The following is a 203,706-nucleotide window of genomic DNA, read 5'->3' as shown; positions in this document are numbered from 1 at the left end:
AATGTGTGAGATTTATTCCTCAGGCTCGTCCTTTGTGTGCCGCTGTCACCCAGCAGTGATTGATGGCACATATCAACCCTGCCCTGCCTGAAGACCATGACCAGAAGCTAGTAAGTCACTCTGTAGGTATGAAGTCAGTCTTGCGACGCGCCCCCACGGTCCTCACATTGTGATGATGCATAGTGTGTGTGGCCTGTTCCTTTTGCGGAGTATGGGAACACCAAGCTTTCACACGCTTTGCGCATGAGACGATCCTATTGGATGAGCAGGGCAGAGGATTTAAGTGATGAGAGAGAGGGAGAGAGAGATCTACCATCTATCCAACCAACAGCAGAGACAACGTTACCAGACTTCAGATGCCTTCACAGAAAACGCGCGTCTGTCGGCTGTGAGGATTATTATCATTATTTTTTTAAATATTCTTTCTTAAATTACATCGAATATTTTCGTGACACCGAAAGCAAGATTAAAGATTGAAAGGTTTCATGCCATTTCATAGCACGTGGACAGCTTATTTACGAGCCTGGGGGCTGTGCGTCTTCCTCCCTGTGATGGAGGAGTGCGGTGCTGGTGCATCGGTGGAAATGAGCGAGAGGCGCAGAGGAGATAATCAATGAACAACACGGGAGCTATTGTGCGTTTGGGCAAGGTCAGAGCCTAACCTGGGACAGGATTATGTCCATGTGGAGACGGCAAGGGCGGACTTTTATGTTTCCTCTCTGGGGACGAGGTTGGCAGGGGATGTCCCCTGAAAACCAAGAGTTTCTCTCTGTGCGTTGGCTCGCAGAAGCAGCGAAAATCCCTCCATTTGCGTGATCATGGTTGAGATTATTATCTGACGACCTGCAAGCTGCGCGGCTTCTCTGCTCTCACCCTCACCTGAGAGATAAAGTTTCCTCGCTGTGCTCGACGGCTGGATAATTTATCCGCTAATTGATTCGTTTATTGAAGCCAGTTAAGGTGGTTTAGAGGCTGCAGGTTAGAGGAGCAGCGGTGGGGGGTGTATTGGATTCCGTCAGAGCTGCGGCCAGCTGTGTTTCTGGACGGTCACATCTGTCGTTGTCGTCGGCGCTGTCCATGGTGCTGAACTCGTGTTCCAGGGATGGTGGAGACCCTGAGTATTGCAGTGATCGGTGCTCCCGGAGTGGGTAAAACTTCTATAATCCGCCAGTTCATTTATAATGATTTCTCGGAGGTTTACACGCCGACCAGGACCAGATATGTGTACAGACCCTCCGTCATACTGAACGGGATCATGTATGAGCTGAAAATTTTGGACGTCCCACCAATCTCCTCTTTTCCAGCAAGCGCCAGTCAGGTACTTAAACATTTACCCCCAAAAGATTCAGCTAAATTAAAGAAAGGGGTTTTCAAGCCTTAATGATTATTTCTCTGATTTATAACTTCTCTTATTCGTTTGCTTGATCTCTGCTTTATTTTACTAGTCTGTTGACAGCAGCTGCTAAAGACAAAACAATTGTATTTATTCTTTTTCATTTTTAAATGTCTACTAGTTGCTATGGAGACTGACTTAAAGCCTTAGATCTTCACTTTGACAGAGTAAACTCTCTTAACCCCCTCATGAGGAAAGAATGAGTTTTGTATTAATCAGGAAATATCTTCTGCAGACTTAACTAAAGACATAGTTCAGGCAGGTGTATTTAGATGAGCTGATTACATTATGCTGCTGGTTGTGCTTGTGTGTTTCTCACAGAAAAGGATAATATACTATAGACACCTGGTTAAACTATTTATACAAATATAGCTTTTTTATTATTGGTTATAGATTGCATGCCTCATTAATTGGAGCCACAATTGACTGCAAAATCATGGTATGCACTGATTGTAGCTCCAGTTGCTCAGATTTGTAACCACATTGCGAAGAGGATGTGCAGTTTTGGCTTTTTCTATGCCAAGAAAAAAGGATCTGATTGAATTTGGTGTATTGTTTAAAGTTCCTTTTTTTTTCTTGAAAAATACTGACATGCTCATATCAAAAGCATGGGATGCTTCACATTTTCTCCTTCATGTTAGCCCACAATCACCATTCTGCATGAAAACATTTTAAAGTTCAGGAAAGCCATATGAGGCTAATGAAAATTAGTTTAACTAGGCTTTAAAAAACAAAAAATCCCAAATCCCGTCTGTGTTGCTTTTCCTCCACTGTGGAAACACAAAGAATTAATTGAAAAATCTTGCAACTTTGGAAGAACCTGACTTGATTGGTCACATTCAGACATCTGAAGCATTCTCTTGTCTTCAAAATAAATTTTCAAAAAGAATTTAAAAAAGGTGAATTTAGTCAAAGATTGTTTAAAACTATTAGAGGAGAATCTCATTATTCCCCATTGTGAAAATCATCTAGACCTACTGTGTGGTGGAAAGTGAGACTTTGCCATGGAAAATATCCATTTACCAGCTCAAAAATGCAAGATTTATTGCATTGCTGTATATAAAAGAGTGTGGTCCTTGAAAACAGACTGTTCCATTTCACCTTCTGCATTAACTTGAGTTGTATGTCACTTGTAAAGCTGTGATACTACATGATAAAAGCCCACCATGTCACTACGCTGACATGCCTATTGCTGTTGTTGAAATAATTCCTGTTCTTTCAGCTTGGTTTCTTCAGATATATCCACAAGAAACACTGTGGTGGGAGACCACAAAAGAACAACTTGAATGAGGGGGTTCACAAAATGTTGGTTTGCAGTGCACTCAGAAAACCAGGTGCTAACACAAAAAATGCCTGACAAGTTGCTAAAGTGCCTGAGGGATCATCCTTGTAGAATTACACACAACCCCTGTACCACATATAACAATTTGTTGGAAGGTGTAAAAAAGGTCTGCAGAGTGCTTTGTTGCCTGTCTCCCACAGAGACCCTTTTAAAATACTCTGAATGTCTTAGTTTGTATGCAAAATGCTGCCTAATCCCCCTCAGGGAGCAAGCTGGTAGGTGTGACCGGATAGCCGGAATAAGACAAAATGTGTCTCATGGGTTTAAGTGTAGGAGTGTGCCTGTGCCAAAGGTTGAGTCACATCAGCAAGCTTTTCAGCACTCACAGCTTTCACCATCATGCTGTATCATATTCTGCAGAACATTTCATACTAACTGGTGGATCAGTGAAAGGACCCCTGTTTGACAGGGCCTTGGTGGAAGGTACACAGAAGGGGAAAACCATTAGCTGTGTGCTACTACAACATTTCCATTAGACAGATTTATTGTTACTCATTTGCTGAGGAATGACCCTGCAAGGCTGCTGTGCTTTTTCTTCTCCGCTCTGGCTGTGTCCCACTTTTTCTCAAGCCCACTCTTACAGTTTTTCTGGGGATGTCCTCTATTTACAGTGAAAGCACTGATAAGGCATTTTTGAATCACTGCTTATCTATGTATTTAGCCCATTGCAAGAAACACATAACCTGAAACAGGGGCTGTGGGTACACAGAGCAGCACACAAGACCATAACTGAAATTTATTTGCTGTCTGCAAGAAGCTGAATTAAAGAACTATTCCCTGTTAGAATACACCTGGGAATACCACCAGCAGAGGACAGAGTGACTGCAGTCAATTGCAAAATTTGCACAGACTTTAATAGACACAAAGTAAGTGAGGTTTAATTCATCCTCTGAAATTTGAGATGACTAAGCTGAGAGAGTGAGTATGCCTCCATGTGGATGCAGCTTGGCTGTTTCTCATTAGCTTAAATTATATTAAAAGAAGAGCAGTAAGATCCCAGCAGGCTAACATCATTTCAGTCATCCCACTTTTATCTTTCCAAACATGTGTTACAGGCAAAATTTCGGTTATTTTACTGTGAGGCCATGATGGTTTAATGATTTGTTTGCTTTGTATACGCTTGCCCGTTGCTGATAATATAGCTTTTAGAGAGCATCTGCCACAGTGTGTCAATTAGATACGATGACAGATGGATTTAAGCCTGACAGAACATTCAGTATTAGTGTTCTTGTTCTTTTTTGTTCAAGCCATAATGCATCTCTATGACTTCCTCCCACTCAAGATGCTCCTTCTCCCTCTTTCCTGCTCTCTCTGGACATTTTCTCAGTTATCTACTCTCTTTGATAACAGCATGGAAATGACTGCTTTTTATGTAACGCATTTAGTCATTTTGACTCTTGCAAAAGCAGCAGAAATATGGATTCATCTGTTAACAGCAAAAGAGATTTGCAAGCAGTTTAAGTGTTCAGAGCTGAGAAGATTTTATTGTTTTGGTGGCAATATTTGCCTTTTTCTTGTCCATCTTTTTCTGTTTGCTCCAGCGGCTGAGAGAGCTCAAGGCGCTGGATCTTAAAGGTTAATTATACAATATTTTCAACCTTAATACAGCATGAAACCACTGTTTGCTCTACATTACTGTGTTTGTACCAGAGAGTATAGGATCTGCGCTGTGGAAGGGGTCTGAAAGCACCCTGCATTTCCATGCATGTGGGTACCTAACTTCAGGAATGAAGTGGGTAATTATTCAGATTTTCCTTTGTTGTTCAGGGGAAAAAAATCCCACAAAGAGAAGGAGGAGATCACAGTCTACAACAGCCTGATTTTTGTTTGATATGATTTACAAGTTGCTTGAAGAGTTCTAGATTAAACAAAGCCTTCAGATTTGGCTTTGTTTATTTTGGACTTGATTATGTAGCTCCTGTTTGATATTGGATGCCACTGGATGGTTGCAAATGACAACAGTCATGTTTTATGGGGGACAAAAAAACAAACAAACAAAAAAAAGGCCTTTTTTTTAACATTGAAGAGAAGTTGACTTTAGTAACTTTAATTGTCACGTCAAAGTATTTAATGTTACAGTATTAAAACCAAACAGTTAGGTGTGTAATTTGTGCTGTGCATTTGTTTTCAATTTAGTCAAACTGCAAAATATCTAAATTAGCTTGTGTTGCAGCTCAGTTGCAATGACTTAAACTCTTTCGATCACTAAAGTTTCTCAAGAGGATTCTGCAAACACTACTTCGTCATTTCCTAATAAAACTTGGTGAACAGATGGAGTATTGACAAAGAAATAACTCATTCAAATTTTGGTCCCAATCCATGCAACTTTTTCTAAACCTGCAACCTCTATTTATAATCAGTAATTCTGTTAATAACATTGGGGTTATTAGCTGTTTAAGTGGGCAATGTCCTTATTTCTACAGAAACATATAGTCAAATAAATTACTGCATAACTTCATTAAAATGCATATTTGATGCTCTCTTAGAGAATTAAATGAGAAGACTGACCCATTACATCTCTCCTGTCTCTTTAAACATTTATCTATACAAAGGTAATGAATTTGCTCATTATGGCAAAAACCAAACATGTATCAACATGTTCAACCAGCTAATAGCCCTACATCTGACCTTCTGTGCGATCACAAATTGTGCTTTTTTAACTGTTTTATTTTACATCGGTTAAACAGAGAGAGAGAGAGAGAGAGAGAGAGAGAGAGAGAGAGAGAGAGAGAGCTAAAACATGTAAATTAATAAGTCTAGGGGTGATAAGTGGATTACATAAGCTCTGGACAAAGCTACGCTGATTTCCGTTTTTGTGCTCTTGGCTGTAGCTTTATATTTAATGAGCATCTAACTCCCCTCTAGAGACGGAACAAGCATATGCCCCTGATTCATAACAGTTCTTCTAAATTTGTTTGAACTTGTGCAATATCCTTCTTTTAGGTCAACAATACTTGACTATAATGCCCAAGAGGAGCCACACTTGATCTCTTTAAAATTCTGATTCAAGTGTACAAATTCTCGCTTTCTATCTAAAACAAGGCAAATACACTAAAGACTTACTAAGCTTGCACGTTTTTAATGGTTTTCTGTCTATAGATCATCATTGAGTAATGGGAATTTTACCTGCAGGGAATGTAATAGATTTTAACTGCAAGTCATCCGGTGTGGCCTTTGCATGCCAAATCTTTAATTACTCAGCACCTTTTCCCCTTGACAATACACCCAGTTTCCCTCCTTGAGCATGATCCATCACAACCATGCATACCATTAAGCTGCCCCTCCTTTTTCCTGGTAATATTAGGAGACACGACAGCTTTGTCTTAGCCTGACCACGGCCCACGGTTGTCAGGGAAACATGTTCTGTTTGGCTCTTGAAGATGAGATGCTCTTTTTTCTACACCATGGTAAAAAGGCCGATTGGAGGATGCAGATAGCAGCACCACACTTCGCATTGATGCTCCCACAAGAGCACACTCATATCCTGCAAGGAAACACAAATAAACATGCCCACACACGCATTTTGCATTTATTTGATTCCAGTTCATCAGCGATAAATTGATGCGCTGTCTTGTTTTTACTTCTTTGTTTTGCTTGTGTTTCATGTTTTGGAGGGGGTGAGGGGGGGCGCGGCTCTGCATTTAAAACCAGAACTTGGATGACAAAGAGATATGAGATGTGAACCCAAGCTGCTATTTTTAGCACAAAAGATGTGAGGGTACAACTGAAGCCACTGTGTGCATCTCACGTCCTCAGCTGCCTCAATTATCAGAAAAGGCTGAGCTTTGATTACATGCATGGTTATGGCTGGGACTGCACCTTTTTTTTTGTGAAATGATGGCACAACTTGGATTTAAATTGTATTTGATACCAAAAGTTATAGTATAGATCAAAAAGCTAAAACCTGAGTTAAACTTTCTGTAAGCTGCTGCTAAGAAGTTGCTGAAAAACTGGGGTGGGGATGGTGATCACAGTTTACACCAGTTTTCACCACACAGTCTCCCCCTTCCTCTGTCACTTCCGACTGCAGTGATCTTACACATGTCTTACACATGTCTGCCCCCATGCCTGATCAGCCTCATTATCTTACTGTTCTTGTGTGAGGCTGTTTCTTCCTGTCAACACAAACCCATAAATAACTCTTCCAAGCTGAATGAAGGCAAATTAATTCTCATCAATGTGCAGGAATTATCATTAGCATTATCACACTGATCATCGCCTTTTCCCTTAGCCTCCCTGTCACAGTTGATCAGCTGATCTTCAGTGTGCAGATGGGCTGTACAGCATGTACATAAACCAGAGGCTTGATAGCAAAGTGATTACATTTTCTTTCTTTCTTTTTTTTTTTTTTTTAATCCTATTTCAAGTTATTGCAGGAGTAGGAAAGAACATCAGCACACAGATCAGTCAGCGTTGTACTGCTAAACCTGTGGGTCATATCTGCTACTAAACAGAAGCATAACATTTACTTTGATATTTAAGATTTCAAAGTAAATATGACACAACAAACAGAGCTGCAGAGAGGCCAAATAATCTGTGCCGGAGGTTCAGGTGCATCAGTCAAAAAGCATTATGCATATCAAGGAGAACAGCTTTGAAAATCATGGCAGCATATGACAAACTGAATTACTCCAGCAGAGACAGCGGTCAAACCTGGATTTAGGTTTATTTATTCAATTTTCTGAGGCAAAATTATTGAACGCGCTTTCAAGGCATTAATAAAACATTTGAAAATATTCAAAGAATGATAATGTGGGATTATCTTAGATTTAATATGCACAGATCTATAAATACCCAACTTAGCCCCACCTTTTTCAAACCACATTGTACCTCCAATGTGTGTGGTTTTTTTTGTGCACATAAAATATCTGCAGAGTTGTCCCAAGCCCACGCTATGGGAGTTAGAAAATAATCTTAGTTTCCTTTAACTACACTGGCTGCCTGTCAGAAGATAGACTTTAAGGTCCTGCTGCTGGTCTATAAATCTCTGAATGGTTTAGGACGAAAATGATTGATCCTATGAACCTACCAGAACCCTCAGGTCATCTGGATCCAGTTTCTTATCAGTTCCCAGAGTCAAAACCAGACATGGAGAAGCTGCATTCAGCTTCTATGCTCCACATGTCTGGAACAAACTCCCAGAAAGCCTCAGATCAGCTGAAACACTCAGTTTATTTAAATCCAGGTTAAAAACCCACCTGTTCTCTGCTGCATTTCACTTGTTTTTATTTAAAAATTCAAACCTGTATCTGTTTCTTTTGAGCTTGAATTTTTTTTATTTTTATTTTAATTTTGTTTTTAATTTTAAATTTTGCTTCCTATTTTCGGATGTTTCAGAGTTTCTGTAAACCACTTTGAATCACCCTGTCATTGAATTGTGATATACAAATAAACTTGCTTTGCCTAACTAAAAAAAACAAACATACATTCTGCCTTTCCTGCACTCAAGAGTCTGCAGGTATAGATTATCCCAACATGGTCTTTGTGGTATGTTAAAGTACTTTTTTGTACTCAGACACTAATGATGTGAGAATGGAGCCTTCCAAAGACTCTGGTTCTCGTTTAGTGTATCTTTCCCTCTCTGATCAACTCGAATCCATTTCAACAGGTTGGATTGAGTGAAAGAAACTTTGAGCGGAGGGTGCACGACTTTAAATAAAGAAGATGTTGACTGAAGTTTCCACCATTCCCAAAAGCCAATTTTTGGCATAGTATGTATATGCTTTTATAAGAATCAGGAGCCAAAATAGTCTGTCAAATAGTGATGGTATGACAGAAATATGGATTTTTTTTTTACATTAACACCACAAAGCATAGATCTGTAAATCAGCATGTTATGCATGATACAAGAAGAGAATTAATTCACTTTTAAGGTGCTTGAACGCATAGTTTCCCCTCTTAATAAGAAACCAGGCTGACTGTTCTCCCTTCTTTTGAGATTTGTACTAAGCTGCACTGCAACTGAATGATGGTTTCAACCTCATGTTGTGTAAATTACATTTAATGCGTAGACATAAAAGTGTTAAAGCTTCCCATGAAGCTATGCTGCTTCTTCTCTAATCAAATCATTACTCTATTGTCCAAAAAGATTTCCAAGCTTTAGTACAATTCCAAGCATGTCACTATTGTTTCTGTACACTGAAGTATCAGTCTCTAACCCCAGAGCCATTAGTATCAGTGTACGGGAACACCAGAGGTTATGTTGACACGCTGTCTGCGCGTTCCTTAATCTGCTTCTGCCTTTTTTCATTTTTTTGGGATTTGGACATTTTGAAGCTGTAAGGGAGGTGGAGGTGGTGTGCCCGTGTGAGCTTAGGGAAACATGCCATGAATAGAAGAATGGGTCACCTTTTTTTTACTGGAACAACTGTCCCCAGTCAGGTGTAAATCACCCACTTGTGATAGATATGTTCTTTAATTACACTTGGAAACTCATTAGCATCAAACAAAACATTGCTATTCACCACAAGACATGTGCCCTGATTACAAAGCTCAGCCAAGCAACAGCAAAAGTAAAACTGTCCATTTTTCTTCTCCTGACAGAAGGCGAGTATTTGCATTTGTCTGGTTATCGTCCTTGACTATGTGTAGCTAGGAGACAGAGCAGTGCTTTCTGCTGGGTAGTCACCAAATGACTTTGTTCCAGGCTATGAGACTCCAAGAGCAACGCCAGCTCTAGGAATTCATTGACTCTGCACTTTCTCTGTAACAGAGGAAAGCAAACTGTGACACAGAGCCAGAGTGCTTTTAAAATATTAAAGGAACACAGAACACATGCTGTTCAGTTAGCTGCTCTTTATTGCTGTTTTCTATGGTTGTACTGTGTGCTATCAGCTCTGTGAGACACTATGAGCTAAACACCAATCAGAAGGTGAACATGCTGACAATGACAATGCATTTAAAGTGCATATTAAAGTATACTATAGAAACCTCAACAATACTCTGCATTGACAGTAGGTACCCATTCCACCTAATTTTAAAATTCTTAATCTTACCTTTTAGATTAACCTGAAACAGAAAATGTGAAAAAACTTCAATTATACACAAAATGTTCTGCAAACACTGTATGTTTTCATAGTGGTGTATTAAACAGTTTAATATTCTATTAACATGCTTTAGCCTGAGCACCCTAATCCCTGTCATTGTAGTGAAATGCAAACTTGGTACCCATATGGGTTCTTATGATGTGCTCTACAGAGCTATGAAACAGGACTCTAGGAGAACAGGATCTTTTGTCATGTTCCATTGGCCATATCAGTCTGGGGAAAAGGATCTCATGGACATACTACAAATTGACTGATAATGAGTTAATATTTGGAGTTTTTAACATCAGCTCATCAGTGGAAAATAAAAGGTAGAAATAAAGATGATAAAAATATAAGTATTACTGAAGGTGGCATTAGGACACTTTAATAAGTAAATAAACACATTTCCCAAAAGATTGGCTAAAAGGTTTCTCGTTCATGGTTCTTTTTCTCATTTTCGTATGCTTCTTTGTGTGTGTTGTTTAGGAATGGCTGGATTTACGCTGCAGAGGGGTTCGCAATGCCAACGCTTACATACTGGTGTACGACATCTGTTGTGTGGAGAGCTTTGAATACGTCAAAATGATCAGACAGCAGATTGTAGAGAACAGGTATGGTCAAACTAATACTCACAGCTGTTACTGAGTGTACAAACACTGATGGAAAACCTCGTAACCCTCACTGGTGATATCTTATGTTACTCCCTGTCACCCATTTGGAGATAGAGTACAATTTTAGAGCTTGCCTTAAAGCTCTTCAATTTAATGACTCTGACAGTTTTATTCACCCTTGTGGTGAATAAAGCTCACTCCTTGAAATCCTGACAGCTTTGTTATGATCTTTGATCTAGCATTGTTGCATTGTTGCAACCTTAGATGGCACTAGTGATTTAAAGATTATTTTGTGGATACTTTTGCTTTAACTATACATAGAACTGCATTAAAAATGTCAAAAAGGTTGAGTGCTATGACTGAACATGTGAATCAAAAGGGTTGAACTCTAGAGATAAAAACACGACCATTAAAAATGTGCTTCTAATTCTCACTACTGACATATATTTACATATAAAGGGCACATTGAGGGTCCTCATTTTTTCCTGTGTTGTACAAGACCAATATGGCACTGTTCATGCTCACTTTCTTGCAACTTTATATTTATGGCCCAAGACAGAAACCCATTATTAGCAGAAAGGGTAAATGGTGTATCATTACTGGGCAAAGATCTATTGTCAGAATAAAGGAGACAAGAAAAAGCTGAGAAGGGGCAGATACTGTGTTAAAATCATGAATAATGGAGGGTTCTTAAAGGAGGAATGGGTTTTTTTTGTTGTTTTTTTTTTTTTTTAAAGTTATCAGCTACAATGGAACAAAAATATAGGCTTGGGATGCTCTGGTTCTACAGAAATCAGTTCCAAACAAGAGTAACCTCATTTTTCTGCCCTATTTTTTTAAGCCCTCTAGCATAAAGCCTACCGTGAGCTCAGTGAGGCTTATGACAGCGTTGTATTCCAGCATCACTTCTGCACCATTCCCATACACAAATGTATGCACACAAGTCTCCTTCTGCAAAAAAAAAAAAAAAAAAAAAAAAAAAACCTCCAAGAAAACATTTCTTTTTAAGTCTCCTATGTGAGCATAATATGTGAAGTGGAGACATTGCTAAGATGTTGCTTCAACTTTACCTCAGAATTATGCTGTTTACCAGCCTTTCTCTTTGTGTAGCTTCCTCACCTTCAAGCTCAATGTTCTTCTGTGAAAGCAGGTGTGCAAATATGCAGAAGCATGCAAATCCATGTTGGAAGATAAAAAACTATGTAAAAAAATATTTACTTTATAAAAAGGAAACTAGTTAACGTAGCAGATTTAACATTTTACATCTCTGCTATGTCTTTGCTGTCACTTTGCTCAGAAAGTCAGCAGATATCTTGTGCTTAGACACTGCTGCTCTCACAGGTTTCTCATTTAATAGTCCTCACTGAATTCACTTACAATAACTTTGAATAATTCCTGTCACTTTGTTATGTTTCATCAATACAACTGCTTCAGGCAGCACAATGACCTGCAACTATAATAATCTTGTTAAACGAAATCCCTTTCTCCTTAATTTGAGCCTCACTAAGTGACCAGCACTCAGGTTCTACTGGAAGGTATTGAACTTAACGACATCAACCTATAGTAGATGTGGATCCATGGAGTGGCAGAACTAAACTTTACAAACACAAGTCTTGTATCCCTACCTCCTACCTCTTGTTTGCTATACATTTTCATGCTCAATAATGCTGTTAACCAGCTACTGCACCATTCCAGGGAGGCCCCCTGAGCCTGCAAGTGCTAATCCTCCAGTCCGCCCCCTCACACCTCAGAAAAAAAAGAAAAAGACTATAGCTGTGCTCTTTGAAATGAAGCTTTCCCCTTTACATTTTCTTGCAGGGAAGGCAGCAGCAGCGAGGTGCCAATCCTGGTGGTGGGTAACAAGAGAGATTTGCAACGACAGCGTTTCATGCCTCGCAGGGCGGTGTCGGTTCTGGTGAAGAAAACCTGGAAGTGTGGTTATGTGGAGTGCTCTGCAAAGTTTAACTGGCACGTAGTCCTGCTCTTCAAGGAGCTTCTGGGCATTGCTGTGGCAAGGGGAATGCGCCAGAACCACACCTCCATCCGTCTGCAAGGGGCACTACAGAGGAATCGCTGCACCATCATGTGACCCTGAGAGTTCCCTCCACCCGTCTCAACTCTGGAGTGGAGCGGCCCTGGAGAAAAGGACCTTATATCGAAATGGCTGGAAAAATACCCCGTGGCCTCCTGCTTAACTGAGCTGACTTTTCATAATGAGGTTTATTAGACTTTTGCGCTGTAAAAGACACTAAAATTTCACTCATGGTCATCCAGCTACTTCCTGGTCAAATAATGCCCACTGTGTAGAAACAAAGAAAGTTCAAACCAATAACTAAACCATAGAACAGTTATTTTTTCTCACATCAGCTTGAAGTCTAAGCATTTCGAGCTGTGCTTCCCAATGTGACATAGCAGTAGGCCTGTAGCCAGGCCTGACAGAATGGAAGCTGTTTGCAAGACCCAGAGTTTGGAAGCAGCAATATCATCCAGTCTTCCCTCAGAAATGTTCACATTCAGTAAGGTCAACAACACATTTAGATTTATTTTAAGGCCAATGATCTGCAAGATGGAATAGCAAAGAGCAAAAGTATTCACTTATGTATAAAGAAAGATATAAGATAGCATTAATCAAAGTAGACTGTATTTTCTTTCTCTCTTTTCTTGTCCCTAATACATACTCAGCCTCCAGTAAAAATAAATAAGTAAATTAAAAAAATAAAAAAGCTGTTTATTTTGACCCAAGGGTGTTTTAAGGTTGTCTTGCAGCAGAAAATACTGCAGTCCCTTATCATCATGTACTGTAGGGCTTTAATCTGCTCCCTCCCCTCACTCAGAGTCTGTTTCTGATGAATACATTATATCCAGGGAACTGGGGACCTGCAGGAGGCTGCCGAGCTTGAACCTCTTATGGCAATGTAGTTGTTTATGTAGGTATATGTATGTCTGTGTGTTTGGGCTTGGTTTACTATATTTGTAAGGCCAGACCAAAATGCTGAAACCATAGTTTTAGGATTAGTATTAGCATTAAGTAAAGGTTAGAGGCGAGGGAATGCTTGTTAGTGATAGATCCCCTCAAAGGTAGATGTTCAAATATGTGTCTGTGTGTGAGTGTGTGAAAGAGAGAGCAAGTAAAGCAGACAGTGTGGGGCAGGTTTGATAGGTGACATTCAGACAAGGAAAAGGACAAATGCAGCTAGAGGAGACAGATGTTAAAGCTTTGGATTGGAAAGGAGCAATAAAATCCTGCAGCGATGTCCTGACTGACTAACATGCCACTACATTTTATTAAAAATGCCTCATACTGTCACCTGGGCTCAGATATCCAGCAAAAATAAGTAAACAGAGCTCAATGACTTCCACAAACTGCCCCATCACAGACACACATGGATCATTAATAAAGCTTTAATATCACTATTGATACCATCTAATGGGCAATGTGAGCTGCTTTTCTTTTGATTAGGCCAAGGTAGGTAATTTCATGAATATGGCTGCACTGAAATAGGCAGACCTACTGTATATAAGAATGATACATAATCAATTTGCATGCTTTTGTTGGTAGAACCAACAGGTCAGGGTTTACTTGCACTGATGTGAAAAGGTGATATTGTGTTTAATTTTTGTATTTCATGGTTTTCTGACAGTGTTATGTGCAGCTGAACGGATGAATGTGATTGTTTTTTTTCATTGGCATGAAAGAGCAAAAGCTCTCTCCATGATGTACCGTAGTGTCGACCCTTCAGAGAAGCCAGTTGGTTGTGTTCCTTTTTTTTTTTTTTTTTTAGTTTTGTTTTTCTAGTAAAATAAAAAAAAGAAAAATATGTAGCAGAGACACTAGGAACCAAGTGTGTGTAGCATGAGTTATCATCACTTTGTTTGTGTGTGCTTTTCCAAATAATAAGGGCTACTGTTTTATATCAGAAATGTTACATGTATTAATTTTCTATGGTGTTAGTAAGGTGAGTAACTTTCTTTTCTTTTTGACCCAATGAATTAATAAATACATTTGGGAACAGAAAATTGCTCTTATTGCTTCTCAGTTCGGTGCAACAGTTCCATTACATTAATATAATTTTGATGATATTGCCATCTTGTGGTAAAGTGATGTTATCAGGAGCCTGATCAACAGGAGTCAACTGAATGGGCATCACACATTTAAAGCCTTTAACTCATCAGATTTTTTATTTAAATATGTGTCTGGTTATATTACAGAAAACCAGATAACCATCTAACTAACTCAACAGTGTTTTAACAGATGTATTAGAATTAATGATGACTGTTTTAAACAGTTAATTAAGTAATTATACCTTAATGCATTGTGCATGTATTCCCAATTTAGCATAAATGTGCTAAGTTTGATTAAGTACATTTTTTCAGACTTTGCATCATTCAAAACAAGCACAAGAGGATTGATATGAATAATAATCACAATATTAAAACAGCATATTTACATAAGATGAGCTTGACAAGATAGCTTAAGATGAAATGATCAATAGTTCAGAAAATGTGTCCAAAGTTTTGGGATGGGGCCACTTGCTTTCTTTGTGAATAATCCTGCCACAGGACCTTGATGGGCATCCAGTTCATTAGAGCTAACATTTAGTTTTAAGGGACTGGTTTACTGTAAAGTTTTACTGAGGTACTAAGGAGCTATGCGATTCATTACACTCGTGTTTTCCATGATTTGAAAGTTAAAATATTTATTTATTGACAAATACTTTTTAGATCACAAGGTTAAATTTCTTCAAAAGGAAAAAAAAGTTGAACAATGTCAATACTGTATATTGTCTGTTGGCAGCAGGAAACGCACAGGTGAAATTAATGTAATAAATAATTAACTGAGTAAACTCATGACAGCGAACCACCATAGCAGCCAGTGAAGATATCTGTTCTTTTAAGTCCGCTGTGTCAAAGTGTGCCCCATATGTCTCTTCTCACCCGAATAACTTCTGATCTGGTCCAAAATCGAGAGCCAAACCGCGTGTCAAATGTTTAGGAATGTTTCGATAACAACGTCACGTGGTGCGTGTTTGAATATAGACGTGAACTTATAGAGCGGTCATCCCCAATCTGGTCTCACCCAAGGGATGGCTTGATTAGCAACCTCACCCTCATAGAAATGCTATCAAAAGTGGTTTGTAAGGCAGGGATTACTGTTGCTTTTGGTGATATTATTTTATAATGACATGGCGACCATGTAAGGAATTTCCCTTCTATTCTGTCAAGCTCTGTGCCCTGAATCCTCTGCAGTCTGCATCAGCAAAGTGTCTTGGCATCACTTCTCGTCCTCCAGCTTCATGTGAAAGGGGTTCACGGTGGTCTGTCTCACCGTAGACCGGACCCTGCTCTGTCAAGCCAGATCGCCAGTGCTGTCGTCCTCGGTCAGACAGTCGCAGGGGGGTACTGTCCCTGTCTCCGCTGTCCCCGGTTTATTCTGCGCCCCTTAAGAGTGCGGCGTAGCCGAGGATGAGCGAGCAAGGGAAGGGCTCGGCATCCGCCTCTACCACGGCCCCGGCTCCAGGGTCGGATACTTACAAAGGCTGGCTCTTTAAATGGACCAACTATTTGAAAGGGTATCAACGGCGATGGTTTGTCCTCAGCAACGGCCTGCTTTCATATTACAGGTACAATTTTGTTGACATAGTGTGTAAGATTAAAAAGAAAGAAAGAAAAAGCAACAGCAACAAAAAAAGCCCGAATAGAATATTTCTATGGGCGCATCACAACAGCTGGCAACCTCAGCTGGCTAGCAGTAGGCTAAAGCTAGCTGTCAAATGGACAGTCAGCTGTTTACTTCCAGCTGACGAAGGTAAAACATTTTACTTACAGCTGACTATGGCTGTGAACAAAGTGGTAAAACAGAAAGAGACTGACACTGAAGCATACCTTATATCTTAACTTAATAAAGTGCAGATGGGGTTATACGTTATACAGACGTTAGCTAGCAAACTAAGCTAGCTTGTTAGCCTCCTGTCATGATCTGTCCAGGAGATCATCCAGCTGTCCTCTCCTCACTCAAATGAACAAATGTTGCTTTTAATGCGTAGTTAACAAGAGCTTACTCATTTCCTATTGCGTTACTATTACTGTTTCAAATGTGTACTTTCTATGATTGTCATTACTTTGCCAAGTGTTTTAATTCACTGCGTCAACTCACTTAACTGAGCCAAGCTACTTAATTTAATTATTGTAATTAGATACATTGCAAGAAGTGGTCGCTATCATTACCATTCTGTCTTCACCCAGATCCCACGGTTACTAACAGTGAGCTAACATTAGCTATACTACAGCCAGACACCTGTAGCTCAGGTGCTTCTTGGGAGGGAGTCATGTTTCCGCAGGTGTGGGTGTTCAGGAGTAACACTGAAACAAAGTAGGGTTTATAATGAAAATCAGACCCCACCAAGTGACAAGTAGTTATTCAGCATAAAAGAGTTATGTTTCTTAAATGCCTTGTTAAACATTAATGGTCCTAAAAGCAGCTTGAATTCATCATTTGAACTCAATTTTAAGCGGAATATAAGAAGAGTATCAATATCAGTTGTCAGTGTCAACAGTTAAAAGTCAGTACGGCTTTGCTTGTAGATTAATCGCTGGATGTACTCTGAGAAAGCTCATTTTGGACCTCTTTTTAAATCATGTTCACACCTCTTACCTGTTTCAGCTTTACATGTTGACATAATATATGAGCTGTAATTGAAAGCTGTGAAAATTCTGAAATTATATTGCCACACAGTGTAACACACACACACACACACACACACACACACACACACACACACACACACACACACACACACAAAAGGCACTTTGTAACACTGCCATTGCTTGCTTTTTTGATTGTTTAATTAGTTGCTTGCTATCACATGGCTGGTTTTTATTAAAACACTCTTCTTTATCACCTTCTAGGTCACCCTGCCCTTGGTGCTCCTAGAATGTTTTTGTAGTTTAATCTCAGTAGATTGAGGCAAATTACTTTAACGTTCAAAGTGTTTGGGATTTCTAGAATGTCAATTGTATAAACAGAACTAAAAAAATATAAACAAAGAAACAAATCTTAAATCCACATTAGTGGGGAGATGCAGTATTTGTGTGCAACAGTTGTTCACCCTGTATGACCCAGTGAAGTTAACTTTTCTCTACAAACAGTGCTCTCAGTTAAAGCTGAGACTATGAAGTCTAAATGCCTAAATTACCAATAGTAATTTAAGAACAAAACAAACTAACAGACTTCTTGCTTGCATTGATAAGCTAAAGTGGCAAAATTTATCTGTCAAGGATATCTATCTTTTTAATTGTCATCTGGCTTGCTAGTGCTGGAGTTTTAATCTGGGCCCTTTGAGCACAAGAAGCTACTCTGCAGAACAAAGAGTCTGAGAGGAAAAATATGATTTTCAAGGAGTATTATCTACAAATTGTGCTTGCAGAAATTAAACTATAACCCATTTAGCCCATTTTGTGCCATGCAAGTCTTGTGGCAAAGCCTGCCTAATTGTCTTTTGTTGTCATCTAAGGGTTATTTGCCTGATAGGTAGGGTAAGCTAGGCCCTGCTCCTTCTTGCATGGTAAAAGGAAAGATGCCTGTTGCCATTCCCACCATTATTAGTCCATTATGTTATAAGGTGACGGCTTTCCCTGAAGTGAAGCTAGCCTGTTGACATCAGAGTACAGTGGTAGTGAAGCTCACAAGTTGTCCCCTCAAATGATGTGTTCCTGGCAGACTGCATGGTGTGTGTGTCTGTCTTCAGGCTTTATGTGCCTCTGTGTGCGCCTTGTCTGCTTGACTATGTGTACTTCTATAGTAAGTGAAGTGAAAAAGAAACAGACAAATGTGACAGCATATTTATTAATGTGTTATCTTTGCATGTCAAGTGATAATTTTATTGCACCCTTTCTGCAGCTCATTTTAGTGTGTCTTTACTGTCTTTAATACAACAGCAGCTTGCAGTTAGACAGGAATAGTACTGAAGTTTACAATAGCTGCTTTTGTTTTGTGTGTCACGTGTTTTTGAAGGATATGATGGTAACTTTGAATCAACATGAAATGATTTAGAGATGTCATAGCACATAAAATTTTATCAAGAGACTATACACAGTTTATATTAGATCAGATTCAGCCCAATATGTAATGATCAGTTGTTTGATTGACACCATTCAGTATTTGTTTGACTGTTATGTTATTATAAATCAGTAGTGACAACAATGCTTTTCAGAAGTGTCATCAATAACCCAAGAAATAAGCCTGCCCTTCTTAAAGAAAGGGCGTGATTCTTTACTTAGAGCTGCAATCAATAGCTTTGACTCTGTGGAAGGACTGACACACTCAGCACATGTGCCTGTTAAATTGTAATGAGTTTAATAAAGATTCCAAATTGCATTTGGTATCGATTTCTCTATTATTTTGGCTCTGAAAGTGCAAGTCCGGCTGTCTTTTACTCCACATCAGCTTTTTGTTGTGCTTTTTATTTTAGTTCAGATCACACAAAGAGCCTCATTGTGCTGTAGAGGACATGTGATTTTTATTCCTTTTACTTTCTCGGAACTTCATTAATTTATCATTTCCTAACTGACTTTTCCTCCCAGTTTTAATTCTCTCAGCAATACTTAAAGTAAATCCAGCTTGGTGTGTTTGGGAAGATTACATGGCATTAAAGCTTTAACTGTTAATAGAGCTGCGATATCAGTGCAACCAGCCTTGTATTTAACAGTATACTAGGCTATACATGTTTCCTTCACTGCTGCTGGAGAGTAACCAGATAGTATCAGTTTAAAGTGCTCACCAGGGGTTTGGCACTACCTGTGCTCTTTGGAGAGTCAGGTTATGGTGTAACTGCTTGCACACTCAGCTCCTTGGTGCAGCGATTTGGGGAGGGAGAGTGGTAAGAAAACCAACCTTGGGCCCAGCTGTAGGGTTGAGGATGGCCTGAATCCTGTTTGGTGTGTCAGCAAAGTGACTAGAGCAAGCAGTGTGGCTGCTGTGATCTAATCTTGTTAATGGGTTCTTCTTTGCTCTTATCACCAAGCTACAGAGTGTGCATGCCAAAGTGTCTCAATTTGCGTGCCTGTCTGGGTGGTCTTAGTGTTTTATGTGAAGGTTAAAGTAGCAGAGTGATGCTAAAGAGAGCAGATAATCTGGCAGCATTCTTAAAGTATTTCAGCAGGTCATGTCAAGCTGTCTATGTTGCAGTATCATTGCTTTGGTCTTCTTGTGTCATGTTTCTTTTCCATCTTCAGCACATTCCCAGGCATTTCTCTGGCTTGTCTTGTGATATCACAGCCTCCAGCCAAAACAAAGCCTATCTACACTCTCATGCTTTGGGTACTTAGTTCTATTTCCTCTGCCTGTCTTTGCTTGCATCTTCGCGCTTAAGGCTGTGTTTTCTGTGTTGTTCACTGGTTGTTGTTCTGTCATTACATGCTCCAGATCGGTGGATTTGTGTTTTATGAGGATGTGTGCACAGGGGACTGACAGGTAAAGCACTGCAAATTTGTCCTGATGCAGCGCAACATGCAGTACCCCTCTCATGCCCTCAGCTTCACTCACCTTTGCTCCACCACTAGAGAATTTAGTCTTTATCTCTCCTTCCTAGCTTTTCCTTGTGTAGTTTCATGGCCTTTGCATGGCCTCACCTCCCCACAGGGCTAAAGTGATCAGCATGGATCTCATCTTACTCATCAGCAGCATATTCAGTTTGCTGACCTACTTACATCCAAGACTCTGCAGCTAAACTTCACGTGGTGAAGCTGAAAACTGGGCTTTTTAGGGTCCCCACCCACTCCCCGTACTGCATCGCATGGCTCTAGTGCAGTGTTGTCTGCACAACTGATGTGCACCAAGTGCCAGCAGAAGAGTGGTACACTGGAGCGTTTGTTATCGTTTGGCATTATAACAAGACTGGACTATAGTCAGTAGAAGCCATGTGAGGGAGGTCACTTCCTGGTAGAATAAGAAAAAATACACCCAAAACTTTAACACAAATAAGACACCAATCACAGTTTTACAGTTTTTACTGTGATCTGAGACTGGAGGTGGTAGAGAGCTTAATGCTACTAAGAGGCAGCTGTCTGTGGCAGTGTGGGTTCACTGGGGATGGATGAATGAATGCCAGCTCCCACAGATACACCCACATGATAGCATGCCTGCATGCATCAAAAAGGCTTTTCTCATGGGTATGAATGGGCAAACATGTGACAAGGAGTGCTTTCCATATGTTTATTTTAAACACTGCAAAGTTGCTGGAGTATACCGCCCTGTTTTCAAAGAAGTTGGATTACAGGCATACATTTTAGCATCCACAGCCTTGCAAAGCTGTGTAATGGAATTTGACATTTTCTTTCTGAAATAAGCAAGGTTTCACTAAAAAGATCTTATATGGAAAGTATCATATGTAGCTCCAAAACCTGTGTATATAATTCAGCATTAATGTGCAAGTTACCCTTGCCATGTCCACTTATTTACCATATAACTATCACAGATGCTGGCTTTTGAACTGTGCTAGGAATAATAAGTCAGATTTTTTTTATTAGCCTAGAAGATGCAATATCCATGATTTACAAATAACATTAAAGCTTTTAGGGCAACTTTCCAGCTCAGTTCAGAACATCTTTAATGAGTTAGGGTTCTACATAAGCCTCTGAATTAAAGCATCTTCTTTAGATGATTTTTTTCACATAGTGGTGTTAACAGCTGCAGGGTTCACTTACAATGGTTTTCAGTGTACCTGAGTCCATGTAGTGAATCGCACTACAAAATCATATCCATTTTTAATGTAGTGTGGCCCTTGGGGTCCTAAGGTCACAGTTGTTTAATATTGATTTCAACTGTGTTAAAGAGATCTTTGGAAATGTTCTGCAACTCGTAATGATATTATGTACCAGAGATGAAGAAATCTCCTAATTCCTTCCAATTTTATGTTGAAAATTGGTTTCTTTAAATTACTGAACTATGTGCCCACACAATCTTTCACAACATAGTGAACTCTTCCCTATCTTTACTTCCAGAAGACACAGTCTCTGTTATGGCTGTTGCATATCAACCTGATTAATTGTGAGATGTTGCTGTAGTTTTTTTTTTTTTTTTTTTTTTTTTTTTGCCCTGATACAATTTTTTTAAACAAGTTGCTGAGATAAAAATTAAATAGCAAAAAGCAAGAAAATTAGTTACCATCAACATTTGAAATGCTGTCTTTGACTATTTCAATCTGCATTTAGAGCTTAAATGATTTTCAGATAATTGAATTTGTTCATTGCCTTTTTTAATTCCTGATAAGTTGTTGTTAATCAACTAAATCTGCGTTCAGTTGCTTGACTGAAAATCTGCTCTCCATGGTACATGGTGGGCCATCCTTGCTCTGCAGCTTTGCTTGCTTTGCCAAGACAAAATGTCAGATAGCCAGTGTTTTACTACAGAATTCTCAAAATTCTGGGTTTCTTGAATTTAGTCTTTCTCAGTTATTAAAACTAGTTGCAAGGGCACACACATGAATTAAAATATACTATGGGTGTACTTAGGCATAGTGACCACAGCAATAAATTCCTCTGAATCAGTGTGGCATACTTATTCATTGGAAATGGTATTTGAAACAGATTACATATTACATGCAGTTATTGTACACCTTTTGTCAAAGGCTAATGCAGTGTGCATGAACAAACAACTCTTTTCCGCTTGTTCTTTGTACTGATCTCTTGCTGTTCTGCTTTGGCTGTCTCCCAGCTATCACTCTCTGGTTTTTACCACCTCTCACACACTGTTCTCTATTGTCCACACTGTTGTTTATTGTTACGTTGTGCTCACTACAGAGGCTTAGAGTCAGACAATGGCCTTGTTATCTAGACTACTACGGCCCACTGAATGTGCCACAGTTGGTCTTGGTTGAGGCCTTCTTAGATACACACAATACATCCACAGCAGGTTTAGGCATCATTCATGGGTGTGCTTCAGTTATGATGTGTATTTAATGAAAGGACCATTGCTTTCCCTTTGGAGTGACTTACATGATTACTGGGGCAGTCCTCAGTCTCTCCTTGCCTCCCTGCTTGTGCTCAGTGGCAGTAGGAATGTGAGTTGCACTATCTAACATGCAACCTTGCTGTAATTTTTACTTTTGCATCTACTGAAGGACAAACACTGTCTTTGAAAACTGTTAAATTGCACTCATGTACTCAACTCTGTCCACCTGGTATTGTTTATTTGTTTTTAATCTTTTACTTTTGCAGGACGCAGGCAGAGATGGCCCATACGTGTCGTGGAACAATAAATTTGGCCACAGCACACATCGACACAGAGGATGCCTGCAATATTGTCCTAAGCAGTGGAGGCCGCACTTACCATCTGAAGGCTAGCACAGAAGTAGAGCGGCAGAGATGGGTCACTGCGCTGGAGTTGGCCAAAGCTAAAGCCATTCGCATGATGAACGATCAGTCTGGTAAGACTGGCTGTGGCATGCAGCTACAGACTACATTCCAGTACCGCCATGAGTTAGTTGTGCTGCAAGAAGTTAGTAGTCTAAATCTGTCATTGCTTAAATAGCTGGGTTAATAAAGGATAGTTAAAAATGCTGGAGTGTGTCCTTTATGTTTACATCAGGTACAAAATGAGTTCACTCCTGAATTGACATGATCAGCAATATGCTTCTCAGGCTGGTTTTAATTTTCCTCCAGCCACAGGTCTCCTGTGTACTTTGCCATTTGATACTCTGCACAGCTGTTGTTTCAGCTCATGCCGTCTTCCTTTAATGCAATTCGCATTCCTTTGTGAGCCAGGAGAGGGCAGGCATGTCTGCCCATTCACACTGGAAAACAAACTGGAGTATTCTAATGCCACTGTGAGAACTGAGCTCCCATTCAGCATCCCCCTGACAACAAAACACTCCTTTTCAAGGGGACTTATTCTTGTACGGTGTATTAGATGTTGCTGGTCAAAGGCTGTGGGAAATGTCTTGGAGGAATGTTTTTCATATTTCTTTTTGGCATCATCCCAGAGTCTCTTCCCAAGACTTTTTTAGACGGGCTCTACAGAGATGGAGACAGGCTATATATTCCTCTGGCCTCCATTTGAAAGTCAGTTCACTAAATATAGACTGGGGTAGAATGTGAGTGCTTTTTAAGTTCACTGCTTCCATTATGCTGGAGAGGAATGCCAGTATATATTTGTGTTTTAGACCATTGAACAGCCTAATTTGGGGTGTCCAATTGTGTGTGTGTGGGCACATTTTTGGGATGGCCAGTCTAACTATGCTAACGTCAAGCTAAAGCTTTTGTGCCACTGCAGTTTGATGCCTTTTATCTTTGATTTTCTTTTCACTGAACACGGCCTGCTTTGTTAATTTAAAGTCAAAATGTTTTTCCTGATGTGCAACAAGGGAAGGAATTCATCAACCTTAAAGAATATGCTGAAACAGACAGTATGTTTATAAAAGTGAGTGACCCACTTCATGTGAGATTACCCTCATTTAGAACAAATACCGATCCATGATAAGATCCATATATTCTTTCACTAGCGTTTAACTGTAATATAGTTATTGACATTTTTTAAAATTCAAATAGAAGAGATGAAGATGAGACAAAGACACAGTTAGTTACTGTTGTGTGTTGGGTCCTTGCCTGTGTAACTTCTTTTTTTCAGAATGTGGAAAGTTTCTTTGAGGGTTTCTTAACCATTTTTTTTAAACTATGATTAATTAACATCATTACACATGTGTGATTCAGCAGTTTTTATTTGTCTAGCTATTCTACTGTGAGAAGCACTGATATTTAAAAATGTATTCTGCAAATTTACAAAGAATAAACACACGCACACAAATCAAAACAGCAGATGCTGCGGTTTTTAGTCCCTGGTTGTGGGTTAAACTCCAAAACTGCTGAATCTTACAGTTTTTTTCAAAACTCAACTCAGCAGTATTTTTCCCTGCGTCCTAAATGCCCACTTCTTCAGACCTCCCACTTCCGGTTTAAAAGGCAGGCTTTTGTACCAAGTCTAAGCTGGGATAGCCTCGGAGACTTTACATGAGTGACTTTTCTGCAGACTTTTGCAAAATACTGCAAATGAGGACAGGAGACATTATGTTCTCACAGACTCTGTGATGATCTTCAGTAACCTGAACAAGATGTATAGTTCATGATAAGTTTCTGCAGATTGTGTCTGTTGCCTTTTGTCAGTCTGGCTTAAACCTTTCAGATTAAACAATCTCAAACAGTTTTTCAGTTCATTTAACTTTTAATCTGCATTTTTTTTTTCTTTGTTCATATCCATTCAACTTTTATTAATGAAACAGTTCATTGTGTTTTATTTGTTGAATCTTTAAGTGAGTAACTTTATTTAACTTAAAAGCTTTGAGAAATAATGTACTGTATTTGTGTCTATTTTTTAATATCCTTTCATAATTAACCTATCTATGGGATGAGGGTTCAAGAGGACGTGAGAAAAAGTAACAGTAGAAAATGAGGCATCGCTTATACCACTGTTGCTAGAAGTCAGATTACATGTTGATTACCATAGAGAGTAAAATTACCAGTCTTGAATTAAGTCTGGAAGTGTTAAATTAACATGGAAAAGTAATTCTTTATGTCCACCTAACACTCAGAGTTCATTTAATGCTGGTGATTTTGCAGTGTATGTTCTCAGACTCTGTCAGAGCATCTTTTTTCTTCGTCCCTGGTGTTAGACACACACAGATCAGTGACAGGATGTCTACATTCATTAACCTGCCTCCTCTTCTCTTTTAGTGGAACAAAGAGCTCCTATTGATTTCCTCAAGTGTGAGCCCATGAGGACACCCATGTGTCAAGAGAGAGCAAAACTTAGACATAGATTTCTTTCAAGTGACTTGTTTTATTTCCGTCCTGTACTGCTCTTTGTAGAAGAGAATAAAATAGAATAGAGAGCATTTATTGTCATTATGTAAGTATAATTAGTTTTTTTTTCAAAAAGCAGCCTAAAAAATGTGCATAAAAATATAAAAACTATGTAAAAACAGTGTAAAACACAATATAAATAACACAACAAACACTGAAGACACATATATTAATGAATGAAAGTATATTGCAAAGATATCCTTTCAATAAAAACATATCAAAAGATATATATTTTTTAAATATGTGTGTATGTATGTATGTGTGTATGTATATAGTGTTTTTAGTCTTCTAATCTTTTTATTGTGTGACTATTGTTTCTCTTATGTAAATGGGTCCTACACTGCTTCTGGGAATCAAATTTTCCTCAGGGCAGCTGCTCAAGGGATCATTAAAGTTCTATTCTATAGATAAGGGAAGTGGTCAGTGTAGGTTGTGAGTGCAGGTCATAGAAGTGCAGGTTTGAGTTCAACATGGTGACAGCTTTGGGTAATAAGCTGTCTCTGAGTCTGTTCTGGCCCCTATGGACCTTTAGAGCATGCCAGAGGGCATCAGGTTGAAGTGAAAACCAGGGAGAGTGGTGTCCTTCGTGATGTTCCCTGCCCTGCCGAGACAACTGGAGCTGGAGATGCCAGGCAAAGTGGGTGGAGGGCAGCAGCTGATGGTCGTCTGTGCTGTGTTTACCACATTCTCCAACCTCTTCCTGTAGGCTACAGTGAAGCAGGAGTGCCACACTGTGATGGCATCGGTCAACAGGCTCTTAATTGTGGAAAGGTAGAAGGTCACCAGCAGCTGTGTGTGCAGATACTCCTTCCTGGGCACCCTCAGGAAGTTAAGCACACTGCTGGGCCTTCTTGACCAGTGCTGTGGTGTTCACAGACCAGCAAAGGTCTGCAGAGATGTGGATGTGAGGAACTTGAAGGACTGGACTCTCCACACATTCAGTGTTGATGTATAGTGCGGCGGGCTCGGCTTTATTCAATCTAAAATCCAGGATGAGTTCCTTGGTTCTTGTGATGTTCAATGCAAGGCTTTTCATTGAACACCATTTACCAACTTTTAGGACCTTATTTCTGTAAGCTGCTTCATTTCCCCCTGTGACCAGCCCCACCACTGTCGAGTCACCTGCAAATTTGACAATGATGTTCTCTGGGTGATTGGTGCCACAGTACAGTAGTCATTAAGACTAGCTGCAGGCGACTTTTTTGAAACTGGGATGATTGTAGCAAATTACGGTTTTGTTTTTGTCCCAATTGTAGTGAGATTTTTTTGTTTGTTTTTCACATGCAATATTCTTGAATCTAATCTCTTTTTGACTTTGAGCCATGAAATTGATCCTGTACGAAAGGTACCAGAATTTTAATTTACTTTATTTTAATGAGCGATGCATGCATCACATGATCATATTTTGGCTTAGATTGACTTTCCAGTGTCTTCCTGAGGCAATACACTGATCCATACACATTTAGTTCAGCAGGTGGCAGTGTCTCCCTCCCTTTAACATGACCTCTGTGAAGCTTGTCTTGTTTATGATACTGAATGTGAAAGCGGGTTCACAGCTTCTAGGTTCACTTGTTCCAGTTGTGGCTCAAGTTTGCTAGTCAGAAATTTAAGTTTATTTCAGCTTAGCATATGTGAATATTACTTTTGAAGACATCTGTTTGTGGAATCTGGAAAGCTTACTGGAAAGAGTAAGTTGCTGGAAAAAACAAAGAGAAATTCAGGGATATTGTAGAAAGTCACTGATTTAAGGGTCCTCAGGGTGGAGCTTAGTTCATACAGCTGTGATTTGCTGAAGAGCCTGAGCACCTGAGCTTTATATATCCAGGATGCCAGCTGATGCATATCTTGTATCGATCTGCTGCTGAATTTAATCTGTAAGCTAGTCTGACTGTCCACATGTGATGTGTTTGATTACTCTGCTTATTTGTGGGAGTACAGTGCGATTTGTTTTTCCTTGTTGTATTTTTATTCTTTTGCATGTCCATTTTCTTTCATTTTTTTAATTTAATAAATCCATAAGTCGCCCTCTGTTAAGGATTAAACACGGTACTCTGTCCATGGTGCTGAAACTGTAGGAATATCAAAGAGGACAAAATGAGTAGGACTTCATCTTTAAAGATGCTACCTCTAGCATTTTTTCCCTGCTCCTTTCCTCTCTCTTTTCTCCACCCTGGATGTTTGTTTTTTGTTTTCATGTTTTTTTTTTTTTCATTTATTTATTTATTTTTTTATCTTACGTACGTTATCACTGGCATTCGCTCTTCCTCTCTCTTTCTGTGATCTTCTCCCTGTCTGGTATACCTGCCCCTCCCTCTTTCTCTCCCCTTTTCTCTTTCTCTCTCAGTCAGGCGTCTACTCCGCTTTTCCTCCAGCTGGGTTCATTCCTGAATGGAATTTATTTATTCTTTGTCAATCTCTCCCATTATCATCTTTTATTCCCTTCTTAAGACATTGATATTGTTCTGCAAAGTCCAGGGAAAGAATACAGACTGAATAAGGCACAGCCTCCCTCATGTAAGTACACAGCTTTTTCCATTTGTGTTGCGCTCAGGAATGTGTGTGTCTTGCACTCAGCATACATATATATTTAGCTCTGATGATTGGATGTTGCTGCTTTTTTGTGTTGTTACATATACAGAATGATTTGTAACAAATAAAATCCCCACAGCTATTTATAGTTTCAAGGATATTTTTAATTCATTTAAATAGATCTGACTCTAAAAATGTAAAATTGGAAACATTAAAACATTGGAGTGTTCTTAATAAAATAATAATTATATAAAACGAATGTTTTTGATAGCATTAAATATTATACCCATCATGAACTGATTTAGTATGCTTTATTATTTCAGGTGTTAGGTTGATGTATTGTCTCTTTGCAGGGCTGGAGACTTAGATTAGAGGACAGGTTAAATATTAGTTTTATTAAACCAGCCGATATGGCAGTAAATTTAGATGTTAAATGTCTGCTGTACCAATAGTTTTTACATTTATGATTAAGTAATTAAAAAAGAAAATATTTTTGTGTTAAATGGAAAATCTCTTTAGAAACTCATACAAAATGTTTACAACTTCCGCATTAATCAAAATTTTCAGTTATCAACATATAAGTCTGTTTTTAAACAACTTCATTAATAATTTTGATGTATTTCCCTAGATTTTTAATTAGTCTGCAGCTGCTTTGTGTGCAGTGGGATCTAGCCATGTTTTGGTACTTTCAGGGGATCTGGAGAAGATGCAATGACATGACAGATGGTTTGCTTATCATCTTCATCAATTAGTTCTACTGGGGCTGTTTACTTAATCGCTTGTCCTTGTTTGTTTTGGAACTAAGATGACATGCTGGCAGTGGTTCGATTTGCAAGATCAGATCAGTCTCCAGTGGCAAGGGAAATGGAGACAAAGAGTCAGAGTCAGATTCAATTGCAACGTAACAAACATGTTTTCCCAGAAATCATAAACTCTGTGACTGTCTAAACAGAAAATGTCAAAAAAATTTCACTATAAAATCAATTGTTTGCTGTCTAATATTGGATTTAGGATAGTGGATAATAACACACTTCTTTTATGAACTTCACTTCCCATGCTGACACACATACTGTATTTTACTTCAGACTTTTCTGTGTTGTTATTTTTCTAATGGTGTATTTTAATGTGCAGAAACTTAAAAAAAGGTTGGTGTTCCTGTGATATTTGGTGATAAATCTGTATGGAATAAACAGTTCTTTTTATCATATCCAATTTGAATGGGCTGTAAATCATTATACCTTCGGGTGACTGAAGTCTGGAAATAATTGAGCTGGTATTTTCCTCCTAATTTCCTGACACATTAAAGATGGTTTTCCTGGCCACTGTTGTTCTGGGTCCTTTGTTGTTCTCTTTCTAGTGAATTCAGCTCTTCCTCCCAGGATGATAACATTTTTGTGGTTTTGAGAACAGAAGAACGTCTGGCCTCAGAGTGGAGAAAATGATTTAAACTAATTTAAGCTGTTTCTCCAGGTTCACTACCAACTGCCAATCCAGAGTTGGTGACACAATCCCTGCTGCTGCCCTTTTGTGTCCAGCCCTCGGCTGCCCTCCAGCCTTAACTAGACGTTTTGTGTTGTGCATCCAGCTACAGCTGCTGATCCCATTGCTGATAGCTTCTGCAGTGGGTTTCAGCACCTGGTTGTGGTGGCAGGTGTAATGGCCTTGGCCGAGCGCTGTTGGGCAGGATATGCTCAAACATTCCTTTTGCTGAGCATAGTGAGCAGTAGGGGTCTCTCCACCTAGTCCCAGGTGTAGAGGTTTTCCGGACAATGCAGGACTTGGTCAAACACTGACCAAATCAGAAATGCAATTCAGCATATTAAGACTGGGCTTCTTAATGCATTAGCATATTAATTGACTGACACCGTTAATTTTTGTAACACTCGTTAACGCAGGTTTTATTTATTTATTTATTTTTAAATTGTTTTTCAAACTACTTGTTTACTCGCCACATGCAGAGGATTGCAGTCCAACACCTCTTCCTCCATGTCTTGTCCTGTTGCAGCAGTACTTATGAAGTAATCAGGAGAGAGCGGGTTTATTAAAATGAAGAGATTAGAAAAAGAAAAAGAACCAACATTACTCTTTGTCTGTCAAAACCCATGGGCAGCAAATTGTGACATTAGGATGGGACACTGCTCTCAACAGTGTACTATATATATATATATATATATATATATATATATATATATATATATATATATATTATAGAATTGTTAGAGGGGCCTGAAAACTTGCAAAATATAGCGCCCAAGCGCTTATGTGCACGTCGCTGTAATTGTACCGGAAATTGTGTGCTGACAAACATTCCGGGTCGTTTGAAACACAAACTGCAATTAAATATTGAATATGTTAATTAATTATAATTAACCCATTAAAGTTGTCATGCCCACCCCCAAACACACACCCACACCTACACCCATACACACACACACACGCACATACACACACACACACACACACACACACACACACACACACACACACAGTATATAAATATAATAAGGAATGCATACGTTCAGCAGACAAAGAGTTTTCTTAAAGGACTGTATTGTTACATAATCCATACAGATATTGGTTTTTTGTTCTTGACTGTTGCAGTATTTATCTGTTCCCCATGGCATGTGTGTGTACACTGGCTTGCTATATACTGCATTAAAACCTGGAGTTATTATTGAACTTGCATTGTGCCCCTGTCAGCACACACATTTTCTCTGTTGTGCACTCTGTAGCTTTTCTGCTTCATCAACTGCAAGAAGTTAAAAAATTGAGAATGTTTATATAGGCATATCATTAAAAGAAATATAATAAATTAGTTGAATAATGTTTGAGGCAAACAGCTTGGACAGCAGTGACTTAGTATTCAGTTTTCCATTTTCCTTTTTTCTTTATCCTAGGAAGATCAGCCAACTTCTGCTCTTTTAACATTAGCTAATGTCACTACAGACTAAAGCATGGTTGTCTGCTAGCTATATGTTGGTGTGGTTTCATACAAAAAAAAATTGAATAAATGGAATATTCTTTTCAGTCATGCACTGCAGTAAGCATGACAGTATAGGTGAGCTGTATATTTATATTACATTGTATTTTACATAAATAGAAATACTGCTCTTTCACTAATCAAGTGTTTGGTGACAATAGAATCAGATTCAGGGAGCCTTGCCATCTGCTTCAAATAACTGGGGTGAAAGGACACCAAGAGAAAGAGTGAGAGAGAACAACAAACAATAGACAGACAGTTTAGTTGGGCCAGTAACAACATATCTGAAGCATCCAGCACCGGAACCAGAAATACCTGCAGAGAGAAGTCACAAGCTACAGAATAGTGAGAGATACAAAGATGATGACATGCAGTAATGGGATACAGCACAACCACATTTGATCTTGGTTGTATAGTAAGTAATGCCTTTACAGGTACCATTCAAGAAGAAGGACTATTTATAGGCTTCATTGAAGGCTAGAAGTGTAAATCAAATGTAAGTGAGGGTGCAATAAAGCAGTTTCTGGATCCTCATAAGTGTATCTAGCAAAAGCATCATTTATCCGCTTTTCTCTCCATTTTCTATAGTTCTCTGATTGACTGAGAGACTTGATGCCTGGTTAATGAAGTCATCTCATTTAGGGCTGCAACGATTAGTCGGCGTTGTCGACAATAGTCGACAATAAAAACAGTTAACAGCGAATTTAGCTGTCGACTAAAAAAAAAACAAAAACTACAGAGTGAGACATCGTCTTCTAATCCTATCTCTGCTAAGAGTTGCACAATGCACATGCGCAAAGAGGGGAAAAAATATAGAGTTTGACATTGTCTTCTTTTTTTATCTCTGCTGAGAGTTGCACATGCGCAATAAAGTCCGCCAGGGGAAAAATATGGTGGCGGACCAGGGAGGAAAACTGCGGCGGAGAATGTTAAAAGTCTGGGATAACTTAACGTTAAACTTACAAAATAAATTAAATACATGTGAGATTTGTAAAGCGGACCTTGTGTACCACGAAAGTACGTCTGCAATGCTCGAACATTTAAAGAGGAGGCACGTCGGACTTACTTAACAACCTCATGCATGATTTCAAAGCTGTAATAATCATGAGATACATAATCCGATTGGTCGACTAGTCGTTTTAATAGTCGGTGACTAATCGACCATCAGAATAGTCATTAGTTGCAGCCCTAATCTCATTGCATCCCTTGGCCCTACTGTGGACATGATAAAAATACACTGCAATTTTTGTTTAAAAATGCCTGAAAGACAAAAATGCATAGATATGTTCAATTATGCTCCCATAGTTATTCCAAATAAATTTAAGTACATTTTAATGGTGATGATAAATTTTAAAATTATTAATTGGCCTGTAGTGCAGTAAGTAATAGTAGTAAGTAGTAATAAAACCCCTTTAAATGACCAGAGATGGACAATTAATCTTTAATTGCAGTTATTGATATGAGGATTGATCATCAGGTAAAACTGCAAAAACCTTCCATGGGCCACCTTATCGTGGCGGAGGGGTTTCCCTGAGGGCTCTCCGAAGGGATTAATAAAGTATTTCTATTCTATGTCCCAATGATCCGAGGAGCTATGTTGTAAGGGGCTTCATGCCCCTAGTAGGGTCACCCCTGACAAACAGGTCTCTAGGCGAGGGACCAGACTGGAGGTGGGGCACAAAGGCAAGCGCATGGTGGCTGGGCCTTGGTTCATGAGACCCGGTTGGGCTCAGCCCGAAAGGATGACATGGCCCTTCCTCCTATGGGCTGACCACCCATGGGAGGGGACATGGGGGTCAGGTGCAATGTGACTCGGTCAGTGGCCAAAGGCTGAGACCCAGTCGATCCGATCCTCAGCTGCAGAAGCTAGCTTTAGGGATATGGAACGTCACCTCTCTGATGGGGAAGGAGACTGAGCTCGTGCGCGAGGTTGAGTGGTTCCGGCTATATATAGTTGGACTCACTTCGATGCACAGCTTGGGCTCTGGGCCATCTCTAGAATGGCTGGACACTCTTCCACTCCAGAGGTGCTCCCTGTGAGAGGTGCCGAGCAGCTTGGTTTTTGCATGTTGGGGTCTGTCGTGGTAAAGAAGGAGCTGGGCCAAAAGGCAAAGCTCTCAATTTACCATTCGATCTATGTTCCAACCCTAGCCTATGGCCATGAGCTGTGGGTAGTGACCTAAAGAACAAGATCGCGAATACAAGCAGCTGAAATGAGGTTCCTCCCCAGGGTGGCTGGGCTCTCCTTAAAGATAGGGTGAGAAGTTTGGTCATTTGGGAGGGGCTTAGAGTAGAGTCACTGCTCCTCTGCATTGAGAGGAGCCAGATGAGGTGGTGACCTCTGCATAGGAAGCCTCCTGGACACCTCACTGGAGAGGTGTTCTGGGCACCTCTCTGAATGAGGTAGAAGAAGTGGCTGGGGAGAGGGAAGTCTGATCTTCCCTGCTTCGGCAGCTGCCCTCTCAACCCAACCCTGGATAAGATCATGCAGTGATAATGAATCACACTAGCAAAGGGAAAAAAAATCTGCTAAAATAGGGAAAGTCAGAGAAATGACCTTAACGCTGTTCAAGTGTACATGCAAGGCTTTTCACAATAATCACTGAACTGCAACTAATGAGCAGTGTTTTAAAATCCTGCCCATTCTGCAACTCCTGTCAGTAACCATGGTAACATTTATTTGAGTTTTTCTGCTTCTAATTGTGGTTTCATTTTTACTTCCTAATTGTGAAATTCACATACCCGACTAGATTTAAGAATGTCTGCACTTATGCTAGATGTTCAGCAGTGAAATTGGTGTTATCTATGCTTATATTTTCAAGAATTGGATAATTATAGCAAGGTTAATTTCTACAGAAAATATTAAACGTGTTGATATGACCTTGTCTGTCTGTGTGCATTAGAGAAGTATGATATGAGACAATAATAAAGCATCTTATCATTAAAAATATCTGAAAGTTCTAAAGCACAACACAGAGAAGTACAAACAGTTCCAGTTAGAGCATCTGCTTAGCAAAGATGCTACGTGGAGTTTGTCAGTGATGACTTCATGTTTGTAGTGCAGGATGATTCATTGCTTCTGCATTTTGAGCAGCAGCTGTAATTTCACTATGCTGCATTCATATGAAGTGTCTGTTAAAAACTACTCACTAGGAATTAATTACTCTTAAGTCTTAAATTTCTGGTTAATTGCACCTCTTTTGGATAAGCGGGTTATTATTGCCACAAGAGCATTGATCTGTTAAGAGACTTCAGCACAGCCTTGTATTTCACTGCAGCCAGTGTCTGTATTTGCGATTCTTACATACCCAGGTGTTAGTGAGGCAACACAGCATCTTAGATAATAGGGTCCTTTGATGTAGATCAGGGTGCTGGAGGTAACACAGCCTAATGTTTTAAATGGTCTTAAATTTAGAAAGTGACCTCTAAAAAGTCATCTTTAAAGCTTTTTCCCCCTAAATGAAAGACTTCTTGCTCTTGAACTATTTTCCTGTTTTAATGAGCTCAGTGCATTTAGGCTGTGGAGCCTCCGTGTGTTTGGGTTCCTACTTCTTAATTTACTAATTGCCACAAGTCTGTTACTCATTCTCTTTTTCTTTTTTTTTTACTTTGTCTCAAATGGTTTGGCTTTTATGTGCATCGACTTTAATGCCATAAACAAACAGGGAAATTTATGCAGAATTTTTATTTAATATAAATGATTGTGCATTTCATAAATTCATTTAAAGCATTTAAGCATTTTAGTAGTTATTATTGTGTCATCAAATACACTCTTGATAAAAGAAATAAAAACAATTCATATTTTGTTGAATCACACAAAAAGATTTTTTTTCATTTAAAAAGAAATAGATTAAGAAGACAATTAGTTGGGATTCATATTACTCCAAATTTGACTTTATTGCATTTTAATTAACTAACAAATCTATAAAATTCATTTTTAGATTCCTACTAATGACTAATGATGTAGCTCATAGAAAGCTATCTGTTTTCATTGTTTTTAAACCTAACTGTAGTACTAGTAAAGAATGATGAAGGTCAAGTGTGAAATTAATTGTGATTTTATGCTTCATTGCCTCCTGGAACAAGCCTCAGGACATTTGGGCAACATTATTTTTTCACAGTCCAACAACCTTTCCTCATCAGCACTTCTGTCACTGCACTTACATCCCATAGCAGCTCTCCTCTCACACCTTTTTCTGCTCTTATCCGATATTCATACACAATCTCTGCAGCAACCATATTACAATAGGAAGGCTCAGTGTGGTAAAGAAAGTTTTACTTTACATTATAGTAACAGATATGGACAGTTCTTTGGGTTTTGTCTGATGTTAAACCAAGGCAGTTATACTGTCATAGCCACCATGCTACTGTTCATAAAAAAACATGACCTAAAGCAAAATCTAAATCACTTTTGGAATATAGTTGGAGCTAAAAGGCTGATTTTGTTTGTGTATATCCTACATATGCAAGTCATGATTACATAAGTGACAACCGCCATGAAAGAAAATGTCTGTTTGTTTGAGATTCATGATGTCTGTAATTTAGCATGTTGTCATGTCTTACATCTTGTTCATCCATCCATCCATTATCTTGACCGCTTATTCCATTTCGGGTCGCGGGTGAGCTGGAGCCTATCCCAGCATTTTAACAGGTGAGAGGCAGGGTACACCCTGGACAGGTCACCAGTCTGTCGCAGGGCCAACACAGATAGACAAACAACCATTCACACACACACTCACTCCTACGGAGAATTTAGAGTGTCCAATTAACCTAACATGCATGTCTTTGGACGGTGGGAGGAAGCCGGAGAACCCGGAGAGAACCCACGCATACACGGGGAGAACATGCAAACTCCACACAGAAAGGCCACCACCCTCAAGGTTCGAACCTCCCCCCAGCCGAGATTCGAACCGGCGACCTTCTTGCTGTGAGGCTGCGGTGCTAACCACCACACCACCGTGCAGCTTGTTCATATACTTGAAATTATTATCACAATAATACTATTAATATGTTTTTTTTTTAGATATCCAGGTACTGTGGTTTCTGTCGGCATACTATAGCTGTATCCACAGAAAAATCTATTTTGTGTGACTATAAACAAAGAAAATTATATACTATATACTAAAATAAATAAATAAATTGCATTTTAATTACAGCTGAAGCATTAAACTATATGAACATAAGATCATGTAACTAATAAACTGCCTTCCATTATAATACAAATAATACACAAATTCAAACCCAGTGACACCTTCTGAGAGAGGAGCTGCAGTAAAGTACCAAAATGAACATTTTCCTTAAATTCCTTAAACGTCCCAGTCCCCACAAAGTCCCATATGTTGAAATGTCCAACTTTACAGCAGAAATAAACACATTTGCTCCCTGTCAAATATGTATGAAGAATATTTTAAAAGATGACTTGTAAAGAAAAAACTCTGTGGTCATTTATACCCTCATTAAGTCTAAGGAAAAACTGTTGTCTTCACAAATGGAACATCTACCAAAAATAAATAAACTGTTGCACAGGCCAGAGCCAACAATGAACAACCTCCCTAATGGATAGAATAGCTAGCTTGTCCTACCTAGCAATGATGTGAAAAGTCTTTTCTGAAACCCTCTGCAGACTGTAGGCTGCTTCAATTGACAACAGTGACCTTGCTTTACAGTACGGTGTGGTTAGTATACCGGCAGTGATACTTAAATGACAACCTTCATGTATTATCAAATTGCAGGGAGTGTGGATTGCCATTGCAGCTGATGCCAAGTTTGTACAATGAAACTGATGGTGAGGTCAGATTTTAAGTTGTCCTTTACCAGGTGACGATAAGCACTCTAAAAATATTCAGAGGAGGATATAGCAGCAGTACATCAGCAATATGTCAGTAGCAAAGGAAAGGGACATTTTATTGAGGAGTGTTACTTTATATTTTCTTTCATCTTTTATTGTGACCCCTTTCTGAGTAAATCTTTTCATCTTTTATGGCTACTTATTCATGCTTTTCCTTTCAAAGCCATCATAGCCGATGCTACTCTGTCATTTTCCTTTCCTGAAATTGTTGACTTTAGCTATCAAGCTAAAGGAGGTGACAGAGAGGAAGCAAAGTGTTTGAGTCTTCGTTTAGTACATGATTGCCAGCTGCCGAGTCCTATCTCCTTTCTGCTTCTCTTCCTCTCTGCCTCTCTCCCTCCCTCCTCAGTCTGCACTGCACTAAGAAGCATGTGGAGGAGAATTGTGAATGTGCCGAGCTTTTTATTGCGTGTATCTAGTATGTGTGTGTGTGTTTCTGAAGGACAGGGGAACGCTCGATAAGAGGACAGGCATTGCAGTATCGGAAATAGGAATTACAGGGGGTGCCTGCTTGCCCCACATCTTTGTATGTGTGTGAGTATGCCTGTACTTGTCAGCACGCTGCAACGCTGAAAAAGGAAAGTCGCTGGCTCAGCCCTCCCCTTTGCTAGGATTATGTAGCAGCCCAGGGGCAGCGTTACGTGTCAGGGAGCGTGGAGTTGGATCAGGCCTGCAAAGAGTGAGATGAAGGGCCGGAGCTGCTGGGAGCCAGGGACGGTCCGCTCCCTCTGCAACTCGGGCTGCTTGAGTAAACTCAACCAGGGTCAGTACAGTTATGGCTAAAGCTACAGCACAAGAGCACGGAGCTTTCACACTCCTCTCCATCTGTCCAACGACAGGTCTGTTCCTGCCACCTCTTCCTTATTTTACATCCAAAGGGTAGCTGTCAAGCCTCCATCCAACCCCCTCTCTGTGGCATCACTCACCACGAATGCTTACATTTCTACAGCTTCCTTAAACATGGCAGCGCCTTACGCTGTAAAAAGTGCAGCCTGTCCCCTCTCCTGACTCTGCACTGCATGCTCTTTCCCTTATTCTCCCTTGCTGCTTTTACTCATGCTCATTTCCACTCTCTTCTTTGCTCCACCTTATATTTGCATATGGATGAGCAGGAACCTGCCAGACTAACATGTTGTCTGGGCAGTGTATGTCTGTTTATTCATGTTTTGAGCTTAGAGTTCATTGCACCATTGGAAACTGTTGGATCTGATGTGCTGCATATACCAGGGTCCTAGAACCTGTTATTTATTATAGTAGGATGGTGAAGAAGAATAACAATTGTTTAACCATCTGCTCACAAGAAATATTACGCCGTATTAAACACTGATCCAAAGAGAAAGGGTTTTACACAAAACAAATATTCTCTTACTCCTCGTGGTGTAACATCCTATATGTAAGTTTGTAACCTTTTGAGTAACACTGAAACATGGGAAAACGTCAAATGAACTTTTCCTTCTGTGTCTCCAGCCATTTTGTCCTCTTTCCACCCCTCTGACTTCATCCATCGTTTTGTTTCTTGTGGCAGTCGGAACAAAGTAGAGTTGAACAGCTGTGCTTTCATGCTCCCAGCTCTCTTTCCCTTTTCCCTTTGTCTGTTTGCTGAAATGAGGTTGGCATTGGCAGTATAGTACAAGTTGTTTTAAGACTTACCTTTCTACTTTTTCAAAGCAAGTTTCTGCACATTTTTTGTAATTCTAAGATGTGATGAATTACAGCACATATGGTTTATAGAACACATTTCAGGACAAATGCACCATAGCTCTGAGTTTTGATTTGGAGGCAGACACCTACTTTACAGCCCCTTTTTTATTACAGTGTCACAACTTAATGTGATGGATTAAAAGCCTACATGAGAGGGTCCTGTTTTTTCAATTCAAACAAAATACTGACCTTAATCTTGTGTTATGAATACTTGGTTATATATAGGTTGATCCCAGTTTGCACATGGTCTCATAAAAGATACAGCGTTAACCTGAAATTTTTCAATCAGAACCACATGGACAAGGAAACTATTGACATAATGCATATATGGGTGTTTTATAAAGAGAGAGTGAAGAATAATAGTTGTTGGATGTTTATGCCAGGAAAACCTTGCAAATTTGCCAGGTTAGTTTGTGTAATTGACTTAATAATAAACAGTAGCTAAATGTAAATTGCAGTATATGGTACCAGTCTAAAGTCTTGACATGCCTACTCTTCTAAAATGAAGGGTGTGTTCAGATTTTTAATTGCTACCATCAACCAAAAATACACATAATTGTTTTAGAAGGGCCTTATTGCTTAAGATCTGTAAGTTTTTTTTTGTTTTTTTTGTTATAAAAATCCAAATAAAGACCTATTCTGATGGAACATACATTAGATAAAATATAAATGGTTTAGACAGTTTTTAGTGGACATGCTGGAGTTGTAGCTTAGAGCCATCAGAAGCCACTCAGGAACATCGGTGAGCTCACTGCTCCAACCATGACAGTGCTGAAAAAAATCAACAGCAACAACGAGCATAGCAGCCAGAATAATGACACCTTTCACAATATCCCTGGTTACCTTGACAGAAAATGGTGGAAATTTTACATATGCCCAACATTCCTGTTTTACTGACAGCCATGATATTGTCATTATTATGAAGGTAGTGCACCAGTTCTTTTTTTATGTCAGCAACAGGGATTTATGAAAAAAAAGTAGTGTAAGAAAGTTGTCTGGGGTAAAGAGCGTTCATTCTTCAGTGTAAGGATAATTTTTTTATGCTTAGACATCTGATAGAAATCTGTAAAGCCTCCAAAACTTCCAATTTAAATAACTTAAACAAGATTGAACATAACAAAATAAATAAAATAAGCTAACAAACCAGAGAGTACATACACAGTGCCCCTGTGTTAAGTTTTGTTCTTTTTGTTTTTTTGTTTTTTTTTTTATTAATTTTTTTAGACTCTATTATTTATCTTTTGTTAGTTTAAATTGATAATACATGTCTTTACAGCCATGAAAAAAAGGTCTAAAGATGAATGCATGGAAGCTCAGTAAAAATCTGTGTTATCTTATTAAAGAACCTTCTCTTCCTCTGTGGAAATTTCTCAGTGCAGTGGTGTTGCTACGATGAGCAGAATTACTGCATTCATTGGCATGGAAAACCTCTTGTGGAGCTGCACCTCCAAGTAAAATTCCACATCAATTTGAGACACAATATTTATTGACCTGTCTGTGTCTCTATGTGGATATTCTCACTCCTCAAGATGAGAGGGTTAAAACTTTGTCAGTGTGTTTGGACATGCAATACAAACACACTTGGCCCATACTAAATGCATTTTAAACAAAGCCTTAGAGCAAAGGGTCAGCCATATTGCTAATTCACTACAGTGCCCTGCTGTGCATTGATCAATTAAATGTTTTCAAATATTAATAAACACAACAAGGGAGTACATAGAAGATCGCTTTACCACAGCTTTTTAAACAGTGTCACTAGTTTTGGCTACCTTGGATGGCTACCTTCATGTCGTATGGTCTTGCAGCCACTTTATTCTGACAGTCACTATGATTGATCACTTAATTAACTGTGTTCAGGAGTTATTGACCTTGATTCTGCTCCATCTGTCTAGATTATCAGGCTGCCCAGTTACTAAGTCCTTATCAACAGCACTTGCTTTTAAATACTTTTTAATGAGTTGGCATTATGGTGCTTATTATAAGATTGGCTACCCAGTAAATCATTTTATTGCACAATTTGAAATACATATTCGGGATTGCATTGGAGCAACACTGCTGTCCTTCATAACAAGAAGACAAATTAACTTACTTGAGTAGATATAATTTGTTTTCTGAAGCTGGTGTTTAAGGAGAAACCAACTGACTAAGCTCCATGATGTTACATTCAGCCCCCTGTGTTTACTATGGCTCTAATAGTTTACAGTTCATTATCACACTGATTGTTGGGCAACTGTTTAATATGGTAAACAAAAAGTTAACATATCCATAACTTCTAAACACTAAAGTTTCATTTTTGCTGTCAACATGTTTTATTGTTATCTTTTTTGCTCCATGCTGACACTGTGCAGGATGCCACTGAAGTAAAAGTCAATGCTTAGTTGCTGCAGTTTGCTGTTAATCTTCTGTTGTTTGCTGCTTTCTGAGAGTGTTTGATTGGATACACTTCCAGAGCTGTGCTGCAGAGCTTTGGGGACAGTGATGAGTTGCACTGCACAGTTTCTCATTTGCTTCTGAAGAGCTGAGCTCCATATTACTGGGTTTAACCTGCTGTCTCCTCAGTTTGTCTCCTTGTGATGTATCTCTGGGGAGGTATGGAGACTGTTAGCAATTACTGGCCAGGATTACATTCCGTCCTCTGGGATGAATCCTTGCTCTTCATCTGGCTTGTCCTTTACTGCGTTTCTTATATGCTTCTCATTTCTCCCTTTTTTCTTGCACACACTATCAAAGGCAGCTATAAACCAGTCATTCTTCATCACTTTGCTGTCTGTGCTGAACCGGGACTGTAAATAGTATAAGTTGGAAATCTAGTGATTACCTGTGTATTAAGCTGGCTAAGTGAAAGTTGTTAGATTATATTCCTAGAGAATATTTCAAAATAAAAGTTTACCTCAATGAGTTTTATGTATGGGGCAAAAAGTATATCCAAATGCTCCAGAAGGCAATTTGCAGTTTTTTCTAAAGCAAGACATGATTTCTGTGAAGCTTGAAAATGTAAATGAATAATGCAAAATACTATCATGACAAAACTTTTTGGTTTGCATTCTGTAGCCAGGATTTGGCTGTAACCATCATTGCTTTTTTAGAGCCAGATAGGACCAGGTAACATCTTAGCATTTCTGCTGCAAAATCTCTGAATTAAACTAATTATTTCAGGATCTAACAGCAGGCAAGATATTTCCCTAAATATGTTGTCTGTTAGGAAAACACCATCTATGTGTTTATATACTGTAGCTTTTAATCTTTATCTTTATTTATCTACATTTATGTCATCATCAGGTGGAAGGTAAAAAAAAAAGATTCAGTCATGGAATATAGGGGTTAATGGACATTCAATGTGTTTTTATTTTTCCAAAAAAGACAGACTTAATCTGTAAAAGTAATGGATTAAATCCTAGTAATATTGAACCACCTTAAGTTTAGGGCCTCATGGTCGTGGGGCTTTTAACATTGTTTGCTTAGTTTGAAGACTTCTGATAACAATGACTTGTGAAAATGTAACTAACAGACTTTCAGAAAAGAAATTTACTCTTTTCTGTCAAAATGCCAGATATCTGTGTTCCCTTTAATTAGGGCTTACAGTATGTTTAAATAGGGTTTAAAACTAGAGGTGTTGTACATTTCTCCCATGTGCTTGCCTGCCTGGTGGGCTCATCTTTCTGCCACAGGGTGACATCCTGTCAGCCGGAGGCCTGGCTCCACTGATCTGACAGCCCGTCCTTGGGGACAAGCGAAGCGAGACAGGTCCTGACAGTGAGGCACCAGAGAACTGCTCACCCAATTACATACTCCCACCGCCTATTCGTCTACTTTTTTCCTTTCTCAAAACATGGTTTTTGCTGAGTAAAGCGGTGGACAATGAAGAAGAACTGAGGGACAAATGAGCTGTGTGCATGTAAAGCTGCCTGATGGATGTGTGTTTATGTGCTGCAATGATGTGGTTTTACCTGCTTGTGTCCCAGCTTGCCTTTGGAGCAAATTCATTCATCTGAGGAGAAGAGTGCAGTAGTAAGTAAAGTGGAAAAAGACTTGTATTTGTGTTGATACAGCATGTTCTTCAAGGTCCTAGGCTGTGGGGAACGGTGCCCTTGAGGCATGACTGGCGTGGTAATGGGCTCATGGCCTTGAATCGGGGTGTCAATTTTGCTCGATCTCATCCATCTACATCTGCTCTTGTGAGGAAAGGGGTTGGAAATAAGAGGGAGCATGCCAAGCATGAATGCACAGAAAACATAGATGGACAACTTATTGACAGAGCTGTAGTTTTAAACCCAGTATTCAGTTTTAACTACAGATCTGGGTGATATCCTGCTAATAGAAAATGTTTACCCATTTTAAAGCATCTTTGTCTCCAGAGCTCAAACTTTCTGGTGGTCCTTGACGTTTTGTTTATGCTGTATGGATCTGTGTGTGAAACCGAATCACAGAATGTGTATTTGTGGAAGATTTTATTGGAACTTTGTGTTCTGGTTCCTCTTTAGAGGTGCCAGTAGTCAATACTCTGAAGCAGACCGGCAGATCAAGTGTTATTGCAGCTCTTAGGCTTTTTTTTTCCTTAGAAAGAGAATTGGTTTTGAAGGTGAGGGGCATAAACAAATATGCCTTGGTTTATGTGACAGTTTATTTTTAAATCACATCACATAAAACTGTTGAAGTCATTGATGTGCGATAGCTGTGTATTAGGGGTGAAAGAAAAATTATATGAGGCAAGGCTTCACTGCAGCAGAGCTTAGCTTTGTATTCATTGCTCTAGATGGATTCTTCCTGTTTTTTTTCAGTCCCCCCCCAAGCAGCTCTAAATGATTTAAATATTATCCAGACCCCACAATGTAACTTCACACACAAATGTAGTTGTGATGCTGTGCATTAGGGGATGATTTTACTGCAGCTCAGTCAGTGGTGACTCTGCTGTCCAGTAACCTTGGTTTTCTGTTAGTCTCATGTTTTAGTTTAATTTTATTTAAGGGGTTGTTCATGATACAATCAACTATCATTGCTTTTTAACTATGCTTCAACAGAATTATTTAAAAAAAATAAACTCATAAAACAGGCCTGGACAAAAATGATGGTACCTTTAACTTAATATTTTGTTGCACAACCTTTTGAGGCAATCACTGCAATCAAATGATTCCTGTAACTGTGAATGAGACTTCTGCACCTCTCAGCAGGTATTTTGGCCCACTCCTCATAAGCAAACTGCTCCAGTATTCTCAGGTTTGAAGGGTGCCTTTTCCAGACGGCATGTTTTCGCTCCTTCCACAGATGCTCAATAGGATTTAGGTCAGGGCTCATAGAAGCCCACCTTAGAATAGTCCAATGTTTTCCTCTTAACCATTCTTGGGTGTTTTTAGCTGTGTTATGGGTCATTGTCATGTTGCAAGACCCATGACCTACGACTGAGACCAAGCTTTCTGACACTGGCCAGCACATTTCTCTCCCTTGATAGTCTTGAGATTTCATTGTACCTGCACGGATTCAAGACACCCTGTGCCAGATGCAGTAAAGCAGCCCCAGAACATAATAGAGCCTCCTCCATGTTTCACAGTAGGGACAGTGTTCTTTTCTTCATATGCTTCATTTTTCCGTCTGTAAACATAGAGCTGATGTGCCTTGGTAAAAAGTTCAATTTTTGTCTCATCTGTCCATAGGACATTCTCCCAGAAGCTTTGTGGCTTGTCAGCATGTAGTTTGGCAAATTCCAATCTGGCTTTTTTATGATTTGTTTTCAACAATGTTGTCCTCCTTGGTCGTCTCCCATTAAGTCTACTTTGGCTCAAACAGCGATGGATGGTTCACCTTTAATCTCTTTAGAAGTTTTTCTGGGCTCTTTTGTTACCATTCGTATTATCCGTCTTTTTGATTTGTCATCAATTTTCCTCCTGCGGCCATGTCCTGGGAGGTTGGCTACAGTCCCATGGATCTTAAATTTCTGAATAATATGTACAACTGTAGTCACAGGAACATCAAACTGCTTGGAGATGGTCTTACAGCCTTTACCTTTAACATGCTTGTCTATAATTTTCTTTCTAATCTCCTGAGACAACTCTTTCCTTTGCTTCCTCTGGTCCATGTTGAGTGTGGTACACACCATGTCACCAAACAGCACAGTGACTACCTGTAGACCTATTTATAGGCCCACTGACTGATTACAAGATTTAAGACACCTGTGATGCTAATTGGTGGACACATCTTGGATTAACATGTCCCTTTGGTCAAATTATTTTCAGTCTTTTCTAGGGGTACCATCATTTTTGTCCAGGCCTGTTTCACAAGTTTATTTTTTAAAATAATTCTGTTGAAGCATGGTTGAAAAGCAGTGTCTAACTTTCACTGGTTAAATTTCATAGAATTTTTATTTATTATTAATTTTGTCAGGTTCAAGTTATTTCTATGACCATTGTGAATTTTTCTTTCATTAACCGAAGGATACCAGCAATTTTGTCCACGTCTCTCTCTCTTTCTCTCTGAGAGAGATAGTGATAGTGATATATAGCTCATAATTATTCATACCTCTGGCAAATTCTGATTTAAAGTTACTTTTATTTAACCAGCAACTTTTTTTTTGATTGGAAATAACACAGGCATCTCCCAGAAGATTATAAGATGATGTACAAGAGGCATCATTGTGGGAAAAAATATTTCTAGGCTTTTATTTACATTTGAACAAAACGTGGCATGTCCAAAATTACTCATACCCTTTGCAAACTGTCACAGTCTATGGGAAAATCCAAAGTTCGAGACCATTCCATTCGTCTTCTTCCATGTCTTATCCTGCTGGAGCATCTGTTATAATCAGGAGAGAGAGCGTGTTATTAAAATGAAGAAGCATTTTCTTTCTGGCACTTAAGAAAGAAAAAAAAGAACCAACATTTCTCTTTATGCGTCAAAACCAATGGAAACACTTCCAAAAGACAATGAGAAAAATATTTTTACTAAATGTGGTTTTATCCTGGTGGATATAAGTTTTAGGCAAGACAGCAACATTTTATGACTGTGTTTTACAAACATGAAGCATAAAATTGGCCTTATTTTGCCTCTGGCTTAGTAAATCTTTGTCATAGCAAGATGAAACATACAGTTTTGCAATCTGTGAGATGTGTTCTTTCAGTAGAGGTGTTGTTTGTCTGTGTCCATGCTGTAGGGTGGACACGGGGAGCCATAATTTGGGTTTACATATTTTTTCTGACTTTGTGTACGTGGTCTTTTGTTTGTTGTCTTAACTGTGTTTAATAATAATATATATATATATATATATATATATAGCTGACAGGCTAATTACTTCCCTATGGGAGGAAGTTCTTAACTACTCCAACTGGCCAACTGCTTAAATTTGTACTACCGCAGTCAGGCTTTATCAATTAAAGGCTAATTTCATTATCCTTGGAACTTTACTGACCACTCCTCCTGCCTCCTTTCTACAGGCAACGTTCTGATGTCAACACTTTTTTCATCCCTCAGCTGCTTTTTCCAACAGGGACTTTATTGATTTTCTTCTGGCTTATAATAAGTGGATGCTGGTGTCATTTTCAAATCCAGGTTTGGTTTTGTTATTGCTGAAGTCCTGTGCTGCACTGACCTTTATCTTGATTGTTTGGATTTAGTCTCTTTTCTCTCATGGCCTGACAGCTGAGTCTCGCTGAGAGCTCACGCAGCACTATCCAGCACCTCAGGTTCTAGCTCAGTGACCTGTGTTTGTGTTGTATCTTGGTCCATGAACTTTGATTGCCTGTAGGTGAAAATGGATGCCACAGAATGCAAACATGGTGAGAGATTTTCTTTTTTTTTCTTTTCTTTTCTTTTTTTTTCTTTTCTTTTCTTTTTCTGTATTGAAGATTTTTCCCCCTGTACGACAGTAACAGTAGTATATAGTGATGGCTAATGTTATTAGACTGTTTTAGTTTACAGTATGTACAGTATATCTGCTTTGGCATGCTGACATTGCTACTGAAACTGTATACCATGGAATGGTCTTTAAAGCTACATGTTGCCCAGTAGAATAAATTCAGAAATTTCAGAATAGTATTTTATATAAAAACAGTGGGGTTTTTTTTTATACAAAAGGAATGTGGGTATTTAGCAGGTATATGGTGAGATTAATGCAACATGCTCAACATCTGAATCTCATGTTAAAATGTACTAATTAGCCTTGAACTCTGAGAACAGCTGACCCTTAAATTCTTAAGCCATTTAATTTTGAATCATAAGAGATAAGTGGACATTCATTTTTCAACCGTTATTCACATTATTTAGAGTTATCCAGCCAATAGATGCAATGAGATTTCTCCAAAAAAAAAAAACAAAAAAAAACTGCTGCTGGCTTGAGATTAAAAGTCAGATGATCACTTAAGTCATTAGGATTGCTTCTGGGAATAATGATCTTCACTCTCACTTGTTAGACATTTTTGTAATTAATGCTTTTAATCGTAACAGAGGCATAGCTGAAAAGCAGTTCCTTTTCTGACCTGTGATTTTGTCACTGTTGTTTGATATTTAAGTATATTGCTTTTGTCTCACAGTCAACAACCACTTTTACTCTTGATGTTGCCTTGGTTACTGAAAACTGTTGACAATGGGGACCTCTAAATGCCAATGCATTTAACAAAAATGATTTTGGCAACTTTGCTGTTTACGTATGGAGTGGTGATGTTGAATGTGGTTTTTTTGTATGTGAATAGAATAGAATAGAATAGAAATACTTTATTAATCCCTTTGGAGAGTCCTCAGGGAAAATAAATATGCTGGTTGTTGTGTTAGATGCTCCACTAGACAAAGGTCCTGTTCAAATATGAACACATTAAGTGAAGTACAGTTGCGACTGCCATGCTACCACCACCCCGAGGCAGAGATCCATGTTATACTTGCATGGTGTAAATAGGCTTGACACGGTTGATAGTCTCCTTCACTGCAAGGTCACAGCCTGCCATGTTCTCAGGAAAAAGTATTGCTGTGATGCTGCCTCCCCCAGATAGTCTCTTCTATCAGCTACATAACAAATCTCTTCATTGTGAGACAGCATACTCTGCATGTTCCTGTGCAGAAGGCTGCAAAATACCATTTTTTACACATCAAAAGATCAGCAGGGTGGATTAGGGGGTGAAGAGTTTCTCTTTAAACTCAAACTGTTAACCTCACGATCACAGGAATACACATTTTAGATGATAAAATGAACAGCTTCTGCCTCAGCGTTCTATTTTTTACTTTTTCACTATTTTTTCCCCGTGTCACTCCACCTTGCCATCTGTTTTCTTAGTTTTAGCAGTAGCTGTAATGTTATATGTCACATCTCTGGTGTGGCTGCTGGGTTGTTCCAGCTTCTCAATATGCTGCTATGTGTCAGGAGCAAAACAGCATTTAAAGGGGTCATTTTAAAATTATCCCCATCATGTAGGTTTGTTTTGATTTATTAAAATCAGACATTACAGGAAGGGATTATGTTTTTTTAGATTTAAAATCAGATTAATCTTCATTTTTAAAAGTCTGATGTCAAGTGTTTTGAAATTTCTACATAACCATGAAACCCATGTCAATTTTGAGCTGGAACCTGTCTTGTATGTCACAACCATGTAATCTCCCATGTTTCCTGTCTATCTCTTCTCCATCACCTGACAGATAACAGGTCAAATAAAATCCTTCAAGATTATTTTTCCCAAAAAGCTCATGTGTAATGTTAAAACATGACCATGACTTCCTCTGTTTTAATCAGGTAATAATATAACCATCTGCTTACAGCCTGTACTAAGTTATATGTGATAGAGTGTGATTGGGTAGGATTACTGTGCGGTGGAGAGTATTTGTTTGCCACATGTAAGTCAGATTTAATCATCTCTGATGGGAAGTATCACTTTGAAAAGAAGAGCGTTTTTACATATTTTTCAATGTTGCATAAAACTTTTAAAAGAGAAAACCTTCTAAACAAATTCCTTTATATTACTTCTCTTTTCCAGATGACTCAGGGGATGAAGAGCCCACATCCCAGTCCGACAGGAGTGAGATTCAGGGCACCCTGAAGATACTTGTCAGCAAGCTTGATGACCTCAGCACATGTAACGACCTAATCGCCAAGCATGGAGCAGCGCTGCAGCGTTCCCTGAGTGAACTGGAGGGGCTGAAAGTCCCACTGGAGGGAGGAGAAAAGATCAAGGCGGTCAACGAGCGAGCCACCCTCTTCCGCATCACTTCCAATGCTATGATCAATGTAAGTACTCAGGGCATAGCAAGCCACAAGATGCAGCAGCAGTTAGAAATATTTGTCGTGCATACTTTGGTGTGATCTCTGTCACAGGAATGCCTGTCATCTATGACGTCCTGGTTAGTGAGTGATGAGAGAAGAGATTACCTCACACTGTGTGAAATGTCAAAAAGACTCAGTGACCACAGGTTTACACAGACACTTTTACACCTCATCAGATTATGTTTAACCACCTCCAATGAAACAGTGACAAGAAATATAACTGTTTGTCTTTGCAAAGCTGATGACCAATTCTTTGCTTGCTGCTTCATGAAATTCTAAAACAAATTTGTTCTTTAGAGTACCATCATAACTGTTGTTGACCATGTAAGCTTAGTTCAGTTAATCATATTTCCTGATCCCATAAATACAATTTAAATTTCCTTCAGAGAGCTGCACTCTAGTTTCTCCAGTGGTAATACCACAGGCTTTACAGTGTGGTAGTTGTGGCAGAGTTCAGGAAGGGTTGAGGTCCTGAGGGCATGATACTAGATATGATGTTGGGTGTGGGTGACAGGAATAGACCCTGCTCTCCCCTCCTCTCAAACCCTCAACGCCCCCTTCAGCTAGGTGAGAAATGTTAGAGCTTTCTCAGCTACAGTTCGACAGATAGACTTGGCCTGTCTAAAGCCAGACACATACACGGTTTGCCGTTCTTCCTCAGGGGCTTCGATTTGGGGTCGGTGATTGCTGTTTTGGCTATAATGCATGTTTGACTGATACTTTTTCAGCTCTTTATATGAGTAAATTACTGAATAGCTATAAATTTACAGCAGTATCTTAATGTAATTCCTAATAATTGTAAATCATTGGTAACTTTACATCCCTTGGCTGTCAATTGCAAGCCATTTTTGCAGTAAGCAATCCAATAACAGCTGTATTTTTTTTTATTATTTTTTTTTGTAGAAAAACTGTATTTAATGACAGATATCCCCCACATATCGTAATATGGGACCCTAAATGTAGATGGTTGGATTGCGTGATTGATTGTTCTTAGTGTCAACGCAGATGGTTATACATTAAACAGTGGCCGTGCTCCCAAGCATGTCAGGGTTAGAGAAGCAGAAAATAACCTGCTGAGTAAACTTGATTAGGGCAGACTCCTCTTTAACACAAGCTTCAAGCAATGCAGTGACAATAAGTTATTTTTGGCTGTTGGTTTCAGTTATGTTAATAATTGAAAATTTAAAGTAGTGGCATTACAGTGATACGTTTTTATAATCAACTATCACATGATAACGTGAAACATTTCATGTTTGTACAATAAACTATCGCTTTATAACGTGATACGTTTGTACAATAAACTATCGCGTTATAACGTGATACGTTTTACATTTTTACAATAAATGATTCACGTTATAATGTGATTTGTTTTTATAATCAACTATCACATGATAACGTGAAACATTTCATGTTTTTACAATAAAACTTTCATGTTATTACTTGTGATACGTTTAACGATTTTATGATAAAACTATCAAGTTATAACCTGATGTGAACCCAATTTTCTTTTTATTTGGGTGACAGCTCCACGCTTCCATATAAACTATGACCTATTGGACAAACAAAATAATTTTGGGTTGTGTAACTTGGCAAAATGGCATTTAGTTTTCCATAAATGTGCTTGATGAGAAAGAAATGCTGCTTCAAACTATCTCTGTAGTTTTTGTTTGTTTTTTTTTTGTTGTTTTTTTTTCAGGTATTTTGAATGTCCTTTTCAAGCAGCTGTTAGCACAGGATAAATTAGATTTAGATTCAGATTCAAACAGCTTTATTCCAGAAGAGGTAGTCAGTGTCACAAAATCAGATGTAGATGCACAGTTTACCAGAAACTGGCCAAAGAATCAAAAATATGAAAAGTATGATGACTACAATGAGTCACTCATTCAATAAATAGATGATTGCCACATCTTGTTCTCTCTGTCCATCCACTATCATTTATGCTTGTAGCAGCATTTGAGGAAGAAAAGGAAGCTTAATTGCAGAATGAATTATAATACTAAGTGGGGGACAAAAGGACTGTCCAAAGTGCATTTAGGAGAAATCAAGAGAGAATATGTGATTAGTTTGACTAATAATTCCCAAAGCCTTCTGATTTACACTTTTCTTTTTTATTTAAATTTCAATATTTAGCTCAAGTTCATCAGCTGAGCGCCACTAATCTTGAAGCAGATCCTCACACAATGTTACTCAGGCTTTTCTCGTCTTTCACAGACAACCTATAAAACCAGCAGATAAAAGAAAAGTTAAAATATCGTCAAGTAGAGAAGTACACAAAATATTTCAGGAGACAATAACACTTAACCCCACTTTACAATTTGAATTAAAGTAGGGGTGTCCAAAGTCTGTGCTCAAGGGCTACTTTCCTGCAGGTTTTCAATGTTTCCTGCTTCAACACACCTGACTCAAATGAAATGGATCAAACAGCCAATTCAGTTTTGCACAATTACTTATTAATATGAGTCAGGTGGTTTTAGAGCAGGGACACATCGAAAACCTGCAGGATTGTGGCCCTCAAGGACCAAAGTTGAACACCCCTGCATTAAAGTAACATAAGAGTTTAAAATGGATGTTATGGATTTCTTAAGCTATGGGTTAAACCCCTGTAAAGAAGGAGAATGGTGTGCTAAGAAGAAGGCCAGAATGAGAAGACATGAGAGTTTCACTTGAGTTCATTTACTGTGGACCCATGTAACTTCACAATTATTGACTAGACTAGAGTAGCACATTTTCCATTTAGTGCACACAAAGGTTCACAAACCATGGTTAGTATGGTTTAATAGCATTAAGGTTCACTTTAATCAAAGTTGGTAATTCAAGTTAATCAGAATATAGAAATACACTGATGGGTGTAAATGTCAGGACTTTCTGACCCATTCATGCCTTCATGCCAGTTCACTTAGTTGGTCTTTATCAATAATGTCTTCCCAGAACCAGAGATCACATGCAGTCTGCGTTTGTACTGAAGAGTCAGCATAAAAAAAGTGGAACTGTCATGCATTTTTACGCAGGGGTTTGAGTTTCATATCACAGTTAGGCCTGAGGAAGTGGTCCTCAATATCACATGTACTTGTGACATTTAACATTAGCTCAGACACCGATGTCTAAACATTTCATTCAAGACTGCTGAAGGTAAGAGACTGGAGATATACATGCCTGCCAAAACGCAATGTAATTTGACTTGTTAAGTTTTTATTGTAATAATGTGGTAACTTTTGTTCTTTATTATTTATACTCCTTTGCATATATCACTTAACAAAAGGGTTTTTTATTCCAAAATTACAAATAAAAGAAGTAGTTTTCCATGTCCTAATGCTGGTAATGTCTTTTAAACCAAACCACTGCTTTGACTTTTTTTTTGGATTTAGAAATATATCAGAACAGGTTAATACATTGAAATATGACTGCCTAGCTGTTCTTGTGAAGGTGAAATGCTTCAAATATCCAAATTTCCACTGAATCTATGGTAAATTCAGCAAATGCAAAAGAATTCAATTCATCCATTATCTTCAAACATTAAAAGTGTATAGTTTTTTTATCATCAGATCTGAAAAAAGAAATAAGGATGTTTGACGGTGAGATAATTTCTCAATAGGTAAATTGCTGTGACAGATCTAACTAGAAGCACTCAGAGAGCGCAGACCTCCGCCAAGCCATTTTTTTTTTTTTTTTTTTTTTTGCCAATGGTTGTGGCCATTATTTTTTAGTTAGAAGCTCTAATGGCAAAATGATCCAAAATCGAACAATTTGTTCCTTATTCCATTTCCGAGATTTCCCGAAAATGTCATCCAAATCCGTCCATAACTTGTTTTTAGTTATGTTGCTAACAGACAGACACACAGAATACATGACCTCTACCTTGGTGGAGATAACAATTTCCAAGTCCTTCTGGTCTTAAGTGATAATGAAACAAATATAACACCTCTATGTGGTTTGGGGAGAAAAACAGCATAACATATGGAAATATGTTACGGATCCTTGGTATAAGCATTTTTTACTGTTGTCCAAACATGTTTTGAAATAGTGAAAATACAATTGTTAAATGTAGCTCAATTTACCTTGTTCATATATTCAGTAGTCTATCCTGAAGTAATGTTTTATGTTTATGGTTTATGTTTTCTAATGTATGCAGTGACCACTAATATATGTGTAAGAGAAACAGAGTTGTAAGGCTTATTACTGTGTCCTTACTTCTCTTCCTGGACTGATACTGCACATCCTGGTAGCCTTTTTAACCAACAGAACAACGGTAAGCTGAGCTGAGCCATTGGCAGTGACAGTTTTGTCTGTCCAACCTTCTGGCTTCAGCTCCAGCTTTTGTCTCACAACCTCTCTGGCTTTGGGACCAAGAAGACATTTGCTCCAAATGACCATAAAAGCAAATTTTGACATATGTTGAGACAGTGTAGTAGGAAGGAACTTTACCAAACTACCACAACAACATCACAGCTTTCAACTGAATCAGATTAATTTTAAGTTATTATTAGGAGCCTCTGAATACTCTCGTCCTAAAAGCTAGATGACCAGCTTTGATAATCTGAGAGGTGTTATTTGAGTTCAGTGACCTTTGAGCACTCTATGCAGAAAGCTGAGGCTTCTGATGCAGGGCCAACAAGTGCTGACATGTAATATTTATGTGTGGGTGACCTGAAGTAACCTCTTTGCCTCAGCAGTATAATCAGAATATCATGATGCCCCCTCTTGACTTACACACAGTATAGTCTGTTTTACGGAGATTTTATCTGCAGCTAAGAAGTCAGTGATGTTGTCTTTGTGTAAAGTTTGTTTTGCGGTACCTTTAAACAGCAGAGACCCAGTAAATTTTTGATAATTGCTCCCACCATTGGTGTTGAGGAGCTGCGATTACAATGATGACAAATGTTATGCACCCTTTTCCATCCGGAGTCTGTTTCTTGCCATTTTTTAAAATGTATATTCTGTTGTTTTATCATTTTAGTATTATGCTGAAGTTTGGAGTTCTTTAACCTCCAGGTTGGCTGTACGACTTAATTTTTTTTTTCAGGATGCACTGTACATCCTAAGGATGTATATAGACATTAAACTTTCCATGCTGATAACTGTGTTAACATTAATTGTACTTGTGTTAATATTTCCCAAGGCGTGTCGAGACTTCTTGGACCTAGCTGAGACTCACAGCAGGAGATGGCAGCGTGCACTGCAGTATGAGCGAGAGCAGCGTACACACCTAGAGGAGACCATAGAGCAGCTGGCCAAACAGCATAACAGCCTGGAGCGAGCTTGGAGAGAAGCACCCACGCTAGTTTCTAGCCCACCCAGTGCCCCGACCACCAACAAGGGTGAGACTGTCTCTTCCTTACTCTTGTCGGCCTCAGTTTAGACCTCATTTCACTGACTGAAAGTCCTCTGTAGCCTTAAGCTTGATAGTATAAAATGCCCTCATGTGGAGAAAGGAAATTTGAAGTTTTGTCAGATGGTTTGCATTGGTGAATAACAAAGTTTGAAGTAGCTACATGTAAGGAAAGGTCATTTCATCTTACATTGTTGTTTATCTTAAACCTGTAGCCAAAATTTCCCCAAAAACTTTCTTTTGCCAATGCAAAACCATTTTATTTACTGGTGCAAAGCCCTTCGTGTTTTTGATAAGTTATACAGTGCATGCATATGTGTGCTTAACAAAGACACTTAATTTTCTTCATCATTGTCAAACCGGAAACAATGGAGCATTATAATTACACCAAGACACAGTTAATGGATAGACATTTAAATTATTTTTTTTTTAAAACCAAAGAATGGGTCAGACATCATTCCTATTATTTTAGTTTTAAGTCCATCCCATATCATCCTCTCATTTCCTGTCAGCTCTCTCAGATGTACAAAATGATGCCTTAAAACAAGATGATTGTACTTTAAGAAAAGGGGCAGCACATTAAAGAAAGGTAATGTCCTTGAAAGACTCTGGAAAAAAGCTTTGGTTGCTGTTCAGGGGTGAATACCACTTGGGCCATACTGTATTAAATCCAATTACAGGTGTAACGAGAGTTTGCCCATTGCTTGCAGCAAATGCAAATCTATTAGGTACTGTATATACTGGTACTACATACTATTAATTATATAATAATAATAATAGAATCACATTTTAATCAGAGAACACTATGATTATTTGTCTGTCAGATGAAGGCTAGTTTATACACATTATGGATCACATACTTAACATTGAGTACTAAATATGAGAAGCACACACAGAGGAATTTGCAAAGCTCAGGCTACTTAACCCACAGGAACATAGTCAATTTTACTAAGCTGATTATTCCTTGATTAATCGCCATGGGTATGTGATTATAGGCTCTTCTCCCCTGAACTCTGTGGAATACATACTCAACACCGTGAAATAGTTTTGCTAGTCTAACATGATGTCTGCATAGACTCACAGATGTATATGTCTAAATTAAAGGGAGTGAAAGATCGAATAAAGAAGAGGCAAGTGATGAAGATGAGGATACTGAGTACTTTGATGCCATGGAGGATTCCCCTGCATTTATCACAGTGACTGCCAGTGAGAGCACACAGCACAGGTTAGTCTCTCACACAGAGCCATCCACTCCATGCAGCTGTTTTTTATGTAATTGTTGCATTATATAAAATGAACAAAATGAGAAACAAATACAGGGAAAAACCTTTTTAATGCAACTTGTTCATTGTAATGAGCACATGCCCTGCAGCAGACAAAGAAGACAGTTGTAGTTTCTCTTTCTTGAAATACACGCCAACCAGCCACAGTATGAAAACCACATGTTTAATAATTTTATACGGGACCTCTAAGGTTGGGTGCAGTTTCTATATGCCGTTACATCTCAGCCAAATACCTTGAGGAGCATATATATCATTTCAAAAGCGCGTTTCCTAATTGAGAGAGCGCATTGCTCTGATTGCAGGAGTTTTTAATCAATCGCGGGGCCATGAACGCAGCACAGCGAGCGGAAAACACAACCCCCCCTCTAATCTGTACGCTCTCGCCAGAAAACTCTGCTCGCTCACTCTGTTCAGTGGTTGTATTTGTCAGTCAGGGCAGTAACTCTTCTTATTAATCTGATTGGCAGGATTTTCAGCTCAAATCTGGTGACAGCGCAGGCCTTGGCTCTATTTATTTTGTTAAATTTTTTCAAGATCTTGGTGCAACTTTATTGCACCAAGGTACAAAAACATTTACAAACATGATAGTTTAAACTGGAAATAAGCAAAAACACCACGTCCCCTGCTCGTCTTCTTCTGCTTTTATGCAAAATCCTGTCTTGATGTATACATATCAACCTTCACCTCTGTATTATTTTTATTTAATACACTGTTATTTAAAATCTTCCTGATGGTCCCATAAGATTTCGCCCTGCGATTAATTAAAAAGTCAAAGCAATCAGAGCAATGCGCCCTCTCGATTAAGAAATGCACTGTTGAATTGATGAATACACTCTTCAAGGTATTTGGCTGAGATGTAACACCATATTTCTGCTTCTACTTCTTAAACACAATATGCACACACTTCCATCCTTCTACTTTTTTGGTCATCTTTGTTCAAGCTTCCGTGCAAGGACATGTGTTCAGCCTAGAGTACACTCAGAACAAGCATCCATGTCGTTCTTCTGCTCCTTGTCTTCTTTGTCTGGTAATTTCATTGTTGATTTAGATGACCAAAACTTAATGGAGATTGATCCAGGCGCATTCGTAGTCAGCACACTCACTGCTCCAGAACATGGGATGCTGGTGCAGATGAGGGAATTTACATCACACAAATGAACATGGAAGCCATGGATTTTATGATTTGATGTTGAATCTGACACTGCGATGCTGGCTGTTGGTGGGTCCTCTGTGGAATGTTATAATGTATCTCACGATGCTTGATAAAATTACAATCCAATGAGTCGGAGGCTTTTTCAACACCAAGGACTCTTTGTTGTGTTCCTGAATAGTTTTTAAGGTGTATCTGGACAGAACACACTGTCCTTGCTCTCTAAGAATGTTTAGATGGGTGGTATGCGTCAAAGTAGCATCCATATGGATGCCAGAACTCAGTTTTTCCCTGCAGAACAGTTCAACGTAACCAGATCATCAATGTTATTCACCTTGCCTGTAAGTAGTTGGAATGTTATGGCTCATCTGTGTATCCCTCAACTCCAGTTTAAACCTTTTAAGACTGATTTCAGCTGTTGCACAGTATTCCGGTGCATTGTCCAGCAATTTCTTTCCTCCCTTGTGTGTGTTGCATTTGAACTTGTATAAAGCGAACGGGACACACAAGGGTTTCCTAGAGAGTTCTGTCCAGTGCATGTTGCATAAAATGTTTTCAATTTTGTTTCAGACGATCTCACAGTAATTTGAGTGGAGCTAGCGGAGGTCATCCCAGTGAGTGGAACCAGGACGATTATGTAAGTGCCTGTTATCCTAACAAGTATGACGGATACAGCTGACATTTGCAAACTCTACTGACGTTTGTAATCTTAGTGTAGATTCATTTGTATCACTGCAAAGCTCACACCTCATTGATTTACTCGTGTAACATTTCCACATGCTGTTCTCACAGAGAGGTGCACCCAGTCTTTTTCTGTTTCCTGCTATCTTCTTGTCAACCCTGTCGTGCCACAGATATACAGTTGCATCATCCCAATAAATCTTAATTACAAGTCAGACATCTGTTCTTTCCTTTTATGCTTCTACTGCTCCCTCCTACACATCTGTCTTTCCTGCTCTTCTCATGTTTCATTTGCTCTGTGACTCTGTCTGGTGGCATGCTGTCAAACTGTCCATGGAATTGAATTTTTGTTTTCTCAAGCTTGTGCATCCTCTTCTTTTCTCTGCCAAAATCCCAGATGTCTCCAAGCTTTAATGATGTGTCAGGAAAGGAGCTGCAACCCCGCAGACAGAGGCGGACTCATATTCCAGACAAGCCCAATTATTCCCTCAATTTGTGGAGCATCATGAAAAACTGCATCGGCAAGGAGCTATCTAAAATTCCTATGCCTGTAAGTCTACAAGGAATGACTGATAGGTTGACACAAATCTGTGTGCATAACATTTTATGAGTTTCATTTGTTTATCTTCCATTCAGGTAAACTTCAATGAGCCTCTGTCAATGCTGCAGCGACTCACCGAGGACTTGGAGTATCACGAGCTCCTAGACAAGGCGGCACGCTGCGACTCTTCCCTGGAGCAGATGTGCCTGGTTGCTGCCTTCTCTGTCTCCTCCTACTCCACCACCGTGCTCCGGACAGCCAAACCCTTCAACCCTCTGCTAGGCGAGACCTATGAGCTTGATCGCCTGGAGGAATATGGCTACCGCTCACTGTGTGAGCAGGTAACATGGACACAGGCAGATTTTGTTTACACATTCCTTAATGTGTTAGCATATACTGTATTTAGCTCATAAACATAGGTTAGTATTGGGTTTTTTTTTTTATATTACGTGAACACACCTCTGTGTCTATATTTCCATTTAGGTTAGCCATCATCCCCCTGCAGCTGCACATCATGTCATTTCCCAAAAAGGCTGGACCTTGTGGCAGGAAATCACCATTGCCAGCAAATTCCGTGGCAAATACCTCTCCATTATGCCTCTGGGTAAGACATTTCAAATTTACCTGAGAAGCTAGCGGACCACAGTTCTGGTCAACCAAATCTCAGGTGTCATTTATGTATATTTTTGAGTTTATATACATAATGTTGACATTTGAGAAACCCACTGTAAATTTGAAGCACATGTACTAAATTCTGGATACATGAACACAAAAATGTAGAGCAAAGGTGGTGGTAAGAATATCTTTTGATGACTAGTTTTGGGTGATAACAATATAGCATTTGCAATTTTTGACCTATGAAGAAAGACTGAGCCTGCAAAGTGTCATGTATTATGCTAGAGAGTTGCATGTTGTGACTGTGATGTGAGCCAGGGCAGCCCCAGCTGTCATTATGAGTCACATTTATTAATAAACTTTAAAAAAGCATGTTAATCAAAGTATTGTACAATTTAAAACAAGAGAACAACACCTTAAAGCATACAAAATATCACAACACACATAACTAAATGTCAAAGTTCTGATTTAAAAGCCAATGAAAATATGGGTTTTTAAACAAGTTTTGTTTTAAAATATCAACTGTTGGTGAGATTGTGATGTAGAGGGGCATGCACTTACACAGTTTGTGGCCAACAATAAAAGAAAAACCTCTGCCACCCCTGTGTTTTAACCTGGACCTCATGCCAGCCAGAAGTGTCTGATCTCAGATCTCAGTGAGCTGGAAGGAGTGCAGTTAAAAGGTCAGAAAGAAAAAAAAAAGGACCTAACCCATTTAAACACTTAAAAACAAACAAAAAGATCTTAAAACCCACCTTAAAATGGACTGGGAGCCAGTGTAGTGAATCCACAATGGATGTGATATGACTTGCCTTACGTGTGCCAGTTAAGAGGTGAGCAGCTGCATTGTGAGCATAAAATTGAGAATAAACTACTGCAGTTAGGAAGAAAACTAGAGACAGACTGCAGTGTAGGGATGGCACAGCTGTCACTGTTACTTTGACAGTTTTCATGGGTCTACTTAAGATATAAAAAGTCTAGCTTTGACAGTTTTTATTAGTAGTATGGTGTCTGCTGTGATGATTATGTTGGCTGAAGGGAGATTTTTGCATTCCTGTACCCTGGTTTGTTTGTAGCAGATCTTTCAAAGATTAACAGCTGGACATATCCAGCAGCTGAGGCCTGAACACTAGGTGCTGCTACTGCTGCTGCTGAGCTCACAGCCAGAGCCTGGTTGAATAATTAGCACTAAATGCATCATGTAGTGTCAAAAAACGTCTCCCTTTTATCTACAGAATGTTTCACTGAGCTGGTATTGTATTATAAACGGACTAGACCAACACATTAACTGTTCTTTTGGATCAGGATGAATTTAAAGAAGAATTCAAGGGAACACAAAAGCACTGCTAATACAAAATATCCCTAGACCTTTTTATGGTATTACACAACACTATTCTGTTTTTCTTTTTAGTGTTCCCATTAGTTTTTGTGTCTCATTCATGCCTTTATGTGATCTTAGAGACAAATAAAGAAGTTTTTTAGTTTTATTTTGTGCTGCAGAATTCTATAAATTTCAGTATGTGGCTCAAAATGTCAGTGACCAAAATTTACAATGATGGCATGTAAAGCTCTGAGCAGAATTGTTTACATTCTTTGTTTATGTCTTGGTATTAAAAATGTCTACTCTAAAGAAGTAGACCGCTCATCTGTCTGTTGTTCAATCTAAACTAGAGGATAGGGTGCGAGCATGAATCAGGAGGGTTTTATTACTCCTTTGACATAAACATAAATATGGGTTTAAGGTGAGCTCTACATTGCGCTGGAAGGGCAAGGAGCAGCTACTGTTGGCTCAGATAAATGAGAAATGTGATGGGTGTAGGACCCAGAAAGAGATGTAGTGGCATTTATCTTCTCTCACTCCCTGGTATATGGCTGCTGTGATTAGCTATTTAATTGGAAAAAAAAAAACTAAACTCCTAAGCTAACTTAGCTTATGATGAAGTAGATGTTGTAGATCTTCTGGGATTAAATCACTTTGGAAGTAGGAAGAAATTACCATGTACAGAGCATGGAAATATTCCAAAACCAAACCCATAATCACTTCATTACTTTTATGTCAGAAACTACAGAATGGAAACAAAGCAGTTGTGATGATTCTATTTGCTGATAGTATTTTGTTCCTATGTGTCCCCAGGTGCCATTCACCTGCATTTTCACTCCAGTGGGAACCACTATGTATGGAGAAAGGTCACTTCTACCGTGCACAACATCATTGTGGGCAAGCTGTGGATTGACCAGGTCTGTCTATAAGCATTTGTCACTATTAACAAATCCTAAACAGCTCAAAACCCACCATCTTTGAATCTCAAGTCCATCTACATTATCACATAAACATATTTTTCTGCCATGTTGCAGATGTACAGACCAGCAGAATAGAGGGATGTGAATATTGGAATCAAAGCAACACCATACAGCACATTACTACAGAGCTCTTCAGTTTCTGGGGATTTTATCTGAAGCTTTGATCTCTATTAACGCCCTTAAAAATCAGCCTCATCTTTCTGTGAGATGGCCCAGTTACATAGGGGATGAAGGCGGGTGGGTCAGGCAACACATACGTACAGTATTTTTCATTTCATGTTTCATTGTTCACAGAAAGAAGAGATTGTTGTTTTAGGACATTATGTTCTGTTTCACTCATTTTTCCTTTTTTCCCTCATTTCTGCTTATGTATGAACCTTGAAAAACAACATGAAGAAGAATATGGCAAAATATGGCAACTCTGAGTAAAAAGAAGGAAAACAAATATACATAGAATATGCAGAAATCCCTTCAAATGTATGTAATTTTGTTTTTAGATGGATGGCTCTGCTGCCCTCTACTGTCAGAGGTCAGGGAAACAATTCCAATAAATTAGAGAAATTATTGTCCTGTTTTGAGCTGTCTACATGCAGCCAGCATTATGAATTATACAGCTAATGAAACAAGGCAGGGTAATCTACATGATACTGACAGGTAATATTCATCCATCCATCCATCCATTTGCTACTGCCTAGCTTGGTCTGAGTTGTGAAGGGAGCTCAGACTTCCCTCTTGCTGACCACCTCTTCCTGCTCTTCCAGAGAGGTACCAAATATTTTATTAGCTAGCTAGGAGATGGACTCTCTGCTCTGAGGGTCTCAAGTTATCAAACTGAAACCAGAGCACTTCACCTGGTGATGTCTTTGACAGATAACCAAACAACCTCAGCGATCGTTATAGCTGTTATTCTCTGAATTCTACCTCTATAAGGATCTGCACTGAAACTCTCTGAGGAAGCTCTTTTCCTCTGCTTGTGTTCATGTTCTTATTTTTTCAGTCACTACCAAAGTTGTGACAATAGGTGTGGGTGACAATGTAAATCAACCTGTAAATGAACAGCTTGCTCAGCTGGCTATACTGTTATTGACTGGTACAGCCTTCATCACTGTAGCAACCCATACATCAATTTTCCACTTTTGAAATTTACCCCAAGATACTTTAACTCCTCTACTTGAGGAGTTCAATTCATCTCCAACCTTGAAACTTAAATCAACTCTTTTTTGTTTAGAATCACACATACCTCCAAAATGCAATCAGGAGATAATCACAACAGAACTACAGCATCTGCAAAATTAAAAATGGGAAACTCTGAGCTAACTAAACCAGATGGCCTAGCAGCCCCTTGACTATGCCTAGAAATGCTGTCCATAAGTTATGTCAAAGACCTCAAGAAGGCTGAGGAGTGTGATTCCCTTATAGTTGGAGAACACCTACTGGTCCTCCATCTTAATGGGAACCTCTGTGCCAGTGACCCTTGGCAGTGAATATATTATTTCAAATAAGCTTGACAGCAGAAACCATCCTCCCTCTTTTCACTTTACACAAGTTATAATAGCTCTTAGCTGTGTGTTTGTCTCTCTGATTTTGGTGTGGTTTGTGTTTTTGCAGTCGGGAGACATTGAGATTGTGAATCACAGGACCAAGGAGACCTGCCAGCTCAAGTTCTCTCCTTACAGTTACTTCTCCAGGGATGTTCCACGGAAGGTAAATTATTCCTTTTTTCACACTTTACTGATACCCCAACGTTAACATGACGTCATCCAGTTTGGGGTTAATTTGTGTGATGCTGCCCCCAAATGGAAAAGCATCACAGCTGATGCTCATAGTATGAAATAAAATCTAAGTAAAATAATCTGAATTCAGGGCTATAGGATTTTTTTTCTGCTTTTAAATAAGCAAATTGAAATTTAGTAAGGTTCCATTAACTGAACTGTGTATTGATATGAGGTAAAAGGTGTATGCTGATACATGTTTTGGGGCCTTCATTCCATGTCTGTAACAATTTTTTTTTTTTTTTGTCTTTTTGTCCTCACCAGGTGACAGGTGTGGTGGCAGATAGTGGAGGCCAGGCTCATTACATCCTCTCTGGTACTTGGGATGAGAAAATGGAAAGCGCCAAGATCATTCAAAGCAGTCGAGGGGGCAGTGGATCGGAGGGCAAGCTGAAAACAGTCTACCAGACTTTGTCCCCAAAACTGCTGTGGAAGAAATACCCTTTGCCGTAAGCTCATGTCATCAGCCTCATAAAGCAGAAGACCGCAGTAAACTGCAGTGCTTAATCAATATCATTGTAGAATATCACAAACTAACTGTTTAATTTCCCCTCACGTTGTCAGGGAAAACGCTGAGAACATGTACTGCTTCTCAGCTTTGGCCCTGACACTGAATGAGCCTGAAGAAGGAGTGGGAATGACCGACAGCCGTCTAAGACCAGATCAGAGGCTGATGGAGGAAGGTCGATGGGATGAAGCAAACTCAGAAAAACAGAGGCTAGAGGAGAAACAGAGAGCTGTGAGGAGGAGGAGGGAGGCAGAGGCCTCAGAAGCACTGGATGATGGTATGCAATAGAGAATAGTAAAGACAAAACAAGTGTTTTTGATATACATCACTGTCTCGTTTTCAGTAGCATTTGCAGCTGAGGCTCACAGACATCTGACAACAATTCGTAAACTGATAGTTTATCTGTAATCTATTGATAACATTTACAATATCATAAAACAAAAGAATATAGTCAGTCCCTCTTTGCAACTAAATTTTAGTAACATTTCACAGATTCATAAACATCTATGCCATACGGATTCAAGCTAGATAAAACATTATTTTTTATTATTGATGATTTCCTTTAGGTCTCCCAATATTTATGATTAATAATTTAATCAAGAGTTCAAGTTATTAAATGTCTGTTTACGGCTGAGCATTAAAAGCTTAGAGGAGCCGGCTTGTATTAAAGCAGGTATGAACTTTACAAAAACCTCATTTGGAGCTTTTTATCCTGACGGTAATCCTGTGTGTAGGCTGTTTGATGTACCCATGACTTGTCTTTCTTTTCCTCCCTTTATTGATGGTCAGAGTGTGATAATGACTCTGGTGAGTGAGGGTTGTCCTGTACCACTCTATTATACATCACTTTACACACACAAACACACACTCACAAACCATCCTCTTGTGTGTCCTCTGTGTGCTCTGCCTCTGTTTGGGAACTGCATGAAACCCCTGTCATGTCAACTTATCCAAAGAATGACTCAGGAAAAAAAGAGACATTTTCCTGCATACATGTGATATTTTCATTCAGTAATATGTTACATGCACTAACAGATACGTCCTTACAGAAAGTATTATTAGTGTGTTTCTAGCAAAGCCACAGTTCCAAATGATTAATTTGCACTTCATTCTATAATGTCATTTTATTTTAAAGAGCACTTTTCTGGTGCATCTGCTAACAAGTTTGGATAAAACTTTGTTAATCTAATTCAAGTTTCTTTTAAAGGGAACACTAAATAAGCCACTGTACCAAGTATAAATCTTAACAAGATTACCAATGTCCACACATCAGAAAACTGCAGTTTCTCATTTGTTTGCTGTTTCCATCATAGAGTTTTAAAAAACTGTGATCTTAATTTTCTCCATTAAAATGGATCCAGATTTTGGCCCATTTATTTATTTGTTTTGCCATTTATTTACACATTTCAGTTCAATTTGTTGCAGCCCGGTTCACATATGGAGCTTTACCAAATGCAATGCACAGCAATTGATTGCTTTTCATATATACATTTGTGTAAAGGTGAATTGATTGCTCAGTGAATTGCCTGCAGGTGTGGCTTCTCTAATAGAAGATGATTAAATGGCGATAATCAGATAACACATGCGCTTCTTCTCCCCAGGTCGAGAATATGAAGGCTACCAGCCATTGTGGTTTCACCAGAGGAGGGACTCAATCACTGGAGAGACAACATTTGTGTACAAGGGAGGTTACTGGGAGGCAAAGGAGAGACAGGATTGGAGCATGTGTCCTGACATCTTCTAATCCAGGAAATCATCTCAGATCACACCTAACCTCACTGGACAGGGAACCACTCGGCCTCCAGTCCTCAGGAAGTGGAGCGTAGCTGGCTTATGAGCACCACACTGACCTTTATGAGCATGAGAATGTGTTTGTTTCACACACTCTCAGAAAACACCATACCTCCAAATGCACTCTTGTTCTGATTTTACTTGGGGAAAAAAGACAGGGCCTTGCCTGAGCAGCCCTCTCAGACACTTTACTGAAACTGCAGTAAGATAACATGTGAGCTCGAGCAGTTGGGACACCACACATTAAATGCGCAGATGAGACCCAAAACGCACTTTCCCGAGTTCACCCAGTCACAGACTTTCACCAAACCAGCTCATGATTAGGTTGGAAAAATCATAAAAAGGCAAACAGAGTCACAGGAGTGTTGAGTATACATATCATTATTTCTGTGGGTGTAAGAAGCATCCTCACCTTCAATTTTTATTCAGTACAGTTGAGATTAATCAAGGCCTGCTCCATAAATATTAAAATGGTTCCCCATTTATCTTCATAGAAATGATTGCAATCACTTTTTACGTGCTCCTTTCGGTTGATTAGATAGGATAAGGTTTTGTGTCTGAAAATATCTTCCAGATCTAATTATCAACCGTGAAGAACACAAGTGTTTGTGACAGCTCAAGTGCTATTATAAAAGATGGTCACTGGAAAAAATCTAATTTCATATCAGAAGTAGATCTAGTTTCTAGAAAATGCATTTTGACTTGAAAGCAGTTGGAATGAGATAAAATGAGTCTGCCATAAGCTCAATCACAGAGAAAATGAGCAGCATGAAAAACTATGTGATACTTATGTTACTAATCTTCTCACTTTTAGACAGATTTTTATTTTATTTTCAGCCCTTTGAGGCTCCATCTTCAACAACTAGAGTTCAATCAGGTGTAAAGTCTAACTAGAGGATCTACAACAAGGCAGACATCTGGTTTTTTGGAGTGAATGTTGGGATTTTCCTTGTGATACATACAAGTAGTCTGTTCATTAGCCTGTAATCCATGAGAAGGTAGTATGACCGGTCAATATTCATATTTAGAATGGGTTGCCTCACTGCTTTAGTAGATATCTAACATCCAAACATGCTTGAGATATTTTCCATTTGTGATATTGATTAGCAAAACTGCAGTACTGGTTAGTCCTTTAGTTGTGACACAGTATCGAACTTCAAACATAAAATTATTTGTATCACTAAAAAGACTCCATCAAAACCCAGAAAAGCCCTTTTTACTGTGGTTGACTAGAGGTTAGTACCAATCTCTTGAGTTAATGTTGAGAAATCTTCTCTCTTTAGATGTACCTTGTTCTCTGGTGCTCTCACATAGCAACACCCTCTGTTCCCTTGGTGACCACTTTAACTAAGCGCGATCTCAGTGACTGTACAAAATCTAAAAAGAAAAAAACATAGTGCGCCTCATCATGGAGAAATTTAATAATTACCACCCTGTACACTCACAAACACGTTTGTTTGTGTCTATTGCCTGAGTTACACAGCCTCATCACTTACTAGTTTGTAGCTCGTGGGATTGCTGGATCTGAGACTAGAGCAGGTTCTCTGCGGAGCCCTGAGTGGATTCAGCTGACGGGAGGTCAGATGTTAGAGAAGCAGACAGGGCTGGTTCCTGTAGCACTTCACTGTGTAGTCAGCTGCAGCCACAGAGGACCGCCTCGGCTGCTGCTCCAGGCTCACCACAGCTCTTTCACTGTTTGTGGACACGCTGATCTGGGATCAGCTCACAAAGGTACCCTGAGTCTTTGCCTTTAACTGACTGAATAAGGGAGCGAGTCCCCTGACCTGTGCACTACAAGTCTATGGTGACAAGAGTTTTGAAAATCAGTTAGTATTTTTTTGTAATTATTGTTAGGAATGTAGAATTCATGGCTGGAGGTATTGTATTTACCATCTAGTCTATTTGTGTGAATATTTTGTGATAAAACAATAATATTGTAAAATGAAGAATAATTCAACAAATCAGAGTATGAAGTTATCTGTACAGAAAAGACTGAATGAGCACGAAGGATTTGCTGTGATTTTCATTTTTCATCCAGACTGATTCTATAACGGTGTAAATTAACCCTGAGGCGCCTGTGATTTGGCCAAAACTGTCTTAACATGCTGAAGATGCTTTTTTGTTAGAGCTCTAAAGACTCACACATTGTAAACCTTGGTTATTTCCTCTGATGTGCAAGATATGAAAATGTGAGAAATGCACTGGCAGACAAACTGCTTTATATTAGAGTAGATCTCTTTGCAGAGTCTTTAGCTGATAGAGTGAAGTAGATTTTCTGTTTGATAACTTGAGCTCTTGAAATGTTTATCTGAGAGATTATTTATCAGATTAATTGAAAATGGAATGAATATTGTGTGGGGGTTTTTTTCTTCGCACAAAAAGATGCTTCTTTTTCCCATTAAGATGAAAGGTTTTCATACATTGTTTTGATTTATAGCTGTCAGTGTGATCAGTCACTAAATATCCTGTCTGATTCTAAAAGGAATAATTCACCATTTTTGGAAGTCGATTTTTGTTTTTTTTCAATTTGCAAGAGTAAGACTATAAAGCTACACACCATACTATACAATTTTATTTCTAAAGCATTTGTTTTATTTGTTTTATCTTGTAGAGCACTTTGGTCAACTGAGGTGGATTTTTTAAATGTGCTTTACAAATATACTTGACTTGACTTGAAGCACTTTAAAAACAACATACCAGCTGACCAAAGTCGTGTACAAAAATATACAAAAGAAAAACAGCACAAATGAAGAACAAGGATTATAAGTTTATATTGCTAAAGTACACACAGCAGACTTGAAAGAGACCTCCGTCCATAAGAGAACTGAATAGATCCTTTAAAACTCATTACCACCTTGTGTAATCTTAACTCTTTAAGCCGTATATGCCCTTATGAGGCCTGAAAAAGTTACAAAAAATAAAAAGCTGCTATTAAAAAAAATATTAAAGAGGACAGTGATGTTTGTTTTTTAATGGTTTCTCAGACCCTAGTTAACCAGACCCTAATGTTAACTAACTAAAACAGAAATTGCATGTTATTGCAAACATGAATTTTTAGAAATGATTTTGTTGATAAGGATGATCAGTGGAATCTGTGTGTAGTATCCATGTTAGCATGTTGTTTTCCTCTGTCAAATAAGAGGGGCAAAATAGGCAAGGATGGGAAGTTTACATTTTTCCTCTGTTTTATTGCAATGTACTCAAGTGAGGTAACACACACAAAGTTTTTGACACTAGGAATACATTCTCAGAGGCCCTTAGACACCGAAGCCATGCACATGAATCTTATTATTCAGGAGCAATTCTTCATTTACTGTGGGTATGTCTTTTAGATTTTTTTTTTTTTTTGTCTAAAAATATGGCCAGGACGAAAGAGGTTAAGGAAGTCAATGCTTGTGGATAAAAAGTAAGACTGCAACCTCCTTTTTTTGCACTTTAACTTTTTATTCTAAAACTGTAGCTTCAACATTAACTCAGTGAACAACCAAATATATTTAATATCTAACCCTCATTAGTAGGAGGAGCCAGAATATTCTTTTCATTTTCTCAAAACTACTTCCTCACTTAGGTTTAATACTTATCCGGTCTGACTCAAATAGCTAGAGAAATTTAAAACAAATTATTACAAAATTTATGCTGGGCTTCAAGAGGTTAACTCCATTTTTCTTGCTTGCTTTTGGACAGAACCAGAAAATAAATGTAATCATTTAAACTTTTTTATATGTTTATCTAAACATCTGTTGGTTTTAATGTGTGCTGAACACAGTTTGTTTTGTTTTTTTACTAAAAGAAGAAAAACTTCCAAAAATGTTGAACAATTCCTTTCCTTTTCCTGCTCTCACTTTACACAGACACTTCATTCATAAATACAAGGTATTGCAAAAGGTTATGTACACTACTCATATCAAAGTGTCACATGTGAGGATAGACACTACTGTTTCCAACATGTCTCCTTTTTGTTTTGTTTAAAATTGTCACTGCACAGTTCTTTCTGCATCATTTTGCATTGTCATACCTACTGAAAGATCACAGATCACTGCTGAGTGGTGGTGAAGAAGTTGTATGTACAGAAATTGAATCTGTGATTTCTTTTTCAGGTTCAGTAGAGATTTACTTTAATATATTGTGTTTGAGAGTATTTTATATTTGAGAAAACATATTATATTTTGAATGATAATGGAGAGCTCACCAGACAGTACGTTTTAATCAGTATATTTTCCAAATGATGCGACCTCAGTACTTGATGGTGGCTTGTCTACAGAAGTTGCCCCTCTAACGGCCTGTACAGAATCAGACAGCTGTAGCAATAACGCAGTGAGGGTTTAGTTGTTAGTTCATGGCTGTTGTTGCTTCAGACAGAACAGTTGTCTGTCTCAGTGCAGAAAGGAGGGGGAAAAAAACAACCAAAGTGTAAGAGGAGAGTGTACTGTAGATTAACAACCTCTTCATGGGCCTTCCCTATCTCAGAGGGTTGTAATGTAAAACCCCTCTCATTGTTTCTCTCATTTCATCTCACCCAACTTTGAGTCACTCTGGTGTGACTCTTAGCTTTACTTTTTATGCGTTGACTTTCTGTTTCTTCCATCTCGTGGGTGCCATTATTCTCATGCTGTTTTGTTCATGTTGTTTTTATGCATAATGAACTTGGTTTGTGTGCATGCATTGCTCACATTTCCTCCTCATCTAATGCTCGTCCGCCTTGAGGTAGAAGGAAACCAGTAAAGATGGGGAGTTTTTTTTGTTCTTGCCTTGTCTTTACTGCACCCTGCTCCTCTGTGGACTGTGACTCAGAGCTTTGTAGTGAAATGATGGTGATATTAATGACCTGTATGATGATGAAAGTTATGAGACACATCACAACAGTGGCCTGGTACAGGTTGAGGTAAGATAATTGACCTGCCTTGACTCTTACCATCCAAATACACACACGTGTATTCAGGTGTAACTACAGATTCAAAAGAGGTCTTTCTGATCTTTTTTTTTTTTTTTCTAAATTGAGTATTTTTTCCCATAATTTATACTTGTTTAATATTGTCTTTAAACAACAAAGACACAACAACGAAAAAGAAGATAATAAAGTTGTTTTTGTTGACACTAGACACGTGTTTTTGAATGTCTTTCAATCTGCAGGTGAAGGATGTCTTTACTTGCAGGTGAAGAGAAAGAATCATAATAGTTTGCCATTGCTATACAATAAATAAATAAATAAATAAAATAATATCTGGTCTAGTGTGCAGGATAGTTGTGCATATAACTAGTCCATACCTATGTGATTTATTCTTTATAGCAACAGATTTTTAGAATGCCTGCTTGATGGTGACATAGATATGCTTTCTATGCATAACGGACCACTGAGGTCCTGCTGTACGTCAAGATTCTGCTGGGACAGGCTCCAAAACCCTCCATAACTGCATCGGAATAAGCAGGTATAGACAATAAATGGGTGGATGGATAGTTGGGAGATGTCAGAGATCAGCATGCATCTATTTTTCTTTCAAAAGTCAATTGCCAGGTAATAAGAAGGAAAGGAAAATTTTATATGGTACTTTTCTAAACAATGTTACGAGGTGCTTAACATAGAAAATTAGAAAACAGCAAATCAGCTTCAGATAGCAATGTGTAATGAGATTCAAGGGCAGCATTCATTTTAATAAATGAATAAATTCAGTTTTGAGGATGGATTTAAAAGTATCAAATATCTTGTGTGTTTGAGTGCAGCAGGAAAATAGTTTCATGGGCTCTGATGGAAAAAGTCTGATCTCCCTTTGTCACAAACTGTGACATAGGGAAATTTAAAAGGGCATAATCTGTGGATCTCAGTGGTCAGGAGGCCACTGGGTCAGTAAGTCTGAGATGTATGTCAGGGCAGGGCCATTTAAGACTTTGAAGCTGGATATTAAGATTTCTAATTTCTTTTTTCCTACTCAGGAAAGAGTACAGCGGAACATGGTGAAAATATTTAAACAAGGTCAACAGAAACTTGACTAAAGTTTTGGATCGGGACATTAAGAAACCAGGCACACAAATTCTTACAAATAAACAGATTTTTAGCTTGCAGATAAATCTATATTCTATGAGGCAAAGATATGCCTTTCTTTCTTTCTTTCTGTTTTTCTTTCTTATTTCTATTACATGTGACAAGCTAGCAAATGGACCTCTGCTTTTTCTAAAAATTAAAATAAATTATGACTAGAAATACATTGTTCATCCAGAAGCATTTGTTTTTAATGTTGAGAAACAGATTTGGTGGACTGCTCAGGTAAAATACTCTCCACTGTCAAGTGACCAGTTGATATTTGAGAGTCCTTTTGAACTACTCTACTCTTAATTTGGAAAATTAACAACAAAGTACAAAAACCTGTATTACCCCAAATGAAATAAGAAACTAGCAAATATGCATAATATGTGCTCTTAAGATAAGCTTGAGGTTTTATATTTGTAGAAATTCAAATAATTAAACTGCTCAGGTATCAAAAATCACTCCTTGGTTGAGTTGTTGACTCATAAGAGATCTGAAATCTGATCATTTTTTATCGATTACAAAGTTACTTGTCTAATCTGAAATGTCTAACTGAAATCTGAGATAAATAAAATGTCTTAGAAAATACATAATTTCTCATTAAATTTGTAACACTTATAAGTACATAAGGACCCCGTTGGCCACCTTTCAACCTGTGTTCGCTTTGGGGGAAGTTTTTACTCGTAGCTTTAGGATAAGAAGTGTAAAACAATGTTCCCTCGGCTCAGTCTTTGCTTGGGTGTGGATGTTTCACGCGCCTGTGTGCGTTTCACAAGCTGTTTGACCGTTTCCACGGCAACCTGAAGCTCCTGTCAGTCAAGACGCCGAGCAGCAGCGGTAGCTGTGGTCTCTAGTCTAGAGAGAAGAGCCAAATTCTCTGCGATTGAAGGTCTCTTCTTTTATTCCCCGAAAATAAGTAAGTGACGGGCGTTTTAAGCAGCACCTGATATATTTTTAAATAATCTAGCTTCGTGGTAATTAGAGAGTTTGTGATTTTTAGGCTAATTGTGAACCCTCTTGACTTTGCTCTACTAATGTTATTGTATGTTAAGTTTTAGAATATAAAACCCACAATGGTAAAGGCTTATTTGTGTAAACAAGGTCTTAGAAAATGTAGAAAACTTTTAAAACCTTTAAAACTTTCATTTTTACATGCAGTCACGGCTAGCTAAACATTTGAGAGGAGAATTCCACGTTATGTTGTTAAAGTGGGCTTAAACTTCAGTTTTTTTTTACCTTAATGTTTATTTAGAAAATGAGAGAAACATGGAGACAAGAATTTATAGGTTCTTTGGTGAAGAAAGCTTGCCAACAAGCCCCTCTGACTTGGTTTCCTGGACGACTGAGTAACATAAACCCCCCACTTGTTATGATTCTTTACTGTGGGGATACAGTCTCTATGGCACTGCTGACTATTTGACCCTCTGTGTGCAGCTTTCAGAAATGGATGGCCATGACAATGCAGAGAGAGATTTAGAGGACACACACAAACTTCTTTACACTGGTGAGACGTTTTTAAGCATCTTGTGTGTGTCAGTCTCTTTTTTGTTTTCTGTTGTTCATGATAACTTGTCTGTCCATATAGATCTCTGTGAAAATAGCAGTGTGTTGGGAATGGACTGTCTTCCTCCCAAACTAGACCACTGCGATCTCCTGCTAGATGCAATGGATGCACAGCTTGAGCAGCTCAAGGTCGCTGATTGTCACTGTGATTGTCTTTTTTTTATTTTTTTAACTATCAGCTTGTGTTTTATGTAGCAAGTATGTTAAATTGTTGCAGGTTCAGCCTCCAAATTGTGACTTTTCAGTTACTAAAGAACATGATTGCAGCAAAGCAGGTAATCTATGTCATAATCTCACTTTATAGCAATGTTAATGACTATGTCAAATGATAAAATGTGTTTGGGATTTTTCTTTGAAGCCACTCTTAGGTGGAGTCAATCTCTGAGCAAAGACACAAGCATTGGAAGTGCAGTTGAGACATATGACACTCCCATGTCTAGTCTTGATTTGATGCACACTCCAACAATCAAGCAAATATCTGGTAATAGTCCAGCATCTGCATCATAACAGGTCAAACATCATTATTTTAGCTAAGCTCTTCTCAAATGTTGTTTTGAAGAGACTGCTTTTTTTTCTATATTATGTGCAATAATAAAATTCTAAGTGCTGCTTATCAACATAAATATTTAGGGGTCCAATCATGAAAATGTACATAAATCAGTCCCTTGTGTAGTACCAGGGTTAGTCACCCTTATAAGTTGTGTAACATTAATTTATATGAAGAAATACCTCCTTAGTGCAACAGATCTCATCTTCTCTACCACAGAGAAAACGGCAGGCTGCTGGGAAGGTCCTGTCACTCAGAGGGAATCCAAAACGAGGCTTGACAGGAGCACAAGTGACAAAGAGGAAATTGAATCTCGAAAGGAACAGGTCATTTGGAGGTTGGAGAGGCTGCTTGGAGATGCCTGTAAAGAAAGAAAGATTGCAGATGAAACACAGCCTCCTTCAGAAAGTATCTGCACTGAGGATTTTGTCAGACGTTTCAGAGAGGAGATGGTGGAACTGACTCTGCCAGATATGCAACAGTTAGACAGTGAAGAAAAAGCTAAGTGGATAGAAATCTCTGACAGCAGCATTTGTGTGAGTGGTCTAATTGAGCCAAACGTTGAGAGACAAGGATCAGCAACAACTTGGGGAAGCCAGAAAAATGCAGTGATGGCTCACTCTTTCCAGTCAGGCAATCCTGTTCAAAGAAAGCAACAAAGATCATGTCTCTTTAAGAAGTGTGGAGTTAATATGTCAATAGTTAGTCAAGAAGCAGGAGCTGAAGAGAGAGACACAACCCCACTGAGACCCGAGGACGATGGTAATGGTAGGTACAGCATGATGAAGAGCCATCAAGCATGTTCTAAACTTTATTTACTGATATGGATAAGGAGTGACAGATAAAACACCGAACTACCATCCCATCCTTTATCCATGGGTCCATCTGTGTTCCATTTTTTTATCCACTTTCTACAGATGCCTGACTGAGTGTATCTCATCTTTGTATGGACATTCAGGTTTCAGGGAACATTTCCTGTGATCTTTGAAGACTGTATCACTTCTAGGCTGACAAAAAAAAAAAAAAAAAAAGAATTAACTAAATATAATCTAGCACACTAACTCTTTTCCCCCAGCAAGGAATAGGCATATTGAAATTTACTGAGCATATTCTCCGAACAGGGACTGATTATGAAATCATGAGCCTTTAGGCAAAGACAAGTAAAAGAAACCTTATTCCCCCTCTTTTTATCTTCTGAATAAAGACCACTCTAAAGAAAAAGTTTGAAAAATTTATCAAATCACTTTCATACTCAGGCTTTTTTTAAATCTACTTTTATAAAAACCTGCCTGAACTACAATCTCAACTTTTTTCCACCTGAAGTACCTTAAAGTCACTGTAACGTTGTTTGCTTCTGAACTTGCCTCATTTACAGTTGCAGTGTTGCTCATCGCCTGGAGGCACAACTTGTGATTCTTTTCACTTTTTTTTCAGACTCACACAGAACTGAGGTTGTAACAAAACCAGAAAACTTACTGCACAATCACAGCAGCTCTTCTAAGGCCAAGTGTTTGGCAGGTACCTTAAAGAAAAAACTCCACATTTGCAAGATCATTTGCAGTAGTGACTTGAAACAGTGCTTGAAGGATTCTTGTTGCTCTTCCAGGAGTACCTGTGTGGAGTTTTGACACTGTGTCGGTTGACAGTGACCTCGATACAATCTGCTCTGACCAAGTCAGGCAGCATATCCAAAAGTTGACAGGTGAGACCATGCAGGAAATGTGTAGAAAACTCATTTTTGCACAAGAAAACATGTTTATTTATAGATGTTTATCTGTAATTTTTGATTGAATGTGTGACCCCCCACAAGGATGGTGCTCTCTCATTCAGTCTGTCACAGACCTGAATGACCACTGTACTGACCAGAGTGGTGATGACACACCCACACAAGAAGACAATAAACCTCTGTCTACATCTGGTGAAGCAACATCTGACTGTGTTTATCTTTTTTGTACACTTTGGTAAAGAAACAAAATGTCACAGATTTATTTTTTTTCTTTAATTACAAAGGGAGCAGTTCGTCTTACAGATGTTTACCAAACAGACGTCTTTCTGTCCATAAAGCTCAAGATAATGGGAGAGAAACCTGGAGGTAAAAAGAAGTCATATAACAAATGGTGCACATTAGGCCTTTGTACATTCTCTTAAATGCTTCTTTGAAATATTTTATCACGTTTTTGTGCCTATTTGTTAATCTACAACTTTTGTATTATTTGAGTGATGATAAGGACACTGATGAAGACGTGAATCACTGGAGTGGGACGTCCAGGCCTGTGAGGACATCAGAGAAGATGCAGTCAGATTCAACCAAGATGAAAGAGCGATGGTTTAACCTCCAACAAGTAAGAATTAATGTACTGGTGTGTATATCTTTTTTTGTGTTGGTCTGTGCATTCAAATGTAAAATAAAAGACTTTAGTATTTTTCTTACAAACCCTTCTGCATCATCAAATGTGAGATATTGCTTAGCTTTTTTTTGTTTGTTTAGAAGTCTGAGAAAGAAGAGGAGACATTAATGTTGAAGAGGACTCCGTTAAAGGATGCTGAGCTCTGCCTTTTTCAACTCAGAGAGAAAAGGAAGGTAAAAGTGGCAATTTTGGTAGGGAAAGTTATATGAAAGATGTGCTTAGTGCCCTCACTCATTTTTGCTACTAATGTTCTATGTCCCAGCATGCATTGTGGCAAGTAGAGCAGCTGACTGCAGAGACAACACAGATGGAAAAAGAAATTAGCACTTTGAAATCCATTCTGAGAGACAGCAGGGATGAGAAAGAGTTGGTTAGGTACAAAACAAACTATGAAACCACATTCATCAACATAATCCTTTTCTGTATATAAAAAAGTCTCTTAAATAGTGAATCAATTTTGTACATTTTTGTTAGTTGCCAGCTACAGAAGCTGCAGAGGCAGAGAGAGTCCTGTCTCCTCGAGGTCAGACACATTCAAGAAGATCTTGCAACTTTGAATCGGCAAAAACAGACTTTAAAAGATGGATCCCTCATCAACAGGGTAATGAAATTTGACTTCACAATATGTCCTTTCTTAGATTTAGAATATAATTTCCCCCCCTGCTCTTCTTTTGTGTCATTTCCACAAACAGAGCAGGGTGATCGTGTCAGCGCTGGAGCGTGAGGAGCTGGAGCGGCAGCTGGATTGTGCCCATACAAAACTGTTCGCTGAGCAGCGATGTGCAAGAGAAAAGATTGAGTCCCTGCAGGAGGTAAAATATTAAATCCCCCAGTAATCAACCTAGTAAATATGCTTTTCCACCAAAACAAAGAATCTTTAATACCTCCGGTAATTTGGGCTTTTGTTGTAACCAACTTATCTTTAAATCCAATAGTTTTGTATTATATTAATTCACCGAAAAATATATTCAAACACTGCTGGTTTGATGTTAGTTATCAGGGAACAAACAACATATAAACATGTCCAAACATTAATTTTTTATGGTTGTTAATACTTTTGGTGCTATGTGGTGGCATGTAGCAAGCAACAGATAACTTTAGTTTTCTATTACTAATATGACTTTCACTCCAAAGGGAAGGACTCCAAATGAACTCATACATATTATTTTCTTTAGTTATGTAAACAAGCAAAATTAGAATCAGAATAATCAAAATTATTTGCCAAATACATGAACATATCCAACACCAGAGGAGAATAAGCAATGTTAGCCAGTTCCAGTGCAATAAACTAAACCATTCTCTAATCACTGTGGAGTCATCATTCTTATTGTGATCTTTTTCTCTGTAGCAGTTATTCAAACAAGAATAACCACATTTGGTGAGACTTCAAAGGGAGAATGTGATTGTTTCTGTGCAAACGTCAAATACAATTTCTCTGTGTTCAAGCAGAAGCTGGAGGAGACTCTTGAGGAGCTTCACAGGTTCACAGAGGAGGAGAGTTCCCTGAGAAACAAATGTGTTTGTCTGGAGGAGAAACAGATACAGAAACAGGAAGAGATTAAGGTGACGCTTTGTCATCGTACAGATTTTGTTTTTCTGTTTTGGGGTTGCACTGTGGTGTTGTGGCTAGCGACAATGCACACAGCAAGAACCTTGGCTGGGACAGACTTCAGCCCCCACATAACCCCAAATTATATAGAAAATAGATAGACGGAGTCAATATTTTCATTCTTTTTTTCACATTTTCCAGTGCCCAGACTTTCTTTATAAAAAGCTTGTGTGTTGGTTTTGTTGCTGTTTTTCTTTGTGTTAGACCCTGGAGCTCCAAGTGAGCAAGCTGCAGCTTGAACAGGGAGAATGTAAGATCAGAGTGGGAGTGCTGGATAAAATGTTGGCCCAGAAAGAGCAGCAGCTGTTAGATTTACAGGAAACCTGTGGTACGCTGCAAACAGAAAGAGATGAACTGAAGAGGGCGCTACAGCACCTGAAAAGCCAAAAACACAAAGAGTTGAAGGAAGCCCAAGAGCAAACTCATACAATGATGGTAACTGCTAACTTTTTATTCTATGAGCATCTTTTTTTCTAATATATCATAAATAATTCCTAATTAGCTAAGGATGAACTTTTCTTTGGTTCAAGAACCAATCATCCCCAAAGTGAAAGGCAAGTAATTAAACCTTTGGTTCTTCTCATTCCAGATTAGAAAGCAGGCTGAAGAGGAGAAAGTTAATGCTCTGAAAGAAGAAACTCTGTTGCTAATGCAACACATTGATTCATTGCAAAGTTCCATTCAGGTTAGTATGATGCCCTGCATATGTTAAATCTACCACATTACCTCTCAATAAACTGTTTGGAAACATGCTTTATCCTGCATACCTTGCTGTGTCATGACTGCTGCAGTTGTACATCTGGGTGTCACCAGTGGCAACAAAATGTCCAATTCTGTGATGTTTATATATATATATATATATATATATATATATATATATATATATATATATATATATATATATATATATATATATATATATATATATGTTGTTTATTGCACTGCACAGTGAGTAACAATAGCAAATAAAAAGTGTGATCCTTGCAGCTGAAAGAGGAAGAATTAATCAAACTAAGAACATATCTGCAGAAGGAAAAGGAAATGGCAGAAAAACGTGAAGAGGAGTTGCATGCAAAAGCCTTGGAAAAGGTATTTCAAAAATCCTCTGCCTAACATATGCACACTTTTTAAATATAACTCCATGACCTGCATGAAATGATCTCAGGTACGCAAAGCAGCAGAGGAGGAGAGGAGACAGTGTGAGGCAGAAAAAGTGGAAGCTGTGGAAAAACACTGTGGAACACTGGAAGAGCAGAACAGAAAGAGTTTAGAGAGCTTGATGAGTGAGATGGAGCAAGAGAAGAGCAAATCACTGGCTCTACAGCATCAAGTAATGGAACTAAAAACAGTAGGTGACTCATAACCAAAGCATGTAATATTACCATTCTGACTATTTGTTAATATGTTTTCATAGTTTTTGCATGATTTTATATCTTATAAGAAAATACAGGAGCTGGAGAGTGAAAGTTGTGCACAGCAGAGAGAACAGGAGTCTTTATTGGCTGCAATTTGCAAATCACTGAAAGAGGAGCACCAGGCTGAGCTGCAGCGTTCACAGACACATATGGCGCAGGTGGGGGACGACAAGCAGCCATTTACAGACATATGCGGGGATGTAGCATTACAGAAAAGCTGACGTGGTGTGTGGTTGCAGCAGAGTCAGAGGAAGGCACTGCAGCTTGAGCGGGATGTTCGGTTAGCTGTGGAGGAGAGTGACAGGCTTCGGGTGATGCTAGAGAAAAGGGAGAGCAGCCATAAGCTCTTCACAGCTGAGATGGAGCAACAGCTCAGGCACTGGACCCAGCAGCTGCAAGCGGAGTGCCGGCATCTGCACATGTTAGTGGAGCAAAGAGCTGAAGAGCTGCCTCAGAGGTGGAGTTCATTCCCTGACATACATACAAAACTAGTTTACACAAAAGTGAATATTTCTGTGTTAATTCTCTAATACCGATGGCTTTGTACTGTGCAGTCTTACAGTAGCTGAAGCTTTCACACAAATAAGAACTCTACGGGAGCAGTTAAAGCATTTTATTAGTCATCTTTACCAGGAGCTGGATTCACAGAAACAAGCCAAGGAGCAACTTAGAAAAGATAAGGTATAATTTGGACTTTGCATACAGCTCACTGAATGTATACATGACTAAATGTTAAGTTCACATTTTATTTAGGAGCGAGAACTGAGCATGCAAAGGCAACAGCTGAGGATAGAGAGAGATCAAGCGTTGAATTCTGTAAAGGAGCGTCTCATTCAGGTTATAACTCACATTTATTCAGAACACATTTTTATTAAAAATCATTTGAGTTAAACAGTCACTGAAAGGTTTTCCCATTATGTTGGATCAGGAGCACATCGAGGAGTTGAGCAGTTTGAAATGGGCTCATATGAGTGATGGAGGAGGAGCTGAGGGGGGAGGAGTGGCAGCATCTCTCCGCAGGCAGCTGAAGGCCAAAGACCTGGAGCTCCGGCAGGTTCAGAGGAGCATGGCTCAGTGGAAAGAACGCACTGCAGCTCGCCTGGCGTGCAAGTTTAAAGAAGAGTTAACAGCTGAACTGGAAAGGTGACGTGCACAATATGAACAAGGCACCCTCCATAATACAGGCACATCATTTCCCACACTTGTTATACATGAATGTTGTTGAGCCACACAAGCAACCACTTTGTTTAAATTTTGTACAAATGTTTACCATCCTGTAGGTGCAAGGCAAAGTTGATAAGGGGCAGGTAACTCGTCTCTGTAATGTAAATAATAACATACTAACCGGTTGTTCGTCCTTTCAAGTGCATGATCTCACTTCAGCTTTGTGTGATGGGTTCTTTATACTGTAGGTGTAACATTACAGTAGCTATACCTTTCAACATACTTTCTTCACACAGCTGTTAATTATTCACACATTGTCACAACTTTTCAAGGGCAGGTTTAATTGTTTTCCAGAAAAGCATCGAAGACTCAAGAGGTGAGCCCTGAAGGAGAAACAAAGCTTAGTGCAAAGGTAAATGTATTGTCAGCATTAACATGAAGCTCTTTCGCATTATTTCTTTTTTTCCTAAAACAACTTCTGGCATTTTTCCTCCCATCAGGAAGACCAGAAGGCAGTTTGCTCTCCCTGTTTTCGCGCTGTGGAGTCTCATAGCCCATCAAACTTGGCTTCATTTAAGCTTCTGCGTTATCTCCAGAGCAGAGTGAAGCAGCTCCATGTAGAAAACCAGGCCTTCATGTGGAGTTCACCTCAAGATATAATGCCTTTAGATTCATCAGTCTGTGAGTGCATTTTTTCAAAAGCAGGTCATTAATTACTAACCATTAGTGTAAGCACTAGTATACTTAAACTAGTACCCCCACATATCAAATTGATTTTAACTCTACCCATGGCTGCTCACTGTAAAAGATGTCTGTATGTAGTGGGCTGCATTTTTATTTTTTAACCTGATGTGTCGTTTTAGTGTGAAAAATTTAGTTCAAATTATTTCTGAAGACAGAAAATATTAAAGGAACAGTAATGGTATAATTGACATTTGAGTGTTGCTTCTGTGTTTGTGTAATAATGGTTGTTGATTTCTCCTCTGCAGATCACTCGCAGTCAAGACGGTGCTGGGGTTCTGAGTCAGTCTGAAAATGGACACGAAACCTTACACTCTGAAAGAGGGAATACCCACCACTGATATGATGTCCTTTATATCTCAAATAGGTCCTCTAAACTGTTCTGTGGTCATGGATATGAGTCATTCACTGTTTCATCTGCATAAGATAGCAGATTAACAAGCAGGTCACGGTGACAAATATTGTGGTCACCGAGCGAAGTCACATTTTTTTCTGTGCTGAGGCAGTCAGATTTTATGGTCTTTGGGTACAGTGAACTGTGAATGAATGATGAACCAACATGTCTATGGAAATTGGAGATCATGTGTTATGTCAAACAACCTCATAAAGCTGACAAGTCCTTGAAGGAATCCCTTGTGTAATGTGTTTTATTATTTCTGCAAAATTTAAGTAAAGTTGTCATCAGCATTTAAAAACACCCTTTTTAACCTAATTAAAATAATGCTAAAAATGATCTTGTCCTAGTAGGAAGTCACAGATAGATGCCTGATAACTGCATACCATCATTGAAGGGATTATGTTTGACAAAATGGGTGTGATTATTTTAATACTTGACAGTTCAGTGTGTATCACACTGTGTATCACATTAAAAAGCAGCCACTTGCAGCCTTCCACAATACTCCTGGGATCCTAACTCTTCCTAATCTGGCATACATTGCTTTAAAATCATCCTTATGTTCACATAAGAGTAATTTACTTTCACAAAATTCAAGCTACACTTCAAATACTTAACACAGATTTTGAATCTCTGTGTGATCAGTGTACATTTATTACAAAAGAAATATAAAGTAATAACACTCCATGGCTGTCTGCAATGCAGGTAATGTACATATGAAAATACAAGCAAATCATAAAAAAAGACTACATATCGGTAACCCCTTTACAAATTCCTCAAAGGTCACAGATGGCATACTTGCATAAGTCACACTATGATCAAATGTGAAACACTTTTAAGAGTTCTGTTAACAATGTCCAGAAGTTCAAAGTGAAACTCCAGTTGCTTGACAACAATGCTTAACAGAAGACAAAGTCCTGCTCATAACCCAACAGCGTTGCTGGCAGGAAGTATGTACAAAATACTTCATGTCTACAGGCAAAAATTAAACCTGTAAAATATACAAAATTGCGTGAGACTGCATATGTACAGACTTGAATGCTTACTTAAAGTTACATGTAGTTGTCGGCAATAAAAGTCAGGAAACCTTCTGAATGGCAAATCAACTTTTGCAAGAATTACTCAAAAACAGTAAAAATTCTCATGTGAAGTCATGCTCCCTTGCCAACCTGGTCAGCTTGAATGTTGTCATCTTGTGTCCAGTCTTTTACTTTGGGTTAGCTTGTATGCTGACAAAGCAGCATTACATTTCCATTTCCTCCTCCCCAGAGCTGTGGGTTGCAGGCAAACTGTACAAAGAAGAAGAGTCTGATTGTGCCTCTGCTGGTGGACTTGAGGGGCTGAGGGGACTATGAGGGTTGGGAGATGGACACGGAGTTGGAGGTTGCCGGCAAAGTGTCTGTTGTTTACGCTGCTTCTGTAATGGACCCTTTTGCCTCCGAGAGAAGGGATCTTCTGGAGGACGCCACAGCACCAGCTCCATGCCTGAATGACTTCTGAAAGTGTAATGAAAATACTTGTGAGACAAAAACTCCCACCAGTGGAGAGTAGACACATCTACAGAGCATCTCAATAAGAAAAATCTGAGTAGGTCTTTGAGTAAGTCACTCTTAAATTTCCCTGGTTAATGTCAAATCAAAGTGTTTCATATCAGATTAAGGAGCACATACACAGACTGCGCCACCATGTGGGGGAGGATGTCACTGATGCCACGCTGTAGACCCTCCTTCAAGCTGTCGGAGATCACTAGCACTGGCCGTCTTTGAACTGGTTCTACATCCAGATCTTCATCCTCATCGTCATCTTCAAGTGTTATTCTATGGTACATCAACATCACAATATCCAGTTAAAAGACTACAAAGGGCACAGTTTTTGTCAAAGTCGTCTTATGCTGATGTGATCTGTAAATCCAACATGACCAATGGAGTGAAATGCAATGCTCAGAGTGAAATACCACAACAATGTGAAGCAGAATCCAGGTAAGCACAGTGCACAGTAGCCTGGACTGTGGCCTGTTAACCTGACATACAGCCAATAACACCAAGCAGTACATTCAAACAACTGAAAGAAAAAAGCGAGTAGCGCCTTTGCTCGTGTTGCAATACAATGTTCTGTTTGGAAAACTAATTTCTTTGAAGACTTTCACTCACTTAAACTTTATCTCCATCACTTACTGCAAAACTTAATTGGAATTAGGGTTGGGCGATATATCGGATAGACTCGATGTATCCCAAAATTTTTCGTGCGATATATAAAATGTCTATATCGCGAACATCGAGTACAAACGGACACAGCAGCATTTAAAGTATCTTCATGTGATTTTCTTTGTAGTTTAGCTTCTGTCGCTCGCAGCAGACAGACGGCTCACTCCCCTGCCCATCCAGAAAACTCTCCTGCGCACATGCGTGTTGTTGTTTCAGGGGATACAGGAAATAGAATATGCTGCTAGCTAGCTAGTTTACAATCGTTAAGATGGAAGCTGAATGGAAGACGTCCATTTTAACCAGAAAATAGGCCTCAGAAATGACAATGACGAGGAGACCAATTGTTCAGCTGGACGTTAAGTTCTTAGTACAACAGAGCATTAAACTCCTCCAGCTGCTTCTCCTCCATCTGCTCTTAATATTAAATAAGAGCTGATCTTAAACCAGATATTTTTGTATAATTAACAGGGGGTAGATGCCACAGTTTCCAACATGCGCTCTCTCTCTGCTCATGGGAGTGTAGCTCACCAGTGTGTGCACGCAGCATGGCATGCACAGGCATGACGTGACTTAAGTACATGACAACATGAGAATAAGATAAATAAAGAAAATAAAGATAAATTTCGATGAGTTTCTTAAGCTCTGTTGGTGTCTTTTTATGCATGATAATGCTGAATTCAATATTTACACAGTGTTTAGCTTAGATTTCAAAACATCTGGATGTTTACCCTGTATCAGGATAAAGCTAAAGGAAAAAAAAAGATAATAATAATACATACATATATACACATATATCGATATATATATATATATATATATAAAACATAAATATATATATATATTTTAGGCCATATCACCCAGCCCTAATTGAAATAATTTTCAGCTAACACATTTAGCTGTACTTTAACATACTCAATAATTTAGACGCCAAAGCAATGATTATTAAAATGTTCTGGTAGAAATTTATAATAAACAGGATGACAAATAATATAAAAAAAAAACATATGTACACTACAAATCAGGCACTTTAAAGCTTTCTTCTTTTTTTCCATTTTATTCAATTAAATCAGCTCAAGTTCAGTCAATGATTTTACAAGTGAGAGGTTAATGGTCCAACATGAAAAAAGTTTGGCCAAAACCTGAATAATCTGCTGAATTTGATAGAAAAGACTGCATTATTCAGGAACTAATAAATGGGTTACTATCCAGAATCCTTGCTGCTTTGGAAAAAAATAATGTGTTAGAAACAATAATTCCTCCATATATCACCTTTTGTGGTTTGTCAGCTCATCCAAAACTGGAGTATGTCTGGACATTGTGCTTGCAACTAGAATTTTTTTTTTTTTGTCTAACACTGTCTTTGTACAACCACAAGATTTTTGTACTACTGTATTACTTGTGATCATGAACAGCTTTAAATTAAACAAATCTTGGGAAAAAAATGGGATGATCTTTTTTTTTTAACTTGCAAATAGACTGTAAGCTGGTTGCAGATTTAAGTTATGTGGAGTATAATTTCACAAGCAATAAGAAAGTTTCTGCATACCTGTCTTCAATCTCCTGCAGTTTCCTCTGAGCTGCCTCTATTTCCATGCAGGAGCTCTCAGTCTCAGGTCGGGTGGAAGCAGAGGGGGGCTGTGACAAGGTCTGAGGTAATGAAAAGGGTTCTGATGGAGCATGGGCTCTTTGCTGTGCAGACAGAGCAGGACAGCTGTTTTCTGTAGCCCATTCATGCTGAGTATTGGAGTTTCCTGAAATGTCCGCTTCAGCCTCAGACATTAACCTCCTCTTTTTGGCACAGCATCCCCTGATAAAGCATTCATATATTTATTGTATTAATACTGTGAGGATACTCAAAGCACAGCCACTTATTGCTATGATCATCATTATTACTTATCATTAGTAGTAGAAATAGTATGCAACACTTACTCATCATCTACTCTCCTCCTGTGCTTTCTTTGGCATCTTGTCTCCCAGCTGCTGTAGATCAAAAGGAGGCAATGCACATCAGGCTTTGCTAAATATGTATTTCAGTGACTACCTGTTTGCAGACATTATACAGCCTTCCCCTAATCAACATAAGTTACATACTTGTTAGAGTTTGTTGCTCTCTGTAAGTGGTCAGACGCACTCGGAGGTCCGAAGTCAAATTCAGGCACGTTTGTGGGGCCTGAAAATGAATACATGGCTGGCAGAAAGCCGAGTTCGTTGCTTGACGTAGCAGGGTGATGCATGCTGATCCAGTCGTAGAATTTATTTGAAGAGGCACGCGGGTAGATAATTATAACGGGGCTGATCTGAAAGATCATATTAATACCAATCAGATAAGCTGAGAGAGGTATTTTTTGCAACAAATGTGACAGACATCTTATTCGTGCACACGGTGCCTGCCCACTGACTATTATCTATCTAGCTACAACGCTATTGTTGTGTGTTAGTGCTAGTATCACGCTTCGGATAACATTGACTATATTACCTAACAGAGTAGTGCACAATAACAGCTTTATCTTTGCACTGAACAAAATATTTGTACGAATTCAGTAAGAACATGATGCGTTAAAGACCGACCTGAGCAAATGCACTGCCCACCACCCCTCGCAGTTTGTTTGATGTTGACGTCAAGCTAGCTCACCTCCACTCAATTTAGAGTTGCATTTTTAACATTTTCGTTAGCGCGCAGCAGAAGCTCTACACACCCAAGCTTAACCAACCAAATAAAATAATAAAATCACAGTCAAAAAGAGATGACGACCAAACAATTTGTCCGTCTCTGTAGCATGAAGTCAGGGGCTTAAAAAGTAGGCTGGGTCATACTGCTGTTAGCTTGCTATTCTCTAAAGTGAGTCGCGCTGGAACAGTCGTTAACGTTCTAGAAAGTGCGTAAGATACGTTCCGTGATACAGGGGAATTATGGGAAACGTAGTTGTACAAGATAAAAGCTGCCTACAAATAGTTGTTTAGGTGAAAACACTAGACAACATATAAAGTCTAAATTCTCTGCCTGAACCGTAGTGAGTGCGTTACCAGAAACTTCTACTGCTAAAATACCAGTTTTTTTAAGATGAAAAATGTATTTTTAAAGTATGATAGCAGTATGAGTATGACCCAGGCCACTGTTATATGATCCACCCTACTCTGCCTCTGATTGGCTTTCTTCAACACGCTTACTCCGATTATAACCAATGGCAATGAGCGATAATGTTTTCAATGTCTTCCCAACTTCCTGTTTATGTTCGGAGGCTCTACTTCTGTTTAAAGAGGCACGTCCAGTTTTTCATCGTTTTGTCATCTCAAATGACCAGTCATGTGACACTGAGGTATTATAAGCGGTGTCGCTGCTTTTTCTTCATTCTGCCCTGACGTGAGTCGTAACTCAACGCTGGACAAAGAGGTAATGAGCTGTGTTTTATGGCAACATTTAACAAGTTGACTTAACTGCTGCTACAATAGCGTCTCTTAATACTTATCATTAGCACATATACTACATATAAGGCTTATGGTTTGTTACAGAGTCACTGTTTCATGTATATGTACTTGCATTATTTGTTCTTTCGATGTTCATATTTGTGATATTGTCTAACTTCCAGAAGCACTTTCGTTCATATTTTCTTTACTCTTCTTTAAACCAGTAGGTCATCCAAAATGCTGCCTTTGGTCATATATGCTGGCCTGCTGGCTCTTGCTTCTAGCAAACCATGTGGTAAGTAACTTTTTTTGAAAAAGAAATCCAGGTTTTAACAATCCTTGGGGAAAATAAATAAAACAAAGATAAACCAATCCGTCCTCACTAAACCTGAAAGAACTGCTATGCAACTCTGTGCAAATAAACTGACTCACCGACCTGAACATTCCCTTATTTTGCAATTGCCTTTGCATGGCTTATTGCATTTTATTAACGTAAATCAACTAAACTAAGATAGGTCTACCATTAGAGGTGTATTTGAATCTTTTGGACATGGAAATTCTGCAATTTGGCCTGAAAGTTTTTTGGTTTTGTTTCCTTATCACAACTTTGATGATTTTGCAATGCTTTGTTCTTGTTTATGTCAGCAAAGAGCAGAGAGTTAATAGAATTAGATTTGCCCTCTTTAAGTCAAATGATATTCACATTGATCCTTAAATCTTGAATCCAGATACAGAAGGAGCAAACCGTGAGCTTCTCCTGTCACTCAACAAAGATCTCCTCCGCTCTTTGGAAAGTCAGGAAGGACTTCCCAATCCCAGTGTTCACTTGGCCCTACGTCTCTCCGATGGCCATAATCTCGCCAAGGAGAATGAACTCCTCAATAGACTGAAAAGTGATTTACACAATGACATTCAAAGGTACTGTTTTGTCTACAAATACCTGGCAAAATAATGACTAGCTGTATAAAAAAATGAACATCCATTTTATCTTTGGCCTTGATGTTTTATTCCAAACTCATGCTATGGTGTCTTTCAGCTCACTCACAAACAGCAAGCCTGTGACTGGAATCATGGCGCTGTACAGTCTGGCTTTGAGGTCCTCCTGCTTTGACCTCAACACCATCACCTTCACCATCAACGATAAGAATGAGACGCTGCTGACACACCTGAAGAAGCAGATGGAGCCAGAGAAAGAACATATTGCCTGTAAGATTTCCTTTGACCTTTCAGTTGTCATTAAAAGTTTGTAGAATTCTGTTTTCACTGTGCTGCAGTGGGTCAAGAATTTACTACTGAGGCTATGTTCTCAGAAAGGAAGACTAGCTTTAAACAATTTTGGCTGATTTTGTTTATTAAACTGGAACAAGGTAACAATTTATGATTTATTTTCACATCTCTGAGGACAGAGCAACTCTTAACTAATTCAAACTGGAAAAAAAAGTGTTTTTGATGCAGTTTGGTTGTTTTTACTTTTTTTTTCTTTCACACAGTCAGCCAGCGCCCTTTGACTAACTATTACCAGTACAGTCTGGGTGTACTTGCTCTTTGTGTGAATGGCATCAGGGTCAACAACCATGTTAGCCACAAGCTCATCAAAGCAGTAGATCATGAGCACTTCAAACATGGAGACGCTGAGAGTGTTGGTGAGTGAAACATGTTGTCTTTGACTGTTAAAATGAATATTGATTAAATGATACGCAGAAAACAAGCAGGTCAAAATGCATGTCCCTTATGATTGGTGATTATCAGTAAAAATAAAGTGACAATAAATAACTTTACAGAGGTATAATAGTCTACTTATCACTCACACTTTTTTGCAATCAATTTTAGTATAATTTCTTTCGAGTGTCACATCTGGTGTGTATGGAACAGCAGCATGTGGCGTTATATAACTGACCTTTGCACTCTAGAAAATATAAAATGCATATGCAGGACTTAGTATTAAACAGTGTATTTAAATGGCCAACAAACAGTCCATAAGGTCACTTGAAAAGATTTGTCAGGCAACTTTACATTCAGTAGACCCCAGCTTCTGTTCTGCACCTTTTTTGTTTTTATAACTGTCACTTATTGTTGTTCAGGTTCAACTTTCCCACTAATATGTGCTTATGACAAAGCTACAGAAATGCCAACAATGTTTCAGTCTCTATTTTAGTTTTAGCTGTACCAGGTAATATTTTATTTCTCACCCTAGATACCTATGCCATGGCTGGGATGGGACTGCAATGTGTGAAACACTCTGGTTCTTATGTGCACAGTGTAGCTGAGCTTGACATAGCTCTTAGCAAAATCAAGCAAAAGCTTCTGGCCTCTTATAGGACCGATGGTCATATTGGCAACGAGTTCAGCACAGGTCTTGCTGTTCAAGTAAGGAGTTATTCCTTCTCACCCCCCATCACTTGTTTTTGTCGCTACATGAAACTTTACTGTGCAGGATTTTTGTAGCTTGAATGTACTTATTTGACGTGTTCAAGGCCTTGTTGGCGATGGGCAGCGAGGTTGCAGATTGTGCTGCTGCAATGGAGGCGATGAGGACAGCTGCCAGAAACAATATCTACCACAACCCCATGGCTGTATCGCAGATGTTGCCCGCTCTCCAGAAAAAATCTTACCTTTCGGTTAAAAGCAAGGAGTGCCTCAATGAGGATGGTATGTGTGGAGTCTGATGTCTACATGTCTGGTCTCTGTCTGTCTGTATTTTCACTGGTTTGCCTCATGTTCACCCTTTTACAGACACTCTGTTGCTGGAACCACAAGACCCTGTGGTGGTTTTACCAAGTAAGACCAAAGTGAACGTGATGGTGGAAGTGGTGACATCCAGTGGAGAAGCAGGTGTTTACTCTGTGGATGTGCCAAAGGGAAACTCCTTGTTGGAGGCCCTCGAACTGCTGAAGGGGAAAAATATTGGCTTCACGTAAGTTCACCTAATGAGCCAATGTATTTCAGCTTTTGTTTGATCAGCTGCAGTGAGTCATTTCTAATGCCATGTGGCAGGTTTGAGACGGAGTCCAGCCTTTGGGGTCCTTACTTAAGTGCAGTAAACGGAGAACAGGCTAGACAGAGTGACCGCAGATACTGGCATCTTTCCTCTGATGGTGCTGCACTCACTCAGAGTGAGGACACACACCTACATAATGCAATATTTCTTTGATCTACTTTAATTTTGTTGTGATTAACAGAATAACTGTTTGCTCCCTCAGGTGTCGATGATTTCAAGATTAAGACAGCCCAGAAGATCACCATCAAAAACACAAGCTACTAATGATTCAAAAATTAGTTTTTAAATCCTTTGTAGTATTAACCTGTGATTGTCTCAAATGTTCTGTTGCAGTCATTAGGGGTTCATGAAATGTTTTTCTTGTGACGTAGGTTTTAATCTTCCATTAAATTGTCATTTAGAAAACTCTTGTTTTTTAGGATTTTTTAAATCACTTTGGAATTTTTATTAAAATTTGTTAGAAATCTTTGCTGAGCCCTTTTGAATCATTTTCAGTAATTTTCAATTCAGCTGATATGACTTTTTAAAGTAAATATTTTTGTAATTTCATTTAGTTAGAAACAAAATAATCTTGAAGTATTTTATAGTTGATTAAATGGTTTGATTATCTTAGATTTTTAAGATGGCTGTTTAGATTATGTAATATGAGTGCTATATGTGTATAAATCCCCTCGTGGATTTGAACGTTTAACACAAGAGCAAGTTTAGATCTAAAAATGAAATAATTTACTGTATGTGGGATGTTGAAGCAGATATTTTGTTATATTTCATTGAGAAAATCCTTTAAAGAAGTGAATTTACAATCTGTGACCATCTTTAATCAAGAAGCAGATGCCATCAGAACTTTACTTCTCGAAGCAAAATATTGTGCTAGTTTTTGTTTTTCTTCTGAAGCAAACATTTAAATATTATCTCTAAACCATATGAAAATGAATTTCTTTGAAAGTCATTAGCAGTAAATAAAAAAATAATAAAACTTTATTTTTATACCAACTTTCAAAACAGTGTTATAAAGTGCTTAACAACAGAGAAATCACTGAAAAAAAAGAAGAATCTCAAGTTTAAAAGAATGAAAGGGGTAACAGTTATAACCTTGATGACAGTGGCAATAATAATAATATATTATTTTTTTTATAGTAAACCTTCCTAACAAACTAACAAAATTGCTGACCCAGAATAAAGGAGAAAATGCAGCCAGATTAGTATATTCACCAGACAATACCAAAGGCTCTCTGAAAAAGAAAATTTCAAGAAGCCTCACAGGAGAACAGGGATGCTGCGCTGTGTCTTAAGTGCGACAGATGGTGAGAAAATAATAGGAATGAGAAAAAAAAAAAAAAAGTTTGATGTCCTTTTTATCTAAATATTAACAGAATTCACTGGTGTTCACTCGTGCAATAATGCTTATAAAAAAAACTCACATAAGATGTATGGACTAATTACAGAATTTGTATTTATTAATTTGACTATAAGTAGTATAAATTGTATAAATAAATACTACAACACCGCGTTCACTTTAACGTCAGTCATAGGGATCAGTGTGGAAAGCTAATGTATTTCCGGGTGCACCTACATTTCTTATATCACGATTTCAAACTATGCTGTATGCATACACCGCAGAGACATTGTATCTTTACTCCAATTAAGCAATGGTCGTTTAAGATAACCCGTTTCGTAAAAACACACTATAAGATTTAATAAAATGCTTTCATTGTGAAAGTGCATCGCGTGAACCGGAAGTGCATCTAGTTGCTAATGTTCGCGTTTCTGTTGAATTGTCACGTCATAACTATATAGTGTTATCACCATACAGTCTATGGTTATCACCAGCAAATGTACGGTACTTAAAATGTTTATGTCAAAGGATAAATTAAACCAATATATTATGTGAATGTAGATATACAACTAGCTAAAAATTAGCCGTATATGATCAAAACAAAATGAAAGTTTATGTTACATCATGAAGCCGGCTCACGTGAACTGAAATCCTGGAATGGCTTACCCTGCCTGATAACACCGGAGAACACCAAATGACACGTAAATAAATGTGATTGTATATTTGCAGGTAATCTTAAAACTTATCATGATCCCTGTCGTGCATCGACTTCTTTTGTTCCGCCGAGAATTACCGAAACAACGAACAGGTCTGGCGCAGCTCAGGGGCTTTACATTTACACAGAGGAAGACCTCCTTCGGTTTTGTGCGAAGTGCAAACTTAGTCACTCCTAAAACAAAAACCATTTTCAGTGATATGTCTAAAAGGGGAGGAAATCTAACGTCTTCATGCTCAAGATGCTTGTCAAGTTCTGCGGATGCACCATCTCGGGTGAAGAGAGTTTCTATCGAGGGAAACATTGGTAATATCAGCGTCAATTTTAACGATAAAAAACTACTTGGGTTGGTCTGTTATAAATAATCTTCTCTTTCACCTACTGTTATATTGCAGCTGTTGGAAAGTCGACCTTAGCGAAACTCTTGCAATCTGCTTGTCCAGACTGGAATTTGGTGTTGGAGCCTGTTGGGAAGTGGCAGAACATTCAGAGTACCTCAAAGGTGGACACACACTCTTAAAACGTGACAAAATAACGTTCTAAAACACAAGCTTATACACATGTCCTTCATGTTCCCGACTGTATGCCTGACAGGGGAGTGATGCAGCCCCGCAGACAGCAGTCAGTAACTTGCTGGAGATGATGTACCAGGACCCGAAGCGCTGGTCGTATACCTTTCAGACATATTCCTGTATGAGCCGGCTGAGAACACAGTTGCAGCCCCCTCCGACTCGTCTGCTCAACTTAAAAGGAACACCTGTCCAGGTGTATGAGCGCTCAGTTTATAGTGACAGGTGAGTAAAAGTCTGGCCACAACAAAAAGTTGACAGTGGAATCATGTCAGATATTCTGCATAATTTTTCATGTCTCTTTCACTTAAGTTATTTAAACTCGGCTGAGGTTAGCAGCTATAGGTTTAATCCACTATAACTGAATTATTTTTTACTCTATTCTCAAAGTAATATGCAGTATTGCTGGTAAAATTAGAATAAGGCACACTTACTGTGCATAATTTTGCCTACTAAAATTAAACTTGACTCTCTTCTGTCAGATACATCTTTGCTTTAAATATGTTTGAGCTGGGTTGTATCAACGCTACAGAGTGGGCAGTGTACCAAGACTGGCATTCCCTTCTGGTGGAGCAGTTTGGACCCCAGGTGGAGCTGGAGGGCATCATTTATCTCAGAGCCTCACCCAAGGTATGATGCATATAATATACATAACATGTATATATATATCAATGTCTCACAAGTCATTTTGTGCACCTCTCAGAAGTGTATGGAGCGTTTGAAGTGTCGGGGAAGGTCAGAAGAGAAAGAAGTCAAACTGGATTATCTGGAGAAACTGCATGTTCAGCATGAGAGGTGGCTGGTCGAGAAAAGCACAGAGTGAGTGAAAATGAGTTCACATGTCTGTGTTGTTTGTCCTCTTTACACATAGGGTTTTAAAATTGCCTATGACCATAGAAATGTATTTTATTGCCTCTACATAATCAATAAGTGTGGGAAATAATGGAAGAACAGCCTAGTCCCTCAAACTATTTTTAAGCCATGTAATTTGCAAGAGTACACTACTTTACGTTTTGATATGTAGCTGTTCTGACAACGTTTGTGATTGACATCATCTAAATGGGATTTTAATTGAAAAACTTCTTTTACAAATCAACATTATAAATCACTAACAGTGTTTCTTTTGCCTAAAAAATGTTCAGTAGCATGTCAATTTGTTTATTGCCAGTGATGAAAAGATGATAGCAGTGCAGCCTTTTAGGCTGTTGAAATTATAACAGGTCTTGAACATCTTGGATTTCTCTCTTCACAGGATACATTTTGAGAAGTTGAAAAAGATACCGGTCTTACAGCTCGATGCTAGCTTGGAGTTCAAGAGTGATTTAGAGGTGCAGGAGCAGTTTATTACAAAGGTAGGTTTGATTCAGTTGCATTTTGAACTGATGGCTGCTGTTACCCGAGTTAGCCACCAGGGGGCAGTATTCTAATGTTTTTGTTCTGATACACTGACACATTTTTGTAGTACGATGTGATGTTTGTTGTGTTCATTGTTCTGATCCACTGAGATCCTGAATTACCTTTTTTCACACACAGGTGAAGAACTTCTTTAATGCTTTATGAGCAGCCATCAACAGCAGGAAAGAGATGAAACCAGCTGGACCTCAATCAAGTGTGTTAACTGACATGTAAATACACCTGAGCCTCTTAGAATGAAGTAAATACAGAGTAAAAGAAAAAAAACGTTTTGTCTGTAAGCTGCATTCTCTAAAGGACCACACTGCTTGAAATGCACAGATTGATTTTGGTTGTACTTTTAGAGTTTTTGTTTTTTGTGCACATTTCTGGTAACACGTTACTGTTCTGTTGATTCCTTATTGAACTCTGCAGAAGTTTTTCTTATAGACAATTATTCACATACCTGAGTGACTTTTACATAGAGGAATCTGGTGGTTTTATATTTCCTATAAATTATAAGCTAAATATGTACAATGAACAGTTGTCAAAAAGGTTTACTGATGGTCACGGTTTTGTGTATGTATAGTGTTTTCTATTTTCCTAACTAGCTGGAACAAGGAACTTGGTATTTGTTGTAGCTTCTTAATGAATAAAGACGTGTTTTCAAATGACCAGTTTGCTCATCCATTCATTACAGGTTTGCCCACAAACTGCTATGTTTGCTTTACAGCTGTACTTGGAAACAAAAAAGCACTGATGGCTATAAATGTTTTCTTTTTTTTTTGTTTAGTTTTTTTTTACTGTTTTTACATTTCAAAATTATTAGGTTTCATATTAAATGTAAATGGCAGTTTGACAAGACAATGACCTTGGCTAAAAAGATCTCTTTTGGGGGGATCTCTGATGTGCTCTGATGATCAGAGGGGCCATTAAGATGCCTGAAGTGGTCAGAGGTCATCAAAGGGCAGCTGTCCACTATAAAAGGTCTGTCTGGAGTTCCATCTGCACACAGCATCATTTCAGCCTGAGAGCAGCTAGAGGAAAGAAGGGGATCTTTGTGAGTTTTGGTTAAAATGGAAGCCAGAGTCCTCTTTGCAGTTTTCTGCACACTCATCATCTGCTCTTTTGGTGCTGTTTTCTCCACTCGAGCCCGCAGATATCACACACGCCTTGAGAGCAGTGTAGCACTCAGAAATCAGTCAACCAGTCATCACAGCAGATACCCTCAGTACATGATGCAGCTGTACCACTCCTTTAAGTCTGCCGATTCCATCTCTTCGCTAGCTGTCAACGCCATAACTTCACAAATTGACAACCCATCAGTGCACAACTTTGATTCGGTCCTGAGTCTGGTGGCCAAAGGTGAGTAAACTGTTGTATAATGCTTTTTATATTGCCTATATGCAGCACTGCCACATATTGACTGCATTAGTTTCTCCTGTGTGTTCTCTCTTTTCCAGCAACTCTTAGGTTTGTTCGTTGTAATTGTTATTAGACCCTGCCTTTTTACAACCTTTCAAGTGTCAATGCTTATTCAACTTTAAAGCCTTGTTCTGTTTTATGTGGGGTGGTTGTATATTAGCCCTCAGACGGCCTTGCACAGGGGGGTCTAATACACACTCTGTCCTGTTCTCCCTCTCACTCCAGTGTTTTGACATTTGTCCAGCAATCCGGTTTGCTCACATTGATGCTGTGTCAGACTTTGATTTCTGGCTCTCGTGTCTCATTTCTAGGTTGCCATCAAGTGGGGGACCGATGGAAATTGATGTTTGACATGTCATCAATCTCCGCTAGGGAGCTTGTCCAGCTGGCAGAGCTACAAATCAGGCTACCTGCTTTCTCTGCCTCTAAACATGCCACTGTGGATTTATATCACTCCCCGAGACAGAGCTGTGACCCAGGCAGAGCATCATGTCAGGAAGAGGACTTTTTCTTAGGGAGTTTTGATACAACACCCAGCAACACAAAGCCATCCTGGAAGGTATTTAATGTGACTGCTCTCTTGAAGTACTGGCTGTATCAGGCAGGTACAGTGTTGAGCCCCGAGGCCTCAGGAGAGCCTGAGACAGATCATGGGAGCGGTGCTGGGGATGAAGAGAAGATCAGTGACAAACCCTCTTTGAGCAGTTTTGAAATGAGGCAAAGAAAAACACACTATCTAACCACAAATCGAGTCATAATGGTCATCTTCGCCAAACAAAACCTACGTCACGAAAGCCATGCAGCATACGGTCTCATTCATACTGTGGAAAACTCCAAGTACGTGACAAAAGGTGCAGTCAGCAGTGACAGTCAAAGCCGTCGCCACAAAAGAAACCGAATGGAGAGGATGCGGGTTGCTGATAGAGCTGTACCTACTGTGGCACCAACAATGGATCCGGTTCAACGACCGCTGTGTCGGAGGGTGGACATGTGGGTGGACTTTGACCACATTGGGTGGGATGAGTGGATTGTGCATCCAAAACGCTACAATGCTTATCGCTGTGAAGGAGAGTGCCCTACACCACTGGATGAGTCCTTCCACCCCACCAACCACGCATACATGCAGGTAAGATGACATCTTGAGTTAGCATCCTTCCTATATTTTCTAATGTTTGCACAGTTCCTGATCCATTCTTGTGGTTTTTTTGTACCATTTTCAGAGCCTCTTGAGACTTCATCATCCAGACAGAGTTTCTTGCCCATCTTGCGTGCCAACGCGCCTCAGCCCGCTTTCCATGTTGTACTATGAAAACGATGACTTGACTCTGCGCCATCATGAGGAAATGATTGTTGAAGAGTGTGGCTGCCACTGAAGACCCCCCCCCCCCCCCATCACCAAGTGTCACTAAGCATCAGCTTAAATTTTGTGTTATCTTGATGTAAACATAAATAATAATAATAAAAAAATAACATTTCTAGTGTTCCTGTCTACTAAAAGCATTTATAAAGAGGAACTCATCCATAATGAGTGATACACAGTGATATTGTATATCTCTTGCCATTATGCAGATGTTATATATATATATTTTCCCTATTTATACATTATCATGTATATTTTTGTGTATAAAATAAGAAAACTATAATAAAATATTTTATTTTGACTTAAATGTGGTCTTGTGATTTGTTGGATACATTTCTTCAGCTATTGGTTTTTAAACTGAGTAGTTACATTTCTGACTAAGCCTAAAAACAAATATTTACAGAGAGGCTTCAGATAGATGATATTCTAAAAATATTAAGACGTTATAAATCAAATAAATTTTAATTAAACCAAAAGCTTTGTTTATTTGCTTCTGAAATGTCAAATATCATGGCCATTACATGCTTCAAACACTGCAGACAGATCATTTTGTTTGCTTTTTTATTTTATTACAAGCATTTTTCATTCAATCTCTCAGTATTAGTTGCTGCAAAGAACTAAATACACAGGCCTTGTCTTCTTGTTTGGGTTAACAAATCTGTTTGGAATAGCTAAAACACGTATTGTAGATTAATTTACATCTGAATCCTGCTGGTCTTTAATGACTTACATCTTAGTGCATTTACTGTTCTCACCCCACCAATCCACATCTTGGGCTCAGTGCAGTAAACGTATCATCATGTCATTAGTTGTCCTCCCTGACCAGGCTTCTTTTGTTGATTGTGATCAACAGGCACTCTGGGTAGAACAACAAAAACCACACCGGATCAATGGCAGAGAAAAAAAGCAGCAGGATTTGTTTATCTTGGGAAGGGGGAGGGTGGAGTGCCAGGAAGCAGAGGTGACATAAACAAACAAACTGAGCAATGTAAGGGAATGGAAAGACTCTGAACCTGAAAGGTGAAGCTACTGTGGAGGGAAGACAGGGTGAACTGGAACGGATCAGCTGAATTTGTCCAATCCACACTGCCAGCCAAGACCAGACCAGACCAGACCAGATGGGGTTGTCTTTTAGGATTTTTTTCTTCTAGCTTTTAATGCCTTGTGTTTCTTGTGTCTAGTAAGTATTGCAGTTTCCATTTATGCTTGTGAATTACAAAAAGACCAGTGTTTGGCCTTTAGTGATAATGAAAGCATGATGAGAATTGGACTCTGGTGGTACAAATGGATATTAAAATGAGACTGACAGTTCTCACACATCCTGCCAGCCCTGAACACATACATGGTCTTAATAGCCGCATTTCACACACATTTCTGATGCATGTAGCATTTGACAAGAGAAACAGAGCAAAAATGAAAGTTCGAGAATTCAGCTGTGGTAATATAGTTTTGACAATTTTTACAAAAATATGCAGAAAGATGGAAATTTTAAGTATTTGCAAAGCACACCTTAATGCACACTGGAGTCTAGCTGAGCATATGCATGGCGTTATTCCACCATCAATCACATGATTCTATTCTATTCTATTCTATTCTATTCTATTCTATTCTATTCTATTCATGATGATCTGGGCATGTTCGTCTGGTTAATAATGTTAATAATAATTAATAATGTTAATATGCATATAAAAAATCCATTCAGAATTACTGATGCAACAAGACAAGAGCTGTTATTTTACAAATACCTCTGTTATCACTTTTGCCTTTCCACAAGCTGAAAACTAAAGGTGAAACTAAAAAAGAGAGTTTGCTGGCCAATCAAGCACAGTAGTCTCTTGGTCATTGAAGCAGGTTTTGGTTCTTTAGGCAGTGTGGGCAGGTGCTAAGTCCTGCTGGAAAATGAAGTCAGACTCTCCAAAAAGCTTTTCTGCAGAAGGAAGCATGAAGTGCTCTAAAATCTCCAGCTGCATTGACTCTGGACTTAATAAAGCCCAGTGGATCAACACCAGCAGATGACATGGCTCCCTAACTCAACACAGACTGAGGAAACTTCACGCTGTACTTAAAGTGTCTTGGATTGGGTGATTCTCCATTCTTCCTCCAGACTCTGGGACCATGATTTCTATTCTACTATTCTATTCTGCAGTCATTTAGGAGACACTTTTATCCAAAGTGACTTACATTTGAGAGTAAGAACAACACAAGCAAGAATTCAAACAATTTGATTTTCAAATGAGATGAAAATTTTGCTCATCAGACAAGAGACCTTTGGACCACTGCTCAACAGACAAGTTCATTCTTTCTTTAGGCCAGGTAAGACGCTTCAGATGTTGTGTTTTGTTCATGAGCGACTTGACAAGAGGAATACGACTTTTGAAGTCCATATCCAGGATCCGTCTGTGTGTGGTGGCTCTTGAAGCTTAACTCCAGCCTCAGTCCACTCCTTGTGAAGCTCTCCCACATTTTTGAATGGCCTTATACTGACCATCCTCTCCAGGCTGCGGTCATCCCTCCTGGTTGTTCCACCTTTTTTCTTCCACACTCTCCCTTCCACTCAACTTTTTATTGATGTGCTGTGATGCAGCACTTTTATTGCAATTACTTTCAGAGGCTTTCCTTCCTTGTGGAGGATGTCAATGATGATTTTCTGGACAACTGTCAGCTCAGCAACCTTCCTCGTGATTGTTAATTCTAATTAAACAGAGAAACCATTTGAATGCCCAGAAGTCCTTTGCAAGTGTTTTTGATTAATTAGCTAATTCATGAATTACTGAATAAGTTTTGCGTGATATTCAAATTGTTGAGTTTCACCTGTATTTGAGCACTTGCATCTTTGGCTGTTATTCATGTATTGTTACGCTGATTCAACATGGCTGTGAGACTTAAGAGGAAATGTCAGGAGGGAGTTTCTCCCTGCTACGTTCAGTTGTATATTGACCTCTCTTCTTACAGTCCACTGACTGAGGTTATCAGCTGCCAGTGAACTACTTGAGGAATTCCTCTGATACAACTTGTGCTGAATCAGAGGGCACAAAAGGTGCAAAGATTACATCTTTAAAATGTTTATTAGCTTCTCACTTACCTCCATATCAAAACAGCAAATTACTCAGGTCTAAACATGAAGACAGGAGTCACTAAAACATATGACTTACTCACTGAAACATACATGACAAAAAGAGAAAACACATGATTTTATTGTGTTTGCTTTAATGATTTTTGTCACCCTTCAAACCGTGTGAAAATTGTTTCAAAATGTCATCAAAAAATCCAGCTTTACATTCGTTGTGCAATATTTGAGGCGGAGCACTTCTCTTTTACTGACTACATATACGGCGTATCGAACATCTGAAGGCAGCATCTGAAGAGAGGGGGTACGAAGGGAAAGCACATCAGGTGACAAATCTTTCTGGAATGTTTGTAAATTCAGAGAACAAGTTTTCATTTCCTTTTGTCTTTCTCATTGTTGGTAAATGAGGCATTGTTGGCATAAAGTAATTCTCAGTGTGGATTTAAAACTGAGCCACTAACAGGAAGGCACGCTTTGTCACACATACAGTAAATGAGGTTTAAAACAACCAATAAGAAGGATAGACGGACTTTGAAACTACAAGATTCTGGAAAACTGTCTTCACACAAATTTTGGTGAGTCACGAGAAGGTACTCCTGTGCTTTCCTTCACAGCATCTTCATACTTGTTTGTCTTCACTTAGATGTCCATTTCAAACTGAGCCTCATCACCTGGAAAACACACAGACACTGAATATGAACCCTAATTACATTACACAAATATTGATGCACAGGATCCAATCAGAACTACGGCTTTCAGAGACATCATATGTTTAAAGTTTCTCTGAAGTGTGAACGTACCAGCATTGCTACTTTCAGGTGCAGAGATGTTGTTGTTCAAAACTTCTCCATTAAGGGTCTTCTCATTGGGCTCTTTGGAGGGTGGACTGGTCACGCCGCGAATGCTGGGCAGACCTTGAGGTGGAGTCTTGGCCACTGGAGAGCTACGACAATCCAGCAGGAACTTCCGGTCGTAGATGATCCTGCTTCCTTTTTGTTTGAAGAGGAGATGATCATGAGAAAAACTGTGCTGTACAACTGAGTGATGTTATGATGATTTATGCTGTGCTCTGCAAAGCTTCCACTGTTCACATTTCCATCTAGCTGTACGATCAGGGCTAATGAATACACAGTGGTGACGTATGCATGTTTATGGTATTTAGGTTATTATCACTGTCTATGACAAGCAGAAATGATGATAAACTTATATCCACAAATGATTCACATTAAGAAAATAATCTATTTTTTTCTGTCATCTGGAAGACTTATTCAGACAGGACATTGAAACTATTTACAAACATGTGCCTTTGCTGTAATAGTTAACAGAAACTGATAAAGGGCAGATAGGGAAAAATATTCCATCTGATGTGGGTATTTGCATGTACTTCATTCTCTAAAAATATATTATAACTGACAAGACTCTAATCGAGCTGCCCTGTGTGAGAATCAGCTGTTTAACCCTGATGAATGCTCTTAAAACTTCTTACCCTGGTGCGATCTGAGAAAACTGACTGGTCAATCACAAGTCAATAGAAAAGACCAGCATGAGAGACAATCCTTTAACACTATCAACAATCTGTCTTTTGTGTTGTATTACTCTAAATAAATCTGCGGTGCAAACTGGACAAAAAAAATCAGTGGTTATTTATTTACAGTCTGACTTTTAAATCAAACTGAAACTTCAGTAAAAACATGTTTGCAGCAGGTCTGAGTAAACGCTCGTGCACAGCGATCTCTAGAGGACTTTGGGCTTCCTGCAAGGAACCGTACTTTGTGTACATTAGGCCTCAGGTGCCGTTTCAAGCGCAGCTTCCAGAGACAGATGATCATGTGACTTTGACCCTCGACAACACAGGTTTAAAGCAGAACTGCATCAACAAGTGTCTTAAGCTGATGAAATTCCCCAATAACAGGCCCAAATACATTTTATTTTATCACAAAACAGTACTAACGTTCAAAACAGCCCGTTTCAAAATAATAGCATAGCTTAAATGTTTTAAACCCGGTGTTTCTTTGTGTCTCCTCTCTTCACATACACTCGCTTGCTAGCCTTAGCAGCTAGCTTTAGCAGAGCTATCAGCTGACAGCGTGGAGTTGGCCTGAGCACACACACCTCAGCTGTTAAATGGGCGAGTTCCGTGTGATCGGACGCAACGGAAGATTTCACCAACACACACGCATACAGATAAATTTGACATATGGCGATCGCACGTACCCCCCGGCGTGGTGCTAAAGAGGGTCCCCCCGGGAGTAGTGGAGTAGTCGTGGGGCATGTGATCCACGTCGTTGATGGTCACTTTCCTGGTCGACGGGATGGCCTTGGCAGTTGTGTTCTGGCAGTCAGTGGACATCTTTCCTGGACTGTAATAAGCTAAAAACTAGCTAACTAAATATCACGAAACAGACAGGAAGCCTTGGTTTGACAGAACAAAGCCAGAGGGTGTCAGACACTGCTTTGGCTTAACAGAATGGTTGCTTTCTGAAATATAAAAACAAATACCTCGTTTTCATGAGTGCAAATTATTAAGAGTGCTATTTAAACTCGTCACATTACGACATGCGCTATCATACACATACAAAGTGCCGAGGATCTTTGCTAAAAGGACCTCAGCACACGTTCCTCTGCTTCCACATGCACACAAAACACTCGGACAGACAGACAGAAAGGCTGCAGGGGGAAATGCAGCCGAGAGATATGGACAAAATGAACTTCTCCCGCCCTCTACTGGCAAATCATATTTATGCAATAGATGTGATTATTATAAATTGTGTTTTCTTTTGGATAAAGTTCAGGAAAGCATTTAATAGTTTGAAATGTTACATACTTGATGCCGATTTTTTAAACTAATCCGATAGCAAAAGTTGATGGTGCATCATGAATAATAATAAAAAATGAATGAATGAATGAATAAACAAATAAAATTTTGATTTGTCAGACAGTAGAGCAGTTTTCCCTTTCCCCTTACGCCATCTCCATCTTACTACATCTCTGGTTTTTGGGCCCATGTTCCCGGGCACAGAGAAGTTGGATGCATTCTTTTGTATGATAAAGTTTTAACTTGAATTTGTAGAATGTTACTGTGTTCACTGACAGTAGTATCCTGTTTTGTAATGCAGTACTTTTAAGAGCTTCAAGATCACAGCTTTTCAGTTTTGGTTTTTATCCTTAAAGACAAGTTCAGATTCCCCAAATCTTTATATTGACTGATTGACAGATTAAATGATTGATTGTATTATGAATGATTAAATCCCCTTTTTTTCCTGGCAATTTCACACTCATGAATGGTATTCTTAAACTGCTGGACCATTTCCTCCAACAGTCTTTTAAAGTGAAAATTTTTTCTGTAAGATCTTCTTTGTATTCCAAATCATACTACTAATTTTTAAATGTTGCCCTTGTTCTTTTTTTCTTGTTTATTACAGAATTCAAATGATCTAAAAATCATCACTTTCTGTTTTTATTCACTTTTTATGCAAAACATGCTACTTTCTTAGATTTAGCATTGTAATATTTTACGTATCCATTCGATCATATCAAATATAATCTATAAACTACCACCTTTTTAACAGGCAACGTGAAGTGTTTGCTAAAGACGTACTTGTTTTAAAATGGAAAGATTATCTAGAATGGATGAGTAATTGGATCCATTTGCACATAAAGTATAGACACTCTACACAAAGACATTTAATTTCTTTATTAATTTTGTAAATGTTGAGCTGGTGTACAGAGTAAATTGTCAATAGATGTTCTTGGATTTTGGATTAAAAGGCTTTTTACATTGAATATTTTAAATCTATGTTCGACTCTCCATGACAATAAAAAAAAGCAAACAAAACAAGTTAAAATACCCACAAGACCCCTATTTATCCCCAGGTTGCAGGCATTACCCAGAACTCAACAGTCTGTTGGTAGCTACAGCTGTATGATGCTAAAAGTACATCCATAACATAAGTAGAATCCCAGTTGACAAGTAAGGGTGCATAGCATTCTAAGTAAATATATATATTTTTATATACTTTATATATATAGTTATATATATATAACTTTATATATATATATATATGTATGTATATATATATATATATATATATATATGTATAGCTATATATAGTCTTTTATGTTAAAAACATTTTCTGTGCATGTGTGCAATTGCATTCCTTAGTATCGAGTAATATGCTATTGCGTTAATAATGTCTTCAATCCATTCTAAAGGAATATACAAGTGTTCTCTAGTTTTTGCAAGAGTTAATATTTTTGCATGAACTTGGTGCATGGCATCGTCTCAGTAGTCCCTCAGTGCTGGCTCTCCAGTTTTCACTTCCCTGACGAAACCACAAGGCCGTCTGATTGCACTTGGACTCCTTTATTTTCAAACTGTCACCATGTGGAAGCCTTAGAACTGGCTCAGTTTCATATTTGGTAAGAGGGCAGAAAAAGATTGTGGGTGGGCTGTGTTGAGGAAAAATGCTTGCCACCTTGAAACCACTTGGCCTCCCCAGATTTCCCATCTAACTATAAATTCCTCTCACTTATTGTATTTTTTATTTTTTATTTTTCATTTTATCTGATTCTCCTCAAACTAACTCTGACATCAGCAGCTGATTTATAAACATCCACTGCTTTAGAAACCAAGCTAATAGTACCATATACGCTTAAAGTATAGAATACCTTTTCAGTCAAATATTGAATAAATACCTAAATAAATATGCTTTTGAAATTAATAGGCATGGCTATAAAATAAACCCTAAAATGAGCTACTGAGGTAAATACAAATATAGAGATTATCTGGTATAGTTAAATTAATTCATTTAAGGAGTTTTCATTTCCTAATGCCATGTTTATTTCACTATTCTTTTTATTTACACTTCCTGTGTACAAATGAAGGGAGATGGCTAACTGAGTGAGCTGGATAAAAATGCAGCACCAGTTTCCATCACTTAGCAAGACTGGCGCTAGATTTGATCCTCACTGAAATCCAAGCCAATCTGTCCATGGTGCTGTAGTTTGCCACCACTGCCTCTTCATTTAGACATATTTGATAAAAAATAAACATTACATTAGAAAAAGTTCCCTAAATTGACATCTAACCTTTGCGGTTATTAAGTGAGACAATAAAACAGAAATAATATCTGATGAAAGGTTATTTGTCAGTATATCTTAACCATGTTGAGGCTTTGCTCTTAAAAACTCTCCTCTGTGTATGTTTGTGATGAAATGAGTAATGAAGTCATTCATATGAGAATTTACAGCAGATATTAAGTTGAAACAACAGAGTAGATACCTTATTATCTACTGGAACACAGAGCCAACATGTTTGACTACTTCATAACAAGACTCACAGTATACCAAGACTTTACATTCATCATCTCTGGCTGTGAAGCCTTACTAAACACTTATTGATGGGTGCTTATTGCAACATTGTTGTGGCTTATATAAATTTTTCTAATAAAGAATTTCATGTCTGATGCAGCATCTGAAATAAATGCATGTAGATAATTGATATAATGTGAGATGGCACACATATTGAGGTAAATCAACTTTTAAAAATATGTGATTTAGACGTACACACACATCGTCTTTGCCCAGTATTACTTTCCTCTAGTGATATTATAACAACTTTGACATGTCCCATTATCCAGGACTGAACATGTGATTTTAAAATCATACACACATGCACACTCAGACACATACACACACACACACACACACACAAAACAAGATTTCTTTCACGGTGTAAATAAATGTAATTAAGGTTTCAAAACTGAACAAAAAAGGTTCAAAGCCGTCTGAACACACCTACATTCCCAGATGAATAATAAAATCAAACACGGGCCACTTCACAGATGGGATGGTTGATGTAATGTCATATAGATGAAACAATAGTTTTTCTTTTTTGATGTGAGATGTTTATGTACTGACATCATTTCCGAGAAGAGTGAGGAGGAGTCTAAAGCTGTGATTAACAGACTGAAAGTCTGAGTTTCGGAAGAACGTAAACTATGATCCCTCATTTGTCACATGCTCACAGACAACCCTTTCCTTGTGTAAGCAGTTATTGCTTATTCTGAAGTACAGTTAAGACAGTAAATCATGACAAAGAAAAACTCTCAATTAAAGAGTAAAACGAGACATGCTTCGGGACGAGCCAGGCTCACAGTTACGGGTCAGTATTACAGTTTCTCATCACAGTGATTGGTGACTGCCTTTGCTACACTCCAAAGAACTGCCAAAGAGACAAACATCAGAGCTCAACACGACCTCGACCCTTGCCACGACATTCTCCAGCCTACAAATTCATCTTTTGCCCAGTCGAACCAGTGCTACAATATTTCCAGCGTTTCAGCTACCTCATCAAGTGACATCTTCAGGTGTTGGAGAGATGATTTATAAGTGCACCTTGTGTGATGGTGTCAAATACTGCATGATGAGGTCAACGGACACAGCTGTAGGCTGAAGGTGGGATCCTTCCCCCTGCTGGAGGAGGACAGGATTGCTACATCTACTGAGAGAGTGACTGCAGGGTTGAGGGGATGAACAGGGATGTCAGATGAAGGGTTCAGACAGACATCTTATAAACACAAATCTCACAAGACTTCGGCCCAGTGAGGGCAAGAAAAGGCAGAGGAGTGGGATGGTAGATTAGTTCAATCTCTCATCATAATCCCTTACTTAAATCTCTAATCGCCAACTTCTTCTCAAGGTAAAAACACTCGGAGAGAAAAGCTGAGGCAGTTTTCTGCAGTAAACCTGCCTCTCAAAGCTCAAAAACCCTGCAGGACAGTAAATGACACTGTCTCACCTCTACAGTTTTACATGTTAAAGCAAAAGATGAGAGCACGTGAGAAGCACAAAGAAACAACCACATAAATCCAACATTTAAAACAGGCAGAGCGACACAACATTTGAATGTTCTTGTACCCACAAAGATCTCAGAATATATAGAATAATATATAGGTCCTGACAAACAAACCGAACATGAAAACAAGGAGGAATTTCTTATGTACCTGAAACAGCAGCGTCAGCGGCATCGCATAGGGATTGTATAACATAAACAACAGACGTAACACACAGTCACGTAGAGCATTTCAGTGCATATAATATTATGTACAACACTGATATCATTAGGTAATAAGTGTAGCTTCACTGGACTCAGAGAGCACTGGGACGGGTGTAAAACCAGTTTGTGTGGCATGGAGGAGAGAAACAACCTGTTGCCTAGATATGATGTATTTCTCAGTTTTTCAGTCTTATTTTTAAACTGTTTTTATTCTTATGCTGATTGATAAACGTTTCCCCGTTAGTTTAAAAAATGGGTCAGTGTTTGACCAAATCTTGCATGCCTGTCCCATCCCAGCCCTTTTACCCACCCCAGTAATACCTCAGTACTTGTAGTTAAAGACAGGCCATGCGGCAGCAGTCACTCATGCTGATACAGATAACAGGAAGCACATTTTGGTTGCTAGTTTTTTTTTTTCTTGTTGTTTGTTTGGTTTTTGTTTTGTACTAAATCATGCTTCTAGCCTAGTAGTACGTGGTTTCCCCCCCATAGTTTCTTTTAAAAAAACAAAACAAGTTAATAAAAACTACAAGTAGATCTATATCCTTTGTCTTCTGGTGCGTGCTGATTGTTGGCATAGCCACTGTGGTTGTCATTGTGTTGGGGTCTTCATTGCCATTTGTCTGCCTTTTCAGGTGTGGTGTTCCTCCTGTCAGCTGCTGCTGGTCATGTGTCCATGTAGGATGGTTTTGGTGAAGGGGTTGAATCCTGTGGAGAACTCTGCAGAGAGAAAGAAATACACTAATTTGGATTCAATACACACATTTTATTTCTCTTTGCAACAGGTGGCATGCAAGCTGAAACAAGTTGAAGCATATATGAATATTTTTGAGTAACTTATATGACTCTTGATACAAATGCCCACATTCAAAATAAGATTTAATTGATCCTGTCATATCACACAAATGATTAGCTTTTTGAAATATAAAATCTTTATTGATCACTAACACACATATACCACATTTGTTCTGCCAGAGCAAAAGCAAAAATGGTTGGCAAAAGTGGTTAAACATGCAGCAGTGAGTCACTTTAAATGTCAGTAATTTTGGGAATGTCATGGCTTTTTCCTTTAGAAAGGGCATGTCATGCTTACACACACCAAACACACACATACAGACACACTGAGGGGGCTCAAATTCTCTGGACAACTGGCCTCTCAGCTTTGTCCTTGAGACATGTCACTGCAAGATCCATCTTGGTTGTTGGTTTTGCTGATCCCACACTGTGCCAACCTTTGTCACATGCATGAATGAAAATAACTGACCCAATACAACTTAGTACAGCTTCCATGGCCTCTTTGGATCTTTGAACCATGGAATTATATTTGTGTATATTTGTTTTTTGTAAGATGGACTTATTTTTTCTGCAATGATGATTATAACGATAATAATTATAAAGTTCAATTAAGCAAACATAAACCATATTCTGTGTCCATAAGCTTTATTTATTCACAAATATAACCCCATGCTTTATTTTAAACATGACAAAGCACTTGCAGAAGCAGTTGCATTATCTATTGTATTCAGGTTGGAAATTACTGGAACATTACAGTGAGAGTCATCTTGCTATCTTCTCACTCCATAATGAGTGAATTAATACTGATGAAAATTATCTCAATCCAGAAAAGATTTGCCACTAGTTCATAAGTTGTTATTCCAGTATTTAGGATTTCAAGATCCTTTTCTTATATTTCTGTACTATCCGTTTAGTTAATAGTTTATGTGTAATTTTTCTATGCCAGCCACACATTACATATCATTATTAGTTTATTAAAAGTACATTCAGATGCATTTAATCCAGAGAGACTGGATTAAATGGTTTTGCCCAAAGGTCAGATGAGGCAAGGTGGGTCAGTCCCATACCTGCGGGGACGCAGCCCTCAGTCTGCCTCACTGCTTAACTCTCCGCAGACTGGCACATTTCACTATCTGAGCACCTTTCTTCACATCCACAGAATCGGGCTACAGCGTGGGGAGGGGAAAAGGGAGTCGACAGCAGAGGAGGTTCAAGGGTTCAGAAGAGATGGTGATGACAGGAGCAAGAGGTTGAGGGTATATTAGTAAAGAAGACGGAAATAGAAGCAGGGAGAGATGAGAAGGAAAGACAGGAATACATCAGCAGACAAAGGAAATGGCATAGGGAAACAGAGGAAAAACAAACAGGAAAACAAAACATAAAATGTAACAGAAATGTGGAGAAGTGAATGAGAAGAAAGAAAGAAATAATATATGAACAGTCAAGCAAGGACAGAAGGGATGGTTTGGCAGTGGGAAAGACAGGTGAGCCTATTTGTGGTTCAGAAAAGTGTCAAATAGTATTTTGGTTTTTGAACAATGCATGTAAATTTCACCAACAAATCTGAAGCATCATTTCCATTTAAAACTATTCAATTACTGCAAATAATATTTGACCCAGTTCTGATTTAGTGTTGGTTTGAGTGATTAGGCACACAGAAGTCACAGTTGAAGGACTGTAAGCTTTAATGAAGGCAACAAACAGAAGAATCACTCATTGAGGTAACCAGTGAAAGAAGAAATCTGAAAATATGACACCTGCAAGGAGCCACAATCATTTCATTCATTAATGTCTGAGACACAAACATCTGAGGTGCTGGCATGACTTAGTGATGAGAAAGATGATAAAACTCTTAATGAGTTGATGAACAAGAGCCCCTTTATCAAATAAGAACACCAAAGCAGAACTGTCTTCTTCTTAAATGCAGATGATAAGTATGACACAGGAACATGGAAAGAGATTTATGTTACAGAAAGTAAGCATGTATGTAACCAAACACACGTGTCTCTATCTTCTCTGGTAACGTGATTCTGACAAACATTGAAACAGGTCTATTGATCTGAAAGTTGCCAGATCTTTTAAAACAAAGCGTGGTCATGCACTTATGCAAAGACTATGAAGGAGTGCCTGTAAATCTACATTCAAGCTTAACGGTTAGCTTTTACAATATTCGCTGCAATCTAGCTTCTTCTTTTATTTCATACCAATCAGGACCTCATCACATGGTTTTCAACTGTTTGATCTCATATAATTCAAACTATTTCAGCTCTGAGGCCTCACTGCATACCCTGCAGCTAGTAATGGGAGCCTCAGGTGAGACACACAGGTGCCTGCAGATCAGAAGCCCACCTTGCTGCTGTCCCGACCCAGGATGGCGTAGCTCATGTACTGCTCAGCATCACCCTCCAGCTCGTTCGCATCTTGCAGAGAACCCTCCACGCTCAACTCCTGAACCACCTCCTCATCTGAACCCTTTCCTCTGCGCACAACCTTCCGCACAATCTATCGCACATGCATACATTCACACACAGCAGGGTGGAGGAGAGCGATGGGTGAGTGGGAGAGAGAGAGAGAGAGGAAGGGGGGGAGGGTGAGGCAGTGAAAAGGTGAGGAGGTGTTTATGGAAAGAAAGTTGTATTTGAAAAATAAAATATATCTGTTTTGTAACGGTCAATATGATGAAGAGTTTTATGATTATTAGTTTAATAATCATTCTTTGAGGGGATACTGAGTGAGCAGTGTGACACTAAAATAATTTAATGAAAAAAACAAACAAACAAACAAAAAAACAAAACAAAAACAAATCAAAAACAATACATTTAATTTGAGGACATTTTTCAAAAACACTGACCTTTTTTGTGACAATGTTTCCATGTTCATCTGTGAAATGTTCCTCGCTTACTTGCTCCCCAGGAATATCTTCAACCTCATCGCCCTGTGAATAACAAAAGCATTAACCACTTAACGGTGAACCAATCCCGCTTGATACAATACCAGGTGATTTTAGCAATTCATCCACCCTAAAAGCCTCCTTTGCTGTATTTCTTATGTCATAAAGAACCAGTTGTTCAGTGGGTGACAGATCTGGACAATCACAAAGGCCAATTAAGCCATTTAACTCTGGAGCCATGCTGTTGTAATATGTGCAGGATGTGGTTTTACTGTGTCTTGCTGGAATAAGAAAGACTTTCTCTTAAAAAGCTGTTCTCTGAATGGCAGCATATATTCCTCTAAAACCTGTAAATATGGCTCTGCATCAATGGGGCTTTCAGAGATGTACAAAGTACCCAGGGCTTGTTCACTAATGCACGCTCATATCAACACACATGCTGCTGTTGAGTTGTTAGCTGATGCAGTCCAAATATGTGTAACTACAAAAAAGTTTAAAGACAAGCAGGAGAGGAGCAACGTGGATGTTTGTTTTGAGGACAGACCTAATCCAGATCTCTACGATGCATGACTTGTTTTGATGCTACTGACCCAGAAGTTTAAGTGTAAGTGGAAACATGTGCATCTACAGAATCACAACTGGTTTACACACAAAAATGGAAATCATATACCCAGCCTTTGCCTTTCTAAAATGTTCTTTTAACATCTAATCATATCACAGTTGCCATTGACGTTTAGAATATTTTAGTGACAGATGTTTCATTAGATACATTTTTAGTATTGCACAGATTTTCCAGTCTTTCATTGGCCCTTTTCCAATTTGTTTCATGTGTGTTGGTGAAAGCAAATACTTGTTTTTAGCTGTAGGACATCTTAGTTTCAACATTTTATGCAAGTTATTTCTGTTTCAATGCATTCTGTTTATTCTACTTTTACAGAGCACTACATCTCCATATGAAACATGGGTGTATTTGTCACTGTAATTGTTTCTCCACTAAGAAGAAACGCAGTGGAGAAACAGTAGATGTTTGAGGGGTTAGAGGGCTTTTATGTGGGAGCAACTGGAATCTTTAGTGCTCACTAATGTTTCTGTAGGCACTTGTAATTACTCTATATGAAGGTCATGATAATACAGTTATAACCATTGATAATCTACAGTGTGTCTACATGGCTATTTTTGTGTCAGAATGATGCTTGTAGCTGCAGAAGTCAAGAGAAAGCTGAGCTGGAGAAGTCCTGAATTAAAGAACAAAATTTTAGATTTAGATGTGTTTTTGGTAAGGTGCCAGTTGAAAGCTGGTCCAAATTTATTGAGCTGAAGACAGTTTTTCTACATTTATAACACTTTATGCTAACTTTAGCCACAAGTACTCTGAAGTCACAGAATTAAATATCACTAATTGTCCAAGGATATACAACATTTTCTTGTGCACTGTGTCCTTAACTAATCCTCACTGCAATTTTCCTCAATCTTCCTCCCCTTAACTGCAATGAGACATGTTAAATCATTTTTTCATATTTCCACAAACCTTCCATTTCAGGATTTAATTAAAAACACTGCATTCTTCAAACAATATTCCCTCCCGCTCTTTGCTAATAAATCTTTTCTTCAAATTTGACTCGACTCTCCTATGCCTCTCTCTTTGTACCTTAAGAATGACTCTGCGGCGGACCACCCTAGTGGTCACGTTCTCCTCTTCGTCGGCTACTCCTTCAACTTCACCGAGCTCATGGTCCAGCTGAGTGTGTATGTAGGTAAGCACGGACCGCACAGAGCCGCTGGCTATATGGAGGACATTTTGACAGCTGATTACCAGAAAAGCCAGCAACACGAAGCTGAAGAGGAGTTCAGTCACCAGGGCCCACATTCCCCCAATTTAATCCCCGGCAAATCACCACACTTTGTGCGACTGCTGCAGCTTCGACCCGTCAGCCTTCAGTGACTCCTGTTTCCCACACGGCCCTTCTCTCAGCTCAGAAAGAAGGTAACAGCTGCAGCCACCTGCCTTGGGTCCCCGATTCAGTCAAAGTGGTGCTATGTTTTTCAGATCATATCTGTCCTCTATGAGCTGGGGCAGTGGGCCCTTCTGATCAACTCTTTATTCCTTCTCCTTCCTCAGATCAGGATCAGCCAGTTAAAGATGTCCAAAAGCAACTTTGGGAGACTTCTATTCACACCTCTCTTGCAATCTGACCATGTGATCTGTGGTCTTTAAATACTCCTAGCTACTCCTGCATAGCTTTCTGTGTGCTGCAGAAAGGCACCACTGACTTTGCCTATTACTTTAACTAAATAATACTTGTCATTCTTATGATGCACACGGCCAGAAGAACAGTCATCTCACTAAACACAATTCTGCAACCTCCAAATGAAGTGGGTCACAGTTAGAAACATGCTATATCAAATCCACAACGGTCCTAAATGTAACTATATTTTCACTGACACACTTTCATGGCTACTGTCCTTTACAGTATGATGTATCTGTGTTGTGCCAGAAAAGTTAACATGTGGGAATGACCGGGGTGAGGATCATGTAACATGAGAGGGAGAGTGAGAATGGTTTCTATATTTGTCTGGACATGCTGTTTGTGCCCATCTTGGGCCCTACACCCTGTGTGTGTGTGTTTGTGTGTAGCTGTATTTAATGTTTGCTGTACAGAATCCATTGTGCATAATATAATGTTGATTTGAATTTTAAGTCTCTTTTCAAGGCGTTACTTCTTAGGGAGACATAGGAAATCAATACATAAAATGCACCACACTTCTGAATTACCATCAACTGTGTGGTATTATATCTGCCAAAACAGCCTAGAGAGATGGTTGGAGCTGGACTCTCCAAAAATAATAATAAAAAAAATACATGCAGTTTTTTTTCTTGTGATGTAAGTACAAAAAAAAAAAAAGACGTCTCTTTCTCTATTGTCAGAGGCAGCACTGGTTACCCTCACATTATTAGTGAGGTACATTTCAAAGATCTCTTACAGAAACAATCCTGCAGACTTCAACAGCATAAGGAATGGCCTTAGACAATCCTGCAGGCTGTGGTGGACCATCATTTCTGATAAGTGTGACTTTATTATACTATATTTGGCTGGACCACAGGTGGCAGCCCTACACAGCAGAGCAGAGTGATCTACTAATCACCTTAACCTTATCTGATGCAGATTATCTGTAGGTTCTCCCTGTCAGCTTTAGGAGCTCAGATGATTTTTTTATTTTTATTATACAAGACATTCATAGTCATTATTGTCACCTGTCAAATTTGATCTTTATTGGAATGAATTTCATTTTGCAGTGAACAATATTGCAGGTAATGTAAACATGGTTGTTGTTGGGTTTTGTCCAGTACAAAAGGAGCTTAACCAGTTAAATGTAGATACAGTAAAGATTAAACCCAGGCAGATTAATCAAATTTTGCCAGCCGTGTGCTTGTGTAGATGCCAGTTCATGTAATTGCAAAATTTTGGTCCAGAAATATTTCAATTGTTGGATAAATAGTCTTGAAATTTGTACAGACATTTGCTGACTTTTGCTGTGAGAGTGACTCACCTGGCCCTTTATGCGCACATCATCCCAGGCTCTCAGCTCTGGCACCCTGTGTGGAAATCCCAAACCCTTCTCAAATGGCTGGGTACCTCGGAAGTGCCCCCGCAAGATCTCTGAATGCCCCATGTCTCTCACAGGCTGAAGCAAGGCCTCCTGGGATACCCGGGATTGGTCTCCATCCACAGCATTACGCACTGTTGAAATCATGGTCTCCACTGCCTGCCTAGATTTAGACTGGGTCCCTACCCAAGCCTGAGTCGGGTCAGTGACGGGGACCCACCCTGGGCCTGTCTGTTCCTGCAGGTAGGAAAGGAAAGAGCCTCCACCACCTCCGTTTCCAACATTACCTGACCTGAAAGGAGATCAGTGGATAAATGAGGAGGAAGTCCATGCAGTATTCATGTTTACTTAGAAAATTAAAAACAGAACCCTTTGGTGGACACTTCTTCCTCATAAAATTGGGACTGATGTACAACAATGTAAAATGGGATTGCTTGTTTTAATGTGACTTTGCAAAACCAATGAGGCATCCAGAGGTCCTACTAACCTGTCTCCATTCCGATCTGCAACACAGCTCAGACCAGGTGACTCACTCAACCGAGCATACACCCTTTGCTGTCCTGCAACAAGAGAAAGTCCTTCCTCTGAACCCGTCCCGCCTTCTCCTCCTCCTCCTCCAGCTCCGTCACCGCCAGTTGTATTTGTGACAGCTGATGCCTCTGAACTTGCCTCTGACCCCTGACCATTGTTCATCCCGTTAAGATTGATCCCAGAAATGGTGCCCCCAAGTGAGGCTGGTGTGGTGGTGCTGAGTGAGTCAACTCCCATCTCTGAATCGTCTTCTGGCAGCTCAATAGAGCCACTCAGCATCCCACCCCCTCCACTGGCTGCGCTGGCCTGACTGACCGGCCGGCCCAGACTTCCATATGGCAATCCCAGCAGACCTTCTGAGTCATCAGCATTGCTACACTCCAGTGAGGAGTCCTCCACAGGCACCAAAGAGGGACTGTTACCAGAGGGCCACACCTGTACATCGGACATCTCCATCAGGGTGTCTTCTTCTGTGGTGGCAATGGGTGCGCAGTCCATACTGGAGACTTCCTGCCAGTAAGGCTCAGCACCCAGCGGGGAGGGCAGGCTGTATTGCATGGACGCCGGTGAGAGGAGCTCTTCTTGCGCAAACCCATAACCTGGAGCGAGACAGAGAGAGGCACACTGACACCCGGCCCCCCCGCCTCGCTCCCCACCTCACCCCACAGCATTGGTGCCCTGGGAGGGGGTAAGTGCCCCTGCCCAGGAGCTGGGCATCTAGGGGAGGAGTAGAGGAGGCTGAAGGGACAAATGGGAGAGGAATGGGGAAGGAAAGAGGGAGGAGGGCCAAGACAATATGAGCTAGAATAAAGGTGCAACTAGCTTAGAGAGCAAGGGTAGCTTTTAGAAGAAGAAGGTTGTCAAGCTCAATCAGCCAGTGCTGACGGTGAGAGCAGCAGCGGCAGCAGCAGCAGACACAACCAGGTGGGCCGTGAGACTGAGACAGGGGTTCAAACCCAGCAGTGACTGATGCTGCTCTGCTGGCTGCCACCTGCAGGGAGACGGAGAGGGGTTACTGACACCTGTCCAGCAGGGACACACACTCTTGGTCTCATACTAACCCGCACATACACTCACATTCAGAGATGCATGCATTCAAGTTCTCTCAGAAACAGGCAAGTTAATATTGTTGTCAGGCTCAATAGCATGCACGCAAGCAATCTCATTTTCTCTTCACACCCAAGTGCACACACAGACACATACATTCAGCAGCTTACTCCATAAAGCTGCTGGTTCTCTCACTGATTTATAAATTTAATATGATGCTTTCAATATATCTCTATATTGTTATATATGCAAACACAGTTACAGAAGAATTTTCCTTTGTTGAACAAGCCTCATGGTTGCTGCCTTAAACAAAATGTTGAATTAGTATTTCAAACCCACTTATAACATTTGGTGAAACTGCACGTTGTCAATGTGCTGTGGACTCAGGTCACTCCTACAGATGCTATTTGAACACTCTTGCACAACTGGACCTGGTATGACAGTACACAATGTCACAGCAGCAGTTGGGATTTTTTAAAATAGAGATGATAACTGCACATCCTCAAGAAAGAAAGAAAGATACGATTTTAGACAAAAAGGAGCGCCCTCTACCTCTGCAAATATTATATTTTGAAAACAAATACAAATAAAGTTAAAATAAAAAAAGTGAAATGTTATATTATGTCTTGTAACTTGACCACACTACATGAATTGTTCTATAAATGAGCCCTTTTTGGAAATTCTATGAATATTCAAGCAAGAATGTGATGTTAAACAAAGTGAGCATGACTGTGACACCTCAGGACATAAGACTAAAAAGTGCTTCTACTGGAGGATAAATCAGGAGTGGTCCAGAGAACACAGTACAGAATACATAAGGCTGACTGTGTATGAATACTGCATAGCAATAAAAACACTGTGCAGACCACAGGGTGTAACTTGATTCATGGGTGGCAGTAGGCTACTGCTGAGAGTGGAGGAGATATTTGAGACATCAAAAGGCAAAAACGACCTCCTAGTCCTACTTTCTGAATTACCCTCCGACTGCTGTCAGTCAGTACAAACTAACAATTTCCAATATATTTTCTTAGTACTAATGTGCTTTGTCTAATGTAATAGCAGCAATATATTTGAGTCTCTTCGTGGTCAACGTTGACAAATTAGAATTTATTTTTGAACTTCTGTGCACAGTTTAAACTATGGCTTGGTCTTTGACATTCAGTTTAAATTAAAATATGTTATATACAGCTTTCAGAACCACTGAATGTCACACTAGACTAGCAGTATCTCAGAAATGAAAGTTAAAAGCAGAGTCAGCTCACAGGGACTGAAAAAGCATTAAGAAGTCGACAGATTTTAATAATTTTGTCAAATTTTTAGATGTGTTTTGATGAAGGTGAAAACATAAACATCTGCAACATTTACTCCAGTCATCTCGCACAGTTTCCTCCATGAGCTGTAAATATACCCTGTGATTTACACAGCTTTATTTTTGCATCTATTCCTGGCTCCTGTACACCCTACCCTGATAGCAATCTTTTGTATCTTCAGTTGTGATAATACCTCTCAGCACAAGTTATAAAATACGTTATGACCATGGCAACATTTGATGGCAGTATAAACATAAGTGACTGGGGTTGTATTTGTCATTAGTCTGTTCATGAAATTTCTTCTATATCAGGACTTGATGTTTTTGTTTTTGATTATATAAAATAAGAACCTCTTTTGTCAGTATAGATGATAATGAGAAAAATATGTTTGCGAGAGACAAAAAATAAAGAAATGTTAGGGGTGAATATGAAAATTAACTGTCTGATAGCCACCCCATGACTGAATGAAAAACAGTTAGTACACAAAACAAAGCAGTGAAGCTTACATAAAGATACAAGGCAAGAAAATGTACTCTTTTTGCCTGTAAACACACAATTCCATGAATATGAAATCCACAAAGAACTTATAAATATATTAAAGCACAGAAAAGCGCTCACACTGATACACTCACACAGACTGGTTTGACAGCAGTTCACATAAAAAAAAAGAACATTTACAATAAGAGAAGGGACAGATTGACCATCATATATTTTCACACAAAATAAGATGGACAGTTTACATAAGACCAGTGACACACAAAACAACCGTAACATTCATACATGAACAGAGCAGACACAAGTCAAAGTTCTCAAAAAAGGTTTGTCACCTTTTTTAACTCCCCTTGCAACTAATAAGTGAGGAGTAAAAGGGACAGAATACATAGTCGTTCTCACTCTACATGCCATGCAAAGATACATGTCTGTTGGTCAAGCAGCTTTAATGCAGTGTTTGAAGCATTATTTCCAACAAGCTAGTGTTACTGCTGCCCATCATCCCAGTGCCTCCATGCAAACACAGAGGGAGATGAGCAATGGAAGTCTGGTGCACGTGCAGTCATTCAGGAGGGGGAAAAAAGGGAGGGAAAAGAGGGAAAGGACAGAGTGGGGAAAAAAAGAGAAGAGCAGCAAGAGAGAAAGAGGAATATAAACCAGGGTGATGAACACAGACAGAAACAGTGTGAGAAAGGTAGAGAGTGAGGGGTCACCTTCCCCCCTCCCAGTGGGTGCTGAAATCTGCGTGAGGGGTATCTGTCACAGAGCGGACACTTAAAAAGGTGGGGTTTTCAAGAATAAAAATAAAGGCAATGCACCAATTGCAACGAAACAAAGGATAAAAAAAGAAAAAAGCTACAGATATGGGTCAGAGGTCAACATGAGGTCGGCATGAGGTCAGAGTTCGGAGAGGAGTGAGAAGGAGGAAGAGTAGGGCGGCTAGGCTGCAGATGACATGTCCGGAGAAACACAGAGAGGGACAGATTCACAGGGAATGAAAACACGGCTCCCAAAAGGACATTCAGTGCACCAACATTAACCCTAAAGAGACTCAAACATGCAACCACAGGCAGAAAGAATTTAGATGCTCTCATGAGTCTAAAAGAAGAGATGCTTTTCTGTCATGATCTGAGCTTATTTAATTTGTATGAGCAAATCTTAGAGGTGGAACTGATCTATAAATCAAAACTGATCCTGGATATTTTTTAATTTAACAGAAGCTTTTTCCTTTTTTTATCTGAAAAAAAAAAACAAATCACTTTCCTGATCATAAGAAATATGCAGTTTTTTTCAATGCTGCATTCTCATTTTTTAAGCAATGTGACATTTTTGTATGGAAAGTTTCATTGCCAAGCTTGAGATAGTATGATTGACACCACTCCCAAGATACCCCTGTAAATACAAAGCAGCCAGTCTGCTTAACTTAGCACTACGGCTGGAAACATAAAGGAAAAGTTATTATGTCTGAAAATGAAAAAATACGGAAGCTGAGAGTGGCCAGGCTCAACTTTTATTATAATTTTTTTATCGTCATCTCGCAATAACAAGTTAATTTTCTCATTATCTTGAGAAAATAAGTTTCTTTTCTCAAGATACGATGATTAACGTGAGCTCAAAAGTAAGTGTTACTGTGTTTAACCTGATTTTACTGATGAAAATAGACTCCATGACAGCAGCGGAGGGAATCATGGCCTATATGTGTAATTCTGTGAATAATTTTAAAACTTAATAAACATGTCGCAATTTCAGCCTTTGTCATACTTGATAGAAGTAAAATTGGATGTATTGATCAGTGATAGATGTTCCTCGATCTGACGACAGCTTACATCTTTTGCTGGCTTGACTGTACTGAGGCATCCTGGTACAGATGAGCTCTGCTGGGATGCCCCTTGAACAACCAGTTGCCATGTTAGAAGAGAGGATGATGGCTAAGCTCTCTGTGTGGACTTTACATATTCTCTCCCGCTTCCTCCCACAGTTTAAAGACAAGCATGTTGCTGATTTGAGTTTCTAAATTCTGTGTTGGTTCTGTGATGGACGAGGAACAGCTCCAGCCCTCACGTGACCCTGCATTTTAACAATCCGTTATCTCAAGAAAACCAAGTTTGTTTTTTCAAGATAACGAGATAAATTATCTCAATATCACAAGAATACGGTGTTAAAAAAACACCAGAGCCCGGCTGCTCTTGGTTTCTGTATAAGAGTAAACATTTGGATTCATTTTTTTAGTGACCACCTCTAAAATCTAAGATTATGTTTTTGTTGGAGATTTACATAAAGCCCAGATGTAGTCTGGCTGCAGTATTTGTTTCCCCCTGTCTCCAGTTTTTATGCTAAGTGTGTCTTCAGACTTACATGATACCAACATCATTGTCTCATCTAACTTCGGAGAAAAACAAATTAAATCCATGAATTAACCAATGAAACAAACTGGCAAAAACAATACAAAACAAAACAAAACAAAAAAACAAAACAAACAACTATTCTTCAGTGTAAAGAAGTCCAAAAGAAATACCAAGGCAATTTAAGTATTTTAAGTGTGTGGCTTCATTGTTATTTATAGTTTTATAAAGCATTAATAAATAAATGTATTTTCTACTGTTACCTGCACATTCTTTGATCAGATGTGCTTCTAAGATGTCTTACACTGGGTCTGTAGGTCATATACCTCTAGAATTTTATGATCAGTGTAAAATAAACAGCTGGCTCAATATTCATGTATTCAAAGCCACCATGTCAAAGCAGGAACGGCTTTTGGGAGGCAGGTAGCTAGACAGATGGACAGATTGAACACATACGCAGTTATCAGATTCACTGTGGCGGTGATCTGAATGTCTCCCCTTTTCACCCTTTGACCATCATGGTCACAGATGTATGCATAGTTACATCTCTGATTATTACTCCAGTTTTCACAGAGAGGACCTGTCTCCTGTCCGACTAACTCGTCATCTGCACTGAATACAGAGAGGAGAAGCCAGTCCAGGAGGAAGAAGAGCTAACATAAGTCCAGAGGTGAAAATGGAATCAGTATGATGTAGAATATGCATGAGTGAAAGAAACCATGAGGAAAAAGAGTAAAAGACTTTGGACTGACAATTGCTCAGAGGGTCAGATAAATGAGCTTTACTTATAGCCTGTGTGGACTAATCATGTATGACAAAGTGTTATTTAACAAATTATCATGTAAATTAAAATGAATTCAAATTGTAAATGACCCACAAAGGTCTAAAATATCAATTTTATAAGATGACTGATAATTTATTCAAAATTAGTCAAGCAGAAAAAATTGAAAACACCACTAAACTATTCATGATGGAATACTTGATCTGTGTTGAGTGATTATTTCAGTCCTTCATTTAAGTCTCTACAACACCAGTAATCAACCAACATTCAGCATTCAATCCTCATTTTCTGTGAACGTCCTCCTTAAAACCTCATAGCAGTACATAATGTGTGTAGAGTGTAAAATGCATAACCAAAGGCTCTAAAGAAGTTGTGGTACAGTAGGAGTGTCCTGAGTCCAGCTTCATGTTGCTGAGGCAAAATCCTGCAAAAGTTAAACATTTGTGGCAGCTTTCATGGACATAAGAAAGACATGAGGAAAACAGAGAATTCAGAGGGAAACAAACATCACTTGGCAAGAGGGATTTTTAGGGAAAAGGGAGTACAATGGTGCTTGAAAGTTTATGAATAGTTTAGTTTCCTATATTTCTGCAAAAAAAGAAGGAACAAAAGTAAAAAAAAGATCATCATCAGATTTTCACAGTTCTTCAAATAGATTAAAAGAATCCAGTAAAGTGAACCATTATGCTTGGTCATGTCTTATTGAGGAAAATGGTCCAATATTACACATGTGTGAGTGGCAAAAGTATGTTAACCTCTTAGATTAGCAGATGATTTTAAAGATATGTAATACTGAGTTATTTTCCTCAGTAGATAAATCACCAATCAGGATATTTCAGCTAATTTCTCAGCTGGATTCATTCTGAACTTAATAGTCGAATATGAAAATCTGGTGTCATTCATTCAGAAATATAAAATATTCTACAGGGTTCACAAACTTTGAGTACCACTGTATGTTTATTAGAAAAGTGGCTTGGGGTTGAGGCAGAAGGAAAAGAGGGGTGGGCTGCATTGTGGGATCTGGGGAGGGAGCTTACCATTTGTAATACCAGGGGAAAGGTGGTCTCTCTCATTATGTCGGCGTCTGCTGAGATCGCGGGAGCCTTGTCTTTGAGGGGGTTGGCCCTCCAACATATTGATGATGTCCATACGATCAATATTTTTCAGAGCTGTATATAAGCTCTCCACTGCAGAGAAAACACACAAAGAAAAGACTCAAACATGGAGGGCAAAAGAAAAGTAGAAGTTTTCAAGTACACTGATTTGAAATACTAGATAAAAAAGGGAGGAGGAAAAAAAAGTGAGAAATTCACACCATATGTAATTCACTTACTTTTGGCTCTTTTGCCCTCACGAGTGGCCCACAGGTTGAGCAATGCAGAGCTCTGCTCCAACAGGGAGTTTGGATTCTCCACTCGGATCTTATTGATATCATCCACACTGAGCTGAAGTTCACGTGCCAGCTCTGTTTAGAAAATGAGACAGAGGAGATCAAGAAAGAAAGGAAATGTGTATAACATGTCATCCTGTTGTTCTTGAGGGTGGTTCAAGCCTTCACAGAATACTCTCTCTATAAAATAGCTATGGCATCTGGCAGGGAAGCAGAAAATAATTAGTTTCATTGGCTAGGCACCATGTTCTAACTTTGTTTAATCAGCTGCCTCGTGTCAGGTCTGCTTGTCAGACAAAAGATAAACATGGATGGTTCACATGAAAACAGACTTCGTGTACTCTCAGTTTTCACTCACCAGCCCAGCTCAGTCCCAGCTGCTCTGCAATCACAGCCATCTTCAGCTCTGTCCTTTCCATGGCGCTCAGTGATGCTGCAAAATTCAGAGCAACTGAAACTTTAACATCTCCCTCTGTCGATTATAAAGCTGAGATTATCATGGATTCTGAATGTGCTGTACATTAGGTGTTTAAAATCATACAGTGCTTCTATTAAATAATCACCAACTGAAGAAGCAGACATAACTATCGTGTGAGATAAAAGACTCATACCCATAGCAGGCTCATTCAGGGCGCTGTATCGTTCTCTTAAAGCCAGTGGGGTCAGAGTTCGCCTCCGGTCTTCACTCCCAATAATCTGTCAATTGCAAGCAAAAACCTGTAAAGTCAGAATTTTTTACAAATACACTGTATGTGCCTTTGTAAAGCAAGGTTTTAAAGCTTTACCTTAATACATGGAGGCATAGTAATATTGAGGTTGCAGAGCACGTGCTGGCTATCCTCATATTTAGTTGTTTTGCGCAAGAAGGATAAAAATCCAGTTGATTCTTTACTGCTGTCTCTCACCTGAGGTGCACAGATGAACAAACACTAGGCAAATGGAAAAAATGCTCATGTAGAAGCAGTAAGAAAGAAAAGAACATTAATAAAGCCCAATTGTAACACCTTAACAGAGACAGGAAGTCTGTTATCCCTGAAGGCCTGGAAACTAAAGCAGCGAGGCTGCTGTGTGGCCTTCCTCACTGGCACAAGATTCCCTGAACACTCCAGGTGAAGTGGCATCCCCTCCATCACCTGCAATATATGATTTAAGAACTTACCTCAAAGCACTTTTTGCTCCTTATCAACATACTCAACAAGCCTACAGTAATAAGTCTAAGGTATTCATGCATTAGTGAAGAAATACAACCCTGGTATCTGAACTGACCTCTATGTCTCGGCTGCGTGCCACCTCTGTGAAATTCTCGTGTTGTTCCAGAGTTTTATCCATCTTGTCGTCGGTCATACAGTAGCAGCGCAGACGGCCTTCGCGCAGCTCATTCATCTTTGCAAATACCACAAACTTGGCCATGTAGGGTACAGCTGACAGTTCTCTGTAGAGCAGGTTGGCAAAGGAAACTGCCTCAGCTGTCCGAGGACAGTCTGCCAGCCAGAATCTGTGATAAAACAATGGTACGCAATCACAACATTGAACATTAATCTTTTTTTGTCTTCCTTTATTATAGTTGGGCTGTTTTCAGGGATGTTTAAACATAAAATGTGTACTCTGTTCTACAGTATGATGGTTAAAACTGTAAAAGCTGCCATCTGTACTTACCGTGCTGAAACATTGGTTGTGAAGCTGGCACAGTCATTAGCGTACATGAGCTTGGTAGTGCCAGTAATGTCCTCCCATTGGGCTGGAGCTGTACCACCTGGAAGTCAAAAAGGAAGGAAAAGAGCAAAAGCAGAGATCAAAGGTCATGAAGAAGAAGTCTAATGATGGCAATGTTTCTTGTCAGGCATTTGTCAACCCATGTAAATCTGCAGTTTTGCCCCATAAATCCTTCCTTGCCATGAAAGTAAACCCACCCACACACCTCCTGACTGTCATGCAGTACCTATGACAGAGCAGAGCAGACGTAGACTGGTGGTATCGCCCTCCCCCGAATCTCGAGGGCTCTCCCTCCAGGACGGGGGCAGGGGGATACGAAGCCCGATGGGTCGGTGAAACTTGCGCCGCCGAGGCTCCACAGTGACCACGGGGCTAAAGTTTGCTTGATTACCCAGCAGCTTTGCAACCAGCTCATCCGGAACTGGCTGAGCCTGAAGTTGAAAGCAAATGATGGAAAGTAGGAGAACGTAACGAGGGCACAGATTTGATGAGAAAAAAAAAAAAGATGGAAATGATATTTTTTCAAAAAGATGTTGGGATTTTAGGACAGCAAGTAGATTAAAATAAGTGAATAGAAAATGAATTAAAAGAAAGGATGATCAAAAAAGAACAATTAAAGATAAAAAAGAGAAAGAAGCCCACAGTGAGTAAAGTACCTCAGACAAAGCATTTAAAGAGAAAATAGCAACACAAAATGCTTGTATGACTTTAAAATAAATTTTTATTGTAAAATTCAACAATGTATATTAACAAAAAGCTTCTCAAATTGATTAATACAAAATGGATCAAAATGGATAGATTTTAAGGCACTGTGGTTTTACAAGGCCATTCATGACATGTCTACTACAACATAATATTAGTTAAACAAATAGTCGCCTAGAAATGATGAAACTGCTCAAATAAATCTGTGCGAAGAAACTCTGAATATCCTAACAATATCTAACTTATTGATATTCAGTAACATTCAGTATTTTCAGCTTGGAAGTAGTGAGGCCAGTAAAGTGTTAGTTTGCAAAAATATTTAGCTTTACATAAATTCATTTATGTGTCCTCAGGACAACTATTCAGCCAAAACATACAGTGGCTAGTGTATTTGTTCTAAATCCACCTGCCAGTTTGGTCTACTGTAGTCTGCGCAGACACTGGAATTCAGTTTATATCTGATAACTAATGATAAGCTGTAGATTAGAAGATTGAGAATAAAAGTTAAAAGTAAGAATAAATACAGATCAATAAATGGGACAACAGATCCCAAATGTTCCTAGTTTCATCTTACAGTTAATCCTTCTTATTTTGTGTGATGTTGGAGTCATTTCTGACAGCAAGAACTAAATTATAAGTAAATGTGTGTGTAAAGAGGATAATGTGCACTTAAGTCTTTGGTGTGTGTTTTAGAGAAAACAGTGAAGCCATACAAACAAGATTGTGTGGCAACAAATGGTTAATAAACTAAGACTGAATCGGTGTAAAGAGCAGGTCCTCAGCTGTCCACTTTTTAAAAGAAGACATGCTAGCTTATTTTATTAGACAGTGATAACTTCAAAACCACAAAAAAGAGAGACTAACTTATAGAGTCTGTTCTAGCTTCAACAAAAAAGCAGATGACTTGTTTGTCAAAAATTCCAAATGAATGTGTTGACTATGGGATGCACAAGGCTTGTAAGTAGCATAAATACATTAGTAATAAAGATGCTAAAGATGACACAATTACATATCAGTATGAAATGAGAAGTCCACAGGTCTATAAAGGTGCCAGGTGCATGCAGTATATAATATAAAAGCAAAAAGAAAGGTCATCTAAAAACACAACAAGCAAAAAACAACAACAACAACAACAAAAATAAAACAACAAAAAAAACAAAACAAAAACAAAACAACAAAAAAAAAACAACATAAAATTAAATCAACAAAACTTTGCACATCTGCTGATTTGATCTGGTCATTCCACAATCAATCAAAAGAAATCCAGCATGCTGTTTTAAGGCACACAGGCATTAATGATTCTGTTTTTCCTCTCTTTCCTTCTCCTCATCGTCCCATCTCACCTGCAGCCCCAGACGGACTCGTTTAGTAACTGCTGTCTCGGGAAACGTGGCCTGCACCAATGGCACCAGTTTACTTGTCAGCGAACCTCCCTCTGGACCAATAAGGTCGCTTTCCTGTTGGACTCTTGACACAACAGCAAAGTAAAGAGGAAAGTCGGTGGAGATGATGCGGCGGATTCTCTTCTTCCCGAGTTCCTCTTGACTTTCTAGGTCTTGGGGGGGGGGAGGAATTGGTTAAATTTTTGATTGAGTGATGCTGGTCATTGTGAAATAAACCATACGCTAGACTCTTACCCTCATCCATCCCGTTCAGGATTGTTTCTAGCACCTCATCACCATAGCGGTTACGATGCTCTTTCCAGACTGAGCCATTTTCGCTCCTCAGCACCACAAGTTCTCGGTCACCACGACCCAGAGCAGCAAAATGGGGGATCTCCACAATCACTGGTCTGCCATACACATGGAAGTACATCAATATCACACACTAGAAAAATATATATATAGCAGTAAAAAGGTAAAATTTTTCATGGTCTAAGCCTAACTGAAATGGTGAGAAAAACTAGAAAATAATTATCATTAATAAAACATGTTTTATAGCTAATCAGCTTATTTAGAACACTCTATCCACTATCCATCAGTTTTTCATCAACAGCTTAACAAACATTTAATTCAGTTCTTTTAGAAATTGCTGATATCTAATATTTCTTGCACATTTAGAAGATGTCAATCATAAAAAATAATCAACTTTGTATTAATTCAAGCTGAATAAAAAGAAGATTTCAGTTGCTCACCCCAGAAACTGCATGCCAGCTGGACCGAGGGAGATGATCCTGCTGGCCAGCCCCTCTCCCTCCACCAGTGGAGGGGGGCTGGTCAGCTTCTGCGGCTTCACCAGGCGGCAGGTAATGCGGGTGGGTGCAGCACACGTCCGTGGAGGTATGATGACACGCAGACCATTATGCCTGCTGCCTCGCATTGAACCGCCCCGAGCATCGACCATAAAACTGACCAGGAACCTGTTGTTCAACAAAGCCTGAGGCAGTTAGCAACCTAATAAAAAGAGATGAAGCAATATAAACTGTTTTCTTCTGTACTGACCCAGTGTGTATGGGACTGGCGACTGGGCTGACATTGTCAGACGTCTCAGTTGCTGGGCTGCTGGGAATCAGCGAGTCCTCATCATATTCTTTGGGTAGTGGAAGTGGAGTGTGTTGCTACATGAGACAGAAAACAAGGCTATTCATTATATTGTGTAACAGTTTAAAACGATGTTATATACAAACAAAAAGCACATCACTTAAGAGAAAGGATATTGACAGGGCCATGATAGAGGTTTATGCTGAATCAGCAACTTGCTAATTTTACAGTGGCTATTGTGCAAATCATTAACAGAAATAAGGACTCTCTTTTTAATTTTAAGTCATAATGCAAAAAAAGAATGTTCCATATTTTGTAAAACAGCCCACCTGTTACAAGGGACATAATAAACAACACTGGAGTTGCCAGAAATGAAAGAGTATATGTCCTGATCATTTGTGCTGGCTTCTTCTGGAATAATTATTCTCACAGTGTTAACTGTAGCAGAACTGCTTGTATTTTAGGTTTCTGAAACGCTTTGCCTTAGCTCCTAGCTCCTTTTCTTTAAGGGCCCACCTTTAGTGAGGCTCACATTTCTTTGTTTGTCCAGCTGAATGGTTAAAAGCTGCTGAATTCAAGATAACAAGGGAGAAAAAAGTTTAAAGATGAAGCAGATCTTGGACTCGTTTGTTCATTGTTTGTACCAGTATAACTGATAAGCAGGACTGAGTTAGTGTTTGATGGCAATGTAGATATGTAGCAGATGTAAACCTGGTCCACAAATAAGGCATTTCAAACAGGTTAGGAGAGGTGGGAGAGTAAAAGGCTCTTCAGTAAGTGCTTTGGAACTTTGCAGATATTTTATATTAACAAAAAAAAAGCAGTGTAGAAACAAAGAAAGACAGTGAAAACCCTAAACTCATATTACATCCTCTTTACAGATCCAATGAGTTTGGAGTTTAATTCCTACAAGGGACTCAAAATCTGACTTTCTACTATGCTTCAATTTAAGACTACAGTATTTTAGTATGAAGAAAACTTTGTATGATATTTATTTCTGCACTTTGTTACTATTGATAGTAGCTTTTAACTTATTTTATTTACTGTTCTCATGTTGTGGTTGGTAGTGAGAGTGATTGATTATGGCAAACATTGTATGCTGCTGGACACCTGAATTTACCTTGTTGGGGATTAATAAAGTTTATCTTATCTTATCTTATCTTATCTTATCTTATCTTATCTTATCTTATCTTATCTTATCTTAATATTTGCAGTTTGGTGTATATCAGCCATGCAGCTCTCTGCAGTACCTGATCTATCTCATGTTCTTTTAGGATAACAGTCTCTGGCGAGACACGGGGAATCCTGGGAATAGCTGGCGAGTAATTCCTGTTGTATGAAGTAAGAGAGAGAAAAGAAAAAAAGTCAGGTTAAAGTATTTCTTCATATCTCATTTCCTCCCAAGTGATCAGCCTGGTGTTAAGTGTGTGTCTATGTTGCCTTCCCTTCTACCATCAACCTATTATGGCATGGCTACTAGCTTGGCTCTCTACCCTGCTTCCCTGCACATCCCCCCTTACGCTGTGCCCAGCCCTCTCTCGTACTCCAGTGATTTCTTTGGGGAGAGGAAATCGTCATCATGGTCTTTCATGTCATCCATCTTCATGTACCTGGCCCCTTCTGTCCCCAAGAGCTCCTCGCCTTCAGAGAACAACATGCCAAAGAGAGCGAACAGACGTGGTCAGGTTGGTGAAACAGCACAAGAGAAAAAGAGAAAGAAAACAAGGCTGTTAACTAGCAGTTAGAAGTGTTAGACAAGATGATAACCCTGGATGTACTTGGTGATGGCTCTGTTATTTGAGAATTAGACTGGTGACACAAGACATTAGTAACAATGTTCTTCACTCAGGAATTATGGGAACATTTAACAAGTTATGTATGAGGATGTGAACACTACAGTTCACTGCAATCAGATGTGCTCTAAGCTGCTGACACTTTTTAAACCCTGGACATTACTACTCAGTAAAGTCACAGAGGATGACACAGGAATGTAGGCTGGACTTAAAGACAACAACATTTAAGATATGCAGACTACACTATCTGGTGAGAGCATGCATCAGTAAAAATTCATTCCAAAAATGTGTTGTCTTTTGAATAAAAAGTTACTGAAGTGGGGGTTTTATAGAGTGATCCAGGGAGAGATTTACTCTCAAATAAATGAAGCCAAATACAATCAGAACAGCACATTTGTCTAAAATGCAGGATAAGAAGAGTATGAGCTGTTTCACACTCTCCTTTGAACAAACAGCATATCTGGATGAGTCCAGGTGGGTTTAGCTTACTTACCCCCCAAAACACGCAATAATGTCTCAGAATCACCACCAGGAAACCAGAAGTCTTCCCTGCGTCTATAAATTTTGTGACTGTATGAGCGCAGCTTGTGTGAATAGGTGTCTGTGGAAGGTCCAGAGCCAGAGTGATGTCATTACGCCATGTTTGACTCGGTGAGTGCTCTCCCCAGAGGTTCATGTGTGTCAGCTCATTTCCTGTATATCATCTGTCTGGTAAACAACACATGAGTGTTGTGTGGGCCAAATGTTATCATATGGAAGGGAGGGTATGCATCACTAATATCACTTTACCATCCGGATATGAGGTGTGTCTTTAAGACAGCGACTCAGCTCTTTTCTATAATTAGAGCTACACTGACTGTTGGTTGAATTATCAGGGGACTAAATATATCAAGACATAATATCCTCTGGCATTATTGTCAGTGATGATGTGAACTTCCAACAGCAAAAATTAAACCACCATATGGGGTGTTTGTGACCACCTGAGGGCAGCAGAAAGTGACTCTGACCTATGAACTGATAAATCACATTTGAGTTGATATGACAAACAGTTTCTTTTTTAAAAAGAAATATGATATATATATATATATATATATATATATATAGTTGTTTTGGTCCATCTGACCTTGATCAATTTTGTTGTCTGTGGTGATTATAAATATAATTATCGATATGTTAACTGCATTTTATTCAAAAGGATGCAAGTGTAAATAACGTTTTTCACTACATTGTAAGACTTGGATACAATGCCAACATGTTATTCTCATAGAATTTGAGCTAAATTAACAAAAAATACATGTGCTTGAACACATTTAGTTTACAGTTCTTGTTTTATTTTGGTTCTCACATCTGCTCTCCATGTTGTGATCGTGCAAGGGGCTCAGGCTGCTCTCTTTGAGGCTAATATATATTCACCTTAAGATTGGGTGTATCCATTCAAGATATCTTAAAGGTCAAATAGATGCCCTCTGAAAACCGTTATGTATCAAACTCTGATACCTCTCTTTGTGGGAGGATTTTTAGCCTAGAAGTAAAGATAATTTACTGAACTAGAAACAAGAATATTGTTTACACTAATATTTCTAATTTGTGTTTGAATATTAAATAATTATACTTGCATTACTTTGCTATTACAATTCAGACAACAATGGCATAAACTGTTTCAAACTATGTTACCATTTGTCTCACCTATTACTGTGGTCTGCAAACAATAATTTATTTGGTCATTACACGACCAGCATACCAACAGCATGTCGCTGAGGTGAGCTTAAGGGTCAGTCATAATTCCCTGTGTATTCCTTTTTTCTTAATCATGAAATCCATTGTTAAATACAGCAATACAAGATGCATAAAAACAATAAAATGCATAATTACCACTATGACTAACGACTACAGACAAACACAACAAAGCAATTACTTCAAAAAGACAACACCACTCCACTCCAAGTGTAAAACCTCACAGGGCAGGTACAGGTGTGATCGATGTACTGGCTCTCGCTGCTACTATAAAAACAATGACTGATGTCAGAACATGGAGGGAAAAAAGAAAACCGGGAAGTTATAGAATGAGGGTGTTATTGAAGGGACATGTGGAGGTTACAGACATGGATGCTATGGGTGCATGCCAATGAGAAACCAGAGCCACCATCACAGTGAGCACCACCACTTGAGAGAGAAAGAGAGAGACAAGGAGACAAAGATGGAGTGAGCTTGAAATGGAGACACACACTTTGTGACAACGGACCTATGAATGCTGCACAAAAAAGAAAGGCATTCATACCTAATGTTAGCTGTGCAATTCCTAAAAAAAAGGGCAAAAAACAATAAATAAATAAATAAATAAATTAGAAAAAAAAACAATATTTTAACACTTTAAACACTATTGTTTCCTTCTGTTTTTATGTTATTGATAATCATACTGGTGCTATACCTTCATCCTCAGACACATCTAGAATCTCATCCACAGTTTCTGGGAAACTCATGCGATGTTTCTCTGTGGTTGTCTGTAGAATACAGAAGAAAAGAAAAAGCTGTTTTACATATGACAACAAAAAAGAAAGCAAACATAAATAAATAAATGTTTTTTCTTATAGTATTTCAAGTATTTCTGTTAGGCACAACTGTATAATATCAATGCTGCATCTATAGGAAATTTAAAAACTTCTTACCATGGAAACTGTCTCCTCAGTGACAAGCTTCAGGACATCAATTACGGAGATGTAGCCCAACCTCTTAGCGATGGCCAGGGCTGAAGTACCATGCTATGGAAAAGAAAACAGCAGATTGATCAGATGCAAAGACAAGACTCTATGAGTGAGTATGAGGACAAACAGGTGGATTTATACTCACTGTAGTGGTCTCGTTGGGCTGGGCACCATGTTTAAGCAACAATGTCACAATGTCTGTGTGCCCCTGCTGCGCCGCTTGGTGCAGAGGAGTGTAACCAAGCTGCAAGGAAGAGAAAATGTCCACGTAAAACACCTTGCAAATGTTGAATAGAAAACTAGTGTGCTCTAACCCTAATTGACTGGCTGTGGTAAAGATGCGTTTTTTAAACAAGATATGGAGCGTTGATGTGGTTATTGATAGAGTGTGAGGTTGGTGTATGGTTCCAGCTGATGCTAATTTTATTGTAGTTTGATCAAAAGCCAGCAGGAAACACTCACCCTTGTTTTACTGTTAACATTGGCCTGTTGTTGCAGAAGGAACTTCACCATCTTGATGTTTCCATAGTGACATGCTACATGGAGAGGGGTGTAACCCATCTGACAGTGGGAGAAAACAGTGAAAACTCTTAAACACACTTCTATTCAGTCGCATAACTTTGCAATTTGAATTCAGTGTTTATGAAAATTAAATTACAATGATGGTTCAAACAGTATGCACCAGAGGTCAGAGAGGTTTGAACTTAAGGGTCAGCTGAGTACTGATGATAACATAACCGTCTGGAAGGCTATTTATGCTGCAGCACTTAGACACTATCTTTTACAGCTTAAAGTGGAAACACAAATAGTTTTTAAACTGAGGCTTTGAACACTCTGCAAAGACAAAAAAGAAAAAAGTCGTACTCGCGTGGCAGCATAAACTGAAGCCTCTTGCTTCACCAAGATATCAGCAATGCCTACATGTCCCTCTTGTGCCACCAGGTGTAGCGGGGTTAATCCACTCTGGGTATAGAAATAGAAAAAACTAAGTCAAATACATAAGACATATCAAGTTACATAACAATTTATTTTAGGCCAAATATGTGGTCTGTTTATATATTTGTTCTTGCCTTGTTGCCAAGGTTGACGTTGGCCTGTTTGGAAATGAGCAGGGAGACCATGTCGGGTCGGCCCTCCTGTGAGGCCAGGTGAAGAGGTGTGACTCCCTGCAGTGACTCAGCATTGGCTGAAGCTCCATACTGCAGCAGGCTGTTGGCCACCTCCACCTGGTTCTGCTTGGATGCAATATGAAGGGCAGTGTAGCCATTCTAGAAAAAAAAAATTGTGGTTGTAGTGAAATATTTATGTATTAATAATATTTGCATTGATATATATATATGTATATTTGTTTTACCCTGGCAGCACTATGTGGTGACCCTCCTTTGCTGACAAGTAAGTTAACTACATCCAGGTTGTTGTGATGTACAGCAACATGCAGTGGAGTCAGACCATTCTGTAAAAGCAAAGTCAAAAGTTCACCAGTGAGAGAAATGTAATCATCTATTATTTATCTTATCCTCAATACAGTGAAGCACTTTATCTTATCTTCACCTTTCCAGCTGCATTAGGGTTGGCCCCTCTTTCAAGCAACAACTCGGCTACATCCACTTTGCCGTATTTGGAGGCCACATGAAGAGGAGCGAACCCTTTCTAGAGGGGCACCAAGAAAAAAGTGGACTAGTATTAAAGTGGATCATACTGGCTTCTGGGTGGGCTTACAAATTCCAGCCAAATATTGCAAAAGGGTCAGTAAGTGGGCTTTACCTTAGTCATCTTGGTCTGCTGAGCCTCCATATCCAGGAGGATACGCACGGTTTGCACATGACCTTCCCGGGCAGCGATGTGTAAAGGCGTGTGACCAGATGTGGTGGTGGAGTTGGGATTGGCTTTCTGCTCCAACAGAAGCTTCACTAGCTCCTTGTGGCCCATCCGAGCAGCACAGTGCAGAGGTGTCTGGTCATCCTAGCCAGGGAGATGAAAGAAATCATGAAATACAACACACTCTACTATGATCTGTAGTACAATTACAAATGAGGTGGGAAATTAGCACTTGTACAGTATACAACGGTGTGTTTGAGTCATCTTGAACATGTCAGATATTATATAACAAACTCACAGGGAATTTGCATGTTAAAAAAATCTACCTTGGCCTTTGCATCCACCGGTGCTGCATTCTGCAATAAAAACTCTGCCACCTCTACGTGTCCCGCCCGAGAAGCCATATGGAGCGGAGTCTCCACTTTCTGTTCACAAACAACAGTGAGAGTCAATGCCAGTGCTTTGAGTCATGCAAACTGGTCATTTGAAATGGTCTGTGAGGTACTCACCACATTGGAGGCGCTGGGCGAAGCTCCTTTCTGCAGGAGAATCTTCACAATATTGAGATGACCCATAAATGATGCCACATGCAGTGGGGTTAGGCCGGACTGTTTGAAAGGACAGAATAAAAACAGAGACACATTCATTTATTCATTCATTTTATTAATTTTTTAAGATATTCTGACTTATGCTATATCTCCTGATCCCTTACCTCAGTCACGGCCTCTAAAGATGCTGAGTGTTTGAGCAGGAGGTCCATAACACGCATGTGGTTCTTTTTACAGGCAATATGCAAGGGAGTAAAGCCGTTCTGTCAAAACAAAATCATTGTCACTACAGCGACAAAAAGCAAAATAGTCTTGCAGTTTTTGTTACCAGTAACTAAACCCAAGAGCTATTGTCTGATGACTATGCTTCTGAGATCAGCAGTTATTGATGCACTGATTCTAGTGTATCTAATGGATATCTAAACAATATATTACTTATTTTAAATTTAATACAAATTAACTGTTCACTAACCAGAGCCCTTGAGTTGGGTTTTGCCCCTTTGTCCAGCAGTACTTTGGCCATGCGATGGTGTCCGCAGTGTGCTGCCACATGCAAAGGGGTAAGGTGGTCCAGTGTGATGTCATCAATCTCTGCATTGTACTGCAGAAGCTGCTTGACGCAGTCCATGTGGTCTCCCTGTGCTGCCATGTGGATTGGAGATAGGCCATTCTGTAAAAGGAAAAAAATGTATTGTCTATAATCTGTGTGAAAATAATTGGCACAAAAAGCAGCAAGAAAAGGAGCAGAACAAATAAAGCTCACTGATTTCTCATAACTAAACCACACAACAATTCACAATTAATTTTAAAAGAGGTAAGGTATTCTTTTAAGTTGTCCCCAAGTGGGTTACCTTGGTCTTTGCCTGGATGGGGGCTCCATGGTCCAACAGGATCTCAATAATCCTAACATGTCCATTTCTGGCTGCACAGTGGAGAGGAGTCAACTCATCCTGGAAAGACAGGGTCGTAAGTGATGTAGTTAATGATAGATCAAATTAGGAACAACAGTAGTTACATAGGACAGATTTATTTGGCACCTTGGTCTTGGCATCAATTTGTGCCCCTCGGTCCAGAAGGAGTCGAACCATGATCACATTCCCCCGTCTGGAAGCAATGTGCAAAGGTGTAATGCCGTTCTGCAGAGAAACACAGATGATCTCAAATAAACATAAGAAAACAGAAAGCTAGGAGAAGCAAATGACGTTCTATTACCTTTAGATGTTCCCTACCTTTGGGGTGAAGTTGACATTTGCTCCACGATTGAGCAGCAGTTGAGCTACGTTCAAGTTTTCATAGTGTGCAGCAATGTGGAGGGGTGTAAATCCAGTCTGCAAAATACATGCAAATAATAATTCTTTGCATTCTAAAAACATAAAGGTAAACTATTAAAAGAACACACATAAACATGTTGGTACATGTACTTAACATGAGAACAACTATGCCTGCAGTCTTTCAAATAAACATCCACACACCTTGCTGAGTACATCGGGGTTAGGGTCATTCTGCAAAAGCACTGCAGCTGTGCGTGTGTCATCGTTTCGTGCTGCAATATGCAGTGCTGGGAGGCGAACCTTTCCCTTGGTGCCGTAGTTGATGAGCAGGGCTACAACATTCTCATGTCCCTGCTGAAGAGCCACTGCGAGTGGAGTAAATCCATCCTGCAGCACACCGGAGAGTTGAAAGGAGGTTAACTCATGAAGAGAAAATGAAAGAGATATATAAGGAGAGAAGCTCATGAGAACAAAACAGAATGGAAACACAGTGAGTGTGGATCAGCAAGGATGGGATAGAGGAATTTGGGAGATTACTCTTTAAAAGCTTTTCTCTCAGTTCTTTGGTACCTCAGTTGGAATGCTCTGATTGGCTCCATTCTCCAAAAGAAACTTCACAACCTCTAGATGGTTTTCTTGTGCAGCCATGTAGAGTGGAGTGAAACCCTTCTGTCTCAGAAAGACATACAACAGACACACAAACACACACACACAGCCGCAGAGGAGACACAAACACAGCAACCACAAGACAGTCACAGATGCACACACAAGGATGTACACAAAGAGGAAACACAAACACACAGAAATATTGGAACAAAGACACATGTTAACAGATGGAATTGCAGTAGTCACAGTACTACAATGGTTTTCACAGCAAAGTTCACATAGTAGATGTTGAAAAGCAGCCTCACTGTGTCCTGGGATTACTGCTGTGAGAGCATCTCTGAGTCTCACCTGGGACTGGGCGTTGACATTGGCTCCATAGTTAACCAACTCCGTGACCACCTGCTCCTGCCCTGCCAGGGCTGCGATGTGCAGGGCTGTGTTCCCCTTCTGTTTAAACACAGACAAAAGGACAAAGGTACACAATGTAAAAAGTCTTAACTGAAATCCATATCCAAAGTATTTCTGACGTGCACATTTTCTGGATAAACAAATTGGCATTATTTAAGTACATACTGGAAATAACACATTTTGTCAGGTAAAAATAATCATGCATTTGTTCAGATTCACTTAAGTGTTTCTTCACATCTGCCATATTTACTGGATGTATGGACTGTTCTTTGTTTCTCGCTTAGGCACTTCTACCTTCATATAATGTCAAACTAACCTGTTTTTTTATTTGTGACCGGTGCTTTGATCCAGTTATCTTCATGCTGTTTTTTTTCCAAGCCAATCAAAAATCCCTCCACCTTAAAAAGAATTTTCTGTCATATCCTCACCTGATCTTCAATCTACCACCCCCAGATCCAAGGCCCCTGCTAAATTTCTACCTTCACTCAGGATACAGCTCTACTCATTGGAGTCTCATCGCCCAAATTCTTTTATCATTCAGTCTCATGTACATTGATAAAATACTGACTTTTACTGATATAAAATTGAAAGAAAACCTCACATTTTATAAAAATCCAGTGGAGTGACACACGTAAAAGAAGATTAATTCATTTAATACCTAAATTCTCTTACATCTCATACTATTTCTTTATAAGTAAATAAAAACACACAGATTTTTTATAGTCATATTTAAGGGTCAAAGGTTATAGTACTTCTTGCAGGGTAGGTTACCTTTGTGGTGGTTTCCAATACGATTCCATTGTGGAGTAGCTCCAGCACCATTTTAACGTGGCCCTCTTTCGAGGCCAGATGCAGCCCATTGAGCCCATTCTGTGTGAAAGAAAAGGGTAGACCTCATACCGAAGGGTCTTACACACGCTACAATCTCTAACCATATATTCAGAGTATACACACAAACACAAGAGCCATGCCAACTGTAACAACTGATTGCTGTCACAGTGACAAACCACAGCAAGCAAATACTTACAGTGGACACCATGCATGCAGTACTCTCAGAATCAGAGTGGTCATTAGCAAAAACAACATCTATAGGAATGAAAATCAAGATGAAATTTTTTTTCATTTGTTTAATGATGATTAGAGGTGCAGGAGGAAGAGGAGGACGGGAGGGGGATGGCAGGCCGCTGGTCTCGTGGCTGGGAAGAATACGAGCCGTGTGGGATAGGTCTGACCTCACACAGCCTTCCTTCAGCCGCACAGGACATGTGAGGTTGGACCTTTCCCACACCACTGATATTATTCCTCTGAGTGGGGAGACCATTGCACACCATCACGCTACTGGAGAGGCAGGAAGGGAGGAAATGGTGGAGGGAAAATGCAAGGGAAAAAAAAAACTGAGGTGAGATAGAAGACACGCAGCTCAGATAGGATAGAGAAGACATTGTTAGGCTGAGAGAGAAAGACAATGAAAGAAAACACAGTGAAGGGAGGGTAAAAGTGAGGCAGCGTGCTGGTGACAGAGGCAAAGGCATCCAGTCAGACAGGGAAACAGAAACACAACTGCCACAGTCATGCCTCCACCTGACCAAATCCCCCCATGTTACCGACACAATATACCAAACAACAGCACCGTCAGAACAGAGGTTAAAGTGACAATCTACAACTTTTACGTAACTGTAATGCAGTTAGCAATGATGTTATTCACTGCAAAGATTCAACTCCAATAACACATGTAAAACCATGGCTCACATGTGGTGTTTATTTTATCACAATGAACCTTTGCAATATTAAAGCCACTGTATAACTGAAAGCTGAATCTGGATTTTTAAAAACAAAAAAATGATATACAAATAGCTCATATAAGGGAACCTTAACTGTAAAATTGCAAAGAACAGCATGTGTATATAGCTGTCAAACTCAGCAAAAATGAACATTGCAGATTACCACTTTAACCCAAGTACATGTACACTACACAGTAACACAATTACATAATAAACGCCAAAAACACAATTAAATTAAAAACGTGTCCTTCAAGAAAATCTAACATATCAAATCCTCGTTTCATTTACCTTATTCCAGCATGTAGTTATATTCTTAGTCCATGGGGTGTCTCCCTTTATCATTGTGAAAGCATTTCAAGCAGTATAATCTGGACTGTCATTTTTAATAAATAATTCTGTAGTTATGTGGTTTGCTGTAGGGCCTATGAATAGGCCTCATTGAAACTGTGACAGAAGTATTACCAGCATTAATTACAAAATGTTTAGGATGGCATGGGTAAATGGAAGGTATGACTAAGTTAGATTAATGAGCCAGAGGAGTCTTTTATGCACACATATGGGATTTTTGCCAAGTTTCAGGAACCTGAGGGCAGCAGACCCACTAATGCTGCCTCTACCAGGACATTCTAGGTACAACTGTCAGCGTAAAAGAGGCAGAATGGAAGACACGAGGCAAAGGGAAGCCCCTACCCCATTTATTACCTACTCTGGAGACACTGTAAACTCTGACACTTTCAGAAATGATTAACAGTCTTACTGAGCATGCACATGCCAGGCAGAAAATGGCACATAACAGCACAGTGCTTGATTCAAGCATGCCGGACACTCAAAACACAAACATGAATACAAATATATAATGGTGACACACTAAACTTGAGCAGAACATGACACAAAAACATCTGTACCAGATTAAACCACATTATATAACAGTTCCCTGTAACATGTAAGATAGGATAAACTTAAAAGTACTGCTGCTAAGTTTCTGCATTGACCTGATTAGAACCAAAAAATGAAAAAATAAAATAAAAAATTTTTGTTTGTAAGTCCTGTTGCCTACATAGTGCTGTCTTTCCTATTGACATATTGCAGCTGTTTTGTGACAGACTAACAGTCCCTAAATCTTATGAAAAGGAGATAGAAAACCACATTTTAAGATCAGTTTTGCTGATAAGAAAAACTGCCTAAAGTGAATAAAAAGCTAAAAATAAATTGTAAAATATAAATAAAAATAAGTGGGTGGTAACTGGGGTTGCTTGCCAGTGTGGCAATTCAATCAATGGAATGGGATCTCTTACCTGATTGGCTGTATTAATATCAATGCCATTTTTTATATGCTCCAAGGCCTTGTCCAAGTTGCCAGATCGGGCTGCTCTAAGGAAACTGTTGCCAGCATCTGCCTGCAAGTGAAAAAGATAGGAGGGGGAAAGATGGGGATGAGGGGTATAAGAGAAAGTGAGACATGTAAAGGAAGAGAGAAGGAAAATAGAGAGGGAGAGTTCAGTTATTATGTGTTTCAAAAGTGGGCATTTTAAAGGACGGAGAATGTTGACAAGATGGCACTTGTCCATCAGTTTTCCTCTCATTTCACTCCTCCCTTGGGATTTTGGGCAGTGCAGTTTGAATATCTGCTTCAGTAGCTTCAAATTTGTGTTAATGAGGTTGTGGAAAGTGTGTAAATGAAGTAACAGCCGTATACAGTGGCTTTCTGAGTTTAAACTGCTGCTCTTGATAAGTCAAGTCAACAGTTTGTGGTGGGTTTGGGGTTTCAGTGTCTAAACTTACAGCTTGTTTAAATTAAAGAAAGAGAAAGATAGATGGAGAAAGGCGACAGAGTACGACGCTCGACTAAGTCCGGGCTCACGGGCTGGCACATGGCACGTCTGGTGTTTTTTGTCTGTGTTTTGTTTGTGTCTGAGGGCTTCATGCCTCTCCCAGGCAGGCAGGAGTGCGGCTGAAACAGGATCACTCATGCGGCACTGGGGAGAGCGAGGAAGAGGAGAGGAGGAGAGGCAGGAGCAGGGGCGACAGAGGGAGAACCACAGGGAGGAACTCGACTGCGGCAAAACCCGCACCTTTTACTTTCATTTACATAATCTCCTCTCTTGCTGTGCACATCCCCTCCCTACATCACCCCAGACATCACAACATGCTTGTTGGGAAATAAGCCTCCATTGCATGTTTGCACACAAATACAGATCATACATTCATTCCACTGTACAAACCATGCTTTTTTTATTCTAAAAGAGAAAAGGCCACTGCACAGCCTAACACAGTGCTTTAAGCTGACCATTGTTGTGACAGGGTTGTTGGTCCTCTTTTGACAGAGAGGGAGAGGGTCTTAGTAAAAAAGAGAAAGGATCCACATGCCTGAAGTAGACGCATAGCAACAAATGACACAACACACCCTCAGCATGACACCAGCAGCACAGAGCTGTGCAAAGAGAGAAGTCGCCAAAACTAAATTAGCTGAAAAAGTAAGAAAACAGAAAACTCTGAGAAGTCGTTTCAGCTGATTTTGGATCAGCAAGACCTGTGTTCATTCTGAAATTAACACAGTGAAGAAAGTTGAAACTTATAAGAACCTTACACAGCCAACCTTATGCCTTACACAGCAGCATTATCTGCATGGAGCAACGAAGACTCAAGTTTTGATTGAACTATTTACTTCTGAAACACTGCCACTGCTATTTTTAGTTTTGTTTAGCTTAAATACATCAAGCGGTATATTGTATTACTCTACAAAACCTAAATCACATTCACACACATGCTGCTAACATAATTACACTTTCCAACATACACAAAGTAAAAACTACATAAAAAATTTAGTGTAAAGCAGAAAACAATTTGTAATTATAATATAATAAGCTTAAAGTAAAGAAAGGAATACTCTTAAAACATAAATGACCATAGCTGAAGTTGTTAAGATGTCTTTACATTGGTCTGCCCTGCGTCCAGTTTCAACACTCACCATGGCCACGCTGTCTTGGTAAACCATGATAAACTTTCTCATTCACTTTTACTTTGGAGATGATAATCTCCACCCCCTTAACAAATGTGGAGCAACAGACTGACCAGCACACACACACACACACACACACACACACACACACACACCTGTCACAAGAGTAATCACGACACAGTCTTTCACTATCTTAAAGCTCAAATTTTTTTGAGATAATACATCATCTTTTTGGGCAGCTATAAACTGACATAAAATAACTTTCAAAGAAGTTTTCCATCTAATTGTTGTCCATGTTTTATTTATTAAAATTTATTTATTTGTCATTATATATGTATACTTTCCCACAAAAAAAACTAAAAAAAATATGTATGCTGCAACACTGAATTTCTGCTTGTAGAATCTACAAAAAGCACTCTTTCCCCAAAGATGTAGCAAACGCAGCTGATGCAAAGACCAGCAACCTAACACAATAGGCATGCTCAAACCAGCAAATAGTGACCTTGATGGAAATCTCTTTACAGTCATCCTCTGCAGTCTGCTGGTGTTTCAGGACAACAGAAATTCATAACCCCTCCAGGAAGAGCTTCCTCTTATGCTGAGGCTTTCCTAGTTTAGAGTCCTGCATTTTCATGTGTGTGCCTGCATGTTTGTGTGATTATCGTCTTGCGTCAAGAAGTGAGTGTGTGGTGAGATAAGAAAGCAAGGAACCACACCCGTCCCCTTGCTCTGACATAAACAGGTACGGCACACATACAGAAATCAAATACTACACATGTGGACTACACACAGTCTAACTACGTTATGTGGTAACTCCCCTGCTGCATTTTACTGGGTTATGATTTAGACAAAAGTGTCTCTCTCTGATTATTCCAAAAGAGCATAGACAATCCTCTGGCTTCTGGGTTGAGCTGAACTGAGCAAGCACATTAATCACACTGTTTGGAGCAAAAGACGCAGACAATAGCCTGCACTGAAGATCTTTGGTTAATATTAGCAGTATCAGCACACTGTGTCGTACAATCTGCATGCAACTGTCTACGGATACGGCAGTATACAGCTTCTCGTAATGAAGTTCAAAATTACAAAGTAAAATTCATCCCATATCATCATTTATCACAGAAAATCCTTTCCTCTTGACTCCCCCTGCTTGTTATCAACCAATTTTCTTTGCTGTTGCGTTCTTTCCCTTCTCCAACTCCTGCTTCTTACATGTGTATCTCCCCCGTTTGCTTCCTCTGCTTGTGCTGCAGCAGACAGGATGACATCACCCCCTCACCAGCAGACTGCAGCGTTCAAAATGTGCACATATGTGTGTGTATATACACAAAAACAGGGATGAAGACATTGCAACAAACAGACCTGACAAATGAGGATTTCTACAATGATGATTTGATTTCACAATCAAACGTGTGTTTTGATGACGATTCAGTCAAACTCAATGTGCATGTTTATGTGTTACAGTGAGAAATAAAATGAATGGAAAGGCTCAGACACTGGCGATATTAGAGCAGACCCTCACCATCTTAAAAATGTCGCCTAATTTTGCACAGTTGGATTTCAGAAAATGGCTTTAGTAACTTTGGTTTAGTGTCATCTTCATATAAATCTGGCTTGCGATAACATTAGCCTTTTTTACATCCGAATATTTCTGAATATAATAAATCAGTAATTCAAATTCTTCTCATTATTTGTCTCATTGCTGGCCAAAAATGGATCTAAAGTATTTTCCAGTCTAATCAAGATGCAAGATCAAGATGTTCTTCCAATAGAAGAATCTTTCTACCAAACATCAGAAAGCTCCTATCTTTTGAAAGTTTCTGCTTTTCTGTTAGAATTAACATGAAATTCACAACACAGAGGCACTCCCTCCTTACACACATACCCATACACACACATGAATTTGCAGACACAGCAACCAGGTGCAAATCATAAATAATTTAAGTGCCACCACAGCTATTTGTACACCCAGCAGAAAGGTGAAAATAAGGTGCATACATTTCTTTAACATGTCACAAGTAATGCTTCACTTGCAATAATTTCCAGAACTTTAAACAATATAAAATGTGCAAGAGCACCGAACTCTGGATCATTCCCAGTATTTAGACCCCACTTTACTCAGTATCTCAATGTATTTAAACTTGTGATGTGGGAGTTTCTGTTCATTCAGGGGAACACTTAATGGTTATGGAAATTCCTGCCGAGTGTCTTAACAGCTATTCCAACACCTCTTTTCTGCTGATTTGAATTTGTTCTTGAAATTGTTTTTCTTGCTCTGTCCTTATTATTGTTGCTTGTTCCTTTATTTCTTGACGAGGTTGAGCCAGCAGTGGCCTGTTTTCAGTTACAGATAAGTATTAAGTGTAAAAGTCTGTCAAAGTGAGACCAATGGGACTGGATAGCTGTTGACACATTTACAGGAAGTGAGTGAACGGGGCACTGGGATTAAGTCGTTACAATCTCCCATGCAACACTGCTTGTCTGCATGTAAATCTGCCAGTCTGTTCAACCATTTGTCTGTCTGCCTCCAGTTCCTGTATGTGTAGAAGTGGACTGTCCCACTATTACTATTTACTTTCTCACACTCCCAGCCACCCCCATTCTGTAGCCCACTGTTTGTCCCTGCCTTGCTCATGGATCGTCTCCTTTATATCTGGCCCTGCTACAGCCTCTTTGCTTGTAGATGAGATTGTCATGGTTATTGTGATCATTTGTGGATGACAAAGAGTGTGACAGCCATAGGGTGAAGATAGGGTTTGAGACCTATGAGAAGAGGATCAAGATATGGTAAACATCCTGTGCTTTACTGCACAGTTACACAGCAGTAATTATACAGAATGCAACCATCTGGAGGGACACAGAAAACAGAAAGCAGTTTACGCCAGTCAAAGCATTACATTGATCTTTCTGAAATCTATTAAATCAATGCCCAGCCCAATAAAACCAAACATTTGAACTTTAAGTCTCATAACAGTATTAGAGCTGAAATATAAACACATGGGTGGTAACCATTTTTACCAGTGAACAACTTTATTTTCAGCTTACTGAATATGGTTTAAAAACTTTGTTGATAACTCCCAGCTGTTGCGCCATCATGGAAATAAAAATCTATCTGAATTCAAAAACATTTACATACTATTTTTTAATTATCATTCAATAGCTGACCATCCCAGAACAGCCACGAAATACAAGATAATGGTTGGCTTGAACTGTGCTGCAGCCTGTTTATTGATTGTTTTGCAACAGGCAAAGTTTATGTATTTACTTAGTTTGGATAACGTAACATAGCATATGGATAAGTTTAGGGCAAGCAAAGATTCTGAAATGATTCAAACTCACTGTTGTTCATTCTCAGACAGTCACATTTCTATAAACCGCATCATTATCACAACCGCAAAACTTTTCACCCCTTCTATCCTCCCAAGTAAACCCTTGTATACACAAAATAGGCACAAAGACCATGTAAGCACTTATCCTGTGCTGCATTTACCTGTATGGCCTCAGTAAATCAAGTAGTCCATAGTCTTAAGTGGAGTTCCATCCAAAGCATCTCATTAGCTGACACACTAATCACTTTACTGACCTTTAATTTACTTACCACAGCTAATCTTGACATGACATTATACAATCTGAACATCAAACAGAGAAACAAAAAGTCAAAAACAAGATTACTGAGGAAAACATACCACAATACACACCCACACATATATTCACTTACACTAATCTTGGATGAACATGCATCACAACTCTAACTCCTAAGCAACCAAGCTCAGTCTACAGTTGCCATGGAAGGCTAATAATGTTAGCTTGATAAAAAAAACAAAAAACAAAAAAAAAAACACTTAGTTTTTAACACTCCATATAAAGAATTTGATCTGTATGCCATATATATATTTATATATTTTTTATATGTGAAGCAATGAACACCAGGAGGAAATCTCCAGAATGGTTAGTGTGAATGGATGGCAAACAAAACTGGCGCTTACTTCAAGATATCAATGCATCACTATCATCTGACAGACATGAAGTAAACTTAAAAAAGTACATTTAAAGCTGGCAGACAAGGAAGGGAGAACATGTATTGACCTAACACTGATGTGAGAAGGTAAAGACAGGTCGTGTTGACAGGTGCATTACATCGAAAAAAGTGTTTAGGATTTCATAAGCAATCTAAAGATTATAAAAAAGACAGCTAGAAAATTAGCAGAGAGAAATGTGAAATACAAAGAGACAGAACAAGAGGTGCAGTCAAAGTGCATCAACAAGACAAGACGAAGAACAGAAGAGTTTGTGGTACTCACTCTAAAAGTGACCGTCTTGACTGGCATGCCTGCTGGCCCTCCACTCTCTCTTTCTTATGTTTTCTGTTTCTCTCAAACACACAGCTGTCTTTTCTGTTGCCCCCTGCAAGTGCTTTGGTACTGGGCACACAGACCCCCATCCACCGTAAACATACACACACGCACATACACACACACATACACATGGCCAGACACACACACTTGAGTAAGCTTAGTGGGTGGAGAGACTGAGAAGGGTGGGGGCTCTGTGGATGGGGGCCCAGGGGTTTATCTCTGGAGGAATTCTGCCTGTATCTAAAGACACACATTTCACACACAGTGAAAAACAAACGGACACCCCAGGTTTCCTGACAACATCCTGGCTCCTTCTTGGCTACATTTTCACCATTTTCTTTAATTGGTTTTTCAAACTTGTCCCCCACTCATCTCCATTTTTTTCCTGCCCTTGTTCCATCTCACATTACAGTCTATCATCTGATGTCCACCTCATCTACCCTCACTGCCTTTCACATTTATGGCAGCACTCTGTGACCCCCCCCCCCCAACTTTATCCCTCCTTTTGCCTGTCCCTGCCTCCCCAAACGTCACGCCCATCTCCGTGTCTCCTGTATGTTTTGTGACAGCCACACAATCCATTTTTTTCACGGACCAGGCAAAACCAGAATGCTGAAGAGTTACTGTGGCGAATGGGTGTGTTTTTTCCGAGTGGGTCTGCTTCAGTCTGCGAGGGTGACTTACAGTGACAAAGCGCATGGTAGTCGGGGGGTTTCTGCCACTGCCCAGTGACAAAAGGTCCAGACACATGGGGTATAGGGGGGAGCATGGAGGGGCCAGCCTCTCAAAAGGCCCTGCCTCTTTTAATAAAGCGTCCATCATTCCTCACTTGAAAAGGCCCCCTTTTCTCTACCGCTCCCCTCCTCTCTCCCTCTTCTGGCTAAATGCTGGGAAAAGCACATCGCTGCCAAAACCATGCAGAGAGATAAATGCTAGTAGGAGAGAGGAAGGAGGGGGCACAGAAAAAGAAGGCTATACGCTACTCAGTACCACTGGACCGTGACCTGGGCAAAAACATCACGTGGGACGTCTGTCCTGTCTACAGAATTGAGTTTAGACAGTGATGAGAGCTCTACTGAAAAAGAATGTGAGGCTTGGGACAACAGACACTAATGTCCATGAAGACATGACAAATTATCCTGTGGTCCTCAGAGAAAAAGCACTGAAACTCTGACATAAACGTCCTCTTGCCAACCCTGAGGTGACTCATAAAAAGAAGAGAAGGATACCCTATGAGGTCCTGATTGTTAAGACTGTCTCAAGGTGTGTGATGACAAGTTCCTGAGGTTTACTTTGAGGGTGTTTATAAGAATCAGTGACTTAAAGTCAAAGCCTAAAGTCACTAAAAAAGTTCCTATCTTATCATTATCGTGCTGTTCCTGCACTTGGATATTACTCTGGCTGATCCTCTCACAACTTTAACTGTAAATGAAAGGTTATTTCTCTGGTTTTGGTTGTCATGGTGATAAGTCCTCACAGCTCAAATACATAACTTTAAAAAATGTATGGTTCTCATAATTTCACAGCTAATTGATAAAAATACATTTCACACTGTGCAGCATAGCTATCAGATTAAAATTTGAGAGTAGGCTGAGTATGTCTTCAAGCCTTTCTTATCCAGCATGTTAGGCCAGTATGGCCAAGAGGAATCACAATGTCGAGCAAAAAGGGATTTCAAAGCACAAATATAAACTTTTGCTCTTCCACAGATTCTAGTCTAGAAGAGTAGGTGAGGAAAACGTCCACCCTATGTGATGCAGGCAGTGCTGGACCCCTGGCACCATGAGCATACAGACTTTAATTCTATGTCACTCTGCAGTCTTCTATATTCTCTCGGATCGTTTGTCTCAGTGTGATTTCAGGTCATTAGTAAGTGTAAGCCACACTCCTTTTTTGTAACAGGGTTGATTTAAGTTTGAGGCAGATGTGCCCTCTAGACCTCAAGTCAAGTTCCTCTTGTTGGAAAGATAAAGGGCTAAAGTTGTCCACGCATGCTGCTTCTGGTGGTTTATTACCCATGTCCTGATGCCTTAGAGACTAGAGTTGAACAAGTAAGGAAGAAATCAACATAAACACAGTTTGCAAGCAGTCTTTTTTCATCCTGTCACACTTTCTGCCCTTGTCTGGCCTCCAGACTCACAGTTCCACGCACTCACATGCCAATATCACTCAGATAAAAATCTATTTAATTTAAGTTTTTAGGATGAAATCTCTCATCAATTTTTTTACCAGTGTTTTTGTTTAGCAAATAAACAAACAACACACACAAACAAAGGAGACAGTTCATTGTAATAATATATTAATGCCCCTCTGCTGGCAGAATGATGCTCTGCAGCCTTGTCCTGCAGCAGCTTTCAATACTGCACATGCTGGGTGAGGCTGATTACTGCAGCCCTGGCGCAAACCTTACACTCACATAAATATACACGCAAAACACACACACACACACACACACACACACATTTAATTCCTTATCCTGTTTTTCAGCTCCTTCTTGAAGCTACATTAAGCCTTCCTGGTTTCTGAATTGCTGGAGAAGAGATTTAACTCTGCATTAGTAGCAGTAGGTATTAAAAGTGCCTTCACTCTGCAGAGAGGTTGCATATCATATGTCAGAGCACACGTGGCTCCATCCCATATATACATATTATCACAGATGCAGCATATTCATCACATAAAGCCTCCTTAACAACTGCTCTTGTGCCTCAATGTGACAAAGCCAGTCTAACCTGTGGAAGACAAAAACAAGAAGTTAGAAATAGTCAGAAAAAGTGGAAAGCAGAAAAGATGTAGGCAATAGAGAATGACAACAGCAATATGTCAGAGCAGGGCCAGGCTCCCATTAATCTTCATAAGTGGAGAGGAAGAAAGGCAGGAAATCCTGAGTGCAGATGTGTAAGAGGAGAGAGAAACACCACCAATCTGGTGAGAATCTGTCTACACAACTCTGCACGTCTTCTTTTCTTGTATGTGCACATTATCCGAGGACTCTGAGAACACAACTTCCATCATTTAAAATAAAAGGTCTATCCATCAGTCACATCTGGGCTTGACTCGGCATCAGAGTCAGAGCAGCCAGACTATAATTTAATCAGTCTGGCAAATAGATGCAGAGCTGAAGTGGCCCAAGGCTTCAGAAATAATGCACTGTCTTAAAACTGTGATATATAAACTCCACAAGGATGAGGAGTTCATGGACGCTGTTGACATAACTTAGTTAAAGGAAGGACACAATGTACTTCTATTGGAGTCTTTCAAGGATTTGAAATATGTTTCTTTCTTTGAGGAAGACAAAAAATGCTGCTTAAAGTTGCATATTATTGTTGTTTTGTTCAGTTTAGGACTTCTCCAGTTAATGATTACGACGCTTGAAATGCACCCATTTATCCTCAGCCAACCCAGGCCCCTTTAAATTCTCATTTACAATTTACCTAATTTCATTGATTCACACACAGTCGATGGAGGATCTGCCATCTAGATATTAATGTTAGAGTAAACTGAAATTCAAGAATCATCAGTGACATTAGGGCCAAAATGGAATTCTAAAAGGAGATTGCTTTCATTTTACTCTTGAGGTGAAAACGTTAATGGTTTGTTTTAAAGAGGAGAGGAAACTTTTTCCACTGCATTAGTCTCAGATACATTGCTATTAGAACACTACTAATAATGGACTTCAGAGGCAGATAATATTATGGGTATAAAGGAATATGCTAAAAAAAGATTAGCTGAATTGATGGAAATTGCCTTTAAAACAACTATGAAAACAATCTGAATGGAGTTTTAATAAGAATTTTTAAAAATGAGAATTCATTTGATTTTGGAAATTAAACAATAAGAACCAACCACTGAGTGGAGTATGTTTACAGCCAAAAAACACCTTTTTCAAAAACTTCCAGCAGGTGTTAAAGAAAATTTCCTAAAAAAGCAAGAATTGCAGGTAAAACATGACGGTTATCATAATTTAATAGCAGTAATAGTCATTTGCCGACTTGCATGAGTAAAACTTGTCTTTTTAAAAGTTTCATAATTATGATAGCTGCTTTCATTAGGTCTATTTCATATTGCCTGTGAATTCTTATATTATTGAACTTTTTTAATCTCTACTGCTAAAGATTAAACATATATAATATTTTTTTAATCAGCAGCTACAATTTTAGGAAAAGAAAACTATTACCATAAAACAAAATGAGTGCGTATGAGGTCAGGACTGTTCATAGCACTGTTCATTGTTCTCTAAATACTGTGTTTAAATCTGTCTCAATCTCAGTTTGCAGTGGGTCAGTACATTTGTGAAGGGACATTATCCTTCCCAAACTTTTATTTTGTCATGCCTTTGTGGAGCACCAGCCTAATATCTAACTGCAAATAAGCAGCAAGGAAACAGGCTGGGAAGGACAAGTAAAAAAAAGAAAAAAAAAATTAATAAAGCACAACATGTGCATTCCAAAAAAGAATTAGGTGACAATATATCTGGTCAAGAAGTAACTGCAGTGATAAATAAACATGGTTTTGGAGCTTCATGAGTCTGTGCCTCAGTGGATGAGAGTACAATATCATCTCCTTTTCCACAGTCCTGTTGAAAGGGTGATGGCACCCTCATCTGCTCATCTTTGCTGAGTCTGAATTTCCTCCTCCTCAATAACAATTCACAATTAAGTACATATTTGATGTGCTAAGATGTTGTTTTTCACTTCAACAGTCAATATATTTAGACTCAGGGGACAGATACAGAGTTATCTACTTTATCTCAGACTGACACCGTAAAAAAATATTAAATATAAACAATTAAAGATGATGCTTTCATCAATCAGGGCGAGCGTAGTCCAAATGAAGCTTTTAAAAGCTGTCTTCAACCAATTAATTCCCTCAATTTATCTGTTTTAATGCTGCCTTACATACATTCATACCCACACACACACTCACAGATGCCCTCACATAAACTCACCTCACACACACATTCACCTACAGTGCAGTGCATGCAGGTGCATAACACACTCTCTCTTGCATTCAATACACGCGCGCATATGCAGCTCGCAGCAACCTTCCATGTGCAAGCATACAATTCAGGCAGCGGTATACTCAAACTGAACAGGGTCTTGTAGGCCGTCGTTTAACCATTTTGGGAGGGAAGTATTGACTTAAAGGTGGTCGATAATGTCGATAAAGTGAGGTGGCTAAATTCTAAACTGGATGTACCATAAAGTAGTAAGTCTTTTAGGGCCCTCCATAATAACATGCTTAAGCCAACCATATTTTAACGGAAAAATGAAGATTTTAGGATGAGGCACATGCACATTTTCTTATTTTCATACTTAAACCAGGTCTGTGTTACTTCACTGTATGAAAGTGTGAAAATGCCCATTTTACGTAACTTTATGTTTTAATTGGTCAGCTGCACTAAAACGCAGGAAAAGTCTTGCAATTGCTGCATGTGAATATTTTCTACAGCTACTTCTGTTGCCAAAATATTTTGATCAGTTACAGGATTTTTTTTTTACTTGACTCTTCATCTCTGTGCTGAACAGGGAAAAACCTGGAAATATCACAGGAATAAAAAAATATCTGTAAACCCCAACAAGAATCATCTTTAACCACTGTTGTGTGATTTTTTATTTTCTTCATATTCTGAAGGATTTGTTCTCTAACAGTTTACCAAGACCTTATTACTCACAGCGGAAATGTGAAATATGGGTAAATGTTTGAGGAACCAGAAGCTGGACATTATAGTTGCTACGATTATACTTGAAAAACTCAAGATGTCGAGTAGTCTGTCCATCACAAACGGGATTTCTGCAGCTTTTTTTAGACTTTCGACCTGCACCTTCTTTTGGAGTATACTCCCACCTTTACCATGCACTCTGCGCATTCACCTTGAACACATGCACATGCACGCATGCATGCACATTGACTGTTGATCAATCTCTCTTTTTATCAAGTACGCATTCACGCATAAAATGAAAAGTGACAATGATAAGATGCTTCAGGGTTTTGCTTTAAAAAAAAAGCTAAACATGGTACTAATAAAAAAATAAACCAAATTACAAACTGTGTAAAACTAAGTGTGAAGAAATAAAGGGAAAGAGAAGAGTACTTAGGGTTTGAGAGGAGTTTAACCCAGAGATGGAAAAAGTAACAAAAAGTGTGAGAAGAATTGAAAAAGTGAAGAAATGAAGACATTGTGACTTCCTCTAGTCACAGAATGAAAAGTCTTCAACTTTACTTTAAAAAATAAATAAACTTGAACTTGAACTTTACTTTCAATGAACAAGTACTTTTCAGGTTGAACTGGTAATACCCATGTCACCCATGAAGTCATTACAGCTTTCATTTCATCTTCACCTCAGGAGTTGTGCTCCTCTGTCAGGATGCAGGCTCTGCTAGTGTGAAAATGTTTTGGGTGACAGTGAAATAAACCAAAAGATTATATATGTTGCCATCTGCTATGTTTGATCAATTGTTTCTCAAATTCTAACTTTTAATGATAAAATTACTTTTGGGAGTTTTCAACCTATCACTGTGTCGTTATGGTCTAGATTTAAGAAGCCCTTAGGTTAAAGTTACTTTGGATAACTCCATTAAAGCATTGTTCCTCATTGTTCCTATCAGGCATCTCACAGTTGCAAAAAAAAACCAAAACAAAACAAAAAAGTTCCTAGTCGGTCAGACCAGACCAGTCTAGACCAGGTGTAGCCTGCTCATGTCTTCTTTCTCAAGTTGATATGAGGCCAACTGAGACAGTATTACAAGACTTCTGCAGTCTTGTACAATAGCAGTAAACCTTTAATCTGAGTGCTGTGTAGTTGGTATCAATAACCCCTGGACAAAAACTAGTGTTACAATATTTGAATATGCCATGGCCTTTCACATGCAAATTGATCTCTGCCCCCACCAGCCGAAACAAATTACAGCCAACTGGTGGTGGATGGATATGAATGGGCTTCCTAATGTAGTCTGCATCTACAGTTGGCCTCAGAGCAGCTGGAAAATAAAAACTGAGATGGAGGAGAATTTATGTGACAGAGCAGAGTGTGACAGTTTGCTTTTTTCTTCTTTTTCTTCAAATTGAGTCTACTACGCAGCCACACTGTGACGAATGGGGCTTGGCTCCCTGAGCATCTGTCTCCAAGGACTCACTGAGGGGTAATTAGAGCTGTGGGATGATAAAGGATATTCTCCAGACCCACTAACTATTGAAAGTAGCAAAGGGGATAAGGCCTTTATACAGACCCTGACATATCACAAATCTGAGTTATAGAAGTGGTGGGGTAGGATTTGGTCAAACAGTTTTTGTATAAATTACATCAGCCCTGAGGATAAAAGTCATGGTTTATGTGACCAGTTTAAAAGTTAGAGAGTTTTATTTTACTACTGCTACTTAATACTTTTAGACATATATAGATGTTTGATTTTGTTTTACCACAGATTTTATCACATATGCTACATAAAATGATGAGTCCTGACATTAAAACTACAGGCTTTGTGTATATTCTTGCATGTTCCAAACACCTTAGTGCATGGATATGAGACTTCTGAGGTGTCCTGTGATGTTGGAAGGTTGGCAACAGATCTACTGGGACCTGTGGACATGATTTGGGATGTATCAGAATTGTTCACAAATGGATGAGGATCTGGGCAGCAGAAAAGGGTTTGGGCTATTTGTTGCATCTACTGAGCTGTTTGTGGTTCAGTATTCAATAGTATTCAATTTTTTACTGCATTGTAAAAAGATGATTAATGTCAATCATATTCAGTAGTTTTAATGATAATGATATTAAACCTAGGTTTAACCAAGTAGCAAACTTAAGCAGACAGACAATCTGGATGTGGTCCATGAAATGGATGGAAAACTTTAGCATGGCTGTGAAATTTCAATGAAAAGGCCTCATGAAATACACAGATGATGTTTTTGGCCTTGACTCACAGATTTTACACTAAGATGACTTCATTAGTAAAACAAAAATAATAAAAAAAAACTATTGTACTAACTAGTGTCTTTGTATTCAGCTGTTTAGACAAGACTTCAGTTGGCATGCAAACTTATAAGTTTTATGGTGACCAACGGTGACTACTGTAGTTATTACTTGTGCAGACAACATGGTTAGTTGGTTAAAAACTACCCAACCTTGCAGTGGTTTCATTTATGTTGGTATTGCTTTCCACTACTGTACTGGCTATGAATGAATATATATGAATGCTTGGTCAAGACACCTTGGCGTTACTTTTGAATACACAGGATACCCCATCCTACAATGTTTCAACATGCAAAATAGTCCAATATACCTCAATAACAGTTCCTCATCAGACAAAGAAGATGCGATGAGGCTGTAGGGAAATGGTCTCTACTATGGGACTAGTGATCCAAACCTATTCAACTGTTGCCAAATTCTAAACAGTGACTGACTGTGACAAAAAATGTGTGTGTGTAAAGCTGTGGAGATGCAAAGACAATAATGTGCTTCTTACATTACACTAATTTAGTGGCCACTTTATTTAAAGCAACTTAAAAGTGAACTGAGGGCTTATCAGGCTGAATGGACTTTTAGTATAGCAATGTTTGAATATATCTAGTACCATGTAACTCACATTATCAATAATATAAAACTAAAAAAAGCAAGCTGTTTCATAACATATTGTACCGAGAATGGCAAAATACTATACATTTTCTCAACAGGAAGATGCACATGTAGATAACTACCCTGCAAGCTGAAAGGTTATGCAGAAGGATACCAGAAGGAGTGAAATGTTACTCCAAGGGCTCCTGACCAAGCTCCTTTATATGACTGGTTACAAGTGAAAAAGTTAAATGAATGCAATTAAGCTTTTTGGGATTGCTTATCTGTCCTTTTTCTCTGTCTGGCACAAACATGAAGTTTGCCCTTTTACAAATGACACACAAACACATTAATCTATATTATATGGTGTTGTTGCTGACGAAGATGAATTAATCTGACTCTTTCTTGTATAAATAAAAGGTTGTTGGTAGTCCTGACAAATAAAAATAAACAAATAAAGATATATATCATATTTTACGCACTCATACAAAAGGTAAAATGAAATTCAAACCAAAAGCAAATGCTCAGTGCAAACACATTCAAGAGCATTACCAAGGGAAAGACTCCATATTGTTGTATGATGCAGTTTTTGTTGATGATGGTTTACACACTTACTCACTTGCCTTCTATGTGTGTCACCTTCATGGTGTGTTAAATGTGTTCACCTCATCTTCTTTAGCCATCTGTTGTTATGACTGTGCTTTTCCAAATAGAGTGAATATTTTACTTTGTCAAATTGAAGACAATTGAGTTTGGCTAAAAGTTAACTCATTGTTGCTCCAGACTGACTGGGAGCAATATGGAGATCAGGAGAAAGAGGTTTAGGAATTTGACATGAGAGCAAGGGGAGAGCTAGAGCTGAGGGGAAATCATCAGGGGCAAGAGTCGTCTGGAGCATGTTTTCCAGCAGCCTCATTGCACTTAGATGATCTGTCCTCCGACAAGTGAGAATGGATTTAAGATCATCTATTAGACAGGTGCAATAAAACCTTTGGAAAACGTATCCCAGACCATTGAAACAGATCAAAACAGACAAAACACAGGCACAGCACATGGCAAACACTGTCACAGGAAATACACACAGCCACAATACACAAAACAGACACATCAAAGGCACAGGCAAAGGCAGGCACAGCCACAACATTTACAGCACCCACAACAACATGGACACAAATTGAAGCACAGACATGACACAGACGGAAATACTGTTCATAAGGGCATTCACATCATACTTTAAACTCATGTACAGACACAAGCCATGCAAGGAACAAAACAACGCATGCACACAAACTCACTGATAAAAACGGATCAATCCCCCCAACACAAACACATCCCTCCACATTTCTTCTGTCACTCTCTTTCACACACACTAATAAACAAACTTTGATTTAACCCTAAACACGAACACAAGATGACACAAGCATATTTTATAAAACAGAAGAACCCACAGGAAAAATACTTGGACTTGTTGACTATTATCACTACTGGTATACTGTGGTAAAAAATACTTAATGTAGAAACAAACACAGGCCTACTGGTAACTTGTATAAAATCTATTCAAAATATATATCAGAGCTATAATATATTTTGCCCGTGGACTCTTGCCATGTAATATGCCGCTTTGTTTAAGAGGAATCACAAACATCGATATAGATATTAATAAAGATACAAATACACACTTATGTGTAACTAAGTTAAACTGAAGGAAAATAAAACAAAACAAAATCAAATGAAAAACAAAATTCAAAATCAGCAAGTTAGTAATGATACATCAAGCAAGTACAGGAACAAAGAAAAAGCTCCAGCCTGATCCCACGACACCTGACTGAATCAGCTCACAGCACAACAGCAACACTAGAAAAGTCAAAGGAACCAGAACTACAATACCAGAAGCAACACACAACAAAAACAAGAGAGATAAAGATAAAAACAACAACAGCAGAACAACAGTGACACAAACTTCAAGTGACAGATAAAGGGTGATCATAAATACTTAATATATATACATATATGAAAACATATAGATATAAAGAAAAAGGAAAAGCCAGAGATACGTGTTGCAGATATTTACTTCATCATCATAGTGCCATACTCCTTGGCCATCCGGCATCTCAGAGCTCACACTACTGTCCTGATCGATTAGCCAGCGATGCACAGCGTGGGCCTAAAAGGACATACGACATAAAGACAGAGCCCAGTTAATCGCAACAGTGAGAAGCAGCGATGGAGAGACAAGAAAAGAGGAGGGAAGGGAGAGGAGGGGGAGGAGAGGACAGTGGCAGAGCAGGCAGGAAACAATGGCAAGGAAATGAAAAAGATTCAAAGAACAGGTGAGCATTAAACTAAGACACAGAGAGAAAACAAGGTGGAGGAAGAAAAGAGCAGGAAGAAGAACCTCCCCATCCAGCCCCAACCCGCCCCATCCTACCATGACTAACCAACCAAGAGCCCCCTCCCCTTCCCCCTTAACAAAAAAAAGTAAAAATAAATTCCTGTGGGAAACAGGTCAGGTTAGCATGAATGGAATGAGCACGATGTTGTATGTCAGGAGGACATCAAGATGATGTTGGCGGTGGAGCTGGTGTTTACGGTTTGGGATTCGCAGATGGATCAGCTGTGCCACCGTGGAAACCTGCTACTTACACACTGGAGTGGGTCAGGATTCCGCTACAGGATGCGTGTGCAAGTGGCATCTGGACATAAAGGGTGGTATACTTACCTTTAATTCCCAGAAATGCGCACATATGTACACTACAAAGTATACCGTACAAAGTATACAAAAAAAAAAATCTCTTTTACAGAATAACACATAAAGAAAATGCAGGTACAGACATAAAGATAAAGTGTGCTAACTTATTTCAGCACTGTTCTGTGGCAAAGAAACATTTTTCCTATATGTACCATCTGGACCGCAACAAATACACACAAGATGTAAAACAGCAGGAATGTTTAAACCAAAGTAAAGTCTAGTCAACAACCAGGTGCACAAGTCCACACCTCTCAGTGAAGAGCACCATCTTGTAATGATTGCCTACTGTTTCCTGCACCTGCTACCATGGCAACAAGAGTAACTTTCACTTTGTTTGGCTACAGGACAAGGAAAGAGATAGAGACAGAAAAGAAGAGAGGAAAGAAACTTTACTGGTAGAATTCAATAAAAATGCCAACAAATGTGATGAACAACACTGATCCATATCCTGGACAGGATTACTGACCCTGATGAAGTACTTGTGATCACATTCCCACACACTGATGCACTTGGATTGAGTTTAAAAGTTAAGCCTTTGCAGTAACTGGGTGCAGTCTCCTCATTAACAAGCTGGTATTCTGCTGAAATCTGATCTGCAGAATAGAAGTCACCTTTTGTTGTCCAGTTGTTAGAAATGTTGGTTATGCTTAGCAGAAATGGGCTTTATTGTGTGCATAAAAACACCATCTTCAAGGCCCCTGTGTGGAGCACAAAATATGGCTTCGCTGGTCTGTATGTACCTTATAACATATTGTTTAACATGACAATGTTAACTTTACATTTTCTTGTTCCAACATCTTCCTCTGGACAGACAAAGAGCAAAGTCTGTTCAGACTCCCTCAGCTGACATTCAGATCAAACACTACAGCCAGCTCTAGTCCCGGTCACCCTGGAACACACACACACCCACACACACACACACACACACATACACAACAGGCTCCATCTGTTACTCTTGACTGTTGTTGTGTCAGCACCAAAAACACACCAACGCAGCTCCTTTTGTGACATTTTCGTCCCTTTGCGGCAAAAATACTTGTCAAGATTTGCAAAAAGGTGAAATCTCAGAATCCAGGGATTAATTATCCTGTCACGGCTGCTACGGCCCTTTTACCATTTACAATACGCAAGCAACTTTGCAGCATGAATAGTGTTTTTAAGAGGCAGTGATGCAGGCTGTCATGCCACTGACCATTTAACATGTAAGCTATTGACTGAGGGGCATAACTGTAGTTTACAGTCCATAACAAGGCATGTTGAGATAATTACATAATCACATGTAAGAATGCAATCTTCCAAACATACACACGGTAAGAATGCAATCTTCCAAACATACACACGCAGGTTTACCACTTATAACTGTAAGAATAATATAACCAATATTAGGATCTGCCAACAGAAGTCCTTCATGATGTTCTAGTTGCACAAATTATCTCAGTGTAAACAGAACACAAATTAGCCCCGAACCAAAGTCCTAATCTTGCAGTTTATCACATTTTATACTACGAAACAGGTTCATTCAGAAAACTATTGTAACTATTATTCAAGCTCTAACCTGGAAAAATCCTGATTCAGGTGCAAAGAACAAACACTAATAATTCTCATCATCTTCCTAAATTTGTGTTGACTTTTGATTTTCTTAAGGCAAAGATAAAGGAAGCTCACACGGACACACAGATGACACAGAACATCCTATTAAGTTTGTGAAGACAAATGCAGGTAAACAGGAAAGTGGACGACACCACACAAAAATAGATGGCGTCACCTCAAGGGTACAGTGAATCAGATGGTGACAGCAAAGGCCAGAGCCTCTGTTAGGACATCTGAAAATAGAAAAAAGCCAAAGGAAGAGACAAAAAATGTACAATTAGAAAGCCCCACAATTTACTGCACTAGCTTCCTAAATCCTCTTTAAATTTTTAAGTTTTCACAAATTTTCACTTTTCAGATACTTTTTATCTTTTGAGCATACTTGTGATGACGCAGGGTTAGGGGTGTAAAGAGGGATTTGTTTGTGTTAATGTATGTGTGTGCAGACGTGTGGATGTGATCCACAAGGGCTTTTGCCATAGTTTGTGGTGACTTACAGAGCGTGTCAGCCTTAAAGAATAATTGGATTAAGTAGCAGACAGCTTGTGATGACAGGGAGAGGGGGGGGGGGGGGTATTGGAGGGTGAAGATGATGGGGAGGAGGGGAGGAGACAGACTGAGGCATAGGGGTGAGAAAGGTGCTGATAAGTGTAACAGGCCATTTGCCGTGGAGCTCCAGGGAGCCTTAGGACAGTGAACAGACACGCACAGAGAACTCTACTGGTTACGCTTTAGATTGGAGGGATCAAAGAATAACACAATAAATCTCTCAGCAACTAACTAGCAGCCTCTTGCTATTTGGTATTCAACCATTATGAGACGTGTAAGAAAAGGGACATTATTCAGCCTGATTGTCTCTGGAGTACAGTCAGTCTGGAAGCCATAATGTCTCCAATTTGCAACTTTACCTTCAAAGTGTGACTGCAGGCTGCACTGAGGTTATAACTGAGGTTAGGAGTCTGAGAAAAGACTGCAAGTCATGAAAAAAGGCTCAAGTCTAGTTTTGTACCATAGTATTATGAAAGGGTTTAATATGTTGTGAAGCACTTTCAAGTGTATGGAGTTAATCATTAAGAACACTTCGTAACAGAGTAAAAAAAGTTACTTCCTGTTGTAAGTGGGCGGTGCTATGGCCTAGACAGGAAATGGGCATATGGATCTGTTCTGAATCAGAAGTTAGATTATGAATAAGCACTTTAAATTTGATGGCGATCGGATTAAATTTAAGCTATAGACTATGCCTAATGTAATTACTGACACAGATATGTTCAGGATGAGACTGGGATCTCGCGTGTCAATTTTGGAGCAGAAAACTTGCTCTGTGTGGGAGTTTTGTAGGCATGTTCAGGCCCCCATAATGGCAATTCATTTGACATAAAGAGAGTCCAGAAAAATAATAATAAACGCTTGCATTTCAATAGGCCTTTGCACCTCCTTCAGTGCTTGGGCCTAATTAACATATTCACACACTGCTAAGGTAAACAAACTGAAGATAATTACTGTCCTAATTTAAAATAAATGTAAATAAAAATCCAGAAATCAAACAAAATTAAAAACATTTCATTTACTGAAATAGAGTTTGAATAAACCCTGCAATGGTCCAAACTGCCTCAGCACTACAATGTCTTTATGAAAACAGTGCAGGGGATCTCTGGCTCTTCATATCTCCACAAACCTAAAATCTACACATTATAAAGAACTGAATACCTTCCTTAAAGCAACTCTTTATCAATCCAGCATGTCTTATTCCTGCACTGCATCAGCTTTTCTCTTGATCATCCACTTTCCTGTCCATTACCCTCAAGTGCAGCATGAACAGTGAGTAATCAAGTCCTTAATGTCACATGTCAAACTAACCCAACAGCTCTCTCTGAAAGGCTGACACAGTATGTAAACTAAATGGACCCTACTAAATTATTAAAGTCATAAAAAAAATCAAGGGGCGTTATAGCAAGAAAGCATCTTTAATGAGGTTACAGATGTTAGAGAGCTTCTGTGAATCCTGCAAGATGTATGATTTATCTGGTCTCCCATTTGTATTTCAACAGGGGATCACAAATGGGACATGTAACCTAAAAGGGAAGGACCAAATGCTACAAACTGCAAGAGTAAACAAAGATGAGAAATCTGTTTGCTGAGTGAACAGAATACACCTAAAATGTAAATGTGTTTAAAGCTGAACAAGACTCTAGTAAAGTGTATGGAAGTTTAAACTTTAGAGAACACGTTTTTTCTACAGGTTTATCTATGCTAATGCAGAGTCAACTTTTAACATGATCCTGCTTTTTCACACCATTTGTTTATACAGCTACAAAACAAAGTCTTTTTAGTCCAGAGATTTGTTCTTATTGGTACATAGTAGAAAATTATCTGCTAATTATCAAGTATTAAATTAGGCAAACAAAACCTAAGACGAACATTATCTGAAAAATGATAATTTATCAAAATTAATAAGAAAAAAAACTAAGCCCAAAATGTATGTGATAAATGAAGTACACACTAGAAATTAATACCTTATAGAACCATCTTTATCAGCAATAACTTGAATCCTTATCCTTGTCTTTGCAAATCCAAGAGAACATTAACATTAACTAACATTAACATTAAAAGAAAGTGATAGGGCAATAGTCAACATTGGACTTACATTTACTGGCTGGAGAGAGCTCAGAGAGGAGACAGCAAAATTAGCCTTCGTTAAAGGGCATCAAAGTGCAAAAATGTTCCAAAGGTCAGTGATCCTGCTTTAAGTCCCACCAAAGCACTTTAGTCAGATAGGGGTCTGGACTTTAACTGGACCACTGTCCAGGTCCTGTTGCTGTGAAACAAGCCCAAATCCCAAATCCCCTCCATGCTTGACAGGTTGGATGACAAGTTTGTGCTGATGTTGTGTTTAGTTTTCAGCCAATGTGATCCCTCCCTACAAACCATAATTGTTCAGTCCTTTTTAACGTTATTGTTGTGAACTTTTAGATGTTTACTGAGGCATTTAGAGTCTGAGATTCAGCTCCTTGTTTTTATTGTTTACTTATTTAGCCAGTTCTTTAAAGATTGCTTGAGCTGACTTTAGGGTAAACATGTTGGGTCATCCACTCATGTCTTGATTGTTTTCCACTTGTATAAAACAGTAGACTAATGGGCTCTTGATTCTTTAGAAAAGAAGGATGGGCATCAACAGTTGCTTCTCCAAGGTCATTGTTGATGTCTTTCCTCCTTGTCATTATGTTAGCATACACCTGAATGCTCTAGATCAGTATCTGCTTATACAGAGGCACTTACTCTTGTTAAATATCAATTAATCCAATGCATTTATTAGCAGCACCTGATTCCTAACACCCTCTTAATTCCTATATAAGCTGTACTTTGAACACTGATTTTGCATTTTAGCTTAAACTCTGTGGCATAACAAGATGTAATATTTCATGTTATTCATCTACAGTTGTATTTTCTTAATGTAAAGACCTAATAAGGACCAGATGTTTTTTTTAATGTCCTGATACATAACAACTATGAAATAAAATAGAAAGCCAAATGCAAGTGTTAAGGAATAAATTTCTAAAGTAGCAGAGTAAAAGTCCACAGTGAGAGTATGCGAATGCTTCAGATCAGCCTGATTCATAATGCATGTCGGTCAGCCCCTGCACCCAGCAGCCACCAACCTGAGCTCTATCAGCAGAGGAAAGGCTGTTTCTGGAGGCGGTACAGATGGAGTCGACAGGAGGGATGAAAGAGAAGGACGGTGCAGCCACCTCCACCTGTCACCTCTGTCTTCTTTTTATCCCAGTCACTTTAAACTCAGACTGTTTGGTGCACATTTACACATAACGCTACTTTTGTCCACTCTCACGTTACACCAAGTGTCTTTACTTTTGTTCTTTTTGAGCAGGAACAAGAGGGTCCAGAATGCTGTCCCCTATTTTAAAACCTATTGCACTCAGGGAAAAAATAAACTATTTTTCATTTATTTCAATCATTCATGAAAAAGTCACAGTCAAGGTGGGATTTAAATTTATTGCTGCTCTTCCTAACACCATTGCTACCATATTAGGCACACACATGCACGTTAAAGCACCCTATCCATAGATCCATTCCCTCAACTGCAAGAATATCACTCTATATATATCAAAGTCACCTGTGACTCCTAGAGTCACCTGATATTTAATAATTAAGTACAACTTCAGAACAAATTTTAGAAGATTTGTAAGAAAATATTAGTGAATGAAGCCCAACGTTTGGGATCTGAGGAAACTAAATGCTAGAAAAATCAAAGTTTGATCATTCTTGTTTCTTTGGGGATTTTGGCTCCCCAACAGTTCACGGCTCTTGCAGAGATGTTTAGGTTGTTATATGTATATATATATATATATATATATATATATATATACTGCGCAGTATCTTTGCTGTCCCTAGGACTGCACTCTTCTGGACCAAGATGTCTGAGGTTTGTCCTGGGATCTGCTGTAGCCACTCTTCCAGAGCCCCGAGTGCTCCGATCACCACAGGCACCACTGTTGCCTTCACTTTTCAGGCCTTCTCAAGTTCTTCTTTCAGGTCTTGGTATTTCTCCAGTTTCTCATGTTCCTTTTTCCTGATGTTGCAATTGCTTGGTATTGCGATGTCAACCACAACAGCTTTCCTCTGCTGTTTGTCCATCACCACAATGTCTGGATCTGGAAGTCCCACAGGATCTTAGCTCGGTTATTCTTTACCACCTTCGGAGGTGTTTCCCACCTTGACCTTGGGGCTTCCAGTCTGTACTCTGCACAGATGTTCCTGTACACTATACCAGCCACTTGGTTATGACACTCCTTGTAAGCTTTCCCTGCCAGCATCTTACACCCTGCAGTTATGTGCTGGATTGTTTCAGGGGCCTCTTTGCACAGCCTACACCTGGGGTCTTGTCTTGTATGGTAGATCTGGGCCTCTATTGCTCTGGTGCTCAAGGCCTGCTCCTGTGCAGCTATGATCAGTGCCTCTGTGCTGTCTTTCAGTCCAGCCCTTTCTAGCCATTGGTAGGATTTCTCGATATCAGCCACTTCAGTTATCTGTCAGTGGTACATCCCATGGAGGGGCTTTTCCTCCCAAGATGGCTCCTCTATCACCACATGATCTGTTTTCCACTGCCTAAGACATTCACCGAGCACTTCGTCCGTTGAGGCCATCTTCCTGATGTATTCAAGGATGTTGGATGTTTCATCCTGGATAGTGGTTCTGACAGTCACTAGTCCTCTGCCTCCTTCCTTGCGCTTAGTGTACAGTCTCAGGGTGCTGGTTTTGGTTTGGAACCCTCCATGCATGGTCAGGAGCTTTCATGTTTTCACATCTGTGGTCTCAATCTCTTCCCTTGGCCAGCTTATTATTCCCACAGGGTATCTGATGACCGGCAGGGCATAGCTGTTAATTGCCCGGACCTTGTTCTTGCCATTGAGCTGACTCCTTAGGACTTGCCTTACTCGTTGGAGGTATTTGGCTGTGACTGCTTTTTTTTTGCTTGTGGGATTCCAAGGTACTTGTAGCTGTCCTCAATGTCTGCTATTCTGCCATCTGGGAGTGAGACCCCTTCTGTATGGACTACCTTCCCTCTCTTTGTCACCATCTGCCCACACTTCTCAAGTCCGAATGACATTCCGATGTCATTGCTGTAGATCCTGGTTGTGTGGATCAGTGAGTCAATGTCTGCCTCGCTCTTGGTGTACAGCTTGATGTCATCCATGTAGAGGAGGTGACTGATGGTGGACCCATTCCTGAGTCGGTATCCATAGCCAGTCTTGGTGATTATTTGACTGAGGGGGTTCAGACCTATGCAGAACAGCACAGGGGACAGGGCATCGCCTTGGTATATGCTACGTTTGATGGACACTTATGCAATTGGCTTGCAGTTGGCCTCAAGGGTGGTCTTCCACTGCCGCATTGAGTTTGCAATGAAGGCTCTTAGAGTCCTGTTGATGTTATACATCTCCAAGCATTCCATGATCCATGTGTGTGGCACTGAGTCAGAGGCTTTCTTGTAATCAATCCAGGCAGTGCACAGATTGATATTCTTGGTTCTGCAGTCCCAAGTGACTTTTCTATCTGCCAGCAGCTGGTGTTTTGCTCCTCTGGTATTTTTACCAATGCCCTTCTGTGCTGTGCTCATGTATTGATCCATGTGCCCACTTATCTTAGCCGCTATGATCCCTGACATGAGCTTCCATGTGGTGGGGAGACAGGTTAATGGCCGATAGTTGGATGGAACTGTTCCCTTCAGGGGATCCTTCTGGATTAGGATTGTACGGCCTTCAGTTAGCCATTCAGGGTGGGTCCCATCCTTTAGCAGCTGGGTCATTTGTGCTGCCAGGTGCTCATGGAGTGCAGTTAGCTTCTTCAGCCAGTAGGTGTGAACCATGTCAGGCCCTGGTGCTGTCCAGTTTTTCATACCTGAGACTCTTTGTTGAATGTCTGCCACTGTGATGGTTACTAGTTCTGTGGTCTGCTCTTAGATTCATCAGCCACTGTGCATCGCTGTTGTGTGATACCTCCTTCTCTCATTTGCTTTTCCAGTATTGTTCAGTCTCCAGCCTTGGCAGGTCTGCCCTGTTGTTATTACCCTGCCACTGAGTACACTTTAGCTGGTTGAGTTGAGAACAGCCAGTTTATTCGCCTTGCTTCAATTTCTCTCATGTTCAATTTCTCTCGTGTACCTATATATGTATATATATATATATATATATATATATAAAGAAAGAAAGAGAGACACTTACTGGACACCTTTCCACTTCACCTACGTCTACCTGAAATAAGCCCAAAACGGAAGTTAACACCTCTCTGGGTCATGTTTATAAACATTATCTCCTGTATAGTAGTTTTAACTTGCATTTGTGGAAACTGTAACAATCCAGAAAGGTTTCGGAGTCAACGCACTTGTCTTACCATCCATTTCTTAACTTTGAATTTGATATATTATGTGCTTGATTGTGATGTATAAATTTGACTTCTGCACCTTATTAAAGAATTAGTTTTCCTGTCATTGCCCTGCACTGAGGTGCATTGCACCGTGTGGAGCTTCTGATATTTAATCCACCCCCTCTTGATTCCTCCTGTCGTCCTGTCTGCCTCCGAGTCTGTGGAGGTCAGAGGTCAGATTAACATCTTAGCACACAGACAGACAAACTGCTTTGAAGTTCTCCGCAGTAGAGAGAAAGTACACCCTTTTCTGATCTTTAACTCAGTCTGTGGATTTTCTGTCTGCTTCAAAGAATACTTATCAGGTGACTGATGAGACGAGTTGAGAAATTTGTTTAAACAAAAGTATATATATATGTTTATTTATTTATTTGTTTTTTTCTGGAGGTTGTTATTCTATTTGGAAAATAACGAAAAAATCTGACTAAGCAGCTTCAAGTACATTTTGTAATATATAGTTTTCTTACACTGAAGTACTCTAAAGTCGTGTTATGACATGGACAGAGAATGGACAGCATTTTTATATCTGTGTATCCCAAGGACATGTATTAAATTAAAGAAGAAAAAGAAAAAATAAAATGAAAGAAGACACAGAGGTAGAGGATAAGGTAAAATTCAGCTTAACTTTCTTTGTGTTGTATCATAGACATTTACAGCACCCAGTGCCCCTCCTTTCAATTTCCCTCTTCTTTCCACTAAAAACCGTTGCTCTTCCAACTCAGACTATTTTTATCCAACATTGCATTACCATAATAAAACACATGCATGGCAAAAAGATAAACTCAAAGAGACAGCACAGCCAAAAACCTGGATTTGAGAGGCTTATTTTCATCTTTCTTTCTTGTCCTTTATTCTTTTATGTAGCTCTTTTCTTTTCGCTTAGAGAAATGAAAAGAGACATGCCTTTTCTTCCAGCCTGTGCCTCATTATGGTGCTTTTCAGGTCTGCTCTTTTGTATGGGACCAGCCAAGAGCCATGCACAGACACAGTGGAGCAGCCGGTGGATTACCCAGATTCACGTCAACACACCACCAGAATAACCACCTACCACTCAAGCAAACCCTCCCCTGCCAATGCTGCATGCTTTAATAAGTGTGGCCAAAGAGCCATGCAAAAACTAAACAAATAGGAATAGCAGCTGTACCACATACGTCAGTGAAGACAATGGATCTAGACTTTTAATCCAGAGCACTGCCATCACAATACTGGACAGAATGTATTACAGTACAATAATAATCAGCATGTGGTGTGTTGTCTCGCCTCAGCGCATCATGTCTCAAACTGAACGCCACTGAGATTAGATTTTCAAATGTTATAGAGTTTTTTTTTCCTTTTCTTTTGGTCACTGAATAATTTGAGGTCATTGTCTGTTTTTGAAGTGTCTCTTTCTTAAAATTGGGTGTGAATTAATACAAATTTAAACAATACATATTTATACAAGTGTCTAAAGGCAGTATTAACACAAAATATTACCCTGATAAAGCTGAATAAAAACATGTGATCTAGACAAAGTCTAAAATTGCAAATAATATGCTGAAAGGACAACAAAAAGAAAAAGAAAAAATCTAATTATTGACCACTTGGAGAAAGGGTAAGAGGATGCATCCATAATGATGTTCTCCAGGCAGATACCCACATGTAAAGCTGCTTCTTCATGTCTATATGAACAATTAAGAATGGACACGACTGCATATTTGTCCAGATCTAGTGTGAAGTGTCACACAATATTTCTTTTTCATGCACTGGAATCAGCTCTAAAATAATTTAGACTTTCTAATTAATTTTATTTTTTAGCATATCGATACACTGGAAGATGCAGATATTGAATTCCCTTGATACTGATTTTGGTATAACATGGTCAAGAATGTCTGATGTCAACTTGTGCCAAAGTTACTGTGCACCCCAATTAATAATAAATCTAATCACTTAATGAATAAATCCCCTCTAGTGAAAAATTCCTGTTAAATCTCATCACAGGGAGAACATGCAAACTCAACACAGAAAGGCCACTGTTCAAATCCCTCTTCGCAGCCAAGGTTTGAACGAATGACCTTCTTGCTGTGTGATGCTAACCACACCACCACTGTGCAACCCAGAACGCCAAATATTCAGCTAATAAAGGTTTAGATGACTAACTGGTAATTTTGAAAAGAATATGGTCTAAGCTTGAAAATTTGAACAAATTCAACATACAGACTCCTTCTTGGCCCTCTCTGCCGTACTTAAGCTCAGATACCACTTACAGATTCTTCTCTGTATTGAAAGGGTTTCTTAATTTTGGGCACAGTTGATGCAAATCACATTAAGAGCACTAGGAGGAGTCAGATGGAGCAGATGTTTTTCACACATTTGCTGGCTAATTTTCACTGTGGGGGCAAAAAGACAGCTTCAACATTATAACCAAAAGTTATTTTTCACATCTGAAAACTTAGCTTGTGTGAAAATAATATGAAAAAAGCACACACATATTGGTCTTACATACTTCTAGAGGAAGATATCCTCATTTTAAAAGTGTATCCATGTGTTTGCTTAGTTTTTTTTTATGTGTGCAGATACTGTAAATGTGAGCATGCCTGTGCTCAGCAGTTGGTAAAATAGAGGAGGTTCTGGTGGTCATCCATCAGAGCTGTACTATCACCTTCTGCTACTCCCTCCTGGGACAGAAAGACTGATGACCCCTCTATCACTGCAACGTGTAATGCTCATTAAGGCTGGGGTAAGTCCTAAACCTTTGCTGGGGTAAGTCACTGCTTTCTTTTACCTGTATGTTATTGTTAACTCACACACAGGCAGAAAGAGCAGAATTATAACTTACACATACACTTTTTCTAAAATAAGCTGAATTTCCAGAATTGCTATAAATTCTGTTTTGACTCACCACTTAGAAAGAGCTCTCACCCAGTATAGCATTAAGCATCTGCCAGACTCAAGCAAAATGAATGTTTTCTCTATTTTTTTTTTATAAAAACCATTTGTTAATACAGTGTAAAATGATAAATGTAGAGCTGTTGATAGTGAACACAATGGCTAAAAAGGCACTCTCCATGTGTTTATAGAAGCTACATGTATTACTGGTAGCAGATTTATACCACAGAACAAGGAAAAAAAACACTGGCACATTAACAGACTTGTTATGGTTTGGAAGCAAAAAAGGCAAAGGTTTAGTTTTACATAAAAGCTAAGATAAAAAAAAAAAAAAAACTCTACACACAGACCTCCTTATTTATTCCTGTCCACTCTTCTTGCTGCATCTGTCCTCTCATGAGGCAAGTGCAACTTGGTTTCATTGGGGCTGCTGGAGGCAAAGGTCCTTTGAGTGCTTGAAAGATCATGCAAAGTTCATGTTTATGTAAATGTGCAGCTCTAAATGGCTTTTTGCAATGTTTACACACCATTGCACAGAGTGTTTCATAAAGCTTTATCCCAGTTTAGGAGGAGGAAAATGTCAGTGAACAATGTTGGCTGCACTGACACCTTGGTCATTACTCAGCCAGATAATCTGCACTTTAACTGCTCAATCAGGCAGGATAGAAACAAGTTAATAACAAATAAAAGAATGGATGCTGTTTAAGAATTGACCATTTTTATGTTGTAACAATGGCATGAGCTTTCTTTGTTCCTCTATGCTGGAACAAAAGGACAACTTGAAGACTAGTTATGCTAAGCTAGTTAACAAGAGAATTGCTTAACATTGTGAGTAGTAACACTTCCTATTAAAATAAATCTCTGGAGTAATAAATTATTAATGCTGAATAATAGTGCACTGTATTATCCAGTCTTGTCCATTCTTAATGGTGTCATATAAAAACTATTAATTTCTAAATGTCGAGTCTTACTAAATCTCTGCGATGGACTGGTGACCTGTCCAGGGTGTGCTCTGCCTTCCGCCTGTAAATTGCTGGCTCCAGCCCCCCGTGACCCTGAATTTGACTAAGTGGCTTAGAAAATTAATGAATGAATGAATTACTAAACCTTAAATTTTACTTTTTGTGTATGCCTAGTGTGCATTACACTGGGTACATACATAGAAGAGTTGTGGAATAGGCAAAGGTGCCACCTACCAACCGGCAAATGCTTGGGGCCCTGGGCCAGAAGGAGACCTTTGAGGCCCAACCAACTTTGAATTATGACAGAACAGTGACAATGTGGAGAGTTTGCAATGACAGCGACCGACCACTATAGAACTACCTATAGGGACCCCACCTCCACCTCTCGGTCCAGAAGTTAATGCTTTGAGCAGTTCAGTCTGTCTGGCGGTGAAAAATAGACAACTTAAATAATATCAGATTAAAGTTGTCTAGTTCACATTAACTGTAAAGCTGAGAATGTTAAATTATAGAATTCATAGGCAAGAAATCATAGCCAGTAGGCTTTATCCTTCTGAAAACTACTTAAATTTTGCTGTATTAGCTGTAAATCTAATCCTAAAGCAGTTTTAGCCCATAGTTTAATCTTCTGATGTATGATGTATAATGTAAAGCGCTTTGGGTATCATTCCAGGTACAGTAAAGAGGTATATAAATACAGACCATTTACATGAAATCATGTTGCCCCTGTTTAATTAAATGAAAATAATAAATAACTATGTAAAAGTCAGTAGAAGAACTGATAGCCTTCAAAGAACATTTAAAAGTTGAAAGGCCGTAATAACACCATTAAAGATAACATCATTAACGTGTTCTTGTCATTGTTATCAGTATATAATATCATGATAAAAGGGCAGTGAATGCTGGTTGGAGGGGCCCCCAGAGACCCAAGAATTGCCTCTGAAAATAGGTAGTCAGAATAAAAAAAGGGGAACATACACCATCTTCTCATAATGGGGCATAAATATAGGCAACATTGATGAAGATTTTCAATGTGCATTTTTTTAACATTAGCAACAAAAAAATTACAGATTAAATTTGGATTTTTCTTTACAACAAATAACTTTCTCATATAATCAGTTGTTGTCTGAAGAGTTGCTACCACCAACAGCAACTTGAAAAGCTGACACTTACAGAAAGATGAATGAGTCGTGATTAGATTTGATAATAATTCATAATCTGAACAGTGTGTAATCATCATGTAAACAATCAATACAAAGCCAGCTGTTTGTTCAGTTTAAGGAGGGAGTTGTTATACATTTTTCAGGGATAATGTCTATTTGCACTTCTTTACTAAACATTTACTTTTTTATTACAGAAGAAGTTATGGCCTCCTTGAGCTTGCATACCTCTGGCCAGGAAAGAGACTCAGGTGAGATGCTTATGACAGCTTGCTACAGATTTTTGTTTTTGCTGTCACAAAGCTGCCAAGGTCTCTGGCAAGTACACATGGTAGTGCTTGGTGGGCAAATATCACTTGAAACTGTGGGTTTAGATAGTCTAGGTACTGCTGTCAGTCTATTAACAAGTGTGTTGTTGGTGTTCTGGATTTTTTTTTCCCACTGTGTCACAATGAAGAGCCCCATCATCAACTTTGTAGTGTGTGTGCCTGTACAGTACAACTGATCCAATAGGTGGCATACATAGATGAATACATAGTGAAATGATTATTATTAACAAGACTACTACCAATGATAATAGAAATGATAAAATAATCCTGCTGAGTAATGATGGGTTATAACACCAAAAAAACAAATTTCATGTTAACTTAATGATATGGATAAAAATGACAAAGCTGATTATAATGAGCTTGTGTGGGTGAGTCTGTGTGTGTGTGTGTGTGTGTAAAGTAATTTTACCTCAGGTGAGTAAATATAATAAGGGAGGGCGCATTCACACCAGCATTTTGATTTGAATCCTAGTCCATTTGCTCAGAAAGTTTACTTTGTTTGGGGTATTGTGAACGTGCAAACAAATTCTGATTCGAATCAAAGAAGCAAACTCAGTCCACAACCAAAAAGAGGAACCTGACTACAAAACAAAGTGCACTGTGGATTAAAAGCAAGTGTGTGTGTCAGACGAGAGGCAGCTCTGGATGGGAGAAATGGCTCGAGGTCAGATGTGAAAAAATTTGGTTAAAGTTTTGATTGAAAATCTGATCAACCCAAGCCTGCTATGATCTGATGCAGATCCATATTTAGCTGTCATGCATTAGAAACCAAAGTTGCGCTGCATTAACCAATAGATGAACGAGATTTATTTTCTTTCTGTTACGGCAAATCCAATCTACCTTTGGACATTAATAAAGTCACCTTGCCTTTACCATACCATACTTTTTCAGTAATTCTTGGTGCAGTGCAGACTCTGGTCTTGGTACTCTCTGGCAGAGAGTGGAACACGTTTGAGTAGAGCCGTGTGAACACAATCTCATCAAAACTTTTCTAGACCTGCCCCTGCATATAAATTCTTTCTATTACTTGTCAACAACCTGGTTAGAAAAAGGTCCTGCTCTGATTTGTATTTAAGAACCCGTTCATAATTACCCTTCACCATATTCATTGCTCCTAAAAGGTAAACCAATAATTTAGACAAAATATTCCCTTGTTTCATCTTGCTGTTTCACTCTCACTAGATTTCTGAACCTGATGCATCTGGCTGTTTTATAACTAGCAGATTTCACAGCTGTGGCTCCTGCAAACTTCAGCTAATAATGAAAATCATATAAAATAAATGCAAACTAATTAAAAGGGGCTACTGAATTGCATCAACATCCTGCTACTTTCCTTCTCTTCGACATGAGCTGAATGATGAACAAGAGAAACACCCATGGTGAAAAGCACCTTATTCATTTTAATGCGCATCGGCACAATGTCAAAATGACCCCCTCTGGGGGATCTAAGGGGTTCTGAAAAAAAAAAAAAAAAAAAAAAAAACAGCATCCAGATCACCCCAAAAATCTAATCAGTTGTTCTGTATTCTATCTTGGAGATCTCTTAAAAATTGCAGGAAACTCCGTCCATTTTGAATTATCTTCCTAACAGACAGACAAATGCTGCCAGAAAAATAACATCCACTTTGCAGAGTTAATTAACGTGTTATGAGATATAATAATATTTATTCAGCAAAAAAAAAGCTAGTTTTAACATTTTTGTAGTGAAATTTCACGTACCCCCATTTGATCGGGGCAGCAAAGTTCATACTAAAGGTCCAGTGTGTAACATGTAAAAACTACAGCTGGGCACGATAACGCGTTATTATCATATTAACTGATTAACGCCGTTATTTTATTTTTTTTTATGCAGAGGTATTTTTCTTTTTTTTTCAAACTTCTTGCTCACTGGCCACATGCAGAGGCTTGCAGTCCATGTCTCTTCCTGCTGCAGCGGTATGTCTGATGTACTCAGGAGAGAGCAGATTTATTAAAATGAAGAGACATTTTTTGTCTGCCACTAAAAAAAGGAGAAAAAAGAACTGACATTTCTCTTTGTCCATCAAAACCCATGCAAATGGTAAGATAATTGTGATTTTTGGATGGGAAACTGCCCCCAAAAGACAAAGAGAAATGTAGCTTTTTTTTTTTTTTTTTTAACTAAATGCAGTTTTATCCTGGGGGATATAAGTTTTGAGGCAAGACAGCGAAGGTAATACATTTAATGACTGTGTTTTACAAACGTGAAGCATAAATTGGATCGAGCTGGTTTTGCCACTAAACAGACTAAGCGACCGCTCAGGGCCCCGCACCACTAGGGGGCCCCCTACAGAAGAAGGCTGTTTCAGTGAGTAGTTTATGGGCTTGTTATAAAGAGGAATTGTCCAATTGGGGCAGAAAAAAAGGGGAAAAAAGAAGGCTCATAGAGCAGCTGCCATAGGACAAGGTAATTTATTTTGCAGTTATACTGTAAAGTAAGGTATTAGTCCGGTAATGATGAAGATTAGACATGTGGCAGCACTTTTTGAAAACATGATTTGATTTAGCAGCAGGTGCTAGCAGGTTTAGCAACTGGTTGGGTACTGTTAACCAGCAAAGCAGTTGTAGCTCAAGCTAGTGGTAGGGTTGCCAACCGTCCCTTAAATACGGAATTGTTCCTTATTGAACATTTAAATGTCTCCTCCCGACATTTTATTGGTTCAATAGGGACAGTCTGTATTGAATGCAATTTGTTCATTGCGTGTTGCGTGTGTTGCGGTCTTGGTTGCCTAGAGACAGACGCCACATAATGGTGCTGCTCACAACACCTGTGCCTTTTTAAAATGTCCTTTGCACCCGATACCCCACCACGTCCTCAAAAGCGAAAACACTTTCAGCCTTAGCTGGACAGTGTCAGTGGAGATGTTTACAGGACAAATTGTGGAATGTGTCGCGTGTTTTCAGTGGGGTGCGGTGGACTGTCTGACATCAGACATCATGCATCAGGAGAGCAACACTGGAGGCACGTAAGAACACAGGAGGCTAGAGCTCAGTGTCCCAGTTCTTCATCCCCCATCAGCTCCTGAGACTGATCTGGTGTGGGACACGATTGATCCATGTCTGCAATTCAGGATGATGAGTTTTTAGCCGAATGAATGATCATTTATTTAATATACAATAGTATCAGCCATTATAAATATTATAAATGTCCATTCAAAGAAAAAGTCAGACTAATGGATAAACAGTTAATAAATAAATGTTGTTCAGAGAAAATGTTTATTTTTAAAACATAACTGAACTTTAAAAGTTATATTAAGTTCTCAGTGTATTTAATTTATATTTAAAAATTCATTGTCACACGCTCCACACAAACAGATCTGCTTTAGTTACTGGTGCTACTGCTGCGCGATTATACAGTATCTCTTTAACTGAGTTAATTGTGCAATAACTAAGTTGTGTGCATATAGTATTTTGTTATATATTTTCCTCCTGTATGTTAAATAGGGATGCATGTTAATACAGCTTTATGGAGCCTAATTAACAGCCCTTTATATGCAATAATGTTGCACAATAGTACCCTAGAGTGTTTTGAATAAGTTAACATACAATATACCATGACTTAGGGTGTCACATCTACCCAAAAACTTCATGGCATGAAGGGGTAGGTGCATAGATGGAAGTTATTGTGCATTTTGTGAATTTTTCTCTCTCCTCACCATCTAAAAGCTGTGAGATTCTAATCCTGCTTTATGTCTGTTTACCTGATGCTGATATTCATCAGACATTGTTCCTTTTGTGTTTAGAAGGAAGCAGCTTGACAGCTTTAAATTCATCAGGCTGACTTTTCACCTTTTAGACAGATAGTAAAAACTATCACAATATTTCTAACTTATAGATTTTTGGTGGATTGAAAAGCAAAAACATGAAAAAAGGATCAGACTTAATCTTACCTCTTTAACCTCATATATGTCAAAATTATTTACTTTTGATGTTATTTTTATTTGTATTTTACAACATATATCCAGATCCTTTATAGCCTAGACAATTCAGATTTTTAACTGTTCATTCTTCTTCTACTCTTTTGTTTCCTCAGCATTTTTACACTTCTATTTGCAATATTGACAAACACACAGTACACCGCAATTACAAGCTCACATACACACACAGAACTGTTGAAAAGCCATTTTCTGTGTGTACATGAGGAGGGCACGTTGAGCTACTCTCTGCAGCTCTTCCCTGATTCTGTAGTCAGCACTAACGGCACGTGGCTTAAACCTACACCCATGTGCATGCTAGGACAGGTTTTAAGATACACATCCACACATTTTCACACACCCTTGGACACACCTTTAAATTCACCCTTGTATGAATGCAGCTATGTGCACGCCTGCAGAAATGACCTACACATATAAAAAGAGCACCATGTAAAGTAATGTTCCCTTGCATAGAGTGATAGCTGAATGCATCTAAAAATAGCACCCCAATGGCACCCCCACTGTCATCATAATTCCTTTCATCGTCCTTATCAGCAGTGTGGGGCTCATTCAGCTGGTGGACAGTGAAGCCGCTTTCATGGAGCTTTCCCCGTCTCCCCATCGGCACCAATGATGACATCACCATACGTCTTTTCAACTCTTGTCCTCTCTTCTCTCTGATATTTCCATCGTGCATACCTAAGCCCCTTCACTTTCCTTTTTCTCTAATCTTCTTTCTCTCTGCCTTTTTAAGTGGGATGCACTGACGAGGGGCACCAAGCACAATACAAAGAGGAAAAGATAAAGGAGAAGTAGAGGTCACATCTCAAAGGGCAACCTTTATCACAGCAGAGTAAAAATACTTACAGAAAATGTAATGACACCAACCTCAACCAGAAACACATGACAAAATGTGAAAAGGAAAAAACTGAATAAGCAAAGTTTAGGACTGAAAGAAGAAGTAACTGTTATGCATTGCTGTCAAATAGTACGCAACTTTAACTTCTCCAGTTTCCCAAAATAAAGAATTGCTGCTCAACTTCCAGAAATGTTTTTTCAAAATGATAAGATCATTTTCATTAATTTCATTTAATCAGTTCATTGACTAATCTGTTGATAATGATCAAATGTTGTATGGGAGTAAAAAATTGTAAAACAAAACAAACTAAAATCTCACATGGAGCAAGTGTGAATTTCTGGAGCAAACATGGCTGTCAACCAATTAGAAGGTCTATCCTTCAAAACACCCCACTGCCCTTTATCTCCAATGTGTTCATCTGTGTTAGAATTAGTAAATGCTAAATGTGAAAACCAATCCTAATTTTTGCATTAAATAATATTATTGGTGGCTTTTCTGCTGTTTGCTTGGAACACACCTCGTCCCTCTGTTTGAAGAGTTTTGAGCTCATCATAGCACAGAGACAGCACTAGCTAAATTTACCAATCATCTCCTCATGGCCTCAGATGAAGGGCTCCTGTCTGTAGTCATCTTGTAAATTTTTTTGCTGCATTCAACACAACTGATCACAACGTTCTCCTTCAGAGGCTTGAACATGCTATTGGGATTTAAGAGACTGCATTAGCCTGGTTTAAGTCATATTTATGTGATAGACTTCAGTTTGTTAATGTAAATGATGATTCTTCCTCACAGACCAGAGTAAGTCATGGAGTTTCTTAAGCTTCTGTACTTGAACCAATACTTTCACACTTTCCTTAGGTAGTATCATTAGACAGCATGGTATAAACTTTCATTGCTATGGAGATAATACTCAGATTTACTTATCCATGAAGCCTGATGAAACCAATCGGTGGGTTACATTACAAACAAGTCTTAAAGACATAAAGACCTCGATGACTGAATTTTCTCCTTCTAAATTCAGATAAGACTGAGGTTGTTGTCTTTGGACCTGAAAAACTCAGTACAAAATTGTCTAACTATACAATTCATCTGGATGGTAATAATTTGGCTTCCAGTACTACAGTGAGGAAATTTGTGAGTGTTATTTTTGACCAGGAATTGTCCTTTGGCCAACATATAACAGGTTTCTAGAACCGCCTTCTTCCACTTATGTAATACTGCTAAAATTAGGAACATTCAATCACAGAGTGATGCAGAAAGACTAGTCCATGCTTTCGTTACTTCCAAATTTGACTACTGCAGTTCTGTATTATTGGGCTGTCCCACATATACCCTGAAAAGTCTCCAGCTGATCCAAAATGCTGCAGCAAGGGTTCTGATGATCACTAGCAGAAGAGTTAATATTTCTCCAGTTTTTGCTTCTCTTTATTGGCTCCCTGTTAAATCTAGGATAGAATTAAAAATTCTTCTCCTCACATATAAAGCACTCCATGACCAAAGTCTATCAAAGATCTTGTAGTCCACATATTCAAAACAGAGTGCTTCGCTCCCGGACTGCAGGTCAACTTGTGGTTCCTAGAGTCTCTAAGAGTCCAATGGGAGGCAGAGCCTTCGGCTATCAGGCCCTTTTGGGTTATGCTGCCATAGGCTTAGACTGCTGAGGAACTTCTCATGATGCAATGAGCAGTTTCTTTTCATCTCTTTGCTCATTATTTTCCATGTATAAACATATGACAGTATTGGCATTATTAAAGTAGTTCTCCTCTCTCAGCAGGTCTTCCGGGCTAAAAGTTGTGATGCCTGTTGGTCTCTCTTTCTTGTCCTCTCCATCCCAACTGGTTGAGGCAGATGGCCGCCCTTCCTGTGCTGGGTTCTGCCAGAGGTCTTTCCTTCCTGATAAAAGGAAGTTTTTTCCTTTCCACTGTTGCCCACCTCCCCATGCATGCTCAGGATGGGGGATTGAATCGAAGTTTAGTTTTGATGCAATTTGTTGGTTTCCTTAACTAGGCTATTATTTATTATGAATTGCTTGTATGAATACTGATTGGATGACAATGGATTTGCTCAAATTGATTGTATTTATTGTATGCAATACAAATAAAGTTGAATTGAATTGAACTGAACTAAACTGAAGTGAACTGAACTGAACCGCAAGCATCTAAAACATGGCCTCTTATTAATGCTTCTCTCTACTGCAGACAGCCCTGTTTTGATGTTGATTTTCTTTTTATTTGTTGTTTTCACATCATACATTTCCATACACAATTTTGATTTTCAAGAATATCTACACCATAGAAGCACGGATTTTTTTACACATCATTTCAGTTATGAATTTTTCATCATCTCTAATTTGTTTAAATAAAATATGTTAATTGGCAGCTGAAATCTGTGTTTCTTTACTTTTGTTCCTATGTTAGAGGCAAGGTTGTGACATGAAGAAAAAGCACTGCTTAGCATACATGACTTTAAAGACTGATGTGCTCCAAGAGAGTATATGTGGGAATGGGTACATGTGCCTTCCAGTGTAAAAAGTGATTTGGTATATTAAAAAGCTAGAAAATAAAGCAGTCTATATAACATCTGTCATTCACATTGTATAGACAAAAGGAAAGGCAGAAAATGTTCACAAATGGAGAGCAGGAGCTAAGTAATGTTAAATAATATTGCTTTAAAAATTGATTGAAATGAATTAAAAGAAATAACTTCTTTTTAATTCTCTGGCAGTTCACAAGTCCATTAATAACCAAACTGTCTCCTGTTACAGCCTGAGATAAAAGCCATACACATGTACACCAAAAGAGCTCAGGAGAATTTGGACAATTTTGTCTGGTCTTTTTTTTTTTTTTTTTTTTTTTGCAGTTCCTTTTCCCACAAGCGCTTCTCAGCAGGAGGTTTTTATGTTGGAGAAGAGCTCTGAGAAATGTGAGGAAATGACTAGAAATGTGTGTTTGATAGCTATGTTTTACAACTTTACAATTTGCAGAAAATAGCAAGAGAGGCTCCTCGATGACTGTTGATGTGTCGATGTCAATGCCGTTGGTATCTAAGCTCACACACAATCGCTGGAGCAAGTTAAAAAGCAGCAAACAGGTCAGAATTAGCTGCAACATTTTCCAGTACATACACTTAAGCTGGATTTATAATCGCTTGACGTGCAGCTCTTCCAGACCTGACATGCACCCCTGCTTGCAGCACGGTTATGCGGAAGTACTCCCTTGTGATTGGTCGGTTAGTGTTTACGTGTTTCTGGATTTCCAGAGCTACTCGCTGAATAAGAGACGCTGCTCGAGTGCGAGAGCACATTTCACTAGCGTCAGCTGCACCTGTCCTACCGTACGCAGACGTTCAGTTCATACATTTTCTGACCTGCTGTTATTTCAGAGATTTTACTAGAGGGACGGGTAGAAAATATTCACAGAAGAATAGAAAAAGTGCTGCAGAAATGTGGGGTCTTACATGCAACTGCTATGAAATATCGCTACATAGATTTCAGGACATCCTTACATTTGTTAAAACAACTTGAAAGACTTTGACATTATGTGGGATTTGCAGTTACAGTCAGAACGTACAGTGTGACAACAAAACATACATAAGATAGATGAATAAAACCTTTTTTCCTACATTTACCATACTCTACCATACGCATTGACTGGAGTAGCAAATGTCACACTAGAGTGCAGGAATCTGTCTATGACTATGAGAGTGGTTTTTTGGAGAGTACAAAAAGTCAAGACATGGCACACTATGGTGCAAAAATTGTAACGAACAGCATGACAAGGATGGTGGACAAACTACTGACTTACCTGTAATCATGACTGTTTTTTGCGCTGATGTCTGTGACAAGATGGATGTAACAGCAGTAGTGACAAAAGAATGGAGAGCAAATGCAGACAAGATAAAAGGGCGAGACACTGATCATCATGAGTATACATGCTGAGTGACTCAACATGAATGGTCAAGACATTTTAAATGCCTTACTGACAGATATACAAACACTTTTGTTCTCACATAAAGCTCTTGGTGGCAATGTCTGGGAAATATCGATGCTGCTGGGGTTGTGTAAAAATGTCTTAGAAATATTAAAAGTTTTACTTCTCATCATAAGGATGTTCACTAGTTAAAAGCTGATACTGTATTTGCAAGAAAGGAAGAAAACTAAATACCAAGTTTTGGTCACTATGCAATTTTTCAGACCAGATGCAGAGAGGTGACTTGAGTGAATGGGTGCTAAAAGTAGGTTAACACACTTAATGTTGACAAATGATCTGACAAAAAATGAACTGGCTGACAGTGCTCTTTTGAATAAGTTTACTTCCACTAAGATGAGGAGCATCCATTTTCTTTTATCAGAGCGACAGTCATGACAGTCTGAGGGCAGTCAAGGTGGATTACATCTTCTGGAAAACTGTATTATGAGCACTAACCCCTTGGTACCTTTATTACATTTAGAGTTGGCAACTGCTCTTAGGGTTTGAAAACCCTCTATGTAACTATACAGATATGGCCTTGAGATAAAACATTTAAGTTCATGTAGATTTCTGAAGAATAGATTAACATATCTTTGAGATCCCTCTTTATTAGAGGCTCAAACAGTTAATCAGTATGATGATCACAGTCCTTGCCCTTAAACCCTGCACACACTCATCCCCCACTGTCACTCTACATTTAAATTAACTTTCCTCTTACAATAGTCAAACAAGAGTAGACACATTCCCCACTGCTGAACACCTGTGGCCTGAGAAAAACACACTTCTGTTCTCACAAAGCCCGTATTCCCCCTCCAAATAAGGCACATAGCAACCACAGAGAAGTCCCTGACCCTCAGCAAAGCTTTCTGAAACAGGAAAGGAGCACTTCAGCCGAGATTTGATCCACAAGAGTGGTTCAGTGGGGTTGTTAAAGCAGAGAACATAAGAAGGAGCACACAGGGGTCATTTCAAGGACTAAAAAGAAAGAAAAGCAGAAGAGTGCAAAAGAACAATGTGAGCATCTTGAAAACTGGAGAGCTGGACAGAATAGAGAAAAGAAGTGCAAAAGAGAGGAGAGCAGCAGGGTTTGGATGTGATGAGAGCAAACATTTTAAGTGAAGCTGTACACGATGGAAGGGGTCAAGAGAGAGGGAAAGAAGCAGAGACCAAAAAGGTGATACACTGCTGGCTATACTGAAGAAGGATGTTTGTACTGAGAGGTTCTGTATGTGGGAAAAAACTTTCAAGAACAGAGAATAAATTATCATCAGTAAGAGTGCGCTACAGAGAACAAACATAGAGGAATGTAGTAATATGAACTGTCAAATCAAGAGTTTGTTCAGTAATTTGAAGCAAGAAGAGGACAAAGTGTGCTCTGAAAGAATAAGCTATTTTTGAAAATATTCAAGTCATTGTACAACAAAACTTTCATTTTTCTGTGATAATCAGAGCAGGACTGTGTTTATTGATATATAGTACATATTTTGATAAGGATAATTATGCAGTATATGGATATTACAGACGTGGACAAAATTGTTGGTACCCTTCGGTTAATGAAAGAAAAACTCACAATGGTCACAGAAATAATGTGAATCTGACAAAGGTAATAATAAATAAAAATTCTATGAAATTCAACCAATGAAAGTCAGACATTGCTTTTCAACCATGCCTCAACAGAAATATTTTAAAAAATAATCTCATGAAACAGGCCTGGACATAAATGATGGTACCCTTAACTTAATATTTTGTTGCACAACCTTTTGAGGCAATCACTGCAATCAAACGATTCCTGTAACTGTGAATGAGACTTCTGCACCTCTCAGCAGGTATTTTAGCCCACTCCTCATAAGCAAACTGCTCCAGTATTCTCAGGTTTGAAGGGTGCCATTTCCAGACAGCATGTTTCAGCTCCTTCCACAGATGCTCAATAGGATTTAGGTCAGGGCTCATAGAAGGCCACTTTAGAATAGTCCAATGTTTTCCTCTTAGCCATTCTTGGGTGTTTTTAGCTGTGTTTTGGGTCATTGTCATGTTGCAAGACCCATGACCTACGACTGAGACCAAGCTTTCTGACACTGGCCAGCACATTTCTCTCCCTTGATAGTCTTGAGATTTCATTGTACCTGCACAGATTCAAGACACCCTGTGCCAGATGCAGTAAAGCAGCCCCAGAACATAACAGAGCCTCCTCCATGTTTCACAGTAGGGACAGTGTTCTTTTCTTCATATGCTTCATTTTTCCGTCTGTAAACATAGAGCTGATGGGCCTTGGCAAAAAGTTCAATTTTTGTCTCATCTGTCCATAGGACATTCTCCCAGAAGCTTTGTGGCTTGTCAACATGTAGTTTGGCAAATTCCAATCTGGCTTTTTTATGATTTGTTTTCAACAATGGTGTCCTTCTTGGTCGTCTCCCATTAAGTCTACTTTGGCTCAAACAACAACGGATGGTGCGATCTGACACTGATGTTCCTTGAGCTTGAAGTTCACCTTTAATCTCTTTAGAAGTTTTTCTGGGCTCTTTTGTTACCATTCGTATTATCCGTCTTTTTGAGTTGTAATCAATTTTCCTCCTGCGGCCACGTCCTGGGAGGTTGGCTACAGTCCCATGGATCTTAAATTTCTGAATAATATGTGCAACTGTAGTCACAGGAACATCAAGCTGCTTGGAAATGGTCTTACAGCCTTTACCTTTAAAAAAAAGCAATGTCTGACTTTCATTGGTTAAATTTCATATAATTTTTTTTTATTGTTACTTTAGTCAGATTCAAGTTATTTCTGTGAACATTAACCAAAGGGTACCAACAATTATGTCCACATCTGTATGTAGTAAATGGATTTAAAAACCGTGATTAGTAGTGGAGTAGAAATAAAAGTGCATACTTTTTCTCACCGCGTTGTTTTAGAACTTGTTCATATTAAGGGTTAATGATGTTTATAGTACAGTTATTATATTTTTGTCTTCTTTATTATTTCTCTCTTGTTTTATACACACACACACACACACACACACACACACACACACGTATATATATAATTTCTTCAAAATTTAATTTGAAAGCAAATTAAATTAAAAAGTGAAAGAAAAAAATTTAAAGTACATACAGTACAAATAGAAGCATGACTGACATCTTCGCTGCACTATTCTTTCTATTAAAAATCAAACAAACAAAAAAGAAAAGACAAGAGGACAAGTACTGTTTCAAAGTTGCTGAATGGACGTAAACACCTCAAAAAATCATCTCATCAGCAAGTGAAAAACATACCGTACAATCAGAAACAATGCCTTGGAATACTTTCAGTCTTTGGCAGCACATTGGTTGCCATTTTGAATAAATGGAGCATGAAAGAGGGAAGAACAGCGTAGGAGATGCCAAGCTATAAGCCCATCACCTTATGCTCTCCTCAATCTTCTTCTCACAAACACAGGTGCGTATACAGATACCCCTTTTATTTTCTAATTTTGTTTTTTGTTAATCAAATTTCCACTTTGCCATGCTCCATATTATAAATATCTGGATTTAAAATATTATTATATACTTTCAGATTTTAAAAAGCACCTTTGAAATGTGTTTTAGGTCACAATGGGTTATTGAGAATGAATAAAATGCTGCTTTAAATGAATGCATATAAAGTACTAATGCACTAACTTAGTTTGAGTTAGGCTTGATGACACTATTTTCTTATTGACAAATGATTCCATTAAAAAGAACCTTAGGTGGATATCGTAAGTCTTGAGAAATGCTTAAGGTATTATCAATGGTGCCCTTTACCACTACATACAGTACAGCAATAAATAGGCCTATTATAAAAACCTGTTAATCATGAAGATTACATGTTTAGAGCAGTGGAGCAATTTCTTTGATTTTGGTAACTTCTTGAAGCTACTGGTGATGAAAAGTTACTTTTTGTGCCTTTTAGGAATCCATTTATTTAAAACCATAAGAGGAAATTGGCAAAGTTAGCTCAAATATCTGCTATGATGGGTAGTAATAATTATCTTTAAGAGTGGTCACGGCATTTTACCTTATTTTTCTTAGAACGGTGAAGCACCTTGAGATGTCATTAGATTTTAAAGTGTTCTATACAAATAAAATATATTATTATTACTATTACTATTATTATTATTATTATTATTATTATTAGCATTCTGTTTACAAGTTACAGGAAGATAAATGTGCTCTATGCAGTTAGAACATACATGAACTGAAAACAATTCACTAATATGTGTCTGTAAAGCCATGACACTGTCCATGGTGCTGAAGTCAGACGGTCGTAAATTTGAAGCTCTGGTAAAAGATTAACCAGGAAGATCTGTATCTTCTTGTTTGCTTTCTTTTTGCTGTTTGGGCTTTTTCTCTGCCATCATCCTCATTAATCATGATGTCACAGTGATGGTGAAATGTCTTCTTGTACACTTCCCACCTAGCCAATTAGTTTCTTGGTTGATTGGCTAGGCTGGAGCCTCAACAGAGGTTTGCTTCTTCTTAAATCCACCACCAACATCCAGGCTCAAGGCCTTTCCTATCACCCTTCCACCTTTACGTCACATTGGAATCCAATCATTAAAGTTTTATGCCAATTGTTTATAGGCCAACAAATTTGTGTCACAAACACTAATGAAAAGTTTCCTTTTAGTCCAATTTTGCAGCCAGTTTCACCTTGTGTCAGCAATATTCACTAAACTAGAAAATACAAGCACAATTTTTTACTATGCCATAGAGTCTCTCTCTCTCTCTCTCTCTCTCGCTCTCTCTCTCTCTCTCTCTCTATATATATATATATATATATATATATATATATTTAATAGCAAAGCATCTTTCAAACAACACTACTGTAATCATTTACTATAATCACTATTCAGAAGCATCAGCACTGCTAAAAAGCATAAGTTTAACTGCAGATTTTCAGTTAAACTTGTGTCCATATCATTTCCCAGCATATTACTATGCTGTCCAGCCAACGTTTGGGTTATTGCTTTGGAGATGGATTTTTTTTTTAATTGCTCATTATTTGATTTTTAAATACTTTAACACAGTTGTTTCTTTTGCACTGTAACATTATTGCACAACCAGCAGAGAACAGCCATCACATTTTAGCACAACACATTAATTATTTGAGAAGACTTTGATGGTCATTAAAAAGTTATTAATAATTAACAAACCAAAGGCTGACAAACACACAAACACAAAAATTAAGGAAAGTAACAATTATTCATTAGTGAAATGATCATTTCAAACAAAGCACTGCAAATCATTACACAGACTAATTTAAGCTCTGAAGATTGACTGGAAGGACAAACTGGAACTTGCATAATAATTGATAAGGGATAAAATTCTTCCCCCACAACATGTGACCTTTCATGTTCAAGAATGTATATTGGACATCCTCAGTCATTGCAGTAGCACAGAAACATAACTATAACGTGCTATGGAAATATTACCATGCATTAAATGAGTTTAGAGGAATTTGATGTCATTATCACATGGCTGTCATGTACAGTGTATGTGGTATTACATGTATAAAGTGTAATTCTGCACCACAGGAAGGAAGACTGCAGCTTCACCTCTTTATTTTAAAGTTACATAAGTCTCCTCTAAATATGAGCAAGGATAGTATTGACAGTGTAGGAGTAGAGTCGTTTTCTTTTGATAAAGTGCAGCAAAATGCAGCAAGTAAACAATTTGCAGAGCCACGATCATATATATAACCAAAAGAAATCCAATTTATTCAGACTATCAATACACCAGTTGGTCCGATCACGAAAATAAATCCCCTCTCTGGGTCGTAAATGTCTACGGCATCTTAAGAGCTGGAGGACGGAGCTCACCTGCCATTAAATCATTCATGACCCTGCAGTGCTGTGGACTACACAGTGCTAGACCTGCCTCTGCTAATCTGTGTCTCCACTCTGACAGAAAGCACACATACCACTACAGTCACTGTTTTTTCTCTGCGCTAAAACCTGCCTGCCCTGACAGCAATTATAAATGTTCATCCAAGCAGGTAGACATTCACACATACTGAGGCAGTCAAAATTTATTTGTGTGTCGCCACTCCTGCCCCAAACACCTGTATCCTCTACCACCCTCTATGGCACTAAATAGTATGTCCTAATCTTCTCCTCACTCTTTGTCTGCATGGCAATTCCAACAGAATCTACCAGTCTCAAGTCCATATTCCCTAATATGATGTCCTTCTGCTGCCAGGTGGTACCTCCACCGTATAAATTCCTTTAAATGAACATCCAAATCCCTATCTATCCTCAAATATCTGCTTACTTGGAATTTAGGAGAAAGAAGTCTTACTTAATAAAACTCTCACCACTAACTCCTACATAATATATCGTGCTGATGCAGTTATTTATAGGGGCCATCCAAATTATGTATGCAGGAAAGATGGAATCATGTGGTAACTTTATGAGCCAGGTGCGGGGAGATGGCAATGCTTCACTGGCAGTGAGCCACAACTTGGCCACATAGAAGATAAATCAGACAATCTAGATAATTTGTGTAATTATCTTTCCAACCATTTAAATTTAAGAATAAATGATACACTAGAAATATTTCAATGTTTTGGAAAATTCTATAAATTTTTAACTTCTTCAACCTCTCAATCTTTCTGTCGATCAAGCCCATCATGCCTGAACCAGTGCAGAATTCCTTGATGAATAATTGATGACTCTGCGTAACAGTATTGCAGAACAGCCTCAAATTGCTGCACTGGATCAGAGGGAGAGGCGGGTATAATCACAGCTTGTGTGTACTGCATGCTCAGCTGGTATCTGGGGCAATGTGTGACTCCCTGTTTGTCAGATAGAGATGGAGTCCTCCAGGCATCTTACACAATGCAACACAACTGATTCTTTATGAGGGAAATGTATCATCAAGTCCTTTATACCTACTGCCCCCCCCCAAACTAAAAAGGCACACAAGCCCACTGACTACCTCATGCTGTACTGTACAACTGCTCAGAACCTCAACAAGTAACAGTGAGGTTAAAGGTAAAGCTCACCCGGCTCTGACCAGCAGAGGGAGCTAAGACGGGCTTATCCTTTACAAATCCACAGCAGTAATCGATTTTTCTTTCAATACATAAATCCTAAAGATCTAAATCACATTTACTGGATATTGTTGCTTTGGGTATCAAACCAGGCCAAAAACACAATTGTGGTGGATTTGCTGGTTTACTCATTTCAAGCAGTTGTGGCATAACATCAACCTCATAAGCAAGTCCCATCATCTTCTCATTCACGCTGTCATTTCTGACCATGCGTTTATTTCTGTTGAGAGACACAAATGTTTGGCTTGCTGTGTTTAGACACACAGCATATTAGGTGAAAAAACAAACCTGCAAAACTTCTGAAATATGGAAAATCCCAGTTTTAATGTTAATAAAAATTAAAAAAAAACACGAAAAAACTAAAAAAAACAAACAAACAAAAAAAAACTGAACCATGCCTAACCAAGTATTCATAAAGAGGATTTTCTCTGAACAGAATTGCTTGCTGAACACACTGGACAGATCTTCACACTCATGCATACGCCTCTGCGCAATATTGACATATTCTGAGCATATTACACAACCACGAGACTCAAGTTTAAGGGTGCAGAACTATGTAAAAACAGGCCAGTGAAACACAAGACAAGTTGGTTCTATCTTATTTTTTAACCTAATAATGTAAAAAACAAAATAAATCTGAAAAAATAATAATAAAAAAAGTGAGGTAAACAAAATACACTTAAAACTAGGGTGCAACTAATGACTATTCTGATTGTTTTAATAGTCGATGACTAATCGACTATCGACTAATCGGATTATGTATCTCATAATTATTACAATGGCATCTTATTTCACTTTCAGCTTTTAAATCTTGCATGAGGTTTTTATGTAAGTCCGATGTGCCTCCTCTTTAAATGTTCGAACATTGCTGATGTACACTCCGTGATACGCAAAATGCAAAATCCGCTTTACAAATCTGACATGTATTTAATTTATTTTGCATGTTTAATTGAAGTAGTCCCAGACTTTTGACAGCCTCTGCCGCCATATTTTTCCCCTGGCGGACTTTAATGCACATGTGCAACTCTCAGCAGAGATAGGAAAGAAGACATTTTTTTTTTTTTTTTTTTTGCCGACAATAATCAACGGTTAAATTCATTGTCGACTATTTTTATTGTCGACTACTGTCGTTGCAGCCCTACTTAAAACATACTTTTGGCGCTTTCTTGCTTATTCACCGCTATCTTGTACAAAATGAATTCTGGGAGAAAAGAGGTTGTAAAGGATCCATCACCAGTAGCCTTTGCTAATAGGACTGGGCAATACTGCAAATTATGGTATCAATCCGAAACCAAGTAAATCCAGGGCAAGTATCGTCGATACTGATAATTTTTGCTTTAATGATTTTGCCCTTAATTATTGTTGAATATTATCATAATCAAACAGATTATTGTCAAATAAAACATTTCTTATAACCAAACTGAATAGCAGAACTGAAAATTGGAATTTAACGTTTTTTTTATTATTCCTAAACAATATAAAATAACTACGTCAACAAGATAACAAAATAATAACTAATTTATTGGCTCTCTCTTATTCACGTCCGTTGGCTTTTTGCACCTAAAGCCCTCTGTAACTACAATATTGATATCATCACACTGGTATCGATCAATACAGATACTCTCCTTGGTATCGATAATATCAATATTTGGATTGAGCCACCCAGCCCTATTCGCTACATGCCAAACGGAGTGCAGGTTTGTAGGATGGATTCAGAGGCAACTTCTAAATGGGATAGTGCATTGTGCGCTACTGCGACACAACGAACCTGCAACAAACCTGCACATCGAAGTTCGTAGACCCTGAAATGGGACGCAGCTTTTATCTCCCTTCTCCTCCTGTCCTGATCAAAGACTTAATATGCTAGTGTCAAGCTACTGCTTTGAAACTATAATTTAAAATCAAAGCAAATGAGGTACTTATTATGTGGTTTTCCATGTTGTAGCTGTTGTATCAGAACCTTTCCCAACCCCCAGATCTTAAGTGGAATTGAATAAAGCTTATTAAACATGTTTTCCAACCTCAAAATGATTATTTCATGTAAATGCAAAGGTGAATTTTTTTAATTCTGAATATTTAATTCCAAATTAAAAAACATCATGTAACCATGGCCAATGAAAGACAATAGACATTTTATCAAGATAATGAGGACTTAGAGACTTGAATATGAAGAAAGTGAACCGGAGGTATCATAAAAGGGAGTGATGGAGTTAAAAAATAAGGTGAGCAAGTGTTAAACTAGGTTTGGTTTCACAGAATCAGCAGAAAACGAGAAAAAAAAAAAAAACTAGAATGGAGTGATGGCAGAGAATATGGGGCAAGAAAACTGATGAATGGGAAAATAACAAGACTCTGAGATCTTCACTTTCCTGTCCAAGGGCAAACACTTAATCCTAGAAAAACAAAGAGGAATACATGGATGATACCATCTTCTTTACATTTTAAACTGAATAAAATAATTTGAGCCGGGGATATTTTGTATAGAGGACACACTGATACTGTTCTTTGGGATACAGGGACGGAAGCAGAACTTTGAACACAAAGGCATAAACGGGACTCAGGTTGAAACCTTCTAAGTAACATTATTCATTATGGTTTTCCTAATCAAATGATTAATCATATCCATAAAAGGTGAAAATAAGATGTACATCAAGCTCAAGAAAACAAAGTTATATCTTCATCTGTCTTGATTCACCTATTAACCAGTTTTAGAAACAAACAGATAAAAGTTAATATATAATACATATAAACAAGGGACTACTGCATCACAAAACCAATTTAATACATAAACTTAGAGAATAAATAACCTGATCATTAAAATTGTTGCAGATTTATTTTCTGACTATCTGATTTATGAAATACTAATAATAAGGATTAGATTTATATAGCACTTGTTAAGGCATCCAAAGCTCATTACATTGTATTCATTATTCATTCACACTTGATGTCAAGCTTCATGTGTAGCAACAGCTGCGCTGGTGCAGACTGACAGAAACATGGGAGTCAATCCACACCAACAGCCTCTCTGACCATCACTGAACATTTATACACATTCATACACCAGCGATGCTGATGGTAGAGACAAGCACGGTGCAGTATCTTGTCCTAGGACACAACAACAGATTGACTGAGGGAACCGCAAACCTTCCAATCATTGGACGACCCGCTCTCACATCCGAGACACTGCCACCCAACACAGAACGACCTCACATCTGTTATTATGCACATCAAATTGCAAGAAAAGGAATGGCTTATAGCTATATCACAGATTGTGTTCATATGTCTTCATTTTTGTGTAAGGTTTAAAAAGATACCAGTCATATTTGTAAAAGTAATACATTAGTTTTGTGAGCTTTTGGTGAGTTTCCTTTCACTACAAGAACTGAGGGCTATTTTCAAATTAATACCTTTAACATTTAGAGACCAGATACCACAGCTTGGTTGTCTTCTACATCTGTCACAGATTTCTCTCAAGCATAATATTGATCCAGAAGTTATTTTAGCCTGTCAGAACAACCCAGAGGCTATTATTTGGTCACATAACAATGAAGTCATGATAAGCATAAATATACTTTCTCCACTCACACATTTGTTGCAGATACTGACATGTTACACTATTATGCAAGCAATTAAAGTTCTGTGCCCAGAGGTGCTTAGGCCAAAGTCACAGTGGTCTATGTCCTGACAAACATTTCCTCCATTACCACCACAGTAACTGTACTGCACAGCCTCAAGCTTCACAATATTTTCTCCCTCACTTTGCACAGAGGCAGCAAGAGAAAGGATGAAAAAAAGGAGTGGTCGCATGAGCCAGGAGAAAATGGCTGGGAAAAGGTGTTAAATGTATGAAATGAAAGCAACAGAAGAGAGATAAGGACAATTGTAGGAAAATGTAATGTAGACACTATTTGACTCCAACCACCAATAATGATGAATAAATCACCTTATAGACAATCTTCCCAGGTTTGTGAGTCTCTTTGTGTCCCTTTGACCAAAAGGTTGTTAAAAGCAACAATCACAAAGGACACAGCACTCAGCAGTAGTGATTTGATCCGTCTAATGTATACTAAACATAGACTTTCAGTGCAGAATGTTGTTGTACAGGAAATGAAATACGGATGTGCATAAGAGCATCTAATGTTAGTGTGTTGGCAACAGTTAAAAAGACAGTTTCTATGTTTCTGACAGATAATTAAAGCTGTCACAGGCCCAGCTGTTGGCGTTCAGCAGGGTCAGAGTACTGCCTAAGCATGCACAAACACACACACACACACACACACACATACTGCAACACTGCCCAACAGTGACAGAGGGATCAAGGGCAGATGGATCAAAGTATTGCAATCTTTTCTTCTAAAACATTATGGTGTAAGTTTAATTTTTGTCTTCTACAGAATAAGAATAAGAATAAGAATAAGAATAAGAATAAGAATGAGAAAGAAAGAAAACTGCACTTTTATTTTCTTGGTCCACCTTCAACTTTGATTACAGCATGCATTTGATGATCATTCTGGAAAGTTTTTTGCAATGTCACAAAGCATTTAAAAGTGCATGAACAAGATCTTATAATGGTGATGAGAGAGACAGGCCACTGCACAAGGTCTTCCTCAACATATCCCAATAATTCTCACTGGAGTTAAACTTTGCAATCTCTCATGGTAAATCCATGTGTAAAAATAATGTCTCATGCTTCCTGAACCACTCCTTCCCAATATAACTTCAGGAACCCTATTGTAATCTTGTTCAATGCTGACACCACCAGGGAAGAAAAAGTTCTCCTGATGAAAAAGCCTGTTCATTTTGTATATTTAAGTAGCCAGTTGACCTGTAGTTTTGGGCACATATGGTAACTGAATCAAGGCCTGACCAGCCAGAGATTATTTAATCCAGGCTGTGGCTTTATTTTTAGACCAGTGGTTTGTATTTAGACTATTTCAAAATTAGATCAAGCTTGTGGTTCCACATTGACAGAATAGGTAGTGATCCTAAAAAAGTAATTTATCTTAAAGAGGAAATCTAAAGAATAAATGAAATCATGTCAGATTTTTTTTGCGACTGAAAACTCCTCTCCACGAACACTAGGTGGCAACATCCAACTCCCTCAGAGAGCAGCCGGTACTGTGCTGACTAAGGGCTGGCAGTGGATGTGTATGTGCCAAGTCTATATACATGTGTGCTTACATGTGATCACATATGAGGTGCGGTTGACCTTGTGAAGCTGCTGCATACACGCAGATTCTCCTTTACCATATGCAGCTACCACTACTGTCCTAATATACCCACCCCCCTCTTATTCAATTTTAGGTAGAGGGGGGCAAACAAAAACACTATGAACAAACATCTGATTACTAGATCAAAGGTTTTATAAATGTCTGTGGTGGAACTTGGTTTTTCCACATGTACCTTCCCTGGATTCTAAAACAGTAAAAGTGACTGATGTTTCATGCCCATTCCTTCCTCTTACTGTTGCTCACTTAATCTCTCTAAATGTGGATCCACAGTGTTTAGCGCAAACTCAGAGAGAGAAGAGGGAGGTGTTAGGAATCCATGATCTTGCAGTGTTGCAATGTGCCGCAAGTAACTGCAGCAGAGAAGGGAAGAGGGATGGAGTTGAAGCCTGTATTGAAGCAGGAGAATTGATTATGGAAGGAATGAAGGACTGAGCTCCAGCAAGGAGGGAGGGTGAGAGGGAAGGGATGGGCAATGGGCTCTGCACCTGCTTAAGAAAAATCTCCAGGGTCAGCCAATTAGATGCTGGATGACACTACTATCATCCCAGCTAGCTTGTAAATTCTGTGCCACAAGACAATCCACGTGTCTCTGTTCAATGAATGAATCAGAGTGATAATAAGAAAAACGGCACAGACTGAAGGTAGTTAAACATATTTGAGTCACTCTCCCTGTCACTCCAAATTACACACAAACCCAACAGTGAACAGTTATAAATGAAGCACCAATCAAGCAAAGAAATAGTGGTTGATAGCAGGGAAAAACAGCCAACTAAGGAGTTTTCCGTCACAGCCATCTTCCATAGTACATGATGTTCCTCAGTGTGCATCAACACACATGCACATAAATGTTTAGTTTTTTATTTTGGTGGGGATTTAAAAAACTATGTTTTGAATGGTTCAGTTGACAACTTGATTATCTGACACACAGGACCTTGTGATGGCGTTTTTAGATATCTGTTTCGGTAGCTGTCTTGGTGGCTAGCATAACCTCAGTCAGCCTGCTCACGGTAGATTAAGCAACAAGGACATTGATTTTTAGAAAAGAAAAAAGGTATTTCCCTTACATACAGAGCAAATTAAATTCCATTTACCTCAACTGTAGTGGAACAGAGCTAAAACCTTCACATAAATTTACTAAATGACACTTTCAAGGGCAAAAACAAAAAATCTCAATCTCAAAATCTCATGTAAATCTGGTGGTGGCGCAGTGGTACAGTGGTTAGCCCTGTCACCTTACAACAAGATGGCTGAATCCTGCTAGTGCACATTCCCCATGTGTCTATGTAGGTTCTCTCCCACTGTCCAAATACACCCTCATTGGCTTCAACACTGATTATAAATCAGCGATAGTGTTAATATGAGCATGAAAAGCTGTCTGTGTCTCTGTGTTAGCGCTCTGATGAACTGGTTATCTGTCCAGTGTACCTCATCACATATCCATTGCCAGCTGGACAGGGTACATGTTAAGGCAAGGCAAGGCAGTTTATTTGTATAGCACATTTCATGTACAGGACAATTGAAGGTGCTTTACATAAAACAAAGGCATTACAGATATTTAGAAATAGTAAAAGGCATCAACACATAATCACAATAAAATAATAAATTACATTAAAATGATTAAAAGCAAGATAAGTTGAAAAAAAAAGAAAAAAAAAAAAGTTAACATGCAGATTTCATGCATAGGTGCATGAGAAAAGAAGTGGATTTAAAAATGTCTACATTTGGTGAAAGTTTAATCTCCACTGGCAGTTTGTTCCACTTGTTTGCAGCAAAACAGCTAAATGCTGCTTCTCCATGTTTAGTCTGGACTCTGGTCTGGACTAGTTGACCAGAGTCTTTGGATCTGAGACCTCTGCAAGGTTTATATTCTCTGAACATATCACAGATGTATTCTGGGCCTAAACCATTCTGGGATTTGTAAACGATCAGAAGGGTTTTAAAATCTATTCTGTGACTAACAGGAAGCCAGTGTAAAGATTTCAAAACTGGTGTGATGTGTTCAGATCTCTTAGTCCTGGTTAAAACTCTAGCTGCAGCGTTTTGGATGAGCTGCAGATGTTTAATGCTCTTTTTAGGAAGTCCTGTTAAAAGACCATTACAGTAATCCAGCCTACTGTAGATGAATGCATGGATGAGTTTCTCTTGGTCTTTTTGGGAGACTAAACTTTTAATTCTGTTGATGTTTCTGAGCTGGTAAAAAGCTGTCTTAGTGACAGCTTTGATGTGGCTGCTGAAAGTCAGGTCTGAGTCTATCAACACTAAAAGCATGTGTTAACTAAAAGCACGTGTTAAAGATACGTGGAATGAGAAGTAAAGAGCATCAGATCACACTGACACCCATTTTCCCTCCAGGGAATCAGATCAAGAGGTTTACAAATGGCTAAGCTTTTAATAACAGGTCCGTGATGCTACAACACTGTGATGACACCTGACGTGAGGATTAGATGACTCAAGAATCTGCACTTTGCTAAGATTTGTCATAAGGGAGTCAACAGTGAAACTAAAAGGCACCAATCAAGGCCTGGTTTTATTCTGTCAAAATTTCATTCCAAGAGAACCTTTAGTCTATGAGCCTATAACACATTATACTGTATTTCAGGATTCCAAGTTGGACAATGCAGGTTTAATTCAGTCAGGAAATTCAGACTCCAGTCATGAACTCAATCTTGTTCTGCACATCACATTAAATGAATCAGACATTCTCTATTGTCTGCACTCAGAGAACTGGAACTGAGAATTACAGCCGGGAAGCTATGCTGCTGTAATGACCTACTGTACTGCAGGAGTTTTGAATTGAGTTATTTCTTTTTCCTCTGGTAGACAGCAAAAGAAAAGAATTGTCACATCAATGAGGTAAATGTAACATCAGCCATTCAAACCTGACGAAAAAGGTACAGTCAGTCTCATATTTCACTCTGTTTTTGCTTTTACTCTCTTCCATGGTTGTGGTTCTGGGCTGCATTCTTTCAGTATGAATACTCATCTTCACACAATAACCAACACATAAAGTACTTCCCACACACATACAAATCAGTCCTACACTGTCACGCTTGCCTCGAACACACTGGATAACAGTTTTGGTTAAATGCTAAATCTAGAACACACACTATTAGTTTTGCATCATAGCATGCTAAAAGCCAACTAGAAAGTGTCAAATTACTTTTTTTAAAAAAAAAATCAAATCAATGAAATCTAAAAATGATTGTGACTTCATGACAGTGAAAATTGTCTTTATAACCTGAATTCTTGTTGAAATGTATTGCACTGGATCTCTCTAGTACTTGTCCAGTAGAAAGGGAATAAGGATGCATCAAACTGTAGCACCTACATGTTATATTGTTTAAAGTTGACCGCGGGACAGATCAATAAAGTAAATGGTAGGCAGCACATTGCCTAGGCTCCAGCTATCGTTTCTATCGGTCCAAGAGTCTGATGATTTTAAGGCAGAACTAAGAGTACCTGGACATCAAACTGCACTACTGTAAGTCTGCTATCTCACCCCCCACCCACCCCACAACCAGCCACAAGGAGCTTAAAGGGAAAGAGCTCAGGCTAAGTACCAGACACCAAAACCTGGCTTTTTCACAACAAGCTGTACAGCATTGACCTATCAAATTCCTCTCAGAATGTATCACCTTTTTCTTTCTCTTTTTCTTTCTCTTCTTTTTTTATTTGGGCATGATGTGGATTCATTTCAATAACACCGATCTCTCAATCCTTGGAACAGCTGTGCAATCTGAATAACAACTGAGAGAAGAGATTAGTGCAAGGAGAGAGATACAGAGGAAGACGAAGAGAGGGAGTGAGGAATATCTAAGCAAGTCCCTCTAAATGTGACACATCAGTTCAGGTTTTGTGGGAGAACCAGCACACACAGATGCTGCTGATCTTAAACCCCTGACTGAGACAGTTGCTCTTCTGAAGCACTAAATTTCTGTGTCAGGTCAGCTTCATTTCCAATCCCCATCCAGGAAACACACATAACAGTATGTTTCCCCAGATGTTTGAAAATTGAGAAAATAGTTCTTGCTTAATTTATTATGCCGGAAAAAGCACCTTCAGATAGCTGTGGCTTCGGGCTTCAAATAAAAGAAGGAATTGCTGCAGTTAGAATGAAACTGACAACATAGTGAGACACCTTGATCATCTATTTAAAAATAACCTGAGGCTTCAGAGTTCTGGGAAAGCCTCAGTCCTACAGATAGGGACAGCCTGCTGGATACTTGATGTTATTTTGCCTTTTTATTATTTTAAGCATTTTAAGCAGTGGGTGTCCCCTGTAATGAACTTGAATGAGAATGCTAGGGTATCTGCTTCGAAAGTCTTTCAGTCCCTGCTAGCTCATAAATAAAGCCTGCTATAAGTCTGGAAAGAGGACCAGGTGGGAGGAAAGGGGTGTGGGTCTTGCATGTGCCTTCTATTCCCACTTTAATTAAAGCAGAGTAGGTTGCAGCTCCTGGCCACCATGCATCACCAGCACTTAGTATAGAGCCAACAGCTGGACTCAGTGAAGGTCCTTCGTGGGCTCCATCACCATGAATGAGTGCCTCTGCTAGACCAGCTGAGTCATCTGTCTGAGGGGTTCCACAGGGCCACCTGCCCTGTGGAACCTGCATTGTGTCAACATGCTGCCACACACGCACATGCACATACACACACACACCCCATATACACAAACACAGCTCACATAAAGACATGAGGACATGACTTTTTTCTTTAATTAAACATCTAAACCTAATAATAGTAACACTAGCGCCACAGATTTAATTGAATAGCCTTTAGTTCATCACTTAGCTGTTAAACCTTGGGATACACGATATTGGGTTTTTGGCCGATATCCGGTATGCCGATATTTTACAACTCCTTTGGCTGATATCCCCACCACACACACACACACACACTTAATGCCAGAGATTATCTAGTTTCCTCTGTTGTGGAATTAAAATACAGTATTATTCTGCATATTCTTTGTAATGTTGGCCTGTTGACAGACATAAAAAAGAGCTGAATGATGATGAAATATTTCCTCCGTGTGCAAAGTAAGAAAAATATTTCAACTTGCATTATGTACAACATGTCAAATTGAATCATGACAATTATTTTTAAACAGATATGTGCATCCTATCCTACGTAAAACACATTAGGATTTTGTTCTCTTAGCGCTTATTTTATCAGTTCATTATATCGGTAGGGCCACAACTATATTGTTATGTTTCACTCTCGCTTTGTAAGGTTGCATGCACAGTTGACCTGACCATTTAAATGAGCCATCATCCTTGACCAGTATGCATGCACTGGAATGTGGGCGATCATCATGCAAGTAAGTATGACCAGTTTCATTGCACAGATTTTGTCTTTATGTTACTTGAACTGGTATTCAGATGATGCTCAAAAGGGACCTTTGGTATAAATGCAGTGCCTCACTCGCTTGCACTCAGAAAGAGGTTAACAAATACATCTGTACATCAAGACATTGTAAAGGGGTTTAGCGCAAACAGTGCAGGTAGCGACCACCACCAAAGCATTCAACTGCTTTTCTCAAGGTCAAAGAGAAGCTGCAACATCATTCAAATCCAACAGGGGTCTTCAGCAACAGTCACAGACTGGCAGTGGAAGGTCAACAGCTCAAACTCCCAGCTATAACCATGATCATGTACTCTCAGAAAAAAACATGTAACTGTACCTTTTCTTATTTATTGTACCTCTGGTGCCCATCGTTTACCCTGATTTAAAAATAGAAAATGTCAGCCTCCCACTGCAGACCAAAAGAAAGATAATGCTTTTTCTCTGTCATACACACATTTACATGCCAATGAAAGTATCAGAGGCACAGTGAAGTTCACTGTCTTGCCCGAGGACACTTTGGTGTGGTCTGGGTAATTCTGGCCCTAAATGACTTGCAAAAAACCTCTCCTCTTCCTGGATTACAGCCACCCCCAAAACAAATGAGAATAATGTGACACAAATTTAAAAATGACTGCAGTGTATATCAAAGTGCATTTAAACAAATGAAAACATACATTTCAAAATAGTTTTTTTATTTATTTCCACAAGACAACACAACTACTGTATATAGACATTTGTTAAATACTGCTTTGAATGTATAAGGTGTATGTACGTGTGCATGTATCTAGGTATGTATGTGTCTATTGTATGCATCTATCTTTCTGCTAATATTTAGTTAACTGAAGAAAAGAATCTTACGCAGTCCCTTCTGTCAAGTTGCAGCCTTTGGTTTAGGTTCCATCTTGATGTTTTAATGTACAAATTTAAGAGGTGAATAAAAACAGCAGTATGGAAACAACAAGGCTGATTCTTGAGATTTCAGAAATACTTTCAATAGCACATTCCCTTAGCCACATAGAGATTGGCTAATTTTGAAAAGGAATTAAATAGATAGTTCAGTGTTTCAGGAACCTTGACTTATTGGTCTCATGAACTGTTTGAACTTTCATGGTTCTCTTAGTTCTAACCGGCCCCAAACTGGATTAAATGGTTCCAAACATCTGACATGACAGCAATGAGTTGCCGTTGTCAAAAGCAAATAAATACAGGACTGAAACTGCATGTCATTTATTGCACATTTAACATTTTTATTTATTTATTTTCACTTTGATCATAGTAACCAAAGAACAGGTAAGTGGGGCTGATCAATAGACGGGTGCAAGCATTGGCTTAGATGGGTTTAGCTGCTGCTCCAGCACCTTTAATCCACTGCACAAATAGTCATATACGTATGAACCGACCATCAACACCTCTGCAGAACTATAATACCAATCAGTCATGCTTACTGTTGATTTATGGAGGGTAAGAGATTTTAGAGGGCAGACGACAAGTTTGGAATGCTGATCTGCTGCTGCCTCCTCTGGTTTAAATGAAGATGGAGACGGAGTTGGACAACACTTTTAACATTGCAGTATTCACTGACAACCCGGTATGCACTGCAGCAACCTGTACTAGTGTAGCTTTTAAGGGACCTCTATCCAGCTGGTTTTTACCCCTTAGGTGCCTGATGGGCTGCTGTGCATTTACAGGCAAGAGACTGCCAGACAATATGCAGCAACATAACAGCCACAGTGCATCCTGACCAGACTTATTATATTGATGATTCTGAGCAGCGGCATCATGGATGGGTCAGTACCCAGCTACCACAACACTTCTTTGCACTTCACCGCCCAAAATCTATATGTACACGCTAATGCTGGCCTTTTAGTAGCACCATTTCACACAGTCTCATATCAAGAGATACTTCAAGCAACAGTGTAAAAACAACTACAACAACTGTCAGGAAATGTTCTTCGCCTTATCAATTTAAAAATTAAAAAAAAAAAAAAAAGATTAAAAGTATCAAATGGTTCTTGAAGGTGAAAATCCTGTTTTTATTAAGTTACCATAGATAATTAATATAGTAAATTAATTAGCTGTGGGTACGGAACTACTGGGTGGACAAACCATAAGATGTGCATCTTACTTTGGTCCAAAGGAAATTTTAGTTAGTTTAGGTTATATAACCACTGATCAGCAAAAAAACAGAATGGATAATTAACTTCATCATTAATTGCAGTTCTACATCTCTGATTGCATGAAAAAGTGAAATCATTGGAAGATGAAAATTTTCATCTCAACTCAAAGTATGTACATTTCAATTCACAGGAACAACCTCAAGCTGACTGCAGTTTGTGCTGCTACCCTTTCAGCTATTTGGATGTGTGTCCGAGACGACACCTCAAAAAGAAAGATGAGTTAATCAGTTTCTAAAAGTTCTGATAATCAATAATTACCATTTGTAAAGCAAAGACATTGATAATTTCAAGTTACACAACTGTTAATATTTTTGCAAGTTTCCTATGAACTGGGCTTTGTGGTGGAAAAAATAAGAACATTTACAGTTTCTGACATAAATTTATAATAATCCTCTCATAAAAAGCAAATAAGTGAAAAGGACAATGATATAAAAGAGAACCAGAGAGAACTTGGGTGGGCTTAATGAAAAACAGATAATTAAACATTTATTAAAAGATCCATTTAAAAATGTTACAGTATGCCTCTTACCATTAGCTGTTAAAGCTTAACTGAATGCCACTATACGCTATAATGAAAAAAAGGCAGAGACTGATTATGTACTTCCTAGTCTAGAACAGATCAATATAATATAATAAAATAATTCATTACAATTACAGAAAAGCTGTTGATCTTCTACTGGTTAAGATATCCATTTATTTTTAATGTAGAAGCAAAAATAACACTAATAACAGAAAAGTAATAAATTCAATGTTTACATTTCCCATGACCTTGAAACAGCCCTAAACTCACATACATTTTTTTTGGTATTACTAACCAAGACACAGTAAAGTAGTACTTCATACCTTATGGTCACAGTCGCCAGGTAATCCCTCCACACATCGAAGCACCATGCACACGCAGAATGAGGTGAAAATAGGTGCTGAATGGGATAATAGGGCGTTGTTCACATCCTGACAATGCTAATTTTTCAAGAGAGGCAAACTCATCAATAAAAGTAATTTGAGGACAACATTATCCACTGCTCAGCATCTGACCTGTGCTGTACAATGCCATAGCAGCACAAAGCCAATTAAAACAACACATTGCCCCCTTTAATGACGAATTGTTAGTTGTATGACTCCAGACATTCGTCAGTAGGCACAGATTTATGCCTCTACAGGGATGGAAAATTCATGTAGACAAAGAGCAGGTTAAAATTATTCAAGTCATGACAGAAGTAGATAAAATAAAACCTGATCAATGTTTTACCAGAAAATAAATAAGGCATTTGATAATGAATAGCCAGTTACCACCTTTAGGAGATCATTATCCTCAATGAAACCAAAGGCAAACTCTTCGTCTGCCATTAAGACTAAAAATAACTCACCAAAAAAAATGAACCACTACAGACTGAAATATTTCAATGTGCAGGACATGTAGAGATCAATAAAAGAAGCAGAGTTACATTTCATGTCATAAGTCAAAACACATTGTCACAGAGCAGAATAAATGACCTGAAGAAAGTGATGGTTATTTTAAAGGAGTCTGGTTTGCTGACAATAAAGGTATGGAGAGGTAATGGTGAATACCCCTGGATAAATTATCTAAGATCAAGAATATGCTTCTATAACAGAGAAAGTGTTGACATTCCCAGCACTGTGATGCCGAGGACAGGGAAACTCCTGAGGTGTTAGGATCAATACAAAAGACAGCAATAAAAAACGGAGTGAGGAGTACTAAACATAGAAAACAGCCAGGTACAACACTGGTTTGTTGACAGCCAAGCGACGCATACACACAAAGTCAGCTTGTGCATTATAGCCTGCAGAATTTTAATGCAGTTCACACTAAAGGCATCAGAGCAGAAATAATAAGAGATAAAGAGATCTTCTACGGAAACCAGGAATAACTTTAAGTCAGTGTTAAAAGGAAGGAGAAATTGGAAGGAGGGGAGGCCCAGGAAGCTTATTTAGGGAGACTTAAGCTGCATGGTTACATAATTTATATGGGATCCTTTGAAATTGTACACTTTCAGTCAAAGCTGGACAGCATTAACACCTTCAGCAGAGCTCTCAACACTGCTCCATTCATACTGTTAGAGCTGCAAGCTTTCCCTTTTTGATCATCTTTCAGACATGCACAGACTGCACTCACACACATGCATTATGCACACACACAGTCATCTCTGCACCGACTTCCACTCTAACTCATTAAAAACAAATTAAAGGTTGTTAGGGTCTGCCTTTTAGAGAGCTTAGAGGTGAAGAATATGATGACACCAACTTGGGAATAGACGGTTATGTCAGTTGTCACAGACAGTGATGGTATACTATGTTTGACTATCCAGCAGAGTGAGCTGAGGGGCAAACCCCTACAGACAGAAAATTCACCCAGGTGTATCTGAGTCATATCACCTTTCCTTCTTTTCTTGCTCTATATTTTCTCAACATTTTGCTCAAATACACCTATTAACCTCCCTATGCTGGCCTTTCAGCTCTGCCTCCCCTCTAGGGGAAGCTACTGTTTTCTGTCCATAACACTGTCTCTTCTGCATCAGCATCAGATTGGTTTACAGCCAGCATGGCACAGAGCAAGCTCACAGGATGGCTGCACTCGGTTTCTGAGGACCAAACTGCCCCCAATACACAATCTGCAGATGACTCATTTTCAGTAATGAGTTTGAGTAAAATGCGACAAGGGGCCAGAAGTATTAAGAAGACTGGATGATGCCTCCATGCAGCCAGTGACTGGCAGAAGACAGATTTATTGTTTACAAAGAACCTTGCTAGTTTTTATTTGTGCCTGGTACTTTTAATACAGAAGCCTGCAGATATTCTCAGATATACTCTGCATTCATCTCAATGCCTCACAGAGGAGAAAACAGAACAGAATGGTTTGTTGCAGAGAAGAGCAAACCTACTGTCCTCATGTAAGATTAGTGCATACTGCAATGTGAAAACAAAGAAAGAGAGAAAGCACGAGACAGAAGGGACAGAGACACAGTGAGAGATAGAGTACTCCGCTGCCTTATCAGGCGGCTCAGACAGGACAGTCAATAAAGCAAGTATAAAGCAGTCAAGAGGAGTAGGAAAGCATGCAGTGTGTTGTACCGTTTCCCCGAGTCTGTATGCACAGAACATACATGTGTGCCAGGGAGACTGTGTACACACAGTGGAAATACACTTTCCATGTGTGCCCTGGCATCCCTGACATAGCAGTGACAGAAAGAAGGGGGTCGTCTCAACCTTCCTGCCACCCCTCCCTCCCCACCACAGCCCCGTCACCTCACCCCTGGCTACCCCCCACCTGCGAAAGGTCCCAGTACCTTGCGCTTCTTATCCCGTGAGCGACTCCTCTTTTTGGCCCTCTCCTCCTCCTTTTCTTTCTTCTCCTGCTCTAACTGCGCTTCTAAATCCTTGTTCTTGCGGAGATGTTTGGCCGCTTGTGCCATGACGTGGGTGGTGGGGGTCTTGGTGCCGTTGCTGTGTCCAGGTCTTACAACTGTGGTCTGCGGGGCGACAGCGCTGGGGCTTCTACCTGGTGGTACTGCTGCTGTGTGTTTCTCTGTGGTCCTGCAGAGTCTGCAAGCGTGCTCAACCTCTGTCTCCTCCTCCTCCTCCTCCTCCTCCTCTTCAGCAGTGCAGTCACACACTCACCGGCGGTCCTCAGCCGTCTGCTGTGGGATGCTACTGCAGCGCAGCTCTCTTTTTCTCCTCCCTCTCTTCAATGCTTCCACTCTCTCCCCCTATCTCACTTCCCTCAGTCAGTTTTTTTCCCCCTGCCTTCCTCTCTGGTCTCCCTCCTTGCCTGCGCAGAAGACATGGGGGTAAACAGAGAACAAACAGGTTTGCCTTCTTTTATAGTTGCTTTTCTTCACTGCATCTGTCTTCCCTTCATTGGTTTTTCTTGCTGTGAAACTGCTTCGAGCCTCCCACCACCCCTCCCCATCAACAAAGATTGCAAAAAGATGCACTGACAGTTGAGAAATAGGTTGAGCAGCTTTAAATCAAAGTCAGCTCTCCCTCTTCACACTGCATTGATTTTGTTTCCTTTTCCTGTATTTAATTTCTCAGTATCTCATTGACCTGCTGTGTGTCCATCTGTGTAGGATCACTGAACTGCACGGGGACCCCATCATCATAACAGCCAATCACATCATCACTATCACACACACCAGAATACCAGAGGAGATCAAAAGAAAAAAAACGAAAAACTAAAACATGGAGAAAACATTGGGTGGGGGAATACTAATTTACTGTCTCCCTCTTAGTCTACTCCCTCCTCCCTCTCTACTGTTCAGGCGCTGCAGCAGGCAAGATTGGTACCCGAATAAGGATGTTGGTGCAGTGTGCTTGTATATGTCAGAGTGAAGCTGGGAGATATAACTGGCTATTTAATTCTCTGCCCATCTGGTGTAAAGTAATAAAACCTATACTTCACTGACTAGTTCTTCAAGATCCCTATCCTGAATTTAGGACAGGAATTGTAAATCTAATCACCATTTATAATTTTATACAAAAAAGAGGACAATGGGTAATAAAATTATATGCATATTACAGTAAAAATGGATTGTCTGCTCATGCACAATGTACATAAAAGCAAGTGCATAGGGAAACAAGGTGCTAATGGAGTCAGCACCTGTTTACTGGTATGACTCTGCCTCTCGCTTGCTCTTACTGCCTCCTTCCCCTCTCCTCCTTTTTCCTCCTCCCTCTGAAACTGCTGACGCAGGCAAAAGATCCTTTAACAGCTCTCTTTGCCTGGCTCTCTATACATTACACATTCGGTTTACACTGATACTTTAGACACACAAGCTCACACGAATGCCAGCACATGTTCTTCAATGTGCACACACATGCAGACATAAACATCTGGTCAATGATTTCTGTTGGATTAATATGCAGCTGCATTTTAATTTTTGGCTTATTTTACTGTTTTCCAGTTGTCATTCTGGGACTTGCATAAAAATGCACAAAAACCAACAACAAATAATGAATCACTAGTCAAATACCTTGATCTATCATGTCCTTTTTCTATTCTTACAGTAATTAGCAGTCTTTTCTTGCAATCATCAGCTAAATCACTTTATGGATATGTGTTTGCAGGGATTAAATAAGAGAAATTATGAGGCTCATTCCTCCTTTATAGTTAAATAACTAATATGGGATAGTTATTCTTTTAACTATTCCTCCTATAACCTCACTCCTTATCTGCTACCTTCTGCTAACCATAATTCTGTTTTTCCTCTGCTCTACCATCAAGGCTTCCCCTCATCAGATAGCAGCCCTCTCTATACTGCAGCATACTAATGAATCGGAGTGGTGATATTGCCCTCTGTCTGCAATGCTACAACACAAATCACTTGCTCATGTGGCCTAGCTATGACACAAACAAACACAAATACTGAAGGGCTGACAGCTCTGTGGCAACAGATCCATCACAATATTGAACCCCTGGGGAAGGTGTCAAAATGAACCACCAGCAGGAACCGACTGCACATTTATTAAGGTGTGTGCTTTGCCAACTAGATTTGTTTTGTTAAGCTATACTTTTGTTGCACTAATGGGCTGCAGTTATACAATAGATTTTAACATTGTCAGGGGAGCTACTTAAAGATCACTTGGGCCAAACCCTGTAGAGAACAGGACGTCCCACATCCATCACACTCTGTAAGGGACCAGGATGGCTTAAAAAACAAGGGTTTTATTTACCCCAAAATACTCAAATACAACATGAGGGCCCTTAAAAGCAGTCAAATGAACAAAACTTAAAGTCATAATGATAACTTAAAGTAACTTCAAACTTCAAAGTAACAACACAA

The 203,706-nt window shown here is 39.0% G+C and overlaps 9 protein-coding genes and 1 long non-coding RNA gene across 22 annotated transcripts; 6 read left to right on the top strand and 4 right to left on the bottom strand.

Annotated features, from left to right (window-relative positions):
• The first annotated feature begins 203 nt into the window (after window positions 1-203).
• Window positions 204-14,172, top strand: rasl10a (RAS-like, family 10, member A). 2 transcript variants are annotated; one of them, XM_042000715.1, is made up of 3 exons: window positions 204-1,144; window positions 10,247-10,371; window positions 12,190-14,172. In XM_042000715.1, exons 1-3 carry the CDS (start codon window positions 1,103-1,105, stop codon window positions 12,458-12,460), a joined length of 438 nt encoding a protein of 145 aa, XP_041856649.1. In that variant the 5' UTR covers window positions 204-1,102; the 3' UTR covers window positions 12,461-14,172. The 2 variants fall into 2 exon arrangements, with proteins under 2 accessions (XP_041856649.1, XP_041856648.1); XM_042000714.1 differs by having other exon boundaries at window positions 204-1,318.
• A 1,387-nt stretch (window positions 14,173-15,559) lies between these two features.
• osbp2b (oxysterol binding protein 2b) lies at window positions 15,560-66,987 on the top strand. Of its 3 annotated transcripts, none has more exons than XM_041999078.1 (15): window positions 15,560-15,992; window positions 22,585-22,793; window positions 48,224-48,474; window positions 53,627-53,825; window positions 54,941-55,061; window positions 56,840-56,906; window positions 57,348-57,500; window positions 57,587-57,832; window positions 57,975-58,095; window positions 60,241-60,344; window positions 62,016-62,111; window positions 62,444-62,628; window positions 62,744-62,964; window positions 63,477-63,494; window positions 64,289-66,987. In XM_041999078.1, exons 1-15 carry the CDS (start codon window positions 15,835-15,837, stop codon window positions 64,429-64,431), a joined length of 2,292 nt encoding a protein of 763 aa, XP_041855012.1. In that variant the 5' UTR covers window positions 15,560-15,834; the 3' UTR covers window positions 64,432-66,987. The 3 variants fall into 3 exon arrangements, with proteins under 3 accessions (XP_041855012.1, XP_041855011.1, XP_041855013.1); XM_041999077.1 differs by lacking the exon at window positions 63,477-63,494 and adding an exon at window positions 48,562-48,591; XM_041999079.1 differs by lacking the exon at window positions 63,477-63,494.
• Window positions 49,801-67,276, bottom strand: LOC121648755. The gene is made up of 3 exons (XR_006012025.1): window positions 67,197-67,276; window positions 65,846-65,855; window positions 49,801-49,811 (listed from the first exon to the last, which is right to left on the bottom strand). It is a non-coding gene; the product is annotated as an uncharacterized LOC121648755 (long non-coding RNA).
• A 4,036-nt stretch (window positions 67,277-71,312) lies between these two features.
• si:ch211-102c2.8 (trichohyalin) lies at window positions 71,313-80,599 on the top strand. 4 transcript variants are annotated; one of them, XM_041999076.1, is made up of 29 exons: window positions 71,313-71,413; window positions 71,932-72,001; window positions 72,083-72,189; window positions 72,278-72,335; window positions 72,419-72,541; window positions 72,827-73,375; window positions 74,042-74,125; window positions 74,214-74,309; window positions 74,418-74,525; window positions 74,618-74,699; window positions 74,826-74,949; window positions 75,096-75,188; window positions 75,278-75,390; window positions 75,490-75,616; window positions 75,708-75,827; window positions 76,465-76,578; window positions 76,829-77,059; window positions 77,214-77,309; window positions 77,657-77,713; window positions 77,790-77,972; window positions 78,066-78,197; window positions 78,279-78,496; window positions 78,594-78,720; window positions 78,793-78,876; window positions 78,968-79,182; window positions 79,320-79,346; window positions 79,558-79,615; window positions 79,704-79,884; window positions 80,193-80,599. In XM_041999076.1, exons 2-29 carry the CDS (start codon window positions 71,941-71,943, stop codon window positions 80,234-80,236), a joined length of 3,612 nt encoding a protein of 1,203 aa, XP_041855010.1. In that variant the 5' UTR covers window positions 71,313-71,413; window positions 71,932-71,940; the 3' UTR covers window positions 80,237-80,599. The 4 variants fall into 4 exon arrangements, with proteins under 4 accessions (XP_041855010.1, XP_041855009.1, XP_041855006.1 ...); XM_041999075.1 differs by having other exon boundaries at window positions 77,654-77,713; XM_041999072.1 differs by having other exon boundaries at window positions 77,612-77,713; window positions 80,193-80,598.
• Window positions 80,600-80,951: 352 nt separating this feature from the next.
• Window positions 80,952-85,460, bottom strand: ccdc117 (coiled-coil domain containing 117). 3 transcript variants are annotated; one of them, XM_041999082.1, is made up of 6 exons: window positions 85,111-85,458; window positions 84,634-84,839; window positions 84,472-84,522; window positions 84,089-84,349; window positions 82,009-82,155; window positions 80,952-81,834 (listed from the first exon to the last, which is right to left on the bottom strand). In XM_041999082.1, the coding sequence occupies exons 2-6, from the start codon at window positions 84,774-84,776 to the stop codon at window positions 81,582-81,584; spliced, it is 855 nt and encodes a 284-aa protein (XP_041855016.1). In that variant the 5' UTR covers window positions 84,777-84,839; window positions 85,111-85,458; the 3' UTR covers window positions 80,952-81,581. The 3 variants fall into 3 exon arrangements, with proteins under 3 accessions (XP_041855016.1, XP_041855014.1, XP_041855015.1); XM_041999080.1 differs by having other exon boundaries at window positions 84,634-85,460; XM_041999081.1 differs by having other exon boundaries at window positions 84,472-84,519; window positions 84,634-85,457.
• Window positions 85,461-85,777: 317 nt separating this feature from the next.
• Window positions 85,778-89,411, top strand: tcn2 (transcobalamin II). Of its 2 annotated transcripts, none has more exons than XM_042000236.1 (10): window positions 85,778-85,933; window positions 86,172-86,242; window positions 86,676-86,865; window positions 86,984-87,153; window positions 87,438-87,590; window positions 88,142-88,314; window positions 88,422-88,596; window positions 88,681-88,861; window positions 88,942-89,060; window positions 89,148-89,411. In XM_042000236.1, exons 2-10 carry the CDS (start codon window positions 86,185-86,187, stop codon window positions 89,207-89,209), a joined length of 1,281 nt encoding a protein of 426 aa, XP_041856170.1. In that variant the 5' UTR covers window positions 85,778-85,933; window positions 86,172-86,184; the 3' UTR covers window positions 89,210-89,411. The 2 variants fall into 2 exon arrangements, with proteins under 2 accessions (XP_041856170.1, XP_041856171.1); XM_042000237.1 differs by having other exon boundaries at window positions 85,785-85,933; window positions 86,175-86,242.
• Window positions 89,412-90,706: 1,295 nt separating this feature from the next.
• dguok (deoxyguanosine kinase) lies at window positions 90,707-93,631 on the top strand. The gene is made up of 8 exons (XM_041998295.1): window positions 90,707-90,905; window positions 90,976-91,302; window positions 91,392-91,498; window positions 91,591-91,790; window positions 92,048-92,195; window positions 92,269-92,384; window positions 92,818-92,917; window positions 93,099-93,631. Exons 2-8 carry the CDS (start codon window positions 91,029-91,031, stop codon window positions 93,123-93,125), a joined length of 972 nt encoding a protein of 323 aa, XP_041854229.1. The 5' UTR covers window positions 90,707-90,905; window positions 90,976-91,028; the 3' UTR covers window positions 93,126-93,631.
• A 402-nt stretch (window positions 93,632-94,033) lies between these two features.
• Window positions 94,034-95,755, top strand: spaw (southpaw). The gene is made up of 3 exons (XM_042000233.1): window positions 94,034-94,322; window positions 94,694-95,508; window positions 95,603-95,755. Exons 1-3 carry the CDS (start codon window positions 94,034-94,036, stop codon window positions 95,753-95,755), a joined length of 1,257 nt encoding a protein of 418 aa, XP_041856167.1.
• Window positions 95,756-98,788: 3,033 nt separating this feature from the next.
• On the bottom strand, window positions 98,789-101,485 carry LOC121649486 (eukaryotic translation initiation factor 4E-binding protein 1-like). 2 transcript variants are annotated; one of them, XM_042000351.1, is made up of 4 exons: window positions 101,386-101,466; window positions 101,024-101,287; window positions 99,610-99,798; window positions 98,789-99,480 (listed from the first exon to the last, which is right to left on the bottom strand). In XM_042000351.1, exons 2-4 carry the CDS (start codon window positions 101,157-101,159, stop codon window positions 99,449-99,451), a joined length of 357 nt encoding a protein of 118 aa, XP_041856285.1. In that variant the 5' UTR covers window positions 101,160-101,287; window positions 101,386-101,466; the 3' UTR covers window positions 98,789-99,448. The 2 variants fall into 2 exon arrangements, with proteins under 2 accessions (XP_041856285.1, XP_041856284.1); XM_042000350.1 differs by having other exon boundaries at window positions 101,024-101,485.
• A 1,003-nt stretch (window positions 101,486-102,488) lies between these two features.
• ank1a (ankyrin 1, erythrocytic a) lies at window positions 102,489-144,299 on the bottom strand. 3 transcript variants are annotated; one of them, XM_041998303.1, is made up of 44 exons: window positions 144,133-144,299; window positions 138,168-138,269; window positions 135,863-135,961; window positions 135,032-135,130; window positions 134,648-134,746; window positions 134,279-134,464; window positions 134,036-134,134; window positions 133,844-133,942; window positions 133,658-133,756; window positions 133,279-133,476; window positions 132,971-133,069; window positions 132,768-132,866; window positions 132,585-132,683; window positions 132,205-132,402; window positions 131,992-132,090; window positions 131,795-131,893; window positions 131,511-131,708; window positions 131,305-131,403; window positions 130,903-131,001; window positions 130,586-130,684; window positions 130,405-130,497; window positions 130,167-130,239; window positions 130,017-130,037; window positions 127,466-127,586; window positions 127,196-127,274; window positions 125,907-126,022; window positions 125,600-125,824; window positions 125,103-125,257; window positions 124,809-125,020; window positions 122,990-123,194; window positions 122,707-122,803; window positions 122,317-122,545; window positions 122,055-122,183; window positions 121,836-121,955; window positions 121,662-121,746; window positions 121,409-121,483; window positions 120,994-121,125; window positions 120,698-120,847; window positions 113,645-114,287; window positions 113,101-113,449; window positions 109,513-109,596; window positions 109,011-109,163; window positions 107,729-107,827; window positions 102,489-106,586 (listed from the first exon to the last, which is right to left on the bottom strand). In XM_041998303.1, exons 1-43 carry the CDS (start codon window positions 144,157-144,159, stop codon window positions 107,756-107,758), a joined length of 5,913 nt encoding a protein of 1,970 aa, XP_041854237.1. In that variant the 5' UTR covers window positions 144,160-144,299; the 3' UTR covers window positions 102,489-106,586; window positions 107,729-107,755. The 3 variants fall into 3 exon arrangements, with proteins under 3 accessions (XP_041854237.1, XP_041854235.1, XP_041854236.1); XM_041998301.1 differs by lacking the exons at window positions 113,101-113,449; window positions 113,645-114,287; window positions 120,698-120,847; ... (35 more) ...; window positions 138,168-138,269; window positions 144,133-144,299 and adding an exon at window positions 111,200-111,857; XM_041998302.1 differs by lacking the exons at window positions 102,489-106,586; window positions 107,729-107,827; window positions 113,101-113,449; ... (37 more) ...; window positions 138,168-138,269; window positions 144,133-144,299 and adding an exon at window positions 111,200-111,857 and having other exon boundaries at window positions 108,999-109,163.
• Window positions 144,300-203,706: the final 59,407 nt, after the last annotated feature.

The sequence above is a fragment of the Melanotaenia boesemani genome, chromosome 11 (assembly GCF_017639745.1).
Source record: "Melanotaenia boesemani isolate fMelBoe1 chromosome 11, fMelBoe1.pri, whole genome shotgun sequence".
Classification (NCBI taxonomy): Eukaryota; Metazoa; Chordata; class Actinopteri; order Atheriniformes; family Melanotaeniidae; genus Melanotaenia; species Melanotaenia boesemani.
The sequence above is the reverse complement of the archived record's forward strand: the minus strand, read 5'-3'. Positions and strand labels throughout refer to the sequence as shown.

Excerpts from the sequence above, each read along its gene's own strand:
- rasl10a (XM_042000714.1), top strand. The coding sequence starts at position 1,103 with ATGGTGGAGACCCTGAGTATTGCAGTGATCGGTGCTCCCGGAGTGGGT. Across the intron at positions 1,319-10,246 it reads TTCCAGCAAGCGCCAGTCAG|GAATGGCTGGATTTACGCTG; the intron begins GTACTTAAACAT and ends TGTGTTGTTTAG. Across the intron at positions 10,372-12,189 it reads CAGCAGATTGTAGAGAACAG|GGAAGGCAGCAGCAGCGAGG; the intron begins GTATGGTCAAAC and ends ATTTTCTTGCAG.
- osbp2b (XM_041999077.1), top strand. The coding sequence starts at position 15,835 with ATGAGCGAGCAAGGGAAGGGCTCGGCATCCGCCTCTACCACGGCCCCG. Across the intron at positions 53,826-54,940 it reads TGCCCCGACCACCAACAAGG|GGAGTGAAAGATCGAATAAA; the intron begins GTGAGACTGTCT and ends TCTAAATTAAAG. Across the intron at positions 62,629-62,743 it reads TGGAAGAAATACCCTTTGCC|GGAAAACGCTGAGAACATGT; the intron begins GTAAGCTCATGT and ends TCACGTTGTCAG.
- si:ch211-102c2.8 (XM_041999072.1), top strand. The coding sequence starts at position 71,941 with ATGGATGGCCATGACAATGCAGAGAGAGATTTAGAGGACACACACAAA. Across the intron at positions 73,376-74,041 it reads ACCCGAGGACGATGGTAATG|ACTCACACAGAACTGAGGTT; the intron begins GTAGGTACAGCA and ends CTTTTTTTTCAG. Across the intron at positions 74,310-74,417 it reads GCATATCCAAAAGTTGACAG|GATGGTGCTCTCTCATTCAG; the intron begins GTGAGACCATGC and ends ACCCCCCACAAG.
- ccdc117 (XM_041999080.1), bottom strand. The coding sequence starts at position 84,851 with ATGATCTTTCAGATCAGCCCCGTTATAATTATCTACCCGCGTGCCTCT. Across the intron at positions 84,350-84,471 it reads AGGAGGAGAGTAGATGATGA|GGGATGCTGTGCCAAAAAGA; the intron begins GTAAGTGTTGCA and ends ATGCTTTATCAG. Across the intron at positions 82,156-84,088 it reads CTGCAGGAGATTGAAGACAG|AATAACACTTGAAGATGACG; the intron begins GTATGCAGAAAC and ends GATGTACCATAG.
- tcn2 (XM_042000236.1), top strand. The coding sequence starts at position 86,185 with ATGCTGCCTTTGGTCATATATGCTGGCCTGCTGGCTCTTGCTTCTAGC. Across the intron at positions 88,597-88,680 it reads GGAGTGCCTCAATGAGGATG|ACACTCTGTTGCTGGAACCA; the intron begins GTATGTGTGGAG and ends ACCCTTTTACAG. Across the intron at positions 88,862-88,941 it reads GGGAAAAATATTGGCTTCAC|GTTTGAGACGGAGTCCAGCC; the intron begins GTAAGTTCACCT and ends GCCATGTGGCAG.
- dguok (XM_041998295.1), top strand. The coding sequence starts at position 91,029 with ATGATCCCTGTCGTGCATCGACTTCTTTTGTTCCGCCGAGAATTACCG. Across the intron at positions 91,303-91,391 it reads TTCTATCGAGGGAAACATTG|CTGTTGGAAAGTCGACCTTA; the intron begins GTAATATCAGCG and ends GTTATATTGCAG. Across the intron at positions 91,791-92,047 it reads CGCTCAGTTTATAGTGACAG|ATACATCTTTGCTTTAAATA; the intron begins GTGAGTAAAAGT and ends CTCTTCTGTCAG.
- spaw (XM_042000233.1), top strand. The coding sequence starts at position 94,034 with ATGGAAGCCAGAGTCCTCTTTGCAGTTTTCTGCACACTCATCATCTGC. Across the intron at positions 94,323-94,693 it reads CCTGAGTCTGGTGGCCAAAG|GTTGCCATCAAGTGGGGGAC; the intron begins GTGAGTAAACTG and ends TCTCATTTCTAG. Across the intron at positions 95,509-95,602 it reads CCAACCACGCATACATGCAG|AGCCTCTTGAGACTTCATCA; the intron begins GTAAGATGACAT and ends TACCATTTTCAG.
- LOC121649486 (XM_042000350.1), bottom strand. The coding sequence starts at position 101,159 with ATGTCCACTGACTGCCAGAACACAACTGCCAAGGCCATCCCGTCGACC. Across the intron at positions 99,799-101,023 it reads CTTTAGCACCACGCCGGGGG|GAAGCAGGATCATCTACGAC; the intron begins GTACGTGCGATC and ends TCAAACAAAAAG. Across the intron at positions 99,481-99,609 it reads ACCTGAAAGTAGCAATGCTG|GTGATGAGGCTCAGTTTGAA; the intron begins GTACGTTCACAC and ends TGTGTTTTCCAG.
- ank1a (XM_041998303.1), bottom strand. The coding sequence starts at position 144,159 with ATGCCAGTCAAGACGGTCACTTTTAGA. Across the intron at positions 135,131-135,862 it reads TATTGGAAACCACCACAAAG|AAGGGGAACACAGCCCTGCA; the intron begins GTAACCTACCCT and ends GTGTTTAAACAG. Across the intron at positions 122,804-122,989 it reads TCTGCTCTGCTCTGTCATAG|GTGGTACAGCTCCAGCCCAA; the intron begins GTACTGCATGAC and ends TTTGACTTCCAG.